Raw genomic sequence first — 288,358 nt, forward strand, 5'->3', positions numbered from 1 at the left:
GTTCTCTCTTGTTCTTGGTGATGCTATTAAAACATTTTTCAAATTATTCAGGAAAATGCTTTTCAACAGTAGCATTTGTATGCAAGCGTAGGGCCTAAACTGGCCATAATACCTTAGTTCTGCAATATCTCAATAGCAAACACTGGACGTTTCAAAGGTCTGGGGTCATGAGGTCTTGAAAAAAGGCAGTGTAACAAATTAACCCCTTTTGGCAGGAGGGCTGCTGGCCTGCCCTCATTGCTGGGAGTAGCTTGGATTTCTTTCACTGGAGATCAGCTAGTTCTTAAAGCGTCATAACTAATCACAAGATATAATTTTTAGAAACAAAAATCTTCAAGGGAGAGCTACCTTTTTAGTTGTTATGCCAGTTTGTTTTGTCCTTTTCCCATTTTGTTAGTTACTTATCTTTGTCCATGGTAATTTCATAAAATGCATAGTTGTTCTCTTCCAGTGAGGAATTATCTTTTGGAGTTCAGAGCAGTATGGTTGGATCACCCCAACATCAGCCTGCTGTTACTTCCAAGGGTGGACTTAGATCTGCTATCAACTGAGTTGCTGCATAGTATGGTTAAGACATTAACTTGAAAACCATGACAGGTTAAGTTCTGTTTCTGAATCTATCTCAGTCTTTTTGTGAACCTTGGACTAGTAATTTTAAACTTTCTACCTGTTTCTCTTTAAATAGCGGATCATATTAGCTTTCATAGATACTAGGATACTGACTTAAGGATCTGTGACCTACAAATATATTTTATCTGCTGTGCCTTGCAGTTGCTGCTTTAAAGAAAAATGGTAATGCATTGGGTTCCGCATGGCCAGGTGATTCAGCTTCATGGGGAAGGTTGTCAAAAATCACCAATAACTTCAAAAGCAGATTTTCCTACTCAAGACACACTATGATGAAAACAAGATGCTGTGCTGTAGCGCTTTGGATTTTCCCTACTTTCAACTCAGAGTCCTTCGACCTGGATATGTGGATGACACTATGAGTTAAAATAGCATGTCTGCTCTAGAATAGCTAATGGCCCCAGGACTTGCATCTAAATGTGATAAAAGGTGATTTGTGTATCAGACAAGGAGAACTGGAGAAGCAATATGTTCTCATCTTACAGCAGAAGAACTGGAGCTGATGGTCCAAAGGGTTCTGTGGTATCATGGGGAACCGAGCCTGAATTACAGTTCAGCCACATTGGAAATGTTGCCTTAGATGCATTGTTAAAATTCATCTGAAGCCAGAAAATATGTTGATGTTGATATTTATATTTGGGGTTTTTTAAAAAAAAAAGAGCTAAAAAGAAGAACTGAAGAAGGCCTGGGGTTTGAGAGGCCTTCTGATAACCCAGCCCCAGAGACTGTGGAGTGCCAATGCTTAGATGAGCTTGCAAGTGCCTACAACAAAAAGAAGAACTTTGTTCTGGAAGTCACATGGCTACGAGGGAGCTGATGACTTCAACACTCAGGCTGTGAGGTACAGTATAGCCATTTATACTGCTCTGGTAGAGTCCCCAGAGGATTGAAAACTTTTTCAGGGTTTTTTCCCCCGCTCTGGCACACAGTCCCCTTTCCATGCCTGCAGCTATGAGCCGCGTTTTTATCTGGGCCTGTAATTTGGTGCGGTTTGAGACTTCCAAGTTCTACAGTGCCCCTATGGTTTTTGGCAGCAGCAGAGTTGCTAAGCAGCTGAACCTTTTGATCTCCGTTCAGACTGCAAATGAACATTTCATCTAACACCTCCATACCTGTGTTCCCCAGAACAATCAGACTCTTGATTGCCTCCTCCCTCCCTCCCTCCCAAACCGGAGTAGTGGAGTAACTCCACAATGGATGACTATACTTCCAGCAGCGTCTGGAGGACTATAAATAGCCTTAAATAAATGCGCGAAGGATCCAGCGTATTGTCTGAATGATCTAAAATTAGATTGCTCTAATGTTTGTGCATCGGTCTTCCTTTGCTGCAGGAAAATGAATTTCTTTCCAAAGTATTTAAACTTGAATTATGGTTCCTTAATGATGGGGGAGGGAGGGGAGGCTGTTTGAGGGGAAACTCCTGTAGGGATGGGTCTAGTTTTCTTAAAAGAACGAGATCAGCTGCAGCCACTACTGAGGAAAAAAAGCAGCTGCAAGTTCCTGGAAAGCATGGACATACGTAGTTGCAGTTTGCTCCCAAAATATCACCTTTGTGCTCTCTTTATTTTTCTCTTTCAAGGACATTTGCACCTTGAGTGCAACAAACGTTTTGAAAGAGATTTAGAGAAGGTGGGGTGGAAAATCCCAGAGCGCATGTTTGCTTTTTTGTCTGGGATTAAAGGACATTGTATGTCCTATGTTCAAGGTATTTTAATTCTTGGTCGCCAACCATTCTTTGCAACAAATAGCAGTAGCTATGTATTTTAGATAAATTTGAATGTTTCCTGATATCAGCTGGAAAGACCTGAGTTAGCTGTTACTCCTGTGAATAAGCATATTACTCATACTATATAATGAAATAATGCTTTCTTGTTCAAATAACTTGCTGTTGCGTTAAAAGAGAACACAAATTTCAGTAATTCCATAGTATTCTATTCCCATCTTCACACTGCGGTGTTTTGGGGGAGGAATTTGTTGTACAATGATATTTCATATAAAAATTGTAATATACTTGGCTTTCTATATAAATTGTGATTTGTTAGCAATGAAAGCATAGAAAATAATTCATTGTTCTGTTGATTAAATTGCAGCTTGACTGGAAGTAGTACTGTTTATTTTATTTCTTGCCTTTGGGGACCTGTTTATGCAAGTTTATTATGCAAATCTGCATAAAGAAGGGTCCACTGCATTAAGACAAAATGAGAGGCATCCTCTGTTTTGCTATCAAGTTGGAAACCACGGCGAGGGAGGGGGCTTCAAGCCATTAGAGTGCATTGGTACAGCTCTATTAAACAGCATTAATAACACATCTCATATATACTTACACATGGTAAGGGACTGTGTCATTACACTGTATTGTTGGACTTACAGTGGCCATTCAGGTCAATTCAAAAATAAACTGTTGAGCTCTCTAGACCCACCAAAATCTTGAAATGCTCACAGAAAGTCTTGTACAGGATTCTGCACACCCTGAGAAGAGATTTAAGGGTGTATATTAATCCTGTGAAGGAATCCAGTAGTTTCACATCTTTAATTTCCAAGCTAGTCTGTGAGTTTAACTCTTGGTTTTCTGGGGGGCAACACTGCATTTGGTGTTTGTATGTGAAAAACTCGATCGCTTACAGCCTCTTTTGTGTGAAGTTGTAGATTTCTGCATATCAGAGCCCTGGTAAGTTTTCTTTTCTGGTTTTATCGGCCTTTTGAGGGAGATACTTTTTTTTTTTGTAGCCTTTTAACACAGACTACTAGGTGAAATTGTATATGCAATATGAATTCTGTGCCTGGTGTATTATTATACTCATACTTTTGCACGTGTGAACAAGTATGTGACTGCGCATTAAGATGCAGATTTAGGCGAATAATCCTTTCTTCAATGAATTTTCATGAAAAGATTCGAAGTACCTCTAAGTTAGCAATAGTTTTAGCCACAAGAGGGAGCGATGTTTATCTTCACTGGGAACATTGCTGTCACTAGAAAGGCTTAGCACTTATTTACAAGGTTAGAAGTCTTTATTTTCCATTCTTATGACTGTTCTCTCTTCGGTTTTTTATGACTCTTGGCGAAGTGCATGATAAAGAGAATGTTAAGTAAAAAGCATAAAGCGCAACATAGTTGATTACGAACCTCCAACTGCATCAACTTTCACCTGAAAATTGCAAAGCGGTTTTGAACAGAGTGTATCCACCGTATCCAGGTTAATTAATGCCGAGCCTACAGCCTGGATGAGATATCGCTCATGTCAGAGGATTTCTCTAGCAGAGTTGAAAACTGCCACATCTCCTAATTCTTCAGAGCTATGCTTTTCTCTCCAATTGCCTTCTGCTCCCTTGGAGGCAGCAATCTGAGATATAATTTTATTTCATAATTTACTCAACGGCAAATGAGTTCAGAAAGCAAATAACTATTTTGCTGCTGCAGGCTGCTGGTGCATTTTTTCCTTTTTTTTTTTTCCCCCCCCTAAAATATTCTGGTTAATCTATTAAAAAGTTTAAGTCCTGGACACCAGCCACCTTATTAGGTGATTCCTGAGCTGAGATCCAAACACCTGCAGAGGGGAAGCTGAAAGGGCTAAGAAGGGGGTCTGGTTACCTCCATCAGCTACAGGCTAATGAACATACATCCACTTGTGCAATAGCAGTCATAAAAGAAAGAAAATGGGAGCAGCAGGTGGAAAGCAGCTAGTTGCTGTGGGGAGATGTTGGAGATATAAAGCTTGAAAGAGAAAAAGCAAGAGCAGTGTGGAAAGGAGGGGTGAGGAGCAAGGAGGTTCGGCAGCTGGTCAGGGATGGGAAGGAGAAGTCTTCTGCTGTTCAGCTCGAGGTCCTGTGGTGAGAAGCTGGCAGGGAGGGCTGGCCTCCCCGGCTGCTGCAGGGAAGGAAGTGGCTCTCCGGAGGAGAAGAGGTGTGAGGGCTGGTGAGCCTGAGACTGGGAAGCGGCCTCACGCCGGTCCTAAAAATCTTCAGATCTTGTAGGTATGACCAAATGGCTGCTATATGTATCCACATGGTGGATATAGGTCTGGGTTAGACGACCACCTGCTGCCTCCTTATCTAGCCCCTTAATAAAAAAAATCTCGGTGATCTGGCAGCAGATAGTGATACGGTTTAACAGAAGCCTCTTATCATCGTTATGTACTCATCCCAGCTCCACCTAAACCGTTTATGTGCACTTTCTTGACTTACCAAATGAAAAAGGCTTATGTAAAGTTTAAAGGTGATATTACAAATGAATGACACTGCCATTCTTGTGTTTCATTTTTCTTTAAATGCCATTTCGTATTTTGTTTTCATGCAATGGCTCTCGCTTGGGATTTTTTTGATATATCTTCCTGTTGATTGCAGGCTAGAGAGCTTCTGTAATAATTGGACATTGCTCTCTTAATAGCAGCCTTATAGAATCATGTTGGAAAAGACCTTTAAGATCATCAAGTCCAACTGTTAACCTAGCACTGCCAAGTCCACCACTAAACCATGTCCCTAAGCACCACATCTACACATCATTCAAATACCTCCAGGGATGGTGATTCAACCACTTCCCTGGGCAGCCTCTTCCAATGCTTGATAACCCTTTCGGGGAAGAAATTTTTCCTAATATCCAATCTAAACCTCCCCTGGCGCAACTTGAGGCTGTTTCCTCTTATCCTATCACTTGTTACTTGGGAGAAGAGACCAACACCCACCTCGCTACAACCTCCTTTCAGGTACCTGTAGAGACCAATAAGGTCTGAGCCTCCTTTTCTCCAGGCTAAACAACCCCAGTTCCCTCAGCCGCTCCTCATAAGACTTCTGCTCTAGACCCTTCACCAGCTTCATTGCCCTTCTCTGGACACGCTCCAGCACCTCAATGTGTCTCTTGTAGCGAGGGACCCAAAACTGAACACAGTATTCGAGGTGTGGCCTCACCAGTGCTGAGTACAGGGGCACAATCACTTCCCTAGTCCTGCTGGCCATACTATTCCTGATACAAGCCAGGATGCTATTGGCCTTCTTGGCCACCTGGGCACACTGCTGGCTCATATTCAGGCGGCTGTCAACCAACACCCCCAGGTCCTTTTCCGCCTGGCAGCTTTCCCGCCACTCTTCCCCAAGCCTGTAGCGTTGCATGGGGTTGTTGTGACCCAAGTGCAGGACCTTGCACTTGGCCTTGTTGAAGCTTATACAATTGGCCTCGGCCCATCGATCCAGCCTGTCCACATCCCTCTGTAGAGCCTTCCTACCCTCAAGCAGAGCAACACTCCTGCCCAACCTGGTGTTGTCTGTAAACTTACTGGGGGTGCACTCGATCCCTTTGTCCAGATCATTGATAAAAATATTAAACAGAACTGGCCCAATACTGAGCCTTGTCACTGTTCATGGGTTCTCTCCTCTGGCAAAAATGAGAAGTGACAGGTATTTGCAGAAGCATAGCTGCAGCAGCCCCAGCTAGCCTGGCGCAGCCTCTGGACACCCAGCAGTGTCCTCTTCCTCCAGAGGAGTTTGTGTGTTTTTTGGGGGGTTAAGGGAAGGGCCAGGGGCAGCTTGGTCTAGGAGGTTTTTCAGACAACAACAACATATCTGAATTTGTTGCTTGTGATGTTAAGGCAGTTCTTTTCCTGCTATAAGATGAACACGATGACTGAATTTTACACTTTGGCCATGCCTGGAATATGAAATGATGAGGAACAAATGCACCTTTAGCAATATTCTCAGGGTAAGTAAGACTGTAGATGGTCAATTAGGCTAGAGGATTCAGCAGAAGTTTAAGTATTTGTGTATGATAGAATTGGCAGCTGTTAGGGGGTTTTATTACAAGGTTTGATCTAAGCTGTAATAAGAGTCTGAGCCTGGAAACAGAAAATAGTCCTTCCCATGAACAAAGCTCTATGTGCGTATTTAACAGCCAACATGACCAAAAATGTTGGAACTTCCCAATGGGTGTATCCTGAAGAAGGCTTTTTTGTAATACAACCAGAAATATGCTTTAAATCAGAAAGACTGGGCAGTCTTGATCTGTTTTTCTTTACGTAGATATAGTAGAGAAACTTGGCCTTAGTCAGAAAATCCTTTGTACAAAAGCTAGGTTTATGTCTCTTGCTAGCTGTTTTGCTGATTAATTATTTTTCGCTGTATCATTTCTCATGGAAGCTTGGTTGCTTCAGAGATACATGGTTACTTCAGTTGCTGTTCTCTCTTTTACAATCCATTTATAGGAAACTAAATTATTGTGGTAGTTTGTATGTCTCAGAGATTTTTGTGAAAACACAGACCCCCTCCAGCACCACTGGACCAGGGAAACTGTGTCTTTGGTCACTTTGATATTGTTACAGGCATCATAGTGTGGCTTTCATTCTCATAGTGAAGGCAGTGGTGAGAGGGAGGAAAAAAAATAGGAGCAGATCTCCTGATTAACTATTATCGTTATGTTCATTGTATGAATATGCTGGTTTCTAAAGACAGAGGCAAGTTAGACCTTTACTGTTTGTTGTTGTCTATGAAATACTAGCTTTGATTACAAACACACTGCTAGAAGGTTCCTGATAGCATCATTTGGAGAATGTGGAAAGGATTAATGCTGTTTCAGAAATGTTTTAGAAATTTAGGAAATGTTATGTAGGGGAAACTCTTTCTAGTGGAATAGTCAAGAAAGAGAGACGGAGGAAATGAGTGCTGAGGTACAGGTGCTGGTGACCAGAAGTTTGACTTTGGTTTGGAAAATAAAACATTATAGGTGCAACATTTTGGTCCCACTGGAAAACAAACAAACTTTAAAAAAACAAAAACAACCACAAAAGCCCCATCCCAAAACAAAACAAAAAAAAACCAGTGGGTGACAGGCAAGAGAGAGTTGGTTTCAGTATGAAAGGAAATCCCAGTCCACTCGTAGGGGTACTGAAGAAATGTTAGCATGATGCGAGCAGTGCTTCTGTGGGGGGAGAAGGGACCTTTCAAGTTCACCTTTGCCAGTCCCATGACTTTAAGTGCTTCTGTTGTGCTCAGACATCCTCTTTTCTCTTGTTTTAGTGAGACAACATGATGAAGGAATAAGGATGTGTTTCATAATATTGCTCACGCTACTAAAATGCAGCTGTGAAGTGCACAACCTTATTCTTGTTTGTAGTGAAAGATTTCCAGTAGTGTGTGGTCAGTCATTACTGATAAGACATCACAAATGTAAACAAACAAACCAATATTCACCGAAAAGCTTAGAAAAACAAATTATTTGTATTTATAACTGCCCTTTTGATTCCAGTAGAGCTCAGGGAGTTTCAGTATCAGGAGGGTTATTTCACCGATGACTGAATCACAGCCACTTCTGCTTGAAAGAGCAGTATCAGTTTGACAACTCAGAGCTTTATTGCTCAACAGCTTTGAGCAGGAAGAGGAGCCGATAGTCATCTCGGAGGAGGCTGAGGACAGCTTCCAAAGCTGGAGCCTGGCCAAGAGTCTGGGCTAGGCTGTCTTGCCGAGACGCCTGTGCCAAAGCCTTTGCCTTCACCCAAAGTCATCCCACATTTTGGTCTCGTTCTGTAAATTCTGGCTGTTTTTTAAAAAACACTCTTCTTGAAAACCTTTTTAAAATACCAGTGATCTAAAAATAGGACTTGTAATGCAAAAGCAGGGATTTTTTTTTTTCCCCAGCCACTAGGCACTTCTGGATATACTCACTTTAGACATGTTGTTCAGGTATCAGCTGGATGCTTTGCCCACTTCATTATTTATCTGCTTTAATACTGTAACTATCCTAGCTGATCTCCAATTGCTGTTCAAAAGCACACTGAACAGAGTTGCCCTCTGCTATAGTCCTAGGCGAGCAAAAGCTTATACAAATTGTATGAAAGTTAGATAGTTTTGCCCGTTTTCTTCTTGTTCCAATCTTCTGTGTTCCCAAGTATTTAATCTTACTTTGTACATTTACACCAATGGAACAAACAGCTGGTGTTAAGCCTCATAATGTCCCCATTGGCTTGGAGATTACACCTCTTGCACGCACGGGGAACCTATAGTGCCTCAAAATACGACTTGCCCAGCGTAGATCTGGGAATTTAACAAAGGCCTGTGTTTTATCACTACATCGAACTTCCTTCTTTCCCTTGTTTTTCCTTTTACCTTTCTTTGCTTCCCTGTCGGGTCCCAGTTTGGGTCCCCATATGAGATCTTAGATTTGATGTGATTTATTACCTAGGATTCCAAGAGAACCAGAATAGCTATACTGCTTCAGATGTTCAGATGGTTTGGTTTTGTTTTGTTTTGTTTTAGTTTTCCAGTTGCCTGTTTCCCAGGTCTTATAGTGCACTAAATGCTGAAGAGTTGATTCTATACAGGGTATAAAAGCTACAAAAAAATGTAGCCACTAAAAGCACTTAGTGTGAAGCTAAAAAAAGTCTCCAAATTCCTATACCTGTTCTTACATTGCTGTATCCTTTCTGAAAACCAGATCTGGCTTTTTAAATCTCCACCTCTTTGCTGCATCCTTCATCTCTGCAGAGACACCCTACTTAGGTAACTTTCCACTTATAGCAAAACAGCCCAGATTCCTGTGCAGTGCATCAGCCTCACTCAGGAGGTGATGTTAATAAAATATTGTTACGATGCTAAAGCATTATTCTCCATCTCGCTTTCATTTTAGAGTCCTTTTCATTTGTGTTGATCAACTTGCAGCCCAGATTATGTTAAGAATATTCATAAAAGTAGACTGATAGGACCTTTCAAACTGTAGTAAATGTCAAACAAAAAAAGTTCAGTTTTATCACAGCAAGGAAATTCCATGTTAAGGAGTGTTTTCACTTTTGGTGGAGAGAAAGATGAGTGCTTTGCATCTGTTGAGGGTCTAGCTGTCAGCAAGGTGATGGAAAGGCACCTCTCCTCTGCACTGCAACTGACTCAAAGAATGACCTAGGAATAAAATTATTTAACTGCAGGTTCATACACCTGGCAAAGCAGTGGTTGATATCAGTGATGGCTATTGCTCCCAGCTGCAGTCAGATTCTCTCTGATGTGGAACGATGACATGTTATGTCTTAAAGATGCAGGAAATGGCACTCACAGGCCACAGATTTCTGAAACTTGCTGAGGACTTTTGAATGCCTTCATTTTTGTCACTCTTCTTGATGCCAGCTGCCTTTGAGATGCCTGTCTGTTGCACTAACTGCCAGGCCAACTTCTTAAATGCTCTTTTTAGGATTTCAGCTTGGGTTCACAGAAAAATACACTCAAAACCAGTAATGATTTTTTGAAATGTTTGAATCTTTGTGAGGCATTTGGAGCTCATTAGCAGAAAAGCATTAGAAGCAACTGTGAAAGTATTAGGAAACAATATTGTGTAACACACAAAGCATTTGGCTAGGACAGGGAATCTAGCTGTGCCATTCACTTGGTATATGCTGTCAGCCACCTTTCTTTGTTGCCTACTGTACAAAAGAGATTTTTCCCACCTTCAAGGTAAAAGAATTTTATTTTGTTTCATATTTAAGACCAGTAACAGGATCACCCAAAGGACTTTAGAGAGCTTGGACCTCCAAATTCTTGACCGCAGCCAGGGGGCATCTAAGACCCCAGATGGTTAAATGGCACATGCACCATGAGTGGATCAGGTTGGCTTCATCACGCCAAAGATGAAGGTTCACACTGTTCCTAGGGGGTCCAGTGTCAATTTGTTGCACATGGACAGATCCGGTTAGCAATGCAATTCGCTGACATGTATCCAGCCCAGTCCCCAGAAGAACAAGCTGATCCTAACAGAAAAGCTCTGTCCCCTGTGCTTTTCGTGTGCCATGGGTTTTTTTGGTCATATACTATGAAATCACAGAGTATTTGCTGTGTCTGGCAGCTCTGTTGCAAACCATGGAGGGCTCTCCAAATGGGTGCTCAGGCTCTGGATTCCACCAAGCCCTCTCCTTAAGATGGCACTGCTTAGCTAAAGAGCCTACATAGCCATGTGAGGGCTAATTTTCACAACAGGAATTTTCCATGGCCCTTACCTCAGGTTACTGAGAAGAGCCATAGCTCTTCTACAGTCTTTTGCCATGCTCCCACTGCAAAATGGAAAGATTTTGAGATGTTGTTTATATCTATAATTTAATTTATATATATATAAAAACAAATGAAAAAACAGACACATAACAAATGAAAAGTAAAATGAAATATAAAAAAAAAGCAGGAGGAAAGCCTATCAAAAGACTATGTGTGTACATATATGTATGTGTGTATATATGTGTATACACGTGCACACACAGCTTTCTGGATGCTTTCTGCATACATCCCAGTCACAGCTATGATGTATTCTGTGTGTTTAGGTCAGTTGGTTTCTTTATGGTGCTTCTGTATCATGTATGAATAGTATTGTTTAAAATAGGTAGCTGCTATGAGTCAGGAAAGAATTTGTTCAGAATGACACTGAGAATTTATTGGAAGTCTGTCTCGCTGTTAATTTTTTGTGAAGGTGTTAGGTTTGGTTTCTTTTTGAAAACCACCTGTCAGCCCAAAAGCAGCATTTTTATGTCAATGATCCTTTATGTCAGAGTTTGTGTACTGTAGATTTACTGCCTTTCTCCTTGTAGATACTTTCTCATAAGCAATGGGTGCATGTATAGATGTTTAGGTATAGATTTAGGTAAAACACATTTCCATAACTTTTTTTTTTCTTTTAACAAAATAGTTCCGTATTTCATGAGGTTAGGGATCACTTTTGCCAAGGGACTGGTTTTTGCCACTTGTAAAGTCATTACCCCATTGGCTTCAGTCAAGATGGCCAAGCGCAATGTACGGAATTGCTGTTCTGTGGAAACGTGTTTATTTTTCCAAGAGGCGATTGTGGCTCCCAAAATAGCTGCAGTATGACTGTGTAGTAAACTTTAGATTTGCCAGTCTTGGCACTATCCTTCTAAACAATTTGTTTCCTCCTCCATATTACTTCAATGGTATCTTTAATGAGTATAGATCTCAAGCAGTCACAAGGGCAATTTGAGCCCATCTCATTTCCTGGTAAACATCCAGTCTTCAGTGAAATAAGCTCTTCTGCATTTTCAGTTGTGTGCAAACTTTTACTTGCATTTATTACCACTTCCTTGGATTAGTCAGTGGATATTCTAGCAGCAAGTGAAAAAGACGACGTCTATTTTCTCCAATTCTTGGCGGAGGAGGGTAACAGGAAATAAAAGCATAACGTGTATTTTTACTTCTCTTTTAGTATTAATACTGTTAGAGTGGGTAGTGCAAATCAAGCTTGATTGCTTTTATTCTAATGAGACCATTGAATGTTTTCAGCCAAAAAGACACTGACAGGTAGAGAAAATTGGTAGAAGTTTTGTCTGACAACCAGGGAGAAATTTCAAAGCACTCATCAGAAATTGGGAGAAAAAAATACATAACAGGATGTTGCATCATGAACGAAGCATCAGAAATGCAGAGAAGGCAGAAGAAAGGCTAATGAAACACAGGAAGGTCTACCTGAGGCATGACAGCAATGAGAGGGCTGCTCCTCCTTGCAGTTTGATTAAGGTTGTGACTAAGGCACACTTTTTATTAAAGACGCATTGTGCAGTATTGTCCCTACCTGCGGAGTGGTCTCATTAAGCATTTCCCTCAGTGGGACTCTTGCGGGGGCTCTCTTGCGTTAAGATGCTAATCTTCCACAAGTTACCGCATCCTTCGTGCCTCACGGGACAGAAGCGAAGGTGCCCTCCGAAGAGGATCTATCCCTTGCCCTGCCAGGGGACAGAAAGGGACAGTGAAAAATAGATTAAAAGAAGCAGTGACTGTCTTTGGGAAGGGTGGCCGGTGGCCTGGGACCCACTGAGAGCAATGGGAGGTGACAGCTGTTTGGAGAGGGGACATTCCTCAGAGGGGTCCCCTCCAGAGCCCTGTTTATCAGGGCTCTGCCAAGGGCGAGCGTTTGGGGCTGGAGAGCAAAGGGCTGCAGGGCAGGAGGAATTTTCTGCTCGTGAGCTCTCAGTGCTTTTCAGCTCTGTAGGGAAGATCTGAACTGCTTGGACAGAATCGCTTGGGACGGGGCAAGTGTGGTACCGGGTGGTGTCTTCTGCAAGGTCTCATTTTAGAAACGAACTTTATCTCATGGTCTGCTTAACCTACTGTTCTTGTCAGAAATCATGCTGTTATTCTCCAAAAATGACTTATGGTCCTGAAGACCATTTTGGCAAAGACATTTATAATTGAAATACCACAAAAATTGAGTTGTTGCTTTACAGATAACGGGATGTTTACATTTATTCGTGGACTGCCTCTGTAACACCAGTTACAGATAGATAGCAAAGTCTTCATGTCTACATAAAACTAAATGCTTTCCACCTTTCTTTCTTTTCAGCTTTAATGCCATGTTGTCCTATATAGTGAGTGAGTTATGGTAATCAGTAATAGAAAAATCCTTTAAAAAAAATCCTGAAGGCCTGGCTTATTTTTATATCAATAAAGCTTCTGTAATTTCTTGGCTGTCTTGTAGCTTCAGAGAAAATTCAGAGTACCAGCAGAGTAAGTGTAGTGTGGGAGGGGTTCAGCTGAAGCATAAATTAACTGTATTTCATTTCCCCTTAATAAAGAATTTCAGTTTTTCCACAGCTAACTGTATAATCAATTTGCTCCCCTGCTGGCTTGCTAACTTGTTGTTGGCTTTGCTTCAATAATATCAAGCCTGTAATGAGGGAAATGGGAGGCTCTAATCACACAGAGGAGAAATAAGCAGCTGCGATTGAACGTGTAGTTTAGCTGTGTAGAGTTTTGCTGCGGCTTTTATCGCTGAAGAGCTCACATACGTTTCCCCCCATGCCCGCCTTGCTTTGGAGACTAAAAAGCAGTGTACTCCTCCAGACTCATTAATCATATTTCACTCATTGGGTGACACTAAATACTTAAATCCTATTCAGTTTTCGGCAGCCGTGAGCTTACTCCTTCTTCCCCGTAAAGTTTTATCTTTAAGCTGTACTTGTGTAGCCAGGGTGCATCGCAGCTCTGCTTTTCTGTATTAGTAATGTGACATAATTTTGCTTCGTTCTGCTGTAAAGTTGTTAGTCAACGTATACTTTAATTGTAACATTATTGTACCACAAGTCTGGGAGAGATTATAAAGGAAAAAAAAAAAAAAAGGTATAATAACTGCTGAGTTTGTTTTTCCTGCCTTCACCATGCCTAGAAATTATACCCTGTGTTATGGGTTTGTTCAGTTACTCACTTGTAATTCCACATTTTTTTCCAACACTTTGGATATACAAGACACAAGTAAAACATACAAGATAAACAAAGATTATCTTTAGTCACAGTATCGCCAGACAAAAGGCTCTTCTGAGCTAGCAATCCCCACCCCTACATTTCTATTTCTGCTCCTCATTCTAAATGCTCTACTTCTAGTTGCAAATAATCTGCCTGGCAGAACTCTGCAAAAAGAGAAGTCTTTGTGTCAAATTAAACGTACCTTTTGGGTTTGCTTTTGTTTGACTTGAGCATTTGTGGGGGAATGACTTTTGCTTCATATTTGGGTTTTTTAATATTTTTTTTTCCTGCTGGTGCAGGGGGGGAATAACTGAGGGGAGGAGGTGGGGTTAAAGTTCAATTTTAGTTTTCTGCGTCATTTGGTCTCATTTTGACTTGTGGCCATGTGATCAGGCAGCATTCAGTGCAAGGAGAGGCAGAGCGGGGGAGGCTGAGCCAGTGTCAGAAAAGCTTAGAAGAAAAGTAAAGATCATGAATTAAAAATGGATTTTATTTACTTTTCTGCCTTTTTTTTCAGATTGTGAATATACAATTATAGCTCATAAACAATTTCTTGTTGCTTCCTGTGGTGTTTTGGAATCTCCTATGTTCAGAGTCCTGATGAAAAAAGCTTTTTTTCTACTGCACACCAGCAACAAAAGTCAATTTTGCTGCAAAGATATCTGCCTATTTTCTACGTCATCAAGGAGTCCTCAGTGCCATTCCAGAATATGTGCCCTGTTTGTGATGAAAATTTAAAAACCAAAGTGATGTAAATGTAATTAGGAGAACAATATAACAGTGCACAAAATGGTCCTTTTTTGAGAGGAGAGCGATCAGAATGAACAAAACGCATCCGTCACCTTTTTTTGTGGCTTTGAACGGCTGTCATACTGTGTGTGCATGCATGCAGCTATGTGAACACACGGGTGCATGCTCAGAGCTCAGGAAGACAACCAAAGGTGGATGGCTCGTTGCCTTCCCGCTCTTTCAGACTCAGAGGACCACGCCGTTGCCCACGGTGCCAGAGCTCTGGTTACTCTATTGCTGTGTTTGGGCTGTACCCATTAGATGCAGTCCAAAAACAGAGCACAGAAGAAATCCTGCTGGCTATAACCTGGCAGGGTGGGGTCCTGGAGGTGCTGCTCAGCGCTGAGCAGAAGCTGGAGGTGCCGTGCAGGAGGCAGTCTGGTTGCAATGCAGGGATGAGCCAAATACTTGTGCTTTTTTCTAATATCATGGGTAACTGCCAGAGGAAGAGGCTTTAAGGAGTGGGCGATCCTGGATATGCGATGGTGAACCTTCTCTGATACTGATTTGTGTGCTGGCTGGATTGAGCACACCCAGTCCCACTTTTACTTTGTTTTCTAGTTGGATCCCAAGATTTATGGACCGTATGAGGCCTTCTGTCTTGGCTCAAAAGATAGAGTTGCATTGCCTTTTAATTCTTGTGATTCGCTGTTTTCAAATCTGAGTATGTAAAATTAAGGATGAGAAGCATGTTGTTTTGATTTTAGCAGTTCAGAAAGGAAAAAAAAATCAGTTATTGACGAAGTTTTATATTTCTCTCTCTGCATAAAGCAGAGTGGTTCATATTACAACATGACTACTCCAAAGTTTCAGAGACTAAGAGCAGCAGTGAGGAAAAAGTGCATGCAGACCCTACTGGGGCTATAGTAGTTGTTGTTGTATTTATTAGAAACTAGGCCAGAAATTGTCCGTGATCAAAGCAGTTGTTAGTAGAAGCCATTACCTTAAGCTCTGGTTGAGAGAGAAGAGCTGGAAAGCCTTGAAATAGACACAGGGCCAACGCGATTTAAAGGAAGCTTTGGTGGGATGAGGAAGGACCAAAGTCTAATGGTAGCAGTGCTCTCTGCTAAACAGCGAAGTTTGTGGCTTTCCACTTCAGATGATTAAAATGATTTGAGCGTCAGCTTTCAGACTGACACACTTCTGAAACGTTGGTCAGAATTCTTGTGAAAAATGCAGATAATGAGCCCCCGGTCCTCATGATGAATACCGCTCATGAAATACTTTGAGAATTATTGAGAGCACGTACTTCTGAAAGGAAGCTGCCTGTCGTCTCCTTTCAGACCTGGAGTCTTTTGTTGTGACTGATGGAGATACCATTTGGCTACTTCTGCAAGAAACTTTGAATGGTTTCTGGCCGGAATGAATTGACTCAATCAAGAAATATACCCATTGCCAACAACCCCTCCTTCATTTTTTTCCATCATGTTTTATTTAAGATTTCCAAACTTTCGCTCTCGTAACATTTGTGAAAGGGAAAATTCAAAACCTCTTAACACTTTAGTGTTTTCCTTGCAACCTTTAAGACCTTTTCTCTCTTTCTACCCTTCATCTCCGTTCATTCCAACCTATGCCAGTGTGCTGCTGTCTTCTGGGAATGAAAACTGAACCAGATTTAGCTAGCAAAAGTGGCTTTCTCTCTATTAGAAGAGACACCACAGTAGCAGCCTGAATTTTACATACTTTTTGTGCTACTACGTCAGGTTGTGAAACCTCCTCCAGATTGCTGTCTGGTGGCACCTGGAGGGCTGCTCTGGCATGCCTGCTTTCACCAGCTCTTGGCCTTCCCTTCACGGGCTTTGCCTGTGCTCTCCCTGTAATAATTTTCAAAGCTTGCTATTGTATTTTCTTACAGTGTTTTTGTCCTCTCTGTTTTTTCTATTATCTCCATTCTCACTAATACTGTCAGAACCTCTTATTTTACCATTACGTGATGTGATTAGCATGTTGTTTACAGCACGGTCTGCCATTTTATTAATGAAGATGCTAAATGAGATTAAACCAATTTATAAACCTCCTTAAGCTCATAGAGAGCTAAATAAACTCAAATACTCACTGCTTACCTTTCTGGTTTTTAAAGATGGCTTTAAATGGCTTTCAAGCCATATAAGCCAGCTTGAAGTCACCGTTTATGGAAGATTAACAAGACACATCACTGACCCTCCTGCAAACCTGTGAAACAGGCCCTGCTATTTCATGAGGACAACCTGGCTGGGGACTACAGGTGTTACTTCCATTTTTAAAGCATTTTAAATGAGATGATTGTATCATCAATTTTGTCTAAGCAGTTGATATTTTTTCAGGTCTATCAGCCTCCTTGCTGCACCTTATTTGGAACACGCATTTTATCTTCTGATCTGCTGCCTTGCAATAAAAATCAAAGCACTCAAGCATTTCCTTTGTGAGGTTATTCGTGAGAAGTATCTAAAAAGTACGCTGAGGGGTAAATGTTCTCCAGAATACTCTTCAGTAATTCCTGACTTTAATTTAGAAAATAGGCACCCATGTGACTACAGGTCCAGACCGCAGGCTGTAAAATCTGCTTGATGCAAGAATGAGGGAAAAGGAAGATTTTAAGCAGCCCCAAATATATAGCCTTATATATTTTTTTGTCTGATCTTAACTTTTTCCAGTACATATTCAAATACCTTTGAACAAGTGTATCTTACTTTTTCTAGACAGCAGTCTTGAAATGCATTAATATCTTTTGTTGTATCATCATGCTTGAACTATTTTCTTATTGTGCATATCCTATACACTCAAGTTTGTTAAAACCTTCTCAAAGACTTACCTACAGTTTTCTGACTGAAAAATAAAGAGCATTGTAATAGTAGTAATAAAAATATAACATGTACCACTTTATAGTTTTATAGCGTTCTACAGAAATTAAAGCACCATTGTACCCTGTGCTATTAGTATTAATTGCACCACCTCATCGTGATAATGTGGTAAGAGAGAACTTCCTCAGCGTCACACAGCAGTGTGGTTAGGTTGTCAGACTGGAAGGTATTGGGCATTCCCGGCCTTTAGTTTGGTACTTTCCCAAAACATTTAATACGTCTGACAATGGTTTGGCTGTTAGTGATTATTCTGCCAGCTGATGCACTGGAGAGGTTGTTTCTCCTCCTTGTAAATAAGTTGGATTTTTTTTCCTCATAACTTTATCAGAGAAGATGCTGCATATTAGTTTTTCTTTTGAGGAGGTGTGACTTATGTGTTAATACTCATTTTTGGACATTCCACTATATTCTGTTGCCCAAAATTTTCTCTGGAGTCAGTCAGAATATTCATCAAACTGTGAGGTTATCTATTTGCTGAAGGTACTTTCAGGCCACAGTTTTAACAAATTGCTAGTTATTCTGTGTGCCCCAGTTTTTGTGGAAACATCAGAGCGGACCTGATTTTCAGAAAGCATTGGGGACAGGAGAACAGACCACATTAAAGTTTCAAGTACCCTGAAATTACCAGCTGTTAAATCTTGGCCATTACTGCATTCCGTTCCTCAGATTGTACTCTGTACTTTGCATATCATCTACCATAAAAATAACGAGCATTTTGTCTTGCTGTGTATTTGCTGTAGAAAGCATCTAATTTAATTTTCAACTGATGTAGAATTCCTGTGCTTTACTGGATTTATAATGGCAATTTCAACAGTGTTAAAAATATGTAAATACCAATTTTAAATCCTTCCCTCAATTGATTTTATCTTGCCTATTTATCATATAATCAAGTGTTTTTCATTTTGTTTTCATAATTTGCTTGGTATTCCTGTGGAGAAACTGGAGTTATGATGGTCCCCGTATGTTTCCCCTTATGTTCATTTGTTCGTATCAACCTTTTTTTCCTTAGGAAATCAAAGTACTTTCACTGATCTCCTAAAGATACGTTGCTCTCCTATATACTCTGCTTTCTGCACAGTGGCTATTTGTTTGGGGTTTTTTTTCCTTTTGAAATTTATTTAATGCAGGTATAATTCTTTCTTTGACTTTCATCCTTGGAGATGTGGCTTCTTGTTTAATTTCTAATGAAATTAAACATGCATGTCACAAAACTTGCGCTCAGTAAAAAACAAAGATCTGTTTTGTGTCTCAAGTTATATCGTAGTATTTCAGTGAAGGGCTTGGAGAACTGTTCTTCATTTCTTAATGGAACTGTAAGCAAACCCATGTTACACGGGGTTTTTTTACTGTCCATGATTTTGTTCATTTTGAAAGATGATATCTCAGTTTTCCATGTGAAGTTTCTATGTTCCTTCTCCAGATAACCTAAGAAAAATATGTTGTTTATTTTAAAAGATTTCAAAGTCTGGGCAAGCTATGATAAGGAGAGACAAATCCGTTTGCATGACTATATTATACTACAGGCCTGTATATTCTTTTCTTCATCAGAAATGGGATTATGGCACGAGTATACAGGATTTCTTATCCATATAATTTGATGGCAGGAAATATTAAAATAAACTATAAACTCAATTTGCAGCTTGTCTTAGGGAGGAAATTGGGCTATGACTGGGTAAAATACAGATTGCAGACTAGCAGCTAAAAAACGTGGATTTGCAGAAATAGAACGATTACATAAGGTTCTCTGTCATTTTCTTTCAGTAACATTGAATATAATTACCTTACCATTTATCTTAGTAAATGTTAGGTTCCTGAGCAAAGCTCCATAAACACAAATTTTTTTTATCCCTTAAAAAAACTGAAGAGACTTCAACTAACTATAATCTTGGTGAAGCTCCTACGCCTTAATTCATGCAATCAAATTAACTATGGAATTGAAGTCCAGAGAAAACAGTTATTACTTTGTGGAAAATTCACTTCTACAAACAGAATTAGTATTTTGTTAATTTTTTAGAACAATGAGGGCCTAATTTTTAAAGGTGCTGAACCTCTTCTAATTAGTTTGTGAGTGAATTAATTGCTTACGGAAGCTATTCTATTGAGATACAAGGAAATTACAAAACGGGCTTTGCTGCTGCGAGCCCCATCCCTGTGCCTCAGGCCCGTCGGCAGCAGACCCGTTTTCCTTGTGCTCATTTTAGGCCTGTTCTCCTTCTGTAGGAAAAGTCAAAGTGGGGCCCTGGTGGTACTGACTCCTGAGGCTGCTCTTCCCAGGCGTGCTGCCTGGTACCTGAAGCCACGCGGCTTCTATTTTTTTTTATTTTTTTTTTTCCCCCCACATCTGCCTGATGCCCAGGTTTCAACAACAGAAGTTCCACAGAAAAGTAACTTTTTTTTTTTAAAAAGGAAGAAACAAACAAACCTCAGAATTTGTATTATTTTTGTATTGTTTCTTCACCCAACTATTGCTTGGAATTGCCAGTAGTGCAATGATTTTTTTTTTCTGGTGCCTGTGAGGGACCGCTGAGGTTGAGCGCAGGCTTGGGAGGGCTGGGGGACCACGTAGCACTTGCCAGCGCTCAGCAGGGCAGGAGCCCCCGGCCCCAGCCACCCTGCTTCCTTCCCCCCCAACGCCTCCCCTCGGCCATGCTTGCTCAAGATGGGAGAGAAAGCAACTTCTCTGTGGAAAAGGGAGCCTGGGGATTTTTTAACCCTCTTAGTGAAAGAGAAGCAAAGACCAAGAGAAGACAGGATGGAGGCAAGGATTGCTTGAAAGGAGTGCAGCTGGGGCAAAAGGAGCACACCGCTGGAAACTGTACGGGTGCAAATCCAAGAGGTGTAAATTTGTGCGTTGGTCCTGGCTTGTACCAAAATGGGCCCCTTCACCCGAGTGGTAAATAGTATCTCATTCTTCTGGCTGAGAAGTTCAAAGTCGTTGATTTGTTTTCTAAAAGTCAAATGCTTGCATTGCTTTTTTGCCCCATTAAAACCATGCTGAGATTGCTAGTTCATGTCAACTTTGAAAGTTTGGCTTCCATAGTGGTTTTGTTCAGAAGTTTTACAAGTACGTTCTTCAGTGCCTAAAGATTTGCCTGACTTACGATCCCTGAGCACCTCTTGCATCTGGAACCCCCAAACACACAGGGACTTGGATGTGAGGGTAGGGCTTAATTTCTGATGTCTACAACGCACTACGCAATCGACTGTGAAATAGTACAGATGTACCGTGCTTTTTAATAGAGTTAAAAACATAGTATGTTTAGGGAATTTTAAGCCTTCAGTTTGGAGCTGATACACTGCAAGCTGTTTGGCTTCCATTGCCCTGCTCGTAGGAACATTTTCTCCTGAGTATTATTTATACTTAAAACAGGCAATAAGTAGCAGTATCAATAGGAAGAGCTTGCAATGCAGAGAGAGGACTGCTACTGGCTGGAAAAAAGCATAGGGTACAGGCAGAGAAAGGTTGTCTGTGGTCTGGTTTTAAAGCTGTACAACTTATTTTGCTTTATGTAAGTGATGCCAGTGCTGCAGTTCCATCCCAATGCATGGGGCAGGGTAAGGGTAACACAAGGCATTCATATAAAAAAGAGCTGACACAGGGTTTTGATGCAGATTTCTACTTACCTGTGTGTGAACCAGTTACACAAGAACTACAAAGCGCTCTCTTCTTTTTTTTTTTATTTTAGTAAGTGGTAGTTGCAGACACTATGATTTGAGGTAGGGCGAGGTTCCTTTCTGCTTGTATTTAGGATAATACTTGCATTTACAAAACACAGTATATGGTTGAATCTTCACGTTGTTTCTCTTGGCAGATTTTTTCAGTAAAATCATGCTATATTTCAATGTAGATGCTATCCTTATTGCAATCTGTACAGTATTTTCTCATGTTGTTCCTGTCTGGATTATAGGTAGGTAGGTCTTAGAAGAACATATGAAGTTTGAGATCCTATTGCTGCAGGTATAAATAAAGAGACATTTCCATACCTTGACTATTCAGGAACTTCTTTTTTTTTTTTTTTTTTGCAATAAACCTTTTCACTTGCTCTGAAGTAGCAACTCAGTCATGATTTGGTTATGGATTATGGGATATCTAATATGTATGTACATTTCCTTGTTTAAGAAACAACTTGATTTTCAGTTTCACCTTCATTTGCATTTAATTTCCAGAATTTCTTACTCCAGTCACCAAACTGGCATTTTGCATGTAAAGAGGAGAAATTATCTCTTGAAAGTATTCTTGTTTATTAGAATTTTATCTGCCTGGAAATATGCATGGTTTTATCTTTTCCTCTTTTAGCTTCTATTACTTTGTCTCTTTGCTTTGACTTCAGCATGTTTAACTACAATGAGTATGAATAATTACAGCTGGTGATTTTATAGATGGTATTTTATGCCTATAATGTGTATATAGGCATATTTCGAGATATAATGCATTGTATTACAAATGATAGATATAGGCTTTAAAACCAACATATTCTGAATGGTGGTGTTCAGATGAAATTCCAAATGTTTAAATACTTTGCTTCTACAAAATAAACAGCATTAATTAGGAATTACTCTTGCATTACTTCTTCATTCCATTGTTTGGGGTTTGCCAGCTCACTTGATTTTCTTGTTTGAGTCACGTGAATTAGGAAGGCTTACTCGATGTAGGCAAGCCTACTACTCCTTCCTCTCCATGGTATGTGTGGTTATCATTTACTTTTTCTATTTTTTGACAGAATAGTGAGAAAGTACTTGGGAAATAAGCTCACACAGTGACTAAATTGCAATTTATTACTACATAGTTGCATAGGCCATCTGATGGTTAAACAGAAATACAATACATGATTTCTCTAACCAACATATTTTCTTACTCTGCCAAAATTTGCAAGTATTCACAAACACTGTGTCAGTGAAGAGGATGCTAAGAAACAGGCACTAAGGAATTTAATAAGCTTTAATGTAATGAATCAAATAGGATTCTTGAATGATATAATGAGCAGCTCCTCCAGAGAAAAGGGATATAATCCATTTAATAGGAATATGTAATATTTTACTTGGTTCTTACGGATAGTTTACAAACTAAAATGCATTTTGTCATAAAATTGCATGTAAGACAGTCGGTATGGAAACCCAAACCATGTGTTTTGTTATACAACAAAACAAAATGTATTATATTTATGAATATTGACACATTAAAAATTATACACAAGTTATACACAATTATACATTGCTTTCCTTGAATAGTACCTGTTCTACATGTCACAATCCAGGGTTTCCTCTTTATCATTGTTATTAAAAGAAAGTGCAAGATTTTCTCAAAGCAGTAGGGGATGAGATTTAAGTAATTTCTAAAAAAGCTTTTTTTGTTTGCAAATATGCTTTGTCTCAAAATTATAAGTATTTTATGAATACTGAAGTGTTGGATTGATTCATTTCTTTCACTGATTTCATTTTAACAGAAGAAAAGGAATATGTGGATCTACAATAACAAGTACGAAAAAAATATATAGGTAGCAAATAAATTCAACTAAAGGCATGTTTGGAAGGCATATTGTATTATGCATGATTCTGTCTTGCAAGAACTAGCTAAAACCAGGCCCACCAGCTTCACACAAACAAAGACATTTCAATTTCTGACTCCACATAGCTTAAATAGCCTCCTGATTAGCAAGGTACTTAGGCATGTAAGTAGTCTCAGTGAGTATCCCCAGCAAAGCTAAATATATTTGCCAAATCACTTACCTAAGGGTGTCTCCTGAATTTTTTGAATTGTTGCATTGTTTACCCTGCTCCAGTTTCTACCAAGAGTGACTCAACAACAGTTAAGCAGCTGCTCGAGTAGGACACCTCTCTATCATACCAAACCCTGTACTTGGCCAATTTTTCATTGTTCCTTTTAACTCCAGTCTCTAGGTGCAGGGTGGGGATGGGGGTTGTAGGTTGGGCTTTTTTTTTTTTTTTCAATCCACCCATTCCTTATCTGGTATCTAGCTTGTAATGTTTGGCCAGGGAAAATCTTTTTGCAATAAACTTGTACAGTCCTTAGCAAAATGGGATCCCGTTCAACAACTAATCACTGCAACAGGAGAAGTGTAGTTCCCTGTTTGAACCTATAGTTATGAGACCTGTTTCAAAAAATAAATAGGTATGAATAGAATACCTGAGCAAATGTGACCATCTCAGTTTCACAGACATAAATAGTATCTTTCTCCATCCTTGGAGGTTTTTTTCTACAAATCGGACTGTTTGGCTTAAGACTATAATGAGATGTTGTTAAGACTTTTCTGTAGTTAAAAGAGTGGTTCTCTGATATTCCTGATCCTGATTTGTAGAAATACTACCGTTACAGAAAATAATGTATGTGCCATTGTCTTTGAAAAAATTCAGGCAGATCTATACACAAGCAGTAGCAGTATTCTTTGTTTATTACGCTTTGATTTAGAGTTTTCCTTTTGCCAAAATGTACAAACATTAGTGCTCTAAACACCTCTGCTAGATGTCTGTCTTTAATTTTTTTTTTTTAAATAATGACTGGGTGAGGTCTTCAGTTGAAGTGGTGTATGACTTTACATCAACATACTGTCTGTAATAATGTATTAAACTGCATTTTTAAATGTGGAGGTCCTAAAGCTAGGATGGTAGATCTGATCTCTGAACAACAGTGAGCAATGCCATGTTGTTGGAGGGGTGGGGGAGGAATAAAATGCTTATTGGGATGTGGAAAAGGACATACAGCCTGCATGGCAAATGCAGTAATGCTTCCAGCATCAGTAAGGCTTCAAACTAAGCAGCATGCTCAATATCAAAAATGCATCCTTTTCCCTGTGCCAACTGGATAAAGTCCATAGCAGCTTCAATGAGCAGGGACCGGCATAACGTGCCCTAAAAGGAGAGCTGGAAGGAACTGGGATTGCTAGGGTAGAAAAAGACCGAGGAGAAACACTGCAGTAGCTATGCGTAAGGGTGAGAACTGGCAAAGAGAGAGGACAAAAAAAAAATCTCCATATCTATGGTAGATTTCACAAGAAGATAAAGGCCTAAAATGCAGCAAAAGAAACCATGTTTAAGCATTAGAAAGAACTAATGGCGAGGAGAGTAGAGCAATGGAGTAGCCTGGGAAGCTGAGATGTCTTCATCACAGGTCATTAAGAACAGGTTAGACCAATGCATTAGGAGTGAGATAGGTGTTGATCATCCTGCCTTAGAGGAGGAGGGTGGACACAGATGGCCTCTTGACCTCTTTGAGTCTCGTGATCTTGTTGTTTCTTTTTTTCTGGATTCAGGGTATATATTTAACCAACCCAGCTGTATTTAAACTAAGAGGGAATGTGATCGTTTTCTATATAGAAATTAAATTCCTCCTCATACTTTGGCACTCTCTGATGTAAAAAATGGACACCTTTGTCTCAGCTCAGTCCTTCATAGGACTTTTTTTCCCTTTGGTAAGTGTAAGGCTGAGACTGTGGATAGAGGAGTATACAAAGGACAATTGGTTTTGGAAGCCTGCATCCCAGCAAGCACAGTATCTGTAACCATCTCATCAAATACACTTGAATTGTCTAACGCAGGATCTTTCTTAATTATAAGAGTCAAAATGGGGAGGGGAAAGCTTAGGCTGCAGCTTGTCTTCTGAGAGGGACTGCATAGAAAGGACTGAAAAAGGGGGGGGAGGGATAGCTTTATGCCACTTGTCTTCCAAACATTAGGGCTACAGTGGCTCTTGCAAAACACTTGTTGATTTAAACAGCGCAAGCAGAACTATTGGCAGAGCCCATTACCTTATCTGTCAGGTTGGAGTCACCAGACAATGGTGAGGTTGAGCTGGTTAAGTTATGTGTAGGTACACACATGGTAACAAACTGTGCTTTTCCAAACCATTCAGTGCATTTGCATCACCTTTCAAGCACCTATTCAAGCATGTATTATCTTACTGCAAATACAAGCCCTAAGTTAGTTTATCCATTTCTCTCTTAGTTCCTTGGGTTTTTTTTATGAAACAGCTTTACTGTTTAATATTTGGTTTTGCAATCATTATGATAATTATTACAAATGTATTTGAAAACTTAAAAGTGGAATGGCTGGAGTGGGATGGTATGAGAAAAAAATATGAACATGTAACACAATTGTAGCCTCTTCCACCTTCAGCCTTCGCTAACCTTACTATTTCCTGATGAGTCATATTTAAAGGATATATATAACAGGCACATGTAGTAAAAACAAAAGCAAACTCTCTGTCTACAAAAAACAGAGTTGTGAGAATGTACTATGGTAGTACCACAACTTCAGAAATGTGAACTATCTGTCTGATATAGAGCTGTCTGATATAGAGCTATAGAGCTGTATGCAAAGAGGCTGGAGCTGAGACTTATTTTGGTGAGGTGCTAATTCTGATGCCCGGTGTTTATTTAAAAGTGAACACTGTTTCCTTTCCTTCCTGGTGCAAGAAAGGAGAAAGAAAACCATAGCATTGCTTGCTATATTGTAAGCAATGTGTCATCTTGATCCTACACACGGAGGAATCATGTAGTAATAGTATCCGCTACTGAAGCCCAAAAGTGGGGAAAGCCAGGTCAAGGCGACAGCCAGAGTCTGCAAATCCAAGGAGCTTGAGGAAGGAAAGGACAGATTTCCACAGCCAATCAGGGAAATATTCAACTCTTCTGGTTGCTCTGCACTCTCTGGCTCAGTCTTTAAGAATGGCTGTTCCCCATCCCTGATGCCTTCATCTGGTGAGTCAGATGAAGCTGATGCTAAGGTGCTTTCAGAGGGCATGCCATTAGGGTGAAATGGAGGTAGTCTCAGGGAATGGAAAACCTCTGTCCTACTACATAGTCCAAAAAGGTCAGGGACAATAATTTTTTCTAATATTTGTTAGATTAAAATAATTCCATAGAAAAACTTGGTTATTCAGAAGTTTAGGATTGGAAGTTGAACCACAAACATGAGCTTAAGAAGCTCTAATGAAAATGTAATTGTTTTAATAATAGAAGTAAATTAAATTAAAATAATAATTTTAAAAGGCAGCAAGCAGCTGAATGTCTGAATTTACAGAACTTGAACTTAAAACTCTTAACTCTATCCTGAAGTGAAGCTAGTCTCCTTGTATTTCCTTCTTCATACTTTCTGGACTTTATTTACTTCAGTTAAAGGTATGTAAGATCAAGCTTCTGTGCTATCTGTAAATCAAAAAGCTATCTATGGCCTCAAGTTTGGAAAGCCATTTAACTGGTTCTGTGACTAAATAACTGTCATCCTTCCATCTTGATTTCATCTCTTTCATAATGGCATTAAGAACTTCAACATAGAGAGGCAGATCTTATGTCTGCTGCATGAAATGTGCTACTTGTACAGACACGCTGAGTTTTTGCCGGTTAAAAACATGCTTTGCCACTACTCTGATTTTTTTTAATGTATCTTCTTATATCTTCTGTGCTCTAATTACATGAGCTAGTAAATTTACATGTGTACATAACTCTAGATTTACTTAGCAAGTGGACAATGGAGAACATAGATTGATCATCCTCAAGGTGTAATCAGCTTAATAGTGAATTTAGAAAGCACATTCAACATAAAAGATGTAGGGCCACTTAGGCTGAGGGTTGCACAATCATGATTTAGGAGGAAAGCATTCTAATGTACGTGGTCAGTGATGAGAAGTAATTGTTAAATATGAATTAATAAAGCTACCTTAGAATAATTTTTCGGAGGACATCCCAAAGAGAGCAGCACAAAGGGTGTGTCTTGGGGGGCTTGTTAAAGTGTACATCTCCACTTGCTAATGGTGGGATGGCTTTTAATTCTGCTCTTCCTCAGCAATGCTTTTTATTATCAAATTCTTGTGAAGGTACAAAAATGTTTGTATTCAAGCACAGGAAATGAAGTGAAGAAGACAGTGTTGCACAATTCTAAACAAAAGGTAAGTTAACATATTCAACAGTGTAATTACAAGGGGAAGAGAACATCACTCTTTAAACAGCAAAACCATAATGAAACACTTCTAGCTCTATTTCTTATATGTAGCTCAGTTATACCCTTTAATGTGTATGCTTGAGGGCTGTTTACATTTTTGGTTAAAGTCGGAGTATAGGGCTGAGTTGGGAGGAAATCAATAGGAGGGCTCAGTAGGAGGAATGGCAATGTCTTTTTTAATAGACTGCATGAATATCCAGAGTATGTCGTAGCATAACTATTGTTGAGCACATGCTGCAGGATAAGAATATGGGAGAGACTGAGAATAAAAGACTAGCAAAAATAAAGATAAAAGGGAAAATAAGGACAAAAGAAAAAAAAAAAAGACGGTTAAAGAGAAGAATGATTGGAGAAGTTGGGAGAGCAGTGTGAAATAAAACAGAGTAGTAGAAAGAATTTTGTTTTCCACAAAAAGTAGCACAGAGCCACAGAATTCCTGAGGTTGGAAGGGACCTCTGGAGGTCATCTGGTCCAACCCCCCTGCTCAAGCAGGGCCACCTCCAGCAGGCTGCCCAGGAGTGCCCAGCAGGCACTACCCCTTTTCTCAAGGTTGGAATTTGGTGCCACCTGCTCAGCAGTCCCATCACAGTGCACGAGAAGAACTTTAGGGGCAGATTCTGTTTGTCTGATCCAGCACTTCATGTGGTCACAATTGCTATACTTAGCTGAAGGAAAGTGGCAGAAGCAAGTGGGCTGGGTAAATGGAGGTGCAGGTCCAGCAAGGTAAGAATGCACGGTTTTTGGTATGATATGACAATACAAGAAAATATATACACTTCTGGTGCTAGTATAGTAGTTGTGCTTTAGCTCTACAGGTGTATTTCCCTCAGTTGAACATTATTTTGTCTTAGCATGAACCGCGACCAAAGTAGCATGAGTAAAAAAAGTCATTTATTCTAGTATAAAAATATTTGCACAAATATTGATTAAAATTCTAATTCTTACCCTATACATTTATAACTTTATTCAAAATATTTTATAAGGTGAAATTGATCTTGCTTCATTTCTTGTATTAAAAAAGTATGGAACTTTTCAAGGTTATCTGATTTTAAAGAATTAATATGAAACAAATTATTAAATTAATAAGACATCAACATAAAACAAGATGTTTGATTAGCCACTTCTTAATTTACAATTCTGTTGTTTGAGGTGCAAAAAATATTTTTTTATGTCTGAAGTTTTTCTAGGACAAAAACCACTCTTACTTTTAGTTTTAGCACATAAGCACTATATGCCTAGGATACATTCTTCACCACAAGCTCTTAATGAATCCGGTGTATCACTGTATCAAATGAAGATAAAGCCAAAGTGCCATTGAAGGATCTGAGCCAGATCCAAGACGTTTTGAAAGAATATAGTGCCATGTAAGTCAATGTGTTATTTTGAGAGGGCAGAACTTGGTAAAGGGCTAATGGAAGGAGGATAATCAGCCATAGTTTGGAGATGCGATGCGAGGTCACAGGATCACAGTAATTGTAGCAGCAATAGGGTATGTGTATCATGACAGGTCTGTGTGTGTATTGTGGAAAGGTGTTGGTGACCGGGGGAAGCGCTTGGTGGCTGGGAAAAGACAAATGTATCCACCTTCAAGGAGGGAGATCCAGGGAACTACAGGCCAGCCAGCCTGACCTCAGTCTGTGGGAGGATTAAGAAGTAAATCCTCCTGGATACTATGTCCAGGCATTTGAAAGACAAGAAAGAAGGTGACTGGGGACAGGCAGTAAGGGTTTACAAAGGGCAAGTTCTGCCTGACAAACCTGACTGCTTTTTATAACGAGATAACTGAGTCTGTGGAGAAGGGGAGAGCAGTGGATGTCATTTCCCTTGACTTTAGCAAAGCTTTTGACACAATCATCACCCATAGACCTCCTTTAACCACACTGGGGAGGTGTGAAATAGATAAATGGAAGATAAGTTGGTGTCATGGTTTATACCCCTTCAGCAACTAAGCACCATGCAGCCACTCACACACCCGCCCCCACCCCCTGTGGGATGGGGGAGAGAATTGGAAAAAAAAAGTAAACCCTGAGGGCTGAGATAAAGACAGTTTAATAGGACAGCAGAGGAAGAGAAAATAATAATAATAATAATAATAATAATAATAATAATAATAATAATATAATGCACAAAACAAGTGATGCACAATGCAATTGCTCACCACCCGCTGACCAATGCCCAGCCTGTCTGTGAGCAGCAATCGCTGTCCCCGGCCAACCCCCCCCCCAGTTTATATACTGAGCATGACGTCATATGGTATGGAATAGCTCTTTGGCCAGTTGAATGTGGAATAGCCTCCCAGCTTCTCATGCCCCTGGCAAAGCAGGGGAAGCTGAAAAGTCCTTGACTAGTGTAAGCACTGCTTAGCTAAAGCTTACAGTGTCAAGCTTAGTGACGCTTGACACTAAAACGTCAGTGTGTTGTCAGCATTATTCTCATCCTAAATACAAAACACAGCACTATACCAGCTACTAGGAAGAAAATTAGCTCTATCCCAGCTGAAACAGAACAGTTGGGCAGAAAATTGCCTGGACCATTGGGCTCAAGGGCTGTGAACAGCAGTAGCAGGTCCAGCTGATGGCCAGTATGGTTCAAGGGTGGATACTGAGGCTGATACTGTGTAACATCTTTGTCAGAGACCTCAGTGATGAGATGAAGCGCAGATGACAGCAAATTGGAAGGAGTGGTCAGTGCACTGAAGGGACCTCAGCAGGCTAGAGAAAGGGGCTGGCAGGAAGCTTATGAAGTTCAACAAATGCTGGTGCAGCATCCTGCATCTGGGACAGCATAGCCATCCACTTTACGAGCTGGGGGCCAAGTGGATAGAAAACAGCTTTGCAAAAAAGGATTTGGGGGTCCTGGTGAGCAACCGGTAATCAGCAGCGTGCCAAGGCCAAGGGCATCCTGAGCCATAATAGCAAGGGAATAGCCAGCAGGTTGAGAAAAGTGGTTATTCCCATCTGTGGAGTACTTGTGAGATCACATCTGGACTACTGTGTGCAGTTTTGAGCTACCCAGTACATGAAAAACATGGACATAAAAAAGCAAATCCAGAGGAGGGCTGCCACAATGGTGAGGAGGCTGGAGTACATGACGTACAAGAAGAGGCTGAGAAGGTCAGGCTGTTCAGTCTGAAAAAGAGAAGGCTGATGGGAACATTATTGTTCTCTTCGGCTACCTAATGGGGAGACAAGGAGAAGATGGAGCCTTCTTGGAGGTCCTCAGTGGCCTTTTCACTGTGAGAGGCAACTGGCACAAGCTGGAACAGACCTATTGGATAGCAGGGGGGCGAGGGCAGGAATCACAAATGCGGTCAAGCACTGGAATGGGTTGCCCGGAGAGGCTGTGGAATCTCCATCCTTGGAGACAGTAAGAGCTTGGCTGAATATGACCCTGGGAAATCTGGCATAACTTCAAAATTGGCCCTACTTGGAGCTGAGGGTTCAACCAGAAGACCTTGACAGGTCCTCCCCACCCTGAAGAGGATGAAGATGATATAGTAGGTTTAAATGTTTTTAACTTTCATTTTGTTTTCTTTGTGGGTTTGAGTTAGGTATATACTGTGTCAACAAAAATCTTATTGGTTTCATAAAGACCATATTTAAGCCCACTTGGGAAGGTTAATAAGTGGGGACTCAATTCCCCATAAAGGTGGGCAGAGTGATTCTACAGGGTAAATGCAGCTGCTTATTAAAAAGGCTTTGTGCACCAACAGCTGCATTACATACAGCCCTGGTGTCAGCAGGTGCACATAAACCCTTCTTTGCTACGTGTTAAAGCTGCAGATAGAGCTTTATGAGACAGCAGCCATACCTGAGTGGCCCACCAAGTTCATAAGCATTGAACAATTTGTTCATAACCTTTCACCTTATAGAAGAATAACTTTAACTTACTTGAAAATCAGTTAGAAAGACACCTGCAAATGCTAGTTTTACTCACAGTACCCAGTATACCATTTTTTAAAGAAATACGTTATGTAGGAAAAGTAAGTAAGAAAAAAGAACATTGACAATATATGGTTATACTGATCAGGAAAACACAGTTGTGTTCAGATTCTGATTTTTTTTTCCTGTTGATTTAGGGAAAAAAAAAAGTTGTGAGAGGAAATTTAACCAAACTTCACTGAAAATTCAAAATAATTAAAACCTTCTCTCCGTGTTAAATTTCACACCAGGAAAGGTTTGCAGATCGCAGTGAATAATCAAATGAATGTATAAAATGAACAAAATAGCCGGCATGATTAGGAGTATAAATGGGAGGAGGATGAATGTGAGAGGATGACAGAAAGTTTATATTACTCTTGTTTAGAACAGATGAAGCTTCTGTTGAAAAACTAAGCCCAGCTCTAGTCAGCACAATGCAGCAATGGTGACACTGGAGAAGGTTCAGAGAAGAGCTGTAATGCTGAATAAAGTCCAGCACTGAAATGTGTTTGTCAAATCTGTTTCCCATCTGGAAGATGGTGCTTTCCCTTTAAAGAATAGCAGTTAGGAATAACATAATTATTGGTCTTTGCATACAGTGACATTTGTAACCAGGGTTTTGGGTTTTGGCCTTAGATGACAAAATGTATTTGCTCATAAGTTAGAAGCTTGTAACGAATTTCAGTGAATCTGAGCATATGCAGGTAGCTAAATCCCCTCTCTCACCCAGTTTGACAAGGACACTCAGCCGCATCAGACTTCAGGGGGTTTTGTCAATGTTGAGACCACAGACTTTGTGTTACATGGGCTATCTTTCATATTTGTACTGTGGCAAGTTAAAAGGCCTTCCTTGCTCTTCCCGGTGGATTTAGGTACTAGTTTAATAAAGACTTTTGGTTATGTTAAAGGAAGTGTGAAGTTGGAAAAAAACAAGCTTTCATAACTAAGAAATGCTGGAAGTAAAATTACCTGTGCAATTCTAAATTGGTCTGCTCATGGTCATAAAATTAAAGACATACTTTTTTTTTTCCCCAGCAGATCACTGTTTCACTTAGCACAGGACAACAAATGAATCACAACTGTGAGGTAAATGAGATTATTGCCTGTATAACTGCTAGCTTATTTGCTACAGAGATTTGCTCAGATATAACAAATGAGGCCAGAGGAAAAGCTCTGTCTCTCCAGAACTCTTTGCCCCAGGTTTTTTTCACATACAAGCTACTCCCGTTTGCCCTGTAATTTCAAGGTAATATTCTGATTTCTCTGCACTCCAGAGAGAATTAACCTGCAGTCTCTTTGCTGCCTGCCTGTGTACGGGCAGGGTGGAAGAGCTTCCTGAAGACAGAGTAATTTTTCTGCCAAGTACAACTGATGGGGAGGGACATTGAGAAAGGTTGTGCTCTCCAGCTGCTCCAGCCCAACACTGGAGCGTGCTCGCTTGTCTTCTGGAGATGATGCCAGGGGTATTCTCCCTAAAACAGTGGCATTTAATGTAGGTAGGATCTCTGGCTAATTTAGCAGAAAAGCTCTAATTGAGCATATACAAACTACAATCCCTCCACCCCCATTTCCTAATGGGACTAGATTCAAATAGATTTCTGACGGCCATCCCTCCCAAACCTGAGTTCTTTCTCCAGAAGAGGAAAATATTACAAGTTTTCAGTGACTTGGTTGCAAAGACTTTTTTTAACATGGGGGAGGAGAGTGGGAAAGACAGTTTTCCTTCAATTTGTTCGGAGAAAAAATTGAACTATTTTTGCCCAATGAAAGAAAATAAACCTTAAAAAAAATTGAGCCAGACACAAGTATGGGAAATTGTATGCAGCACAGTAGGGCGAAATGTAACCATCTGAAAAATAAGGGTTATGATAAAAAAAGTATTGGACAAGGCTAACTGCAAGCAGAGTTAGCCATACCACCAGCAACAATGTATAATCTGTGGATAGCTGCAGAAAAACTTGGGGCTGCACACCCATGTGAGAAAATGTCAAAAATAACAATAGTTACAGTGTGTAGAGTATAGCTCGCCATTATCGGCACATGTGAAAATGTAAAGCTTTTCTTTCAAGATAGAACTTCTGCGGCGTGGATTGCTTCTTGAACTGAAGGGCAATGTTTAACAATCATCCTCCAGCCCTTAATAATTTTTAACTCGCGTATTCACTCCTCCAACCTAGGAAAAGCCTGCATCTTCATCTCCTCGCTCCTGTGAGCGCGATACAGTTGATGCTGTGCATTTGTGACACAATTTTCAGCACGTGTGTGTTTTCCTTTTTTTTTTTTTTTTTTTTTTTATTCGGGGGCACGGAAAGGAAATCAGACTGTTCCCCCCGTCCCCCTGTTTTTGTGAATCTGGGCCGCTGAAAGCCTCGTCAGGGCTGACCGCTCCGGCCCGCTTGCGAGCGAGGTTCCTCCGGGGGCGGACCGCAAAGGGCCACATTTAAAGTCTCGCCTCCGAGGGCGAAGGACTTTTTTTTCTCCCTTCCCCTTTCTCCCCCGTCCGGGTGCCCAGGAGGAGGCTCCCGGGAGCGCCGCGCAGGGCTGCGAGGGAGCGGGGCGGCTGCCATTGTCCCTGCGGGCGGGGAGCGGGGCACCCCGCGCTCTGGCGGGCGGCATCGGCGAGGGGCAGGGGCGGCGGCGGTGCCGCCCCGGCCTCCCCCAGCGCGGGGCCCGGCCGCTGCCGCCGTGCCCGGGGGCAGGGGGGAGTGACTTGTGCCTCCCCCCGCCTCCTCCCCGTCCAGCCCTCCTCTGGGTAGAAGGGGAGGAGGAGGAGGGCGAGTGGTGGGAGGGTCTCCATTGAAATAAACAAGCAGGCAGTTATTAAAACGGGAACATGGCGGCCGCAGCCCCAGCTTCAGCTTCATCTTACAAAGCGAAGGTCAGCGCCGGCGGCAGCCGCGGCGGGAGACGGCACTGACCCCGGTAACGGCTCCCGCACGCCCCCTCGGCCCCGGCGCGGCGGGGGGTGTGCCCGAGCCCCCCGCGCCTCCCCGGCCGCCTTGTGCAATGCCGGGGGGACGCCCGGGGCCGCGCCGGTGCGCGGAGGGGCGGCGTTGGCGGGCGGCACCGCGGCCGCGGCGAGGCGGCTTCCCCCGCGCCGGCGGCGGGGGGGAGCGGGGCGGGGGCCGCGGCCCCCTCCGTGGGGAACCGGAGGGGAGCCGGCGGCAGGGGACCGCGGGGCCGCCCCTCGCCGGGGTATCGTGCTCGCACCCCTGGGGCTCGGCGGCGGCGGGTGGGGGGGCGCGGGTTTACTTCCCTGGGACGTCCCCCGTTTCGGCGGGGTGGTGGTGGGGGGGGGGATACGGCACCGCACCCTGCCGGGCCGAGGGGGCTGGCTTCCTGCTCCCAGGCCAGGCGGAGGTCGGGTGCCGCCTCTCCGCGCCCCTGGCTGGGGGCGGCAAGGGGAGAAAGTGCGAGGAGCCGGGGAGGCGAGGGGTGCTGCGGCCGATCCGGGGGGCGGGGGGCTGCCCTGCCCCTGCTGGGGGAGGATGGGGCAGCTGGGGCGCGGAGGGCAATTTTCAAGGGATTGTTTAGGACGTTCCCCCCCTACCCCCAAGCACACAGCGACACGGAAACTTGGAGGGAGGGTCTCTTCCCCGGTGACAAAAGGGGCGATTTGGGGAGCAGGGCGGCGCTCACCCCCTCCCCTTCCCCGGCTGACAACGACTTGGAGCGCAAGGGTGCGGGCCGCTCCGTCTTCCCTCCGCGGGGCCGAGCCGGCCGCCCCCTTCCTCGCTCCGGGCAGGGGCCGCGGCGCCCGGGGCCCTCTCCGCTTCCCCCTCGCCGGGGCCGGGGCGCCCCGCCGCCGCTCCGCGCCCGCAGGAGACGCGCGGGGAAGGAGGGGGCAAAGCGGGCAACTTCTCTAACTTTCTGCGCGGGGGTTGTGCGCGCAGCGCCGGGCCGAGCCGGGCCGGGCTGAGCCGTGCCGCGGGGGCGGGCGGCGGGGCGCCGCAGCCGCGCAGCCAGGCCGCGGTGGCACAGCTGCGTGCGAGCGCAGTCCGGGGCGCCCGGCCGCCGCCTCCCCACGGTCCGGGGAGGGGTGGGGGCCCGGCCGCCGCAGTGCCGTGTGTCTGCGTGTGTGTGCGCGGGGCGGGGAGCGGCAGGAGGAGCCGGAGGAGGAGGGGATGGCAGCCGGCTGGGCGCGGGGCCGGGGTCCCTGGGCGGGTGTCGCTGGCGGGGCGGGCGGCGCCGCCCGCTCCTGCTTCCCGGCCGCGGGGCTGCGCGCAAGGCGGCGGCTGCGGGCGGGCGGCTCCGCGGCCGCCTCCGCCGGGAGCGGGCCCCCACGCGCGTGGGGAGCGGGGTGGGGAGCTGTCCCCCGCCCCCGCGGAGGGCGGGTGCTCGGCCCCTCCCCGCCTCCGCGGGGGCGGTGTGTGCGCCGCGGGGACCGCGCTGCCGCCGCGCTGGTCGGAGGCTCCTGGGCGAGGTGTAACTGGAGTCTCGTCCCTCTGCCTCGCTGCCCCTCGCTCCTTCGCCTCCGCTTGGGCCCGAGCGCTTCCCCGCCAGCCCGGGAATCGCATGCTTCTCCTTGCAGAGAGGGGCATTCAGGCCGCGGAGTTCGTCTGCAGGCAACCTGCCCGAGAGCCTGGCAAGAAGAGCCGGGGGGGGGTTGAAGGCAAGGAGGCTGCTGGTGGTCACCGGGAAATAACGATAGCTGAATCTTAGTTTGTGTTAGCCGGTGTACTTCTGTCTGAAGCGTGCGTATGTGGGAGCCCACGGTCTAAATACACTTGTAATTTAGCCAGGAAAGAGTCTCCTTGTAAAAGGAGAACAGCCTGCTTCTTCAAATAATCGATTGGTTTTGTTTTTTCTTTTTTTTTTTTTCTTTCAGAGTAGTAGGAAGCAGGTGAATAGGCATTAGAACTGAACCGATAATATTTTTATGGTATTTAAGTATAGTTTGAGCTAAGCATATAGTGTCTGGCTATGACAGTTACAGCAGAGCTCTATTGCTGCTGTAAATAAGTAAGCAGTTTAAGACTGCCGGTCTTTTTACTTAAAGCTTTTTTTTTTTGTTCTTAGTTTGTTGCCATTGTGGCTGAAGGCAGTCATTCGTTTTTTATCCCTTTGGGTTTTTATGTACTGAACTATAAAATCAAATCTAGCCAGTTAATTTCCTGGCTCTTTACAACCCCATAGCGGCATTGGGCCACCTGGTGGGCTCCTCTCATGGGGGAATCCTCTGTGAGTACCTAAGGGGAGGGAGCTGCTGGGCCGCCGTGTTGGGTGCTCTCAGAGAAATGACAATGTTGCACGCTGTCGTTAATGTCATAGCGGAACTATTATTCCCCAAAGCAAGGCTCTTGTTTGCTTACCTGCAGCTTAGGACCGCTGTGAATGGAAACCGGTTGTTTTATCGCAGTTGGTGTGGGTACTGTGCCTCCTACATAGTTTTCAGGACGTTTGCTTCTTTACGTCAGCGGTGGTGTCACAAATACGATATACCAGGCTTGGGCGTATTTGCACGTACAGACGTGTATGCAGGCACGTATGGATGCTCATGCTTTTGTGTCCCTTATTTTTGGCATTTGTGATACAGCTACTTGGGTACTGGAATGTAGAAGTCAGCTCCGCTGTGTCGCACGAGATAAAGATGTAAATTATCCCCGAATGGTTAATCCCTAAGTTTATGGGAAGTGCTGTGATAAGCTTGATGTTCATAGCCAGTCTTGGTCATCTACGGTCTTGAACAAAATACTTTGTCATGGACTCAACCTTGAGAAATACTGAGAACAGCTTTAAAAAGAAAGGCTGATCTTTTTAACATCATGCAAATATTTGAAGAATCATGTCATTTTTAATGTTTGTATCTCATTTTGGTGAGCATTATGCAATAAATGCCTGACAAAGGTGGTGTAATCATCTCATTTTTTTCAGCCACCATACTCTTTTATTTCACATAAAAACTGAAGATGTCTCAACTTCGCATTTTCTCAAGCTTGTGGCCTTGACTAGGGAGAGGATCCATGTATGACATGCTTCATCAGTATCTCTGCAACGTCTGAAGACGCTTCTTTAAGTGCGTAAATCTTCTTGTGTTCCTTGTTGTGCACCCTGGTGGTGTCAGCGCTAAATTTGAAACTGGAGACATTTAAGGAAGGAATACTGTATTGCTATCAAGAATGATACTTTTGGAATAAGACAGTTCAATTTAAGGTTTTAAACTGGAACTACATTATTCGGGAGAGAAAATAGTCAAAGATTATTCCTGGTGGAAAAATGAGGAAATACTAGGGATTTACGCACATATAGTGTAGTGGATTGCATTGAACTGAAGGTCTGAAGTAAAAATTAATCATTTAAGAATAACTTACGTTTTTATAATCATTTAGGACGTAGCCTGCTCACTATAAGGCTGAAGGGCTCTATCGAAAGAGGTGTGTAAGCAGTCTGTAGTGTTGATGTTCCCAACTTTTCCCTCCATCTTCGAAAGAAAACCAGTAAGACCTAGTCCGTCTGCAGGGAGCCCAGGTTTTGCAGCAGGAAGAACAAAGTCAGTGAGCGAGCCAGCTGCTGCTAAAATGCCCACTGTCTTCTGCTCCTTGCCTTTGTTGCTGATGTCGCTGTCTTGTTGGCAAAAATCTGGGCTTCTGTGCTCCGCCAGAGTTTCTCTAGCACCTTTCACCAGAATTGCAGAAATTGCAGAGCCTTATGAGGTCTAAGCCTTGAGGATGCTGTCAGTTCATTTAAAAGAAAAAGCCAAACTAAAGACCAGTACCATAGTCAAGTATGAATGTAACTCTCTTTGTCTGCCGAGCGCTAATAGCTTGTGCACTGGAGAAAGGGAACACTGAACTAAAACTGTTCTTGCCACGTTCATTTTTTGTACATTTGCTGTGGTTGGCCTCTCTAAACAATGCAGTTCGTATGCAAGTAGGTATAAAGTATTTAACAAATTCCACACATTTCTTCAGTAGTCTTATAGACGTTAAAATGCTCAGAATTAATTTATTTCTATGTTTGGCTTTGGAGGTCAAAGGTTAGGTGTGTTACAGTATATACTCTTCTGTGTGACACAACATTTTAAACTAAGAACCAGAGTAACATTGATATTTACTCAGTGGAAGGTATATTACAGCATCCATTCATCCACCCGTTTTCTACTATTAGTTAATTTAGTTACAGATGGCTACTCTGGCAGGATCCCTCCTTTTTATTTTTAAATGAGATGAAGTTCACTGCACTACTTTATTTTTGTTAGTTGTTAAAACATTCTCATACTCCTGGCGGCAGATAATGACAAATCCTTCAGTGTAATGCTGGGAGCAGGGGAGGCGGAGAGGGAGAAACGGGGAGGGAGAGGGGGGGGAAAAAACCCTCCTGAGCATATGGAGACATCCAGAAAAAGATGTGCATCGTCAGCTGTGATTCCATTGTGTGCTTGCAGACGGGATCTGAGCTCTTCTTCTCTTGGGAATTTAAACCTTACAGAAGTATTCTTTGGCTTTTACCCGTCAGGATAATCGAGCTTAGATGACATAGATTTCACATATTTATTATAGATAATATTTTGATAATATTTTAAGATTTCAGGGAATAAAGACAGTTGCCAGGACTCCTGCTCTGTGTTGGAATAACATTTTGAACAGGCATATGTGTTGGTGAAATGGCAACTTTGAGTAGTGAGAATAATTTGTGATATTACATCAGTGGTTACATATTACTAAGGCATCTTACCAGTTCTAGGGTTAGTAGTTTGTCAGCAGTATTTACATTATGCAAACACTCCCTATTTTTAATGATTCAGTAGCTTAGCCTTTTCAAAACATACCAAGTAGAAATGTGACATGAAAAATGACAGCTTGTATAGTTTAATCAATTTAGGATACAGAATTAAAAAAAAAAATAAATCAGGGAATTTTTTAAACAGGGTTTTGAAACAAAGCTATTTTGTCAGTGTTGTGAGTATTCAGAAATAGTATCTACATGATTAAAAAACTGAGTGGAAGAAATTAATTTTCTTTTATTCAGTCCTGCATTTACCTGTTACCTAGAACAGTGTTTCCTCTCCTGAGCATTTGAAATACTTCTGCTGATTTTATACAATTATTTTGAGTTGATGAATAGTTTGAACAATAAATCTTGAACGTGGTGGATTTACTGCATTGTGTTTTGTTACAATTTATGATTTTTCAATCTTGTTCTATGGAAATTGCACATTATTCAAGTTAAAGACTAATGGAAATTTTACTTAAGAATTTTATGGAAATAAAATAGACACAGTTCCTATGGAAAGTGTGTGGTCACTGCGGTGCTTGGCATTTTGAAGTTTGAAATTAGTTCATGAATTCAAATGTCTGAAGCTATGCAACAACATATTAACAATACACACTTTTTTTTTCTTCTGCAGCTGCATCATTATACCATTCCAAGTCTTGCATTTCCTTAAATGGCTTCCATAACAATTTCCCATTAATAGTTACTGGCAGATAACTATTCTTGCTTTGCTCTCATTTTAGCAGTTATAACTGATAGTAAATCTCACTCTTTCTGTGAGCGTGCTCCCATTACTTAGATATTCAGAAGCCTCTTTGTAATGTGCATTTGTTTTTTGCAGCTAAGATGCAACACCCTCTGTAAAGCCTAATTACATTTTTCTGTTTGTTTTTAAACTTCAAGAAGTTACTTGCTGTTTTGAAAAGATAACTTGTATTTTGCTAAAATAGTCCACATTATATGGAAGCCATTAAAGTATTAATGAAATGTCAGAGAGTACAGGTGACAATTAAAATATCTACTGAATGTGTTGATTTATCCATAAATCTTAGATAGTATGGATCACATGAGTTCCTATGGGGGGGGATCCTGGGACATAGTGAGAACATATATCTGATGTAGTGATGACTGAGAGTTGCTATTTTGATGCTTTTTTAGTGAGCTATGTAAGACATATTTGCTCCTTGGTAGGATTTATAGTGGGCATATCACAATTGGCTGCTTTATTGGCTGCCTCAGTGGAAAAGTCTGGGATTGAAGGATGGGCATGGAAAGTGAAATAACATTTTGCTTGTTAGGTCAGAATTATTATGGAATTTTACTCTTACTCTGCCCATGCTGTAATTCATCTGTGTGTGAACAGATTTAGTTTTTCATTGCTGTCAGTATTGATCTCTAATGAGCCTTGCCCATGGATTTTGAAGAAAATCACTCAAATTAAAAACAATGCAGTATATCACCTATTTGTACCTCACAGATTATGTAGGAGGTACTAAATTGCATTCAAAAAGAAAACTTTATAAGGGTGGAGGAAAGTCTGCCTATGAATAAATTTGATAGTATATACTGACACTTTTATCACAGGTATTTTTATGCACTTACAAGTCCATCATATGCCTGTGTGACGAAATCAAATTTAAAAAAAACAAACAAACAAACAAAAAAACCCCAAACAACCCAAAACCCAGGGTCATAGGTTTTAATACTTGTGCGAGTTCAGCTATCATCTGGTCTACAGTGGAGATTACTTTTCTTCATACTTCTTCCACCATGCTTTGAGTTCACAAGGTAGCTCTTCAGTCCTTATTCTTTACTATTTCAAAATGAATGTCGAGACTTGCTGACCAACCACTTATGTTATTCCCAGAAATAAACGTCATTACTGTCAACTAATTTCACTTGCTACCCTTATGCAAATTTGTACCTTGGTCTCCAGAGATAAGTGCAATGTCCTTCTCCTTTTCTATCAATTTCCTAAAATAGATTCTTTGTGGATGAAGATTATGACTGTATACAGATAAATACCTTATTTATTGTAGCAGATTTCAATTATACTCTCAAGGAGAAATGCTCTTCAAGTCTAAATCTTTGTATTTTTTCCAAAATAAAAATTTACAACCAGAAATATACTTTTTTGTTTCAATGTGGGCAGAATACTTTTTGCCTTTATCTTAAAAGTCAACCTGTTAGTACTTTACTGCTATAAAATGTAGCTCTAATAACATAGTTTAAAGCTTTTTTTTTTTTAAATTGCTTGCCAATTTGTGTTGGCATTTGCAGTGCAAACATACTTTTGCTTGTTGTGCTGTTTTTTTTTAAGAATCATGGCTTGCTTTGATACAAAGATACAGAATTTTTAATGAGGCCTCAAACTACTTTCTTGCTACAGTTCTGTGTGAAATTAGTGTTAACTGCATAACGATGAGATCATTTGTGGCACCTTTTCTTCTTAGTATAAGAATGAGGGAACCTGAAGACTGTATGTAGATGAAAAAATATTTCGCTAAGCTTGCACACTGTAGATGATGGTCTCTTCTAAGTATGTCTGAAAGTGGTAGTCGTCCCCTCCCTTTTAGCTAAACTGCAGTTTGTAGGGTTGATATTGTGTGTTCTGTTCACAACTTACAGGTTTTTATGGGGCGAGGAGGTAACACATCTTAGGTACCTGGAGTACAAGATTTCCCTTTGCACTGGAAAAGAAAGAAATGACTGTGCGTGAACGGAAAATAAAGATGTAAAGCGGTCTGAAGTCAGAGGACAGCGTGTTATTCTGGGCCATATCAGTTGCGTTTGACTATTATGTTGACCTTTAAAAAGTTTTCTTTTACCCTTTGGGGGATGGAGGATTGAATGGTGATGTGGGAAAATGGCAAGTGTGGAGAATGATGGCTGTGGTGTATTCTGTTTTTTATATCATAGCTAATGCTGATATTTGTGTCCTGTTTGAGCAGACACCCGTTCTTCTTGTAGGCCTTTGTGTGAGGCGAACCTACAGGCCCTTGAGCACCACCATTAATAGCATTATGTTACTGTGAAGGCTGGCTTTATGCAAGGGTGGTTTCTCTTGGGTTTTGAGGAGCATCCCAAGAACCTCCTGGTTCTTGTGGGAATTTGCATGCGAATAGGTACTAGCATTGCTTTTGCTGCAGTGTTGGTTTTCCTTTATTTCAAGCTTCAGAAAGGGTTTGAGAAGTGAAGGCAAGGACTAATAGGTAATTTAATTGTCCATCACTTCATGTTCATCACTTTTCTTCACTGACAATCTAGTTTAGTTAGAGGAATAAATCTGGAATATACCAGATTATACATCTGTTGGGTACGTCAGCTTGTCACTAGGTGCTGTATAATTCAAGACTTTTACTTGGGAAGAAAGATCTCGTTAGTAGTATTTCAGAGGTAGTGCTTCTACTGCGAAACTATCACGTATTGTCTTGGTTTTCAGACAGTATTATTATTAAATGTTTTATGAATAGAACACATGAAAATCAGCAAAACTTGTAATTTCCATTGTCGCTACGCAGAGCCCTGTGGGCTGCAGCGCAACGCTCAGGAGCCGCATTACTCGTGTGCAGATTCTTTGAGCTGCGGTACTGGAGGCCATGTAGATCAGGAGGTGGGACCCAGAAATAAATCAGCAGTGGGAAAATACCAGCGAGCAGCCGTGCTAGTTGTCAAAAACCAAAATGGTAGTAGAGTAGTCATTCTCGTTTTGCTGGCATACGGCAGCTGAAAGACAGGAGATGGGTGGGAAGCATTGCTGTCTACACAGGCACTCTCGTCATTATCACTCCTCTGTGGACAAGGTTTCCCCACCGCGGGCTGGGGCTGCAGCCTGCGTCCGCGGGCGAGACAGTGGCTTCCCTTTGGTGTGTCTCTCTGAACTGTAGGTGTCTAACAGGCACTGTAAATCTTGCTAAATCACCAAAAGATCTAGTAGTGTTTTACTTCAAATTTTACTCTTAGACAAGATGATGTTTTCTGTCAGCGAGGACTCACTCGAAGCCCGTGTTTGTGGTCTGTAAGAGCTTCTGTGCTTGTTGGGCATTCCTGAGGAAATAATGTATTCATATCTTCTGTATATATAGTTTATATAAGAATACTTCTTTGTTAGCGGTGCCCCTGAATAGCCTGTTACTGTAGTGATATCCTGCTTCTGACTGAAAGAACTTAAGCAGAGTTTGTTTGAAGAAGGTTTCTGTGAGATGGCAGAAATGGCAGGAAGAATGAAGTTTGTAAATTCCATTTCTCTTGAGGCATAATTAGTGTGCTTTTTTTTTTCCTGTTAATGACTCTTGTAGAGTATCTTTCTTTGTTTTGCCTTTTTGTTTGTCAGGATCAGAAGGTAGAAAACTCTTCTTTGGTAGCTTGCTTGGATACATTTGACAGAAAGTACTGTTTGACCTACAAACAGAAATGCAGATATAATATTTTTGTGGGTAGTGGCATGCTCCTCTTCCCTGAAGAAATGTGTATTGCTGTGCAATGTATGTCCTCTGCTCTGCTGGACTCTTAAGCTCTATACTAATGAAGAGCTGTCTGTTTATTTGTCCACTGATACTCGTCACTCAGGTCAGGAGAATTGTAAGTGGAGATTCAGAGAAGAAACACGCTTCTGTATGTACAACTTCTAATACTGGTTGAAAGACATTTTATAAGAACACCAGTTTCTCCTTTTTAGAGATTTGAAACTAGTGTGTTATAAAGTCAACCAGCCAAGCAGTCAACCAAAAAAGGAACCAACTGCTTTCACAGAGAGTTCCCACAGATTCTTTTGTGAAAATAAAGGCTGTGTACTGTGTAGGTTAAATGTAAACATCTTAGTTGCTATCGCTGTGAATTTGCAGCAGGTAGAGAGGAAGCTGTGTGCCTGGAGTGATTGTGCAACTGGAAGGGGGTTGTAGTTATGTCTGGAAAAGCAGATAATGCTCTGCGAAGTTTGTTTCCCTCGTTGTGTTATGCTTAAAACTGCGATGTGCTAAGCATCGTATTTTTATTTTTCTATGCCTGTCTCCAAAAAAAGACTAATATTTTTCTCTCAATTTTGTTCCCAGCACGCTTGAGTGCATGTATCTGAGTAGTGAGGCCCCCCGCACGCACAGCCCCTAGAAATCGTTGCCCGCCTCGCTGAGTCTTGGTGAGTTGTCTATATGCTATTGTGTTTAATTGGACTGTGTTACAGTTTTATCTTCTTCACTGGGGAATTTGATGTGAGATGTCTTAAATTGATTGTGTGGATACAGCAGAACAAGCCTTTGTTTTAAGTAATGTATGATATTACACAGTGAGTCGAAATACAAACGTTTTAGAGACTTTCAAAAATAATGCCTGGACTGGTTATGGAAGCAGGGACTTTGCTTTAGTGCCAGGACCAGGAATGGGAGACTCTGCTGAGAATGGCTGAAGGGATCAGCATGTGATGTTCTTTCACATTAAGTTTGTTTGATATTTTATACTGTAACTAAGGAATTGACATTTTTTCAAATGTGCTGATTATGGTCCGTCTTATGGCAAAGGTTGAGTATGAAATAACACCAGCTTTTCCATCCAACTATCTGTGCTAATAAATTACTTAAATTGAGGGTTGAAATCGGTATAATGGCACTGATGACTTAAAATGCTTGTTGCTCAAGAATTACTGTCTGATGACTCCATCAGGCAGTGCTGTGCCTGTTTAACTCCGCTCACAAGAAGGGATAATACCGCTGAGGATTAGAAAAAGGGACCCCTGCGGATTGTTTAAATGCAGACTAATAATAGTTTGGTAGTGCAGTGAAAGTAAGTAGAACATAAATGCCATGTTTTTATTTTAGGTATGTTTAATATATCAATATACTTGCTTGGTATAAATCTTTTACAAACATGCATTTGAGATTTTATGTGAGAACCTTTTCAGGGTACTCATGAATAAATGTTGTCTTTTAACACGTAGAGTGACTTATTAAGGTCAGAAATATGTATTTTTGAGGCTTGCACACTAAATATAGAGGTGGGAAATGAGCCTGCTGGAAAGGTTTTTAGTTTTTTGGGGGATAACTGTTTATAAAATGCCAACTGTTTATGGGTAAAATTATGTATGTCCACATCAAGTATCATTTCCTCTTTTGTTAATTATGTTAAGCAGTTTTTGCAAACTAACAATGCTTTTCTTTAAACTTACCAAATTTTCTATCATCAGTAAATGAAAACAGATTAAGGAGGTTTCCAGTGCTTCTGTTTTTTCTGCCTTTTCCCTTGACTGTTCTGATAAAACAATTTGTAGTTCATTGTGTTCAATGAAGTTTATAATACTGGTTAATAGTTTGTGTATGTATTACATTAACTTGAAAATGCTCAGCCACATAGATGTTATTACTTATTTACACTTATTACTTACACTATATTACTTATTATTTATTTACACTACTTCTCTGGGCTGCATAAGGATCGTAATGTGCACGTGCAGGTCTTCTCAATAATAAACTGCTTTTGTGATCATTTAAGCAAAAAAAGGAAATAGTAAGAATCTAAAATATTTTTTTTTCTGGTGAATAGGACTCAATAGAATGAGTTAGGTATGCGTGATAAAGAAAGAGAAAAATGTCACTGCCAAAGTTCTCCAAAGAGAACATGAAATTTTGTTATCAAGTTGATAGTATATTTGTTTTCAGTTGTCTCAAGTGTAATTCGCCGTTAAAAAAGGAATGCATTAGGTAAAGACCAAAAAAGGTAAATACTCAAATAAAAAGCAATTTGCATATAATTGCTTTCTTACCTAATTATTACCTGTGGGCAAACTCCCCCCCTCTCTTTTGCTTAGTTTTACTACATTCTGCACCAAAATTATAAATCTCATTGTTAGCGTGCCAGAAAGTAATCTGGTACCTTTACGGATACTGACTAAAACATAGTTGCTGTGTTTGAAAAGTTCAAAACCTTTAATAAGAGCAAATAGGAGATAAATATGTGTATATGAAGTCTGTGGTGATGACAGTGAGGGAGAAACCACTGTAAAAAATGGATGTCATGAAAGGATTTAGAGGGCAAGGATAAAGTAGAGAGGTAGTTCTCCACTCAGAGCAAAAGTATATTCTAAAGTGGGTAGTTACCCATGTGTTCATGTGGTAGACAGTTCAGCAAAAGTAAGTTGCATAAGACAAGGAATAGTTTCAAATTTTGGTTCCTTTGAATCCTTGGAAGTTCTTCCATTGATTTCTGAACGACCAGGATTTCAGTCCTATCTTTGACATATTCAGATGTTCACCTTCTCCTTCACAAGTTCAGAGAGCTGTAGCTGTTTATTTTAACCAGTACACCCATCTGAAATTATACTAGTGTCTGAAGGATATATCGGTTGGAGTTTCATTTAAGAAATCCTGGCCTTGGCTTTTGACTGGAGTTGTTTGTAGAATAGGTCTTGGGTTTGACTGTGTGTTGTGAGACTGTGCCATCACTGAGACTGAAATTGTGCGTGTTCAGCCTGTCTACCACTGTATTAAGTTTTTTGGAAAGTGAAACTACTGCTTAATACTTACTGGATCTATTTTTATATGATATAACGGATAAGAGTGTGAATCTTGGACTGGTTAAATGGCTTTAGAATATGTGCATATGAATTGATAAGAAATAATGTAAATGACAAAATTTGTGGCTGCTCCCTTGGAACGTTATTAGTTGGGGTGGTGGGAAGTAGCTGCTGTGTGCTACCAAAAAGCCATGCAATTAGGATGGTGAGATGTTTAGACTCTGAAAAAAAACAAACAGATAAAAATACTAACTTTAGTTCCTAGTCTAAAAGTTTTCAGTCAGAAAATATCTTTTTTTTCCTCTCTTTCTCCTTGTCTTTTTGTGTGAAATAGTTTGTTTTGTAAGGAACATTTCTCAGCAAAAAAAGAACGTAGATTAGAGAAATCTCAGTTTTCTGTCACTCTCGATCTGGTGAGTCTGTTTCAGTCTAACTTTGTAGTGATTTCATTGGCGTTTGTATTGTAGTTAGTGTCAAGTGTGATAGAAAATATTTGTGTGTCTGTTTGTTCTGAGTTATAGTACTCCTTATTGTTGTTTACAGCAGTAGTAGATAAAGAAAATTCTGACAGATGTCTCATTTTTGACTGTCCCCTCCTTATACGTGTGCATAAAGGGAATGCTGTCAGAAAATAAAATGCAATACTGAAAATAGAGCGCCTTTATATTGAAACGAGTTTTAAGAGCCTTCATTATTAGTTTAAGGATGCAAGTGAGGAACCTACAGTAGGTTCCAAGTATCAAATCCGAATAAGAGAGAGCTCATTTCTATCGGCATGCAAAGCCAGGCTGGGATGGTGCCTACCTAGAGCTCTGGAGTGAGTTCAGAGCATCTTAGTTCCCACAGGAGCTGTGTTTCTGAAATACCTGAACTAAAATAAAGGTATCAATTTCAGGTATGGATAGTCTTTACTGAATCAGGTCTTCTCATTTGCAGAGGGATCTGTGAGGGATATTAATCTACGTTGAATTAGTTTGTGATAAATAAAGGGAATGCATTCCTCTTCCTAGACCTCGAAATTGGGGAGTTGTGTTTTGCATGAAATATGATCAAATTTCTCTGTTTTCAGTCCCTCCCGTTCAGTAGCGACATTAGTTAACATGAATTGCCTATAAAGATGCCTGTAAAAGCGGATGCTTGATTATAGTGTATTTAATGCAATCAGCGTTAAAATGATACTCCTAATTTGAGAGTGAAGTTCTGTGTGGGTGGTACAATGAGAACAGAAGTATTGAGAAATGAGCATCTATTATGATTTATACAATTGCACCCCACAGACTTCCCCCCCACCCCATAAAATTGGAAATGGGAGCTTATGGAAATCTTCATTTTTTCTTATTTTGTGGAAAAGCTGAAATGTACACAAACATAATATATTGCATTTCCTTTAAAATTGATGAAAATTGAGAGTATCATAGAGAGAAATTTCATCATGCTTGCACCAGCAGAACTAGATTTGTTAATAATGAAAGCAGTTTTAAAGTACTTTTGTAGTTTTGAGGCCACAGCATTCAAATTTATTATAAATTTGGAGTAAGCCATTCTTAAACACGTAAAACTCATTAATTACTGTGAATGGATTTAAATGGAGTGCTCTGTCAGTGGACTTTTTACTGAATTGATGGAACCAAACTTCATATGTATCCAGAACTGTTGAAAACACTGTCATTCAATTGATTGAAGCTTGCCTTTTGTATGTAGCTATATCCTGGAAGATTATTTTTAACATTTCAGTTTCGGTGAGATAAATAAAAAATATTTAGGAAATGAGATTGCTAACTTGATTTTATTCACTTCTTAAATATTGGTTTTGACTTAGTAATGGGCTTTGCTAAGATTTTTTCATTTCTTACCTTGATAGGAACCTTTTTATATGGGCAAAGGTATAGTATATACGCATTTGCAGAAGAAATAGCTGTCATTATCATCTGTGGAAAATCAATATATATTTTAAATATAGATTGATGACATTGTACCACCAGTATTGGAGCCTGGGAATTCTAGAGGGGTCAAGAACAGGACAACTGAGCACTTGCATCATCAAAGAAGATGAGATGCATTTACTTGGGCAGATTTTCCTCTGGGCCTGCCTTCAGCCCCTGAATTGGGAAGAGTGAAATATTTACCCAGCTTGGCTCTTGACAGTAAATAGTATTAATTAAATACAGGGCTTGAAAATGACACTGGTATTTCAGATTAAGGCCAGTAGATTTTGCCTCGGCTTTCTGGAAATTGAATTCCAGTAGTCTGTTTATTTGACAGCATTATAGTACAATAATTTGAGGTTCATGGATATTTCTGTACATTAAAGTGGGTGAATTTTTATAATGTCGCAATGCTGGGATGTTAGGCTCAGAAGACTTATGTGACTAGAATAGTAAGTGAATTTGCAGCTGGTTAATGTAAAATGTGGCACAGCGTGTTTCCATCTGATTAATTTACCTTTATATTAACTGGACTCACAAGAAATTACAGGTTTTCTTTTTAAAATGAACTTTGGATGTTGAAATATTCAGATGAATGATCTTAGATAAATTACAGATGTTAAGAAGTTAAGTAGTATTAAAATGATTTAGAAATATTGGTGGGTTTTACAGTATCATTGTGAAGGGCTCTAACTATTCAAAATGTTTTACAAAATCCTCCTCTAGTCATCCCACCACAAGCAAAAAGGGGTACCGACACTCCTACGTGCGCAATATCTGTTGGTGTGTAAATGCATTGATAAAACTCTATTTACAACTGTGGCCATGATAAATGAAGAATATGCTCTGCTCTCCTGTTCTGACATCTCTGTTTTTATGGTCCAGATTCTTCCCTTCTTTCATTATCAGTACTTTTGTTCCTTCAGTAATCCCAGTTCAATAAACTACAGCATTCTGTGTACACCAAACTCTGTATCTTTCAAAATGACAGCAATAGGCAATCTAGGAATATTTAAAATTAGAACAGAGAAAATAATTAGTTTTATAGTAGGTATTGTAAATCAGTTCATCCTTGAGGGAAAGTGTAGTTGTGTCAGAGGGATTTAAAATGTTTCCATTCATGTTTTTTCAGTGTGTTTTTCTTTTGCTTATATTTGGATATTCTCACTCAAACTTTGAGTCATCATCCTTATAAGTAACACATGGAATTGAAGATCCCTTTTTGCATTGGATCCCTTTGCCCTTCAATCTCTAGGTACCTGTTTTACAGCTATAAAAGTGAGATGTCTCCTACGTTTCTTTGTTCAAGTTGTAAGCTTGAAACTGTACTGTGTGGTGCCACAGTTTAGTCGTATTTTAAAATGGGATAAAAACATCTGCATTTCTCTAAAAGTAGGTGGCCAACACATATGAAATTTCACTTGGGTTAATTTTTATGGCCTTTCAGTTTTCAGTTGTGGTTTTTTGCTTGGCTTCTCTTCACAAATCCTGGTTAACTGTGTTTTTATTGCTTAGTCCTGCTGAACAGACTCATGTAAAACTCTTTCTGCCTGGAGTTAAAGTATGTAACTTCCAGAACGTATCCTGCAGTGGAATAGGTTTTATGTGAGGCTGATGGTACATGAAGCTTGATGCGTGACTACTGATGTTTAAAATATTCCTTGTCCCTGACTGATTTTAGTCTTTCCTTTCTCATGAGCTCAGTCTCTTGTCATTATCCAAGTTCTAGGCTCTTGATCAACACTGAAATATTTGAGGAATTAATACGTGTGAGTCTAGTGTATAACACTATGGTTGCCATACTTAAAACATACTCGTCACAAATCCACAGAAGCAAGAAAACCCCAAAACACCCAAATTTAGGCCATTTATGTGAAATATCACATGCTATTCTACTGCTATCACACCCCAAGCACGCTACCACTGCCGCTGTACGCTACAAGCTATGTCCCACAACCTAGAGGGTTAAATGGATTTGTTCTATTAATTTTGTGCTTTTTTTTGGTTAGTGTCAAATATACTGTGTGTATAGCACATCTGATTCACAATACTGTGTATTTATTTTTGAATATCAGCATGGAACCATGCATATGGTGCTCTGGTCCTGTTTTATCTACTGTGGGCACTTCTTAAAAGAAAAAAAAAAGTATCAGCCGCTGATGATGAACTTGATTCCAGTAACAGTAGTTATCAAAGTTGCCTCCTACTTAGTCTTCCTCTTACTTGCTTCATCACTCCATTTCTGAGCTATTTCCTTCCGCCCCCAGCTTCCAGGAGAAACGTTTTGTGTGTCGTGGTTTTCTGATACAGTCTGATAAATCTTTGGGATAGTCCTTTCTCCGCCGCCTTTGCCATCGGTCAAAGCCCCCAGGCAGCAACGTAGGAGGAGTGATGGTTTGCGTCAGGACGGCTTGATCCATGGTTGTGGGACTCTCTAATAAAAGTTGGACGTATTTGTGTGTATGTGTGTATTTTGAGGGGGAATTACTTACTGAAAATGTATTTTTGGCTGGGTTGAAGCTATTAATGAGTTGGCTTGAATTTCATAAGTAGCTTCGTTAAGGAAGGGGGAAATTTCCCTACTAATCAGACATGCTCTAATGGCTCACTTAGGAAATTCTGAAATTAAAAGTGTTGAATTTCGAGGCTAGATTCACAGGAAGACTTAATGGTGAATAAGCCAGAGGCAAACGGCTGGGCTCGGGGGTGCGGCTCTGAGTGAGGAGCTGCTGGAGGTGTGTGAGGTGCGGGCTCTCGCTGGGCTGCGGTTTCGCTGGCGCAGCCTGTGCCCCGGGTGGAGGGACAGGTCGGATGGCTTGTCTGCTTCCCAGTGCCTGGTCTTGCTCCCCGGGAGCTGCAGTTTACCCTGCTGCTCCTGCGGCCAGGGCAGCCCTGCCACTCCCCGTTGTGCCAGGCTGGGGACGGGCAGGTTGCCAGCGTTTCACAGCTGTGGCCGAGAGCGGCTCCCAACGTCACCTGCTTCACCGGGGATGACTGCAGGGGCTGGGGAGCCCTTTCCTGTACCCATACGGGCACCAGCACGCTGGGAAATGGGGGTACGCCTGTCTTCAGCTGCCAAAGTGGGGAGAGGCAGCAAGGCAGATAGCTGCGTGCCTCAACATCAGACATGGGTGCAGCAAGATGGAGGAGGGAGTCACGATGCTCCTGATTCGGAGCAGAGGTTTGCGTTTCAGTCTCCTGCCTCTTAGGAGATTGCTGCCGTCTCTGGGCTGCTGAATGTTTCTGAGCGGAGCTTGCAGCCTCTGAAACAGCTCTGCTTTTTATTGGTGCCTAAATACTTCGTCAGAGAACTGAATTTCCTATGTTGGCAGTGAGCGCCCTATCTATTGTGTGTGCCCTACAGTAAAGGACAGTAGTTTCTTCACTTGCCTAGTTTTATAGATTTAATTTATTTATCTGCTACCCATAAGGTTGTCTTCTCAGACAAGGTGCTGCAAAGGAAGCTAAGGTATACATTCACAGATATATTTAGCAACTAAATCCCTTTGTGGATGCTTTTAATGCTTTGAGATAGCTTACCCTACTTTGACATGAAGTAAGCTGTCTGAAACAAGGGCATTTTTCCTTGTGAATTGAGTATTTGCGCAACTTGAAACAGTTTTAAAATACCTTTTTTTTTTTTTTCCTGTTCAGTGGCTGAAATGAAAAATCCATTATAGGCACAGCTCTGTTCCTCATATCAGAGGTATCGCTGTCCATAATTAAATGGATGTATTTGACTACAAAGATATAATACAAATTAAAGTTTCACATGGTTGCCACTGCGTATGCCATCTTTCTTTCCAAATCCTTTGATAAGGTCAGTGTGAAGTATTTTACTGTGTAAAACTGATGAGTCCTTGAAAACCTGAAAGGATCAAAATGAGATACTTAGATCTCTCAGAGCAAATGAGAAGTAAAAATGTGAACAGTATATAACGTGTCTGGCAAAGGTAGAAATAAACCCTTAAAAATTTAAAACCACTAATTAGTGAGTATTTTGTGGTGGGAAGGGCCATATGCCATAACTTTTCTTGCTGTTGACATGATTTGGGGACTGTTCTTACTGTTCTGATTTTGTGGAAATATCATTGTATAAGCATAGTGGTAACTTTTTCATAATGAGCTGTACTCTGTTCTGTTACATTTGTGTAAATAGTTTTTACTCAAGTTGTATTGCAGAAGCTGAGAAAGGAAGACGGCAAGCCTGCCCTTAGAATTTCCTCGGGGGAGGAGGGACTTTTTTAGAAAGACGAGATTCTGAGAAGGGAAATAAGAGGGTTTCTTGCAGAAAGGTTGAGCCAACTAGCAATACAGGAAAGGTGAAGATGTAAAATCCAATATTGGGTCAAACCTTCTTCTGCTAACTGAAATATTTCTCACTTGCATTAGCTGAATGTAAAGATGACCCCGTGTTTTTACTGTTTTTAACTGATTTTTCTTACCACTGGCAGGGAAGGAAGTCAGTAAGAGGGAACTGGTATTTTCTCACACAGACAGTGTTTTGAGGAGCAGAATTAATTAGTGCAACATGGTTTTCTGTGAGGGTGCATACCTGCAACAACATGAGAATTTTTTATTTAATATTTTAATAATTGAATATTTTAATAACTGAAAATGTGTGTGCGTTTTTTCTCTGTGTGTATGTTTGGTTCTATGTTGTAATTTGTACTGATTGTATTATCAGTTTTTGGTTCTGTCCTGTTGCTTTGTTCAGGGTACCAGGTAGTATCAGCCACTGTTACGCCATGCTGGTGATAGGCTCTGTGGCTGTTATTGTGCCAAGCTTCTGCTGTTTTTCTGCTGTGTTGAACAGGCAGTTAAAACAATTTATTCAGACTGGCTGAGGGTCAGCTGCAAAAATTGAACATATTGTTACCTTGGACAATTTTTTTTTTCTTTGTTTAATCAACAAATAATTTAGATAAGGTGGCAGAAACTGTTTGTAGAATTTGGGAACTTACAATGTTTGCCCCTGCATGTGATGGAAATTTCCCTGTAATTATGCCCATGGGAATGATGGTACATGGGTAACAGGGATGGAGCGAGTCCTTGTGCTAGAGAGCCAGGAGCTTAATCTTCAGTGCCAGATTTGCCAGAGGTGTACTAAACAAGTCACTTGAGCTGAAAGTCCCTCACTTTCTTAGCTGTAAAGTGGGGTCCACCCTCATTATTTTCTCCATATGCAAAATTCAGGTTCATTGGTGTTTGTGGATTGCGTAGGGAAAATACATAAATATGTTATTTATTTCATTTCCTCAAATGTAAATAAAATGCCTGCTTCTATCTACCTGTGCTGTAAATTAATATTTAAATTGTAAAAACTGCTAGAGAGAGCTTGCCTATTAAAATGTTGAAGCAATGGCCTTTTGCTTTTTTATTAAACAAAAATCAACTTAGATTGTTTTGAGTTAGCAGTATTTTTGTCTGCTTATGAGATAAAACATCGAGTATTGACTTAAGTTCACATTTCACAGAGGAAGAATTAAAAATTATCTCTGTGAAGGGTGACTATAGAGTTACTCTTTGAAATTCTAATTTAACACTTCAGTAATGGGTCAAGCCTGCTCTGAATCCTCTGTGGGATTATTTGATTTGCTGTCTGGTTAACCTCAAGGAAAATGGGATGTCTTTAAATTGCTAGAGGTGCTAGCTATCACCTTATAATGGAGCCACACAGGAGAATTTGTTGTTTTAAGTTAGGATTGTCACCTGATGACTAAGGGATTGTATGAATGGGGTTTATTTTTAAGATCTGTCTTGACGTTGAAAGTTGCAATTTTTTTTCTTCTTTTACTTACCATCAACTGTATAATTGGAGATTGATATAATTGAGGGATAAGGGGAAAATGTCTTCTTTACCTGAGGGGGGGCGGGGATGGGATTAGGGTTTTAGCATTTGTTTTGTCTTCAGTGTTGTTTATGCATGGAGAAGTTTTTCTTTTGTGTTTTTTTCATTTGCGTAAACATTTTGTGTCCTGACAAGAAGAATCTTTATTTTTTTTCATAATAAAATTGATTATTAAATGACATTCATGTGACTGTGGAACTGAAGGGAGAAGTTCTGCTTTTTATAAGTAGACAAGCAGCTTGAATATTTTGCAAGTTTATGCATGTAACGTTTATCCTGCCAAAACCTTTAAAATTAATTTGCAAAGTATTGAAATACAAGTACTCAAATATTTTATGCTGTGTCATACATAAAGGGAGTATTTGGCAGTTAATTAGTAACTTGAATTTGGGGGGGTAAAGGCAGGATTTCAGTTAATAATGAATTCACTTCAACATTTTTCTTTTCACTCTATTTTACGTTGGATATTCTGTGCATATTGCTGTTATAATTTTTTTTCAGCTGCAGTTCACCTTTAAAAGCCATATAACATACCTAGTCATGTTTTAGCAGGTCACATATTTCTCTATATTACCAATTAAATTGAATTTTTAAACATCTATAGTTTGTGATGTCATAGGGTATAAATTAATACAATGAAAAGCTTAGCATAATACATAATTTTAATGGCACTTAGTGTCTCTTCAGGAGTATTGAATGGAGACAAGCTGTGCAGTGTGCATTGCACATACTGAGAAATTTCACAAGACTTTTTGACATTAGTTTTGAAATGAGTTGTGGGCTCAGCTCCAGCGCTGCTCTGAGTGTAGCCTGTCCTGCAGAACTTTCCATTGCTAGTCTGTCACATACCATGTGCCTGTATTTCACCTGAGATTTCTAATTTGAATAACTGTGACTATACATCACTTGAATTGTATATTTAACAGAATTTACTTACTGTTGCTTCTGAGAATTTTGGTTTTTTCTTTTTTTTTTTAAGAACACAAGTATATTTATTCTTGTACAGTTCCATGTATATCGATTTGTAACAAATTTTTAATTTGTATATCAACATGTTGCGGCATGTTTTTGAAGTTGGTAATAGCTATGGAAATGTAAGTCTTGACCAGGTCTGAGGACTTGCGAATTTGGGAGGAAATACTGGGTAAAACAACATAGTCATGACTTTTGTATACGTGTAGGGGAGGGAAATTTTTTAGGATATGAAAGTTTTTCTGTGCTTTCTAGGAGCTGACAGAGATATAAATAACATAGTGCAATACGGATTATACAGACAGAAAATATGCATATTTTCTTTTACAATATTTCCATCAAAGGTTTGTTTACAAAGGCAATAAAGCCCTTCTGTCTACTGCATTAAAGTGCATATAACGAAGTGCTAGTTGCAGCAGAAGCAAGCAGGGCCGGGCTTGCAAGCCTCTATCTGAAGAATTGCTAGCATGCACGAGTTGGGCTGCTTTGCCACTTCAGGCTGGATAGCTTTCTGGTGATAGGAGAGGTCCTACAGCTACCCATTTGTTGGTTACTAAAAATAGTGGTGCTGGAGTAAGGAGAGTACAGCAGCACAAGACCAAAAAACCTCCCTAACCCTCCAAACACTAAGATTTTAAGTAAATGCTTAAACAAAACACACCATCTCCCCATGGCAGGCAGAGTTGCAGGCCAGCTCATCCCCTGAGTCTGGCCACCTGGCCAGCTTCTGCAGCATGCCCTGAAGGTCGTTCATTTGAGCTATTTGGAAGGAGGATGGGTTCAAGATGCAGAGGTAAAAAAGCTTTTGTAGGGAATGCTTGATTTGCTTCTCCTTATCCTAGAGGGGAAATATAAACTGAAGTGTCTTCTGACTCCAGCTGTGGTAGGGGGAGTATGTGAGTTCACACAGACAACTTCCAGACAGAAACCTCAAATACAAAATATTATTGTGAAATAATTGGAAATCTTTAGGTTGGGGCTGCCATCAAGTGTGAAGAAGAGTGATTTTATTATTGGTAGATGAAGTGCATCTTGATTTGTCTTTCCCTTAACCCTGAGGTGACCCTTCAGAAGGTGAAAGCTGGTTCAAACTCTTATTAGCTGAGATCTGGAGATTTCCTGAATATAAACTTACGTGTTTTGCCAAGTTGTATGGCCACAAATCATCAGGCTTTCTCTAGAGTTTCAACTTGGCCCAAAGCTGGGGTTTGAGTAAGAAAAAAAAGAACAGCACTTAATAACAATTTATGCAGACTGTTTTGTGTGACAATGATTTGCTTTTATTAGCTACTGTTTTCACTCTATTTTTTTAATAGTAGATTGGTGGTTTACGCTATATTTCGGATATGTCTTCTCTTCTGTATTTATGTACAAAATACCACTAAGAATAAAGGAAGAGAGACAGATTTTTTTCAAGCTCGCTTATAGCATGCGTAGAGGAGCAATAAATGTGTTCAAAGTCCTAATGGAAAACTTCTTCAGTATTGTAGAGAATTTTTTCTGAGTCACGGTTTTGAGGGATCATTTGCCATGAAAGAACTAGTCACTTGGCAAATCTGCCGCTAGTAGTTTGGGTTGTATTTTGATAGGTAATTCATAAGACATCTTCTCTTTGTGATCACGTCATTTCCCCCAATGGCAACAACTGCTTTCATGGGAAACCAGTAGTAAGAACAGGGATTGATGTATTTTTAGTTTTCTTTAATGCAGTTAAACATCTGGAAGTAAGCAGAGCCATCGTCATGTGAGCAGCCAGCTTTCTACAGAATCTCAGGAAATACTCTTGACCGCTTTTTGCAAATGGCTGCTACAGTTATCTGATGTCTATTTTTTGTTCAAGATACTCAATTTAATGGCCTGTATACGTTGTTAGGGTGGGTTTGACATCTGGCCAATATTTCTTCCTGCTTACTATTAAGTACTTATTATCGTGCTTGTTGCTCTGTGTGAAATTAATATATATTAAGCTTCACGATGGTCTTGTGAGGTAGGGGTTGTATAGGAAAGTTTGTGTCAGAAATTAGGGTAAGAACCTAAACTGTGTGTTTTCTAGATACTAATGAGAAAATCAATAGGGCGATGGTTAGTTGCTAATAAGATACCCTAATTTGTAAGCATTGATAAGGACTCGGTCAACTGAGTTTCATTTGTAGAAGCACACTATATCACAGAGTGAGAAGTTGGTAACCAAGTAGTAGCTGTGTAAATAAGCTCTATCCTAGTGAACTTTTTGCCTTCAGACCTGTGCTATGTTTGTATTAGCTGAGTCTTTAAATACAGAATAAATGCACAAGAAAAATAACTCTCTGGCAACAACTGAGACGAACACTTCATAAGGTGTTTAAGAAAAACAATCTTGATTTCCCTCTCTCCCCCCCTTACTTCTCTGCCTTTACAGTCTCTGCTTTCTGCTCATGTCCGGCTAAGATAATATAGTAAATGTCTGAGCTCTCGCAAGTAAGGCTGTCACATTGATGTTTAACTGACTTTGAAGCAGTGCAGCTGTAAAGGGGAAATGAATTCTGTTCTCTGTCAAAGCCTGTAAAAGAGTGTTTGTTTTAGCAGCTACTGAAGATGGAAGTGTTTATTCCATGACTGTGCTGGTTATCAAAGCTGGACATATTTTCCTGTATTAATAATATTTGGAATTTTTCATTAGTTATAATTTCCTGTTGGTTCTTGAAAGGAGTATTGAGATGCTGATCACTGTCCCAGTCTTTTTAGTTGTTCTTTCTGCACTTGAATAGAAATCTTGGAATTCCATTGGGGGGGGCAGGATGTGTATGTATCTGCATGCATGTGTAATTATGTATTATATAAAATTTTAAAAGCAGTTGCAAATGTCTTTTGATAAAAGCAGTTGCAAATACTTTTTGATCCAAAAAGGCAATAGGTTTTTGTACAAGAGACAGAGGGGCAGCTCTTCCAGTTTGTCAGGTGATGGAAGACTGTACCTAATATGCATGAAATGCAACTGATTAGTCATCTTTTTGTTTTTTTCATATGACTTCTGTCACAGACTTTTGTTCCTGATATATAGAATTCTCTCTTGATATGAAAAGACTGACCAGGATCTGGATACTTACTGTTACTGAAACGTATGTTATGCTGTGTAATTTATTTCAAAAGTAGCTTATCACATGCACTTACCAAATCTTAGCCATTCAACACAAACAAAATCCTCCTGAAGTGTTTCAGACACATTGTTGCTATGGGGGGGGGGGGGGGGAAGGTGAAGTAGTGGGGTTGGAGTATTTTTTTTTTGTTTGGCTGTTTAAGATAGATCATCTAGAGCTGAAACTTAATTAAGTATAAGGGTTTGAAATTGGAAACAAAACCCTTGCTAAGTAAGCCTGTCACGATCTTGGCATCGTTAGAAGAGAGAGCAAGCGGTAAGGGAAGCTGGATTTGTGCTGGTGTTGCTTACAATGGTATGTAACTTACTAATTACCTTTGCTGTAAAATGGTTGGTAAAAAGCCAAAATACTGCTTCCCTAGTTCCCTAGGATCCTTGTTTTGAGAGGATTACACTTCCTGGTGTTTTTACAAGAATTACATGGATGCCAAAATGTTTCCCAAGCTTCTCTTTGATGATCAGTACAATGTAACAGGGAAGGCTGACCAAAAATTACTGAGGAAGTGGGTAGGAGAGAGATAAAAAGGTGTGAGAATAAATTAATACGATAACTACGTATTTATTCATATTCCCTACCCTTCTCATTTTTAGTCTAGTTTCTAAAGGAAATGAAACTCATGTGATCATGACTGAGACAAAACATGTTTATGTGCGTGTGTTTGCCGTTTCCTTCCTCTGCCCCAAAGACACTGCACTTGTACAGGTTGCGAGAAAAATACGTAGTCACGTAGATGACTGCCATCCTGTTGGTGAAAGAAGGACCTTACCTGTTGACAACCCTGATTTGGCATCAGAAAATCATTACGGGAGACCAAAATTATGGATAGCTGAGGGCACAAAGTCAGTCAAGTGCAGAGGTGTTGGCGTGTTTGTCAAACTAAATTTCCATGCACCTTACTCTTTCTGCTTGTCAGCTGGAGATTTAAACATCTTTTGATGCAGAGGAATTGTGAGGTTTAAGACTTACGTTAAAAATCAGAAGATATGTTATATCAAGATGCTGTCTTATGTACTTGAAAATCTATTGATAGAAGTAATGTACAATATTAATACAATATTCTGAGATATATATGGGTAATTAAAATTTAGAACTCCCTTTCTTTAAAGAAAAGTGTGAAAAGCTTTACATACCCTGAGAAATTCAGGTTGAATGTGCAGATTACGGATCCTTCCATTGTACTAAAGTAAAGTTATTGCTGATACTTTAGTCTTATTTTTTCATCTATGGGCTAGCCATAATGCCATGTCTTAACATCCATTATTTTTTTTATAAGTCTCTGTTGATTTTCAAGGTAGAGGCAGGAGGAAAATATACAGTGTTCTCTGGCAGTGGGGCAGTGCAGGCCTTCATTTGTCCTTCCCCTCATCTAACATAATGATTTTGGCTGTCAGTGCTGCAAGTTGTTTGTTTCAGCCTCAGGTAATCAATCTGATTAAGTATCTTGGCAGTATTTGATATTATACAGAAAGCATTTGAAATGGCAGGGATATTTCACTGAGCTACTGCTGATGTGGAAAGCTTCATTTTAATAGTCTTGGTGATAACAAAAACTTACTGAAAAGAGTGAGGTGGATATATATATGTGTGTGTATATATATGTGTGTATCTAGCTTTTAGCACGAGTGATTGTAGACATAAACCACTATGAGAACTTTTTCTTATGTGCTTAGTTCCTATTTGGATGAGTGAAAGCAGTAAGATTTATGTAGTTAGTCTATTTTAAGTGTTACTCAATAAAAAGGTTGAGGAAAAAGTTCTCTGAATAGTAACATGGTACAGACAAGTGAGCTTGACCTGTTACTGGCCAGCTTCGTGTTCATCAGAGGTTCCTGTGAGGTAGAACGTGCCCTCGGTCAGGTCTGACGCCCGTGGTGAGGCCAGCTGTACCTCAGGAAAACTGGAAAATGCAGTGTCTTCTTACTTGCCCCGAACAGAGGTTCTTCAGCATGATTGCAAGCCAGCTTTAACCTAGGCTTCATTAGTTCCTAAATTCAGTGGTTGGATGGCTTTGTCTCAGCTTATCTTGCAAAATGACACCTAATAAAACTTTTATACTGGGGTTTCCCCAGAAAAGCCCATCACTTGCCAGCTCCCACTGGGACTCACCAAGTCGAGTGCCCGCTGCAGTGTCTCTGCTAGCCAGGAGTCTTAGTTTCATCCCTTTTGTCTCGCCTGTCTTTCTTCCCTTTCTCACCGCAGAGTCAGTGTAAGAAAGGCTAAAACTTTTCTACTTCATAGCATCAAGGCAGAAATTAACTTTACAAAGGAAAAAAAACCCCAATCAAACTGTAAATGAACTTACTTTCTAGTGAAAACTTGCTTCATTCACCTTCCTCACCATTAAAAGTAAAATGGCACAGCGTGCCTGGTATGTGAATAAATGCAAGCCTGATTTAGCTTCCTGACTACAGCAGAAAAAAAATTCAGGCATGCTTTTTAAGGAATGGTTATTTAAAAGTAATGTGTTTTTGTTGCAGCATGATTATATATTTAACAGGAAACTAGGTTACAGTCTTTATGACTAACTCTTATTACTACTGCTCCCTTGGTTTCCAGGAGATGATGACTATAATGCTATATAAAATCTTCAGGTATGTAGCATCATCTCAGACAATTTTATTTTTTGTCCCATGGTATTATTGCTCAATCATTATTTTGTAAAGAAAGGTACTAAATTCAAAACCTGTATTAATATAATGTTTTCATTTTCCTTCTAATTCCTTGTTGTTGGTCTGGGTGGACCATAATGGGACCACATCCTGAGGTTTTTTGGTTTTTAGTGCTTCATATGCGCAAGTACAAAGTGTATCTGGAACTTGTGTTTTACAAGAAGGAAAAACATCAGCTTTTCAAATCAGTAAAACATACCAAAATAATTCACTTTTTGAGATGAAATCAAACAGGAAATTATCAGGAAGATTTTTTTCCCTCTTACGTATATTTTTAAAAGGTTTTTTATTGACAAAGGTAGGTATATGATGAATAGTATTTCTCAGCCCTACGTTATTTGCTGCGTGGGAACAGTATTTACCTACGATAACTCTATAAAGGATTGCATGTGTAATTGCTCAGAACTCCAGGTAACTTTTCCAAAAAGGCTTGTGTGGGAAAGAAATAATTTGGGACCTGTCCTGCACAGACTTCCATTTGAGAGTCAGAAGCATTAAACATTAATATTTTTTCTAAAGACCACCAGCCCTGTTCGGTTGCTTTGGTAGCAATACAGGTATTTTCTTATAGCTGCACGTATTTTACAATTGTTCTTTAAAATACCAGGAATGTTGCTGTCAGCGTGCCTTTTAGCATCATATATTACTATGATTCGACAGCTGACAAAACAAGCATGTGAAAGCTGACATTTGTGCCAGAAGTCTTTCTTTATATATTTTTATAGGCTTAATTTTTCATGTGTGCACTTTATATTGGCAGCCTTAATATTTTTTTGCAGATGAAGCTTAATTGTCTTTCTCTTATGCACATTTATATTTTAGTAGATTAAAATTTTACCACAAAATGTACTTGTGATTTCAATTGCTGTGCAGAAAGTAAAAGCTTATTGAAAAGATTACCTAAAAAGGTTTGACCATTCTTTAGGCTTCAGAAAAAGGAGTTGAAATCATCTTATTCTGATAGAGAAGCTTTTGACCACCTGAGAAGCTTAATGCTGTATTTTTCTTTCCTTTCATCGCCTTATGGTGGCCCTTGAGAAATTCTTGTGATGCTGCTTTAAGGAGCAGACAGAGTCCTGTTATCCATAATCAAGTGTATAATTTAAATTTTTGCATGGGCTTAGCTAGATTCTGATGATACACATTACTTTATGGCAGTCTCTGAATCCTTGACAAAGAAGTGAAGTACCACTGAAGCTTGAGTTGTCTCTTGGGTTTGGCCCTTCTGCCACTTGGCTTCCTAATGCGTCTGGGAAGCGTCTCCCAAGGAGGAACTAAACATGATGGAGTCCTTCCGTGGTCCCATAGCTCCTGCTATACATTCACACCAGCTGTCAGCCCCTTTTCACCAGAGAGTCTTAGGAAATGGGAGTGAAGGGTAAGAAGCATGGTTTAAGGCTTTAACAAGTGTCAGAATTTAAGCAGGGTAGGGCGAAGCCTGATTTTTATTTTCCTTTTCTCAAAAATAGTGAGATATCTGATATATGCTTGTTATATATGAGGATGAGATTGTAGTTTCAGAAGTTTTTCACAGACTGTGGGGATGAACGAGATTCTGAAATAATGAATAGCCACTGCTATGGCATTTTCCTTGTGGTGACAGGGACTCGAGTTGTAAAATTGCCAACTTGTCCAATTCAAGTTAGGGTTTTAAACATCTGTAGTAAGCACCAGGACTGTTCAGTGGGTTGTTGTCTTGGGGTGACACGGTCATCCTCGCTCAGAAGGTTCATCCTGAACCTTATTATGACAGGACTCTCTTAAACTGGAATGTTCTTGCAAAGGAACTGGTTTTGGTAATACCAAAGTTGATAATACCAAGTTGATAAACGCTGTCCTTTAGAAAATCTGAGGTGCAGCAGTCTGCAGTTGCAGCAGTGCTCCCTTCTCCCCACTCCCTTGCAGTGGGAAGATAACGTGGAAAGGAACAGAAACTGGGTGCCATTGCTTTTGCCCTAACAAGTTTATGGTCTCCTTCCAAATGAGATTTGATTCTGCAGAAAACAAAATGGTGGGAAAAAGACCCGTGGTTATAGCAATAAGATGGGGAGGGAATCCAGTAAAGTCTGCTGAACATGATGGAACAAAATTTCATGGGTATTTTTAAAACAATAAATATAATTGTTGACTCATTTATGTATTTCCTGTTACATAATGTCCCACCCACACACTCACACTTGTTTTGCTCCACTGTACTTTACAAGACTCTCTGCGTTTGTGTGTAATATTGTTGCTGTAATCCTGTCCTTCCCTCTCTCAACTTCTCCCTTAAGAGCTTTCAAATAATGGTTTAAACATTAACGCTTCTCTTTTTCAAAAATATTTTTCCTCAGCTTTCAAATGAGCACCGCTTTGAATTGTACTTCTGATCCTTTTCATTTGTCTGCATTTAAGAAAACGAATGGAGCGCTCTCATTCTTTGTTTTCCTTTCAGTAACAGAAACTGTAAAAATGAATAGGACCTAATTTGTGCCAGCATTACAAAACCGGTAACATTATGTGCATACATTTGAAACCATTCAGAATTTCAGTTTTATGAAAAATCTTCTCTCATCTCCCTTTACCAAATAGAGAATTTATGTGCATTTTAATATAACATAGTTATGGAGATAAATGAAGAGAAGCATGTGGATGTGGAAGGGCAATAAAATGAGAAATCTGAACTGCAGAAGGCTTTAAAAACTTAAGATACTTGTTTATTCTACTCAAGGGACAAATGTTTTTGGCAAAGAAACTGTTATGGCATGTTAGTTCAGTTGTAAATATATTAATTTGTATATTTAACTACAAATACTACAGTGGATATTTTTATAACCATCCTTTTAAGAACATATTTTATTTTAAAATATTACAGTCTCAAAAAAAGTACATAAATTTCTGTTGCACTGTCTACGTCGGTAATAGCCAGGAAATTCTAAATTAAGATTAATTTAATTTAAAATTAAAAAATTAATCTTATTTTTCATGCGCAAGTATATTCTAAGGTTTCTGGTCCCAAATCTCCTAAATCGAGAGCTAAAATGGTGACTTCAGTTGCCACGAATTTCTGTGTTTTAGTATGGACAACATGTATGGCGTTGTTTCAACATAATTATGTGAAGTAAGTGTTTATATACTTTCCATCTATCTTGGGATTTGGTCAATATAAGAAGTTAAAAGTCCAGCCTCTCGTGATTCAAATAACCAAGTAAATAAATAAATTGTCATAAACTCTGGCAGAAGCGGAAAGATTGGGCTATTGCATCCAGTGCTGTTCTACAAATTAAATGAGTGTTTAGCTGTCTCCCAAGTGTAATACACAAATGGATGTTACTAAAATATGCACTGCTATTATCAGGCAAAAGAGTTACGAGAAAAACCCTTTAGAGTAACAATTTTACTTTTCACATAAATGAATTTTATTCCTCTCCTCTACACGTTGTTTTCCTGTCCTTTTTCTGTCTACTGGTGTTACATCACTTGCACACTTGATTTTTAAAATGCTCTTGTGAAAGTATCACTCTATTACTTCCAGCTGAGTAAGTACTCAGTTGCACCTCATAAGCTTTCCAAGTCACGTCTTGCAACAGTGACAACCCTGTTAGGAAAACAACTGAGTTTTTAAAGCCCCATTCTTGTTCTCATGCACCACGTTAGCGATGCTTGGAGCTGATTGCAGGCCTATCGATGAATGACGGTGCAGTAATTTCAATTATTCCATTCAGTGGTGATATAGATGTTGATCGGTTTTCAGATACTAATCCTGTTCCTTAATATAGCAGTTGGCTACATGTGCGAGCTCGTCCTGTTAAGGAACAGCCTTTGGGGAAAATGAGTCCTGAAACATTTGGGCCTGGAGTTTATACACTTCCTAGGAACTGGAAAGTAAAGAAGAAACGGGTGGACGATTTCAAAGGCAATGACAAAGTACCACTGGTCTATGCCAATGAAAAGCAAATAAAGCATCAGCCTTTTGTAAGGCAGAGTATAAGAATTATTTCCTTGATCACATTTTATGAAATTTTTCTTGTACTTAAACTTTTAAACAAAGTTCTTGGGCCATTCAAGTGCTGTCAGTAGTGAAAAATGTTGGAAGGATATGCAAGACAGTTTTTATTCTAGTGCCAGTTCTACTATTCAACCTTAACGTCAACAACTTTTGTCACCAGGAATGTAATATAACCAATAGCAGAGTAAAATCTCAGCCCAGCTGTCCGGGGATGATTCCTCTGCTGTTGTAAATTAGTGGGAATTCTTGTGAAAGAAGCTTTCCACATCGGGAGTGCTTTGGGGAGAGTATCAGCGCAGGCTTCAGCTGCCTTTCATTTGCCTGCCTTAACTGTATGTTATGTCCGTCTTTGCTCCTAGAAGTTGTGTGTAAATAATTACCTGTCATCCTAGAAATAGCCCAACAGAGCTGTGATAGCAAAGCCAGCTTTGAGTGGGCTGTACACAAAAGGACAAGTAGTTTTTCTCTGCATTTGGTTGTATTTGAAATTACTTTTTGCTGGAGTTTTTCATTGTGCTGTTGTTCTTCGGCTCTGTAATTTCAGAAGACTACCTTACAGAAAGTTCAAATCCTTATGGTAAACTATCAGTACTCTTAAGTCCATTTATTTTCTAAATTTTAACAGTTTCTGCTGAATTATGGATGTTTGGTTTAGTTATCTTGCTTTAGCCAAACATTTTTGTCTGATACTGCCAATTTCATGATCTGTAGGGAAGGTATGTTTAATTTAAAATCCAAGGACACTTGTGAAGGGCTTGTGTATGTGTTCAAAGACCGAATTAAGAATAAATCCTCTGGGTTTTTTTCTTTTTGACCTTTTTAAACGACGAGAAATGTGTTTTCCTTAATACAATGATATGTGGAAGCTTTGTATGGTGGTTGTTCTACCTTGTTCTTAACCTGCTTTTCACTGTATCTTTCTTTTAGTTTGGCTCCTATGAAATATGAGAGTCAGATTTCTAACATACAGCGTGTTGGAACAGGTTTTACTGCATCTCCTCTCTTTCCATTTGTGTGTTTGGGTACATGCAGGTTTGAGAATTATCTACCTTCTCTTGCTGATTAGAACATTTAATTTCTTTGCAGGGTTAAAAAGAAGACCTACTTCTGTAAATCAATACAAATTTACCTGTCTTCAGCTTAAGCTGTAGTTGTTATGTATTTTTGTACTTCTGATAGATGTGACCTGCTTATTTTAATTATCTCTTGGGCAGAAGTCAACAATACTGAGAGGGAAAGACCTCAGCCAAACCAGGTGTATGTTCCAGCTGATGGGGTGGCTAACATTTTCTGCTTACTGTCAGAAGTACTTCAGAACTGTATTACCTTGTTTTCACATTAAAACTAGGTTCAAGGCTACAGCCTTGAATACTTGCCTTTTTTTTAAAAAAAATCTCTTTTCCTTCCCCCTCCCCCCTTTTTTAAAATTACTATTATTTTTGTATGTTCATGTAGAAAACCTTAATGAATGAGACTTCTGGAGTTGAGAGGTCACGGTGGTACTCAACTGCAGCAGAACTATGTGTTGTAACGGTTTTATGTGAATTACATACGAAGAGTATTTTCTTTAATTATAAATTGTGGGTGTGATAGAGTTTGTTTCTGGTGGCATTTTAAGCAGAATCTACTGACATAAGGATATGCTTGAGTTTTTTAAAACAGTTGAAATTTGTGACACTAAAATATTGTACTATGGCTAGAAAACAAAAAATAAAACTTGTCAGCCAATCAAGATTTTTTCAATCTTGTTGAAATTAATGAGGAAATTGAAAGAAATAATGAATTCCAAGGGCACCTCTAGTGTATATGCAAGACCTTTTTAGGCCTGATTTAGTAATCTGTGATTTTTGTGTTCTGAATGACTGCAAGGAGAAATGTGCTTAAAATTTATTTGTATAGTTCTTCTCTCACGATGTTTGTACATGGTGTTTCCTAAAACCTCTCATTAGCTGTTTTAAGATAAGCCAGAGGAAAAAATCTGACAATGGTCAGTAACTTCTAAATTTTGTTTTATGGAGTTAGCAGTTTAGAGGACTCAAGTATATGTTTTATATTGTTGTTTCACAGAAGCAAAACAAAATCATGCCATCTTTTTAATAAGAATGTTAAGTTTGACAGTTGGAGCAGTTGCTCCAATTGTCCAGGTTTCTAATGCCCCTATCATGCTATTTGGTTTTTATTTGTGAGCTTTTAATTTATTTTGGCTTACTAATTTATGCTTTTTTTTTCTTTGAAGAATTTCCCATTGGAGATGTGTTCTCTTTGAATTAATAGAAGCACTAGAGAAATGCTTTCTTTTTTGAAAGAGATACAGTTGTCACATTTTAATTATTTTATTTTTTTTACTGCCAAGGTTCCTAAAAATGGAGGCAGTAATGGTTTGTTACTTGAGAAACTTTCATGCTCTACTGAGACACATAAATCTCTTCAGAGAACTTTACAACACTTCTGTAACTGTAACTGTGCATCTCTAAGTACCATCAGTTTTTTATTTAAGAAACCAGGAAGAGACATGTTTTTCTGCACCAGCATCAAACTGAAGAGTTGCTGGATACCAGTTCTATGCTTGGTTCCCTAGGTCATGCTGCTTGTGCAAAGGTATTGATCTTTAGCGTGTTTAGCAATCTGTACGAGTTGCCCCTGCGTACGTTGCAGAATTTGTCAGACATGGGATATGTTGCCCTGGAAGAGGGCTCATTTGTCAGGAGGCTGCATGTTCTCCCATTTGGGGCTTTTCCGAATGTTATGAAGCCCAATTTAAGTTTTGCAGGAATGCTCAGCTGGTAATCTCAGTTGTCTAAGTTTTAACAGATGTCATATTAGCTTTTTAACACATAAGACAAACCTGAATGTTTCCAGCTGTTATTTGAAATCCTAGTTCACAAGGACACTTGTTTCAAGAACTGAAATTTATTGCACTTGTGTGACAAAGCATAGAAATAAGTATGCTACCATATATACTTGTTTACTAATAGCATGAATTGATGGAAATGCAATGTTTATGTAGAACGATACTACTTGGAAGAACATTTGGGGGAAACAAAATCTTTATATTTTTTACAAAAAATTACGAATACTAAAACCGAGGGATTACTGGCATGCCTTTTCACCATATCACAGAGTTGGGAAACCCTGTTCTGTGGGTTTTTTTATTACGTTCTGTGCAAATCCTGTGATTTCTTGACTTCCTGGGTTGTCTTTTAAACCTTTTTGACTGCGTGGAAAAGATGCACCGACTTGGCACTTGCTGTAGTTGTAGGAAACCCAGAAGAAGATGCTTTGCATGGTGAAGTGGAACCTGCTGTATGTTCTGTTGTTAGCAAAACTTAAAAGCACAGGCGTCTAACTCTCCAGTTATAGCTGGTGCTTGTACGATGTATGTGTTACCCAGGGAAGTTGTGCTGGCGGTGATAGAGTACACAGCGCAGCATTCCATAGAACTTGTGACTTTGTACCCTGAAAGTGTTTAGCAACCTGTAGAGATTACAACAGCAAACATTTTAACCAACATTGAAAAAGTTGCTATTACAGGAAGAAAATAATCATTTAACCTTAAATAAACACTTTCTGAAACTTGTTAGGAAAAAAAATACAGTTTTATTTTGTGGTTTTGTTTCTGGGTAGACTATGCACATGTGCAAAGGTTTTGCCTGCTCGTTAGTATAATAGTTCGTCATGTTCACCATACAGGGTGGTTGGTAGCAGCAGCATTTTATATGTGGTACAACTACATAAATGCCAATCAAGTTATAAACAGCAAAAAAAGTTATCTTAAAATACAACTGAGTTAGGAAGAAAAATCAGTTTTTGACAGTATAATGTAAATCTGACTATTCTGTACAAAATACAGTCTGGAATGTACATACCTACTTATTGCCAATCTTATGTGTGTGTCTTGGCAAAGTGCATTGGCTTTTTATCAGGTGGACAAAGTAAAAAGTAAACTTGATAGGTATCAGGAAGACTAGAAGCTCAATTCTGGAGCAATATATTATTGCCAGGATGTGGTTATTATGAGGCCATAGTAAGTTTAATAACAATAAAAGTGAAATTGTTAGCAATTTGAAATCTCTTAAGCCCATATGGAGGTGGGTGAGACTATACGAACAGCATCCTTTTCTCTCCTTGTAGCTCTGCGAGTATCTTTGCAACAGTCTTGCCTTATGTGTGACTGAGTTGGCTTTAGCTGTTGATAGGTTTTGAATGTGAAATACTAGTGGAGCATGTTGTATTTTGGGTATTTTTGTTACACTGTTTCTGAAGATGGACCCTTTAACATGCGTTTGTGTCACCCATACATAAAATTGTGGTCCACTACACACTCTAGGGTATATATAGATCCATGCCACATTCAAATGAGTGTTGTGTCTACCTGAAAGGCTGACGTGCCAGGTTAGCTCAAAAATAAGTTACAATACAGATTTAGGTATTTCCTCAATTTCTGCAGTGGGCAGAAATTGCCCCTGTTCTTGGGCTTGGCTCAAGCTAAGGGATAACTTACTGCTTGGTTCCTGCCCTTGTCTGTCATGTTTGACTTCTGGTAAGTACAAGCCAGTCCATTTCTGACAAATATCTTACTTTACATTCTCACTTCGGTGTAGATTTTAAGGATGACTTAAGGAACAAAACGATGCTTCTGACTTGTTTGCCAAGGATAATAAATTCTGCTATAGAATTCCAGTGAGTCGTTGAAACTATAAATTTAAATATTGAATAGAATGGTGTTTCCTAAGCAGTTATTTAAACAAAACATTGTCTGAGTGATGTTCAAAAAACATCTTCTAATTGGCTTAGAAAGCTAATTAATGAGAGGGCCTTCAAGGTCTTGAAAAACCCTGAGAGTTTATATTTGCTTTTCAGATGTGAAAAAGGATTATATAATTGATTAGTATGAGCAGCCTCAGCCTTTCAGCCTATAAATAAGCAACATAGCTCCAAAGACACCAATTTGCTGAAATAGCTTGGATATGTTTGAAAACACTATTAAATAATTACTAGTTTTGACTTAGGTACTGTTTCTGTAGAACCCCTAATGGGTATTGAACAGGTATGAAAGGAAAGGTTAACTGTTTGACTTCTTAAACATGCTTGTTTCTTTTTTTAACTTAAACTGAGCCAGGGTTTTCCAGAAGATTTTTAGCAATGGAACAGCTCTCCTCCAATATATTCAAGACCACCATGCACTTCTAATAGAGACTTACATGGAAAATACTCTAAATAGGACATGTGCCGACCATGGCCTTTTGGACCACCATTTGGAAACTGCTGCTTTTTAATATTTATTTGTAAGCCTATAGTATAACTCTTTTTGGGCACAGCATGAACATGTGTTTTAATAGTGTTAGTACTGTAAAAATCATAACACTGTCATGATTTTCTTCTTAGATAAATCTTCCACTATTACTGCATTTTTCCAGCTTTTTCATATTTGATCTGCTGTATTGGAAAATGTAAGTTTCTACACTTGAGTAACTGTACATGTGGAATCATTTAAAAATAACAATAAATATATTTCCACATACGGACTTTTCATGGGCCCTGATTTTCAGAACAGCGATTAAATACATGCTCTTTTTTTAAGAAAACATTTACATAACACTTGAGTAACATATGCTTTGTTAAATAGGGGTATCTCCTGAGCTGGAAATTAAACTTGCTAAAATTTTTTTCTTTGATTCAGTCTTTATGAAATGTGAGCAAGCCCAGCTTTTGTAACTGATTATTATGGATTTATCAACTTGATTTTATCAAAGTACAATTGCAGAATTGCAAACAGTAACTGGAAAAAGTTAATACGGTTAAGTTTATTCTCATGTTCACGCTGAAAAGGGGTTGAATGAAATCTGAGTTGCTTTTATACTGAAAGCTTTCAGGTTTTGGTTGATGGTTTCTTATGTGTATTTCATTGAGAAGACTATAAATACTTGAAAATAGCAGCAATGAATTAAAGAGGTTTTTTTCAGTCTAACCATGGTGCTGTTCTGTGACATTGACAGACTTCTCAAACCTAGTGGCTTTTGGCTTTGATTTTTTTAAAGGCGATTTCTTGTTATGTAATTACTTCATTGTGTTCACATTGAGTTGAAACCTGGCACAAGAGGTGCGTGCCCAGATTGCCCATAGTAGCTGTATGTCCAGAATACCAGATGTGCACTGCTGCCCAGGGCTGGTATATATGCTTTGCCCTCCAACGAAGATACAGCAGGTGAAGCAGCATCAGCTGTGTCTCTGTCACAGATAGCTGTGCTCTCTTCTTTACCTGAATGTAATTAAGAGTTGCTGGGGAAGTTCTAGTTAAGCTCCTTGGTTTTTACCATGATGTAAGGCATAAATCATTGGGTTTTATTTTTGTTTCTTGGTACCAAGGTCTGTGTTTGATGGCAATCAGTAGGTACGTAGCCTGAGAATGTCCATACATACAATTTGCCCTGCAGGCTCCCCTTTTCTAGTGCACTGCTGTCTTGTAAGCTGCCCAGGCCCTATGTCTTGCTATGCCAACCAAGTGCTAGGCTGCCAAGGTGCTTGAGATTGTGTGTGTGTTGGGGGATGCTCTCTGACTGCACTTGATTTTTGTATCTCATTATCACCAGATCGAGCAGGTCTGGTCTTGTTGGTGGCCTTGGGGCAGCCCTAAAGAAGCAGGGTAGTTAAAACCAAAGTGTTTGGCCTTTGAAATGCCTCTTGCTGTATGATAGTCCTTCAGGGGGCCTGTTTTCTAGCATTCCACTCCTCCTCTCTTCTAAACTCTCAATGGAGACTTTGTGGGAAGTCTGTGAGGCTTTCTGAGAAGTCTGTGATACCTGTCTAAAATGATTCTTAATGGAAAAACTCATGAAGAGCTGGTGTGACTGTGAGATGCTGTCTCAGTAGCAGACTTCTGCTTTGAAGTTGGCTCTCTAACATGTTCTGGCTGCAAGAGCCAGCTCCAGGAGACAGGAGATCTGTTGATTGCAAGAAACTTCATGCCATGAAGAAATGCTCTGACCCACTTCATCCATCTGTCTGGGCTGGCGGTTACTCCTCCCTGAAGCAGGAGAGATCAAAGATTTCCAGGTGTGGCCCAGCATTATTTGATTTCACAGAGCTGGCTAAACAGGGGGATAAGAGATTTAATGAGGGTTTCTCTAAGCAGGGACACCTCCTGTGTCAAAATTATGTCCATTCTGTGAGGTTGTTAAGGCTGGAGGATTATGTACCTTGGAGTCAGTACTGCATCCTTCACCTTTAAGTGAATCAAATTATGACTGGTTTTGCGATGTTAATGTTGACATACTGGTACTTCTTGGTAAAGGTGTTTTCTTCTACCAAGACTGCTTGGTGTCCGATGCAGGTCTGAAATCTTCTGCCAAGGTAGTTTTATTCTCCATGTATCTCAAGTCTCTATAACAATAAAAAAGTGCTGCTTTTTCCTCTTAGTGGATTTCTTCCTTCACTTAAGCATCCCTTGAAGAAATCTCCTTGTTAAAGTTTCTTTACTTTGAGAAGTCTTCCTGCTTTTCCTCTGTTACTGCATAAGAAGTGCTGATGGAACACAGGACTGAATTAGGTTGCCTTGCAAAATGATCAGCCTTTCTCCTTGGCTTCTTGGTCAGTTCCATCCAAAGCAAAATCAGTAATCTTTGAAAGGTCTAGGAGGATTCCATCATCTTGTTTGCTGAGGCTGTGTGTCTGATTGCTGTAGCCAGGACTTCCTCAAGCTTTCTGGAAATTCTTGTTGAGATATCATGGATATCATATGGGAAGATCTCAGTTTTCTTTGATATTCCACAAGTGAGCTACTGAGCTACTCAGGTCTTGTTCAGCTATTCTCATTAATGTGCATACTATGAACTGTGGCAGGTCTTCATCTCCCTTCTAGAATTGCATAAAGGGCAGATAGCAGTTATCAGTTTTTCTTTAAAAGGTGTAAACACTTCTTTGAACATTTTAATCAAAGCATACAGAGCCACTGAGCTCTAGCCTGTAGGTAGGTTATGTGAATATAAATAAAGTTGGGAAGAAGTTTTGCTTGGAGAGTCTGGTGACTGTGCTCAGGAAAGTCTGCTTTTCAAGTGGCTTTGAGGCATGTATAATCTCAATGTTGGATGAATCTTTCATGTTCCAAAGTGCAGCAGGGCAGGAATGCCCAAATAAAGGGTTTGGATGGGCTTATCATAAATGAAAAACTACATAGACTTTGGTCGTTGCCTTGAGAGGTTGCCCAGAGAGGTTGTGGAGTCTCCATCCTTGGAGATATTCAAGACCCATTTGGACATGGTCCTGTGCAGACTGTTCTAGCTGACCCTGCTTTGGGCAGGGGTTTGGACTAGATGGTCTCCAGAGGTCCCTTCCAACCTCAGCCATTCTGCAATAGTGTCACAGTGGTTCCGGTGTAAATTTCCCCAGTTTGGGCATGAGGATAGGATGACAGGGGTAGCTCCATGCAATTTGAAGCAACAAAAAGAAAATTTCAGGCAGTATCTCTCTTTGAGATTATCTCTCTGGTTGGGTAACATCTGCAGCTCTGAGCTGTCCTCAGGCAGGATCAGTTGAAACCTGCAGCTGCAGATGAGGGCTGTGGCTAATTCCCACCATATACCCCTCTTATTTCACTCTGTAACCAGCAGTTCTTTTGGGTCTGAAAATGGAGAAGAAGTAGTTGTCTGTCCTATGGCCAGAAAGGATAGGATAGAGGTTGGTAAGATCATGAACGACATGGAGAGATTAAAAGGGGGACAATTGTCAGTTGATTTCCACCCTCCACCCCCCCAGTCCAAGAACTAGGGGCACTAAATAAAATTAGGAATGGTTCTTAATTCAAAGTGTGTTGAAGCTATGTAAGTCCTTCCTTTTGAGGTTGGTGGGGATGTAGTTTGGATTCTGCTCTGGTGGTACTGTCATTTGTGAGCTCTCTTGTAGCATAGACCTTTTGTTCTGCGCTTCTCTATTCTGAAGCAGGAGGGGAAAAAACAAAGCAAAAGGGAATTCAGAGTTCAAGGTTCCCTAGACCAAAGCTGCTTTTTTCTTATTAATACTGAAAAAATATTTGGCATCTTGAGGAAGATATTACCAGAAGAAATCTTCCTGTGGCAACGAATTGAGAGTATGTGAATGAGAGTATGTTCTTCATCTGGAAGTTGCTACAATGGGAGGGTCCTAGTCTACTTGTATTTGGTTGCTGTACTCATTTGCCTTTCAGACATTTGTATATTGTTTTTCTTCACAGTAAAGGAGATAAAGTTAATGAAAGAATGATATTACATAAGTAAAAACCTCAATCATAATGCATTTGCATGACACTGTAGAATATCCAAAGCAGCACTGATGACTGTCAAGCTACTATTTCCCATGTTTCAAAGTCTTGAGTGTGTAACCTAAATTACAGTCTCTAATAATTTGTGCAAGAACATTCCTGAGTTTAATTAGTGGAACAATAAGGTTGCAATTTTGAACTGCAGCACTGATGTCTTAGAGTATTCAACTGAACTACAAAATTGTCTGCCATCAGTAGGTAGGATGGATAGTTCGATTTAGGTTTTAAGTTGTTGTATGAGCAAGAAAAATTCTGGTCATGACTGGTCATGCAGTCTTTTCCCTTGTCCAAGACTTAAGAAGATTATTCTCTTTGTTACCCCCTTGTGGAATAGTGGCTGCTGTAGCTGCGTGCTGAATCTGTTTTTTTAGGATCACTGTGTCATGGTTGGAGGTAAGGGATCTTCTGACCTGCATGGTGACTTTTGGAAGGTAAATTGAGAGGACACAGCAGGAAGGAGTTTTCTGATGACCAGTTAAAGTGATTCTAGCAATTCCATTGCTGCTTTGGTGGTGAAGTGAGTCCAGCTTTATAACCACCGGTTATGACTATAGTATGCTGCCAAAAATTCTGCAGGAATGCAAGAGAGGAGAAAAATTTGGACTTTAACAGCTTATACATCATCCAAAAGTGAATGGAATTTCATGGGACAAAATGAAAACAGTTATATAGCCCACGGGGATTTCCTCTGCTGAATATCAAAGGTGTACTGTAAACCATTGAGGTGTAGGCACTTCTGCTTGAAAAGGTTTCAAGATCCTTTATGATGAAAGGAGTTAGGCAGTTGAAGTATAAGGGTAACTAACAAGTCTCATTAGAAAGTACATAGCAGTGTTATTTGAAGTGTCCCATTGACCTCAAGAGGTCTTTGTTTTATTTCTTTTTTCATTGTTGCTGTTTGACATTGAAACTGTGTTGAAAAGATACTTGTGATTTGATGTTTTTGGGTATGCCTGGCGTTTTCATCTCAGTGGCCTGGCTCACCCTGGGCCAAATTCAACTTTGGCAAACAAATGTCCTGAAATTACTAGAAATTTTATTCTTTTAAAAGCAAGTCTTAAAATTACAGGAGTTTGCGTATCATGGTTTCTGAAGTTTTTAGGCATAATGCATTTGTTGGTAGTTAGATGTATTCATTCTAGTGCGTGTGTATTATGTACTTAACTGTTGGACAAAGAATTATTATGATGTGTACTAGAAGATTATAGTATTTTCCAAATCTACAGAAATTCTAACCAGATTCTTACTACCCTGCAAACAGCAGTCTTGAGGATAATGGGAAACCCCTGCAGGGTGCCATTAACTTTCCTAGTAAACCTTGCAAGACAGAGGCCGTCACCTTATGTTTGTGTGGCTCGCAGAACTGTGAGGCTTTAATTCTAAATAATTTTTAGAATTATTTCTAATAATTCTAGGTCTTTGAGAACATCCTCCTTTTTTTTTTTTTTTAAAGCAAATATTTCGGTTGTCTGAGTTGCCAGCTCCTGATTTTCATTAAACTTCTCAAATATCTGGGATGGTCTTCTGCCTTGGTGGACACTGGCCAATTGGGTCAAAATTTGTTAGGGAGAACTGGCAGACATGTTGCAATTTTGAATGTGTTGCTTCCCTATGTATCCATACTGAAAACCAAAAGATTTATTAAAATTGTAAAAGGCAAACACAGTTGACAACTTTGTAATGAAAATTAATTTGTTTGGTGTATGTAGATTTAATCAGGATATGACTGGAACCGTCTTAATCTCATCTAGCAAGCACCTTCAGTGACTAACTGTAGCTTGACTTCTGGAGCTGCTGTTCAGAGATCTAAGAATCAAACAGTTAATGAAAAGCAATGTGATGAGAAGAGTGCTGTTGAAGACTGAGTAGTTTTCCAGTTCTCACTTAAAAGTATATTTTTTTAAAAAATCAGGATTTCTGCAAATGATAGTTCAGATACATTATCCTTCAGGTAATTTTTTTTTAATGTTTCTCTGAAGTTAAATAAGTGGAGATACAAATGTTTGTAATAAATCTTACCTTCTGAAAAGCTTTTGTTTAAGTAGTTAATATTCCTAAAGGCTGTGGACTTCACAGATGTAGCCATTCATATCAACGCTACTGGTAAACAAAATACAGAAGGAATTGCATGTAAAGAAGATGGAGTTCTTTGCCAGCAATACCACCTTCATTGCTTTTTTTTAGCTGAACTGCACACAAGGCTCTGCAGTCACGCAGTGGAATAGCAAGTGGTTTTATTCCACCAGCCTGGCCAATATAATCAACATTTATGTGAACAGATTACAGATAACTGCAACAGGATTATCTCTAATATTTAACCTGTGATCTCTAGAAGCTCAGTGCACACGTGTTGTCAAGAAATCGATGGCAGTACCACAGCCAGCCCGGGTACGTAACAAGAAGTGTTAGTTGTCTGAGCGGAGTTGGAAGTGGAGGTTTGTTCCAGACAAGTTGACTGTGGAGATGCTGAAAGACGTTTCTTGAATCCTCCAGCTTATGTCGCATGCAGTCAGGTGAAGCAGGAAAGTTATTCTTCAGCAGCTTGCATGTTTGTTCCCCCCCGCCCCATGATTTTTTAAAATTCTGTACAGTTTTTGTGTGTTTTACATGAGAAGCTTAAGGGACTTTATTTGTTTATATCGATGTGTTCCTCATCTGTGCACATTGTTCTAGGTATATACCTTATGAAAAAATTGATGTAAGGACAAGCTAAAGTAAAAATATAAGCAGTAGTATTGTTTTAGTAGAACATATTAAGATGGCAAAGGATGTAACGATAAGAGGCATAGTTGGAGGGTCTGTATATAGAGGTCTTGGCTCCCATTGCAGCTAGACGGGCTGTGGCGTAGCAAAATTACATACAGGAATGTAAGGAATTAAGATTACCAGGAGTCATAAGATTACCAGGAGTTGTAAGACTCAACTGAGTCTAAGTATAGAAGAACATTTTAATGCTTTATTAAAATCAATAGTTAAACACAACTTGCAGAAAAAAATAAGATCTAGAAAAGTCATAACCCCAACCCAATATTACAGATTTCTTGAGCAGCAGCATATTAGTAAAATAAATTTTGAATCCATGTTCTTAATAAGAATCTAGTGGTAGAGTTGTGTAGCAAGGAAAACCTCCTTTGAGACTTTGGTTTAGAAGCTAAATCTTTTAAAATTATGCATTACTTGATATATGAATCAAATGAAAACAAAAGGAAGTAGAGAATTAGAATAAGCAGACTAAACTGAAGTCAAGAATCAGAATAAGCAGACTAAACTGAACATTTAATACTTGTATTAACTTGAGTTCAGCACAGGTTCTGTACATGTAAGACTGTATGCTTACTAGTTGAGCTGTCTTGTTTGAAGCTAATGGTTAATAGCTTAAAAGTTGATTAACTTGTCATACCAGTCTCACCATACTTTTGTTTTTCTCAAACTAGATGAAAGGTTCCTTTAAGTATGGTTACTGTAGTACTGCATTCCTGATGATGCTGGTAGCTAATGACACTCTTTGTTGTAGAAATCAGGAAACATGGGTTGAGCCTCTGGGATCTCTGTGGCTGGAGTATGAAAATATTATGTCCTAAATGGCAAGGTCTTGCTGGAACAACTTGGTATGTAACATAGCTAATAATACATGTCTGTAGTTTTTGCTTTTCAGATTAATTTGTTCACTTGCTGTAGTGCTACTTCACTTCCACCCATGCAAAAATACTACTTCTAAAATAAATATCTTTTTGTAATAAGACTTCTCTATATTTCTTAGGGTGTTTGGTATGGGCATCTGGCTTCTGTCACCAGTACTGTCTGATGGCATTTTTATTCAAAATCTATTGGACACACAGGTTCTGGTTGGTTAAATGGGCTGATATGTAACATGAATTAATTTCATTATACTAATTAAAACAACCCTTTTGGTATGCAGCCTTATATTTTCATTTGCATTTTTAATTTAAATACAAAGAAATTATTCGTAAATGTTTACATAATAGAATGTTTGGCATAAAGTGCAGTTAATGTAAACCAAGCTCAAATGTTCTTGCTGCGAGACTTTGTTGCCTGTTCGGCTTGTTTTTCTAAGTTTTCAATGAAGTGTGGGTGGGGCAGAATTGGCATTGGAGACTAGAGAAAGATTTCTGGATTTGTGATCAATTTAACTGAAATATGAGGATCCTTGTGTTTCTTAGAAATTTAATTTTGGCTATGTTTAATGAAAAGCAAGATGATTTTACTGAAGTGATGTTGACATGTCTTCCTAAATTAAATACCTGCATAGTATGCTGGATGTTTGTGGAAGACTTATCCTAGATTACTCATTCTCTGTCCAAAAGAAAAAGTGTCTGTGGAAGTTTTCTGTCACTTCCATGTTCTAAGCCATGTCCTTTGGTGCAAAAACGTAAACGGAAAGATCAAAACCTATAGATTTTCAAACATGCCTGAACAGATTATTGTTGTTATGGTGTGTGTGTACAGTCAGTTCCATGGGATGCCTCTTGTGTGTTCCTCATTTCTTCACAAGAAAGTCATCTAGTTTTAGCAGGATTAACTTATTATTGAGAAAGCCTGGTGATTTTAGTTTTTAGGAAGACTGAAATATAAAGAGAATGTACTAAGGAGTAGTGATGAGCAATGGCATCCCCTTGTAACGTGCCTATCCTCTCTGGCCTTCCTGGAGGTAAGGAATTGTCCTGCAGAGAACTGAGAACAGACCAGAAATGTGTACTTGTTTTCTACTTTTGGGATAGTATTCTACTTTTGGGATAGTAAATCCTAGGATTTATAGCTCTCCCAGTTACATTAACCTGTGGAGGGAGTGAAACTCCCAGTATCCTAACTCAAACTTTTTCTCCTATAAAATATATAACAACGTTAAATAGTTAAGTAGACTTATTTAGTGAGAAGGCTACAAATGTTGAAAGGGTGAGTTAATCACAGATAAGAACTGGAAAAGTTAGAATGACAGTTAGATTTTTGGAAGTAGATTGGAAAATTAATATTCCTAATTGTTCTACAAAATGGCAAGATGCCCATCCTTCTAGTCTTGTCTGTATTTGTTTATTCAGGTTTTAAGTCTTTTAGTTCTCTTTGATATGATCTTTAGAAAGTGCTTGCTAACATAATTGTGATTCAGTAGAGTAATGCTTTCTTCATTTTACTGCCTCAAAAACAATTTTTTGCCTTATATTGAATACTGTGTTGGTTTCCCATCAGCTATAAATGCTTGACTTGTAAAGGTTGCAAGCAATGTTAGGCCGTAAAGATATGGGCACATTAAAAATACAGCAGAATGCTTCTTTTGTTTTCAGTTGACTAAAGCATTTTTAAGCTGCAACCACAATTTCTGTATGTTGAAGAGGAGGAGGATATAAGGGTGGGCTATTTCAGCTGTAGGCAGGCGTGGAAAATGGTTACTGTTTCAGGATCTTGGTTTTGAGTTTGTTTTTTTTGGGGTTGGAGAGGATGGTGTTTTGGTTTGTTTTTTGACTTTGTAGACCCATATATTAAAAAACAAAACAAACCAAAATACCAACACCCCCTTGCCCCAACCCCAAAACTCTGCTAGGCTTAAGGTTGTAACTTGGAGTTACAAATAGGTGCCTCCTGCTAATAGAATGAGAGATGCATATCTAGCATCTCTTAAGTTTTCTAGAATGATATTAAATCTGTGAAGAAATAACAAGGTGTTGAATACAGTGCCTTTTAAAGGTTTTGTTTTCTACTTTTTTGCATTACTTTTTACCCTGTTTTATTTTTTGCTTCATGAATAAGAATCATGAAGTTATGGCCAATGTTAGAAAATCTGGCTATTTTCAAATATTATCAAATCAAATCTAGGCATTCATGATGTTGGAGCCAGTTTCATGACTTGCCAAGGCAAGAAAGATTCAGTAGTAAGACAAACTGAGTACATTGTCTTCAGGAAAGCATTCAAGTCTCTGATAAGACTAGAATTCTGCTGTTGGTTACATCATTCATGAGAAGCTACATGCATACAATGGGTACCTTGCCTTAACTCTCCTAAGAGAAAGCCAGTCTGTAGAAATAGTTCTTTTTTTGGCTAGAATACTGCTGTCTTTTCTGTTTAATGTGTGCAATGCTGAAGCAAATGTGAAGGAAAATTATTATATATATTGATTGTTCTAAAATGTAGTTTAGAACTATCAGGACAGAATTTTACCATAGTCCATTGAAAATTCTCCTTCTATAAAATCTATAGTGTATTTGGACTACTTGTTGGATGAGGAGGAAAAAATAGAAAACTATTAAAGTATGTATTTGTTAAGCTCTGTGTATTGTGGTTATTGCATTTAGTCCTGGGTTCAAACTCTGAAATGTGGTAGTGCTGGTTGAGAGAGACTGAAATTGGGATCTTGCCTTTTTTTTTTTAAAATAATCTACATTATTTTGGAAAAGTTAAGGGGCAATAATTGAATAATTGTTCAATAATTTAATTAGTATTTTAGCATGACATTTTTAATATATAATCAGTGCTTTGGATTGATTCAAACTTGGAACACTTTGCCATTATAAGGGAGATGGATGGAAGATGAGCCTAAAATAGGAGACTTGGCACATGCTTAACATCTTCATAGGGGTATGAACGTAAGGACTGTTTCTAGCAAGATAGCTCTAGAAAAACCACGGCATTTTAATCTACTCAAAGTTTTGGGCAGCAAGATTTCCCAGTTGTGTGATAACCTCAAATAAAACTGCTCAATTTCAAAAAGCTGGAGAATTCCTGGTGCAGAAAGTAATCTGGAATTGTTCTATTTAGCTTTTTTTAAAAATAGAAATATGAAGTTAATAAATCCCTCTTGTAATAATCTCTGAAGTAGCCTGTACACTGGATGCTCTTCTATCCTGCTGTTCCGAGATCTTTGCACCTGAAGCCGTAGTAAAAAGAAAATATAGGTTATGCCTGCATGGCACCTACTCTTCCCCTCTCTAGAACTACTCACTCGCTAACGTGTCTGAGGAGTAATGAGCTGCCCTTTTTTTCTCAGTTAGAATTAGTTTTAAAGTCTTGGAGTAAGGGAACTCTTGTTGGTACAGTGCAAGTAGGTTATTGTTTGTCAGTTAAACCTCAGTTTTCTGTACATACTCTTACCCTGTCATATGTATTCTCCTTTGCCATTATTTGTGGTAACTGTACAGCATAGATTATCCCTCAGTAAAAAGCTAGACTATCTTACAATGAATGCAAGGCGCTGTGGGTGTGATACTGTACACCAGGACTGCGTTCGTGCTGGCCACAGGGACCTTACATCCACTACAGAATTGTCATCGCGAGTTCAGAACCAAACCCAGTTACAGATAATATCTTGCTGAAGGTTTCATCTAGAGCTATTAGAGCTAGACCTTTATTGTTTAAATAACGCTGGAAGATGGTAGCCTGTATCCAATTAAAGGAAGAGTGTATGCTGAGTTTAACCAGCATGTACTCACTTAGCCCAATGTGTCACCACTTTTCTTTGTTACAATAAACCTTTAATCTGTTTATATTATTGCATCTTATAGGTGTTGATGCTTACAAGCCTAGTGGGATGTTTGCTAGCCAGTCATGCTAATAAGCATGGTAATAAATCTAGTCATTCAATATATATTAGGGTTAGGCCTTGTCTAGTCCAGGCTTTAAAGGTGCGATCCTGATTGATTTACCTAGCTCAATCTAATTAACACCTCTAGTTAATTGAGTTAAAGCCTAGGGGGAAGCTTAAGCATTAACGTGTGAGGTTTAGCACTTTTTGAAGAACAATTGCTTTGTCTTTGCTAGAGTTTTAGTAAGGAGTTAATTAGGTCAAAACAGGTAACAGATCCAACAACACTCTTAATGTCCAGGCAAGGTAGCGCCTTAACTGTGCGCTTCCAGAATTTCAGGCTTTCTGTGATTCAGTGCAGTTTCTCTGCTCTCATCAGTTTTCTAGAGTTGTGGGTAGTACAACACAAATGTGATGAAAGGTGCTATGCTTTCCCTATATACCAAGATACCCTTCTCTTAGAAAGGATTTAATGACCATTTAAAACTCAGAAGTTCAATGTTTAAACTTGTTTTGCATTAAAAGCAAGGATTATGATTAGGCTGTCTGCCTTCCTTAGAGTTTCATCACTTGTTAGTTTTGAATTATTAGCACTTTTCAATAAATATTGGCAAATATCTCAAAGGGAGGAGGAATAAATGTCTCAAAGACATTTATAACAACAGAAAGTCAAGTAAAGGAGAGAGACTTTATTAGTACCTGAACTGAGGAAGAAAAGGCATTAGACCCAAAGGAGTTGGCATAGGTTAGGGTGATTTCATAAATGTCTCGGGCGTGGGAAGGGCTTTACAAAGTCAGTCAACCACACAGCACAAACCTGTAGGAACGTAAGCTTTTTTAGTCACAGTGCTTGTTGAATGACTTTGTTTAGCAAGCACATATTATTTTACAAATAGCTTTACTTTAAGCAATATGCATTAAACAAGGTGGCTATTGGAAGTCAGCTGTCCATTGTGTGCATGTTGAATTAACTGATAAATTAATTTTACTTTAGATTTCAAAGGTGCATTCAAGATACATTACATTGTCATTAGTAAAGTCAAAGCTTAGTCTGAGATGATGGACTAAAGTTGATTCAGAACAAAAGTTAATTCAGAATAGGCTTGCAAATTCATTTATTTGTTAATGTTATTTTGAGACTCTTTAAAAGCCATTCTGTAGGATGGTTGAAACATCTCTTATTTGGGTGTAATCCTCCATATAAATGGGGTAGTTTGTTTATAAGACTTTTCAAGTAACTTGTGTCAAGGTGTCAGATCAGAGAGGTTTTCTTTCCATGTACAATAGTGGAAAAAATATTTAGGTGCAATTGTAGGGGAAAGATGCTTCAGCTTTCTGGGAAGCATCAGTCTGTCATCACAGAGATGGTATATGAAGCTAGGCTAATCTAAATCTTTCATATCCCTGTTGTTTTGCAGAGTGACTTGATGTCTTGATTTTCTCTGTTTGGGAACATGTATAAGACTTTTCTTATTTTCTTACTTTTCTTATTGGAGTCTTGACACCAATTAGATAGTTGATTATATCTTATCACTCTTCACTGTATATGAAGATCAACATGTATGTGTACATAAGGGTTGCATAATGGCATCGGTAGGCTGGTCACTTTTCCGATGTATGTAGAAGTGCTTAGCAAAGGGCATTTTTTAATGAGGAGTTTGTTTTCTTTTTCCCATAAGACTACTGCTTCATAGTTGTAATGTTATCTGTTTGTTTATATAATTGGGAAGAAGTGGAGTTTTCTTTGCCTGCAAATGTGTTGTCTTTCCTGTTAATTCAGAAACTCATTTATTGTGTGACGGGATTAAGCCTCTTTGGCAAATCTTAGAACTATCTGATAGCTGTTTCTAACATCGTCACTGCCTTGGAAAGGTTTTAATTTAAAGCATTTCTTATGTCAGTCAGAAATGCAAAAGTGATAAACTGATGTTTATTGCTTTTAGTTATAATTTTATTAAAATTTTAATAAAATTAAAATTGTATAAAATGTCTTAGAACTGCTACAATAAAACATCTTTTTTAAATTAGTCTTTTTCTACTTGGAAAACATAGCTTCATTTTTCCTTGTTTCTCCTCTCTGCTTAATTAATGAAAGGGATCAGTATGGCTCCTGTTGTTTATATCTCTGTGGACTGAGATTATTTCATTGCCCTGCTTTGCTGTGTTATTCACTTTATTAATAAGGAAAATAAAGTTGGGTTTTTGGTTTGGTTTGTTTTAAGCTATGTGGGTCAGAGACAGATTATGATACTAATTTAATAATGCCCTGGTTATGCATGGCAGCTCTTTATGCACATAAGTAGTAATGAAGGAAACAGACTGGGGTGGGTAAGATACACTGGAGTCGGTGAGTAGAGATGCAGGGTGCCAGCCATTCCAAGCCAAAGCGCTTTTATTCCTAACCGATGCTATCAGCAAACCAAACCAGCCATGTTTTATGGAATTATGACCACATTCCACAGAGAATGTTGACAAAATTTAGGGATTTAATGTGTCTTTGAAAACAAAGTAAAATTATTTTGGAGAGCTTTAGCGATGCTGTCCTTTAATTTGAGCGAAGTGATAGAGCTCTTGTGCCCTGCGTGCTGGTATGCAGATGGCAGTTCTGGAGCTGCACTAATTTGAGTACAGCTGTGATTAACTTGTGCTGCAAAAAACTGGAGTAGTCTCCAGTTTTGCCACTTTCTGCTTCTCATTTGAAGATTTTTTTTTTCTTTGTGTTGTGGTTGGAATCTTCCTGCTTCCATTTGGTTCACTTTCCATTCCAATAAAATGAAGATGGTGGTGAAGTGAACTTTCTTCCCCAAAAGGCAGCTAGATGGAAATGAGCCAAGGATCAAGTTCAGGCATCTCTTGGGAAATCATTGTGGACTTTTTAGACTGCTATTTCCAGTATAAGGACATCCAATCCAGGTTATAAATATATAGCAAAGAAGAAAAAAAGTATGTATACAAACACTGATTAGTTTTTTTCCTGTGTTAGAAAAGCGAACAATTTATATAACACAAAAAAACCCAAAGATCAAAAAGCACTTGATAAGATTGGGGGTTTTTTTCCCTTATCTTTTTTCTTTTTTTTTTCTTTTCTTTTTTAGAGTATTGACTGATACTCGTTTAGGTGGGGAAGCTATGGTAGTTGGAAAAAACATGACCATTACAGATTTTGTCTCATTCTGTTTCAGTTCCTTGGTGAAAGGAGGCTTTTAAGGTTCACCCCTTGGTATAGGGAAATTGGAAGGTAGAGTCCTAAGGAAGAACAGTACTGCAAATTCGGTGAATATTTTTGTGTGAAAAATGTGACCGAAAATATAATAATATTTGACCCAAAAATCTACTCTGAGGAACATTTGCCTCTGTAAGGAGATCTTTAAAAAACAAACAAAAGAACAAAACCCCCAAAACACCAACACCAACAAAAAACCACACTTCACATGCAGATTTATGATTGGAAAACTGAAACAGACCTAAGTGTATTGAGGACATCTGACTTTGTCAGAAATGGTGTCATTAATTATCTGTGATTTTTCAGACAACCCTGAGGGAAATGATTTTAAATGTTTATGACAGAGCGTAAGATGAAGATCTGCTAAAGTCACGCTACAGATGAGAACGGTTGACCCTCCAAGAGATGAGGAGAAGAGCAGGATATCGTGGGAGATTTCAAGCTGAGGAGTATATACTAAACCTCCCTCTGGTAGTACCATAACTTTGGGCATTCTAAATATAGAGATGGCAGCTTCCTTATGGAAGATGTTTTGCATGCTACTCTGAAAAAAGGGCATTACATCCCATTGTGTGAAATAAAGAAAGATTGAATACAACTAAAAAAAGGTGTTGCAAGTTTCAAGGCGTGATCAAGTCTGAACCAGTTGGGGGTGGGGCTTGGGGAAGTACATATCTAAAGCTAGGTGCACATAAATTTGTGTGTGTTTGTGTATTTTACACTGTAGAAAGTGTGAAATACACAAATGATAAGCCACATGATTTGAAAAAAAATTGCTTTAAAAAACCACAACAACAAACCAATGTGCTGCAGATGAAAAATCATGGTTTAAAAACCTTCAATATTATGAAAACAATTAAGAATGGTGTTTAACAAAACAAGAGCCGGGGGGAGGAGGAGGAGGAGGAGACTAATGTAAATCAGAAGCTTGTGATTGTAGAAAGTAACAAAAGAAAAAGCAAAGCAACGCAAGGAGAAAACTGTAACTTAGCAATTAACAATATAGAAAATGGGGAATGTCTTTCTCTTGTATTTTTTTTTTTAAACCAAAATACTATGTTTTGGTATCATGAACTGATGATTAAACCCTTGCCTTTCCTGTACTAGATCAGCAGGCTATGAAACAGCAGAGTAGTTAGGCATACTGGGTTAGTTTGCCAACTTCTGTCCATAACTTCATGGGATCATCTGCAGAGCTATCTGTACTGATAATGTTGATTTTTCTTTTTTACCACACCGCCCCCTCCCCCCCCCTCCCCCAGCACATGTGGAAAATTTAGATATACTTGGAAAAAGTTTAATATTGTCTTGGGCAGGATGAGCTGCTTATTCTAGACTTAACAGCCTGACTCCAGCCTTAGATAAAAATCTCAAAAAGGCTGACCAAGGACTTGATTAACCAGAAATTAAAACAGAGCAATATAATTAATGCTAGCCAATATAGTTTTGACAAGATCATCTCTGTTTTTTATCTGGAGGAACAATTAGTAGTTTTCATGTAATATGCTAACATACAATATGTTCCAGAAACAGAGCTCAGATAAACTTTAGGTGACTAAGTGCAGAGGTTGCTGTCCAGCTCCTTCCTCTCCCTAGCAGCAGCTGTGCAAGGACAGTACAATGTTCCCTTATGCGTTTTAAAAAATATTTTTTGTTTTGTTCTTTTAATCCAGAGCCATTGAAAAAGAAAACAGAAACAGACATGGGAACAAAGGGGAGGAATCAGGACTTTCCTCTCCTAAAACAGCTCCCTAACTCTAGTCTTAAAAAAAATAAAAATAAAAATAATTCACGTTTGCTATCACATTTTTCCCATGTTTCTTCCAGTCATTCTGCACAGTGAAATACATATACAGAGAGAGCAAATGATGAGGATTTGGATACTGCAGGGATTCAAGGTATAATTAGAACCATGACTGCCATTCATTCTGGATAAATTTTTAGATGGCCCTGTGGACCATACAGTTTGAATTGGTGTTGCACAGATTTTTAAGAAATTAGAACAAGGCAAACTCAAAATGATACATACCTGCTACATTAGCACTGGCCAATTAATATGTTCTACATGGGGAATCATTGAACAACTGGTTTAGCAGAAAACAGGGACTTATTTGGTCATATGCCTTTTGATATTTCTGATACGAAATAGAACTTTGTATATGAAAAAAGTCTGCAAATGATACAAATGTGTTTGAAATGATGAACAGTGAAGAGAACAAGCAACTGCTACAGAGCCATATGGATCACTTGACAAGTGGTAGCAAGCTAACAAAATGTGCATTTGAATACAGTCAAACATGGAGTCCTACATCCAGAAGCTAACAAAGGTGGCTGTTGGAAGGGTGGTGGTGAATAATCATCTGAATTCAGGGGTTCCCAAATAATCCTGGTGAAAAGGACTAATACAAATGTGGTTGTGTAAACAGAAAGCATAGAGCAGAGGAAAGATGTATTGCAGTAGTCAGGATGTTGTATAATTTCTGTATTAAGCTACAGTAATTATTTAGTTTGCTGGCATCCACAAGTTGGGTTCATAAATTGGAACTGCTCCAAGTCAGATCTTTTGATTAAAGAATCAGAAAAGAGCTGAAAGAGCTGAGAACCTGGGTGTGCTTCCCTTTGAAAAGACAAGGCTCAAGTTGGAAGAGATGACCTTCGCCTGCCTCTGTGTTCCTACACAATGAACATTTCTGCAATAGCAGGCCCATAAGTTAAGCAAACAAATCTATAAGCAGATCCAGGGGCAGAAAATCTAGATAAATTTAATTCAAAACTAAAGGTGCAAGTTTTCATAGGAAGGATCACAACAGCAGAACATTACATTACCATATATGGGAGTGGATTTCACAGCAATTTTTAATCAAGATCAGATGTCTTTCTATGAAGAAAAGCACTACTTCAAAGATTAATTAAAAAATTAATTTAGTTTTATTGCCTGTAGTAAGATTGTCAGATCACAATAGATCTTCTGGTTTATTAATCTGTGCTCTGTAATGTGATCAGGTGTTTGCTTACTACACACATTAATAGCCTGAGTCTCCTTCTAAGGGAACCCAAAAGGGAAGGTGGAAAATGTCATCGTATGAAATCCCCAGTTCCCCAGCATGATAAACATCTGGCTCTTCATATGAGACTTGAATTAGTTTATTATTTTTAGTTCACAGACATCTTGAATTGGGGCTGTGTAATTTACACATTACATTTGTATTCAAACTTGTGCTAGTAGTCCATAAATGAACAGTTCAGCAACAAATATGATGCCAAAGTACCAGAGTTGCCTTTGCAGTATATTTTTAGTATATTTCACATTTAATTGAAAAGTTTTTCATTAAATGCCCATTTTTCCAAAATGGTTGCTTTATTCTTTCACACTTCATCTACTTAAATTATAAAACATTGTCTTCCCTATCCCCCCTCCCCAAAGCCTGATTTATTAATATTTAAATAAAATTTTGGCTGTAGTCTTATATATATAAAACATAGAAACCTATTTATAGATAAGGTATACAAACATGTAGAAACATATACATATATATAAAAATAAAACTCAATGCATTAGAAATTGTGGCCTGTAAAGCTGACAACCCACATAAAAGGGGCAGAGTTGGAGAAGGTTATATTTTAAGCTAAACTGTTAGTATAATATCTATAATTTACGCTGATTGATCTCAATATGAATATGAAATCTGATTTTCAGTTGCTTCCATCTTTACCAAGTTTTTGTGGTAGGTGTCTACCTATAAAGCTGAATTAATAAGTATTTGTTCTGTATTTTTCAGTGGAAAATTTCTAGCTGTTCTTGTGAATGACTGGTTAAAACTGTATTTTGTCCTTTTTTAACAGTTCTGTAGACTATATGCTTTGGCGTGGAGATTTGTAATTTTTTTTGGAGAATTTTTTTTCTGTCCCAATGAAAAAAACAGGCAAACTTGGCCAGGGTGTAAGCTTTAAGATACTTTGTCAGTAGATGAAACATCAGAAGGTGTTGTCCTTAATAAGTATACTTGCGCTTCGCTCAGCTTCTTTCACGAAATAAATGCATTATCTGCATGGACTAGCTCTGCCCTCTCTTCTTTACATTTCTTATTCCAGATGGACATGTGGTGCTTGGCCAGGAGGCCAGTGGCTGGGGCTGAGAAGGGAGGGAGAACCATGTTGGGGCAAGCAGCTGGAGAGGCATTATGCCCAGCAGACCACGCTGGTACTGCATGCTGTGCTGAAGAGGAGGCAGGGGGCATATAGTTTCAGAAAATAGTCTTATTTAGGAATGAAAACAAAGATTAGAGATTTGCCATCTTTCTGCTCTTCATTATATCTGTGAAATGAACCCATATTAGAAGGTGGCTGTCTTGCTTGCTTTTGCTTGTCCTGTGAGCTGAAGGTGCTGGAGATCTGTTCTGGGACTGCAAGGTAGTCTCTTGCCTTGTTCTTTATCATGCTTGCAGTCATGGTGCCAAGTGATGATTTGTTATTGTTGCTGTTGCTTTTTCCAAAACACAATAAATGACATACCAAGAATACTGAACGAATACTAAGGGTGCAGAAGCTATGGCGCACAAGTTAGAAATGCCAAAATTCAGGTTATTTGTGCAAGCGTAGCTCAGTTCCCTGGTTCTGTATGCATCATGCCACAGGCTTCGGCTTTGCCACTGCATACAATTTTACTACTGGACCCCTGTTTTATTTAGCACATACGGTGGACCCGCTCTTCATAGGGGTGCTGTTGGATTGCTGTCTTACTGGTAGGAGAAAATGGATGGTGAGAGTGGAACAGGGCAAGGTTCGCAGTCAGAAAATAGTCTCCTGACCAAGGCAGCTTTAAAGAACTAAATTCCGCCCTGGGCTCTGCCACCCGCTTCCCATGTGATCCTCACATGTCACTCAGCTTTTTAGGAGGTCGGCACTAGATGTGCGCCTTGCTTGCATGTGCTCAGCTTTGGGCTGATTTGCAAAAATGCTGAGCGCTCAGTCTTCTCAAGGAGAAGCTGTACTTTGAGTCAGGAGACGATGTGCTTTGAATATTTAAATAAATATATTTCCTAAGTACTTCAGAAAATAAGAGCCTCAGTTTCCATAATAACCACCTACATTTATATACTGCCTGTTACTCAATGCTGGAAGCAGGCATAATGCTGATCCTAAACCCAAATGATGCCATAAGTGAAGCAGGTCAACTTACTGATGAACTTCATAGAAAGTTCTCTTATGAAAATAATACTCGACACTGAACACTTCTGAATACCGCAATAAATGGTGCGTGCAGTCATGCAATGGGCAATGAAAGTAAGACAAAGCATTGAATATAGTGAATATTGTAGTGAAGTACAGAGGGCAGCACAGTTGGAAAAGGGCACGTGTGTGGTTAAATGCATTATAATTCATCCATGTGAGGAGACTGATTTGCTCAGGCAAGCGAAGTTAGGTACTAACTCAAGAGCTTGATTTTCTGTTCCTGTGCTCTATTTGTTTGGGGTTTTTTTGGGTACATTAACATGGAAACAAAGTGAATGAGACGATAACCCTCATTGTCATGTGAAACCTGTTTTTGATGGTGCTAAGGGATTTTATGAGAGATTTTTCATGCTTTTTCCTCTCGTGGTTTTATAACTTAACTCTTGAACGTTGAAAAGTTTTATATGGATGGAAAAGAAGCAGCGTCTCTTCAAGATACAACGGTAAGAGCAGAAAGAAGTAGCCCTAGGATCACTAACTTCCACTTGCTGTCTGCAGATGGTTTTAATGGCTTTAGTCTCCTGCAGATACTCAGTTGCACTCACGCCAAATTAACTATTATCTTGTAACTGGTTATAAATACCAAGGGATAAAACAACCCTGAAGAAAGCTAATTTATGGTTGGAACTCCAAATCTTCTCTTGTAAATATTAAATGTTTCATTTAATTCCCCTCTCAGTCTCAGTTCATTGCCTTCAGCCTTTTTCAGCTCTTTGGGGTGAGGGAACCCGAAATGCATTGCCTGAGATGAAGGGTTCTGGGGCACGACTAGGACCTGTAGGGGTATTGCAAATACGAGTACATACAGAACTTGCTGATACTCAAAAGTGTGTCTAATAGAGGGGTTTAGTCTGTCTCTGTGGATGATTAGTGCACACATGGTGCTTGAGGTGTGAATGCTCATGCTCTTTGCTTTTTTGTGGGGATTTTTAAATTTTTTTTTTTTTTTAAAGTTGTGTACTTTGACAGTAATCCTATAAGCTCAGAAATAAGACTGCTGCTTTGGGACTGAAATGAACATTTAAGAATGGCCACCGTAGGAAAGATTTGTACAGCATCACAGAGTTCGGTTGAAAGTCGATGTACCTCTTCCTTCCCCCTCTAATAAACAACCAAAAACTTCATTAGCTGTAGTACTTGTGCACAACCAGAAGTGAGTTATCAGATCATCTCAAATATATGGTGTGTATGTAGCAGAAAGGAAACCAGTCTGGGCCAGATAGCACAGAATATTTTTTGTGTAGTCTGCCATGTGAAAGGAAGCTTTGCAGTTCCAGAAATCCAGATGTACACATAGTAAATTAAAATGTATTGAATATTCAAACATTAAAATGAGTAAACCTGTAAATATTAACCAGTATCACTTGGGGTTGTGTCTTTCTGGTGTTTTTCTTCTGTTGGTGGGTTTGGGGGAAGGGGGAGTTGGTTTGGGTTAGTTTTTTTTTTTAGGGGGTTATTACTTGAAAGAAAGCTCAGTATCTCTGTGTTTTCCACTCTGAGACACGGGGCGAGTGTATTTTTCTTGAAACCAAAAAATCAGTTTCTTCTAATGATATAAAAGTCCAAAGTTAGAAAGCCACAAGAAGATGAGGGAGTAAGCAATTATAGTGACTGTGAAAGGTAATGTGCACACTGAAAGAGTGCTGTTCTTTCAGTGGCTAATACTGTCATATATTGAGATCATATAATGTAATTTTAATATTTAAACATTGCTGTTCCATTGACATATTTTACTGTTCCATTGTCAAAACACTCTATTAAAAAGACAATTTTGTTTGACAAATAAAATAATTTTGCTCAGAATAACTTCAGCAAATGGATAATTAACCAGCACTATGGCAGTGCTGTGCAAATTTTTGCATGCATTATTGATAGTGACAGCCAAAAAAATCCCAAGTAAACAGAAAGGGACAGTTGATTTGAGATTGATATACAGATACTTTTTTCTATAAAGAAAAATATGGTTCTTATATACTGAAAGCATGTTTTCAAGCCGCTGCTTGCTTTGTAATTTTAGGTAGTGTTATGGAATTGGATTCTAAATATATTAACAGGTACTGCTGGAAAAATACAGTTGTTAGATTCGCAGGAGTCAAACAGTACCAGTATTCCCAAAATGTGCCATTAGATGTAAGTGTTTTCTTTCTGGGTCTCAGCCTTTTCTCTTGATAATGCTTGTGACCATGCGTTCTCTGAGCATCCCACTGCATCTTTTGAGATGATTTACATAGGCCTAGATGTGTTTATGTCTATATTTTGAAACAGAAGTAGATAAAGACTTACAAGTGCCTTTTTGGCGTTAGCACAGATGCTTCTTGCAGGGAAAGTAGTATTGAGAAAACTCGGGGTCAAACCTCCTGACCTTATTTGTTGATGTTGCTGCTGTTAACTGAATTCTGTACAGCCACACGCTCCTGTTGTGCACTTATTACTGCTGCCTTTCCTACTTGAGCTTTCTCTTCTAGCTCTGAGTGACTTTAGCACATCTCTGAATAAGGACTTAAACCCAAATTGCTACTTTTCTAAGTGAGAGATTTTGAGCAAGGTTGGTTTTTTTTTTGCCTCTTCTGAACTGTTTTGAAGACTGGTTTTAGAAACTCCACGCTGCTGCATCTCGGTCAGAATATAACCTTTTTTTGGTCCAGGTCCATTGCCAACTTTAAAATTAAAATGAAAGTGAACATTTCTAGTCAGTTTAAATATCTTGTGGGTTTTTTAATGTTATATTTAAACATATATGTAATGACTGTTTAGTTTTGCCTCCCCTTTTTTCCTATTCCAAGGAAGCTCATATGGTCAGGTATGTAAAAATAACCCTCTGAGAAAACCTCCTAGAGTCATATTTACTCGTGCAAAGCCCCAGCTGAGGTTGGCCTAACGATAAGCCATGGAAAGCGTTGGGTTGCTGCTTCCGTCTCTCCGGGGCCAGGCCTGCAGTGCTGAGTTGGTGATGCTCTGTGCTCATGCTCGTCCATCAGCCAGCTTCTGGCTCATCACGACAGCCGAGTATTTCCTGTGACAAGCACGACTGGTCAACTTTCTTTGCTTGTTTGTAGCGCTGTAGCTTTCAAATAACTTGTCTTCCCAGCTGGGCAATAACTCTGCAGCAGCCTTCCCTGCAGCCTTCCCTGACAGGTCCCTGTCTGCTCCTTCCCTGAAAAAAAAAAAAGAACAGAATCTTCTTAAGACTTTTAATATATATGGACTATATTTCTGACACATTCATTATTTAGAATACTTAAGTCAGTGCTTTAATGATATTAGTATCATTTGTCGTCTTCAGGGCAGTGGCTACTAAAGTTGCTGCTAATTGCTGTGGAGCTGGGGTGAGTGGAAGCCATTGCAGGGAGCCTTGTAGGACAGTATTCGGAGGTACTCGGGCAGGATTCATTCTTGGGTTTAGTTATGTGGTAGGCTTGTATTTGCATACAGATTTCCTTTGTTTTTCTATGAATCTGCTCTGACTAATCCTTTGGCCTGTCTTTCATTAAAAGTGTTGACTGCAGAATGATGCTTTTGGTAACAGATGAAACAACTTTTCCTTTTTTCCTTTGCATGTGCATGTACAAAATAAAAAGTACAGGATGACCTTTTTTATTTGATAATTGAAAATGTGCCTGACTTTGTTAGTAAAGCCATAGTCTAAGAATATGATTCACTGATCTTTTTATAAATTAATGCCAGTATGGTGTACCAGTTCTCACTCCCACTTATCCTCTTATTCTCTCCCCTTCCCATCCCCCACTACTCCCTCCCTATTTTTAGAGGCAACACAAAGCTGTTTTGCTTCAAGGGAGGGACAAAGATTAGGAGAGTTTTAATGTTTTGCAGCAGATTTCTAAAAAGTAGATGAGCCATGTTTGTACATTGTACTCCTAAAACCGTGCAAAATTGTTTCTCTGTTGTATTCATGAATGCTGAATTTGTTTACTTCTAAAATTTTTACTCCTTCCCCTCAAGCTATCAGAAAATTATGGCTGAAGTTTCAATTGTGGCAAATCTGTGTGTGAGAAGTACAGATTCGCTCCTTCTCCATATGAGAAATGGTGCTGTGTAATGTTCCCTGTGCTCTTGTGCAAATAAAACTAAGTTCAGAGTCTGTGCGCTCTTGTGATCTGCAGGCTGCATAGCGAGGAGAGGAGTATTAAAGAGGACTGTTTATGTGGTGGTGATAAAAATCACACGTACTTTCAGGAGACCTAAAGACCCTGCAGATTTTATTAAACTTTGAAGAAAATCACGTGCATGTTTGCATGTTTATCTATATTGATAAATATATGTAACTTGCATGGAAGGGTATTGTTAAGACTGCTAATGTTCACATTTGTATCAGATGCAAGTTTGCAGCATTGCAAACCTAGTACTGAATGAAGACACTAGAATTTTAGCTTATGTGAGGCGTACCAAATGTTTCACAAGGATTACTTGTTTAATGCTAAAATAATTATTTACAGTACTTAATAATGTGGGAAACATTTGTGAGTTAGTTTGCCGTTATTTTTATCTTAAAGAATGCAATAGAATCCATTGCTAAAAAAAGGGACAATTCAAGCAAATGCTGTCCGTATGGACAGATACAGAGCAGTCTTAGCATAGCAACAATATTTCAGTTAAGATGATTAATTAGTTCTTTCAGTTTTAAAGTCTGAGATTAAAAAGTGTTGTGGGTGCTGTTATTTATAAACTTCTGCTATAGAAAATGTAAGAATGTGATGTTGGGTGTGTTTACTGAAAATGAAAGTTTAATATTTTTCCCTGGATATAATATAGCGTGCACCTGATTCCATGTGAGAAGTACCTTTTTAACAAGGCAGCACATTTTAATCGTCAAAGTCGACGGTTGGACTAGATGATCTTAGACGTCTTTCCCAACCTTAATGATTCTATGATTCTAAGTCATCTAGGAATCTATCCTTGTTGTAGTTAAAAGCAAGTCAATCACTCCACCCTGGTAGTTTTATTCCTTCTGGAAAGCCCCATCCTTCTAAAGAAAAGTTCATTTTTCTGTCTCAGGTTGCCATCAGCACCCTTTCAGCTTAAGGCCTGGCCCTGTCTGTCCCCATGACAAGTTCTGGCTACCCTGCAATCATGAGTGAGGTGATGAAACTGGCACTTTAAGTAGCATAGGTGCACACAGTGGGGCTTGGAGCAGTCAGAGTTACTAAAATTTAAATAGTTATCCAGCTTGCTTATCCACCATTGTAGGAGATCTCATTTTATATCTTTATGCAAAGCTCATCTAGGGAAAAAAAAAAAAAAAAAAAAGAGATATCTTGGATTTTAATAAGAATTTAATTTGGCACTGCCATTAGATTTTTCTTTCCTTCTGTGTTGAACAGTTCAGGTTTTTGCTCCCTTTTTATAAAGAGTTGCAGTAACACTTATTGGAAGACACTGAAGGTTCATCTTTTGTGAAGTTGATACTGATAACAGGTTGTAAAGAATTATGGAATCTACACATGGCTGAAGGGGTCTGGGCTTTTACAAAGCAGGTTTGACACCCAGCCAGTTTTGGTCTCTGTGGACCTAATAAATGAAAGAGATTTTTCCACTGCCCAGTCACAGAAAACAAAAACGCAGCTTACTGAATTGGCTGTTCACTGCCAGTTTAGGAAAAAAAAAAGTCATTTTCTTGCCTTGTATAATAAAAGCAGTACTAATTAGTAGAAAGCACTAAAACAATCTCATATGCTCATATGCTTCTAGTATTTGAAGCTTTAAAAAAATTATTTTTTGTGTATGATTGTGATAAGAATTTTTAAGAACTTTGGGTGTTGTTAAACTTCAATCAAATTCCATATTTTCAGACAGCTCTAAGCAGACAGGAGTTGCTACAAGAGTCTCTTTCAGAGTTAAACTATTGGTTTGCAAACTCTTTCTGACATCTCCTCCTATGAAAGCAAAATAGTCCTTTTCTTCTTTTTAAATTCAGAATAAACCTATAATTGGTTTATAGGGCCTTGCACTCAAGTTGATGGCATTTCTGTCCGTCTGGGATGCAGAAGGAAGAAACGGGGGAAAGAGGGAGCCCCTTGCATCTGGTTAGCAGACCCAGCTCTGTAATTGTCTGGAGATCAAAGAACCATTTGATGGTGGCCGTTAACACCTTCCAGCATAATATCCCCAGCTCCCTCTCTGCCCATCCTCCTAGTGCAGCTCAAAAAGTTGGCACTCTGAAAGACCTACCTCCTGAATGGAAGGAAGATGGATGGGAATGAGGATTTGGGGTGCACGGGAAGTGGGGTGAAAGAGGAGGTAGAAGAAATGTGAGGTGGGAAGCCCTGGTGTTACCAAGGATTTATAAAACTTTTTGCAGGCTATTGATAGGAATGGGAGGCTGACCGTCCTGCTGACATGCGAGAGGAGAAAAATAGACTTAAGCATGCCAGCTGGCCAGTTATTAAAGAAAAAAAAAAAAGAACATCTAAAGATGATGGGTTTGCATGCTCAGATACCCTGCGCATGTGCAGTGGTACCTGTCACGCCAAGGGTATGGCACAGATGTGGTGCAAGAGCTGGGAGTCTGCAGGGCCGTGGCCAGGCGTGTGCACCGGTGTTTCCACACATCGCCTGCTGGAGTGGCTACTCAGAAAACTGGAAAATTCAGTCATCTCATTTGCAGTCATTAAGACAGCAGTAAAACTGGCCTGCCTGGTTAGAAACCAGTCAGATAGCAATCATATAAAAGGCCCTTAGCTTCCCAAAAAGTGGCTGAAGGGAGGAGTAGTGCTCATGTGACTCAAGGAGTGGATGAGGTGGGTCAATAGTCTGTGAAATAGAGCAGGATGGAAACATGGCATGGGGGTGTTCGGGGCGCTCCGAAGAGGTGCGATGAGCGTGACTGGCAGTTGTAGCGAAGTGTGAAGCTCTCTTTACCTCCTTTAATTTATATGTAGGCAGAATTTCTTTGCCCCCTACCTTGCATGAGAGCATTACTTTAACTTGGTGAAAGCTGCGGACTGCAGTTGCGCTGAGCTGTAGATATGGCAGCTTTTCCATTTGCTTCTACTTGCACTTCAGGAACACTTGAAACAATGAAAATATTTTCTCTCTTGTGAGAGATGCAACTGATTCCATTTGTGTTCAGCAGGAACAAAAGCAGTTTCCTCATTTTTGGGGGTGTCTACAGAAAGTTCCTGGAACCGAAAAAGAAAATGAGTCATCAAATTTAGTCATAAAATTGGAGCTGCTTTCATTTTTAGAAGAACTGAGTAGCATTTTTGGGGCAGTTTTTTTTAGCCAGCATTAGAAATTACATATATAATATATGTTTTATAGTTTTATATATACACGTGTGTATATCTATATAAATACATATGCATAGTATGTGCTACCTGATTTTTTAGTAAATTGAGTAGAATTATCCCATTTTAAACGTGTATTTAAATGCTGTACATTCTTTTTGACTTAGAAATTCATGGGATTAATATATAAAAATTCTTTGTTTCTGTGTTGTAACTGCCACTCGAGGTAATTATTAAAACCATTTCACATTTGGGCAGATTATGTGATAAAGAAGCTGTTTCTTCATCCGGGTTCCATAGTGAGTTCCTGGTGAGTTGGCTTAAAGGAAAAAAAAAAGGACACTTGGCAAGAAATCAAAAAATAATAGAAACCAGGCAGCTCAATTTGCACCAAAATACTGAAGTTACTGTTGTTGGTTTTTTCCTCTTTGCTGAAAGACTTACAAAAACTTCCATAAGTGTCCAGTTTGAAATGTATTAAGTGTGTGGTGTTCATGGTGTCCAGCCCCACTGGCTGAAGATGAGAGAAGTACCACTGAGACCGTAGATTAAGAATGAGGCTTGCTCTGGCCATCAGCTGTACTGGGGGCTTTCTTCAATTCTTGTACAAGGACTCGGGCCAGGCAAGCTTTATTACTAGGTGCTTCCCTAAGTTTTTGAGGGTGTTCCCCCCGCCCCGTTAGTAAATTTTCTCACTGGCTACTTCTATAACCCTGTGAAATTTAGGCATTTATAACTATGGTGTACGATACAGTTCTGCCAGACTAGCTATAGACCACTTACCATGGCTATCAACCATGGATTACAGTTTGGAAACTGCTGTTTGGGGTATTCAGAGATTCTTCACCCTCAGTAGGAGAGAGACAGGAGATGGCAATAGTCACCGGGCTGCAGAGGCAGAGGTGCACGGTTCAGAGCGGTTGTTTAGCTTAGACAAATGTACTCACCTGACAGCAAACATGCCTGATTTCTAGTCTTTGGGCTAGCAAGTGTTAATCTATCTATGCAAAGCAGAGAAGCATCAGCAGGTGAGTGAGAAGGTTTGGTATGGCAGGATAAATTGAGCAAATCTGATAGAGGCAAAAAACTGGTGACTTCTGGAAATGAAAGGCCTTTTCCTCTTCCCTGTCATCTTCTCCACATTCTTGGCCAGGTTGTCATGTTGTCCCCCATCTTGCTGGCTGTAAAACTTCTCTCAGCCCTTGATGAACTGATTCAGTTTGCTGATCTACAAAAAAAAAAGTGAATAGTTTTATGCCAGATTAGTGAGCTGAACAGGTTTACTAAAGGATAGGATGACTGCAAGGAAAGGGACAGGAGCACAAGAACTTTTTAATAGTAGTTAGTTGGTAGATTGGCTCACCACCCTGGTGTAACAGCACACTTTGAACATTTCTGTCCAGAATAATGTGGTGGTGTTTGGGGTATTTCCGTGAGAGGAAGGATTTGTGGGTTCAAATAAGACATCTCAAAAAAGAGATTATTAAGTTTTATAAATGTAGCCCTGGGGGTAAAGGAGAAATCAGCACATTAGATCAGAGCTGTCAAGTTTTGAGGCACCAAAACCACATTTGCTCACAGAGTATGTGTTAGAAAATATTCTTTGCTCCTTCTCATCATGGGTTTCAGGCTCAAAACCTACAATTTCTGGAGCTAAGCACACTACTAGAATAGCAAGAGGGTGTAAAAAAGGACATTTTAGTCAAAGAATCTCACAAATTAGGGACAAACAGTATAATAGAGTTTAATGATCATTGTTTTATTAAGGAACCTGTGCGTGACATGCATTTTTGTATGTTTGGGAGCAATAAAATTTCTCAGTTCTCTCCTATTTTTTATTCTCTGCTCTACGGACAACTTGTGTCTTTGGCAAAGGTATGAATTTTATCATGTATTTCTGAAAGTTACCTAGGTGAAAACTAAAGCATAGTTTAAAAATAGTCATAAAACCCTGTAGCAAAAAGGGGGTTTTGCGCACAAAAATAAATGGTCACAGCATATTACTGTTCTAAGCCACGATAATAAGAGGGGGATAACTTTAAAAGGTTTGCTTTGGTACAAAGTACTGTCAAAATGTGGCCAGGAGCCATCTGCGCTCTGAGATATGTCCTAAGAGCCAGTTCAGTGTCCAGAGAATACTACAGGTGTATTTGCATTTATTCTAAGGACTTTGTTAGCTTTCTATGCAAGATATCCTTATATCTGTGCTGTTACTCAGTTTTGCTTTTATAACGCTCTGATTTAATAAAAAAACAAAAGTAAAATCACACAGAAGTGTGATTGGATAACTTCCAATTTTCACAAATCTGAGACTCAAGTGCATTATTTTGAAAACTTAACAGACTATAAGTAGATTTATTTTAGTTGATACCATATGGATAACATACTACTATATACCCTTTACTATTTGCTTGCAGCTATTTTTGGCACTGTCATTCATAGGCTTAAGAAAAACAAATTCTCTTGTAGAGCACATGAAGTGAGGTTAAATATTGGTCTAAAATAAGCGCTTATGAAATGACCAACTAAAACCTTTAGTCAGTCAGAACAGTGCTTGAGGTGCTGGAAATTGCTGTAGAAAGTCAATGGGGGACATGAGTTGATGTCCATAAAGCTATGATACTTTGACACACTTTGCGCCCGTTGTTTCCCTAGATGCTTGGTAAAGAATGGAAGAGGCATTTGACCTTAAAAATATTTAACTGAAGCTAAATTCCCTTGAACTTGTGAGGGTGCTGGGGATGGGGTTAGCAGTAGAGGGTTGGTGTTATGACACGGGCTTCTTTTCATGTGACAATGAGCCAGAAAATTAAGGATGCTGTGCCACAGTAGTGGGAAGTTGTAGGTGCTGTTGTCAGTATTGGTAACTCAGAGTTCTTTTATTTTAATTTTTTTTAATAATATGCCCTAAGTCAATAAAATCAATGGAATACAGGTATAAGGTTGCTATTCCATTTTAATCTACCTTTCAGTGTGAGGACAAGCTGTGAGCAGCTGTGTGCAATGTATTGTGGAGCAGTAACCTTAATGTGGGAGTCTGTTTATTTGCATAAGAACCATGTTGTTTTCCACTGAGCTCATTGTGTCATGTTATTTGAACATATTGAAATGAAAGAGTAAACTACACTATACATGTTGATCAATGCATGAAGTAGTTTTTGTGTTGATGCTAGTGTAGCAGTAGTTATATAGGATATTACAATTCTTTGAGATATTTCTTGAAATTAAAAAGGGAAGCATGATTTGGGAATTTTTGATGATTGAAAGTTCTAGTATTGTAGGAAATTATGTTCCTTATGATGATTTAAAGAACAGCTTCCCTAAACAAACTTAATAACAGAATTAATTTTACCATGTAGAGAAGAATCCCTCATCAAATGATGCCAGTATGTTGATCATAGCAACTACATTATTTGCATTGTAGTGTGGCTTTTGTGATAATTGTATTAGTAACAAAAAGCTGCTGAAGGTTTTCAGGGAATAACTTGTACTTCAAAAATGCTGGAAACTACTTAATAAAAAAAAAGGGGGGGGGGGGGGGGGAGGAATCTTGCCTTACAATGAATTAATGGTCTTGGATGAATCTTTGCTGTTGGGTACGATGTTCGATACACTTCAGCCAGCTGGCTTAAGTCCTTGTAAGAAGACACTTGTCCTAAGAAAGATTAGTCTTTTTGATGATTAGTTCACTGCACTGAGCCTCACCTTTTTCTTGACATATATAACCGAGTGTTTATATATTCACAAATCTTATATAAATACATGCAGTCCTAGAGCCTTTTCAAGCATTTCCATTATCAGTGTTTTATGATTTGTTTTACATTAAAGCTTTCCTACTTGATGTAGTGTTTTAGCCCATATATATTGATTTTGATGACAAAATAATTAGGTTAGTTTATGTTGAACAAACAGCGGTTTTAGAGGTCTGCTGGATTTCAGATGAGTTTTTAGGAACCATATATAGTGTGCTGTAGGAACTAAATCTATTATAGTTGCTTATAGTTGAGAGACAACTACCAGTGCCTGATACTTCTAATCAGTTGGGCAATGCTGTATGAATGGAAATACTTTCTTTTCCTTTTTCTTCATTGAAAAAAGTCCTTTGACAGCAAATATGTTGTACTCTGCCAAATGAAATAGTGCATGAAATTCTGCTCTCTTTTTTAAGGAAGTTTTGTGTAGTTTCCATGATGGTACATTGAAGTACTGAAGTTTCATTCAACCTAATTTTATTTTTCATCTTAACTGTAACTAGAGATCAGATAATTATTCTGGCCTTAAAAAAAATTAATCTAGCTATTATAGATGCTTGATAGCCAGTTTCATTACTTAAATTGAATTCAAGATATAATAAAATTATTTATTAGTAATTTTTGAAAACGGAAATATGCTTTTAATGCTTCATTATGTCTTACACACTGATGTTGAAGCTTCTCAGTTTATTTTCATAAGAATAAACATGGATGTTTTAGGAGTGTGTGTGTGGGTCACATACTTTTTTTGCCATAGTTAATAAGTGCTTTTTGAAAATCAGGTACATCAGATGTCTTGACTAAATATGATCTCACAGGAATAGTTAGTCATTCCTTGGAAATAATTCTTTCTTATTGAAAAATAAATGTCATAGTGCATTTAATCCATACTATAATTTGCATCCATCTGTGAGCATGTGACACTGTTTTTCTCTTTTCTTGGTTTGCTCTTCTGGACCATGTTTGTACAGAAGTATTTACAAGAGCCATTGAGAAATTGTTGTCTTGTTTGCTATTAAGAGCTCAGTAAAAAAATCCGTAAATTGGGTTTTGCTCTAAAAGAATGTGTTGTCTGTTTTGAGAGGTTTTCCTCTTTCTATGTATTACTTGACAGTGTGCTGCATTTGTTTTTTATGCTGAAATAACTAACTGCTAAATAGAGAAAAGGAAAGAAAAAGTTTCCCAGAGTTTCATACAAGAAGGTTATTTCCCCTCCAGGCAGGGGCAGATGATCAGAAGCAATAGTATTGTACGAAGTTACCCTTCCTCTTTGTAACTGATACATGACTGCCCCTAATTTAGTGCAAATGTGAAGTAAAATGGATTTGCTTAAATTGTCTTTGTGAGCTGCGTGTGACCTTCATCCAAAATGAAGCTAACCCATTTTACTTCAGGTTTTTGTGGCCTAGAAGTATTTTGTGAGTAGCTGTAGCTTTTCAGGCAAGCATTGGCATCTCTAGGATGAAAACAGTGGCATCCAAAGAAACACTAGCTGGACTGTGTGCTGTCGTCTGATGATGCTGTTTGAACATTGCTTGTAGGCGTGCAGCAAAACTGGTGGTGAAGACAAAGGCGGCTTGCGTGGCGTTCACTCCAGCACTGTCCACCCGCAGCCGCTACTCCTCAGTTTGACCACTGGTCTCAGGTGCTAATATTTGCACAGTTCTCGTTTCAGCAAGCTGAATGACTTAGGCTATTAAGGGCTGAAAGGGGAGTGCCAGAATTGCAGTAAGGAAGGCTGCCTAATGCTTCCCAGTATAGGATGCTGGTTGGAATTTTTTATAACTTTGCAAAACATTAGCCTTTGGGGCTAGGCAGTTGCCTCTAGCTTAATTTTTTTTTTCTGCCAAAATTATTTAGCTGTCTGTAAGAATGTGTGAAAAAAGTTATTTCTCATTGTAGATTTTTTTTTTTTTTAAAAAAGAACCCTTTTTTGGAAATGGTCCATGTCCCTCCCTTTGAATCAGACACTAGGAGTTAGATGGCAGTGTGGGAAGCGCTGGTGATAGGCACTGGGGAAGAAGAGCGGCTTATGAGTCACAGCTTTGGCTTTGTCAGCACTGCGAAAATCTCAGATCTAACCAAACTGTAACCTTTTAAAGAAATCACAGTTCTTGCGTGCTGTCTTGAGCATGTGAGAGCTGTATGGCCTGGAAGGGGAGGGTGAGGCTGAGCTGGGGGAGGAAACCAATGCCTTGTACCCCAGCGCCTGAGAGCCAGAAAGCAGACTTGTGGGGCACTGGCATGCACAGGGCCCTGGCATGGTCCTGGCCCCAAAATACCGTAGACTGTGAACAGGGGAGACAGACCCGGGGTGAGAGTGAGAGTTAATACAACAACGTATTGGGGGAGGAAGGAGTGAGAGTCAAGGGGAGAGTGTGGCACGGCCAGCCAAGCCTGGAAGTGACTGAGCCAGGGGAGATGAAAAGCCTTGGGGAGCTGGGGGTGAGGAGAGATTGGCAAGGGCACTGAAGGTAGGAACGAAGAAGGACCAGGGCTTGAATCAACATGGGCCAGAGGGTATGGCTTGAGGAAGACAGGTAGAGGAGGTTGTTCTGGAGAAGGTCCTTTTCTATAGAGATCTTTGAATATAAATAAACGCTCTTTGATTTCAGTAGAAGCTCCTTGAGAATATGTTTTTAACCATCACTTATGGCTAGTCCCCATGCAGAGAATTGTTTTGCGTTTGCAACCATTTTACTCCTCTGCTGCAAGAGCTAACAGTATATCTGAAGATTTCAACATCGCTGCTGTGTTTTATAGGTGTCAGTGTGACCCCATTGTACGAGGTCTGCTGTCTCAATTTCTTTTTTCTAGAAGTGGCAAACGCAAACGTTTTTGAAGTGTGGCGGTGTCCAAGTGAAGGAATGTCAAAACTGAGCTTGTCTTTGCAAAGCTCTTTCATTTGGCCCCTCATGAGGAAGCCTTACAATTTAACAGTATTTAACTGAACGCTGGTGTGCTGTTTTTTTCTGCAGGACCCCTGCTTCGTTCCGCGCACAGGATGGACTTGCTCCGGGAATGAATCTGGTTGATGTGGTGGAGAAGGCTGTTCTCTGTAGTACCCCTGCCTCACTTCCAGCAGAAGTCGGGACGTGCGTGGCAGGCGAGGCAGGGGATCGCAGGAGGCAGCAGCCATTCTGGTGCTCTGCGCAGCTGCATGCTGCCCTGGCGAACGGGACTCTCTTCGTGGCTGTGCTGCAGACTTCCTAGGTGATGCTAGGTAAGTTGCTCAGTCCTGGCCTTTCTCATGTCTTTGCTAACTGTATGTGTCTTGCTTTCTTGCGGATGACTTGAGACCTTTGGATCTGATTTGGAAAAGTGCTGAGCACTGATAACTGCGAGTGAGGCAGTGGGGGCTGAGGTTTGAAAGTGCTATATAAAGCACAGTGTAATGCTAAGTGCTGTGAAAAAATTAGGTCTGAGTTATGCCAAACTGGAGACAAAGTTGTCTTCAGAATTGGAGAATCATTTTGACCTTAAAGCTGTTACTGCTTTAGTTTAGGAAGTTAGGAATAACACAGTTATTCTAAGTTAGGAGTAACAGAGTAACAGTAGGACTAACAATTATGTTGATGAAGCACTCAGCTGCACCATTGAATTCACAAAGAAATTACTTGTTCCGTCTTCCAAAAAAAATTTCAGTAGCATGCAGAAAATAAGGTATCGGACCATATGCCAAATACCAAGAGTAAAACAGATTACTGTTTTGATTAGTGGTAATTCTGTACGCTGAATGAAGCAGAGATGCTGTGGAAATGGTATGATGTAGCTGTGGTGTACACCGTGCCACAGAAGCAAACAAAGGCAAAGTTTAGGTTCCTCTAAAACTCACTTCTGACATTTCCTCCCATGTGAATGCTTGCCTCTGCAGATTGGTTTTAGTGTAGATGTTCGCATCATGTAATATGATTTGGGGTGCAAGAAGCACAGCATTTTTTGATGCTGTCAACTCAGATAATATATGTACATAAAACCAAAATGACACGTAAATTCATTATTCATTGCAGGCACATGCCTCTTGTGCCTGGTTATTGTATCAGATACAAAGAAGACAGTGTTTGTAATGCCCGCTATCAGAATGGCTTGAGGTCAGAATTTCATCTGCATTTCTTCAGGCTCAGGATTTGTATTTTCCCAGTGTGATGTCCATAGCTAGCTACAATGCTCCTGTAATCAGTAGATAACAGAGAATTTTTTGGCCAAGGCACGGTTACGCTAAATATTGTTTTAACTTGGCTAACCTGAGTGCAAAATATCTAACATTAGATCAGATTTTATGAATTAACCAAGAGCATGTCTTCGGTGCCTAGAAACATAGTGAGCGTGTTTGCCAGATAAGCTGTTACTCTCTGTTGCAGGAGAGAGACAGTAAAAGCTATGAAGCTTTGGTAATGGCTAAATATTGTATTAAATACACAGAGTAAGAATGCACGTGCCCCTTCCGGCCTGCTCATGGGGGAATCTACTACATACGGCTCTGTGAAAGGCTGCAGTAATTCTTTAGGCGCCGAGCAATATTTTTAAGTGCTGCTTTCTGAGAAAACCTGAGGTATTTTTGTTTGACTACTGCTGTGCAAGTCGTTCTTTAAATCTTTAAACATAAACAAAAGAAGGGGGGGGGGGTGGCAGGGGTGGGGGAAACAATCTGTATTTTATGAGCAGAAGTTAAAAATGAAATTATTTGCTTTACCTAGAGCATTGAAAATCATGTTGCAATTAGACTGATGCAATAGCACACATTACGAAAGGGTCGCACGCACAATTCGCAGAGCCCGCTGGAGAAAAGCACGGGACTGGAACAGCAGCGGTGTTGTGGGTCTGCAGGCAGTGTGCTGGCAGAGCTACGCGGGGGAGATTATCGGCTAATGTGGAGAGAGGAACACCAAGAAAAATAAAAACTCTGCCATTCCTGTGTATCCCATAAAACGGGGGGCCAGGGGGGGAAGGAGGAGGGCGACTTGTTTTATCAATGTGCCTACTTTAGCTGTGCCACCGAAATAATCCGGTATGGAAAATGTTTTCTGTTAGGTGAAAGAAAGAAAGAATGGAAATGGAAGCTAATTTTGAGCTAATATATTTTGCAAGCTGCTAATAATAGCGGCGTTTTATTCAGTGCGCTCTATTTCTACAATAGAAAAGTAAAATTCCTTTGGGTTAACTGAAACATCTGTTGAACAAATTGGTTCAGTTTCATGAGTCTGTTACTAATTCTGAGAAGTAGATGGTGTTTTATAAAACCAGTAGAGTCGGGGGGTTAGTGCCCATATTCTTTCATTTTTTTTACTATTATTAAAGTAGGGCATTTTGAAGTGTTATGTTTTCATGAATACAGTAATACTGTGGTTACTATTTCTAGCATTTCAAGTTTTACCTTTGCTTTAATGAGTTTTCTTCACTGTTTTTAATCGACATTACTAATATTCTTTAAAGTTGTGTGTTTCCAGCTTTTTATCAAGTTCTTAGTAATGAAGGAGTTGAGTAATTTCTTTAAAAAAACCTCTTTTGGTGCATTTCTGCTTGTATTTCCTTGTTCCTAATTTTTTTCTAATCTGTTTTACTTATGAAGTTTGGATGTTAACAGAATTTTAGTTGCTCCTACTGCTCCTACTGTTTTCTCGTTTGGCCTAATTATTCTTTGTAACTTCACAGTTGTGGGAAGAATATTGTAGGTGACAGATTGGTTTATGGCTTCACATGGTGGAAGCTAAGAATGTCATAAGAGTCAATGAGATCATGTCATATGAATTAATAAAAGAAGAAAAAGGGAGAAATTAAAAACCGTTTCTAAGATTCTGTTCCCATGCGTCAGGAATGCTCTAATTTCCTCTCATACACATACACGCAGTTTAGGTTTCTCAGGTGCATCTCCTATCAATATCATCACTGAAAGGAAATCACAAGTAATTGTAATGTTAGTATGCAGTTCAAATTAAGTTCTGTGTGCTTTACTGTTCCATATATAAAATCAATGCAAGTTCTGGTGTACTATATGTAACTAGCTGTAATACTTTGACAGATTTAAAGGGAAAAGCTGAACTTTGAATTTAGACAATGAATATATATTTTCTTTGTAGTGCATATATTATGTGGAAAATACAAGACTGGCATTAAGCATGTACACTCAATGTGATTGTAAGTTATGGCATTTTCAGCTTTGTGGTCAGGGTGTCTGTTCAGAGTAGCTCAGTGTATAGGTAATGAAGGATGTGAACGGAAGTTGGTGATACTTTCTAATCTACTCTCTCTACTTATCTCTACTTTAACAGATAATTTCCTTTACTTTTTATTATGGCTCTTTTTGAAGTTTTAATATATGTTAATTATGTGGTAATTTGGTTGTCTTCTTTAAAGTAGAAGATAATGCAAGTATAAATAAGAGGGACAGCAGTGTGGGATATTATTGCTTTTGAGAGATTGCTGTGTTGAGGAGGAATGGAGATGTATAGTCAAGTTTTGTGAAGGTGCATGCGAGTATTGGCAGTGCAAGGAACCGCCCCGCTGTTGATAAGATGTTCCAAACAACCCTTGTGTCAGTTTTGTCCTTGGTGCAGCTCGCTGAAGTTTCAGATGACGTGCATGAAATGAAGTGAGGGGGAAGTTTTGTGGCTGAAGTCCTGTGCCAAGTCTTTTTGAAGTTGTATGCAGCAGCTGTGCTGTAGCTAAAGAAAGGCTTTCTTTGCCTCCATCGTAACATCTGCATGATCTTTAACAGCAGAATTATTCCACTATGATGTATCGTTTAGCTAATCTGGGTTGCCTTTATTAAGTCTTTTTTTCTTTTCCTTATTATAAATGCTTGCCTTACTTTTGGGAATAAGTTTGCAAAGATCTGGACTTGAGTGCTTCTGTGTAGAAACAGTAGGCTTCAGTAAAAAAAAAGTCAAAAGAGTTGAGACTTCGAGTTTGAGTCTGTAGCTCAGTGGGGCTCTTAAGGTAATCGGGCATCTTTAGACTGCACCCCATGAATTGGCTTTTTCTATGTCCTCTCTTGTTTGGAGGGTAGGGGTTGAACATGGGGCCAGATTTTGTGGAGATATCACAAATGCGGCATCACTGTGGGTAACCTTGGTCTAACAGCTTCCAGAAGCGTGGCTTGCACCCTCCCTGCTGAGGTATTACCCTGTCTCCTTTGTGCCAGCGCTGCTGCCGCCACGACTCTGGGGTGAGTTGGCTCAGGGAGCCAAACCAGTGGTCAGCTAACCGCATTTTTGGTTGGGTTACTTGGCTGGCTCTTTAACTCTTTGAACTTGCTAACTGCAGGGTTGGACAGATGTCTGTGCTGAAGATGTCCTGGAAGAGGGATGGCAGGACCCGCTTCTTCTAGTCAGACAAGCTTGTCTGACACTTCAAAACCGTGCCTTGACTTGAGGCAGGAAGAAAGCAATCGAGGGAAGTGTTTTTAAAGAAGTGCATAAGTTAGACTGTATACCATGTTTACTTTGAAAGTTAAGTGAAGAGAAATCAATATATCAGGTGTAATTGAATTTGAAATTTTAGCTTTAGTGTTTCTTTTAGTTGGAGGGTTTTGCATAAGGACTTTTAAACTGAATCTTTATTTAATCTTCTTCCAGTTGGAGACTAAGAGGTCTGTAATTGTTCACTCTGTTAGCACTGCAAAGCTGGCAAGTTCTCATAGTTAAAGGGTGGGATCTAATGGTCAGAAATAAGAAGTTGTGGTCTTGGAGAGCAAAACAAAGGTAGTAGAAATGCTAACACTTCTCTGTGTTAAGGATTTTGGTGATCTTGACTGTAACTATCTTGCATTTATAGGGGGTACTTGACTCTCACGCAGTATGTCATGAACTAAATCTGGAGAAATACATTGTAAATTAAATGGGGGGGGGGTTGTAAATAAGAATTATCACATTTTATCATCAGGAATTACTGGATATGCATTTGCTTTTCAGTTGAACAATGTGATCAGTCTTCCTGCTGTAATCTAGTAGGAAAATGACTGTCAATGGAAAAGCAGAGTGCTGATTTATGTAATTGTACTCATTGCAGAAGTTTGGTTTGTGAGATCCAGTTAACATAAATAAGCAAGGTAAGAGAAAAGGCACAGGAAACATACTGCTGCTTATTAGGGTTGTTAAATGGTATTTTCAAAATTATCTTCTAGTCAAATAATGATTTTCTTCGATGTATGCTGGGAGGACTGTGTTACTCCCCATACTCAGTGTCTATAACATTGAACATATACTTGCCACAATGAAGAATTGATACCATACTGTGCAAAATAACAAAGCTGCTATTACAAATTACTTGAAATACTGCTTATTGAGTGGAAAAAGATAGCTCTGCTGGCGTGTGTAATTCAGAGTGCAGCCTGTCTGCTCGGGGGAACGTGATGCGCCCGCCTCTCTGTCCGAGAGTGACCGTGACCACGTCACTGGGGACTGAGCACGCCCCGGGTGACAGCTGGGCATTTCAGTCTCACACGTGGAAAACATATGTGTTTCCTAACGCCTAGGAGTACGGTTAGGTCCTAGAAATAGAGGTGCTTGACAGCAGTAGTCCAATATATACATTTTATCTACATGTTTAAAAATAGTTAGTAAAATAAGATCTTAAGATCAGTCTTCAAAACTGAGCACATTTAATACATTCTGGTTCCAGCAACGTTACTGTGAGGTAAGGGCGAGCAGCCGAGGACTTGCTTCAAAAACAGGAAGTGCCCACATTTATATAAAATTGCATAGTTTCAGCTGTCATAAATGTGGTTTCAATGCAGTTGCAGGAGTAAAGCCCAAAGTAGTTATAACCAGCTTACTTCCTCTTCCAGTCAAAGTGCAAATAGGCATATAATTAACAATCTGTGGCTCATTTTCTCTAGCTGGACTAAGTATTCTGTTTCGCCTGTTCAGTCACTGTATAAACAGAGGGAACTTGACTTGCTTAAGAACATTTTAAAACACAAATATTCTTGGTCATAACCAGGTCTGCAGATTCACAAAACAAGATCTTCGATTGCCCCTCGAGCTTGGCAGCAGAAATGAGACCTGTGAGTGTGGCTGGCGTGCCGCCAGGCTCCTTGGAGAAGAGCGAGCCTTGCCAAGTTGGCTTCTTGCCATGGTAAACTGCATGGGGCAGCAAAACCTGCTGCAGAGCTGGTAGACAGTTTTTCTCTTTAGGGACTTCCCTTCTTACATTCCATTACAAATTGGCTTTATTCAAAGTCTTTTATCATTAATTTTTTGAGGACTGATTGCTCAGCTTTTTTGGACAGCTTTTTTCTGAGTTAATTCATCCATCCTGCCTTTGACTCTGCTCATGCACTTAGCGTGGCAGAAAAGCATGAGTACAAAAGGATAAGAAAGAGTTGTTCTTCTGGTCCTGTACCCTCTCTGGTTGGTTCAAATGTGTTTTAGGCTGCTTGGGGCCTTTGAGGAGAGCCCTAACTTCTCATCCAGAAAGGACCTGTCATCACTTCTCTGTCTCTGTTGATATCAGGCACTTGAGCAGCAAATACCTACTGAATATTCCCCACGTACTCTGCTTGCTGAGAAGAGCTGGTGCGGAGCCTTTCCAGGGAAAGGGAGCTCTCCCAGGAGAGTTTCTCCAGGGAAGCTCTGCTTGGTTACTGGAGCCACATCACTTGCTGCATACGGGAATCGACAGTGGGCCTTTTCTTCTTGTGACAGATTCTTGGAGAGAGGCTTTTCTTCATGTGAGAGGTAGCACTGCGTTTTGCAAAGCCCTGTAAGAAACCTTTAGGCAGAGCTCAACAAACATTACTCTGTCCTAAACATAATATCAAACATTTCCCTTACCTTTCATAGCTTTCCTCTTCAACTATCAGATAAGTAGTGGAGAATACTTACTCAAGACCTTATGAAGTATCAGACATTCATAATGACCATCTTTTGACTTTATGCAAGAAAGCTAATAGTCCTTAAAAGAACTATTTCATGCGGTGCTACCCCAGGTTTTCCCTTCTTCAGGAAAAGCTGACTAACCCGTTTTGTTGTAACTGGAACAACGAGAAGAGCTACCCCAATGACCAGAACCTTGACTCATCTTTCTGAATGAACTTTTAAAAGCAAAAGCAGTCTTAACAGCCTCTGTGTAAAAACCAAGATACATCCGACAGCGAAGGGAACAGAAATCAGGACAGAGTTCTGCTTTGAGCTCCCTAGTGTTTTTAGCTGTAATTTAGCAGGGGAGTCAAGGGAAGACCAATGAAAGTGAGAGCTCCCTTGCATCCTGTGAAAAAACCATGGTGGTTAGATATATTGAGGTATTTCTTTCATTCTAAATAAAATATGGAAACTCTCAGGATGCAGCAAGGTTTATAACATTTTTAATTGTGTAAAGGATTCCTTCCTATTCTTTAATTGTGTAAAGGTTTTAAGAGAACATAGAGCTGCCACTCTGAAGATGATACTCGTACAGCTTCTGCTGCTGCTTCTGCTTACTCTGTGTCTGTGTATGTAGGTAATAATTTATTATAACATCAATATAACATTACCGTCAGTCATTCAGAAGAGCCTTATCTTAGATGCTTGCCAGAGTTACTCATGTGTTTCTTTGCTTAGCGTGACGTGGCCGTATTTTCCTTCATGGCTTAGTTCCTAGCCCAAGCACAGGCGATGAAATGTGCTCACATTGCACTGTGTTTTATCAGTGAGTTAAGGGATTGGAAGGACTTGTGTTGTAAAAGAGGACAGTAGGGCCAGTCAGTTCGACGCAATGAATAGATTGCTCTTATTCGTAGAGGAGTATGGTCCAAACAGTGGTCTGTGGGCCAAGACCAGCCTACAGGAAATTTCCATCTGCTCTGCTTTTTACCAAAGGAGATGGAGAGCAGCTTTGCAGCAGCAAATGTTGCCCAGCAGTTGGAGGCTTGCCACAGTCCAGTTTACAGGGCTGCCTCCAGGGGAGTGCAGTAGAAGGGGCCAGGTAGAAGCCTCCCTTCTCTCATGGTCTGGTGTTATTTCCCTGATAACATCTTTACAATATTTCTAGGTTAGTTACTTGTGGCATGTGCAGACTGGTCAGGCTGGTGACTGCCCTGGGGACTAGGAAGTGAGGTCTGTGAGAATTAGCTGGTGGGAGGATCTGCATCCAGCTACCAAAATATAATTGCAAACCCCTTGTAATAAGTGACCTCTTTTAATAGAAAACACATCCTTTAAAATGGTTCATTTACAATGCCCTTATCAATTACGAGCTACCATGCCATATAAAAACCATCTTATTTGCCTATGAAGTAATTCAGATTCAAACTTCTAATTGACATTTGAGAAGTCAAATACTATTTTTTGAGTGGATTTTGGTATAATAGTTTTAGATTGTCTTTTAGGAGAATTTTGAAATTAATTTGAGACCGTAACTATTAAACCTGAAAAGAGCATGGGAAGCTGGAAAGCTCTGTATATACATAAACCAAACATTTTTTAAAAAAATTAAAATTAAATTTGTACATTTACTCTTCATTGGCATGCAGTGATAGTCTATAAAGTTTTTATTATCCTGAGATGATACACATACCCATTACATGAGAGCACCGAATATCTTTTTAATCTATGCAGGTCATCCAAAGCAAATGCCTCCGACAGTTATCTTCCACACTTGGTTGTGTATTTTGATCATCATAAGGTTAAATACTAGATGAAGATTTAGATTTTTATATGATTTATATTTGTTAACTTTTGCATTTTTTCAGATTCACTGTTTTAAGAATTTTCACACTTAGGAAACCATTAAGCTCTTGTAATAATGAAGATGGTTCAGGTGAAAATGTACATGATTTTTCTATTATTTCAAAGAGGGTGCTAGCTTTAAGATCTTGACTTACTATATTTCTCTCTTTCAGCTGATGGTAGAAAAACCTTTAAGTTTTTTTCTATGTATGTTTTGTGTATGTGTATTCGTACAAATAATCTGGATTACTTAATTCAAATACAGTCAAATAGAGAAATATAGGCATTGTTGTAAAGAGTCATTGCAATTAGCCTGGCCTCTAATGTGTATGGCAGAATTGTCGTTACATAAAACTGAATGAAAGCAATTCTCCTGCACCACAGTTCCCTGGTGTCATTGCTCTATGGACCTACATGAAATCCAGGTACTTGTAAATTCCCCTGAGCCTCATCAGGCTCCTGTAAGGTTTCTGGCTCTGGCATCAAAGATCTGTTAACTGGGGACAGATTGGTTCTCCTTATCAGGAATGGGGCCCTCATGAGGCAGCTAACCACATTGCTAAGATCAGTGTTGAACTCTCCAAATTGCCCCAGTAATAGAAAAGAGTAGTATAAGTTCATGCTCAGTTGCAAACTTTCTAAAATCACTTTCTGCACTGTAGAAAAATGAGAAGATATGAAGACAAAATAGCAAACGGCTTTATAGTGTTCCCATGCTACTGGATCACCCTGGGGTTTGAGTCAGGTTTCCTGAGTCCTCAGCTTCCTTCAGTCTTGTCCTCTCTTGCAGTTGATTGAGCTCTGCTCTTGATCAAACTTTTCTTGCTAAGGTGAAAAATTTCCGTGTGTTCAGACATGTAGATACCTTTCCGTACCTTCAGCCTTCCCGTTTGTGTTCTTAAGAGTCAGTTCTGTTGCTTTGTTTTCTTTGTTTCTTCTTTTATACCAGGCTTTTTCCACTGTTCTTTGCCCATTCTGCTGCTGGTAAGCCGAGTGGAGTGGGTTTCCTTTGAACATCATCCATCTTGCTTTCCCCTGGACGAAAGACTATTCACTTGTTCCTGGCCTGTAGGTGACACCAGTCCTGTTAGCAGATGTCTGAATGCTGTGTCTATATGAGCACACACTTTATTTATTTTTTACATTTATGTATATAATACATAAAAATATTTATGTTGTATATAATTTTATATAGTATCTAATAGCTAATGTCAGGTATATGATTGTTAGTATTAATAATTTTATAATTAATTATTTTATTTATATATATATATATATATATATATATATCTGCCAACATGTTTTCCAGTTGGATAAATCTGTTTCATGGCTTTAAAATGTTGATTTCTATTTTACTTTTTGTTTGTTTGTTTAGGAGAAATACAGCATTACCAGTAGCTTTTTCTGTTTTCTAAAGATCAGGCATTGACTGCAACTGATCAGTTTATGGAAGTAGTATATGACTTGATGGATAGCATTCTAAAGAGATGTGCCTCATTAAAGAGTGTGTAACAGCTTGGGTTCAGTTCCTGTGTGTTTTTATTTTGGTGGGACTCCTACGTAGCAATATTCTCATTCAGAAGATTTCTGTATGTTTTTACTCTAAGGTTCCAGTTATTACCTTTAATAATTAAAAGGTGGTCTCAGGGCTTCTCCCAACTTCTGTTTGTTGTTTGTTCTTTCAAATCTGGTTTCCATTTCAGATAGAGTTCTTACATTTTCCAACAGCAAGAAAAATTACAGGTTTCAGTAAAGTTGTGGCACTTTAAAGTTCTGTTTGTTTCTGCAGGATTTTAAATTAATCTTCTGTCACTGTTGTTAATAAGGGACACAAAAATGAGAAAAAATTCAGCATTGTTATGAGCACGTGGAGAATTATTCAAGTGTTAGTAGGCATATAGATCAAAGGTCTACCTTGTCTGGAAGTGTGTTAAACCTTTTAGACGTGAATGACGGTTCTTTGAGAATGGAACAACTTTTTTCTAACTGCATTTGCAGAACAGAGCCATGGAAGTATCTCCAAGCACAGACACGGGTTTAGAAGTGCATATTTTGTGTTTTTCTGCTTTTGACAATATGTCCAGACACGGTCAGGTCTGAAATGGGTAGGTTGTTGGTAACGATGCATAAATGCAATAAACTTTGCTGGCGGATGCCAGAGTATCAGACTTGCTTTAGGAGCTGCTAAGTAAAATCCTATGGTCTTCATTGTACAAGAGGTGAGATCATGGACTGTTTTGGCCTTAGGATCTATATTTTGATTTACTTATTTCAGGTAATTTATATTCTGTCTTTTAGTAAATGATGGGGGTTTCATAACTGTTTGAATCTTGTATATGAACATATTTTATGACCTGCTTAGAAATGGTTTAATGCTATTATTTGATTATTCTCTAGTATATATTACTTAACTGATCTTCTCAGTGGCATGGGCTTGCTTTTGTTCTGTTACATTTACAAAGGGTTTAGCATCTAAGAGTCAAACGTGAAACGGTGCAATGCAACTATTCATGTGAGTGCTGACTTGTGTTTATATCCTTGGAGACAGAACACGCTTGCATAAACGCTAGATTAAAAAAAATTAAAGGATCGTAAATCTGTCACAATTCATAGATTACAGTAAAATACATGTCTATGGAAAAGTATCTCTTTATTTATCTGTGTCTCCTATTAGAAGATAAATGGGGCCTGTGTGTCTGTTTTCCTTTGAAAACTGTTAGCAAAATCTACAAGATGGATTTAAATATTGTGATACTACTTTTAGGTGATCTGTTAGTATAGCCAGCTGTTTAGTTTGGTCCATCTAAATTAGCTTTCTGTGAAATTATAAGAAGCTCAAATATTCTCCTTTATTTTTAGCCTCATTTCCTATGGAAACAAGGCTCATGAGGTCACACCATGCACTTGTGTACATGCACACATATCTCCCCTCGGTAGCTTTTGAATCTATTGGTGATTTCGATCACATTTTTTGGCACAGTGGAGGTCTCAAAATTCAGATCCCACAAGTTTTGTGAAAATAAGTAGCTGAGTATAGATGGAAGCACCTAAAGGTGCCCTGACAGAGGGAAAGGTTACAGCATGAAATAATCTTATTAGTTGCCTGGGAATCCTAGTGATGGGAAAAGAGAGACTTTAAACAAATGTCCCAACTGTGGGAAAAGCTTCGTTCAAAGCTTTCACCTTTCTAGACACCAAAGTCAACCAACCAGGAGGTGTAAATCTGTGGGAGATGAGGCTTAATTAATTCTGTTGTTCATGGGACTACTTGTTCCTTAGATATTTTAATAACAATAATATCAGTAGCATAAATGTTTTCATGCAATATATTTTTGCATATTTAATTTTCAAGGTAAATATGTAGGGATATTTTTATGACAATCCTAATTTTCAGAGACAATTTTTGTTTTTATTGTCAACATTAATTTAAATGTTTACAGAGCATCTTCTCTCCGTATTAGGACAAACTGAGCAGTTGCTTCCCCCTACTTTTATGCTTTCCAGCCCTATTTTGCCTGTGGTTCTGGATTGCAACTAGCCAGAAATGCTGGAGCATTTTGTGGAGAGAATTCATGGCACCATGGTTGTGCTCCAAGGGAGTTAACCGGGAAGAACAAGGTTGGTACAGTACGCTTTACTGAATATGGAAATAATAATAATTATTAAGCTAACCAACAAGAAGTGTATTCTTAATAAAACGTGTGGGTTTTTTTAGTGTAGTCATATGACTGTATAATACAAAAATTGCTTTGAGAGTGGGTCAAAGATTACACATAGCAGAGACTTGTGTGATTGGTTATGAACAAGCGAAAATAGGGTAAACTTTTGACCCGGCAGCAGCAAATGGAACTGTGTAAAGCACCTACAGATGGCAGGATTTAACATATAGTCGGTCTCTCGCCCTTTCACAGCAATTACGATCATATTACACCAGGCACAGAGGGGAAGGCGCTCCGTAACTGTAATACAGTGCGTCTTTGAAAGTTTTGAATATGCAGTTGCGTGTTTCGTTTTTGCAGGACCATCAATTAGCTTAGCAAGAAGAATTCCACTTTTGTTGCTTGTGTTTGACTCGACGAGTTCCTGACCAGTGTGCCAAGTCCATTTGGAACAAAAAAATCATTTGAACGGTCTGAATAATTTTGATAATTCAGACTGCAGTGGATTTATTGCTAAGCTTGAAAGACTCGGTGAAAGTTTTATGCCATTGTGCTGCTGATGTGGGGTTGAAGGGACAAGGAGAATCTGGCTTCAGAGAGAGGTCTGGGAAACAACACTCCCAAACCCGCTCCTTACATCCTTGTGTAGGTCTTCCTGGTTGAGTTTTAAGTTTGCAAAACTTAAACAGCAAAAAGACCAATTGATAAACTGTGTTTATTTGACAATATTGTGACATTTAGACAATTCAGTGGCTTTCAGTTTTGTTTGTACCTATGAAATACTTCACAAATTAGGAAAAGTGAGAGTCTTGTGAATTAGAGACAAATGATTGCTCTTTTCCTGTGAACTTGTCGGTTAACAAAATCAGAAGCCCAGTTGTGCTTTTGGCACAGAGTGATATAGTTCTGAAGTCATCCAAGCATATTTTGTGTAATTCACTGCCTTTTGGGGAACTGACTGAAGGGGGGGAGCGGGAGGGGATGGATGTTTGTGTGTCTGTGCGTGCACGTGTGTGGAGTTCTCCCATGTTTGGTTTTATTTATCACACTTTGACGTATTGGCACTCGGGAAAGAAGTTTGAATTATAGAAGGTATGCTTCCTTCTACTTGTGATCCAGCCACTATCTCCCCTTCCGTCTCTTTGCTTTGCCTTCTGGCCTGTAATCTGATGCGTGTGCCAGATGTGGGGAGGTGGAGCAGAAGCAATCCAAGCTTTTAGACCATTTCGTGGAGGGGGTTATTTTATTATATCTGTGGTTCACAAAAATTTTCCTTTGGTTTTCCAGAATGACTTCTACGGAGAGTAGAAATTGCAAGCATATGGTAATAAGCTAAATAAGATACTGAAAAATGCTTTTTGGAGGAAGGGAGAATTTTCAAATACTGATAAAATAAAGAGTGGTTTGTTGGGATTTTTTCTTCTTAAATCATGCTGAAGCTTGCACTGCTTCATAGACTGCTGGGTTTAATTCCATTTCTTTTTGGAGACAAATTGCATTCATTTTAGCCATGCCTGTACCTGCAGCAAAGAGCTGCTGATGGAAGCTTTAAGGCACTTAAACGGCTCGGTGACTGCTACCACATGAGTCTGATGGGGTCCCATAAGATTTTGAAAGTTTCCTGGTTGTTACAATACAGTGAAACGAAAACTACTGTTCTCAAATGCCAAACAGCACACACTGTCGTAGACTAATTCCTTCTACAGTTTTCTAACCCCCTTCACACCAAAAAACCCCCCACCACTAAAACAAACTTTTAAGTCATTTGAAAACACCACCCATGCATTCCCCTCTTTTACTGACGAGCAGCCTTCAGATATCCCGGTTTGAGCCGCACTCCATTTGCTTGGAGCTGTTGAAGCCCCAGCTCTTCAGAGGAGGCTCCTGAGCCACGGTTGCTGCCCTGTGCTCCCTGCCGCGGCGGGGCTTACAGCCGGCCTCCGCCAGGGACAGTGGGTTGGCAGAGTTGCCGACCTCCTTAAAACGTAATTGAGTAGTCTTGATCTAAAGGTAGTAGCGTAATTCTTCAACATGAGGTGGTTGTCTCTGTTGTGTTAATGACTTGTATGAATTAGGGCTGTTTGCGTGGCAGATATTCCTCCTGAAAACAGGGGCAATTACTGCCAGCTTTCTGCCTCGAAAGTACCAACTTCGTAGAGGTACACTGGATTTGTTGTGCTTGGGAGATGCAAAAACCAAAAGCAACTCGGTAGAGAAAAAATGTTCTTAATATATGGAGTAGAAAGGAAAATGAATTAAAGAGATGGGTTTCATACTTGAGAAAGGAAGAGATTTTATCTAGTTATGTTCTTTCATGTGCTTGTTAAGTACAAAATGGTATTGAAATGTTATTACCGAACTGTTGTTATTGAACCATTATTGAAATATTATGGGATTATTCCCATAGTTTCACTGATTAAGATAGAAATCTAATTTAAGGACGTGTACTTTTCAAAGCTATTTTGTAAATAATAGACTAAGTAGTTTTGTATTGCAGTAACTGAAATACCTCCAACAATTACTTCTACTTAAGAAATATGCTATATGCTTCTATAAAATGTAAAACATGTTAACACACCGACCGAACGGAGGAATATATTAAACTTTTAATGTAGTATATACTATATATATATAGTATATACTACAAGTGACACATTCTTTATAGTGCCTGCATTTTTTTCTTTTAAATTCTGATCATTATTTCTTGCCACAGTATAACAGAGATGCTCGTATTTCCTAATCATTGCTGGAAATAAAATAGTTAAAATGGCTCTTCTAGTATCACTCAAAGCTAAGTACGAAGGTTTCCATTATGAGTTGCAGAAAAAGTTCTTATCTACCCTTTGGTAAGTAGGTGAAATGCCTGTGTGCAATATGTGCAAGCTTAGTTTCCTTTCAGTGTTATCTAAATATCTAATTCAGTTTTCCTTTGTATGTGTTCTGAAAGAGTTACTGACAAAAGCTATAATTTCTTAGACTGCATCTCGCACACAAATACAAGTAAAGCATGACAGGCTTTTTCTGCTCCCAGAAGACAACTTTCCAAACCTGGTGGAATCTTTCCTTGTCCTGCATCGAAGCATTGCTCACCTGTGTCCATACTTACCTGGTCTAACTCAAGTTTGAAATTAGTGTGGCAAAAGGGCACCATCACTGCTATACCAGTAATATTTAGGTTACTACAAGTGAATTATTGTCACAGGAATATTCTGGATATTGAGATGTTTTTAACCTGTCATTAAACCATTGTATAATAGTTACAAATAAATTAATACATAGATTGTAGTTATAGTTATAGTTAACATAGTTATTTGTGTGCTGCTCACCAAGCTAAGTGCTGGCTGTGTAACTGGAGAATAAAAGTAGTAATTTGCCCATATAGATCTAGCTAAAAGAACTGTTTTTCCTGATACATTTATTTTGCTACTGGAATAGTAGACAAGGTGCAAATTCAGGTTGGTGGTTTGTTTTTGTTGTTGGTGGTTTGTTTTTTTTTTTTTTAACATAAAGCCCCAAAATTAAGGTGAAATATTTATTACAAGAAAGTGTTGAATTTGGCGCTCTCAATTTGTAAATGAGTTAAGACCTCAAGAAGATCCCTGTTCCTGAGGTGTGTGATCTTCTGAGAGAGATTTTCTCTTCAAACAACTCCCCCCCTACACTGTGGAGATGACTGACTTTGCACAATGTATGTGACATGACAAATACCTTGAAAATGAAAAAAATAAAAGTAGCTTGACATGTTTGTTTTCCATAGGCATGGGAATTAGATTGATACTGGCCTTTAGCAGAAGAGAGGGAGACACGAATGTGATTTTTGTGCCCCCCGTTGGCTCAGGGGACGGTTTTGACCTCCTGACAGTCAATGCTGAGGTGCAGCGGGAGCACTGGTAGGGTGCAGATTAGTGAAAGCTGATTGGCACCAAGCACCAGCCCTTCCCATGTTTGTAGACGTCACCACTTACAGCTAATAAGCTTATAATAATTTCTGCTTAAGCACAGGTGGTGAAAGTAGTAGCGAAAAAAAAGGTAAGGAGCTTAAATACAGAGAAGGAATGGGGCGAATTGTGGTGAAACGTGCTGTGTGTTAATCATAATTGTCAGGCTCCTTTCGCACGGGGGCTTGCGTTCATCGGCGTCCTCGATGCTGATATTCCTGCTTACATGTCAGCTGTAGGGGAATCGGAGACTGAACTCCACCAAGAAGCATTACTTATCTTTCCATTACATTAAAATATTTTTGCAGTTGGGCATAAATATAAAGACTTTCGATGGCTTCTTGTAAATCCTGCACAGGAATTTTTTGATGATACAGCTGGAGAGTGATCCAACTAGGGAAGGTGCCCCACTGGACCTGTTGTTTGCGAACAGAGAAGGACTTCTGGGTGATGCGGTGGTTGGAGGCTGTCTTTGCCATAGCAATCATAAAATGTTAGAATTTTCAATTCTTGGACAAGTGGGGAAGAGCCAGTGGGGAAGAAGACTGGCCTGGCTGAACAGAGAGCTTTGGCTGGAACTCAGGAAAAAAAAAAGGAGAATTTATGACCTTTGGAAGGAGGGGCAGGCAACTCAGGAGGACTTCAAAGATATCATGAGGTTATGCAGGGAGAAAATTAGAAGGGCCAAAGCCCACCTAGAACTTAATCTGGCTACTGCCATAGAAGACAATAAAAAGTGTTACTATAAATACATTAGCAACAAAAGGAGGGCTAAGGAGAATCTCCATCCTTTATTGGACACGGGGGGGAAACATAGTGACAAAGGATGAGGAAAAGGCTGAGGTACTTAATGCCTTCTTTGCCTCAGTCTTTAATAGTAAGACCAGTTGTTCTCCGGGTACACAGCCCCTTGAGCTGGAAGACAGGGACGGGGAGCAGAATGAAGCTCCCATAATCCAAGGGGAAATGGTTAGCAACCTGCTACACCACTCAGACACACACAAGTCTATGGGGCCAGATGGGATCCACCCAAGAGTACTGAGGGAGCTGGTGGGAGTGCTCACCAAGCCACTTTCAATCCTTTATCAGCAGTCCTGGCTAACCGGGGAGGTCCCAGTTGACTGGAGGTTAGCAAATGGGACGCCCATCCACAAGAAGGGCCAGAAGGAGGATTGGGGGAACTACTGGCCTGTCAGTCTGACCTCAGTGCTGGGGAATGTTATGGAGCAGATCATCCTGAGTGCCATCATGCGGCACGTACAGGACAACCAGGTGATCGGGCCCAGCCAGCATGGGTTTATGAAAGGCAGGTGCTGTTTGACTAACCTGATCTCCTTCTATGACAAGGTGACCCGCTCAGTGGATGAGGGAAAGGCTGTGGATGTTGTCTACCTAGACTTTAGTAAAGCCTTTGACACCATTTCCCACAGCATTCTCCTGGAGAAACTGGCTGCTTATGGCTTGGACAGGCGTACTCTTTGCTGGGTGAAAAACTGTCTGCATGGCCAAGCCCAAAGAGTTGTGGTGAATGCAGTTAAATCCAGTTGGCGGCCGGTCACAAGTGGTGTTCCCCAGGGCTCTGTGTTGGGACCAGTTCTGTTTAGTATATTTATCAACGATCTGGACGAAGGGATCGAGTGCACCCTCAGTAAGTTTGCAGATGACACCAAGTTGGGTGGGAGTGTTGATCTGCTTGAGGGTAGGAAGGGTCTACAGAGGGATCTGGACAGGCTGGATCGATGGGCCGAGGCCAATTGTATGAGGTTCAACAAGGCCAAGTGCCGGGTCCTGCACTTGGGCCACAGCAACCCCATGCAACGCTACAGGTTTGGGGAAGAGTGGCTGGAAAGCTGCCCAGCGGAAAAGGACCTGGGGGTGTTGGTCGACAGCCAGCTGAATATGAGCCGGCAGCGTGGCCAGGTGGCCAAGGAGGCCAATAGCATCCTGGCTTGTATCAGAAACAGTGTGGCCAGCAGGAGTAGGGAAGTGATTGTGCCCCTGTACTCAGCACTGGTGAGGCTGCACCTCGAATACTGTGTTCAGTTTTGGGCCCTTTGCTACAAAAAAGACATTGAGACATTGAGGAGCTGGAGCATGTCCAAAGGAGGGCAACGAAGCTGGTGAAGGGTCTAGAGTGCAAGTCTGATGAGGAGTGGCTGAGGGAACTGGGGCCTGGAGAAAAGAAAGGTCAGGGGAGACCTTATTGCTCTCTACAGCTACCTGAAAGGAGGTTGTAGAGAGGTGGGGGTCGGTCTCTTCTCCCAGGTAACAAGCGATAGGACAAGACGAAATGGCCTCAAGTTGCGCCAGGGGAGGTTTAGACTGGGTATTAGGAAAAATTTCTTCCCCGAAAGGGTTGTCAAGCATTGGAAGAGGCTGCCCAGGGAAGTGGTTGAGTCACCATCCCTGGAGGTATTTAAAAGACATGTAGATGTGGTGCTTAGGGACATGGTTTAGTGGTGGACTTGGCAGTGCTAGGTTAACAGTTGGACCTGATGATCTTAAGGCTCTTTTCCAATCTAAACGATTCTATGATATGCACACTTTGTTTTACTGTCTGAAGGACTCCATTTGCACAGAGAAATATATTTCATTTGGTCTTCTGAATTATTTTATATTTTGAAAGCTTAAAAAATTCTTTTCTCTAAACCAGATTGCTTTGCTGTGGATGACTTGATTGGAAAATAGCACATGCCTCCCTGCCTACTTTGCATTTGTTACCTAAATGGAGTAAATTCAGCTTGGAGAGGCTTGGAAAAAAGAGAGGGATTTAAAATGATTCCACTTTAATTAATCCCAGGAAAATTCTGGCAAATCTGTCTTGTCTTAGTGCATGCTGTATGTCTTTTAACTGCATTTCATTCTGATCACATAGACAAAAATCAGGTGGGTTTTTGTTTTCGCAATGAGACTTTGGTTTGTCAATAGCCAGATTTTGGGTTTACCTCATTTTAGCACACGCCGAATAAGGAGCGTGTGTGGTTTGTGATTTTTTTTTCTTTCTTTCTTTCTTTTTAAAAGCTTGTTTTCTGTAAAGGAAACATTCCAATGGTGGCATTAGTTAAATCTAGCTTTGAAGTGCTGACCTTTTATGAAATAGTGTTTTACTACCAATTGTTATATGCCAGTGGTGATAACAGGGGTGATAATTTTTTCCCCCTGTAAAATATAAATCTTTGGTTTGTTTAAACATAATGTTATTTGAACAGAGTAAGCTCCCTCTGTGTCAGATTATTTTATGTTCTTTCTTTGGGGGGAAAAAGAAAGAGAAACAAACACAAGCAAAACAAAGAAACAACCGAAGGCTTATTTCTTTGTTATCTTTCTTGGCTAACACATAAGGACCTTAGGTCCTACTACTGCTGCACTTCAGAGGGCAGCTGAACAGATAATTTATCTGTGTTATATGCTTCTAAGTCCTCAGCAGTCTGAGACAACATAAGGGCTCCACCCTGAAAAGTAAAGAACATTCTGATCTTACTCCAAGAAAGCATTTACACATAATCTTTACAGTTAAGGACATGAATGGAGCCTTGGACTTAACATTAGGTAAGACAGTTCAGAGAATTGCAAGATTAAGTATTTAATCCAAAGTATTATTGCTGTGGTGTTAACTGACAAATAAACTGTCTTCCCACAGTGGTACATTCTCCTAAATACTCTCATATTTATGTATCGGTTTGGGGTTGCAATTAGACAGTTTTCTATACAAAGCTTTTTGCACGTTTATTTTTTATTTAAAGTATTTTTCAGAAGTTAAAGTGAAATATTAACACCAGGGAAACCACCACTTTTTATCTCATGAAAATATAAAAGAGTATCTTTGATTTCCTAGAATTTTAAATGTGTCTCAGTTCTGTTTTACATAACTTAAGTCCTAGTAGTGTATCTTCTTCTGGTAACGTTGCTGTAAGTAGAATCAGTCTTTCTAAAGTGAGTTATTTTCTGGTTGGACTGTTCACAAGGTGCCATAAAATCAGTATCAGAAAATAATCTGCTAAAGTACCTGTCTGTACAATTCATATAATAGTATACTACAACTACTACTACTTTCTTCAAGTTCTGTCTGGTATCTGATATGGTCTCCAAGAAATTCTCAGTGTGGAAGAGGACAGCTTTGTTGATCCCTGTTCAGCAGATCCTCACAGCTCTGCCCGTGGACCAGTGCCCTTTCCAGGATGTGTGCACAAAATGATTCTGGGGTATTTCTGTACTGTCCTGGTACCACATTCCTAAAGTTAGGAATTTTTCCTCCTTTCCCCCCATGAATATGTTTGGACTTCTATATTTGTAAAAGAGCTAACATCCATCGTGCTTTCTTGTGAGTATCGTTGAAGATCAAGGCAGTATCTGACTGTTTTCACAGTGTCACTCTAAGTTGCAACCTGAGGAAAAATGCAGCATGCCTGGTATTACCCACTTAAATATACCTGGCTTACTGAATGACCTTGAATAGGTCATTTTATTTCTCTCTTCATCCGGAGATCTATAAACTGCAGATAATAAAACATATATCCACCTTTGCAAAAGCTCTTTGAAATCCATGAGTAAAAAGTATCCCATAAGGTCAAAATATGAATTATTTATAGCTACATGACATGCACAGCATGCAGACTGTGGGGTTATAGAAATCCCGTCTGTTCCTTTTTCCCCTGAGAATAGAAGTCATACCTTCAGAGCTCTAGTTAGAGAAGAAGTATTAGTTGTATGAAATCTAATATCATCTTTATGTGTATGAGTATGTGATAATATTGAAACTTTGGTATCTCCAAGGAATTGGTTTCAAGTCTTAATACCCAGCTTCCTCTGACAAGTACAAATGCAGTTTTCAAAATAATAAACATTTAAAAAATAAAGAATGAATATGAGAAGATTAGAAAGAATAGTCAGAGGTGGGGGGAAGATTGAGTTTTGAAGTAAAGGCATCAGAATTTCATGGCATCAAAATTGTGGTAGGGTTTCTACAGGGTAACAGATCACTTGACTGCCAGGTGATTACTAATACTCATACCCGTTATCCATTTCCTAATATTTGAAATGCCAGCAGTATGCTTTGAAAGAAACTGATTTTTCTTTTAGTATGTTTCCTAGAGTTCGTTGTAGGCCCTACTTGTCATCAAAGTATAGAAGGGGAAAAAAGTTGTGTTCTCTGCTTACTGTTTATATTATTTATTTTATTAATTTAGGCATGTGTTATTCAAGATAAGCTATATATATATATAATCTATATATAATATATATATAGGTAGATATAGATATAAAACATACAGAAAGCAAGAATAGGCATGTTGCAAGCCAGTGAGGGCTTTACACTTCAATGTGAACATCTTCAACTGTACTTGGAAATCAGTAGGCAACTAGCACAGGTTTTGAAGAACTGGTATACAAGTTCCTGCTGAGATATGCTACTTCAATAATTGGGTTTCTCTGTATCAGTTTTGGCCTCTGAAATAGTTTAAGGAATGGTCTTCGGCAGAGCACACCTAAATTATCTAGGCTTGAGATCCATGACATTAGCATAAACTTAAAGTGCTTGGCCTTTAATCCAAGTCCAAATATTAGGTCAGAATTGTATCCAGCTAAATCCAAAAGAGCCTTTAACTATTTGGGATAGGCCCAGACTTTCTAATACTGACAACAGAGACAAGAGGGTTCTTGCACAGATTTTAAAACTCCCCTGGGGATAACAGACTCCTGGATAACTTTGGTTCTCTACTGCACTATAGGATGAAGTGCAGTTTTACAGCTGCAGTCACGTCCAGTTGGAAAGACTGGGGAGATGTTATTAGAAAGAAAACTGTGATGGAGAAGGGAAGCAGTGCTATGCCCAAGTAAGAGATTTTTGAGAAAACTGTTCAAAGAAAAATTACTTCTACGTGTCTTAATACAGTAGGCCATAGTAAATTGTCTGGTTAAAAGGAGCCATCTGCTCGGAAGTGTTTCTCTTCCTGTTGCCTTCCATCTTGGTTCTCTTCCATTACACTTCAGGCATCATTTTGCTTGTTCTCTGTATTTATTTGATACTTTCATCTAGCCCTCCTCACAGCTGTAGAGTCTGAGAACTTTGGTAGTCTGATTCTTCTTATCTGCCCACTGCTCTGACTGTGAGACTGGCTGAGGTACTGCAGGCTATATATTAAGAAAGGTAATTCGTCTATATAAATTTACATATAACATAGATATTAAGTGAGTGTGATGTATTAAAGATTGCAGGGATCCTGTGTCATGGAAGCTCCCTAAGTACCTAAAACCTAAATGAGTACTTCATCACTTCCTCTTCTTTCTCCTTATCCTTCTCAGTAATCTCCATTGCAAATACAAATGTTAGGGTCAGTGTTATGTAGGGGTATACCTGGCTCAATATTCCCTTTGCTGTTTTTTCCCCTTGTATTATGAAATATTTGAACTCATAAAATAATGTTGCCACCACAGAAGTTTTTTTAAAACCCTGCTTTATTAGGAAAGAACAACATTGCAGCCAGGAGCTGTAATCTCATGTTACCTGGTTTTCTAAAATTTAGGCATTTTAATTGACCCTGTTACTTAATTCCCAATGCATCACTCATGACTTCCACTGGCGGCTCTCCCTTGTTGCTCCTCTCAGAAGGTGTTCTCATGTATACCCCTCCTCAGTGCCAACTAGTATATGCGTATATATAGTATGTACACCTGGCATATTCAGAATTGTGTTAAATCCAAAGTCTCCAGACAGCAGGTAATTTAAGAAATTGCATCTCTCTTGGCTAATAGGGACATAGATGTGTGATTCTTTACTGGCTTCTTTCCAGTACTGGCTACTTTGCTTTTTACTTTAGATATGTTTGCCTACTGATCTGTTACTGCTTATGTTTCTGGACGGTCATCACTGTGTGCTGCACTCACTCCCAGGTAGGGGTAAAAAAAAATGAAAAAGTTGTTTTTTCGAAGGCCTTTCAAGAAAAAAAAAAATCCTTCAGCTGCCCCCTAATACCTTAACTTTCTTTGAACAGTACCATCAGCAAACACATTCAGTGTCAAACATGCTTATCGAGAATATCACTCCAGTTTGAGAGCAAAACTCCCTGTAATATTAATTAATGGCCTTAGTTCACTTAAATTACATTGTATCCACCCCAGTTAGGCTGTCATCTGCGAGAACAAGTGATTGTCCCTGAACCTTGGCTCTGCTGAGCTAGGTTAGAAGGAATTTCCAAAATCTGAGTGGCTATCAGAGTGTCTGTGTAGATGTTCCAAAACAACAGCATCCCAAACCCACAACTCCCATCATATGCAATAAAGAGAAAATCAACCTTCCAGTGCCCAGCACCCTCCACGGCCTTATCAGTCAAAATTAGCACCGCAGCATCATCTGTAAATCAGTTGATACAAATGCACGTCATAGAACAAAACCGCAAGATGGTCTTGAAATGTTGCTCAACAAGTGAGGCAGGCTGGATTGCCCTTGGACAATGGCAGTGGCCGTACACTTGGTGTTGAGGGTGGCCCCGTGGGGCATCTTGCTTCTCAGGTGGAGGCGTACTTTGGAAGCACAGAGCACATCAGTTCTCTCACAGTTGCTTTCGTTGTCTGTTGGCTTGAGGTTGAATTTCTGACTTTTGAAAGCCATATATGACTTTACATCCAGATTATTTCACAGATCATATCTGTCTTTTTTTGCCATGCTGCTGTTAAAACTGCCAGCAAAATGTTCTCCGTGAGGCCTTTTTGTCTTGTGTTGCATGCCCTGCCTATTTTCTCTGTAGTTTTGGGAAAGGAATTGCAAAGGAGAAAGGACAGTTAATTTCAGGGACTTGGCTGATCTCTTCTCAGAAGGATACCCTCTTCACTCGAGGTAAATGGCTTATACAATGTTATTTATTATTACATTATTAACTTGAAGCTTAGAAAATATGGGTTCTTAAGAACCTGGAACAGGCAATTTGTAAAATCTAAATAACTTATAAATCTCATATTAAGGCTGATTTGCTAAGGGTTTTAAGAAATAGTCCTGTGAACTGTGAAGTACTGCAGTTTCAAGATGAGAGAGTCAAGACAACCATGTGTTTGAAAGATAAAGATGGGAGTCTCTTTGCCAAAAGCAAAGCAATGAAATAACTGTGTATTCTTTCAAACTTGACTTTTCTCCCCATTTAACTGACCTTGTATCATCTTGTGCTTCAGTACAACATGCTCAAGTGCAGTCTTTTAAGAAAATGAAATGTACCATCCATATTGTTGGTATTTTTGTTCGATTAGAGTAAGGTAATGCTTTTGAGATTGCCTTTGTGGAAAATTTAAAATGTGTAAACATGGTAGAGGCCACTAATTTTACATTGAAGGAAGAGCTGTCAGCCCTCCTATTTGCAGTTGGAAGCAGTTGTAATGTGCCTGCCATCTATTTTCAAAGATTGCATCTGACTTTAACTTTTCATATTGATGTACAATATAACATTGATATGTGTGTGTAGGAGTTCTCAGGATGGGACAGGATTTGCTATATGTTCTAAATATTTCAGATTAAAATGATTTGAGCTGTATGCTGTTTCTGAGCCTTTCCCTTCAGTCATACCAATGCACCTACTTTGCAGTTCATTTTAGGGAAAACTTAAACTGAAGTTGAAAAATAGATTTCTGTTTTGGAATTCAGTGTGTTGAACTTTTCTCTTAAGAGTTAGCAATAGACCCAAGTCCTGACATGTTTCCTCTCTTATCATAGACTTAAATATTCAGTGCTAACCACACTGGGGGTTATTTGAGATTGTGTAGCATTTCTGCTCAGAATTAGGTCTCTGTTAGAACTTTACGTCTCGTTTCTACTGCAAGTGGTCACCTGCATACCTAAATTTTGCTGTGACTTTATTTAGATGAAATGACTATTGTCTTCCATGTTTTAATGCTGCCATCTGTTATTACTGGCACTAGTAGCAAACCTGCACTTTTGTCAGATGAGAAGGGAACAAGTCCAGTTTCTGTTGAACACATAACTGTCATAGTTTTAAATATTCCTTAATACCCTACATTCAGTGATTGCCATTGTATTAGCACAAGGGGGTTGTTTTTATCTTTTATCCTCACCAAGTAAAATTCGAAGTTCTTGAATTTTCACAATACTTCAGTTAAATCTTAATTTTGTCACATCAAGCTCATTATAAAAAGGAGCACAGACCAATTGTCCTAAAGTTGATTTTTATTTCATATCAGAGTATTTAATTATTTCATTGTAAATCAAATTAATTCCAGCTGCTGCTAGTTTTCCTTTCACTTTTTTGTTTTACTTGGTAAGCTGTAGTCTCTGGCTCTTGGTTTTCTCATCAAATAGTGTTATCTCTGACAGCCCTTGTAGTTTTCAGTGCTTGGCCTCAGTTAAACAGGGTTTTTTTCATTATTCTGTCTGATACTGATAGAAATTATCACCTGAACACTTTAAAACTCCTAATAGAAAAGCTAACTTTCTTTAGTTTCTCTTCTGTACCTTGTATCATTCACTGATATTCTGGATGTTTAATAATACCAAAATTTGGGGCATGACCCTGCTTTACTATGCACTAAATTCCTAACAGTTAAGGCAAGAGTTCAGTCCTCAGTGTTTACTGTTCATCACTGTTTACTGTTCAGCATTTACACTGACTTTGTGCTGTTTGATGTGTTTGTAAGATTTGGATAGAGTGGATGATGCAGCATTAAATTTGCTTATTATTTATTCTCAAATTTGTAAAGAGCAACTATCCCTGTGTTCCAGTTTCTCCTATGTGAAGCTCGTTGTAAATCGGTAGTGTCTCCCTTCTTCAGTGAGGTCTCTTGGAGGGATGTGAAAGCCCAGAATTTCAGGGTCTGCAAGATACAGTCTGTGTGTTTCCTCCTTGCTGCTCATGGGAACTGGCTTTTCAGATGCACACCAATGTCTGCAAGCCACTAACAGTTAGAAGATGACTGCTGAACATGGATGAGACAGGAGACTTTTATGACTTACTGGGTAATGGTAATTTTCTTTTCAGAGAGAGGCCTAGGTGCAGAGACCCACGCGTTCATCACCAGATAGGGTAGAGCAGTTTGCTGTATCCTGAACTAAAGGTAGAGGTCCCACTTGCATTAAACACAAGAGCAACTTTCTGTTTCAAGGAAAACCACAGGCAATGTATCAAATCTTGCCGAGTTCACACAGCGTTGCTGTTATGGCCAGATGGAGCATTACACTGTGCTGCCCTGCCTGGTTATCAGAGACCATGAAATTTCACCAAATGATTTCTTCCTTAATCCTCTACCTTGATTGAGACATATGATGTCATTTAGAAATATATTTGTTTCTAGCTGGGACTACATGAAAGAAAACCTACATTACCCTTGGATGAATTGCTATGATTCCGTTCCATTATTAATAATAAACATTTTCTAGTCTGACTTTTGTCTAATTTAAACTTTTGTCTAATTCAAATTTCAGCCACTGAATCTTGCCAGCTGGTGGTCTGCAGATTTCAGGAACCTTTTATTACCAGCAGTCTTTTCCCATATAAGTACTTCTGTTCTGGGATGAGGTGAAATAAAGGGTTTGAGCTGATTTTAAAAATATATTCACTGAAAGGCACATTCTGTAGAGCTAAAAGTAATTTCTTAAAAACAAAAATAATCCTGGATTCTTCATGATTTAGCTACATTCTGTTAAAAACGGATGGTAGCACTAGATGTTATTGCATTTATGTAATGTATCATGTTAATACAACATTTATTTCTGTGCTGTAGTATTTCCATTCTGGTTCTGGTTTTCTCTGCTTGCTCAACTTCCTGTGCTGAGTTCCTCTCGTGTGCCGTCAGTGCAGATGGAAGCAACCCGCTGTCTTGAACTTGTCTCTCTGTGGGTTGAGGCCCATCTCCACCAGAGAGCATCTCGCTGTGTACAACCTGTAGAGAGCACCAGCAAGCACCCCGAGGCAGAGACTCTGAGCAGAGGATCTGACCCTTTCTTAGTTTGCAAGAGGAGAAAGAGCTGAGCCAGGAGCTGACCATTTCCAGATCACTCTGAATGCCTTGTTAATTAAAGGTAAGGGAGTGAAGCAGTAAGGATTTAAAAAAAAGAAAAAAAAAAAAAGAAATCCCAACCATTACTCAAAAATCTCAGTAAACAGGAGTCATCAAACTTGTATTAAAAAAAAAAAGCCGCACAATTATCAATGGACATGCCCATACAGAACTTAATTGCTATATATAGCACACACCGCAGTATTGAATTCTCCAGTTAGATATTGCAGAAACTTGCACACAGAAGTGGGTGGCTGGGTGCACACTTAGGAAGTTATGAGAGCCTTGGTAAGCTGTATTCAAGAAGCACGGACATTTTCGTACTACGAAGAGAAGTCAACAGTAACATCTCAGAGATTGGGAGAGGAGGGAGTGTCTTTTCATTGCCCTCATATGGGCAGAAATCGCAAGGTACTTAGCACTGTAGGTATATGTACTGCTAATACAGAGACTGACTGTGAGAAATGCCAAGTGCTCCAAATTCCAGTGGAAGTACATTTGATACGATTCTTGTGTCCCTCAAGAGGAGATGCAAAGGTTAGAAAAACTAGCTTTATTTACAGTATCCTATGTATTTTTCCTCAGCTGGTAAAAGGAAAAAGAAAAATCTATTTAGTTTTCAAGTAGTGGTAGATTAGGAGTTCCTGAACTGGTAAAATTTTAAAATCATTGACATGTAAGTCAACAGGTTTCCAGTTTTGACTTGAAAACCCTAACATTTTTGTTAGTGTCCAGATAGAGAAATTTAAAAAATTGACCTAACATTTGAAAGCTGTATGCTTGCTTCTACATTTATTGAAATGTAACACATGAAAAATCATTGCACTGTCTTTGTTCCTGACCTGAGCAGTAATACACTTATTGTGCTTCTTGTAAGTCTGTCCTAGTAGTTTCTGCTTGTTGTTCTCTGTGCCGGTGGAGGGCTTTGCCCTTCCAGTCTTTCTCACAAGCAGTACTTAGTGCTGCTTAGTCTGCTTTCCTAAAAGTCAGTGGCTTCTTGCCTTGAATAAAGCCTAGCGAGTCAGCTTTGTAATGTTTCAAACATATTTTGAAGTGTTTTACTATTCTGCAGGGTAATCAAGGGTCGTCACCATAGCTGGCAATTATGGTACCCCTTTGGGTATTCCAGACTGAGAGAACTGAAGGGATTATGAAGGTGGAATTGGATCCTCCTGGATATGGTATAGAGGGTGAGAGAAAGGACTAAAAAATCAAGTTTTGGGACTAAAAAGACTGAAATGATGTTTTGGGATTGCTTTACGGTCCTTGTCTCAGCTGCGGGTATGTTAGAAGAAGGGCAAACAACGCCAGATTGTGTCGTCATATGTCCTTGTCTCTGCCCAAATCACTCTTTCTTAAGAGAAAATAAAGGAAGAAAAAGAAAACACAAACTCAAGAGAACTGTGAAATGCATGCAATGAAAGTAGTTTTCTGTTTATCAATTTCAATTTTTTGATCACCTTCAAACATAAATTGTAAATGTTTTAGTGAAGGTACAGCTTCCCTGTGTCTGCTGCAAAGCCACCTGTGGCTGGGCAAACAAAATCATGAAGTATTAATGAAATTTATTTCTTAGAGAAAACTTAGATGAACCTCTTCTGCTGTGTAAGATGTTTGTCTTATCCTAATATGAAAAAATCTGTAGCACTAGAATTAAAAGTCACCTGCTCATCCCCAAATTATGTGTACGATTCCTGTGAAACTATTTAAAAGGAAACAACAATTCTGTTGTTTCCATTGGAAGCATGTATTCACTGGCTGATAAACCAAAAAGCCTTTCTTCCTTTGCAGTTGGATGTTTCCTTATTTATATTCAGACTGGTGTTTTCTAACAGGAATATTTTTTCAGTCATTTCTTCGTTCCCTTTTTGTCTGTCTCGCAGTCAGTCTGTGCACTGCAGTGGTATGTTCCCTGTTCTCCATTCGCTTCATCTGTACTCTGTTCTTCACTAAGCAATCTTTTTAACAACATCTGTATACTTTCACTCCTTTCAGTCTTCATATTTTATTGCTACAATGACCCTTTTCTGTTACCTCCTTTTTATTTACACCTAATTCCTTCCCTAACGCTGTTGTTATTGTGTTTGTGCTCACCATGTTGTGTTGTCTTTGAATTTCTCATCTTATGATTCCTGTAAATATCAGCAGTACAGTTCTAGCTATGGTATCTGACTGGTATGCTCCCATTTTTTATGTTTTTCTTAGATTTGTACTTCACAAGTGAGGTATTTTATGTGTGTGTGGTCTTGTGAAAGCTCATTTTCCTTCTGGTGCTTGTCTATTAATATATTTTCCTGAATATCAGAGATGCTCTCTGTAATCCTAACAGTTTTTCCCACATTTGTATCATTTTCCAATTTAACCAGTATGCTTGATGCACCTTCCTTCAGCTAAGGAATTAATGTGGAATATGCAAGTGGCAATTTGTTTTGATAAAAGAAATTTAAGATTGCAAAGCAGTTCTTGTTCTATTGGGCTTAAAGTTATATGTAGCTCTTAATAATGTTCATTTTGCTTACCCTATATAGTGTGGCACTTTGAGATGGAAGGACATCCTTAGAAAGAACAGTCAAAAAAGAATATTCTACTTAGTGAATATGTTTATATGTTTTTCTGCTGAATATAGCGTATTATATAGTCTCCTTACGGAACCAGATTATCTCCTCCTGGATTTAGGATCTTTCTCACAGATTCTCTCTAAAGCATGGAAAAGGGAAGAGTAGAAAAAAGGATTCATGCTGCTGCAGGAGCGGCCCCGTTCCCGTTCTGTTTCCAGCTCCTCTGCCACAGAAAGGTTGTGCCTCAGCTTTGATTGTAGCCTTGGAGCAGGGATCCCCCAGAGCCTTGGGCAGGGCTGCTTTCCCGAGCAAGGCTGTCCCCAGAGAGAGGAGTAAACAGAAGAGGTGACGAGGCAACACTGGCAAAGGTGGTGTGTACGGGATAGCCACTATTTCCTCAGAATTTCCACCTTATTTTCCTATAAGTACAACCACAGTCTCCAACACTAACCTTTTCAGTTTCTGGAGGAACCGTAAGTTTATGATCAATCTTGTCTTTAAGGAGAATCATCTGGTGTAATGGGAAAAGGTGGAAGTAGAAGGAGAAAAGGAGATAATTCTGTTTCCCAATTCAGATTGGAAAAGGGTAGGTACAAAGCTGCGGAAGTTGTTTTGTGGGCTTGAAAATTACTTTAGATGCTTTGTCCACAGCTTTCTTAAACAGTTTAGAAACACCAATGCTGAAATGACAGGTGAAAGTCTACGCCGGTCCGTGCCCTCCTGCACTGCCCAGCGCTGTCACAGGTGGACAGACCGGGGGGAATAAATTGGATGTCTTTATGCTCTGTGCCAAGGTAACAGGGAAATGGTGTGCCAGTGCGAAAGAAGAAAGGTTTGTTCTGCTTTCAGTCTGTGAAATGCTTCAGTGAAGGTAGGACAGAGCAGTGTGGTTGCATGTATACTTTGCTTTTTACAAGTAGGAAACCTTTTGAACAGTGAGGTGTAAACCCACCCGGGGCTTGGCACTCTATCAGCAGGAGAGATGGGAACTCTGAAGCTTAGGTGTGTTTCCCCACTGGGCAGTGTATTTAAAAAATGCTTAAGATGATTGCCAGGGCACTGAGTTAAAGCAAGATAAATGATGTTACTTTAAAAAAAAAAAAAGGAAGCACTCACACTGGAGGTTGTAGCACAAATCATTTGTTATTTGTGCTTTTTTGTATTTGCACGAGAGTTGGGTGCTGGGAGGAGTTTGAACCATGAGATATTGCTGAGAGGAGAGTATTTATTGCTGCAGAACTAAAATTACAGGCAAAAACTGAAAGTACTCTAGGGGAAAAAGAGTAATTCTAGCATGCCAGATATTCAGTATTAAGCATGCTTAATATTCAGTTTAGTCTCATATGACGTGTTTATGACCAGTGTGTGTGCCCCAACGAAGGCACTGCCTAAAAATGTATTCCTCAGTTAGTTTCGGTGCAAGAAGTGGAGAGAGCGCACCTATTCCTCTTCTCCACCGACAGCACAGTTTGCTTTTCGATAGAGGAGGACGCAAAATGATTCCAAGTATGCCAGGTTTGGGTTTCTCCTGGAGTCGTACCCTTAAAATCAGCAGAAGGGAGGGAGGGGAGTTACTCTGTCTATTATCATCAAGCTCTGCTAATGTAGCCCGGGCGCCACGTGACTGCAGAAAAGGCTATTATCTCAATGAAAAGGAAACTGCTTTTTAGAGCAGCAGCAGAACAGAAGCAGGAGGAATTTTCGAGTACTCCACCATGCTGGATTGTCAAAAGGGGGATCTCTCTGATCAGCAGTTAGGGAAGGATTAGCGTGGCCAGTTTGTCAGCTGTCATTAGAAGCAGATGACAGAGATGATAAGCTGCTGTGTGCGCACGTCCTCACTCAGCATGTGCCTTGGTTTACATCAAGACATAACACTGGTTTGGGATAATGGAGAGCTGATATTTTTAAGGCTGTAAATTTACTGGTAATTGTCTCCTTTTTTTTTTTTTTCCCCTTCCCCCCTTTTTTTTCCCTCCTGTTTTTAATAAAAAGACAGTGTGATGGATGGGGAATTTATCTACATCTTGATCTGAAGACACAGAAAAACTAGTGAGATCTGCCTTCAACTGCAAAGGCTGGAAGACGACAAGGTGTGTTTCTGAAGTGCTGTGACTTCATTGTTAGCGTTCTCTTTTTGCACGTTTGTGTGCTCCCATGTGTGCATCGTAGGTGTCTGGATGTTGGGGGGGTGGGAGAAGGGGCGAGGGGGGCATTGGTTTGGGGGAGTGGGAGAAAGAGCTAATTTCTTTTTGAGCAAGAGAGTTTAAAGGTAATGTTTCTAAATAACAAATACAAAGAAAATGTAAATTTGATTCTCCAGTGTCTGTAGTTTCCCCCCTTTTTAATGGCTACAGGTGTACTCGTGGTTGTCTGTGACAGTTTTATGGGTTTATGAGGCTAAATATATCTTAGTCAGTGCACAGGAAATATTTTTGTAAGCAAGTTTTCTGGCATCCAGAGTAATACACAAACCCATCTATATTTTCCCACTCTCAAGAGGAGGTGGAGCCCAAGAGTGCCTTTTTCATTGCAGTAATTACTATTCAGTATTCAGTAATTTCTATGCATATGAAAAAGTACAGAGTAAGTCAGATTGAGACATTTTTGCAATAAAGCTTTCTCTTTCTGACCAAGAGCTTAAGTAGACAAAACACACTGAAACATTCGTAGTTGTTATATAACTTTCTCTATTCTTTAATCTTAATAGTTTTCTTTACAAGTATGTGATCCCGTAAACAGAATGACATTCACTTAATCTTCAGACCTCGTATTTATCTCATGGTTATGCATGCTGATGTCATTAAATATCTTGGCAGTATTTACCTTTCTTTTAACCTTGGGAGGGCAACATTTAGTATTGCAGATTAATTAAATAATAATATCCCCTGAAAAAGGTTATAGATGGTTACTTGTAGTAAGTGAAGCTAGTATGCAGTCTCTCCTGCTCAGGAAGTTCTTGCAAGCTTGTTGGCTTTATTTTCCTGTCGTACACAGCATTAAGCCCAGCACTGCTCTTTGCCTCTCAGCAATAATTCTAATTCCAGACCACAACAAAAAGATAAAATTAAATGTTGTGATTTGTGTGAGAGTGCTGATCATCACTTCTCTAGAATTTTGTCTCCAAAGTTAAGGGCAGGATTGCAAAGATGCATGTAACTGGTCATTACTGCAGTGCACTGGCAGTTTGCAAAAAGTGTGTTTTCCTGGATACATATTGAAATAGTGGTGGTGACTATCATGCTTAGAATCGGTTTAATAATTAACTAAATACATACAGGAAATGCCTTAGTTTATTTTGTTTAGGACTTTTAAAAACTCATGCTACTTTGAGATAGGAGGGGGGAAGGAAAATATTATTGTTTTTCAATTTAATGTAGTATGTGTTTGAAGAGACTTTATTTCATACTGTGAGGGCAGAGCCAGAAGCATAAACAAGTTAGCGCTATTTATTTGCTTGTTCTCTTTTGTCTCAGTTTGATTATTTTAACTGCCGTATACCTACATTTTGATACAGAAGCCTGGGGCAGGCGGTGCCATTGAGTAGAGGCTTGAGAGCCTGTCACGTTCGCGGCACCAAATGTCGAAGCCGCAAGAACAATGAAACTTCCTCTCTGCTTCTTGTGTTTTCTTCCTTTATTTCATTACGGAAGATCTAACAAGATAGTGGGGGCCGAGTAGTGCTTACTGAAGTGTTGGCACCTATGTTTTGTAGAAAAATAGATTTTTTGCCACTTGTACAGTCATTTTGATTTGCCTGATGCCTTTTAGGATGTATTAAGGGGGGGGATTTGAACAAAATCAACCTTTTCTGTAGACTGTGTTTTTCAAATGGCTCTGTGTTTGCACAAAACTCAAACTGGGGAGTTTTCTTTCATAAGCAATTTCTCACAGAAGGATGGTATGTAGCATATATAAAACTTCAAGCACGATCTTTGACCAGAGTAGTTTTGCTTGCCCACACTTCAAAATTCTGTATGCTACTGTAGTAAACAAGGTTACACTAGTAATATTCAAAAGGTGTTGCTCTCCTTTTTTTTTCCCTTTTTTTTTTTTTCTTTTTTTCTTTTTTTTGGTCATCTCTATAAGGTAATTTCCTTGTGCAAGGAAGGAGGGAAGGCATGACTGCATTGCAAAATATACTGTGTTGTAAGAAAAAGCCCTTCTTGGAAAGTCTGAGCTAGAGGACTACTTTGAAAATTACATTTCATTCAGAGTTCTAAGCATAATGTTTAATAGCGTGCCATTATGAACTCAACTGGCTGGTTAGATTTTGCAGCACCATTTTACTTATTTATTTAGACTAGTAGCATGGAAAAAAAGGAGGAAAGGTGTGAAAACAACCTTGATTCTCAGAATCTACTTCATTAATAAATTGAGTAAATTTGTTAGCACACTACTATAGAATAGCCCCGTAATTGTAATAAGAAAATTGAATTAAGGCTGAGGACTGGGTCTACAAGCCAAGCTGTCTGAGCTGAGTGAAGAACGTTTGTAAGTTGATAATCATCGTACCTGCAAGGAAATCCTGATGGAGTTGTCTTACTGCCTGCATTCCTCATTAGCTTTTCTTACTCGCACATGTTCAGCTGTGTCAGGCCTACAAGGATGCCTGAATTGGACTAAAAATTATTATTAACAGGTAAAGCTTTAGTCTCTGAAGGTGAGGGGTAAGATTTGAAAGCCTGTGTCTTTCAGAAATGAGCTGCTCTCGATAGCCAGTAGTCTGTGGCTGACCCTGTGGGTAGTTTCCCTGACAGCCAGAGTTGTACAGTGAGGGATTGGGAAGGGCTGGCTGGGATGTGAGGGTAGAGAGCATAAGGAAGACAGCAGGAATTTGCTGAGGGTCCTAAATGAAGAAACTAGCAGAAAGTTTATCATAAATGAACTTAATTTGCAGTGTGTGTTGTACCTGAATCTCCTCTTTGCTCTTCCCATGTCATTTTCTCCTATGTACACTGTCCCCAAACAGACTTCATCAGGGTACTGTCGTGCTCTGATTTTCCATTCCCGATAGCATAGGCTATTGTGATTGAGCAACCATCTAACACAAGATTCTCGTGAAGAAAATTCTGTTAGAACTGCATGGTAATAAAATTATTTTTGTTGCTTTTCTTGAAGTTTTTCCAGGTGTTCAGTCCAACTAGTTTTAAAGGTGTGTTATTTTTTTACTTTGGGGCAGTGTATTGCAGGCTTCTGGTCAACTCTTTCTATGAAGGTAGTGGGTGTTTGTTCCCCTCTTTAGTAATTATATTTCATTATATTCCAAAATTAAACGTACTTGGAATATACGCTAATTCTTTCTTAGCACTTGTCATTCTTCTTTACCATAAATGTTTTCATTATTAACATAAATTAATTTAAGTTTCTTTTTACAAAGAGAATAAAATGGCTGATAATAGCATTCAGCTTTAATAGTCGAGTAACCTTGTTTTTCCTGGGCTGCAGGATACAAATGTAGATGTGTCAGGCCCATAGAGTGATTTATGTCCTACAAAAGAGAGAAATAACAGTTTGACATCTTCCTCTAGTAGACTAGGAGGAAGATCCAAGCTTCAGTGAAGTCAGTGATAAAATTCTGATTTATTTCAGTTGAGTCATAACATCCCCTTAGAACTCTTCAATTTTTTCCAGAATGTCATTTCTGCTGTTAAGGGAGCTGTGGTAAAGCTTATAGGGTGTTCCCTGTAAGTATTGTGGAGGCCAAAGGCATATATGGATTTAAGAAGGAGCTAGGCACAACTGAAGATGGGTTCAGAGGGAGGAGGAGGGACAGCAATACCACAGCTAAGCTTGAACCACTGTCAGAGACAGAGAGAGGAGATACCAGGGGGAAAGATAATTCTGCAGCTGCCTTGTACTTTTTCCTGAGGCATCTGCTATTAGCTTCCATGACAGACTAGTCACTAACTAAACATCTCTTTTGTTTGACTAATACAGCCGTTCCTATCTATGTTTTATTTGGTCATAGTCTGTATTCATATATATGTGTGTGTGTATATATATATACACACACACACACTTGTGGGTACAAAGCTTGCGTCCACAAGGTTTTATTCCTTGGCAGTTGACTAACTAAAGCAACAAGATTTTTATGAGTTGTGTTTTCCTTTTAAATGCTTTAAAATGACAATTAAACTTTCATCTTCTTTTGTACTGCTGGTTGCAGTATTTTACTAAAGCAAATAGAAGAGTATGAATGAAGACTGAATTAAATTTGAAGGCATTACTAATTGTTATTCCTGTTCACAGATCAGTTTTTAAACTCATGGATATATTAACATATGTGATTAGGGTGTACAGGCTACTATGGACATTTAATTTTTATCAAGTTAATCGTACTTCGTAAGTGTTTGCAAGACACTTGTGTGTGGCTCTGACATAATGTATTCTATTAGTTTTGATTTTTGTGGTTAGTAACAATGTGCATAGTTAGTACTCTCAATGCCTTTGCTAAGAGTTTAACACACATCTAACACACATCTGTATGAAGTACAAAACTGTAATTCTGTATGTTGGGAGATGGTACAAGTATAATATTTTATGCATATAGCTGTATTTTCTCAAAAAGCATGTATTAAATTGGTTGTTCTTCAAACTTTAATAAGAAGAGAGTAATAAAATTTTTTCTATTCCCAGCTCTGACACTGCTGCTCCAGTATAAAGGGATGATACTGGCATGGGTACCAGTATCAGCAGGAAGCAACTGCTGAGGGGAATTACCTGCTCATGCAAATACGGGATAGGAATAGGGGCCAAACCCCATCTGGTAACATCTGGGACCACATCCTTGTCCCCAGGGCACCCGCTGGGACCAGGGCTGAGGCAAGGTGCCTTATAGGCTGAGGAGGACACTGAGTTTTCCAGGGGAGATGCGCTAAATGCATTTCAGAGGCAGAGAGGATGGGTAAGCCAGGCACCGTACTGAAGAGGGTGACTTGGGTATACAATTTCAAGAAGTGGTGCAGGGTTCTGAACCTTGTGTGGGCACCAGCCACATCCCTAACTGGCAGAGGATGTCAACGTGAAGTCGAATTCACCTCATACCCAGCTGTTAACATTACTATGGCTGTAGCCATTTGTGGAGCTGAGTACTAGCATTTATATAACTTGAATATAGGGGTGTTTGACTTTGGTCTGTTGTTAACTTACAACCTTCTGGAACAAAGAAGCTTGAATTCTTTATTCTTAAATTGAAACGTTATTGTTATACACTGTTAAACTAAATGCATGCTTATGAGAGCATCTCAGTATTTTAGAAGGAAGTGTGGTGTATATAAGTGTGTCTTGTAGGTATGTGTGGAGTAGGTTATTCATTCACCATGATAACAATGTCAAAATGTGTAGAAATGCTTTAGATAATGTCTAGGTACACTTCCGGCAAATCAGAGTTTTAATTCAGTGCTTGGCATTTGAAAGAATGGCCTGAAGATTCAACATGCTTCCTAGTAATAGGTGGTTGGGTAGAAGAGAAAAAAAACCCCTCTTAGTGCTGCAGCTGTGTGAAAATCAGAAACACGAGTTCAAGTTTTGCTTAGGCACCAGAGAAGACATATAGAGATGGGCTTTCTGAACTGCAGCAAAAATTTCAGTAAGATCATATGTGTTCAGTAACAGTACCTACTCCGGGACTGAAGGATCATTATTTTGATGACCAGGTTAGAGCTATGAAAGGTGGCATGCAACATAGGCACCTCTTGCTGAGGCTCCAGTGCAAGCTTGGGTTGCACATCAGATAGCACCTGAGCATGTAGAGATGCTAAGTTGATCCTGGTGACCAGGAGGACCAACACCTCACTAGCTGCGTGAAGTCATTGAAACTGAGGTTGAGAAGTGCTGGAACTCAAATTAAAATATGATAGATTTGATATCTCTGTGTATAGGTTCGATAACTATGTATTGCTTACTGTGTCAACTGATGCGGAAACACGATGCTGTACTCTCTGGCTTGCCCTCTGCTTTTTACTTTTTACCCTTACGGAACCCAGTTTCCTGAGCTTTTTATTAATGGAATATGTTTTATCTAAAGTAAACAGACTGGTATTTGACAGGCAGTTAACTGGAGTTAAATCCTGATGTAGGCATGCCAACAGCACAGAGATGCGTAAATGCCTTTGTCTATTGTGATCAGTCTTATTTTTCTCACTGCTAAGATAGGCATCTTGAATATCACACTGAGCTGTATAAGCTTACTGGTATTGTAAGTAATGTATACATTTGTATCGGTTATATTTATGAGATTAGAAGATGTTCCTGGATTTGAGTTTTTCCACGGTGGCTTACACTTGTGAGAGCAGTTGTTTCACTCTTCCCCTCTCTCTGGTCTGGTTTTCCCCTTGCTCTTTGGTGGTTTTGGGGGGGAAAGTTGGTGTGGGAATTTAAGTGGACATTTACATGAACTACAGGAGATTAAAGTAGTGGAGGAAGAGGGGGGGGCGGGGGATAAAAAAAAAAATCACAGTTTAACTTTTTGAAACAATTTTGAAACTGAGATTGGCAGAAGAGGATTCAGTAGGAGTTAAAATATGCTTAACTCACTGTTCCAGAAGTGCCATCAACTGGAAATGAAAGCTATTTAAATACAAAGTTTCCTATAATATTATCCTTTTCTATGCTGTTAGATTTGCTTCATTTCTCAGCTATGCTATTCACAAAGTTTCACTTTAAATCACAGTAGATTTAAAACACTATGCTTCTAAATCAGTCTCATAAGTAAAGTTGTTGATAATTGTGAACTATAAGAAAAATTCTAGATTCAATAAACATCTTATGTGGGAATTTAGATTCCTCCTTTTCCACTGAAAATGCTTGCAGGCTTAATATTTTTTGCAGCCATAGTTTGATACTTATCAAATGCAACCTAGAAGGTTAAATGGTTTTAGAATGACTTTTGTTTTCTTTTATTTTTTCCTTTTCTCTCTCTTTTCTTTTTTTTTTTTAAACTTAGCTACCCACCACAAACAAAAGGATGCAAGAGTGACTTGCATCCCAAGTACCTGGCATCCCAAAATACAATGTTCTGGCATTGTATTTTGTTTTTTAATCTGGTGTTTCAAGGGGAGCTTTAGTGGTATTAAGCTGCATTTCTTTTGTCGATGAGCATCAGAAACAATTCTTGGTAACAAGAGAGAGGTAGAATCCCAAACCTGAAATTACAATACAGAGTCTTGAACAATGCTTTGCAGTAGTACCACCTGCCTCCTCTTTGACACTGTTGTGGTGAAAACAGACCTTTGCCTCTTTAAAAGTGGAAATGGAGCAAACCTCTTGTATGCTGTATAAAAAATGGTACTTTCTTCCTCTGATATTTTTTCTCTGTTGTCTTGTTAAAGCCTAGTCCTGCTATTCCTGGGCATATTAGAGGTGGCTGACGTAGGCTAATCCGTAAGCAGCTGAGTGAGTGGCTCTGTTAAGAGCCTTAGCCTATGGGAATACAGAAGGTAGGAGCCATCTTACAGTGCTGGGGTCAGCCCAGAGGGGTTTTTGCAAAGTCTCAAGCAGAACCAGGGCTTTCTCAAACCTGTAGTTTTGAGTAGCTGAGAAAAACCTCTTTCTCCTTCACGATTTAGGTGGATTTTAAAGAAAGTCCTATTAAATACCAGTCTGTAACACTGAACGTTAACATTAGCCATTTATTTGATTGTTACAGCATGTGTTAAAGAGCTGCTGCCGCCCATTTGCAGCCTAATGTGTTTATTAGACAGTCTTCCCAGTGGTATCTTGAAGTGTCTTTCAGCTAAAAAATTCATGAGCATTATTGGTTTTCAGGCTGCAAATGGAATATGTCTTCTTCTTACTGTCTAATACACCACTCTAAAGCCATTACACAGGAGTAAGGGGAAAGATATTGTTGAGGAAGGAGCCTTCAGCTTAAACATTTGTTTATAGTCTGTTATGGCTTTTTGTGGACTGAGCAAAAATGTGAGTAGTAGGTGTTGGAGACAGTTTTCTGTTCTTTTATACACGGGCTCAATGGCATTTGCTAGTAAATTATGTTCCTTTTCTTAGTTCTAGTTTGTGGAATTCAAGAATAAAGTAGAAGTTAGTAAATATTACTATAAATCTTATTTTAATGTTACCTGTAACAGGCTCTCTTTCAATGAAATTGTATCTTCTAAGTAAGAAGTGTTACTTTCAGATAGAAAAGGCTACGGATGCACATCAGATTTTAGTATGAGTCCTTTAAAGGTAACTGGAGTTTTTCAGCTTGCTGCTATCTCCTTCCTCACAGAAACTGTTTTCCATTTTCGCTTTATACTGCGTGACTGCTGTAGGGTGGCAAAGATTTTAGGCAGTTTCACCTATAGTGACAGTGGTAGTGCTGCTTCAGGAAAAAAGCATACCCTTGAATAAGTTAATTTGTATTTTTAATATGAGGTTACCATCTCCAACCAAGGTATTGGACATCTTGCTTATTTTGGCAGGCTGGCATTATTTCGTTTGGAGTATATCCGAAATCCAGGTGATAAAGGATGGGTATAATAGTTGGTTACAGAACATGTGGCTTATGTATACCAGGGATGCAGGACAATGGTTTAATGTATCTTTAACTTTCTTTTCTGTCAAACTTTTTTGCGGTGGATCTCTTGCTTTAATTTAATTTTACCAGACAATACAGTCTTTTTTTTTCCCCTGCTCTTTTTATTTCCTTTGATTTTCACCTCTATTTTTTTACTCATTTCCAAACCCTTATCCATGTCTCTCTGAATTTGTCGAAATACCCGTGCAAGAGAAAGTTTGCACGCGAGGAGGCTGAGCTTTTCTGAGTGCAGTGCGGTGCGTAGGCGGGCGGGCTCAATGAGCTGGTTGGGATTCTGATGGGTGCTACAATGTAAAGTGCTGGGAGTCAAAGCAAGCCTTCCTCCTGAACTGCTGTGGCTCACCAATGAAAGGTTGCCCTTAGGCTCCAGTGGCTCCAGTCTCTGATCTAGCATCTTATCCTGCCTCTGACAGCGATTTCCTTTTGAGGCCACGGAAAGTGGCTAGCAAGTATTGCCTTCTTCAAAAGGGTTGATACATACTGCAGTCTTCGATATCAAATATTTTCCGATTCAGAAATGGAGCCAGTGAAAAAACAGTTCATAAGCAGGAAAAAATGTGAAGCATCAGAAGTTGCATGTGACTTCCAACTTTCCTCTGGCTTCTACCAGAATTAATGCTACACAGAGTACATCAGTAATTTTGAAACCGAGACTTAAAGCTTCTAGTCATGAGAACTTCACAGGAAAAAAGTATGAATTATAATGGATGTGTGTTTGAGTTTATAATTAACCACAGGAATATAAGCTGTTTATATTTTTAAATTGGGCTGTTAGAGAAAATTTTTGCCAAACTTTTCACTGACTTGTAATATTTTTGGTCGGTAAACAGTATTTTTTCCCTTTGTTACTCAATAAAACAGTGCCTTTAATAAATCACTTCTATATTTATCAGTTCTATCTACACTAAATGCATGTATTGGTGTGCTGGAAGGGTGGTAGTATAGTACTGCTACCTGATTGTCCGCTATATGGTACTTTACCTTTTGTTTGCTACTTTTCAGAGTGAAATAGCAGCTTTGAAGGTGTAATCCTCATTTATTCTTTAACTGCATTTGTTAGGCTTATAATAAATCTGACAGTTTAACAGGCCTTGTTTGGAAGATGGCCTGCCTTGATAAGAGATAAAATGCACATTATCTTCTTCTACATGGACTCCGGATGATTAACTGGATTCACTGATGCTGAGGATCAGTGCTGGAAGGTTTACTCTGCATGCCATGTTCCTTCATGGCATTTGAGGAGTGGAGATGTTACAAATTCATGCAACTGATTTTTTTCTGTCTCTTCCTTCACGGGGTCTCTGTTTTTCTTTTTTTCTCCCATGTGTGTTATTTTTGGCTTTACGTTGTTTTATTTTTTTTCCCTTTGAAACATGAATGTCTTGTAAAAATATGTTTACTATTGCTTTATAATTAGGTTAAGTCTGTGTACTCTAACTTAGAGTGGTTGCTGGTGGAGGATGTGAAGGAGGATGTGCTGTCACGATGAGAGCAGAAACTATTGTTTTATTACTGATAACAAGAAAAAATGAATTGAAGCCTCTTTCAGGGTCTGTCATTTCAGTCTCCCAACATCTGGTAGAAACTGGTTAGGTCTCAATGACTGTAATTACTAACATATACTGTCCAAGAGTTTATTCATTTAATTTTTCAGTGTTTGTGATTTACATTTAACAATTGGAAAAATTAGACAGTGATTTTGTCTACAAGTATTTTGGATGCTTAGGCCTGTGGTAGCGAAATGGAGAGAGCAGGAAAATACACTTATGGTGTTAAATGTAAATACAAAGGAAGTATTTACTTACCTGAGATGTCCTGTTGGTACAGGTCATCTGTTCGAGCCTAAAATTAGGTTTTTAGGTATTTTTAGTAATAATAATTCCGCCTCTCTAATTATCTCCTTCCTTGTATGAAAATGCTGCGGTGAGTGTATTTATCTTTCCATTGCTCCGTTGCTCCTCATTGATGCCCAGTGGAATCGAAGCTTGAGGGGCATCTGAGTCAGCATTAGAGGTTCAGCTCTTAGTTATTGTTGTAGCTTTTTTTGTAGGACAAATGGAAAAACACTTAATATATATTGAGAAGAAAAATCTGCTACCACCACTGAAGGCAAAATACTCATCCTACAGTGGGACATTATGTTTGTATTTTGGAGTGCAGTACAGCTCCCAGACAACTCACACAGTAAAAAAGAGAGTGCCTGGTCTTGCATGGTTCATTCTGTAAGACACACATTCAAATTCAGCTTTGTAAGACATTTTCTTTCAAATAAAAGTTGGTTTATTTCAGCATCTGATGTATCATGATGGTATTTTTTTCATTAACAAACATATGTCTCCGTCTCTCTCTCCTCAATGCAGTGATTACTGCTGGTTTTGTTTTTACTAATTCCCAATTTGGTTAATCCTTTTCCTATTCTGTACCATGCTAAATAAGCCTTACCCAGTTTTTCTTGATTTTTTTTTCAGAAGACATATGGTAGAGCTGATACTACATTTCTGTTTCTTCTAAAGCTCTAAATGAACCAAACTGTTCAATTTCTTTATCTATCTTCTTTCTGGAAATTCCTGAAGAGACGTACAAAAAGATCAGAGGAGCAGGATGAATGCTGCTTTCTAATTAAGGTAGTTCCCTGTAGGGGAGGTTTATTGGAGTAAAACTTTGAGTTTCTGACTTGTCATTCTACTTGCAGTGGCTTCAATTTTGAATTGTCATGTTTCCTGGAAAAAATCAGACTTCAAGTTTGGGAGTTTTATTTTCTGGTCTGAGAAGCTATCCGTGTGGTTCAGGAGCCTAAGAATATTTAGAACAACTTTAAAAGTTCCTAAATTATCTTGTCAAAAATATTAATTTATTTAATGTTATGAAATTTTTGTGTGTTATAAAACTATTAGTAATAATGAATAACCAAGAAATTTTGAGATGGATAAATTAATGTGTATGGAGGGAGTTGGGGCAGAACCTAAAAAGCACTATATGCAGTTTAGCTGCTCCTGACCCACAGATGTTTGTTTGTACGTCTAAAATTCAATCTATCAATTCAATCTAAATTAATGAGGTTTTCCCCTTCTCACTTGAAAGTTTCCTAGGTGCCTGCTCTTTGGTACTACATGTGCCCAGAAATACTTTCTTCTGAAAAATGTGGGTTTAGTTCCTTGCTTATGCCGTATTAAATTTGTAGAGGTAGCTAAGACTCTCCAGAGATCTTCATCTAGTAGTATGCATAGATCTTGAACGTGAGTTAGCTAATGGAAAAAATTTGAAATAGCTGCTTTCTTTTTAAAAGATATGAGGAAACTGGGAGGGTGCTCGCTTCTTTGACTCTACTTGACTTGTTAGAGTCATTGCTGAGAAATGGGAGATACAGGTTTGCTACCCTCCTCAGCCTAAGGGACTTAAACCTCGGTCCCTTGTGTCTTAAGACAGTGTTTGAACTACTTACCTGTGACTTTAGTGGTATGGGCCACACACCTAAAGATTCCTACTGTACTGCAAGAGTTAATTAACTTTGCCCTCTTTGCTTCATAAACGTCCAGTTTTGGCAAGCAGATAGCCTACCACCTAGGAGGCTGTCCTGTGCGATGAAAAATACAGGCTTGAAACCCCTCTGCGAAGACGAAGTGAATCTCCATCACCCAGTTTCTGGCTGTTTTAGCTGGTACGTAGTGTTAGGGAAGAGCAGGGCAGCAGATCATCTATCCACAGCTTCTAGAAGGTGATTCCTCCTCATTTCTCCTAACTCGGGAGAGGATTTTAGTTTCTGAATCCCAAGAGAACAGCAGAACTTTACCTATCCCAGTCAGCCCCTAAATCCCTAGGGAGGTAGGGTTTGGGGCACATCCTTTTGATTTTAGTACTGTGTACTAGATACTGCTGAGTGAGTTTCATTTTGGCCTGTGAGATTTTTTAGATTGCCTTCGTATCGTCTGTCTAGCTCTCCACTTTCCAAGGCACTTAACTCTGGATTTTGCATTCTGCTCTGGAGCACAGGCACTGACAACACAGGAGCTGCAGAGCCTGTAGAGACCTTTGAGGTACAGAATGTGCTTTTTAATGAAGACGTAGGGGAGAGCAGAAAGCAAACATGTTAGTAGGTGGTAGATTTCCAGAAAAACTTTATGATGAGTAAAAAGAAACGGGTAACTCATTCTGAGAACAAACTGATAATGCTGCTGAGAAAAAGGCATAATGACCTGTAAGTGCAAACAAAAGAAAATAAATAAATAAATAATTTGTTTAGAACCATTTACTATGTTTAATGAGGAGAGAAGAAGGTGCATATAGTAATAATTATACCACTTCTGTTCCCTTAAGTACAGAAGGATGAAGTTGAGATGTTTATGGTGGGAGGTTAGTGTTAATGTGTCCTCTGAAGGCTGACACCATAGACCTAGTGGAATTCCTACAGAATAGCATCAGTGTGAATGCAAGAAGAATTGAGCTATGCATTAGTGGAGCTACCAGTGAAAACTTCCCTTTGAAGTAAGCCTGATAGAGTAGGTGGTAAAACTGTCAACAGCTGATCCTATTTGCTTTCTTGGGGAGGAAAGGGGAGTGGAGGGGGGTGTTCCCCCTAAATGCTTACCTCTGACTTTAATTCTCCCTACTCTTGGGGGAGATGATGACTGTTGAATGTTGGACAGGTTTTTGTGAATTGTTGTGCTTGCCTTTCTCAAGAAAAATTATTAACTGATTCACATTTCTTAGGTATTACTTGGGAAGCATAAGAAACGAAGGGATTCCCCAGCCTAACTTTTCTTCTGAACTTTAGGTCACCATCTGAGTCTGGCTCGGAGATCAGATGATTTCCGGAATGTACAGCTTTCATCATGCTGATGATTTTTTCTCACCCTGGTCAGTGAAAAATGTAGTCATTGGAACAGAGAGCCCCAAGGACAGTTCCAGCTCTCCACTGACAGAGACGTGGAACTGCTGTCTCCTCACAACTTCTTTTTAATTAACACCACAGTCTCCTTAATAGTATCTTGCTCCTTCCTTGGAGCTCTACTTGTGATACTTGTGAAATTGTGCGTTTTCAAGAAAGTGCCTAGCTCCTAACCAATTAGACAAATGTATATTTCTACTTTTGTATTTAGATAAATTAGGGCGTGAATGACTGCTGGGGCTAGAAATCAGTGAAGATATGTAGTTGTTAAGGAACAGCCAGTGTCACAGTCCACACTGGAGACTGCGGTAGCTGTTTCACGCTCTGCAGTAAGGTCGGCTTTGGTGTGGCACTGTGAATGCCCTGACTGGGGTCACTGGGAGTTCCCCAGCAAGTACAGAATGATGGAGTTGGTGATGGTACATCTTCCCATTGAGAGCTCAGCTCCGCTCCACTGCAAAACCAGGACCTTCTTGCTCTTCTTGAAGTGGGTTGTTCTCAAAACGTTGGCAGTATGTATGTACATGTAGATATACATATGCATGTATAGATGTAATTGATAAAAAGATAATCCAGGTATTTTTCAAATAGGATCTGATACCGTGCATGTCAAAGACCAGCTGGGAGCGATGTTTCAGGGGTGATCTAGTGTTTTTCATGAAACTTGACCAGTATCTCAAAAAAGGAAATGACTCCATTTTCTCCTCAAACTGGTTAAAAAGAAAATATTTTAAGTACAAAGAAAGGAATTTTTATTCCTGGTATTTTGGGGTTTTTGTATTTAGAAAAATGTTAGGTGCTGTTCAGTTTGGAATCTGAGACAGCTCTGAGTCTTTGTTCGCTTGCTCAAGTTTCAATAAGTAGCCTTTCTCAGCATCCCTGCAGAGCTGCTTGGATCTCAGTCTCCAGGCTGTTTCTGCCCATATCTTCATTCAGCCAGTTCATTGGGAAAACTAAGATCTCCAGTGTGAACATCCTATTACCAACACAAGCTCTGGCTGCTAGATTTTACACAGTGTCAAAAATAAAAAGTAAATGAGAAGGGGACCACAGTTTTAACCCCCAGCAGATCCCTCAAGGAGTTCAGTGCATGGCTGACCAGGCCAGCAGAGGGAAGGGAAGTGGTGGGGCAGAAATGAAGGGCTTGGAGGAGGTGGTGGACCCCCTTGTTTTAACACCAGACCAAGATTTCCATCTTATGCAGGTGTGAAGTGATTGTGGAACTATGGGCTCCTGCTCTTATTTTAGCATGGTATGAATCACTTTCTGGAGACGCTCACCTCCTTCGTGGCTCTCGTGTTTATTTTTCTGCTAATCCCAAACAATACAGGAGCTCTCTGAAATGTCTGGCAATGTCTCTTTGCCATCATCCTTACAAAACTGGCAGCAACTAGGCAGATGGTGAGCTAGGACTGCCCTGTATTGCATGAGCTTTTGATCTTTTACATCATCTCCCTATGCCCTTTGTAATAGTGTTTTCTGCCTCTAGAATATTCTTATTTATTGAGGGGTATGTAATCTGGGGCAAGCAAGTTTCATGTGCTCCTATGGTGCATAGGATAACAGACCACCAGGATCAGGGCAGGATTTCCGTGGGCTGTTTATTGCACAAATTATAATAAGCTTGTGTTGTTTTAACACGATAGCTTGACAAGTTATTTTCCTTATGAGGTAGATCATATGTACAAAATATTTATAAGTTCCTCAGTGATCTCTAGTGTTCTGTTTCTCTGATATTGTACATGTACTTGTGCAAGTATTATCTTCGGATTTTTAACTAAAGCTGCAATGTAGCTGCAGTGTAGCTGGGATACGTGTTTCATTTCTTGTATTTCGATTCTGTTGTGTTTTTGTTGTTGTATGGCACTATGGCTTTCCGTTTGTCTTTCCTCATTCAACGTTGCAAAATTGCCATGAAAATTCAGCAACCCAGGCACGAAACGTACTTATCTGTCCTTACATAACTGGTAACAATCTGAGCTGATAATGCTTTGCTTGCCCACCACAAATTTTCTTCTGAAGGAGTTTTGTATAGTGTCTTCTGTGGTCATAAACACAGTATTTTTATTGGTACCTTTCAAACAAACTCTATTTCAAATGATAGATTTGTCAAGTAAAAACCGAGTTGATCATGGAACAAGAAACTTAGAAATATGAACAAAGAACTCATGACTTCTCCACCATAATCCTTTCTTGCACTTTCTTCCTTTTAGTTGCTGATATGTGTTCAAGATGAGTGGGATGGGAGAAAATACCTCTGACCCATCCAGGGCAGAGTCAAGAAAGCGCAAGGATCCTGATCAGCTTGGACCCAGGTTAGACCATTTATGCCTGAAGATGTTGAAAGTGAAAGACTTAAAAAAACTGTTACATATGCACATATTTTTCAGTTAGAAAATGACAAACTTACCATTCTTCCAAAGAGGAGTCAGTACCAAACTACCTCTGATTCAGTAATTCTGTGTTGTTGTGGGTTTGGGATGGGGGGTGGGGGATATTGTCTTTTATTATTACTTGTTTGTTTGTTTTGAATCCAGAGTAGTGCCAAAATACAGAATTTTGGTGACAATATAGGAGCTATGTAAAAATCTTTTTTGGCTAATCACTGCAAGGAGTCTTCAGTCACTCATCTGGCAATCTAAAATTTTTTACCACATCTCTTGTACGTCATAATCAGGGACTTGAAAAATGTTTTTCAGTTTTATAGCATTTGCATTACCAACATGAAAAAATTTTAAAGCATAACTGCTCATTCAGCATTTTTTCTTACAACTGTCTGTTGTAATTTCACCAGGAGGCAGGGAGCATGGATTGTTTGGTTTAACTTTTAAAGCTGTCGTCTTTTCTTATACACTGTCACTATATGATACTCCTTGGATTCTCAATGCCATGTGGAGAGATACTTGTAAATGTTCAAATCCCACCCTCCCAATTAATCCTCTGTTTTGAATTTCAAATCCCAAACCTCTTTTGAAACAAAACCGTGACTGCTGGGAAAAAATAAGTTATGTCTTTTTTAATACTCCTTTCCTTGTTCCAGAGGAAATCTTTCTGCTTGAGAAACTTGTATGTTATATTTTTTGTAGTGAGAGAGGGCAGTTCTCTCTGTTTTTGTAAACTACTCTCAAACCATTTGAAATAATCTTTGAGCTGGCCAGAAGGCAAACAAACTGACATTAAATACGACATTTTTATAAACTCCTCTTTCAGTCCTAAAAGAAGCACTGAGAAACGCAATCGTGAGCAAGAGAATAAATACATAGAAGAACTTGCAGAGCTGATTTTTGCAAATTTTAATGATATTGACAACTTTAACTTTAAACCTGACAAATGTGCAATCTTGAAAGAAACTGTGAAGCAAATTCGTCAGATAAAAGAACAAGGTAAGGAGACTAATTAATTGACTTGGAATATTTTCTGTTGATTATTACTTTTTTTTTTTTTTGCAAACCCGATAGTCTCTTCAGCTTTTCTGTAGCAAATTCCCAGGTTTTTCATTAATCAGTAATGAAAAATGCTGTAATGTCATGTGAAAGGTGTGTGTTAAGTATCATATTCAGTATTTTAAAAATAAGCTTCACAGAAAATTCAGAAATTGCCGAGAGAGAGAAAATCGGTCAGTCTGATGTGTGCATCTAATGGAATTGAAATCAGTTGTGCTTTTACAAAAGTTAAACTAGCAGATGGCTTTGGGGGAAAAGTAAAAAGATTACTTAGGTACTCTTACATGGATGATGAATCTGTAAAATAAGAAAATCCAGGAGAGTGGGGTATGAAAATATTCTGCATCCCCCCTTTTGCTTTCTTTTGTTGGTATGAATAGATATTGTGGACTAAATTATCTGCGTCCCCTAAATGATGACATCATATCCTCAACTACAATAGATTTGAAACTATTCTAATCTCTAGATAGGGTCCTGTTATAACTGTAAACCAGAGAACGTGACAGTTTACTTCCTGTTCTTTGTCTAGAAGATTAGTTTTGTATTTCTTTTCTTTTGATATATTTCCTATTTAAAGAAAAAAAATCTTTTAGAAACTTTAAATTTTTGGAAGTGGGTTTTGTGGCACAGGTCTTATCTGGGCAGGCGTGAATAGCAGTGCAGGTGTTTGGGCCAGGTTCACATTCTTAAAGTAGGTGCATATCATTTTTCTTCTAATTTAGAATATTGAAATCTCTTTATAAAACTGTGTTTAGAGCAATTCCTTTGGTTTTCAAACACTTCAATTAACATCTTTCACTTTTTCAGTATTCTGTGATTTCTGTGGGAAAACAATGCTTCCTTTTCCATACTGTATGTATGTGTGAAGTTATAAAAGTGGGGATTACGTGTTGCATAATTTAGATACAGATTTCTTTCTAAAACAAGTAGGTAAGCAGAGCTGTAGTTTCAGACATCAGCCTATTCCAAGCTAAATGGAAAGTGGGAAGTCTCAAATCATGTGTCAGCTGCCTCCAAAGTAGATCTAATTGATTAATCTTTGTAAATGTTCCTATTTCTCAGCTTGTTCTCTTCTCATTGCTACTAGGTTGCATAATTTTTAAAATGGATATTCTAGTGAAGTTGCCGTGCCCCATTTTAGAAGTATACCTCTTAACCTGGCACAGTGTTCATCATCGTTTTGCACCTTGCTGGCTTTTGAGATTTTTTTTTTCTTATTTTCTTTTCTTCTTCCTATTCTCACTTTCAGTTTTGGATTTTTGTTTTGCTGTCACCAAGAGGCACATTCTCCTTATCCTTACCTGAGAAGGGATAAGGACAAAAAAGTTCTGTTTTCCTGGGAAGTGGTTGCACAGAGAAAAATCTGTTAGTCCACTTGGTTATTCTCTCAGCAGTTCTACAACATCTTGTCTGAAAATCTGGCTCTAACTAATGGCAACTTCAGCAAATCCAGGGTTTTGATGTTCAGGACCAATATAATAAAAACAGTTTTCATATTGTTATGAAATGTTCACACTCATCAGACCAGGTTACATGTAAATTATTTAAGTCATCATGGGCCAGAATTGTACCAGAGCTGAATGTGCACTTCATTTTCTAAGCTCATGAAGTTTTATTGCAAAAACAACTGAAAATACAATTCTAAAGACAGACTAAAATGCGATGAATACTTTTTATTTCAACAAGTAGAAGTAGTTGCAACCCTTGAGCAATACAGATACTAAATTACTCTTTATGATGTTGATTTGTTGCACAAGGTTCTTCAGCTGAGAACAATTAGACTGTCTGATAACTGTTTGGGTCTTTACATAAAACTCATAGCTGGTACAGACTAAACTTTAAACCTCTCTAAGGGGCATTGCAAAACACTGAGACCTTCAAAGTGGTCATTAATAGGGTCTCAGGGCGTAGAAACAAAGATGAGAATATTTGAAATTATTCCTTTAACCTAATTTAAAAGTTTGATACCAATTTCTACATAGAAGCTACATCTCTTTGTTGTTATAGGAAATTTAAAAGTCTTTTCCTTTTAATAAAAAATTCAAATGACAGCATATTCTGAAACGCAACATGGTTTTGGAACAGGCATTTCATTAACAAATATCACTTACATATAGTAAACATTCAAACTGCACGGACAGTACAGAATGCCTATACTTCTGTTGAGCGCCACAAAAAACCTGACCTAAGCAAGGCAAACAGATTGAAGACCTAATGAGGCTATTACTATTGCTGTCTCATGTTTTTTAGGTAGTTTATCACCTCACATTGGGAATCCTGTGCTTATATATAGTCATCATTTAAATGCATTAACTTTTAGGTTGTTCCAAATAATTCAGATTGCTTTTCCACTGCCGACATGTGTTAGAAGACCTTTACAATGATGAAACACTTGCATTACCTTAACAATATCTATTTCTAAAACAAAGTAATGAAAATAATACTATACTTGCATAATGTGCCATGAGACTCAGGTTAAAAATAATATTTTCTTACTGTTAAGATATCTTGTTGATTTTTAGTGTTACACTAAATACCTGTAGGAGAAAACTAAATGAATGTCCTGAAATTCCTGAGTGATTATACGCTAACACGGACAAATTAAGATGGCTCAGTTTTTTGCACAGTGGGTCTGCTCTGCATTTCTTCAACAACAGATTAGATTAAATTTATGAAAACTTATTTTACAGTTTTATTATTTAGAAGTTTTAGTAAAGAGGTTGGATTTTTGAAATAAATACTAAAAATTCTTCACAAATTTTCTTCTTCGTCTTTAAACAGAATTGCACACTAAGGTCTAATTACTTACAAAAGCGCAGTCAGTTATAAATACCTCGTAAAGCCACTGAAAGCAACAAGTTTTATAGCTGCTACTGAGATTTGACAAGGAGACTTTATTCTAGGTTCTAGGAATGAAAATGAGGAAGGAAGAAATACAGATTGATATTCATTTCCCATGTCAAGCTTGCTGGGCTGGTAGCTAAAAAAGTAATAGATTTTTTTGCTGTAGTAATAATATATAATTTAGTATAATGTTTTCCTGATCTATTTTATATGCAAATATATATTTGCAATACTATATCTGTTATCTTTATCTCATTTCTCACAGTATATACTTCAATGATTCTTCAGTTGTGGTATGTTAGAAATTCGGTTTATTACAATTTGAAAGCAAGTTATAAATATATGTGTGCAACTGAATTAATTAGAAGAATTAAAGATATTTGGAAGATGTAACCATAGTGTGTAGCTTTAATCTGGGTTTTGAAATGTTTTTAGTACTTGGGAAAATGAAAATAAGTTTCTTTACAAAAGCTTAATTTCCTACTGAGGACTTTTACCATATTATCTTACAGTGATTGGATAGAGATTTGTGGATGTCCAGAGGAGATGAAAAATTGTGATTTTAGCATAGAGATGAAACAGAAGTTGTATTCATGTAAATCTTAAGTGGATGTTTCTACTGGGGATTTGAGACTTGTATTTCAAGCACTTGGAAAAAATTCATTCAGTTTTTTATTTATAGCATAAAAGTGATATGAAATGGTGGGTTTATGGTTGTGTTACATGGTCATGAAAGTGTAAGCTCTCCTGTTATTTGCAGTCTATGTTAAGTTACTTTGAGTAATAGTCATATATGCTGCAGATGTGTTCATAATGTACACAGATGTGTGCAAGCACAGTAAGTTCCGATTTGCACATGCTTAATTAAAAAAGCTTGTTTTAGGCAAGTGTAAAGACCACTGGGGATAAATGTTCCTTTATATGCCACACAGCCAAGAAGCTATAAAGCCATTTGATTGTACTTAAGAAATATATTTAGTAAAATAGTGTCTGATTGATTTTAGGATCCTACCTTATTTTTAAGAAACAACTTCGGCACTTAAGACAGATTCATTTCAGTTGTGTAAGTACTGCTGAAAATGTTTTCTCATATCTGAAGACAACAAAATTCTGACAGCAAGTAAAAGGAGTCTGGATTCTTTTCCTCCTTAGTTTACAATCAGCTGAACTGTTTCACATCAATCTCATTTGATTTCATACCTACAGCAGTCCTTTTCCTTGAATCTTGAGTCATCTGCCTGACTCCTCTCATTATGTTAGCATTTTTCTTTCTCATTATTGTTTTTGGTTGCTCTGTCCCCCTTTAGCTGATTTTTCTGCCTTCTAGGTATTAAGCAGGATATAAAAATTAAACCTTTGCCCTTAGTTTAAAGCTCTTTTTTTCCATCATGCTAACCTCAGTCTCAGCAAGTAAATAGCTCACATTTTAAAGCAGAGAATATTTGTTACATTTCACTGCTTGAACATCTCCTGTTTCAGGCTTTGTAACCTCCTTTTCTTCATTATCTAGTTGTGCCTTTACCCTCTTCTCTGGATATCAGCAATGCAGTAGGTGCAGAGAATATTGAAGATCACCTTAAGCCTCTTCAGCAGTTTCTCTAGCTAAGCAGTCTCCTCTGACCCCCCCTAGGAGGGCTGAAGAATGTGTCCTGACATCAAGTACAAGATGTGGGTTGTTTTTTGGTTTTGTTTGTTTTGGTTTGGTTTGGTTTTTTGTTTGTTTGTTTGTTTGTTTTTCCTCAAGTTCCCTGAGTACCTTTTATTAAGCTCCAGGTCTGCATCTCTTATTTTTCTCCTTCCACTCTCCATGCCTTTTTGGTTTCTGTAGCCTTTTTTTAGGATGGCATCCACCTGTCTTATTTAGATTCACATACAGTGGGATATAACCTACTGTGCCAAAGTATCCCAAATGTGATTTTATGTCACAGTTCCATTTTCCTGCAGAGTTCAGCTTTCATGTGTTACCAGTTTCTAAAGAGGTTTTGTGTTCTGTAGATCGGCTTGTCAGTAGTACAGGGAAGGGATATCAGGGTGGCGATTATCAGTCTAGCTGTTCATGAACACTTTTGAGTTGTCAGATCTTGTTTTCAGAATAGCCTTACAAGACAAACCTTGCACAGGATGAATCACCATGTGAAAGCCAAACCACGCTGGGAGAAGAAGTACTTGGTGAAGAGAGACATGCAAGAGCTATGGACCCTGTATGAATTTAAAAAAGAAGGCTTGTTGTTAATCATATAGATCTTCTTTTTCTGGCTTCACATTTGATAGCAAAACCAGTTTTTGCTTCCCTGTAGCAGTACTACTTTGTAATCACAGGGCCACTCCAGCAGATAGTCTATTGTTACCTCCAGTGCCAGTGTGCAAGTAAAATCGCTTGCTAAAGGAAAACAGCATGGTCTTAAAGCTGTAATGAGGTGTTACTTTGGCTGCTATTACTTTGAATTTATCAGATCTGAATTTAGATTCATATTTTACAAGGTATTTAAGCAACTGCCTAACTTTAAGCAGATGAGTAATCCCTGTTAAGTCAGTGGAACTACTTAAAGGTTTAAAGTTATGTGCATAAATATCTTACCAAATCAGGGTATTAAGACAAGAGAGCATATGCAGACTTGGTTTTTGTTTGTTGTTTTTTGTCTTGCAAATATTTCAGTTGGGCAACATTACTGTAATTATATTTTTTTTATGTTAATCATATTTGAGATGGCAGAAGATTTAAAATTGATGCCAATTTTTGAATCTTTTTTTTGAAGGAGTTCTGCATGGTTATTATTATTTATATGTGATGTACTTTCAGCCTGATGGGATTTTAAGACTGAATTAAGTGTCAGAGGAATTTGTGCTGTGAAGTCGAGCAATTTATGCAGAACATTTACCAAAAAAATCTATTACTGAATTTGCTTTGCTCCTCTACCTACAGCTGAGAGTGATGCACTGAAAATGGCTTTGATCTTCCTCTGTACATTGTAAAGTGTTTTGGCTAAATGTCCAGTTATGTTGACTTTACTGCTTGCATGCCTGCAGAGAACTACTGATTCACTGAAGAATTTAAACTGGTTTTAGGTACCGCAGACCATCAGTTTCTTTCCTGGCTCTGATGAAAGGTAGTCATTGGCCAGCAGACCCATCAAGTGGGAAATTTCCTGGGGTTTGCTTATTTTACTGGAGTTGCGTATCATGCAGACTAGTTGGCTTAGGCCTTATCTACACATAAGTTATGGCACTTTAACTATACTAGTAGTTTTCTGTGGAAGCAGTGTTACACTTTAATTGCTATGACTTATGAGAGGAGTAGCTGAAGACGCCTTTCTGACATATGCTCGTGTCCACACTGGGCTCAAACTATTGAGAGAGTTGGGATTGTTCAGCCTGGAGAGGAGGCTCTGGGGGGACCTTACCGTGGCCTTTCAATGTATAAAGGGGGCTTATAAGAAAGACAGAGACTTTTTACTGAGGCCTGGAGTGACAGGACAAGGGGCAATGATTTTAAACTGAAAGAGGGTAGATTTAAATTGGACATAAGGAAGAAATTTTTTTACAATGAAGGTGATGAGACACTGAAACAGGTTGCCCAGAGAAGTTATGGATGCCCCATCATTGGAAGTGTTCAAGGTCGGGTTGGACGGGGTTTTGAGCAGCCTGATCTAGTGAAAGATGTCCCTGCCCATGGCGGGGGGGTGGACTAAATGATCTTTAAAGCTCCCTTCCAACCCAAACCAGTCTGTGATTCTGTAATTCTCTTGCTTCAAGAAAACAGACAAAAATAGTCATCAAACTGGTAATCAAAATTGTGAAACCAGTGTAAAATCTATGCACTTAATAGGATTTAGTGGATTGTTGTTGTTTTTTGCTTCCTAATCATGGTTGAAGTCCTATCTGATGTTTTAGGATAAATATAGCCTTGTTCCCCAAAGTTAATGAGACTGTTTACTCATCATCTGATTAGGAGATTTAGGTCAATTTTGTTTTTCTTTATTTTGACTAAGAGCAATAACAGAGTGGTCCTAAAGATGTTGATGTGCAGGCTGTAGACTAACGTGTGGGAAATGAGGCAGCTGTTGAAAGCCCTGGTTCCACCATCCCTGCCCTCCTCCTGGCCAGGAGTTTCCATTCCCTCCCTTACCCTGGCAGTAGTATTTGTGTGGTTGTGTGGTGAGCCTGAGCAGTATTTTTGATTTGACTGGGAGGACAGATCTATCTCCCCACAGGTCCATGGTGGGGCTCCCTCCAACACGGGTCCAAGCATGCCAGCAATGACTGAACCATGGGTTAACACCCACCACTGTCTTGGCACTTTTGGGCATTGCAGGGTGTCGGGTGATGACTGACACTTAACAAGACATGTCTCTTGTGCGTGGCCTTCAACTTTGTCAATGATGGATGACTTCACTTTTAGAGATAATTTGCTTGAAGTTTTAGACCAGAAATCTAAGCTTTGACTCCAAGCTGTGGTTCAAAGTTGAAGAGAAACTAAATATTCACTTCTAACTGTTAAGATAGTGGTCTTTTTCAGGTAGAAATAGTAATTATTGGCAGGTGTTCCAGGAAAACTTGCTTGTTTGTTTTGCATCCTACTTGTATTTTGCTTTTATTTGATCTTTATTTTGTTTTCTTTCATAACCTCTAAATGACCAAACTAGTGGAGCATGGTTTTATGTTCTGTAGCTGCAAAGATGGTTGCAATCTAAGAGGTCCATAATACCAATGTTGGGGAATGCTATAAAGGATTGAGCTGCTTCTCCTATATTTAACATGCTTTGGGGGATATGTCTCAAGTGTTCCCTCTTTGTAGGAATATTTTCATTAAAGTTTTTGTTTTGTTACTTTAATATTTAACGATCATAGAATGGTCTATGTATTTTTTACTTCTGGGAGTGTAGTAAAAATGTCTTGTATAAGAAAGATGGAGATGAAATTTAGGATTTTGAAGGCTACCTCCTTGCAGATAGTGTATTGTTCTCAGGCTGCATTTAAACTGTCACTGAGCACTTTAAACTTCAAAACTTTGCAGTTTTTCTTTTGCAGTTTATAATGTAATCTCTTATGAACTGTAAACATCATAAATACATTTAGCATTTTAAATTTGGGAAAAAAAATTCAGAAATATAGGCTGACATCCAGCTCTCCACAATATGAACTAAGCTCTTGAGTCTAGTGTTTCTCACCAGCTGCTCTGTCTTCAGAGGTATCTGGTCAATAATAAATACTGAGTTTAGGTGCTAAAGGAGAAATACTGAGTTTAGGTGCTAAAGAAGAATTGGGGGCTGCTGATTCAAGTCTTAATGTTTGTGTTTGTAGTCTCTTATTGCTGGAAGGTATGCAGTGTAAAAGGTGCTGACTGCAGAACACCAGGGCTTGCTGTGTGCTTTAGATTAGTGAATGCAACATACTAATCTCAGCAGCATGTACAGCAAGTAAATGAAGAAGGAGACTTCATGTTACCTTGACTGTCTCTGTGGAGCTTAATTTATGGAACAGCAAATTAATTTACTGAGAGTGGTGATGATACTTCAGTCAAAATAAGATCATCTATTATAAGGCACCTAGCTTTTGTTACACAGCTTTTATCTTTTCTTTTTAAAGACTGCAGCTTGAAAAGTGATAATATAATATTTACTCACAATAGGGTACAATGCCTTTCATACCATGTTTGAATCCTGAAAACCTGTGGATTCACAGCACATTAAAGAGGTATTGATCAAAGGCTCCTCTGTGTTCAAACTAGAACCGAGATAATTGCATCTGTTCTAAGTCATTTTTGTTATTTCTGTAAAAGATTCTACATATGGACAACTGCACAGTTAGTTAGAAATAGGGGTCCTTGAATGTGAAATGACTGAGGAGATGAAAAACAATTACTACTTAAGCTTTTTATGAAAACCCGCAGTGTGCAACTGAGGAAAAAAACATAGACTGAAGCTTGAAGGATGACATGGTAAATGATCAGTTACTTGCTCTGTCGTGTATGCTGTTGAGCTCCTAGTGAATGTCCTCAGACAGATGGTTAGAGAGCCAAGACATATGCCTTCTGTTTCCTTTCATCATTAAAGTGTGTTGGCACATCTGTGTGTATTTTACAAGACAATGGGTACTCTTGTGTGTGTACTACACACTTACACTCCCTCTTCGCTCTGAAAGCAAACCACTCTTCTTTAGCTCGCACAAGATCAGAGCAAAGTCAGAAGATGGAGACAGAAAAGTACATAAATTTAAGTTCTGCCAAAGTAGAAAACTTTCAAAGTAGATACTCCATAACTGGAGATGCTCCAGATATTGCCATGTTATCCAAAATAGTATCCACATGCCCCTGTGGAAGAAGCAGCAGCGTGGTATCTCTGGTCACTGAGGCTGTATTCATCTTGAATCAGAAAGGCATGTCCCTGCAAACCTTGCTTCGCTTACCGATGCAAAGCGAAACAGAGCTATGCAGTGTGCCTGCCACAGAAGACTCTTTAACAAGCAAAGGCAGGGTACGGCTTAACACCTGGAATCCGAGGCCAAATCCAGCTCACATAAGGTGACACAATCCAATCGCATAACGTCACACAATCCAACACATAAGGTGCAGATTCTTAGTGGAAAGTTAATTGAAATTTCAAGCAACTTAGTGAAGAAATTGGTAGGTTCTATCAGCCCTCCCAAACAGATTTGAATGTCCTTCAAAATATATGTTGTAATTCAGTGGAAGTTCTTGGCATGATGCAGGAGTCACTTGGTGAAACATTTTGGGATGCGTTACAGAGACCCGGCTAGACAGTTAAGAGTCATCCCTTGCCATCTTAAGATGTGTGAGCATGAAGAGCACTAGCCTTTTACTGGTACTTTTTCTTCTGAGGCACAATTTCCTAGAAAGAATTGGAACGACCTGCAGTTCCCATGATCCTTCTCAGGGAGATGTCTTCCAGAGACAGGTTATTCTATGTCAAATGAGGTCTGGGCCTATGTTCAACACTGAAGAGGAAGTGTGCTTAAATATAACAATTGATTTGCTTGGAAATGGAAAAAAAAGAGGAGGAAGAGATGTCAAGGTTGTAAAATCTAAATATAGATTGGAAAACTCAGAGGGACCCTCATTTAGATTTTTCTTGGTTTGTTTGTTTTGGTGTTGGGTGGAAAAATATCGAGGTATTTTGTGCCAATAACGTAAAATTCTTCCTGTCTTCTTTCTTTTCTACAAAACGTTTTATCTCCTTAGCTTGGAGGAAATATTTGAATGTATGAGTTTATTTTTCTATCTTCAGTTATTTCTTAATATCCCCCTTGACTTTTCTGAACGCAATACTCCCTGTCACTAGCTGTCAAAAGTGATATTTTATGTAGAATGGATTTTCTTTGTATTTCAGCCTTTGTTGATTTCTTTTCTCTCCTTTTTAATAATTGTCCTGCATTTTGTTTTCCACTTCTTCCCCAGTTACGCTCTCTCTTGCCTTCAGTGCAGCTTTAGCCATAGTTTTGGGACCAGCATCACTGTAGCTGTGACAGTTTTATTCCATTCACTGTTGTCTCTCTGATACTATTTTTTCTCTTAGTGCTGCAGTAAAAAATCATCGAATTGTTTTAGGGAATGTGACAAAACTCACTAATAAATCGTTGAGTGTTACACTGATCGATATCAAGGATTTTTGTGATTACTATTAAGCTTGGAAGTTGAGCCACCATCTGTCTAACTGCTAGAGATGCTGATTTTAACTAGACTTTATAATACAGCTTGTCAGGCCATTGTACTTAATGCTCAAAATATAATTATGTGTTTGCGGTTGGCAATCTAAAGTGTAAAGATGCCAAATAAGCTTTTTTTTTTTGGTTGCATTTTTGTATCAGTGATACAGGCAGAGAAGCCAGTCCATAAAACCTTTATTAAATATAACTGAGGGAGGATATTGGTTTTCTCAGGGTCATTGTGAGTTACTGTGTAAGAATACTCTTCCTTTCCCCGAGCTCTGTGATGGTTGTGGGCGTTGTCATTCTTTCTTTCTGTGAAGCTCAGACAAGGAGCATATATCCTTTATCTCAACAGCTTAAACCCTTTCCAAAGGTGGGGGTTTGGTTTCTTTTGTTGGTTTTTTTGTTTGTTTGGTTTTCTTGTTTTTTTTAAAATAAGGACTTTGGCCCAGATCTACAAATGGCTTAGAATTTCGACACTTAGCTCAAAACCCTGTATCCTTAAATATCTAGGCTGAGGTGGACCCATACTCCTGTGGAAATAACTACTATTATTTAAAAGGTCTCACCTGTTGATGCTCTAATGGGTGAAGTGAGGAGCAGGCATCCATGTTCCTTTTTGCAAGCGAGTAAGTAAATTGCAGACTGGAGAAAAAGGTTCTGGATTATCACTTCGATCTGATGCATGGACTTGGCTGCAGACCTGCGTTACCAGCCTTCGTGCCAAGGAGGGACACGACTGGAGTTAGACCTTAATTTTCAACATTTACTGGCTAAAGCCACATTTGTTCAGCATACTCAATGAGACGATTGCCAAATGGGGGCACCTCACTCCCAGCCTGTGCTGTGTCAGGACCGTGGGACTGGTGAGGAACAGCAAGGCTACAGAGCTGGCTATAGCAGCGCCCACCGCCATGACATGGAGCATCCTTTCCAGTGAGCTGCTAGTCGCCCGCGGTTAAGGGAGCTGTTTTTAAAGCAGGTCAAAGTTTCTTCTCAGAGGAGAACTGATAAAGCTCACTGAGAAAACAGAGAAAGCAGTACTGTTTGTGTTTAATTATTTTTCTGTTTATGGATTATACTGATTTATTTAAGACTAGGTGCTGATCCCTACTTCAGGACTCTGAAATAGAGAACAAGAAACGATAATGCCTAATTAATTAAGTTGTAAGTATGGTTCAGTCTATTGAAGGGAGCCCATTTGTACCTATCAGTCCTATTATCAGGCATTTTAAAATATGACAGAACAAATTAATGTAATTGAGATTAAAAGTGACTTTGTCGGGATGTAAATCTTAGCAACAAGATAAGCCAAACTTTTCTAGGGTAATGAAAAAAGATCTTTTAATTTTAGAGACTATCTTAAATGATACATGTTAATAGTCATTGCCATCTTTCCAACAGCCATGCTGTATTCATAATGTACCTGAAGTAATGTAGCCACTCTTGAAATATATGAAATGAATCTTAAAACACAGTTTCGTAAAGGATTTGGGTTAAAAAATTTCTTTAAGTAACTAACATGCAGAAGTAAACAAGCTCTTTTAGGAAGCTTTTGTTTTTCCTTCTGCTTTCCTTGCAGTAAGAGGAACATTTCTGTTTCTAAATTGATTTAGATGTTTTGCTGATGCCTGTGATGCTGAGTTAGACAAGCAAGAAGAGGGGCCCCAGCTTCTATTTCTGAACACTGGGCTATTATAGGAAGAAAACTTTACTTGTCCTTAATGATTTAGAGCTTTTTCATAAAAGATTTATATACTATAATCTGGACTATTAGAAGCAGTAGGAGCCCTGTTATCCATGTTAGCATGGACACATTAAATTAAACTTGTTTCTGTTCTTCCTTAGCTGTCTTCAGTTATCTGTGCTCCATTTTGGCCTACACTTTATTATGGAAACTTTCTTTCATGGGCTCATAGGGAGCCCATGATCCATCATATTTCTTTTTGGTGTGCCATATTAGGTCTCTTGAAAACTTTTGCAGTCGTCAGTGGCAATTTATAAAAGCAAAAAGATCTTTGCCTGTTGTTGTGAATGATCTGGTGTGTCACAAAGAATTATCATCAGCATCCTAAAATAAAGAAGATACTTTGTAATCATGGCGATGTGGCATTTGAAGAAAAGGAGTCATCTGTTTCCTTTTAACAGTTGGTTGAGTACATAAGAGTGAGGCTTCAAGAAGTGGAGTCTGGCTAGATTAATATTCCTTTGCAGTATGTTATTTTGGCCTAAGTTTTGGAAACCTATAAGTTTAATTAGCTTGGCAATTGCATCTGCAGATTCTAGTCTAAAGCGTGTTAACCGTTGTATCTTTATTTTCAAAATCTTGCCTGTGTTTTTACGCGTCAAAGAACCAACTGGAGAGCTGTTAACTTTTGTGAAAGCAATATATTATTTCTGAGACAGTGATGGAGCCCTGTTTTGAACAAAATTATCAGATCCTGCCATATTTCTTGTCTTTGAAAACATCAGCTCAGCCAAAATGTTAAAGAACGTCAGGCTCCCACCATTTAGAAATTCATATTAATGTTGTTTTTAGAGATGAATTATCAAAACAAGATGAGGTTACTCATTAAGTAAATATCTAACACTTAGAAAATTGTAAATGCCAAAAAATACAGTAAAATTTTCTGTCCTAATTCAGTACATACCAAAGAAAATAATTACTTTGTTAAATTGAGTGATGCCAAATATTTGTATCTAATATTTCAGTGCAGAGATCAGTTAGATTGGCTCTTTCTTTTGACAGTCAGCCATATTAATGTAACAGATTTTAAGTCAATGCTGATGGATGCATGGCGTTTGTTATCATGTACGCTTGAGTGTTTTGAAGTCATCTAAGTACTAACAGAGGCAAAACTGTTTCCTGGATATGTGTTCATATATACAGCTACAGGTACATATATTTGTATACATATATTTGATTCCAGAATAGAATAATAAGTGACTGATTAAATTGAGGGTATTTTGGGGTAAGGCACTGATAGCCAATGTACTTAATCTACCATGTGTATTCCTTTGTTGTCTAAGTACTGTATTTTAGGGACTTATAAAATATTCTAAATTACACCACAACCAGTCAGAGATTTGAGATTATACTGGTTACTACACGTTCCTAGGAAGTGTAAATGGGGAAAAAAAAAAAAAAAATCCCAAACCCCAGCATTTAACAAAGAATTTTAAACCAGTGAAAATTATAAATTCTCAGCACCATCCTGGATTTTGGCCTTTTGATAGGGAAGTCTCCTGGGCAGCCAGCACCTTTGATGACTAATTTATTTATGCTCTTTCTCTAGCCAGTCAGTATACATTGGAAAGATAGTGTTAGTGGTCTTTTTGGAGAAAAGAGAAATAATATAGCTTAAAACCAGGAATATATACATGCACACACATTTGATTTATCAGTTTGCAAGTTAAGCACACCCTTTCATTTTATATAAAAGCATATGTTGAACGTACTCAAATATTTTAATAAGCTAAGACCTGTCTAAAAATTCTGCAGGAGTAAAACTACTTTCCATGTTTTTGAAAACTCAGTGGAAAAAGGTCAGTGTTGCAAGATGTCCAGGGGATCAACAGGTGAAGGTTGTGATAGAAGCTTAATTCCATGTTCAAGAGATCTTAATGAAGAACAACTTTCTACTCACAATGTGGTAGTTTGACATATCCTCACAGTTTAAAATGAGGCATGGGGTGAGAAATAGTTTCTGGATCCAGGGCTGCTTTTAGTCTTAGTTTAGATTTCACTTAAATGGTAGGATGACAGTTGTACTTCTGTGTCTTTACTGAGAAATACAAATACTAGAAATAATCTCAGCAGGGAAATTATTTTACTTGTGGTGGTGTTTTGTATTTTTATGGCATGCTGGGGATGGATCAAGCTGTTGAGGATTTGGGGTCCCAGATAGGACACTTTATTTTTCAGTTAAGCAGCAGCAAGTAGATTGTAATTCTGGGTTTTACTTCAGTCCCCAGTCCTTAACTTAGCAGAAACTAGTGACCTTCTGAGGTCATCTCAGGTGTGAATAATCTCTGCCACTGCATTAAGTAGATAAATCTGGGAATAGCAGGTACATATTTCTGCAAATAATGCTATTTATGTAAATAACATTGTCACTTTTAGTTGTCGCTGTTAAATCCAAGAGTTAGCAACCTTGAGAGAAGCTATTTAAGTTTATTTATAGAGCATGGGACTCAGCCTCAGTGCTCTGAATGGAGCCGTGTGCCGGGCATGTGGCACTGCGATACCCCAGCTCATGGGGCTTGGACCCAACAGGCTCCTGGGGCAAGGGGTGGAAGGAGGGGGCACATCCACTGCTGCTGCCTGTCCTCTTCTTCCTCACTTGCAAAAAGTGGACCACTGTGTTTTGTAATAATGAGAGAAAAAAGAGCTCGTAGATGTGACAACAGAAAAGACAGGCAAAATGAGAAGGGAGAAGAGAAGAAACCAAGGAAAAGGTAGTAAAATGCATATACTAGGCTTCTTTCTGTCCAGCAGTTAAATATTATTCTTGGTGAGTTGAATTTCATTATTTTTGTCCTTGTTCCAGTTTAACTGAGCTGGGGGCAATTATTTCTGAGGCAGTACTTCTTACAGAAGTTGTATTGGGTGACAAAAATGCTGACTTGTACAAAAAAAGAATGATGGAGAAATGTCAAAATTATTAAGAGAAATGAAACTAGTATTAATTTTAGTTGTTGCTATTCCTAAATCCATCATGGTTTTTCAGTCCTTGTTTTACTTTCAGTGTCCATGAAAATTTTATACACTGGCTACTGTTACTGAATTTTCTAAGAGCAGACATCACTCAAAGCTTGGAAAGCTCCATGAAAGTTTACCTGTATTTGATGTTTTTGTGAGAATGCAAAGCTTTTCATAGAGCTAGTGTCTTACTGATGCTTCTTTACAGTGAGAAGGTGGGGCAGGTATGCGTGGGACGGAGAGCAGCTGTGCCAATTAGAAGTTGAAAACACTGCAAAGAAGAAATTGCGGTGTTGTAAGTGCTATTACTCCTGAGCGAGTAATTGAGCTTACAGCTTTCTGAGGGCTTTTAGCTTAAGCCCTGGGGTCATCTACCATTTAAGTGTGCTTCCACCAGCAGTAATAAATATGAAGGTAAACCATGTGGGTGTGATGAGTGGAGCGGGGCATGGGAAGGTGTGGGATGCTGCTGGCCTGGGCTGGGCTGAGCGGGTGGGTGGGCGCGCAGCCCTTTCCAACCAAAGGGAGCCGAGCCGTGCTAACAAGAGGGCTGTGTGTCGGGGAGATGGGCAAAGCTGCACTCTTAGATTGCTCACAGTGAATAAACGTGCTGAGAAAAAGTGCAGCTGTGCTTTTTTAATATGCACTGCAGGAGATTTCAGCAGCCTGATGATATATCGTGCATTAATGTTGAAAAGATAAACACATTTGGAGAGCACAGGAAGGCCTTGTGTTTTTATGTTAGCAGAATGCTTCCTAATGAATAAGAACGTGCTGCTGGCTTCACAGAGCCATATGGCAGCTTTTCTAATTTTAGTTCGGTGCAGATGCATAATTCTCCCGTGTTTTACCTCCTAAAACCTTCCTGAGATGTTACATAGTTTTTCCTGTAAGACTTGATCTGTACTTTCTGGGGGAAAAAATGTATTCAAGAGTCTAATAGCGTCTTTGCTCTGGACAGATGTATGCTGTATGATGAAAGAGCAACCTCACTACATAATCACTTCCCTAAAATAGTAGCTAACTTTATTCACAGGGATGGGATAAGCTGGTCTTAAAATGGATTGCTGAAATAGTGGCTGTTTCTTAGGCACCGGTCTTTTGAAAAATTACTTGCTTTGAGGGAGAAAAAACAATTTGTGTCGAGGTGATGGGAACTGGGTAGGAAATGTGCATGTGGATATCAAGTTCCATGTGAACCGTGGATCGTCGTGCTTTGAATTACGCAGCTACAAGGCAGAGCTGCTTTCCCTGTGGTTAACCAAGCATCAAAATAACTTACACGTTCTTCGCTGCTTTGCTTCATCATGTGTAGTGATCCAAAACTACTCACATTACCAAATACAAGCTTTCTTTTTTTGTTGTTTTTCCTGTTTTTTATCCAAGTCGATACATTCGAAGGTACTTTTTGTATAGCCCTATTCATGTTAAAAACCTCCTGTCCATGACCACAGTCAATATCATTACTTAGCAATAGTCATACACAGATGTTATTAAATCTAATACTTAAAACTGTAATGTCAACTAAAATTTAACAGTTTGCTAAGTATACTTTCTATTATATGTTAGCATTAGTTTTTAATACTATATCTACCCTTACCTTCGGCCAGTTACATACTTTTACTGTTTCCTTGATTGTTGGGATTTTATTTTTGCACGGCAATTCAGGAGAGATCAGAAGGACCACACCACGTAAAGTTACTCACAAATATGAATGAGGCAAGACAAAAGTAGTTGGCTAATGCATACAAAAAATGGAGAAGATAAGTTGTTTTCAAGACAGTTGTAGCGTAAAATTTAATTGCATGTTTAAACATTATATAGCATTTACAATCACTTTCAAGTGATGTTGCTGTTACCGTTACAAGGATCTTTCTTGATTGGTGTGATTTTTCTAATGTGCAGTGTTGAGCTTTCTAGCATCCCTTATAATAAATCTCTTTGCTTATATTTTTTTACCTATCATTATATAAATGAGGGTATATAATTTGAGATGGGTGTGACATTTCAATAGCAATTCCAGAAAATTATGAAGAACAGGAATTATATGGGGCACCTGAGAAAACCTGTTTTAAACAGTATTGGATAATAAATTTGATTCTTCCCATTACAGTTTTTTTCTCTTGACCTTTTTCCTCAGCAGTTTGTAGAGCATGGGTGCTGCCCTGTCCAGTGTTTCACCAGCCTCTCTTTTTTGCTCCTCTTGTTCTATAAAGAACCTTAAGTGTTTCTGCTATGAAAAATAAACTAAATGTGTGTTGATGCAAATTTTCTCTTTCAGATTATGCTTCATCTTTTTGCAATCCCTACAGAGGCTACGGTTTTTTTCTTTACTTTGAAAATGCGCTTTGGTTTTGCAGAGAGCATCAAGGGGGAACTATTTCTGTAGCCGCTTTCATTAAGGAAGTTGGAGTAGAGCTTGGATACAGACAAAGAGAGCTTTTCGGGTGGTTCAGCTGGTCCTGCCTGCCTACCTGTAGGAAGGGAGGGTTTGAAACACAACCAAGAGAAGGCGATGCCTGTCAGTAGCACTTCTGATTCTGCTGTCAGAAATCCAGGGAGAACCGACATAGCTTGAGTTGGGAGGATGGAAAACCAGGAAGGCTTCCTAAGTTAAAACATAGCAGGAGACTTCAAACTATTGCTTTTGGCTTCTCTTTCTCTGACTTATGAATTTCTGTTAAACTAATGTGATTTCACAAAGGTTTGCTTTCAGAATCTGGAATGAGCTTCAAATAAAGCTTGAGGCTTTCCCACTGATAAATTTGTCAGAAAATATTTGTGAGGGCTTTTTTTCCCTTCTTTCTTCTGTATATTAATGTAGAAAAGTAAATACAGTTTATGATCACTCGGAAGATGCCCAATTGAAAATACTAATATATATTTTAGTATATTACTGCATATACGATTGTAAACATATCCACAGTTTAAAGTCTAAATTACACACGTGACTAAAATGCTACATAATTGGATGTATATATTCTTTGTAGTATCTCTCTCAGGAGGACTTCTATTTTATTTAAATTCTTTCTCTCTCTAGGCTAAATTCTTAATTGAGCGGAGCTAATAATTATTTCATGTGCGTGAAGTTTATTCCGCTGTAATTTAGATAAAATATGCTTGATCCCTGGTAGCCATATTCGTAAGGATGGGGACCGGTTTCTAATTTAACGCTCTCTCTCCAGCAGAGAATTCGCTGTGTGGAGGTGAAGCCATGGGAAGCCCCTTTCCACGCTGCTCACTTCCACCACCGACACAAGGCTCTATTTCTCTTTCCATACTAAACCTCTGCTCTCCTTTAGCTGCCATGCCCATAGGATGCCTGGTAACGCTTTCCTGGCGTTTTACATTTGAACAGGGGCATCGCTGTTCTAGGAGGCAGCATCGCTGGAAGGTGCGAGATCAGGGAACCAGCTCCCGCTCTCCGTGTTAGTGGCCGCAGTGGAAAAATCTAGCGGCTGTGGTTAGTCACAGGGTAATACCAGCAATGCCCATGGGGCTGGAAAAAAGGCTTCTGAGAGGCTTTGCAAGGTTCGGCCTCTGCTGCTATTTTCCTAACCCCTAACATTCAAAAATCATTAATCTAGTGTAGAAATAATAAAATCTCTGTGCTTTTGATTTGTTTGTAGGCCCCCCAGTGAACCTAAAAAAGATAGGAGAAGTAAAATAAAGAAAAGTAAACTTTACATTTTTGCACCACTACTTAACACCAGAAGCTGGAACTGTGAAGAAAAACAAAAAATACCGACTCATGATAAATGCATGAGTGTTGTCGGCACTAGAAATTCATGTATCAGTTGTTGGTTTTTTTTTCCAACCTTCCTGCAACAAATTTTTGTTCTCAATTAGCCCCACATGCTGTATCGCTGAAGAAGAGATTTGCATTTCAAGACGTTCCCCATGCCTGTCTGTCAGGACCCCACTGCTGACAGGGTTTGCACTTACTTTTCCTGTGTGTGCTGACAGAGTCTTCACGAGGGGCTTTGTAGTTCAGTCAAAAATGGATAATTTACTGCGCAGCTTAACATTATCAGTCGCTGCAGTACAACATCAACGTAAGTTACTGCTGGTCCTACTCAGAGGCTGTCAGAGGCCATGGTTTCCTATACAATGCCGCTTCAATAAATGTACAGGGACTTGTGGCCTCAGTGTGTAGCCTCTTCTAAGCTCTCCGGCCACTTAGCTTCTTACACAATTAAGTTACAGATCCAATTATGAAGTCCATCATTTGGGAGCACTTGTGATTTATAATGCTTTTCGGAATGCCTAACCACATGTCATGAGTAGTGTAGTGTGTTGCCATCATCACTGGGAGAGGCAGGTAGGCAACGCTTAGGTCTAAAGAGCATCTTCATACACTGAGGGGAAAGCAGCCACTTTCAGAGACTGGACGTGAGGCTTGAGAGATCCTTGGTCTGACCTGGTACCACAGCTCCTATGTTGATTACCATTACAGCAATTAAACACTTTCTCTTTTTTCTTTGTACAAAACCTCGCCTGTGTGCATAAAAGAGAACAGTTGTTTTTACAGATATGTTATTGGTGGTTTGTATGAACTCCTTGGTTGTAAGAGTGATAAAAATGTTCAGCAAATGTTTTGTAATATGAGAAAAATAATCAGCAAAAGTAGTCTTTGTAAATTGGTGAAACCAGGAAATACCGTGTAGTGAATGTGCTTGCACACCGTTGCTGTACCATGTCTGCAGCCCCTCCATTTCTAGCGCCTAGAGCACGATCCCTTGTTCTCCAGTACTCAAGATGATGTCCATGGCTGAAGCAGTGAGGGGATGAAAGCAGGAAGCTGGTATCCATATCCATTATAATATTTTGCAGTGTGGAACCAGGGATCACTTTATGCTACCAGGAACAGATGGAAACAAATATCATCGCCGACTTTATTAAAAGCTCAACCCTATTTTTAGAACGTTTCAGAATTCTTTCACAATTTTTAGAACATGTTTTCAGTATTGTATCACCATATGGTGCCAACTCTGCTGTATTGTAGTATGGGAAGGATTGTTCAATTTTTTTCTGTTACACCTAATCTCTGCTTTTTGCTAAAAGAAAAGAAAAAAAAAAAGAAAATCCCACTGCAGTCCTCAGTCCAAATGAGAAATACTAATTTTGTATCCTGGTGAGTTTAAGTGGCAGAGGAAGGGTTAATAGTTATTTCTAGCATATTTATTTCTATCAGATTATGCTAATCAAAGTGATTTAAAATGATCCCATTAGTTGCAAAAGTCCATCTTCAGAACAATTTTGTTTCATCATTATTCACAATGGTGTTATATTGTGTATGAACACACCCTAAGAAGACAGCTAAGATTTTTGTGACTCTTTTTTCATGAAAGCAAGAAACTATAGAAATCCAGGATGAGACGGCCTGAGTGACCAAAGCCTTATTGCCAGTAGGTGATCGCTGATAGGAGAACACCTACGGCTTCTCAGAAGCAGTTCCTTTGCTGTATGTCTAAGTAACGTATATTCACACTGACCTTATAACCTCTGCCAAGGAAAGAGTTCAGAGGAACTTTGGCTGCAGCATTGCAGATCTACAGATAGTGGAAAATACTGTATATTTGGATACATTTTAATTTGTATGACTGATGCTTTAATTTTCACTAAGGGTGATTTTCCAAAGGCCCTTTGCTCCATCTGCACATGGTATTTTCAGTAATTCCCACAATGAATCTTATTCTGGTTTATTGTTGTAGAAGGCATAAATTCTTGTTATCATAACTTCAGTGTGCTTTCATGTTTATTAAAATAATATGTTGCATAATATTAAAAATAAAAAAATCTTTAATGATTTTTAATATTCTATATTGCAGTATAGCCCTAGCTTTTACATAGTTGCTTGGAAAGTAATAAAAGAATGTTTTGAGTGTAGAACTAACAACAAAAAATTACTCGTTTCATTAGCAAATAATGTAGAATATGTATTTTCTATATTGTTTTTATTACTTTTATTACTTCTCCGTTAAACACCAATATAATTCTTGGAATAGAAAAATTAATACAGTTCATTACTTGATAGGAATCATAAACCCTCTTGATTTGAAAGTTCCAGTATGTATGAATATCCCTTACATTTGGAGTTGGGTATGATCTGTGATACTGTATATAACATATTGTAATATGTGTCACTATGCTCCAGAAACAATAAATCATTATTTCCTTGCCTGTAATTTTCAAATACAGCACTTGAAATTGTATGTAGTTTTAATAACATATTGGTAAATAAGTCAGTATGAAACTTATGTGATAGCAAAAATGTGGGTGGAGGCATGGGAACAGAAATGAGACTGCTATTTCTCAGTACTGAAACAGTAGATTGTGGCCTTACGTTTTTCTTTCTAAATATAGCGATCACGGAAAAGTTGTGCAGCTGTGAGCTTTGCATACTCTTTTAGACCAGTCTTTTAATGCACCTTGATCCTGGCTTTTGCTTATTGCACCTTCATGAGGAGTCCTTGTCTTTGCCCAGTGTTATGTTTTGTAGTCTAGCAAAATGTCTAGCAGAGAAGCAGCAGGAATTATTTCATTTGTGTCACAAAACTTCAAAACTGAGAAGCAAATTTACGAGTTATGCTCTTGTTGAATCATTATGGGAGACTTATTTCATCTCCTTTTCAGTATTGTTGCACTAACCGTTTCATAGCTGGTCTCAATACTCTGTGGGCTCTTACCATGTCACTTAAAGAGTAATGCTCTGTCATTTAATACATAGTTTTCTTTATTGCAGAAAAAGCAGCAGCAGCTAATGAAGATGAAGTGCAAAAAGCAGATGTATCATCTACGGGTCAGAGTGTCATCGACAAGGATGCACTTGGACCAATGATGCTTGAGGTGAAGAGCACAAAATTCCTTTATTTAAGCCAGTTCTGCTCCCCCTAGGATGAAGAGCAGTGTAATGAAATGAAAAAGTGCAGTCGGAGGTCGCTGTAAAAGAACGGTCAAGAGAGACAAACCATCCTGGCTACTTAGGATTATGTCATTTAAGAGCAGGCAGCATATTTCTATTGGATTCAGTGATGAAACTGTCTTTAACTTGGGGTGGGGAGAGGCAGAGAAAGAGATAATTCAGCTGCTTTGTAATGCAGACAACTTGAGGGGCTTCAGTTGGTAGGATGTCTTGGGTGTCTGCATGTACATGTTTTATTTGTTCTAAACCACAACAGATTTGGAAGATGTGTTGTACCTAAACATCGACTTACATATACAGTAGTACACATGTGAATAATACTTCCTCTAAAATTGCATGTCATTGCTATACTGTTTTAATGGTTTATCATTTTAGCATTTACAGCATGACTCTTCCCTCTAGAATATGAAAGTAATCTAGGAGAGCTTTTCAAGCCATGTATTTCAGTTGGTTCAGTTAAGATTTCTGTCTGATTTTAGCTGTTATTTTGATATCACAAAAGGCTACATGGTTAAAACCTAGCTTCTAAATGTATTAATAGTAATGTTAGCTAGGTATGTTATCTGGGATCCTAGTGTCATATGCTACTGTCCTTTGGCACTACTGCTTAACTGCTTAAGCTCACTTGCAAACTGTTTATTCCTGGGCTTTATCTGTACAGGTTAATAAATGTTATTTTAGATAAAACAAACACAAACTCTGAATCAAGCTAGAGGAACGAACTTTGGCAGAAGCATAATTATTCTGTCATTTCTGAATGTGGCAGGAGCAAGATGCGTAACAGTTTTAAGTATTTGCATTATTTTTCATGCTTTGTTAGAGGAAAACATAGTTTTCTGTACTACGTACAAAATAAAGGCTCCAAAATCACAGTACTAAACATAAGGAAGATTAGACAGGTTGGAGTGAAAACGTTCTTCTTTGAAAAGCGGGGGTAAAAAATTAATTGATTGAATTTAATATTTAGTATACATGCTCACTGAATTGAATGTTGTTGGGTTTGCTATCAAACAAGGTTAAACATCCATCTCTTGCATTGCTGTGCTAAAATTTATCTTTAACTTCCTGTTACATTTAATTGTAAGGACCTGTTTTAATCAAAGGGAAAATAAGGATAAGATTTTTTTTCTTGGCTTATCTTGCATGATTGGCTATTGCAGCAAACATGACATGTAAAATCACCCGTCTGTTCTGTTATTCCATTTGATTTAGTTTTCCTTCACAGTAAAACCATTGCATATTAACAATGAAAGATTGTAGAACTAAATTAATAAACCGTGGTCCTTTTGCACCAAGAAACTTAAAAGGACTGAAAGTTGTTATACGTTCACTGTGAAAAGACTGCAGATACTTTCTTTGTGTCTTCATCTCCTTAATGAATTGCAATTAAGTTATTTCTTCTTTACAGACCCCCTTTATACAACCTCTTCAAAAACCTACCCTTTTCCATTGCCAAATAATAATAAAAATGGTAATGTTGAATGAACTGATGAACAGTTTATTAGTTGATTTGGTTTAGAAATGTTTTTATTAAAGAATAAAACTGAAGAATCCTCAAAATAGTGAATGTTTCCATCTGAAGAGAGTGAGTAAAATCCATCATGCAGCTGCCTCTGAGGAATATTTTAACATATTTCTTGGTTAAAGCAGAAAGTAGATAGGAAGAGAGGGTGAAAAAATAGACAAGAGAGAGCTGACAACAGCTCAAAGAACACAAATGTATTTTCCATTCCAGTATATCATCTAAAATAGTATCTGTTCTCTTGTTTTCTCTTCCAGCATGTTGCCTGTTATTTTTTCCCCATTGTACCAATAGCTCTGAAGAAAAGTTGTTTATTGTGATCACATGCATCTGGGGACAGAATTAAGAAATTATTGCAAAAGTGGAAGCTTCTAAAAGATTTAAGTGGCTTGGTGCATTAACTTGCTCAAAAGCCTGCTGCTGCTTACCTACCAGATTATTTTATTAATCGAATAGAAAGAAATGGGAGACTGGCATATAAGGCTCTGTGTTACTCTAGGCTCAGATGACCACTTCTGTGGTCAACCCAAAAAGCAGCTGTGAGGAAACAGCACAGAGCACTTCCTTGCCAAAGAAGCTGCTGTAGTAGGAAAATAGTAGGGAAAACTGAAGATTATTGTGGGATGCCAGTAACTCATAACCTCTTGCTTGCCATCTCTGCCTTTGAAAATTTTCTCCTTAGGACTCTGATAAACATCTGCTATGGCTTTGGTTTTGCAATCCCTTTGAATTGATGTAAGTGTGGACCGCTGCCAAGCAGAATGGTTCAGCCAAACCCACACCCTTCTGCCAGCTCTAAACGCCGTGTGGTTTCATGGTGGGACAGTTCAGGGGACTGATGTGGCTAGCATCTTTTTTTTTTCTCTTGCATTAGGTTTCAGCCAACTCAGTTCTCTGGTCCAGCTCTTCATGTCCTCAGACGGTGCAGGGAGCTGTCATGGTGTAGAGAGGGCTAAACCAAAGACATCATGCTTACATTGGCTTCAAGCAGTGATGAAATGCAGTCTAAGACACTAATCTGTAGCAGAGATGCTGATAGAAAATTGTATTAGAGCCTCAATTAATTAAATCCTGTAAATGATTGTTAGTTAAACTAAATACTAGTCAGCAGGAAAATGTCATGAATGTTACGAAAGCGCATGGAAAGGAGGGAGCTCTCCAAGGAAAGTGAATTAACAGGAGGAACCAAGAATGATCAGAAACAAAAAGGCAGCAATGATAAAAAACAAAGTCAGAGATTAGAATTTGCGACAATTAACAGGAGAAAAAAAGACCTAGTTAATTTAGAGGTAGTGAGGAAAAGTGTATACTTGTCCATTTATTCGTGGGTTTTATTATTTTGTAATTTAAAAATAGAACAAACAAAGCATTTTGCAACCATTAGCTCAGCCATTCTGCTTGTGCGTTGTGCTTTCACTATCCCTCCCCTTTAGCAGAATCATTAAATAACTTAGTTTGGGAAGGACCTCTGGAGCTTGTGTTGTCCCACCTCCCACTGCAAGCAGGTCTGACTAAAGCAGGTGGCTCAGGTCCAAGTCCAGCCGAGGTGTGAATATCTCTGGGGAAGATTATTTCACAGCCTTTTTGGGCAGCCTCTTCCCTTTGGGCCACCTTCATGGTGAATTTTTTTTTTCTTGTATTTCCATGAAGTTTCCTGTGTTGAAACCAGTGTCTGTTGCGTCTCATCCTTCCCTTGTGAACCTCTGAGTAGAGCCTAGCTCTGTCTTCTCTTTAGCCTTCTGCTAGGCGGCTGAAGACAGAAGTAAGATCCCTCCTTAGCCTTCTCTTTTGTACTGTCTGGATTTGCTAACTGCTCAGTAGTGTACAGTATTTTTAATATGTATCTGTAGCCGTGCACTTGAGAACTGCCTGCTAAGACCAACACACAAGTTGTACAGCATACAAGTTTGGTCATATCAAAAATGCCACATGCCTGTATACGCTTGCTATGGCAGCTCCACCTTGTTAGACTGTTTTGCAGTGAGCTGAGTTCAGGTTTAGTATGGGTCCACTTGCTTTTAATTAACCCATAATGAATCATGGGTTGCCTGTTTCTCTGACTTGTTTCTGTCCCTGGAGATGCAATAGCTAACAACTGTTCTAGTGATTTCCCACCAATCCTTAGAGGTGAATAAATCGGGCAAAGCTGCAGAAGTCTGTATGGGTTAATTGTTAACTGAATGCTTAGAACAAAAGCTTTGGTGCTTTAAGTTTAAATGTATCCCCCTTTATCTGCTCATATGGCATAAAGTTAGAGGGATGTATTCTGAAATATTTCTACCATCCGCAGTCATGCTTGCATCTTACAGAAAATAACGTTTGCATGAGAAGTTCTTAGTGATATTCAAATTTTTACTTTATCCTCATCAGGTAGAAGTGGTGTAGTGTTTGGCTTAGGCTTCAGATAACATACAGCAGATATCTTGGAAAGAATGTTTCAGTTAGGTTGTCACCGTCACAAGAGATAAGGGGGGAAACCAATCAGCAGAAATTACTAATTTGGACACCTCCTTGCAGAAACTTAAGTCCTTTGGAATACCATGGGGCTGAGTTGAAAAGGTGAAAGTCTAGTTCTTGTTCCCTGGATCATGTGTGGACTGAATTAAACTGGTGTCAAATAAAAAAAAAATGAAAGCAGTCCTGGGAGCAAGGACTAAAGCTGCACCACCCTCCAAGCTCACTGCCTGCTCTCAGCTCCCTTTGCCCTTCTCTGCTTTTAACTCCTCACGTTCCTGGCTGCATGGGGCCTCACTTCTATGAAGATGCATTGCTGGGGGTGTGGACAGAGCCTTTCTCTTTCTTTCTGCCAGTGTTTTCCTTGCCTTATGTCAGCACATCTTATGATGTTTTCCTGGGGTCAGTCTCCCTGTGCTGCATAGAGGAGTGAACAGGCTCTAGATTTAGCAGAACCAGCTTTTGGTCCGCGTTTCCAACTTCATAGGCAGGCAGATAGGTAGCAACCTCTTCCATTATGTTTGTTTGTTTGTTTGGGGTGGGGTGGTGGTTTGTTTTCATGTGTGGGTTTCATTATTTTGCAAGGGGTGCATCCTTCTGTGCTTTTACACTGGTTTGATGCAAATAAGATTAGATGCTCAATCTGAAATGTGTCCTTTGCTATTACAGACAAAAATATAAGAACTGGGATGGATGCAGAAAGATTCAGCTATGTCTTCTGAAGGAAATACTTATTTTCTGGGTATCTTGTTGTTAATCTGATTGTTTGGTATTGTGTTTCTCCCTCTTTCTCTCTCTGTGGTTTTTTTTTTCCCTTTAGGCCCTAGATGGGTTCTTCTTCGTAGTGAACCCAGAAGGTAATGTTGTGTTTGTTTCTGAGAATGTGACACAGTACCTAAGGTACAACCAAGAAGAGCTGATGAACACAAGCATATATAGCATCCTGCATGTAGGGGACCACAACGAATTTGTCAAAATCCTGCTGCCAAAATCTTTAGGTATATACCTTTTCCTCATATCATACCATTACTTATTTAACTTTGGTTTAATAAATCAGTGTTTCAATAACTTAAGTTAATGTCCTTCCACTACTTACAGTTTCATCATGTACACTCTGTTTATTTTTAATGTATATATAGGCTGTATGAATGATTAATATTATTCTCAAAAGCATCCTCCACTCTTTTCAGATTCTCCTTTGTTAAAATTACTCTTAGTAACTCATGTTAACTGATACTTTTAATGGATCTCCAGAGTGAATCACTAAAAGACAGCATTAGCTATATGAACTTTCTGTCAGTTCCCTGTCTAGGCTGGTTATTCTAAGAATGGCCCAAGAAAGGGAGAACATAAAAGAAAAATCAGAAAATTCCTCATGCTAGAATTTTTATTTCAATGTTTTTAGTCTCACCAATATTTACCCTTATCTTTCAAAACCAGTTTTTGTTAGTTGCAGCCATTTTTTGCATTTATATTAATATTGGTTTTAATGTCATTGGTTTTTGGAGGAGGTGAAAAGAATGAGAAAGTCAATACTAGGCACCTCATTTACTCACAGCAGTTTAAAAACTATTATGCAATTCACTTTAGCATTTTATGACTTTATTTATAAACCCCTGAAGAATCGAAAATGTAACATTTTTAAAGGCTAAACCCCATAAATTACTGCCTTTATTGCATTTTATGACTGAAGAGGGCAAGTGAAGAGTATTTTAAATATGACCCTGCTATTTTCTTATGTGGTGTTACATTAATTCGCTCTGACTGATGTCCAGTACCTATATTTGTGCATCTCAGGATTTTGTTTCCTTTTTTACTTGTCTTAAGCACTGTGTTAGGCTTTAGTTTTATCCATCACTGCATCCAGGTCATTCTCATCCCTTCGGTCTTTCCCATTGTAGCTGAGACTATGTGTTTCAATATATTCCCAATTGTATTGCTTCCTGTGTTTATAAATACCTATTGGTTTCTTTTCTTCCTATTTCTAATCTGGACACAGACTTCTGTACAATGCTGTCGTCTCTTTTGTATTAATCACTTCTAAATTCAATGGACAGATCCTACATACTGCCTTATTTCTTCCAGGCATATAAATTAACTCGATCTACCCAGTAGGCTTTTCACTGTGCTGTGTAACTTTCACATGCACCAATATTTAGACTTTTATCCTGCTTTTCTACTATGTTGTTATGAGTCACTTGAAAAAAACATGATAGCTGAACAAATTAGCAGTGCTCTTAAAATATGAGAATTTTACAAATTACCTTGTTATGTGCTGATTTGGGCTCTAATATTAAAAATAGATTGTGGTTGTAAAACAAGCTTGTTTCCCGACCAGTTTGCAAAGCACCTTGATTAATTTCCTGTGGATAAGCAGCAGAAATGACTGCTACCAGATTTATCTTACTATATGATCTTTGCTTTGCTCAGTGAACGGGGGATCTTGGTCTGGTGACACTCCTAGGCGTAATAGCCATACCTTTAATTGTCGGATGCTGGTAAAACCTCTTGCTGATTCTGAAGAAGGCCATGATAACCAGGAAGCACATCAGAAATATGAAACTATGCAGTGCTTTGCTGTTTCTCAACCAAATTCCTTCAAGGAGGACGGTGAAGGTAATTACTGCTTTCAATTTGTGTTAGTATTTTCTCTTTCCGTGCTGTTGTGGGACAGCAGTTTCGGTGCAGTTGATAAAGTGGCTTCTGAATCCTGAAAAATGGAAAAAATTTAAGTTTTTTTCTTTTTCATTTAACTGTAGAAGTGTACTTGCACCTTGGATTATGAGTCTATACGCTTGCATGCACCTATTTGTTAAACCAATATAACTGAAATTGAGAGTAACTCTGTTTACATTCAAGATATATCCTAGTTTTATATCACTGCAATTGTAAGAAGAATAGCTGACTAGGAGGAAAGTTGCAATTTTTTGAGTTCTTACAATTTGAAGACAATTGTGGTTCACCATTTCCTTTACCATTTACTACTTCAGCAGGTAAATTTCCTCAGATTGTATTTTAAGTATTCAGATAAGTAAAAATGGCTTATTATGAAGCTGCTTTCTCAGGGACAGCAAGCATTTGGGGCATGTTTAAGAAATGTTGCTTAGAAGGTATGAAATGGTGAGTGTTGAAGAAATGTGCTCTCAATGTGCACAGTATATCCTTTTTTATTACTTATGCCATGAGTGGTTGAGCTGCTACAGGTATATGCATAAACACGTGCCGATAATTATGGGCTGTGGTGGAGTCCTTGATAATTTCTCTTCTAAAAAAGAAAGCAAACCCACCTCTCCTGTGTTGTTTAATGTTGTAGGAAATAATGAAGATGTAAAACCACTGAGTTCTATCTATCCTTTTATTGGTACAAAATCTATTCTTTTGGTCCATAAAGATTTTAAGAACTTTTTCAAAATACTTCTGAATTCTTTGTGGAAACAAAATCTTCCTCTTCTATACAAATTACTGAAGTAACATTTTTCTTTAAGATTTGCAGTCTTGCTTGATTTGTGTTGCAAGAAGAGCTCCAATGAAGGAAAGACCACTTCTTCCTTCATCAGAGAGCTTTACTACTCGCCAGGATCTACAAGGTATTGCAAAATAGGAGTTTTTAATTTCTCCCCCCTCCCCCCCCAAAGGGGAAATTGCTGTAACAAATCTTTTATCTAATATCAGGCAAAATAACTTCACTGGACACAAGTACCATGCGAGCAGCTATGAAACCTGGCTGGGAGGATTTGGTAAGAAGATGCATTCAGAGGTTCCATTCGCAGCACGAGGGAGAAGTATCTTTTGCCAAGAGGCATCACCAGGAAGGTTAGGTTTCATAGTTTTAGCACTTTCTATATTTAAACTGTTTGTCATTTGTATCTCTTGGTTGTGTTCTCTTTGTTATGTTTACATGGAACAATCAAGGGCTACTGACAGTCCCTTTTTCAAGCTGATTTGCTTAACACACTGATGGCTTGCTGTAGAGAGGTTTTGCACCTTTCTCCCTGTTTGTTTTAGCCTGCTTGTTATAACCGTGCCATATTGGAGGGTGCTTTAAATCTTCAAATTGTCAGTTATTTTAGAAAGGAAGACCCTTGCGTGTTGCCCACCAAAACATTCACTAACCATTATTCTTCAGAACCTCAGCTCACACATTGCAGTTCATTGACCTGTATTCCTTTTCTCTACAAAAATGGACTTTTACTGTCACATTTCCTGTGAGAAACACTCAGTGTGAACTATCAAAGATGCAGCACTCGTGCTATCTGGAAACCTGCATTGTTGTACTGTATCTAGCTGATAAGTGTTACAGGATACACTACAAGCACATCTACTCAGTCAAGATCATGGTAGGTAAGATGTAGGAGAGTACTGCATTGTGAAAGGTTCCCCATGAGGTTTCTGTGGTAGTAACTGGGTGGGGATATTTTCTTTTCATAAAGCCCTGATACTGCTAATTCTAGTAACACAGATTTAAATTACTAAAAACAAATAACCCTTTGTAGTCCACAGGAAAGTCCTTTCAAAACCAATGGGGAATAACTGGAACATTTCCAGTGCAGGAGCATCATTCTTTGGGTTCATGTTTGTAGAACAGGGTTTACAGCTGGCCTGTAATAAATAGTTGCCATGGTCATTAAATAACTGGCATGCTGTCTTGGAAACTAAAATGTAACTGGAATCTCAAATTATTCCACCAAATATACACACACAAAAAAAAAAAAGAAAAACTTTAGTCATGCAGCATTAGTTAAATATCCTTTAATATGTTCTGCTTTCATGAAATCTTCAAGTTTCATGTTGGGAATGTGGGGTCACAGAAATACTGTGATATTTTAGTTAACAGCTTTTGGGGTATATACAGTAGGAGTGCTAAAAGTTCACAGCCTTATGCTGTGATTTCAGACAGAGCTGAAGAAGGTAATATGCAATTAAAGTTATAGCAGGGGTTTAGAGAGCAGTTTCAGGTAAGGACCTGTCTGTGCCAAAGGTGATTTAGGAGTTTCTGTAATGGCATCCAGCCACTTGTTACTTCACTCCTCTTCAAATGATTCCTGACCAAATTAGCAGCTCCTACATCCAGTGCTGAGGCTTGAGTGGGTCCTCTCTAAGCTATCTGTGAAGTGATAACAATATATGTGTTTTGGAGTTTACACTGTATCATTCTGCAGGAGAGGCTTAGAATCATCATATAAACTGTAGAATTAGTCTAAATGAGGGGGCTGCTCTTGTGGAAGTGAAGAGAGTGAGTGATAAGAGGAGGAGGAGGGAAAAACCTCTGGAATTGCTTTGCTGCAAAGGATCCAGCACTAGAGAGGCTGTAATGTTTCCTTCCCCTGCCCTGCAGCATGGAGAAGAAAAACAAGGCATATCTTGGGCATTAGCATCTTTGCACTTGACTGAAGAACGCCCTGCATTTTTTAAGTCATTATGGTTTGAGAATAGAAACAAAGAAAGTAACGGTCTCCTACATGTAATTCAGTGTTACAATGCGAAAAAAAATTCAGCATTAGCTTGATAAACAATAAAAAACGCAAAGCTTTCAAATTAACTCTCAGTATAAAGTATAAAATATATGGTAAGTTTTTATTGGCCACAGTCAGAAAAAGAGCATTTCCTCAAGAGGAATACGGAAACATTCTTGTTTGCTTAAAGAATTAGTTTGGAAAATGATTTAAGTAGAGATTTCACTTGTATCCTGTTGGCATTGAGTACTGGAATTTCCTGATGTGGTATATGCTAAAGTTAAGAGCTTTGGACCTTCTGGTGCCCAAAGGTTAAACTGAAACAATGACATACCTAACAGTGAAATTTTGCTTTGTATTGTTTCACAGTTGTAGGTTTTTTGTTTTTCTTTACATTTTTACTCTGAAAAACCCCTTCTGGTTGTTTAAACTGTGCTTCCTGTTTTCTCACTGCCTAAATAATACTTTAAAACCTTGCAGAACAATATATAATGGTGCGGGGGACAGGGAAAGAAAGCAATCATAACCAGTCCTGCAAGGCTGAAAATCTAGTAGCTCTGTAGAGGAGACTATTTACCAAAGCCACACTTGGAAAACCATGTCATTTCATTACAACAGGAAATATTTAAAGACAAGCAATGAAATGAAGATCAGATGATACTATTAATTTAAAAAAAAAAAAAAAAAAAAAGAAAACAAAACAAAAAAAAAAAACCAAAAAAAACCAGAACCACAGAAAATGTGTATGTATAAAAACAGGAAATTAAAAGTATTTGTAGTGCTTCATTCCTATTTTTTCCCTAAACAATTATATTAAAATTCTGAAGTTAAGTATTTTCCTCCTGCCATATCTGCAATCCTAATGTAATAGCTTTTGGACTAGGAATTGAAAATTATCAGACTTGTTTCATTGATGGCAAAGAGTGAACAGTAGAATAAATGTTTGGTGATTTGCTTTTCCATAACATGATTTTCATTTTTAATTAAAGAAATGTCACAGGGATCTACAGAAGTTAGAGAACTGAATTTGTTGAAGTTCAGATTTACACTGAAGACTTAAGGGCTGCAGAATATGTGCATTGAAGTAAACCCCAAACCTGAAATGCAGTCATATCTAACACTGGGGAAGGATAGTACAGCCCCAATTTTGGTTTGGGTAATTGTATTTGTAATTTCTTTGAGCTGTATATTTTAGTACTTGTTCTTTAAAAAGTAATAATTTATTGTTCCAGTTCTTCTTGTTTCTAATTGTTCCCATGTAAGAGATTTATGTACTTAAATTAAAGAAGTAGTAACTGTTACAAGATAATTTAAGCAGGCAATAAGGAGGAAAAGATACAGGCTCATGGAAGCAGATGATCTAGAAACTAAAGGCATTTATATTAATCATCGTGGTGTAGATGATACAGATGAAAAAATGTACGAGGAACAAAAGGACACATATTTGATGAAAAGTGAAATGGTCATCGAGGACTTCTTGGTCCACTCCTGAAATATTCTGTATTTCATAGTATCTGTCCTGTTATTGCTGTCGCTCCTTATAGGTTTTCTTTTAATCACCCTACAGTATGTGGGATCCTTTATTTTATATTTTTATATGCATCCCATCTATTACTTTCAAAATTTTTCTTCTGTTTTGTTTTTTTTGGGGGGGTTTTTGGGTTTGGTTTTTTTTTTTTTAGAAATTAACGCAGTGTTTGTGATATCAGTGCTGACGGATTTAGAACATCAGATGTTGAGCAACTAAGCTACCTGCACTATAGTTTCTCATTAATTTAATTATGTTATTTTGCTTGCTTGCAGTGCTGAGGCAGGGACTAGCGTTTAGTCCTGTTTATCGGTTTTCCTTGTCTGATGGCACTATCGTTTCTGCCCAAACGAAGAGCAAGCTCATCCGTTCTCAGACAACTAGTGAACCTCAGCTTGTAATCTCCTTGCATATGCTTCACAGGTAATCCTCACCAGTTTATTACATCCACATGCTGCAGAGAGACAGGGAAAGTAAGAAGTTGCCAAAGCAAATATGTTGTTTAAGGCTGATAGACATTCACTTGACCTAGAACTGATAGCATGAAAACAAAATAAGTTTTTGACTTCAATGCTTTCAGCAGGAAAAGACTGTAAGATTATTTCAGGACTTACAAATGGCATGCTGGATTTTCACATCAAGATCTTCCATTAAACATACAAAATTTCCTTTAATCTCATGTTCTTAATTTCAGTATTTTAATTTCCTGTATTTTGCATAGTAGACACAAAAAACTTTCCAAATGCAATTAAATCTAGAAAACTTTGAAGGATTAAATTCCTGTAGTTCACAGTCAGTCATATGTTGGGCCTCGGTTGTCTTTAAAGAATAGGTTATGATTATTAGAACTGCATTTTAGACAAACTGCATATTTTAACTCCTTGTCTCTCTTCAAGCTGTGTCTTTTGTGGTGCTTGGAGTAGTGGTTTTCATATGTCCAATCCTGAGAAATGCCACCACTATTAGTTTTTAAGAAAAAAGGCACAGGTAATAATATGTTGAAGTCAAGGATAAGTAATCACTGATCTCAGAACTTCAATGTAAAATTTGAATTAAGTCATTGCATGTCCTGGTATACTTGTGTCAGATTTTGTTTCAGGTTTTATTTGCTGATTATAATTACAATGCTGTTTCCCTGTATCCACAGTATCACTTTTTTGAGAGGAAGAAAACAGCTCTAAATGTAATTAAAACTGAAACCATTTTACAGAGATTGTAGATTTGGAAACTGACCTGACCAAAAGCTGTCTGAAATTTGTTTTGTTTGGATTGCTGAATATACTTGGTATTTCATGAAGTGCTAAATTTTAAATCTACAAAAGCACTGTTAAGTTAAAAATGGTACTTGCAAATATTCTTGCCTTTTTTTAGCAGAACACTGGTACTATTGTATGTGTAATAAGGTTTTAAAAATCCACCTCTCTTTTTATAGTTAATGTCATTCACCTTTGCCTTTATACCTAGGTAACAAATACAGAGTAACAAGCTTCACTACTCTGTGTGCTTCAGTTCTTTCACTTCTTATGCTTTAGCAAAATGCGAAGGTTTATCTGCACTTATCCTGTGCAAGTAGGGATGGTTTTCATCTCATCAAAAATACATACTAGGAATGTTCCATTAGTATTTGCTTTTGAAAGTCCAGAGTTGATTTGATTTTTCTCAGAACCTAATTTTTTTCTTCCTAATCTACTTGACTCTGTCTCTTTTATAGCTTTTAGCATTTGGGAATATGTCTGATTTTTCTGATTTAAGTTTTAGCACAGAAGTAAAAAGTATATTGCATCCCCCATAAACTAATTAAAATCTACTGAGGAAAAGAGAAGTGATCTCCAGGTGCTCTCACAAGAGCTTTTTCTTTGTGTCTCTTCTGTTTCCTCTGTCTTATAGCCTACAACTCTAAAATATGAGTTTCAGCTCCTATGTGTGTGGCTTTTCTCTTTCTTCTCCTCTTTTCCTAAACACCCATGCAGGACTGGATTGCTAACAGTCTGTTCCCATTCTGAAGTAGTATCCAGTAGTTCTCTTGGCTCACAAGCTTTTTTGGAGCAGTATCGAAATATTCTGGCAGCGTAGAAATGCAACTTTTTCGACTTTCCTTTCACTGTGAACTTGGTGGGCAAATAGCCCACTCCAGGCTTGTGGGGGGGCTAACTCAGAAATTCAAAACTCCAGCAAACAGCTGTCCACAGCTGTCTTGTAAAACATGTATTTGTTTGGGTCATAATGTTTCAGATGAGATTTCTCTCAGTTCTAGAAGTTAGCTATTGCGGAATTGTAGGGAAAAGATATACATTAAAGGGATAGAGTCTGAAATTGTAACCTATCTGCATTTCTAATGACATTTAAATGAAGTATAATTTTGTTTTTCCTCTCTTCCAGTGATTTGTTAATGAGGTACTGAAAAACCATACTGTTAATGTGCAGCCATGTTGGGAGTTGCATATCACTTCTGTCAAATTGTCAATTTGTTTTTAATTGTAGGTTTGTTGTGTTATTTTAAAGCAAGGTTTGGGGTTTTGCTTCTTTTTCTGTAATGTAATTGCAAGTTGGCCACTGTCATTTTAGCTAATGGGTTGTTTTTCTTCCCCTTGCCACATAGAGAGCAGAACGTCTGTGGAATGAATCAGGATTTGACTGGACAAGGAATGGGGAAGATATTGAACCCAATTAGCTCCAGCAGCCCTGCCCATCAGGCCATGTGCAGTGGGAACCCAGGTCAGGATATGACCATCAGTAGCAATATAAATTTTGCCATAAATGGCCCAAAGGAACAAATGGGCATGCCAGCAGGCAGGTTTGGTGGTTCAGGGGGAATGAACCATGTGTCAAGCATACAAGCATCCACTCCTCAGGGTAGTAACTATGCACTAAAAATGAATAGCCCCTCACAAAGCAGCCCCGGCATGAACCCAGGGCAGCCAAACTCTATGCTTTCCCCAAGGCATCGTGTGAGCCCTGGAGTGGCAGGAAGTCCTCGCATCCCACCCAGTCAGTTCTCCCCTGCAGGAAGCTTGCATTCACCCGTGGGAGTCTGCAGCAGCACAGGAAATAGCCATAACTACACCAACAGTTCCCTGAACGCACTTCAGGCCCTCAGCGAGGGCCACGGCGTTTCTCTAGGATCGTCGTTGGCTTCACCTGACCTAAAAATGGGAAATTTACAAAATTCCCCTGTGAATATGAATCCTCCCCAGCTAAGCAAGATGGGAAGCCTGGACTCTAAAGACTGCTTTGGACTATACGGGGAGCAATCGGAAGGTACAACTGGACAAGCAGAGAGCAGCTGCCATTCAGGAGAACAGAAAGATAACAGTGATAGCAACATGCCACCGGTTGTCAGTGGTGAGAGACCTGATGGACAGAATAAACTGCATGACGGAAAAAGCCAGACAAAGCTCTTACAATTGCTGACCACCAAATCGGATCAGATGGAGCCTTCACCTTTGTCCAGTACCATGGGAGACGTTAGCAAGGACTCCACGGGAGGGTTGCCTGGGTCTGGTTCGGCACACGGAACCTCGCTCAAGGAGAAGCATAAAATTTTGCACAGACTATTGCAGGACAGTAGTTCTCCTGTAGATTTGGCCAAGCTCACAGCAGAGGCCACAGGCAAAGAACTGAACCAGGAGTCCAGTAGCACAGCTCCTGGTTCAGAGGTGACTGTTAAACAGGAGCCAGCGAGTCCTAAGAAGAATAATAATGCACTACTTCGCTACTTGCTAGATAAAGATGATACTAAAGATATTGGTTTACCAGACATACCCCCAAAACTGGAGCGGTTGGACAGTAAGACAGACCCTTCCGGTAGCACAAAGTTAATAGCTATGAGGACGGAAAAAGAAGAGATAAGCTTTGAGCCTAACGAACAGGTAAGCAAATCTTTGCATTACATGTGAAAGAGATGTTCTAGGCCTGCATTCCTGCCATCTTAATTTTTTCCAGACGTCCCCTAAGAGTAATTTCGTGTCACTTCAAGAGGCTGTTACGTGTCTTTTGAAATCCAGTCTTCACTCAGTTTTCCAGTTGGTGTTACTAAGTTGTGATCATCACTCTGTCTCAAAGAACAGACTCTGCCTGGGAGGAGATGGATAGCGCAGGGACTGAACGCTGGGGAACTTTCCCACATGGTAGTCAGACGAAAAGAAAATACTGCTAACTGTTGGTTAATGATAGCTTATTGACAGCTTTTCCCATAGGCTGTTGTTGAACTGCTGTGGGCTAGATGGGCTCTTGACCTAGCCCAGCATAGCAACTACACTTCTCCCATGTAAAGCAGGTTCATGCTCAAGGACAGGAGTTATTTGAAATGGCTGATACCAACTTTGCATTACTGGTCTTTGTGCTATACTTGATCCGCAAGTTAAAATCAAGGCAAATAGACTTCCCTCGTTTCTGTGCCAATTAAGGGAGGGTTGTCGTTGGTTTGGTTTTTTTGGTTTTGGTTTTTTTTGTTTTTTTTTTTACTCAAGAAGTTTTTATATTCAACCCCAAGTTCCCATGGATTATTAATAGTTCAGCGCAGAGATCATGTCTTCCTGTGCAAGGTTATCTGCATTGAATTTTCCATTCAGAATTTCTTTGCGTTCTATGCACGATTGCTTGTTGCTCTGCTGCCCAACATATTAATAAACTATATGTTGTTAGGACCTATGCTAAAAAGTGTTATTTCACAGGCCTTCATGCAGAATTCACTTTCAAAAAGCACCAGGTTCCCATCACCCAGAATGCTCCAGTTTTCAGAGCTTTGCAAGAAAAAGGGATGCAGCAAAAGCAATTTGCTACTTCAATATTACTGTTTGTTTTATTTATAAAACGGGTAATTACAATATCAATTTTAGTATAACGCATTTTCTGGGGAGTTTATAACTAGCTGGAGTTAATGATCCTTAGCTTTGTCCTACACTATCAACTCTCCCAGCTGGTCATTAATCCCTAGGCAGTGCCCTGTGCATGAAGCCTTAGTTTGTAAATCATGATCAGATCATACACTGTGCAAATGTTCATGACTCTCATTCACAGCCATGTCCTTCACTTTTAAAATATTGTGTATTTTTAATGTGCAGACTAGGTTTGAGCTTGTTTTATTTTTGTGAATCTATTGTATTTTTTATTATTGTGTGTATAATTTTTTGTACTTTCTATATTGTATTTTGAGGCTGAGGAGGGATAGACAACATTTTCTTAGCCCTAAGTCACAGCATTGGATTTTTTTTTTTCTACTTTGTCCTTTTGGCAGTCTCTAACCAGTAGACAGTTCTTTCAACAGTGTTATAACCACAAAACGTAGAGGCCAAACATGCCACTACATTGTGGACACAGCATTGTTAAAATCTCAGTTATCCAAGTGTCTCCTAAGGTTACTTCACTTCTTGTGTTTCAACAGAATTTGACAGCTATTGCCATTATGTAGAAGCAATTGTGGTTTTTCAATCCTTCCCATGCTTTAGGGGGAAACTGAGCCAAATTACACTAATTTCTACAGGGATTAATCCTCAAGGCTGGATGTTAGTTTAGTTCTGAATACAGCTACTATTTTGCAGTGCCTGTAGAAGGAGGGCTTAGATTCTCCGTAAGAACTTATGCTTTATTAAGCTAGAAAAACACAGATATCAAGCAATTCACAGCTAAACTGGCAAGAATAAACTATTGTAAAAATATCTAATAGATTACAATTCCTAATTCAGATCCTACACATTGAAGTCAATACTGGATTGAAGGCAGAGATCCTTCAGTCCTCAGTATTTGATACTGGACAGGAATGTAGAGTTTGGTAATCACCAAAAAAATTATGTCTAAGTAGATCAAAATCATGGCCTTCAGATGGGTTACTCCCCAAGAATTAAATTTCGAAAAGAATTAAAATTTCCTTTTTCATGATCTCTGTGGAGTAGACAAGAAACAGCTTAGCTTGTGAACCCATTCACAAAGAGCAGCTTTTGTCCCCTCCAGAAGTTAGCTGTCCAGTCCAAGGCAGTCCTACGAGCTCCTTTTATCGTTGATGGAAAAATAGAAAAATACTCCAAGATTTTTCTTATCTTATCCTAATGTGTGTCTAAAATAGGGAAGGTAAGCTGCTCTCTAGTAATGTTCCCATTGACTAGTGGTAGCCTAGATGGCTAGTTTAAACTAGATGCCTTACTTTTTAATGACTAAAGATAGCCAAGTTGCCTCTCAACCTAAATGTAAACATGCAAGACTGACTTTAAAGAAAGAAGACTTTGGTGTCTACGAGCATTGCCAACCTCAGGCATTTGAAAATCAGGTCCCCAATATTATGAACTTTGTAAGTGACTAGTCTGTTCATTTTTTATTTTTAGGCTTTGTGTTTCAGAGGTCAGGGGAGGGATTTGAGGGGGTTGGAGTATGGCCTATGGATGTATTGCCTTTTCTTAAAATTTGAAGACGGAGATTGTCTCCCACGAGAGAGGGAAGCGGAGGTATAGGAAGGTCCAGGAATTGGGGCTGTTCAGAAAACCACGAAGCAGTGCAGGAGTCGTGATAAAGTGGTAAGGGCTGAAGTGCTGGGGCTTCCTCAGCACCTAGGCAAGGGGAAGCCAGTCCCGCAGCTGTGATGGAAGGCTGCTGGATAATGACAGAAGGGCTTTTGTTGCTCCCATTGGTTGTAAATAGGGTTTTTAAACCTACTTAAAATGCAGTGAAACCTGGAGCTGAATAAACAGGAGAAGTTCAACGTGGAGTAGGAGAGGAAATGGTGGGGAATATAAAATAATGTAAGCGTTTATCTAGCTGAAGGCCAGGCCTTTAAACAAATAACCACTTTACCCCAATTATAAAATCACTGAAAATATTTAGCATCAAAAACTCTTCAGCTTTGGAAGACCGTCTCCCACAGGAAGTGCTCATTGCCTAAATTTAGATCAAAGCTGTAACTATTTAGTACAAGACTAGAACACAGATTCTTGTGCTAAATTCTTCCATCCTCCTGCGTCCTTCCCCCCCGCCCCTTCTTCCTCCCGTATGTAAAAATTAGCCGTGTGCTTGTGTTACCTATTTTGCAGGTTTATTTAAAACTTCTCCTCCCCGAGGAATGTTGTATTTTTAAGTAATTAGTCACTGGAGTGTGCAGTTTCTCTGGAAACTGCAGCGGAGCGGCAGTGGGATGGCCTCTGCAAGGGGTTTCGGGGTGTTGGGAGGCAGCAGAGCCATTACGTTTTCTCCTTTTACTTTTGGAGTGACTTTCTGAGCAGGAAATGCTTTGAAGTGCACCACTGTACTAAAAATAGCAGTCTTCTAGGTAGTGTGTTTAAACATACACTTCTGCAGAGAGCAGCAACTGACAGGAAGCCTTTCTCAAATGGCAGAGAATATTTCCAGTGCCGCCATAGCTTTTTCCTTTCCTTGGTGGGATGATGGTTATCAAGCTGTATGAGGCTGATTGCTATTCCAGTTAAGGCAGCTGTGGGGGAGAGGATGAAAGAGAGACCTGCTGGGGAGGCTCAGCGGAGCTTTTCCTACAGCACCAACAGTCGTAGGACTGTTGCTATCAAGCACCATGAGTGCTCCTATCATTCCCCACTACTGAAAAAGGAAGGCAGTGGAAACACGAGTCCTGATTTGCTACAGATTTGTTTTATAGGGCATCCCTCAGCAGTAAGCCTACATGTCCCTGCTGGTCCACCAGCAACTGTGGAGCTGCCATGGTGGGACTTCATCCCGCACTCTCCTTCCCTGTGCCCCACTGCTTGTGCTGTCTCTCAAAAAAACCCGTGTCGTGCTTCTGGCTGCAGCCAGCACACGCTGCTGCTGGTCGGGAGCAGCCCGTGTAGTGGTCAGCAGATGGTCAAATCTGACAAGGACTGGCTAACAGCTCAGGGGAAGGCGAGTGAAAGTGTAGGGGGATGTCAGAGAAACGTCGTGTGCTGAACAGTGGTCAGGTATTGCCTTGCTGAAGAAACATTTTGTTTAGCCGTATTGTTTTGCACTGCAAAACTCTTCCATAAAATTGGGTGTGGATTATTATATTCATATTACAGATTAAGAAACTAAGATGTAGAAAATTGAAGTGGCTTATTCTCTGAGAAAGAACTTGGCGTAGTGCAGAGTAAAAGCCTTCTCTCCATAAGTGTACTCTCCTCTTTTTTAGCCAGCAGACAATATAGACAGCCTGTTTGTCTGACAGGGACTTTGCAATGCCACAGTCTCCACCAGTGCTGTTCCAGAAATCATCTTAAGCATGTACCTTTTCGTCCTAAAACTCAGAAACTGTTCTGGTGTTCCTCACACACTTTGTCAACTCTGCTGTCCTCTTGCTTTATGTGGAAACCAGTATCTTCTAAAATATAAAGTATTTTCTTTACACATGCCCTTCATCTTCCAAAAACCTATTTCTTGATGTCCAAAATCCATTAAACTCATGAAGGACATTGGTTTCATCTTGAAATTCTATCAAAAACTTAGAATGGGGATTCCATTTGCTGAATGGCTTTCAATTAGAGTTCTGTTTCCAGAAGTTAGTAGTAGATTAGCCTGATAATATAATGGGATTTCTAGACAATTGTTTGTTCAATGCAGTTACCAGGGAGAAAAAGACTATATTGATTCCACTTCAGATTTACTTTTTTCCTTCTTTTTATAATCCTTTAATTTATGGCCAGTTTGGAGCAGGGATTTGGTTTTGTTTACCTTTTATGGTCAAATGTTTTGCCCACGCTACAGAAGTCGCTAATGAGCTAACTTGGGGTTTATATAAGGCAGGTATAGTTTCAAGTTGTGTCCCCACCAAAAGACATCCTGCTGAAAGGAAGAAAGCCCAGATGCCTCTGTCATATGTCGTCATAAAGGAAATGTATACATGGATGAAGTTTGGAATACAGGGTCTCAGTGCAAGCCATGGGCATTGCCCGTGGTGCAAAAGAGATCTCCAGGGAGTTTAGGATCTTATCCAGTCCTTTACAATCCATGGAAGCTAGACTTTGACATAGAAACTTTTGTACGCCAAACCTCACCTTGAGGTGTAACTGCCTTTCAGTAAGCAATTAACACTTTAATCTACCTTTCTCTACATGATGGTGATAAGTACTTTTCTAAAGTAGGTACTTTTTCAAATGCAAAAATATTTCTAAGCACAATTTGTCTTACATTTTCTGGTACTTAGTGTCCCAGTTCTATGGAGATTGTTATAATTGTATTGCTTCGAGATAGTGAAAATATGTGCACGAGAACTTTCTTGTGATGCTTAGCACTTTATCAGGCTTTTTTTTTTTTTTTTAATTCATGACAAATAATTGTTTTACACAGAGGTTAGGGTGTGCCTTCTATTTACATAAAGTTCAATTTAGACCATTAACAAAATAAATATAGAATATAAATTAAAGAAAAATCCCATGAAACTAACCAAGTAAATATTTTAATGCTAGTTTCTGCACATATGGTGCCATTGAGGGTGAGTCTGGAAGGACTTAGGCTAACATCATAGCTTGGTGTTAATTCTAAATCTATTTTGGAGCTTTTGCAGCAGTTGAGAACCCTCATCTCATCAAAAAATAAAGATAAAATATTTGATATTGATTATGTTAAGCAAAAACAAAGGAAGGTTATGTATTTGTGGTGTTATAATACATCTGTTGTATTTGGCCTTTCTTTGCCACTTCCTGAGAGGAATTAAAAGCATCTTGGGGAGTGCAGTTTTCTGACACATTTGGATCAATATGTTCTTCTCTGGCTTTGTTTTGGGTTTGGTTATTTTTTTACATCTGATGTTGAAACAAAGAATTGCAGTAGCCAGAATGTTAAAAACAACAACAACAACAAAAAGCAAAAAAGACACAAAGTCCTGCACGAAACCAAACAAAAAAACCCCTGCAACATATAAAACTTCTCTTCACTGTTGGCTCAAATATGTTTAATGAAGGCCATATGTCTTAATTCTCCCAAAAAGTACTGAATCATCCTTCTATAATTTATGATACTCTACATCAAGTTTCCTCTACTGGCTCTTGCAGTCGTCTTGTACCAGATCTCCCAGTGCTCAAAAGGCAGCTCCTATAAACATTGCTCACAACTGTCTCTCGGAGCAACTTTTCTGCTTATCACCTGTCTGCACAATGATTTAGGCTTCCTATAATCACATTTGATTCCTCCTGGCTCTGTGTTTTCTGTTGGTGTGCTGTGTCCGCCCAACTGCTTGTAAAGTGCCTGGAAGACAGTGAGTCAGCAGGGGGATTTGTCAAGAGCAGGTAATGTCGGACCAACCTGTTTTCCTTCTGCAAGAGGGCAGTGGGCTTTTTGGCATAAGGGAAGGACCGTATGCCATGTGTCTTGTTTTGAGTAAGGCTCTTTGGCAATCTTACGCATGGCATTCTCGTAGGCAGATTAGAGATGCATGGTCAAGACGAAACTGCTGCACATGGGTAGGAAGCTGTTTGGAAATCCTTACACACAAAGTAGTTATTTAAGGATTCACTGTCAAAATGGAGGTGCTACAGGAGCTCGTACAGCATCTAGAGCTGCTCAGTGTTTTAGTTAACCTAAATAACCCAATGAGAGAATAGAGCGTATGCTTGGTAAAGCTGCGTGTGACACTTGAATGTCTGCTGGACATTCAATGTCTGCTGGACACTGGAGGACAGAATTCACATTCAGCTGCAACCAGGAGATATGGAGGGAAAATCTTAAGAGAACATTCAAGATGAACAAATGCTAATTATTATAATTAGTCAAGAATAACGTCACAGACTTTAAAAAAAAAAAAGAAAGAGGGGACAACTGGCTAGATAGGACTTTTTCAGAGCTGTGTCTAGGGATCATAGTGAGCACAAGATGAGTGAGAGTCAGTAATGTCATGTAATTAAAAAAATCACAGGCTTTTCTGGAATATGCCATCAGAGTGTACTATGTGTAGAGTAAATTTTCTGCTATACTCAGCAGTTGTAAGGCTTCGTCTTAAGTCCTGTTCTGGACACGGCACTTCAGCAAAAGTGTGGATCAACTGAAGACAGTCCACAGGAGCAACAAGAGTAATGAGAGGTCTAGAAAACAGGTTATATGCTGAAGAAAGTTCAGCAAGCTGAGATTGTTTATTAACTTCAGCTTAAAACCCCAAAATGCATGTTTTCAAATACAGAAAAGGTTAGAAAAAGAAAGGGGAACACAATTTTGTTCTCCAGATTCAAAATATGACAGGAAGGAAGGGCCTAAATTTCAGTGAGGGAGATTTTGCATTGACACTGAGGAAGAAAACTCAAATAGTAAGGATGGCAGAGTGCTGAAACCAATTCCCCCAGGAAGCTGTGGATTTTCTGTCACTGGATGTCTTTAACAAGAGGCTATATGAACTTCTTTAGGGAATGGCATACACTGATTTTGCCTTGAGGCTTTAAATTTCTTCCAGTCCTCTGATTCTGTGATTTCCTACCATTTTGCCAGTAACACCAGCCTCCAGGTCACCCACATGCTGCCTTTTAACAGAGTAAACTCTTTCCTCTTTTGCACCATATGTTCCGATCTGTAAGACTCGGAGGTGATGTGGAAGGAGTAAAGAGTAATACCGTGTTTATCTGCAGCCAATCATCCAAAAAGGATATGTAGAGATGTAACCTTGAGGCATCTTAGCTACCTTTGAATAAAATAGCTGGGCTTCCCAGGAGCAGGTTAGCTGTGGCAGCAGGAGTTTAGGTCGGACTAACGTGCAGTGATTCCTAGCTAGGCTGTGAGAGCCTCGGCAGGTAGTTTAAAGCCATCTCAGGTATTTCTACGTTCTCCTGTGATCTGCGGTGTAAGCTTGCTCTCAGTAAGTAACAAGTTCACAATGTGACGGTAGGACAAAAAAGAACAGGAAGAATTGTATTTCAGTTGTGTGCATGTTTGTGGTGGTGTTTCTCGGTTCCCCATCCTTCATGGCTGGCTGCTCACTCTCTGCCTCTCTTCCGTCATTGCACATTTCCTAATGAAGGCACTGATTTTGAGTAGGTTTTTGTTATAAATACTGTCATGAAAGGTTTCCTGTGCAACTTGGTGGTAACTGAGACTGGACTGCCTGTTGGTAATGATTACCCAAAAGAGTTTTACCCTATTTAAAGGTTTGGGAGTGGAGAATATACATGTAATAATTTCCAAATTTCAGTCAGAAAAAGATCTTAATTCTGAGGGTTTATAGACAGACCAGAAAAAAATACTGGTGAAAATCAACATTTTTAAGAAAAACATGCAGGTCAGTATTTATGTTAGTATAGGATGAACTTAACTTTTTTCCCCATCTTCATTTCATGGTAGGTTTCTACAGAATTGAATGTAACTAGATGTCTCTTTTTTTTTTCTTACTCTAGAGAAGTTATTTTCACTGATTTGGGAAGCTGTGAGCAAAATAAATTCCTAAACCTAGTAACTAGCTGACAGGTTTTAATTTATAGTACTTCACTGAAATGCGTATTTCTTGCCAGTTAACTTATACAGAGTTATTCAGTGTTAAGGTTTTGAATGTAACAAAGAAAATGCGTATGGGGAATTGTTTTAGCCATGAAGCAACTTTTCCGTCGTATGCTTTTAATCAAGTCATAAAGAGACTAGAAATATGACTGTACTGAAAGGAATATTGGTTATACCTACATAAACCCCCATCTTCATTACTGTTGGATCTCTTCCGCTGCCAAGTTATCCCTGCTGTCTACACCCGTCACAGAGCGCACAGGGAGAATCGCCCCTTTGCCCGAGGTACAGCTGGTATGGCTGTTTGTGCATCCCGATGCTGGGGTTTTGAGGGGGTGCCAGTGCCACAGCAGGCTCTGCAAATGCAAGGCAGACGAGCCCAGCTGTTGAAGTCCCCTTTCAAGAGCTTTGTGAGCTTCCTCCACATCGGGCTTCTTGCAGGAAGCATCCGAAGCCGGTGCAGGCGTAGCAGTGGCGGGCTGCCTGGCTTGACGCAAGCAGGACGCCGACAGCAGGCGAGCAGCGACGTGTACTGTGGGTTTGTGTGTTTTTTTTATTGCAGCCAGGCAGTGAATTGGACAACTTGGAGGAGATTCTGGATGACCTGCAGAACAGCCAGTTACCGCAGCTTTTCCCAGATAGCCGCCCAGGCGCGCCAGCGGGCTCGGTCGACAAGCAAGCCATCATCAATGACCTCATGCAGCTCACCAGTGACAGCAGCCCCGGCGCGGCTGTGGCCACGCAGAAACCAGCAATGAGGATTTCACAGAGCAGTGAGTCCGCCATCCACCCGCGTGTAGGCAAAGCCCGCAAAGCCCCGGAGCGGCGGCCGCGGTGCCCCGGGGCCGGCCGGGAGGAACCGGCAGCGCCGCCGCCTCCTCCGCTTTGCGCGGTGACACAGCGCCATCTGCGGTCGTCCCGCTCCCAAAGCGGGGGTTGTGTCTCTGTCGCCTTACGTGGAGGTTGTGTCTCAGTCACGCAGCAGCCTGGGGATCCGTGCCCTCCGAGGAGTTTTAAGGGGCACCCTCAAAAGAAACGGAACGTCCCCTGCTGTTGTTAGAGGGGCTGCTGCTGTGGCGGGAGCTGTGGCACGGAGCGCGCGTGCATCCTATCGCTCTCTGCAGCCACCTGAAAGGAGGTTATAGTGAGGTGGGTGTCGGTCGCTTCTCCCAGGTAGCAGCTGACAGGACAAGAGGAAATGGCCTCAAGTTGTGCCAGGGGAGGTTTAGACTGGATATTAGGAAATTTTACTTCACTGAAAGGGTTGTCAAGCATTGGAAGAGGCTGCCCAGGGAAGTGGTTGAGTCGCCATTCCTGGAGGTATTTAAAAGACATTTGGATGAGGTGCTTAGGGACGTGGTGTAGTGGTGGACTATGTAGTGTGTTAGGTTTATGATTGCACTCGATGATCTTAAAGGTCTTTTCCAACCTAAATGATTCTGTGATCTTCTGCTGATGCAGAGCGCTCCTTGTCAGCAGCCCTTTCTGTAAAAGGGACGAGAGAGGCTTTTCTAAGTGTGAAGCAGAGCCTTCTTCTAAAACCACAAGATTAATAGAAAGACCTATGATTAAGAGGAATGCCCAAGTTTAATTTGAAATTGTGGCTTTTAATTGAGTCACTTCCAGCTGACGCTGTTCCTTAACTTTATTAATTAACTTACAAATCAGCGTCGAGGTGTTGGTCTACCGCCATAGAATAATGGAAAGCGAGCAAGACCGGAGTCTTATCAGCTACGAATGTTGAAGAAAATAGCATAAAAAGCCACCGCTTCATTTTTTTCTCCTGTTGGCTAGTATGGCTGCATCTATTTACCCCTTAAGCTGGTGGTTTTTTTATAAAATATAGGGTGTAGATAATATTTTTAGCCATTCTGATTATATTAAAATAACACTGTGCCACTTTCATATGAACTCAAATTATTACTTAGAAATGTTTAAATAAATATTAAAACCACTACAGATCCTTAAACTATCATTTGTTATCAGTGTTGCTCAGAGAAAGATGTTTGGATTTAATGTACTCGGTTTTGTAAGTAGGGGGGTACTAAGAGCAGCAGCACATGAGTCAGAAGGAAGTCTCCATGCATCTGAAATCTTTAGCATATTCTTTCTGAAGCAAGGTCTGCTGGTTCCTTCCACTGTAGCCTTTTGGCTTTCCAGAGTTAACCTGGCTTTAAATCTGCTTTCAAAGCTACCGGCAATACAGTAACAGTATGATTGTAAATGAGAGTGTCTTGGTGGTTAGCAGCAGTTCTGTAAAAGCAGCATCCTGTTTCCCATGTAAATTAAAACCCTGAAACTTTTTCCCCCAGCTCAGTCTTGTATCTGTGCCTGATTCCCCTAGGGAACTTCTGCCTTGTTTTCAGTAGAAGAGCACACAGAAAACAGGTGCACAGAACTAGTCAGTGGCTTCTCATATGCTCACGGAAAAGCAATGTAGAATGAATTCCAGATCATACACAATTCCAAAAGAGGTTTGGGATTTAAAAATTTTTTTTCTGAAGGAATAACCAGCTTTCATTTTACAGGTTTTACATGAAAATACTTAAAATATTTTTATCTGTTTGAAAAAAAAAAAAATACAAGACTTGAAAGCTGCTAGGTTTGCCAAATTGCTAGTTTGTTGTGGGGGGGACAGGGAGCCTCCTTCAGTCCCGTCCTGACCAAGAGTAGAATATGTGATCTGAGCACCATCACGTCTCATCAACTGTGGTGTTATTTTGTACTGCATTTCCAGCTTTCCTTTTTGTAGGATCAGTGGGTGCTGGCAAAGCTACCCATATAACAACTTACTCATCTATGTGATTTTTTCAGACTTCTGGGGCAAACTGTTCTGAAACTGTCACTGAAGTTCGGTTTTGGTTCAATCCTTAGACTTTATGATGCCCCTAAGCTTGGGAAGGTCATTTTTGTCTCATAAGTAAGCTTTGTTTGAACAGACAGTCAAGACAAAATTTTGATCTCATGATTAGGAATTAGGTGTATGTGATGCAATGTATTTCCTATACATGCATATAAGCAAATTCACCTGGCAGAGGACTTATATTAAAAAAATAAATAAATACAATGAGTTCATACAGTCTGGTTTTATAAAATAAGAAGAAAAGTCAGGGACCTTTGTGATAAGACGTTTCTGTACTTTTTAACAAGCTCAATAAACCTCATCTAAGTTCTCAAATTCAAAAGTATCACTACTTTGATCTAAAATAATAAAGAAGTTCTTTAACTTCTTTGTAATATGGTGAATATAAAAATGCAGAAGTCGCTTTAAGGATGCTGTTATATCAGAGACTCTACTAGGGGAAGCTATCAGGAAGTATTGCAAATAATAAGTTCACAAAAATGGTTAATTTATTTGTATGTACTTTGTTGGTATCATTGGAAATGGAATCACAGGCACAAGGTCAGTGTTTGATTCATGTTTGAGAACTAGTTGTGCACATAGGGCATGCTTTCAGGCATTGGAACGTTGCCCAAACACCAGCTGAGCCAGATGCTTGCTGGTCAAGGTCTGAAGCTCACTTTTCTGAGACAGTCTGCAGTTTTCTTTGCAGAGGCTGATTTTCAGAGCACAAAACACCTCAACAGAAAAAAATAGTTATATAAAGGTGATAGTAACGATCAGGCATGGTTCTCTTTACCCTAGAATATTATGGTGTCACAGCTCTACTTTTGGACCGCTTATTTGTTGTTGGTGAATCATGGAAGTATTTATTTTTATTAATGACAAAAAAACGTAAAAAAAAATTTAGGAGGGAGATGTAGAAATGGGGCTACAGCATCCGATATAGACTCAGTCTGTCTTTAATTTTGGTAACTTCTTCAGGGGCACAGCTTATGCTGGAAAACTTTAAAAACTGAGATAATTCCTAACAATCAGCCTCAAGATGACATCTGCATGCAATTAGAGTCCTACTAGGTAGAATATTAATGGGCAGTAGTATGCACATCACATAGCGGTATATTTTGCTGTAGTGGCTCTTCTGTAAGTTAAATTGCATCATTTAAAGTTTTAAAAATATAAGTCATATCTGTTTTCATGTGAGAATGTTCCATTTTGAAATTTACATAAAAATGTCAAGAAGGGATGTTTCTCAGACAGATATGGAGTGGGTAAATTATGCAGCATTAAATAGCTCAGCCCAAGAGCTTAAAGTGTGTTTGGGTTCTTTTTTTTTTTTTTTTTTAACAAGTAAAGTTTCCATTCTTGTAACTTTGCTTTTTTCTTTGCTCCTCCTGTCTAGCTTTTAATAACCCACGAGCAGGGCAACTGGGCAGGTTATTACCAAACCAGAATTTACCACTTGACATCACACTGCAGAACCCAACAGGTGCAGGAACTTTCCCACCCATAAGAACGAGTAGCCCCTATTCAGTGATACCTCAGCCGGGACTGATGGGCAGGAATGAAGGGATGATAGGAAGTCAAGGAACTTTAGGCAACAGTAGCACAGGTAAGATGACTTTCCATGTTTTTTAGACATCCTTGAGTAACAGACTATAGCGTGTGTAACTTAATGTTGGGGTTATTACAAGTACAAGTTGTTATAAGTATTTTCCAAAAAGTCTGAAAAACTTGTGTTTCATGGGCTGTTACGTATTGGCATATTTATTTTGAACTTCTGTTTCTGCATATTTTCAGTCCTGCTCTTTATGCACTGCTTTTCACCTACCTGAAAATTTCTAGATGAACATATTGTATTGGCAGTTAGAGTCTGTTCACATATATGTTCCAGATTCAGCTGAGGCTTAGACAGGTAAAGATCCAATCTTTCTGCCTCAAAAAAGCAAATAAATGAACCACTTCTCTGGAGATGTAGTTCTTTCAAAACAAAATTGTGGGCAGTACTGTTGCCCTTATGATGTGTATCTCTACAGACCTTGGTTTTGCCCTCAGTTGTCCTTTATTTATTAGCCTTAGTTCTCATTTTAAATTAAAAAAATGCTGATATTTTCATCATTTTCTGAAACATAAACTTTTTTGAAACCATCAGATGTTGCAGTGGTATTACCTCTTGTCACGGATTATGCCTGATCGGTGGTGCACTGATTTCTTCATGTTGCCCTAGTACTGTACAAAGATCCCATGGGGAGTTTCACAAGAAAAGCCTGGCTGATTGACTTATTTCAACTCGTACATAGTCTGAGACTGTCCAAGTGTGCAACAACTGCTAAAAGCTCTGAGTAAATAAATGGGTATTGTAAGTCCTTTCAGCTGGCTATATTCGCTGTCAAAAATTTTATATTTAGTTTGCATCAGTATTACAAAAGACATGCTGCCAGACACTGAAATATCCTATTTAAGCAGTTTAGAGGTCAACTTGTAGTCTTTCAAGTGTCCTATTACTTTCATGTTCTGTGTACATATTAGAGGATGTTATTCATCTTATGTATACAAGTTAAGAGAGTATTATCTGTGTTCCTGCCATTTGCTCTAGCACACCACATATTTCAGCTGATAGAATACACACAAAAATAGAACAAACCTGAGGATGTAACACTGAAGCAGATTTTGTAGAGCAGCTGAGACAATGACCCTCTTCAGAGGGTTTTTCTCCTTGGTTGTATATCACCAAATAATTGAACTGACAAGTAATAATTATTTGTGTGGCTTTTAGTATTCATTTAAGGATGTTGCAAAATGCAACTAGAGAGACCAGTAGTCCAATCTGAAATCAGTGTTTTATCTGCTCTCTTGACTGTATAAAATTGAAATGTATAAATACTATGAATGCATGTCTTTGGGTTTGGGGGGTTTTTGTATTGGGGTTTGGTTGGGTTTTTTTGGCTACTGTCAGAGTGTAGTACTCTATATATTCCAAGTGTAAATAAACTGTATCAGTTGTTTACAGTAGATGTAGGAGGACTTCCCCTAAAATAACGGTAATGAACTTCAGCATATATCGGAAAGTTCCTGTGAGTAATTTCCCTGCACCGTATATTGGTTTGAAATTATCTGGGTGAGCCTTGAAGCTAAGAAGGCTCTAGGTTCTGAATGAGAGGGCTTGCCAAAAGATGTTTGCAGAATGCGAATTTAAATTTAATCCTAATTTGTAATCGTGTGTGGCGATAACATGTTGTTAGTCAAGTCTTCATTCTCACTTAGCACTTGGAAAGTAAAGCACTGACACACACATCAGCAAACGTGATTCATTTCCTGAGGAAGGAAGTTAGGGCTATCCACACACCCTCAGCACCTGTTGCAGACTACATGTGGGAACACTTACTCTGAACAGCGTTTCGGAAATGATAAAAGGATCTTCCTCATGTAAAATGTATAATAATCTCCAGTCCCTTGACTAAGCAGCATAAGGCATCATTCTGTAGCTTTGCACATCTGGACGGGCAGTTGTGGTACAATGTGCTTTGAGTGAAACTACTGCATTTTTGTTGCTAAAAATGTAGCTCATCAGGCAGTTGTAATGCTAAAGCTGTTCTGAATCATGTGCCGGCACCTAAATCTGTTTGGCTTTTGTGCAGGAATGATCGGTGGCAATGCCCCTCGGCCTGCCATGACATCTGGAGATTGGGGAAGCCAGGCTCCTGCTGTGAGGGTGACCTGCGCACCCACAGCTAGTGCCATGAACAGGCCGGTGCAAGCAGGCATGATCCGCAACCCCACGGCCAGCATCCCCTTGAGACCCAGCAACCAGCCTGGCCCAAGGCAGATGCTTCCGTCTCAGGTCATGAATATGGGTAAGTCAGGGCACGCGTGGAGTTGTGCTTTTTGGCGTATGCTGGATTGTCAAAGATGAAGCAGAAAAAACGAAAAAGAAAAAAAAAAGACTCACTTCAATTATAGAGTCGATGAGAACCATATTCCACAATGAAAATTGCCTGTGGAAGTGGGAAGGAAGGTGTGTAAAACACTAACTTTTAACGCATATATTGATATGAACAATTCTTGCTCCTCTGTAGCGCCACAGTGGTGCGGCCAAAGAAAGAGGATCTCGTTTATTAAAGACTGTGGGGTTTTTTAAGAGGAAATGCTGGGAACATTGTAATTGTTCTTGGTCACTTTTAAAGCAAGTACATTATTATAATGACTCTGTATGCTGTCCTTTTTTTATGCTTATCTTACTAATTTTTTGCATCTGTGGTGTCATATCTGCTGTTTTGTGGTTTTGAACCACTTTCAAGTTTTCATGTTATTTTCTCAAATTTTAAAAGCAATTTTTAACAAAAAAATCATGATGCTTTTAAGTGTAATGTTACTGAAGTCTTAATGTTTTTGTTTGCTGTTACTGTAACATAGACAATTCAATGGAAAGAATTAACATTAAAGTACATTCTTTTCACAAAAGCTATGCGGTCATTTTTCCTTGATTAGGGCCAACCGAATTGGAGATGAACATAGGAGGACCTCAGTATAGTCAACAGCAGGCGCCTCCAAATCAGACTGCACCATGGCCAGACAGCATCTTGCCTATAGATCAGGCAACTTTCGGTAGTCAGAACAGGTGAGTCTTACTGTCACATCAAAACAGAGAGAAATTTTACAGGCCCATATTTTATATGCCTCATGGAAACAAAGCCCTATATAAAATACTCACCAGATGCATATCAATTTAATGCTTATAATATTTTACACTCGTGCAATGTATACATGTTACAGTACTACTTATAAATGTTCTCGTTGCCATTTAATGTGTTGGAAGAATTGGAAGTTCTGTATCACAGTGAATGCTGCCAGTGCTTTGGGTGGTTGCACCATTTTCACCTCTTGAGCATTAATATGGGCTGGTTTTGCTGGTTTTAGTGTTAACAATTATACTTAACACTAGATGTGGAAAAATGCCAGAGCCTTTGTAGTTACCACATAGCTGTCTTTTCCTGCAACAGAGTTGTGTTTTAAGTAGTGCAGGACATCGTTAATTTCTGTTTTGTTTGGGGATTTTTAATTGGCCTAAATTCTGTAAAAGGTGAGGAAGGAAAGATGAAGTGAAATGGAGGCTGCCTCTTCCCTGAAGTTAGCTCCTTCTCAGGTATCCAGAACCACAGTTTGATCACAAGTTATTAACTCATATGTAATATATTAACTTTGTTCATTATTAAGACTTTTAAATAATGCCATGTCTTCTCCAAAAAGTTTACCACTTAAATTAGAGAAATTATATATATATGGACTGTATAAGTGACGCAAAATGGACAGATAAAGGAGAAATGTTGAAATATTTTGAATTGCATGAGTTGGGATATTTTTCAGCAGTAAATGGGAGCAGTGCTGAAAAGAAAATGAAGAGGAAGCAGTTGGAAAAAAGTGTGTTTGAAGAAAGATTAATCTTTTGACTACATTCTCTTAATTTTCATTGTGAAAGGATGTCTGAAAATATTACCTGTAAATTTAAGTGTGGAGTTTTCTCTGTTAATTTTCCAACTTTTTCATGCTTTTCAAGTTGTTTCCTGGTGCTAATTCTCCCCCAGTTAGGGTCTCTGTATGCCAAAAGCACTGTTCGTATAACTTAATTATTCACTTAAAAAATTACACCATAAAATAAAATACAAGGCCATGTTTGGTCAGCAAGCCAGGCAGATAATTCTTCCAATTCGTTAGCTTTGCGTTTCTCATAATTTCCTTGTAGCTGAAGATGGTGAAAAAAATTCCCATTGCATTGCATCTGAAAGTAATCATATTTTGATCATTTACACCCAGAGACGATGAATTGTTTCGTGCTGTCATTTCTTATTTTATTAATCCCTAGGATTTATATTTTTATAATATGATTATCCTCATGAGTATTAAATTTGATAAAAGTTAAATTGTGAGTAAAAATAATTATTTTAGAGAAAAATTAAACATTATCATTGTGGTATATAAAAGAAATGGGGAAAAAACAAAGTAATTGTCATTGCTTAACATGCAGAATTTGACAAATGTTTTAAAGTTTTTCTTACCATATGTATTTACAGTTTGAGGGAGGTTTTTGGCTAGCCCCATTGATTATTTTTCCAGATCATAGATCCCTTCTTATAAGTCATCTTTAAAGTTTGCAAGCAATTTAATTCAAAGGATTTTTTTTTCTCTTCCCTTTTACTGATTTATAATTCCATCTGTGAGAGTTACAGAAACTTTTCTATACATGAAATTGATTAATACTTTGCGGTGTTTTAAAGGTACATCATATATATCCTTTATTTTTTACAGTCCAGGATCTAATTTAAAAGAATATTGTTTTGTTAATTTTCCTGCTTGCCATCCTTTGGGTTTTTAGGTGTATAGCCTGATGATGCAGCTCTTTCCTTCTGCTTAGCTTTGACATAGAGATTAGACTTCCATGGCAACGATATATCTCATTATGGAAACTAAATACACAAACATGTTTCTTTGTTTTTCCAAACAGACATGTAAAAAGGGTTCACATATAGTGCTGTTTCCTCCCTTCATGTGTGACAGCTTTTGTTGTCTCTGAGTAATTATCTGGGATGAGATTCTGCCATAATGTGCATATAGTAGCTGCCCTTGCTTGCAGAATGCTTTGCTCTTTATATTTTCTATTGTAGTCTTGTAGTATTGCGCGTGAAGTAGGGCTCGTGTGTGAACTGCAAAACAAAAATATGTCATTTGGCTGCAGATAAGGTGTTGTTTCAGATTTAGTTTGTTTCTCAGTAAGTTTTGTCCTTTGGGTTTGGAATAAACCTTTATTCTGCCTTTGTAACTGTGAGTGTGCTTTGCATACAAACTCAGGGGTAAGCCAGCACACTCTGCCTGACAGTAACCAAATTCTTGCTGACACCCTTCTGAGGCACATAACCGAGTGCATAAACTGGTACCCAAGTGTGCAATTCTGTAAGATGGGTTGAGCTGATGCAGTGTTTTGCCGCAAACAAAAAGGGGAATGTCCTTTTCTCCCTGCTGCCTCATGCTTCTGGCCAGCTCTTCCAGATGTTCGGTTTGTGCGAGCTCAGACAATCCTTAGACCCCTCTGTGACCTGTTCGGCTTGCTTAGTCTGATAGAAAATCAGTTAAGAAGAGTGTCTATGGAAATGAGTTCTTCTTCTACTTGTGATAGTATACTTAATCTAACATCTAAAATTTAAAGTTACAATTAGTTAAAAAATTATTTAACCTTCTGTGTTCAGTGACTATATTCTATACTGAATTCTCCGTTCCTCTGTTGACCCTGTAATATGAAATCAGCACTCGGGCGTCCCTTTGGTGTGCTTGCTTACTTGTTGGATACACCGTGCTTGTAGGGTCTTGACAGGCATTAATCACACTAGTTACTTCTTTGAGTAGCATACCTTTCATCCAGAATAGTTTTCTAAACAAAATTGTCAGTGATTAAAATAATTTCTGTCTCCACTTGTTAGTTCAATTTGAGTACTAATCCTCTGATATTATTTCTTGTTTTTCAGCAGCTGTTTACCAACGCTGTGTTCATGTTTTCACAGGCAACCCTTTGGCAGCTCACCAGATGATCTCTTGTGTAATCATCCTTCATCAGAGTCACCAAGTGATGAGGGTGCTCTCCTGGATCAGCTTTACATGGCATTAAGGAATTTTGATGGCTTAGAAGAAATCGACAGGGCTCTAGGCATACCAGAACTAGTTAGCCAGGTATACCAAACATTGCACTGCATGTTTTAGGTATTGCATTTAAAGGATATGTTGTCAAGGTGTAGGTAAAATGTGTGTCAAAGAAAGGGATTATAAAACACTTCTTGAAAGCTAGGATGGAGTTATATATTTTTGTGGGAGTTCATCTAACAGTTCAGTGTCACCTGAAAAGCTTCCTTCAGCCCCAGGTTTAGTCTTCCTTCCTCTTCCCTGCCATCCTCTCCTAGCTCTCCTTCTTCTGACCTGTGCTGAGCCACTTTGCTTTATGCAACTAACCTGACCTAAGCCAAAAAATTAACAGGCTTCTGCTTATCTCGTGGTCAGAGGAACAACTGTATGGGAGAAAGGTACAGCAACAGGGTATAGGAAAGAAGAAAAAAAGAACGTGAAGACCTAGGAGCAGAGGAGTAAGATCAAGACCTTTGTGTGATGGGGGCAACAAGCTTTTGGATGAGCAAACCTGTAATGTGCAATTTCACCCATAGTTTTTCCCTTAGTTGATTAATGTGTGTTAAGGGATGAGTTTCACCTGAAGCAGCTGATTTCATTCCAACCACTTAAAACTGTAATTTTTTTTTTTTATTACAAACATGCTTCCTAAACTTTGCAGCATGAATTTGTTCTATTCTTTTTCATCCATTTTTTTGCCCACAATTATTTTTTATTAGCTTCCAGTTGGTTCTTTTCCATTTCAGTGTTATATGATGCAAAAAAGTGTGGTAAAAAAAAAATGATTGGGGGGAAAAGTTAGCGCTTGATGTTTCTAGCATCAAAATTGTATTTCCAAAAACAGCTGTATGTATCTCTATAATGATTTAATATTCTCAGACAAGCCTAGAATACCTGTTTCATTTCCCAGCACTCATCAGCATCCTGAGCATAACTCTGAACTAGCTCTGCATTTTAGATATGAAGTGGGACCAATGACATCCTGCTTTGGACATGAGAAAACTATCTCCAAGCCTATTTGGTGCAACACAGAACTCAGTGAGGTGTTAAGCTAGAGATAGAATTTATTGCTGAACTTCAATTTTGCAGTGTGACACTTTCAGGCAATATGACGTAGCTTTTGGAATACCACCACCAGAAAAATATGAATAATGTTTTATTTCAGACTAAGGGGTAAATATCTTTCTATTTAATTAATATCTCAGTGGAAACAGTTAAAGAATTTTGCAGGTAAGAGAACTGTTGCATTTTAGAACATGTTTTTAAAATATCCATCAAATATTTTATAGGAGCTTAGAGTCTTTCTTTCATGAGGGCACTGAAATTTAGATTAACTTGATTTCCAAGGTCAGTGTGGAATAAGCTATAAAATTATTCTGGCTAGAGCAAATATTAGGGGAGTATATAGAACAGAGTTAAGAATTGTGTTAGCTTTTTTATGCTAATGGATAATCAGTTTGTGTGAAAGTGTCCTGAAAGAATTAGGCACTCTGTTCACATTAGTTTCTGTAATAGTTTCAGGCGTCTTTATTTGAAGTCATTATTTTGTTTAAAGATACTGATAAAAACCTACTTTCTTATGCTTATTCATTTGTAACGTCTTTGAATTTATCTCGGATTCAATGGCAAAAATATGCTGGCATCACTTCATTTACAAATTTTCATATAGCATTTGTCATTTCAGGTTTTTATTTGTTAGCAGAATGATACAATGGCTGTATTAGGAACATGACAAAGATTGTGGGTCTTTGTTTTTAAAAAAAAAAGAGAAGAGAGGAGGAACTTGTCTCCATGAATGTGTTTTGACACTCAAAAATACAATTCTGTTTATTTTTAAGTTTCATATTTAGGTAAAGAAAATTTATGTAATTTTCTGTATAAAAACATTCACAGCCTAGAAGGTTGGTTTTGCAGGGTGTCTGTATTAGTCTCGTATAATCCTGTGAAAAGCCACGTCCAGCCAACTGTTCCTGTTGTTCACGTATTTCTGCAGAGCCAAGCTGTTGACCCAGAGACCTTCCCCAGCCAGGAGTCGAGCATCCTGATGGAGCAGAAGGCTCCGGTGTTCTCCCAGCAGTACGCGGCGCAGGCTCAGATGGCGCAGGGCAGCTACGCGCCCATGCAGGACCCGAGCTTCCACCCCATGGGGCAGCGCCCGGGGTACGCAGCCCTGCGCATGCAGCCCCGGCCCGGCCTCCGGCCCGCCGGCATCGTGCAGAACCAGCCAAACCAGCTGCGGCTCCAGCTGCAGCACAGGCTCCAGGCACAGCAGGTACATCCGCTCCCGTGCCCAGTTTCACGCTGGCGCAGGCGCCTCTCCTAGGCGGCACCTACTGACTGTCAGCTTGCTCCGAATAGACCAGCTCTCAAGTGTGTACCCTGTTTTATTATAGCCTAATTCCACTTTTAAACTAAAAACACTAGCCATAATGAGTTTGCCGAGACAGCACCTTGCGCGTTCTCCTTTTTGATCTTTTTTTGTGTCTTTCCGTTACTCTTTCTGTAATACTGTGGAAGAATGTGCCTAGTATTTAAGCCTAGGTCTCACTAATTCTTTGAGCAAAGCTAGTCTTTTTCTGTTTGTTATATCTTGGCTCTTCCAGCAATCTAAATGCTTTTATTGCTGCTTGTTACCTCCATCCTTTTTTTTTTCCTTGGCATCGGTCTACTTTTGAGGATCACTTGAAGTTTTTGTTTCTTGTTCATTTTTAAATATATAGGTTCATAGTACTATCAATAAGATATTAATGCTTTTCTAGTGGAGGAGGAAAGATCATTTCTGCCTTCAAACATCAGGATAGGGTCTAATTCAGAGTAAATCTCAACAGTCCAGTCCCAAACTTAAAAAGGACAAGAACTGTAGAGGCAGCATGTTTGGTAAACAGCTTAATGCCTGTGTTGTTATTTGTATGGTGTATTATCTCCTTAAGAAACAGGATTCTGTGAATTATAATAGGACTTGAGCAGGAAAACTAGTCCCTGCTTGAATATGTAAAACTAGGTCCTCAAACCAACTGATCGGGAAGTAGATATATATACCTCCGTATATAAAATTTCCCTTTTCTTGTTTTCCTTCTAAAAACTTTTGGGTTTTGGTGTTGGGGTTGTTTTTTTTTCTTTAGAATCGGCAGCCACTGATAAATCAGATCAGCAGTGTCTCCAATATGAATCTGTCTTTGAGACCTGGAGTGCCAACACAGGTGAGAGAAAATAGTACTTTTAAAAACAAAAATTCACTTTGTTTTCTTCTTTCTCCTCCCAGTTAAATACAGTAGTAATGCTATGTGGTAAATACATACAATAAATTCTAAATCTTGAATACAAATAATGCAGTCTGTATGATAAGTATTTTACTGTTTTATTTCTGAGAGTCTTTCCCATATTTACATGGGGTGGATGGTTGTTTACTAGAGATATGATATAACTGCATTTTTAACCAAGCTTCTCATTTCCTAAAGATGCATTTCTTTAATGAGCGACTCTATTTGCAATTACAAATCTGCAACATTAAACACTGGTATTATTTCAGTTATTGACTCTTGCACTGTTGGAAGTCTTTCCCAGCAGAAGTATTAATAGGATTATTTTCTCCTCTTTAATATTATTGTTAGTTGTGTGGTGGGGGAAAAAAAGAGCTGGAATCTTCCAGATTGCTCCAGTGGAGATGCCTCCACTGGTCAGGTTGCCTTAGAAGGGGTTATTGATAGTGTCTGTGGTTTTCCCTGCAGGGCCCTATCAACGCGCAGATGCTGGCGCAGAGGCAGCGGGAGATCCTGAGCCAGCACCTGCGTCAGCGGCAGATGCAGCAGCAGCAGCAGCAGGTGCAGCAGCGGACGCTGATGATGCGAGGGCAGGGCTTGAGCATGACCCCCAGCATGGTGGCCGCCGGTGGCATACCAGCAACCATGAGCAATCCGCGGATCCCGCAGGCAAATGCACAGCAGTTTCCGTTTCCTCCAAACTACGGTACTGATTCCACCCCCCCAGTGCCTTTCGGCAGTCCTTACTTCCCCGTGTCCTCTCCAGTGCTGGGTCCAAGCTCCCCTCCTACAGCCCCTTACCTGGCTCCCTGGGAATGATGGGAAACGTGGAGCTTCAGGCCCCTTGGGAGTCCTCAAATGCAACATGGTACCTTCCACTTTCCTCGCTCTAGTACCACGTATTCTCTGAGCACTGCTCTATTTTTAAGCAATAGCAGAAGTGTGATGTGTGTGTTTGCATGTGTCTATACATATAGACACATACAAATGTGTATGCACACAGGAACACGTATATGTATATGTATTGGCTTGATGGACTCTGAATTTTGACTATACTCAACAAACCAGTATGTACAGTAAAAAGTGCAAATGAAGATAAAGATATGAATTGATGCTGGCAAACAGCATAAGGTGACCAGAAGCCTCATCAGAAGCAAAGCTGTACATAATCCTTTTAAATCATTTTTATATTGGCGGAGATTTTTTGTGTTTTGGTAATGAGATATTGCTTAAGTATCCGGCAGATTCTTCCCCAAAAAGGATAATTCTTTGTGTGTGCATTATAATGTAAAATTAGCAACTAACTATTGAGTTTAAATAATAAAAATTCGTTTCAGATTAGGTATTCCCTTCCCTGTCCTTAAACTTGTGTGTAATATGATAGCTAATACCATTTTGTTTGTACATTTTACAAAGCTGTATACTGCTTTGTTCTGGGGGTGCATGGGGCAGTTACCCCATTCAGTTATTTTTATACAGCTTCTTTACTTTATTTGTAAGTATTGTATAAGCTATATTGCAAATATATTAAATAATATGAAATGTGCAAGTTCTGCTGATAGAACCAATTATGTCCATCCAATTCTAAATTTGGTATCTACTCTTATTGATCTGTTAGCCTTTACACCAGTAAGAAGTTAAGTCATGCAGAGAGCGAATATAGGAATAGATTTCATACCACCTGATTCTTATGCCAGCATTAAGGGTGGCTTGTTTCTGTTGAGTATGCTGTTCGTGATGAACTTAAACAAGACCAAAATGACTTGGTTTAAAACAAAATTTCTGCACGCAATTGGCATACAACAGCTTAAATTAGGTTTTCTTTGCATCTAGATTTTTTTTTTTATTTTACAAAGTTATTAAATGCTCGCACAAAATGTCATTGCCTGTTTTTGCAGGGACACAGAAATAGAGATACTAAGGTTCTAGGAACTTTAGAAGAAGTTGAAAATTACAGCATAAATGTTAAAAAGTGGTGCCATGCAGTAAACAGGTCATGCAGAACTTTCACTAAAATGGATTTATACACAGAAGCAAAATGTTGTATTTGTTGTTTTGAATGCAGTTTCTGAAAAAAAAAGTCACTTGCCAGTGTTTTTCTTTTGGTCTGTAGAAAGGAGAGACCGCTTGTGTGATTAGGACACACAGGTAGCCAACATACTTATGCAAAATGATTTTTTTAAGGTTAGACATAAGTATTAGTTGATGATGTCTTGCTTTTAATCTAGATCCCATGTTAAGACACAAGGTTGTAGGTTTCACATGACATAAGTAGGACTGTGTAAAGACATGTCTGCAGGTATGAGCTCTTGGCTTGTTTTAACTTTGAATGTACAGTGGCTAAATTTCTCATTTTCTTCTTCAGGTATTAGTCAGCAGCCCGATCCAGGCTTCACAGGGGCCACCACACCTCAGAGTCCACTAATGTCCCCAAGACTGGCTCATACTCAAAGCCCCATGATTCAGCAGTCTCAGGCTAATCCTGCCTATCAGTCCTCTACGGAGATGAATGGGTGGGCACAAGGGAGTATGGGTGGAAACAGGTAAATCCGGAAAAAAACCAAAATGAACACACAGAGTAATGGGGTCATTTATGGTCTACACTTACCTATGGGGTTGTTTATATGTAATTGTTTGCTTATTTGTTTGTTGTTAACTATCCTAAAAGAGATTTCTTTTTAATTTGGCTTGACGAGTTGGTTTAAATTCTGTCTTCATACAAGGCAAAGTGAGTGCATAGCTAAAAGACCTGCATCCACACAATGCATTGCTTTGTCTGTCATAACTGATAAAACACTGTGTGTCCTTAAGAAGCACCTCTGCTGCACAGTGAGCTCCAGCCCCTAATGTTTATGTGGATGCGTTTCTTCTGCATACAATTTTCATGTGCTCCCACACTGCTTTCCACACGGCTGGATCAGCTGAGCCGGAGCCTATGCATTCCCTACTGCTCTGGAATTGCGGTGACTGGATATCACCTCCCACTTTAAACGCTGGAGTGCAACCAGGTTCAATCCATTAGCGCTTGCAGATACTGGGGGTCAGCATATAACTGTCATTCTGTGAGAGCATTGTAGCATGCCTCCTGCATGCAGTCACCTTTTCAGTTGAGGCCCATGCCCCAGTCGGTATAGCTCTAATAATCAGTCTGTCCACATTGAATGGGTTGGGTGTTGAACGCTATCAGTAGGCAGCAATGAGCTTCCAGATGGCAATGATCTGTGCTTTTCACTGGAAGACAGGAGGAGCTATCAGGTCGGTGTACAGCCTGTATCACTTGACACTGGGGTGCACACAGTTGTCGCTCTAGCACAGTGCTTTTGTCATCCTGAAGTTCTCGGGCTGCTCTTACTATCCCAGCCCAGCAACAAATCGTTTTCCCGCTGGTTGACAAAGATTTAATAAACCCAGAAAAACAGAATTTCCATGACAAGGCTGACCCAAGTTCCCCTTAAAGCAACTGATTTATCTCTCATCCTTGTCCTTGCCCATGCCCCTTCCTCACTGTCTTCCTGAAGCATCTGCAGGAGGCATAGCTACTGCTGTCGTGGCTTCTGCTGAAACCGCAGCAGGGGCAGCTCGATAAGACCAATGGTTGGCTTGCTAAACTGCAGCTCTATGGCAGAGACATGTCAAATGTGCTTACACAAGCCACTGAGTATTCACAATGATCTGTAGTGTACTGTTTCAGCCATCCAGATAACAACTTAAAAATGGGGTTAGGTGGCCTGAAAAGACACGGAATTGGAAGGAAGAGAATGGTGGGATTTTCTGAGTTTGGTCCTGTGCCCAGAATGCCGTTGCACTCCACCAGGTCTCACAGTGCACAGCAATAGCCTAATGGAATACCCAAGTGCAAGGTTGAGCATTAACTCTGAAAGATTTCCTCAACTGTGGGAGCAGTGCTTTGCAGGGAAGTAAAAGTCAGACATTGATACAGAGGTGGTTACTGTGTGCCATCTGACACGCAGCAAGCCCTTCCACAGTATTTCAGTCTAGTGCAGATCCTCCAAACAGACACATTGTCAGTAATAATTCCTGCATTGACTGTTGGATTATGGTCAAAGAGTAGAACAGACTGATATGTAAACAGTGAAATGCGTTTTAGGAAATATAAGTCTCTCATATGACTTCTGACGTAATGGGAAGGAAGATACTATCCAGAAAGCACTTGACTTTGAATAAAATCTGGGATGACATCTTCCACAGTTGCTCCTCCTTGAGTTGTTCTGAAATGGCCTTAAAGGAACATAGAGGGTAATTGGCTTAGACTTTATGTTGTTTCTTACAGTGCCACATTTTCAAAACCTGATGCCAATATTTAGTAAATGAATTTCTGCACAATTGCATGTCTATATTTGTGAGCCCACTTGCCATAACTGTATGTGCAAATCTGGTATTCATATGTGCAAATGGCCTCTTTTGCAAAAAGGTGTGTTAGACCAGATCCAATATCAGCTCAACAGTCCTGTGCTGTGCTAACACTGGAGGGAGAAAAAGGGGTTTTCCTTTGCCTCCAAAAATTACTTTCCCAAACATATTTAAAATATATACAAAGCCCATTTAGACAGCTAATTGGCTGTTGTTGCACAGGCATAACAGATTTGCACTCTGCCATAGTTTCACACGCAAAGGCATGCATTTTTGTGCACAGACATGGGACCTTAAATTTTGAAAATCTATTCCTTAGACATTAATGTAGCTGAAAACTAGTCTTTCCTTTGAAGTTGGCATAAATGACAGTGTGTACAAATTCTAGCTTAAGGTATATTAAAAAGAGAGTAGTTTCTTAGTGGCTTCAGCATTCTAAGTCTGACACATTGCTTTTTCCATTCCTTGCTGTAGCATGTTTTCACAACAGTCCCCACCACATTTTGGGCAGCAAGCAAGCACCAGCATGTACAATAATAACATGAACATCAGTGTATCCATGGCAACCAACACAAGTGGTATGAACAACATGAACCAGATGACAGGGCAGATCAGCATGACCTCAGCGACCTCTGTGCCTACATCAGGGTTGTCCTCCATGGGTCCTGAGCAGGTGAGAATTGAAGGACTTGAGATGACAGCTAGAGGATTTTCTTTGACTTTCAGTAGTTTTTCAGGTCCGCTGCGTTGGGCTGTAACTGCTGTAAGCCATTACCTTTCTTTTACTAGTTTTCTTGAGAAATGATGATGTTAAAAAGGCTTTGTTCTTAGCTCTGCACTCAGATAACCAAGGTGACCGATGAGGTAGAGAGCACCTTTTGCACCTAAATTTCCTATTGTGACGTAGCACCACTATAGCTAGCACATGTAGTTGGTCCTGGACTTCGTGGAAAGTGCGTGCTGATCTAGCTCCTGTTCTCAGTGGGTAAGTTTCCATAGCACAGTTGCAGGTCACCAGTGGCCTTGCTAATTTTCTCAGCAGTAGAGGCTAGGACTGAATGGCAGGCAGCTGTTTCCTAGAGATAAGAGTGAAAGATGCTGGCGTGGGCAGTGTGTGGAAGATGCTTCTACTGCCCCTGTGTTTGTAGTACCAGACAATAGGCAGTCAACTTCAAGAACTATCAATCTGGCACCTTCACGAGCACAAAATCCACAGTTTTTGTAATGTGGTGCATATAAAATAGATTGCTGAATCAATAGGTAAGTAACCTGTTCTTTTCTGCTGAGAGGAGGTTTGCACACTCATTTTTATTTGAGACTGCTAATTAGGGTATCTGAAATAAGGAAAATAACATTTCTGTTTGTTGACCTGCAATTAAACTCACAGTACGTTAATAAGTATTTGACAAACAAGTCCTCTTAATTAATAGGTTCATATGTTTGTTTCAGAGCTGAACTCCCGTTTGTTCCACACACAGACTTGAAAATACAGACTTTTCTTAGAAATACTGGCAGGAAAGTACCTCTTTTGTCTTCAGGCAGCATCTCCTGCTATGGTGGACAATATCCTAAACTTTTCTTCTGAGACCATAATCATAGAATCATAGAATCATTTAGGTTGGAAAATACCTTTAAGATCATCAGGTCCAACCATTAACCTGGCACTGCCAAGTCCACCAGTAAACCATGTCCCTAAGCACCATATCTACGTGTCTTTTCAATACCTCCAGGGATGGTGACTCAACCACTTCCCTGGGCAGCCTCTTCCAATGCTTGACAACCCTTTCGGTAAAGAAATTTTTCCTAATATCCAATTTTCCAGCCTAAATTTGGTAACAGACTATTGACTTTTCCAACATTGTCCTTTAGCTTAAATAGCTCTTTTCTCCTCTTGTATTTCAGAAAGAGACATTCTATCTACATGATTTTTTTTGTTGTTGTTTTGAGGTTGTTGGATTGTTTTGTTTTGGGTTTCTTGGGGTTTTTCTTCTAAGTTAAACAAGCCACAGTGTTTCAGTCTCTTCTTGTAGGCTTTAAATTCCCTTTCCTTTTCTGCACCTGTTCCAGTTTGAATCAGTATTTCCTAAGCACCAGAGCCATGTGCATAACACTAGTTCTTCCCCATTTCTCTTGGAATACTCTGACAGATATAGCCCCAGATCACATTTGTCTTTTACAGCTGCCGCATACTGGTGACCTGAAGTAATTTTGATACTCCCAAATCTGTCACCTTCTCTGATATTCCCAGTTGCTACACCCAACTATAGCAGACTTTATTATTATTATTAGTTCCCAAGTGCATACTGTTGCACACATTTAATGTAGTAAAACAGTAGTAAAACCAAAAAGAAAAGAGTGGGAATTTGAAGGTGACAGCCCAGTCTGATTTCTCAGCATGCCCATGCAACATAATTTTCCCCAGGAACCTGAATTGAGAAACCTGCATTGTAGAAAGAGATCTGGTTTTATTTCAAAGATTTCCATGCGGTTTCCACTAGCACAGTTGTAGCACTGCTTTTCCCTCCTGTTAGGCTACAAGATCTTGTTTCAAGATAGCATTTATCTGACTTCCAGTAAGCTGAATAGGCTGAGGTTCTTTATCCACCTCAACCTTTGTTTTTCAGCCCTTCAGTCCCTTTTGTGGATCTACTTTAAATTCCGTTGTTGTAACCTCCTTCTAGAAGTATGGACAGAGTAACTGGAGACGGTGATTTAACAGTGACTGCACCAAAGCTGTGTAGAGTCAAGTTCTGCTTGTAATTTCTCTTTCAATCCATGGGTTGCTTTGGCTCTGTTGGTGACAATGCCGCACTGGCGAGCACATACTAAAACCCTTACGATGATCCCCAAATCCTCCTCAGCATGTTCTACCTAGATGAAACCTGTGTTTCCCAAATTATTACCTTCCTTGAGGTCTGTGGCTCATTCTGTAACAGTAACCTGTTTTCCTCCTGATTTACCACCCCAGCACTCTGTCATCTGCAAACTCTGCAAGCAAATGTTTTATGTTTCATCTAGGTCAGAGGTGGCCAACTGGCAGCTGAGGGGCCATTCCTGGGCCACAAGACAGTACTTTTTAGTCCTCAGGAATGTTTGCTGTGTTGCTTCACATTTTCTTTTCTGAGAGACAGGAATAAATACAAATGTTTAAATGAATACTAAAATTGGTTTAATATTTTCTGTGTTCAGGCCATAGTGTTTTACAATTTGGCATCTTTATTTAGCAATTGACCTAGGCTGCACTAAACGTTTTCTTGTAACTGGTGGTTTTCAAGATTACTATATTTTCTTCAATTCTGCTGACTTGCCATTTCATTCATTCTTTTGGCTTTTTTTATACTGTCACTTACACTTTTACTTACTTATTTATTCATTGCCATTTTTTTGTTCTGTAATACATCATTTTAACTTCACATGCTCATCTCTTTCTAACCACAGTGAATAACAGTGGTTACACTACGAATGTGTTCCAGCTTTTGAAAAAAGACTTAACACTTCATATGTTATTGGATGGTTTTGGAAGTAATATGTATTACTTGTTAGTAAAAAGCTGTGCCTGGGCTTATTTACCTGGCCAAAAGCAAGTATAGTACCTTTGGCACCTAACAGGTTTGTTTGGCTCTGTCTCCTGTCTCTCTTTGTGGCACTGTACTGTATCATACAGACATATCCAGAGCTCAAAAATACTAAGTTTGGTGTTTATCTTCTCATACCTGGTATATCTCCAGCTTCTCTTGTTGACTACCTAGGCTCCCAGCATCACCAAATAGAAAATGAAGATTTTGCCCAAAATGTTGTTTTCCATGGGCTCGATATTTTTGATGCTTAGAGACTCTTTTATGTACTTGAGGGATCAGACCTTGTCTTATTATCATCTTCTGCCTTACAATTATGTTAAAGCTCTCTAGGCTGCTCTTACTAGTGTGTATTCTGATACCAGGCTGATATCAGGAATGCTGAAATGCTAGCTGCGAGGTCCACGGGTTTCTTCTGTCCAAAACAGCTTCCTTAGGCATCAAGAAAGTCTAAACCTTCCCGGTGTTGAACCATTCACACAACTTACTGTCTTCTTGTCATTGTCCTCTTGTTTGCACAATGGACTGTTGCCGTGTTTTTGCCCGTTAACTTATTTTGCATCACAGATCCATGTTTTTACTGAATTGTCAGAATTTTTACTGAATTGTCAGAGAAGCAATTTGAAACCTATGCAAGAGAAGAGACTTTTCAGTATATTAAATAAATCACTATCTAGATGTCCCCTCAGAGTAGATGCTTATTAATCTGCACAGGTGCAGTACTCCCCAGGCCAAAATCATCATGGCATCTACAAAGAGTTATCTTGAAAGAGTATTTTGATTCTGCTCAGCATACCGGATGAAAGGAGCTCTGGAGTGGTAGGAAACTTTTCTTATTAGACACCTTGTATATAATTCTGCTTTATTAGCAGGAGGCTGTATTAATGTGCTTAATTGCAAAGGAATTGTTAAACATTTTCTGTCTTGTTTTAGTCAGATTTCCTGTCTGATAACACCAGTTGACCTGTCTTCAGAAAATGATAACCCTTCCATTTCTTTGTCCTTCTCTATACTTTTCTGATGGAATTGCTACCACAGTCAGAAAAGTTTATGTGTCAATGTGGGGTGTTTTGTTTCAAGGACTTCTGAAGCAAATGTACTCTATAACAAAACGGTAGATTTTTTTTTTTTGTATCTGTTACCATGCCAGTCAGGATTCTTGCATCATCACTGGCAAAGAGATTTTGTGATAGGAACTTGACCGGTGCCTTTGCTGCTTTTGTGGCATACAGCCTGGAACCATCTTCCTTTTCCATACTTGTCCTAACTCTGCCATGATGCAAATCATGCGTTCATCTTTTTGTTCCAAAACTGCTGTTGATTCAGTGTACATTTTTTTTATTTCTGCTTTTTATTTTTTCCTTCCTTTGTCTGCTGAACAAACAGAAAAGGCATTTGTGCTTCTACATTCTGACGAATGTTGATCAATAGCAGAAAACACTTTTCAAACATGGGTTCTGTTGCTTAGTCAAATGCATGTAGATAAAGCTGCGAAGCTGCCTTCTTTCTTTCTTTCCGAACAAAACAGTGTGGTCCTCTTCCCTTCTGACTTAAATTTTCAGATTCAGGTTTAAAAATCTGCCCATTTGTATTAAGAAGCAGAAAGCATCACTAGAAGGCTTGCAGCGCTAAACAATCAATTTCTTCAGTATTGAAATTCCTATGGCAAAAATATTTAAGTTTTTAATCTTTCCTGTTGAACTGCAGTCTTGTCTCTGGCAGCGTTTGAAACCACCTCTTTAGGTGGTTGCATGTGATTGCCTTTAGCTTTGCAATGTTTTGTAAAATCGGTGAATAGCAACAGAAACAAGTCAGGAGGACCTGGAACGAGAAGACTTTGGTGTGCTAAATTCACGACAGTCTTCCCCCCTTGCTGCAGCAGGCTGCTGTAGCTGAAGCGAGGTAGCACAGTGACAGAATCTCCTCTGCTTGGCAACACGAGTCTCCTAAAGGGCAGGTGACACAGAAAACATCTTTTTCCTTCCAGCAAAATCTGGAGGGGCATATCTTCACTATTATCACATCCATCTAGTCTGAGGGAAGTAACAGAGAGAACCGAGTCAACAAAGACTCCCTAGGAAGGGGTTTCTTTCCTTGTAAAACTTCTAAGGAAAGCTGGATTTTCTAATATTTCAGAACCGTGCTGAAGGGCTGTGTGTTGTATTTATACCAGTTCCTACACGGTGAGATTAATCCCTTGATTAAGAAAGCAGTGCTGTAAATTTGGCAAGTCACTCTTTCCACATAACTAAGCATGACAGACCCTTTGGTTGTGCAGAAACAGAGAGCTTCAATCCTTTCCCGTGGCTGTGTTCAGAAAGTTGTTGAGACCATCCGTTTAGGAAAGCATGCAGCTGCAGGCTTTCCCATTTAATGCTCTCTTTCTCCCATTGCCTACGAGCAGAAAAATAAGCGTCATTAAAACTTAAGTCAATAGTTGGTATTATTCAGCCTACATGTTATCTCATCGGGCTTTGAAAAAAATTGTGTGGTGGTTTGCAAGCAGAAAAGCTGTGTGTTACTGAGGTTAGGAAAGCAGTTACGGGTTTCTGCTGTCAGGACTTTCATAGCAGGCATGTCCTCTTCAAATAATACTGACCTAATTTATGGAGCCTGTTTTGTAAAATATGCACAAGGGTCATAGTATCAGGAATAAAATCTTTGTTCCTGACTGTGAAGCAGAATAATGAGAGTCAAACACATGCTGCACAAGAAGGGTGCTGAGCTATGTAGTCACTTCCCTGATTGCAACATCATCTCAAAAGTGGATGTTGGTACATGCAAGTAGCATAGTGGTTTATAATGCTTCTTTTTAATTCCCAGCCCTCTTCCCAACGTATTTTCTAATTCATTCTCCTTAATATCTTGTTACCAATAGGTTAATGATCCTGCTATGAGGGGAGGCAATCTTTTTCCAAACCAGCTGCCTGGAATGGATATGATAAAGCAGGACGGAGATGCAACACGGGTGAGAAATGACATACATAGGCATACAGAGGCAACGGAACTATGAATATACTGTGGTCTAGAATGGATACAGTATCTTCTTACTTACAAAGTTAAAAGTACCCAGGGTAATAGTAATTAAGTTTTTTGCAATTAATTTTTTTGAATTCTGCTTTTGGTGACATCTATATTAAGTTCCTTGTTTAGATCCCGCTAGCATTACTGAAATGAATAATACCGAATACATTTACATTAACAGAAGACATTACATTATTGAATTAACAAACAGTCACATTCGGCAGACTTATGTATAGTTGTATTTGCTTTTTACAGAGCAATTACATGACTATTTGCTGGTGATGGGATGTTGATTTATACTTGCACGGCCGCATGCTTAACCCATTTCATGTTTCATCCTGCCCAAGTGTTTTTCCACTTCTCGTTGCATTATACTTAGGGCAAAAATCTCATGAATTATTTAATTTATTACTTTCTGTACAGCGCTTCTTCTGAGAAGAGCGGTAGAACTGAACTAATTTTCACACAAATCTCCAACCGACAGGGTAATTAGCGTTCGCTGAGGTCAAACCCGATTTGTATTCCAGACAGTAACAGTACCGAAGGAAAGACATTGCGGAGCGCTTGGCGCGGGGCCGAGGCCATGAGGTGGTTTTTACGCGCCCCTCCTCAGCGGAAGGTTTTTTAATGGAAATAATCCTCATCGAAAGTAGGTTTGGTACAACGACCCCGGCCTTTCGAGACCTGACGTGGTTTGAAAGGAGAGAGCGGTATTTCCCCTGCGTGATGCGGGCCTCGCAGCTCTGCAGACCCCCCAGACCTCCGCACCCCCCGCCGGGCCCGGCGAGGCACCCCCCCGCCGTGCCGCCCCCCCGTACCGGCCGCGGCCTGCGCCGGGGGCTGCGCGGCGCGGGGAAGGCGCCATCTAGCGGCTGCCGCCTGCCGCTGCCGCCCCGGCTCCTCCCGCCCCGCCGCTCCTTCCCCCCAGCTCTGCCGGCCAGGAGGACGGGGTGGGAAGGCTTTAAATGGCCCCCTTCCGAGCTCCTCCTTGGCATCCAAACAGGCGGCTCTGACCCGTTGTTCCCACGGGAGTCATTTTATACCCCGCTTCGGGTCCCTCCCTTGCACCCTTGCTTCCTGTCATCTCCTTGTAGGCGGTGCTGAAATCAGAAAGATGGAATTAAAGAAACCAATTTTCCTCTTATGCTGCATCCAGTAGCAAAATTCAAAGTTTTCTACAGTTAGAGAAGAGAAATTTGAATAATAGGGGAAATAAAAAAAATTTGACTGCAAATGTATCAAGATTAATGAAAACGAAGAATGTGAAAGTACCAAGGAAGAAGTAACCGTATGTGTATTTTATTGTATCCCTCTGGTTTTTTGCACGCATATGTGTTTAAAACTTCCTGGAGGCCAGTTCTTTCCACACCTTCATGGTCCATATCGAAATCCAAGTGCATGTCTCCGAGAGCGGAGGGTCTGTGCACAGAGAGTCTCTTCTGCAGCCATTTCATGGTCACTTTGGTGTTAAATAAAAAGATGCAGTATGTTCTGCTTTAGCGGAAGCTGTTGTATACCAAGGTGTTATCTTCCTACTTAGTGCATTACCCAACCAGTTAAATTTCACGTGCTAAGAGAAGCCAGACTGTCAGAGAACAAAATACCGGGTACCACTGAGGAAAGAAAGGGAATAAGGCTGTTGAGGGGGAAGCAGACTAAAGAAGAGGAAAGAGGAGGTAGATCTTAAAGAATGGTTGAAGAGAGAAAGAAAAGAGGGTGGATGTGACAGAAAGGGTACGAGAGAGGGTGGAGAGAAGTCAGGGAAGAGGGTGCAGGTGGAAGGAAATGAGTGGCAGGACTTTGGACAGGGAATCTGTGGAATTTAAAATTAAAATAATGGAGTCAGTGCCGTGACAATGAGAGGGATAGTGGCCATGCATGAGAGCAGTTTTGTCTCACCTGGAGAAAAGTAACTTCTTAAAACCTCTTGAATTATTTTGTAAGGGTACATCGGACTGCACTCTGATTTTACTTTGATTGTATTAATGTAGTTCTGACTGTCAAGGAAAATTTAGATGGTTTATATGCACTATAAATACCTTTTACTGAACTTCGGACTGTAATAGAGGTTAAGTAACTACTATTTTCGTGCGTCTGTGCTATAAACTACTCCTATGTAACTTTTTTTTTAAAAGCTCAAGCTGTGTAATTGGAAAGCTGAGGAGAGGATTAATGTGCTTCATCCCTTGGCAGTTGTGGCTTTAACGTATGAAAGCTGAGAAATTCATCTGACAGATGAGAAACTGAGAAACTCATCTGACAAATTTGAGGTTTTTTTCAATGTTTCATAAAGTTGATCTCAACAACTGTATGCTTTAAAGGGATCAGGTCTGTTTAGAGTTGAGTAACCAGGAAATAACATGCTATTGCTGAAATCAGTACAACTATGCATGGCAGATCTTTACATTTACTGTTTTAATTTGTTTGCTTAATACTGTTTCACTTTGTTTTAACATGTTAAGGATGAAACTTCTACAGCTTAAGACTTGCAAAGATGATACTAATGTTTAACAGAGAAGCTGTTTATAAAGTAACTAGAGGACAGAGAATTTTCTGTCGCTTTCAAGACACAAAGTACCCTTCATTTGTAGAGCTGAAAATAGTTGCAACTGGAACAGTTTAATATATTATTTTGCCATTATTGGAACAAATTCGTATTAACTAATTTCACATGGTAAAATAAAATTTTGAACCTGTTCCTATTTAAAAGTAAATGTCTGAAGAATACAGTTTGTAGCTGAGGTTTTTGAGGGGCATCCAGTTTAACTTAATACAATATAGCAGTGATCTTATAGTCGATGATCTTTGGGGTTTTCAGATTACGTCTCTACTCTGAAGTTGCATACATCAGCCATGGACGTTATTCTGAGCAATTTTTCCCACATTCACTATCAGCCTGGAAATAATAATTTAACATATTTCTTTGAAGTCCTGTTTGCTTTGGTTATATCTAAATAAAAAGGGGTGAGGGAATGTTTTCCTAGAGGTACACCTGTGCCTTCTTTGTCTTATTCCCTCTTTTACAAATTTTATCATCCCATGACTCAAATCTTTGTTGCATTGTTAAAAAAAAGTTCTGCAGTGCATGAATTTTTTTCAAGTCACTGGTATAGTGGAAGCATTTATTTAGTATCTCTGTAGAGATACTGTTTGCTAAATGTCCACTCTGAAAATAAGGACATCTTTGGATTTTCACTTCTGTTCCACGCTTTATAATCAAAAAGCACTAACGGGGTCCCCGAACTGCCTTGCAACATGTCAGGGAGAAGAGCCAAAGTTTAGCTTGTCCATATTAGTCAGGATTTGAGGGGGGCGAGTGTAGTGTCTCTGTGCTGTGATGAAGCGAGGAGGAGCAGGAGCAGGACTCGCTGCGTTGGGACCGTGCTCATGGCTGGTCACCCCCAAAGAGCTCCAGCTGCACCAGCTGGGCTGGGAATAGCAGGTGCACAAAACATAGGACCTTGCTTTCCTGAATCACAGGATGGTTCCTGACGCTGACTTTATTTGACAATAGAGATACATTTCTAGGCCTTCTGTGATTGCAGAGGAAAGTGTGGTAAAGTCCAAAGCATGGTGTAGGCAGCTTCCAGAAGGCAGCCTAGCAGCATGCACATGGACCGGCGAGAAAGCTGCCTACTGCCAGCGCTGTCCCCGAGCAAATGGGGCCTTGCTTGCGCACAACAGGCTGTGAGCAAAGAGCCGCTCTGCTGCCAGAGCCACAGGATACGAGTGAAAAGCAACCCCAGGGGAGGAGAAAAATGGGTTTTGGCTGGATTGGCTCTCTGACCTGACTGACCACAGCGCCCCGTGGGAGCAGGAGTTTGCGAGGGGAGGAAGGCAGAGAGGCACAGATTGCAGTCACTGGAAGGGACGGTCTTAAAACAACTGTGAAAACCACATCCTGAGGTTTTCTTAAATAAGAAAGTACAAGATAATCAACTCAGCTGAAGCCAGTTTGTATTCTATTTGTGTAAAGACACTGCAAGGGTAGTAAGTATGATGTAAAGAACATCTCTAGGAATCGGTAGCTGAAGCTTTTTTTACTTCTTTATTCCCTTTTTTATTACAATTCTTGGAGGGGAAAGTGAACCAAGGCAATTGTTTCCTTTGAGAATGATACAGCAGTAACACAGGGAGATTTTGCACATACTCCAAGTATGAGACTTCTCTTAAACCATATTGCTGTGCCTTTAGCTGGAGTCTATGAGAGGCAGGTGATCCGGAGTTGTTTTAATGTCCATGATAATTGGAATGAACTAAGGACCTAAGAATGCAGAGAAGTTAAACCCTCACTGATATCACTGGAATTAAATCGCAGGTCAATTGTATCAGTGTACACAAAGAAAAGTCTAGCTTTGTAAATTCAAATTAATTTTCAGGTTTAAAATAATACACCAATGTATGATCGACAGTGGATGCTGCAGTCCAGCATCCAGCTCTCATTCACCTACCCATCTTCACTATCGCAGAAGGAAGAATTCATTTGTTTTTCTCCCATTTCTTTTTTTGCAGAAATATTGCTGACCCTGAGGGTGGTTCAGTTGCTCCTTTCTTCAGCTGACTGGGCTTACAGCCCCAAATCCTTACCGGTTTGAAGAGCTGCCTCTGTTTGTCGTGACCCAGCTGAGCTGCCAGCGCCGGTGGCAGCTGCCTGCTGCCGACAGGACTCAGCCCTGCCTTCCCGAGGGGAGCCGGGCGGTCGTTGCTGAAGAGCAGCCTCTTCTTTGACAGTCTGAAGCTAGCGTACAGACAGTTGCTCAGTCTGTTCACTGCATTCACCTTAGTGCAACTTAGATCTCTCCTGCAAAGTAAATGTTGACAGGCAATTTTCATAAACCATGTCAGATTGAATGTATTTAAATGTATGTATTTAAGGAAAAACAACCATGCTCTTGTTCTGTTTCTGTTTAGTTCTAGACCTTGGGTTTTTTTGCTTTGTTTTCCCTGGCTTACTCAGTCTGGTGCAAAGGATTCAGTTCCGTCTGAAAACTGGTGTTTTAGACTAAGGCCTGCATTTTGGGGCTGAGAGGAGGCGTGGAGGAGGGTGTAGAAGCAACGTCTGGTACATACAGAGACCTCCAACGAGCGCGTTCCACTGACAAGTCAGAGAAGATGAACCGATACAGAAAACTATACAGACCAATTTTGAATGGGGTTAAAGTTGTAAAACAGATGAAAATTACCCTGTGAGAGGGCTGTTTATAAGGGGCGTTTCGGTTGGGTTTTGTGGTAATGTTTATAATGCAAGTCATGAATCCAAAAATACAAGTTGGCTACATTCTTATTTAATGAAATTCCTAACAATCAGCAAATCCTGATTTTTTTACCTGGCTCTCCTGACCTCTGTCATCTTCCTCTTCTTTCTAATAGAATAAAAAAAACAGGTTACCCCTTTATTTCCGTAGATGTGTTTCCAGCAATCTGGACAGCCAGTTACTGGTTGCTGAACAGCAAAGTTCGATGGTAATGCATGTACTGATTATGGTAGTGGCAGAGTTGGTGCATAATATCAAAGAGCTCAAGATACCTGCTTTAAAGCATGACAATTTCTGGTTCCCATCCCCTTAGCTGGGAAGATAACAATTCCTGTAATACCTATAGCAGATATCACTACAGACTTCACCACTGTCGTGTGTTTCTGATTATTTTAAAGCAGTGTGGACTATGAGGACATTTTGTAAGGTACCTAAAATCCAGTTTATATGTAAACAAGCAATAATTTAAGTTGAAAACTTAAGTGTTTTACTTGTATAATTTTTGTGAGATATACATGTTGTGAAGTTGATTCCAAATGAGGTACTTCAGTATTAAATTAGATATCTTCTTAGCCGTGTGTGTCTCCTGGAAAAGTGTTTTGTAAAGGATCACAATGCCTTGATTAGACCTAATTTGTAGGCTTGAGACTTCTCATTTTCTAAACCTTGTGATTCTGCTTATAATGTCATTTAACTAACCTATATTATATGCAGCCACTGTAGGAACCAATTCTTGATTTTTGTATGTTTATATCCTTTCGTAACAAATCTTAGAAAAACTAACTGTTACTAAGCAGGCCACTGTTAGGGGGTGTTTTTTTTTTTTTCTTGCCCACTGTGGTTGGAGTAATCTTTTACTAAACTGACATCAGTTTCTGAGGACTTGAAATATTAAGAAATTGATGTTTTTGACCTCTGTTTTCTTTCCGCTGACCCCCAATCCACAAACTTTCTAACCTGAATGCAAATTTTTTGATGTCATGTAAAATGCAGTGCATTTTATAATATCTCATCAGCCATGCCTTTTGGGAGTGAAAGGTTTATTCTGTTGCCATTTAATTTGTTTTGGTTTTCAGGTGGGAGTTCAAATAAAATAGCAGCTATTCTATATTTAAGGCTGAGGAAAATATGATAAAGGTGGTTTGAAATAGGCTGTTTCTGTAGGAGGCTTTTGATGAAAGCCCAGGAAATGTACAGTTGTGCTTGTCCCTAAGGAGGGCAGTGCCACTGTTCTGGAGAAATGACATTTTTCAGCTGTCACCATTTTGTTACCAAACTCAAACAGAATATTTGTTCAGCCGAGCTATCCTTTTACCTGCTGATGGGAAACCAAAATAACTGTCAGCCCTGAGCTCCACAGCCTCATTACTACAATGACATTTGTGTTAAACTTGCATTATATATCTGACAAAAAATTATTTATGTAAGGAATGTATAAATTTGAAGGAATTAACTTCATGCACCACAAAGTGTAAATGAGTTTTAAAATCATTTTGTTTCTATTCCATTCTTTTTTGGTTCTTAACCATAACCTCTGCAGATAGATTATTCTTTTTCACAGTGGACAAAATAGTTTAAATTTGTCCCGTTTCATGACAGACCTGCAAACCCTTATCATCTGTAGTGATTATGATACTTCCTCATCCATTGCCATTTTGAAAGAAAGGAGATTGTACCTATCACTTTGGCTCCGTTTGGGTTCATCGTGACTTCAGTCGTCTTCTAACTAATGAAAAGAAAAGTGAGTGAAGGAATCTTCTGATCATATTGATCACTATAGAAACAAAAAAGCCAAATCAATTCCCTTCATTATCAGTATTTTTCATCCTGTATACGGTAAATTTGTCGGAGAAAGTACTTGGATTTTGTTTAACAGAACAATTAATCAGTGTTCTACTTACATTACTAAATGTGAAAGGCGCATAATGTGAAAAATAAGCATATATACATGGTCATATGACCTGTTTAAGTGTTCATGTAATGTGGTAAGTTTAAAAAGTGAAGTGAGCTGTTTTGCTACAATGAATTAATTTGTACTCGATCTTTAAAATATTGTCCCACACCGGTATCCCTTTGGGCCTGTATTAATTAAAAGCAATGTTTTTGCAGTTTATACAATACATTTTTTAATCTTTGTTTAAAAGCAGAATTCATATGGGCTTAACAGATGAAATGGGTGGCACAGCTCCACTTGCAGAACCCAAAGATACACAATCAGTTTTGAAATGCAACTTAAGCCATTAATTGTTGGTGTGAATTTAAAAGTTTTCTAGTATTTGTATGGTAGTATGCTGCCTAAGAGCAAAAGCATTCTCTGCACAACAGAAAATTTACTGTAGTGGCTTTGATTTTAATTAGAATTTTCTCCCTGGTGTTTCTTTGTAGACTAAAAAAAAATCTTTTAAGTTTCTTACTACAGGTAAAAGCTATGTGCAAGAACCTCAAAATGCTAAAATCTAGCATAATGCCTTAGATCTGTTTTTAAGTCTTGTATATTCCTACATAGCTGTCTGATGTATTATATTTGTATAGTGAATTGTGTACAATTTTGGAATAAGTGCATCATCACTTAATCTTTATGTTGTTCAATAGAGATGATGGACACATTTCTTCAAACATTTACTGTCATTTAATTTTTTCCCTTTATGTCATTTGTGGGTTTTATTTGTACAGTTCATCATGAAGTTGCATCTGAGATGTGTGTATATGAAAAGATTATACAAGGGTAAAATTAAGCAATATATAAACTATGGTTCTTCAGGAGAAAGCTTACAGTGTTTCAGGTTGTGATTTATTTTCAAAACGGAGTTGACTCTGAACATCACTTTGTTCACCTGCATTGATGTTTGTATTTCTAGTGTGAGCAGTTTATGCAAAGGTAGATATATTCAGAGAAATTTTAAATACATTTATGCAAGTTAATATTGCTTTGCTGATGCTATTTGCTTATTTGATGTTAAATAATGCTATTGTAAATAAAGAATTCTGTTGTTATTGCATCATTTAATAAATTTTAATGCCTTCGGGTTTTACATGGCTTTAGAGATTTCAACGTCTTTCTGTCGTGTCTTCATTTATTCATAACGATGCAGTATTTCATCATTATGTATATTCATCAAGATGTAGTACTAAAGCACTAGAGGGTGGATGAATCAGCAGGTTTTAAAAAGGCAGCAGGCTTTCTATGTTGAAGGCTTTTGTACATTCCAACTAGTTGTTACTCTCAAATCCATTTATCTTTATAGTGAAATATTAATTGAAAATGTTTATCGCATAGCTTAATGTGAAAACAGTTCATTATGAGTACTTTTTTATATCATAGTCAGGACAAAATGGGCGTCTTTCATGACGGTTTCAGCAGAGGCAGACCTCAGATGGTGCGAAGTGGGACTGCGGAGAGTTAAGGGCTGCTTCTCCTTGCTATGCCAAATGGTTCTGTTAAGACAGTTGGAAATGTTTGGTCAATTCAAAACAAACAAACAAATATAGAAGCAGCTACAAGAATGCTTGTTCATCAGAATGACCTGCTGCTCCCTCTGGGAAATGAGTGAGGGAGAAAAACTATCTATATTAAAAATTTTAGAAGCTAAAATACTGCAAAGAGTATTTATTTAAGACCTCCAAATACTCTTACCCTTTCACCATTCCTACCAAAACAACAAGGCTTCTCCTGCAGTTCTCTTGGCTTCAGCAAAATGATGGTGATCCTTGGATATGAGGAAAATACTGCCACACTAAGGAAAGCAGGGAAGGGGGATGTTTCTTCCCAGTGCAAGTTCAGAAACAAGTAGAGAAAACATCTGTGTATATAAGAGGAAAAATGTTTCCTATCGGAACTTTGCCTTTAGGCAAGATTATCCCCTTATAATTTATTAATATTAAATGCAAATTCTTGACAACCATTTTAGCTAAAACTCCTGGCATCAGTCTAAATATGATGAGCTAACGATGACCTCTGATGTAACTGACTTTACGAAAGGGAAGTGCTGCCCTTTACTTTCTGGATCAGGCTTTGTTGACAGACACCAGTGACAGGGACAGAACAGGGATGGCCGGAGGCTTTGAATGGGATGCCCCCAGCTTGTTGCTCGCTGCTTGTCCTGGTTCTCCACGTGTTGTACCCAGTATGGAAGGAGGGCTGCGTGTCGCGCAGTGCTTGGGGTCAGGCTATGGCAAGGGAAGAGAGCAGCCAGGGCTATCTGCCCTCTGCCTTGGCCTCTTGGGCTCCGAAGTGTGGAAGTAGAGATGCTAAGTACAGCCTGAGTGGGCCTCTTCACCGAATTCTCACCCTGTCTCCTGAAACAGTAATCGCGGTGAAACCTTCATGATAAATTAGTTCTTGTGCTGAAGAAAGCAGAACCCGGAGCAGCCTTGAGCGGTTCTGTGGCCTTGTGCATGTAACAGATAGATATGACTTGTGTCCTCTTACCTGTCTGTGGCATAGTGTTTCTAGGTGCGTGTACACCATGTACCCTCTCTACAGGTAGACGCAGAGTTCACGTCAGCAGAGGCTGTCACTCTGCTGCTCCCTGTCCTCTTCTATAGCCACAACAATAAACTGCTTCTGCTCTGACATGATCTAAATTGCAATCCAGGTTATTTCTGTGACAGCATCTGGTGCCATGACTGGGATTCACACATCCTGCTTCCCTTGGGAGGACCACGGTCTGTTCCCTGCTGAACCCCTGGCGCTGCTCAAAAATCCCTGCTGGGGCTTTGGCTGAGGGTCGTCTGTAGGCTCCTGGGGCGTGCAGGGGCTGCTGAATCCCAGCTTTTAATACAGGTCAGCCCAGAGTCCTACTAAGAGTTCCCACTCTTTAGCCAGCTAAAAGAGGGAAGAAAGATCACGAATTGATGAAGTCCTTGGGAGAGGTAGGTCAGGAAAAGTCCAGGTTGGAATTACCTGGATGGAATGAACCTGTACGAACGGTGGCTCTTGAGAGCTGGGCATTGGGGTCTGCGCCACGTAGGGACAGACTCTTGGGAAGTCTCTGAGCTGCAAAAGAAATTGCCCCAGCAGTTAAAGACTCAGGTGGTGTGACTGACCACGTTAACCCTTCCCTGTCTCTGGTTCCAGTCTGAGCCTCCTTTGGTACCACTGCTGATGACCCCAACCTCAGCCAGCATGGTAGGCTTGCACTAGACATTGTGACCAGAAGGGACCCCTCGTGTCTTTTTTCCTTCCCTTTAGTCTCTGGTTCAGGATAGCTGCCTTGAGGGTGAAAAACATGCAGTTGATTGTTTTGAGGGGATTAAGTCTTCTTGGGGATGCTCGAACCTCTTCTCCTGTCCCTTTGCCATGGATAGGTCTCAGCTTTGTACTCCCCAGCTGGGGATCCAGGTGACACGGGCTCCCTCTGATTTGACTTTGTTTCCCCTGCAAGAGTGAAAATGGGACCCAGACAGAGGAAGCTCCACTGCCCCCAAAGGCAGCATACACTGCTCTGTGCTGTGCATACACCGTCCTCTCCAAAAGCCCGGCTGTGTCAGTGTCCTCTGTGTGTGCGTCCTGTGTCTGTGTGTCTCTGGGATTTGTGCTCAGCTTCGCTACCGGGTGAACCTGCAAATGGGAAAGCAGCAGCCACGTCCCCAGCCTGGGCAGAGGCCCCGGGCACTGGAGGCAGGAGGCAGGAGGGTCCTGGGCTGGGGCTGCTGGAGGAGGCAGCTGCTTCTAACATCCCTTAACAGTTTTGTAGCCAGCAGGACCTGGTCGAGTTGTGAGTATTCCCGAGATTAAATGTATATAATCCTTCTGTGATGGGAGACCAGTCCTTTGCTAATGTGCACATAGTGTTAAGTTTGTAAGCAAACTTCTAGAGCATTATGGGGGCACCCAAAGAGGATCAGTGCTAGGTTAATTGGAACAAGTGGATTGGAAAAGAGATGTTTACAGAACATTGGAAGAAGAATAAGAGTTGTAAATGGCTGAAGCTGAAGGCATAGTGATCCAAATTTGTAGTGCGGGGGATGAAAAGAGAGGTTTACCAGAGTATGTACAAGACCTCCTCCTGTAAGTAACAAATCTCTTCCAACTATCAAATGGATAAATGGTGTTGGCTATAAAGCAGGAGAGAACCTGAGAGAATCAGGCTATGGCTGACCTTTACAACTGGAACTTTGAAAATTGTGAAGAATTGGGTAGAAAGGGAAATGCACAGTTGCAAAGGAGTAGCCTCAACTTACAGAGGTTTAAACCTGATAAAGCTGAGTAGTAGAACTGAGCAGAACAGAGGAAATTGGTGAATTATGGGGGAACAAACATCATCTAACTCTGCAAAGAATGTACCCAGTGGAAATGTGAATCTCCTGTGGCTCCTGTCATTAGGCAGGTGTGTACCATCCTGCTTGTGCACAAGGAGTGGCTGGGCAGGACAACCCAGGGTCAGCCAGTATGGCTGTCAGTGGCACAAGAGGTCCATGTGTCCAAGGATGCTCGGATAACTCCCTCATGCAATGCGAGATATGGTTTTTTACTTTCTCCTCCCCTGAGGAGCTGGAACCCTTCTGGGGATCATTAAAAGATTCTGATTTTAAGAAAAACAACAATTTGGGCACAGGGGACAGGCCAGGTGACAGTTTCAATGCCATCCAACATGGTGTTTCCCCCCTTCCCTGAAGTTAGGCACTAAAGGCAGCAGCACTCAGGGGTGAAGGGGGCTTGTGCAAGGGAAGGGGCTGAGATAACATTCAGATCCTCCTTCCACTGGAGAGCGAGAAGTCAGGCTCATTCACTGGCGCAGCAGGAACTTTGCTTTAAATGTTTCTGTTCATACTGAATATGCTCTAAATGAACTACTCGACCACCGCTGACTGAGCTATTTAAGAATGAAGAAGGCGGGGAAGGCTGGGGAAACTGAGACACCCACCCCCAGTCCCATACAGCTGCTGAGGAGGTGGAGTTGCTCCGGCTCCTGCGATGCACCCAGGGATTTCTCCTTAGGAGATGTTCCTGAGAAGATAGTGCAGGAGAGGTGGGGAGACTCTCCTATTGCTTGAAAAATGTCTCTCCCACCCCAGTTTCAGGGAATAGTTCTCTTCATCGCTTCACACTGCAGCTACTCAGGAGGCTGGAAGGACCCACAGTGAACCTGGTCAGAGTAATTTACTCAGCTCCCTGCAAGCTGTGGGCAAAGTGGCTCTGAGAGACAAGACGAATAACAGATATTCCTGCCCTTGCTTGTCTGCCCACTCAGCAAAGGGGGGAGGTTTGCAGCTATACAACAGGATTGGTTTGCTCCAAATTTTAGATTGGCTTGCTCCAACTTTTCCTTGCATATGTATTTTTCAGTTATTTGTCTATTCTCAATGTATTTGGAGAGCAATGGATTGCTTTAGAGAACTCACTGAGCTAATGACATGACTAAAATTCTGCTATATCTAAAGATACGGCTAATACTGGAAAAGGAAAGTTGAAGCAGTTTAATATGTGATTTCCCTTTTTTTAATAGTCCGCATCAGCATAGGCTGTCACTCTGCTGCTCGCTGTCCTCTCCTATAGCCATAGCAATAAACTGCTTCTCCTCTGACCTGATCTAAATTGTAATTTGGATTACTTCCACAACAGCAACTGGTGCCGTGACTGGGATTCCCACGTCCATGCTGCAGCTGGTTGTCAGTTTAAGTGCTGGGGCACAGGGAGCCCACAGGTGGGAAGCTGGGCATCGGGGTCTGCTGCGGCACTACGGTCTTCGGAGGATCAGGGGGCTGCTCGTAGGTGTAACCTGTGTGTTTGGGAATGCGTAGAAGGCAGAGCGCTTTAAGTCTGGAGTAAGGAAGATGTAGAGGGGGAGTAAGAGTTATGATGAAGAGCTTGTGTCCAAACTGAGAGCAGGATGGGAGGGCTTGGGATGCCATTTTTTGGATCAAGAAATCTGGATCAATCCAGGGAGATGCCATCTGTGTTAGGCCACTTAGGTGACTGAATACTATGCAAGCAGCCTGCAGGGATGTCCCTTGGTGCTTGTCTTTAACATGCATCCCCACATCACTGTGGAGAAGGAATACCCTCTAAAATCCTTCAGCGGGGGAGGGAGGGTGATAGACTGCTGTGATTACTTTGAAACAAGCCATAAAATCATAACAAAGTCCCAAAGGAAAACCTGAGCAGCACTTCAGTAGCCAAAAAGCCAAATGCTGCAGACACACGTACATTGCTGCTCATGGCTGCCTGCTCTGATGGGGGGGCGAAGGCAGGGGGCTGCTGAGAGCCCCGTGCTCTGGGTGGGTGGCTCTGGCCTGGGGGACCTCTGTAAGGTGCCACTGCGCAAGGTGGTAAATACCAGCAGCTGTGGGAGCCACTCCTGGTGCAGCACCCAAGGGCTGCCGGGCAGTGAGGGAGTCCCCAGAGCTCGTTTTAAGGCTTTTCTTTTTGTAGATGTAATTTCAGCGTGAATTTTCCCTTCGCATGATGCCCCCCGCCGCTGCTGGCAGCAGGGATGCTCCGCACCCGGGGGCGCCTGGCTGAACCCAGTGTGTGCGAGCCAGAGATTTCCCCTCGAAGTGAATCGGCGTTTCTGTTTGTCCCTCTTTCTCCCAGGCAGAAGAGGCGAGCTATTTCCCTGGACAGGCTGAGAACACAGGTCAGGACTAGCACCTCAAAACTGGTTTTATCTTTACAGAGCTGCTCCCCAGGCTGCCATGGCCAGCAAAACCAACCCCCGGCTTGTTTTGGTGGCCGAATTCCGAGTCGTTCCCAAGAAAGGGCCGGAGCACCCCAGCCACTGGGGAGGCTGGCCACCCTCCTGTCCGGCAGCCCCGCAGAGCCGGGGGCCACAGGGACGAGGCACGGTGGTGGGCTCGCCTGCCTGCGGGAGGTGGCTCTGCACGGCTCCACTTCTGCTCCCCCCTACATCTCTCCCCGAGGTCGGAAGGTTTTTAATGCAATAAATGCCTTTAACCTCTAAGGGGATGAAAGCCTCTAAAGATTATCTGCAATATAGTGCCAACGGTGCCTCAAGCCCTTTTCTTCTCTTGGGCTCTGTGTCACCAGGCTTCTAAAAAAAGGAATATTTTTATTTCTGGACATGTCTACAATTTCCCTAATGATGAGAATTTAAAAATCTCACCTTTTGTTTGTTTGTCTTCATTTCTCAAAAATCTCTGATTGTGAGCATGTCTCCTCCACAAGCCCCTTTCCCCTTTCCTGCGCTGTGATACCTGGACACAGGGTAGCCAGAGGATTCCAGATTATCTGGCAACACTTAATTTCTAAGGGTAACTCAAACTTTTCTGTGCAATTGGAGCTCAAAGGCTTATTCCTGTATATCTGATTAATTCGGGTACTACTTTTATGCTACTGATGCTGCATCAATAAAGCCATGTTAAACTGCCTGCCTGAAACTGTTTCCTAAAGCAATACAGCATCAATTCTGTCCTACAAATAACAGAGCTTTGGAACAGCACAGAGAAAGTAAAAAAAAAGACTGATAACAAAAAAAACCAGACTATTTGAGCTAAGGGACTATCTCAAGCAAGTTTCAGAGGGCTGCATTCCCACCTTCTCCCTAAGCCTCCTGTGCATATTGGCTGTCCCTGGTGTATTCAGTACTTTTGTCTTGCAAACAGAGGTTAGGATGGAGAATGAGGTTGCAGGCAGGAGAATTAGCCCAATACATTTAATGCGAAGTATATAAATGTTCAAACTCAAGTTTGGGGACAAAGCTGCGTTGGGCTGACTATGGAAGGAGTCTTGGGAGCTGGGAGAGGCTGGATCAGTTCTGGGTCTCCCTCCATAGTGCTGTGTGCTTGTGTTTGCTGTCTTGTTTATGTCCTGAGTGAAAAAAATAAGGGGAAGTTCCAAATTGAAGCTTTTGGCAGGGAGGAATTACAGTGCCTGAGGGCCTATGCTCTGAACACCCTCATTGCCCCAGGCAGCCAGTGCTTCTTTCTCAAACTCTCTATTTCGGAGCACTTCACTCAGGCCAGATAAGAAATAAGGACTGGAAGGATGGCTTCACCTCTGGTCAAGTGCAGTCAGGGATGGTGTCTGGAGCCACGGTCTCTCTGTCTGAGGCTGCTTCAGGTGATTCCTGATACATTCCTTCTTTGGGATGAAGGCAATGTTTTACAGAAGATCACATGGAGCTATGTTAATTTTTATAGCACACCGTAACCACTCAAATGGCATCTAAACCTCCGGGAGTCAGACCTGGCTGTGTTTGTTCTCCACTCCGGCTGTGTCTGCGTGCAGTTTGGCTCATGCTATGCTGTGCCCCAGGAAGCCCTATGCTGCCTTGCTCTGAGAGGGACCTGTGGGTGCAAGTCCCCAAGCTCTCTGCAGTGCAGCACAGCCCACCCCGTCCCTTCCCTCCACACCTCCATGTGCAGTGTCACCCGGGCTGGACACTGGCAGGGAATGAGCTACCCAAGGGGGGGCTCTGCAGTAACCCATCCTGCTCATGCCCTGCCTGCCATGGGGTTTCACCCTGGACTAAAGATTTCTCCATCTCCGTGCACAAGCAGGGATGACATCCTGCAATGGGAAGGTGCGCACCTTGCACACCCTGGGATCCTGCAACTCAGGTCCCCTTTTGATCCTCCAGGTCCCCTTTTCATAGCAATTGCAGCACGTAGCCACGTGGGAGGAAAGGGAGATTAGAAGGAGAAACCCCACCAAAAACAGGTTGAAACCCTGCAGGAAGGTATCACCCAGCCCCTCTGCAAGGGGCAAGGGCCAGATGTCTTCCCCTGGTCCCTGCTCCTGCCCATTCTGGGCAGGTCCTGGCAGAAGCCTGGTCACGGAGCCTGGGAAACCCCAGCAGGAGCCCAATGTGCTGCTGGGTCCTGCAGGGCACCCAAGGCGCAGCACAGAGCTGAAGCAAAATCACCCCAGCAATGCCCATGAAACCTACAGTGGCTGAGAGCGTGCTGCTGCGTGTTCAGGTCACTGGGGTTTGGGAGGTGTTTTTTGACTTTCCATATCCAAACCCACACCTGCAGCCCCCGAGACACTGCACGGGGGCTGTGGGTCCTGCTGGGGAGCACGGAGGAGCTGGCAGGGTGCTCACCTACTGCAGCAGCTGCTCATCCGTGGGGAGCATCGCGCCCGCACCCCGGCCTCCTGCTCCGGGGAGAGGCAGAGCCCAGCCGGGCTGCGGCCGGGCGCGGCGGTCGGGGCTTGGAGAGGCGGAGGGCAGAGCCGGCGCCAGGGGAGGTGGGTCCGGGAGGCGGGGGGCCGCCCCGCCGCCGCCTCCGACACCGCCGGCCTCGACGTGGAGAGGGGCGGCCCCGCGCCGGCAGTAGCCGCGGCTCCGCCCCGGGGTAGGAGCGCCCGTCGGGGCAGCCCCCCGCCCGCCCCCGGGGCTGCGCGACCCCCGGGGCGGGCCGACCCCGCCCGTCCTCCCTCCATCCCCTCCCCGGGCCCATATAGCCGCGGGGGGCCGGCGGCGGCCGGCCCGCTCGCCCCGACGGCGCCGGGCGGCGGAGGGCAGCGTGCGGCGGCTCCCGCGCCTCCTTCCCGCCCCCGCTCCGCAGCGGGACCCCGCGCCGGCGGCACCCGGGGGTCTGCCCCTCCGCTTCCCGGCAGCTCCCTCCCGGCCCCGGCCCCGGCCCCGGCCCGGCATGGCGCTGTCCCTTGCCGGCGAGTCGGTCCCCGGAGACGGCGGAGACGCTCTCGGGATGAGCCCCGCCAGCCTGGCTGCCTACTACCCCCCTTTCCTCCCTCCCGCCCAGTACTTCGAGGCGGCCCCCGACTTCTTCCAGCCCCTGAAATCCCTGGGCGGGCTGGTCCCCGCCTCCCCGCCTCTGCCCCCCTTCAGCTTCAGCAGGGTCCCCGCTTTCCTGAGCCAGCCGCCCCCCCTGCCCGCCGAGCCCTTCCCCGGCCTCCCCCTGCCCCTCTACGCCAAGCCGCCGGCCCCCTTCCCCCCCAGGGAGGGCTCGCCCCGCGGGGCGGGAGCCCCGGGCTCGCCCCCGCCGCCCTACCCGAGCCCCCCGCGCAGGGCTGCCCGCAGCCCGGGGGCCGGCGGGGCGGCGGGGCAGAGCCACAGGTACCACTTCACCGAGGAGGAGCTCAACGCGGTGCTGTACGGGGCGCTCCGCAGCAGCCACCTGGCCGGGAGCCTCCACGCCATCTCGGGGCTCCGGGTGCCCCCCGCCAGCCCGGGTAAGGGGGTCTCGGCGCGGGCCGCCGCCGCCGGCGGGAGGGGCACCGGGCGGAGGGTCGCTCTTTGCGGCCGGGCCTGCGGTGGGGTTTGGGGACGGTCGCCAAAGGGCTGCAGGCGGTCCCGCGGCAGCCAGGCTCACGGGGCATCGCAGGGGCACGTCGGGCTTCCTTTCCCCGTGGTTTTCTTGCGTTACGAGCCCACAGCAGGGAAGAGCCGGGGGGCAACTGGGGCTGCGGCCGACGTCGGGGGCGGCAGGACCCGCTCCCTCTGCCCTGGTGTATCTGCAGGGCCGACGCCGGGCTGAAGAAGGGGTCCCTCTTCTGCAGGTGCTGCGGACTCCTCCTCCGCCCCGCTGCTCGACAGGGACTCGCTGCAGCTGCCCGAAGGTAGGGGCCCGGCGCTGCCTGCGCCCCCCGCCGCTGCCCCCAGCCGCGGCCGAGCCGCGCTCAGCCCTCAGCCCGCCCTGTCCCCCGCAGGGCTCTCGGTGCTGCGGGTGGCGTACGGGGACGTGTCTCAGCTCGGAGTCTTCTGCACGGACCCCATCCCCAAAGGAGTCCGCTTCGGCCCTTTCCAAGGCAAAGTGGTCAACACCAGCGAGATCAAGACTTACGACGACAACTCGCTGATGTGGGAGGTAGTGGAGGCACGGCCGGGCTCCCCCTGTACCCCCTAGACGGGGCCGGGGCGAGGCTTTCGGCCGCCCCTCTCCCGTAGCTTGCAAGAGGGGCTCGGCCCAGTGTGGGTGGTGGGATTGGTGCTAGCGGGACCTGTGCGGGAAGGGTCGGTCAAACCCGATCCGGTTCTCGCTGCTCTCCAGATCTTTGAATACGGGCGCCTGAGCCACTTCATAGACGGGAAGGGCGCCTCTGGCAACTGGATGTCCCTGGTGAACTGTGCCAGGTTCCCCGAGGAGCAGAATTTGACGGCTATCCAGTGCCAGGGGCAAATCTTCTACGAGAGCTGCAAGGAAATCTTGCCGAAGCAGGAGCTGCTGGTGTGGTACGGCGATTGCTACGTGCAGTTCCTGGGCATCCCCATCAGCCTGAAGGGCATGCCGGAGGGGAAGAGGCCCCCGCAGCACCCCGAAGGTGAGCCTGCCAGCGACCCCTCGGGGGGCACTGCCCCTTATTCCCACGGACCTGCGTCTGGCCGGGATTAGGTTCGCATGCAGGGAGGTAAAGGAACCCGGGCATCGCCTTTTCTCGGCTGTGCTTTGCTTTGAACGCTTCCCAGTCCCTGTGGTGAGCCGGTGCCGGGGTGCCCGGCCCTGCCGCGGGGGTGCTCCGGGGTGGCGGTGGCCCCGCAGCCCCGGTCCCACGGGGGCGCCCGCCCTCCGGGGAGCCGGCCCTCGCCCTCCCCTTCCCTTGCAGCCTCCGGCGCCCCAGAGAGCAGCTTCCCCTCGGCACCGGGGGGCCCGGGGATTGCACCGAGGGCCGCTGCCAGCTCGGAGCAAGAGCCCCCGCTGTCTGCCCCGGCAGCTTGCTCCCAGTTGGCGTTTCCTCGGGGAGTGAAAGCGTTCATCCGGCGACAGTAAAACCTCTGGTGGCGCGGGGCTGAGCTTGCCTCGGCTCCGCGGCGCCGTTGTTCGAGGGGGGGTCCCGTTTTGGGGAGAGAGGGGCTTTTGGGGGGCATTCCTGTTTGGGTCCTGTTTTATCCTACGATTGCACACTCGTGGCTTAATGATATTTTTCGTGCAATTCACGCGCTCAGTCAATGGGGCAGACTGAAGTCGTTCCGATGCGATAATGCTGATGTTCCTTGCAGAAGAAATGCCAAATGCACTTACTCCGGGAGTAGTTCTGCTTACAACGTGCGGAAAGTATGACGTGCTTATAAGCAAAACTTCTGTACGGAGATAACAGATTTGTGCCCATGCAGGGAAAGCTGGAGCGGGTGAGGGACGGTCGGCCGGGTGCAGCGGCGAGGGAGAGAAGCAAATTGGCATGGAAGTTTTTGTAGCTGTTGCCTTAAGGTGCCGTGTTCAGGTACCTGGTAAACTGTTCGTTTCATTTTAAGGCTTAAGCCAAAGTTACTTTTATGAAAGGCAGAAAAGGATGTGTAAAAGTTTGAAAATTTCCTGTGTTGTTCCTAAATTTAGCGGTTAAGAACAGTTGGAAATACGAAAGAAAACCAAATAAACGTGCTTTTGCTCGATGGTATTTTGAAAACGATAGAAAAGACGTGCAAATTTATTTTCCTTTTTGGGATGGGAGGCAAAATTTACGGACAATATTGATAAGAAATACCTGGCAATGCTTCCGTGTGGGGAGACGCTTTTACGTGGGACTCTGCGTTGGTTTGTCACGTATTCGCTCGCCGTTTATGGGGATCCAAGGATGGAACCCTGGCTTTGCTGAAGTCAGTGCCTAAACCCAATAATCTTATCGGGCTGCGGGCTCGAGTTTGTTCCCCTCCGTTAGAACGGCAAGCGGAGCGTGTGTATGCCTAAGAGATCCGGCGTGTATTTTGTTAATGATACTGCCAGAATGCATTTACCATTATTACCCTCCCGGAGACTTGAAATTCCCGGTTGGGTACCAGCTGTGAGAAGGCAGCAGGTTGGAAAAGAGCCCCTTTTGCTGTGGTGTAACGGGGAGGTGGCACTGTCCCTTCTGCTGTACAGAAGCCGGGGAGAGCTTTAAGTGTGAGCGCTGCGGCAAGGTTTTTGCCTACAAGTACTACCGGGACAAGCACCTCAAGTACACTCGCTGCGTGGACCAGGGGGACCGCAAATTTCCTTGTCACCTTTGTAACCGGTCCTTTGAAAAAAGAGACAGGCTCAGGATCCATATTCTCCACGTTCACGAAAAGCACAGACCTCACAAGGTGAGCCTGCTCCCGGGTCTCTCCTGCCTCTTCTGGGGGGACTAATTAAGGAGGCTTTTTTGGCCGAGGTAAGATGCTGATGTTGTTCCCCCTCCTCCAGTTTCCCTGCTGGGACCGTTCTGCCTGTAAAGGAGGAGTTAGTCTTGTGCAGCAGAGCTTAGTTCAAGGAATTTACTGGACTTCTATTGGGAAAATAAACCCCACAGTCTCAGTGAGAGTTTGAAAAAAACCTGAATATTTCTCCTGGGCTTTTTGAATGCTTGCATGCGCAGTTTGCTACTTTTCTCACACGGTGTGGGGCTAAATTGTGTGTGACGGTGCTCCACTTGTCCAGGATTGGGAGAGACGATGTCCCATGTCCCTCGCTCCCCCCCTTCAGTCTGAGACCCGACAGACATCTGTGTCTGTTGGACACAACAGGAGTTAAAAGTTTTACATTCAACGTGGAGCACATTTTCAGCTGATGGAAGCAAATCCTCGCTGAGATACTTGCCTCATCTCCACCAAACACCGCTCTGTAACACCGGCTTTCTCCAGGAGCACTGGGGGTGGAAAATCAGACTTTTCCTAAAGGATTGGGAAAGACAAGTTCCAGTGCTTCAAATGGCACAGTTAAATCAGTCCTGAAAGTCCTCCAAATACCTCTTTTATAGATCATCCTGGAATAATGTGAATGATTCAGGAAAAGCTTTTATAACTATATCAGCAATATTACAATGTCAGAATATCACACTGATTTAGTAACAGATGAAAAATATAATTCTGTTAAATATGAGGTATTAAATATCATGTAATTCTTCCCCTTTCTTTCCTTTCTTCCTTAGAGCATTTATTTTGAAATGCATACAAAAGAAATACTTTAGAACAGCAGGAAGATAAACTTGTTCTGAACATACTGCATTTATATGAGAACAGATCAGCTCAAAAACCAAAGGCAGAAAATGTGTCCGTAAAAAAAAATTACTGTATTTCAAGATGAGTCATAGGTTAGCTTATTTTGAACTTAAGAAAGATAATTTCTTTCAAATTGTTGTAGGGGGAAAATTATTTTTGGGCTCATACAAATTGCACTGAATCAGTGCAAGTCTCTCAAATGACTTCAGCCCCCTCTGAACTGGGTTTGGTCCTGTCGCTGCCGGCCGCAGAGTGCACACCACGCCACGAAGATGGCAGGTCCCTGGGTCGGAGGACGAAGTGCTGCTTGTTTCACTACTAAGGAGAGGCACTTCTGACAGATCAAGCTGTGAGCTAAGTGCTGTGACTGACTCATCATTTCTGAAAAATGGTTACTATTTTAAAAGGTCCCCTCAAATAATTTTTTTTAGGAAGTTTATCTTATTTGTTGAGCAAAAATGCAAAACGGCAACTAGAGCTTCATTTGCATTTTGAAGAAAAAATGATGATTTTACAGAAATGTTCAGGTTTTGATTACTGAAAGTCAGTATTTTCTGTTAATGTTCTGAAGGAGGATGCTTTTTAATGAAAACATTTTTAACCACACACAAAAAAGCTTTGAAATTTTGCATTATTTCCCTTTTTAAAAAAAAACTTGTTCTTAAAACCAGATTAAAATTCTGACTGTATTTCAAATTGTTACTGCTTAAATTACTACTGTGTTTGTATATACATAAATATATGTATATAGATAAATATATGTATATACATAAGTATATACATAAATATATGTAGGCAAAGACATGCACACATCATCTACATAGCTAATTTTTCTTTTTAGCTATGCTGTTGTGTGCTTCCTTTTAACTTTATCCCTTTTTTTCCCCCCAGTGCTCAGTGTGTGGGAAGAGCTTTTCTCAGTCCTCCAGCCTGAACAAACACATGAGGGTTCACTCCGGGGAGCGCCCCTACAAATGTGTCTACTGCAACAAGGTAAGGCAAAGCCCCGTCCCGTCCCTCTGTCTGTCCTCTGCTGCACTCAGCGTCACACCACACCTGGGGGGGTGCCTCTTCCCATGCTCCGTTTTCTTTTTTTCAATTTTTCTGTTTCTTTTCTGTTTTCTTTGAAGAAAATGCCTTCTATTTAAGTTGATAACCAGATAAGTGAGTGTATATTCCGGGCACGGTTGTGAGTTGAAGCGACAGGGCTGGCTGAGACTGAAGAAACAGGGTCTGGTCTCCATCTGATGTGGAATTTGTGTTTTGTCCCAGCTCAGATTGCTGCTGCAGGGATAAGGTCTAGGAAAGCTTGAGAGCATTTCAAATACCATCCAAGGTATGCAGCTAGATCCAATATTCCCCTTTTTCATCAGATAGGTGGTTTTTGATGTTACTGATGTTACTGCTTCTGGAGTGCGGTGAACAGATTTGGCCCATAAGCTGAACCTGCACGCTACGACTTTGTGCATGCTTACCTTGAAGTAATGGGGCATGTGCAACTGGGCATGGAGGTTTCATTTGAAAAAGAACATGAGTAGAGCCATACAGCAATGATGAAAAATGTGCTCAGGTGTTACTACCCTTCACAGCAGGGATGATTCAGGTGAGCTCTCCCTGTGAGAGCAGTGACAGCTCTCCCAGCAGAGGGAGGGTGGATGTACAGGCTGCTGCTGGATGAATATCGGTAGGGCTCCAGGTGCTATGGAGTGTCCATGCAATGCAGAAGCACCGTCAGCATGTAGTAAGGTGCTCCTGATTTTGGAGAGAGAATTTTGTTTATGACTGGCTGGACTAACACAGAGCTGAAGTGTCCTGTAGTAAAGAACCTTAGAAGAAGCTCCTTTTGGCTATTGTATTTTTTTCTCTCCCAGACATCCTGAACACTTCTAGGCAGAGTTTAGGATGAAATGTCATCCTTTAATCGTCCCATCACAGGAAGAGATGGCAGAGCTTTACAGGTTGCTCTGTAAACAGACCTCTAGGACGCAGGGGATCCTTGACCAGCCCCCAGCCACTCTGGTGGGACTGTTGCAGATTGGATCAGATTAAGCCATTAGTACTCAGGCTGCAGGATGGAGCTATCCTGGGACACAGCCATCATTTCTGTGGCTGGGAAACCCGGGGCTACTTTAAAGCATCCTCACCTGCTCCTCCTACACAGTCACAATTCCTCTTTGCCTCTTCTACCTCTAATGGTGGCTGTGCTCTGGGGCAGCTTTGCTTTCCCTGCCCCTTTGCTCGCTATCTTGGTGACATCGTGAGATTAAAGGAAAAATCTTGGGCCAAGATCACCATTCTGACCCTCAGATACACTTTGGCCCTGTTGATAAACATCTCCAGGGACTTCTCTGTAGAGATCTCAGATCTGTTTGTGCTCTAAGGTTCCTAGTGAAAAGGTACCTGAGATGTATTGCTCTTTGCTGTGAAAACTTACTTGTGATGGTTCAGCAACATAATGGTACTAAAGAGGATTTTTTTTGTGTATGTGTGTGGTCTGCAAATAGTGAAGGGCCTGAAAGTGTCTCTCTTGGGAAAAGTAAAAACAGGGAAAACACAGGCTCCTTTGCAACATTCCCGCTGAAGTCTTGCTGAGAGGGTTTTCTCCCCAAATGCAGGAGGAGTCTTTACGAGGGGGACAAAGTGTGATTGTGCACATTTTGCTACTCGTGAGGGGGAAAACAGGCTGGAATGTCTGACTGAAGGCAGAGCAGAGTGTGATGGAGTGGGAAAATGAAACCCAAAAAGATGGATGCTGGACTGACTGCATGGATGAATTCTGGCAGCTGAGTCCCAAGCCAGTATACGTAAACATGAAAGGGTTTAACTGAAAATGAACCTGCATTATGTCTCCCAGACATAAAGGAGCTGCAGAGCTAATTAGGACAGTATTGACTTCTTACCCTTTGACATGTAGAAGATATTTACTGGTGTCCCTGGTAAGAAGTCTTTCTCTGAGCTTCATCTAACTCCATGGACTCAGCCATATCTGTATAGCTGAGTGCAATAGCTGTTGGCTTCTGGTTCCTCAATGCTGGGAGTTCTTGTTTTTTCTCCAGTTATCTGAGGATGTGAGCTATTTGAGGACTTATTTTCAGGGTACAGTGCTTCTGACGGGGTTTGGGTTAGCTGAACCTGGGGATTGTATATGTGAAAATAGATTACTTTCAACTCCTTTCCCTTTCTGATCCCTGCCCTTTCAGGCATTCACGGCATCCAGCATCCTGCGCACTCACATCCGCCAGCACTCGGGGGAGAAGCCCTTCAAGTGCAAGCACTGCGGCAAAGCCTTCGCCTCGCACGCAGCCCACGACAGCCACGTGCGCCGCACTCACAGCAAGGAGAAGGGCTGCACTTGCTCGGTGTGCGGCCAGCACTTCCCGGAGCAGGAGGATTACCACTTCCACATGAAGATTCACGCCGCTCATTAGTCAAGAGCCCTGCGGACGCGTCCTGGACCAGCTTTCGTGTGTGTATCGGTCTGTGTATGTGTTTGTGCGTGGTTGTGTGCACGCCGCAGGAGGTGACGTTTACTCTTGCAGCGACTCTTTGGGTACATCCAGTCTCTGGACCATGGGCATATTTCTGAGCGCAGGGGACAGGAGATTCTGGCCTGGGTACCCTGATGCCACACTGGGGTGAAGTCCAACATGTGCTACCCCACCTTTCCTTTCCTCTCCTCCCATTCCCTAATTTCCACAAAAGGGAAACCCAGGCAGGAGGGAATTTCACCTCCCACGAACCTTTTGTGCACAAATATCACTGTGAGGAGTGTTTCCATGCCTCTAATGCACCACGTCTACGGACTGCCTGGTGCTGTCCATACCAAAGCTTGTGTGAGGGACATTTTTATCCAGTGCATTTCCCAAAGCCCATTTAACCTGTTTGTTTTGTTTGGGTGCATGGCCAGGTATGGAGTCTACTTCCCCTTAACATGCAAGTCTTTTAAAGACTCTCTATTTGAATGTGGACTGCCTCAGAGATACTGACTGGAGGACCAGCATAGGGGTATTTAAACTCCATTGTTCAGCTGCCAGGCCACGGGAAGCTCCAGGGCAGTGAGACTGGGTCTTCCAGAGGATGCTGCACCCCAGATAGCCCAGGGGGAGAGGGGCAGGGTGTGACAAAATAGCTGCAGGCCTTAGCAGAGATATTGGAGGTGGGCTCTGCCTTCTCACAGTTTAGAGGACCAAACGTGAAGATATTTCCAAGCACAGTGAGCTCTTGGGTGGGTTGCTAGCAGTCAAGTGGCCTCATAGAGGTGTTGCATTGGCGGCTCAGCACAGGCCAGGAGCAGGCACGATCCCACCACTGGGCTCTTCTGTCCTGTAACCATCTCTTGCCTCGAAATTTGCCACTACTGGGAGTCCTGGCCAGGCTGGCCTTCGCGCTTCCTCCTGCTGGCTCTACATAGGATGGCCGCTGTAGTGTCAGTCCTGAATGCTTTTAAAAATGCACCATATACTAGTTCTCAAAGCACAAAGGTTTTAAAATCAGCTCTGTGATACCTCTGTTTAGGAGGAGGGAAACCCTTTCTAAATTTAAGTTTTGAGGTGTAGGATAGACAGGAGTTCTCGGCCCCTGAAGCTCTGCACGTGAAATTCCCTCCCCAGCCTGCGGGAATGCCTCAGCCTCCATGGGAGGACTGGAGGGTTTCGCCCTCCATTTTTCACTGACCATGCAAGCAAGTCAGGAGCCATTTGTGCAGTTTTTCTGTCAATTTCTTTTTAGGAAAAGGGAAGTATTTGCTCATAAAAAAGCTGGGTTTTTTTTCTATAGAAAGAGCTGCTCATTTAGCTATGGGTGAGAAGATGTACTCTGGGATCCTTTTTCTGGAAGCTGGTTTTGTTTCTTTTGCACTCTGACTTGGAGAAAGACTCAGAATAACACCTCAGACATCCTGTCCTTTCATACCGACAAACTTTGGCCCAGGTCAAAACTGTCTCAAGTGCATATTACAGCGGATAAAGGCATTTCAGTGTAAAATCCTAGGTGATTAGACCCTGGTTTTTGCATAGTATTTTCAAAATCTTTAATGAACACCATTCCCTGGCAATGTGAAATCTCATCTTGATGGAGGCTTCGCAGAAAGCCTGTGCTGAAGGACCAGTGAGTATAGGGAGGGCTGTAGCTGGTGCAGAAGGCGCTTATCACTGCGTGGGGAGCGGGCTGGGGAGAGGGCTGGGCAACTGAGAGGGGCTCCCTGTGGCGGCGGGGCTGTGTGTTGCATCCAGGAGGGATAATGGAAGCCCTTGCTGGAGCTGGTTGATGAACACAGACGATTTGATGTTACTGGGACGATGAGGTTCTCTTAATATCCTAGAGCAGCTAGGATTAACAAGGACTTTGCACACAAGTATTGGAGATAAAAGTTATTTTGTGCCAACCTTAACAATCTCTTTAAATACGGCCTAGAACAAGAAAAAATGTTACCTGCACATTTAATTATATCATGCAGATACTGTATCTATAAATATCTATTGATTTGCACTATTTTTATATGGTTTATTTTACCTTAAGTTGCTTTGTCCTTATTGTTTTTATGGTAAAAATATAAAAAAAATTTATAGAACCACTTACTTGTAAGTAAAATATTGAGGCCCAGCCCTAGGCAGTACCTGAAATAAGGAAGCCATTAGTATTGTACATACATGTAGATTTTGGGGTAGAATGAAGATCACATTTTGTTCTTAATTTTTTTGCTTATTTTAATATCAAAGATTGCTATAAAACAGGAGTCTGAATTTTGTACATATTGAGGGCTGAACTGGTGAGCTCTAAATAGGTAAAATTCCCTCCTGAGCAGAAAATTATCACAGTAGTTATGTCTACAAACCGTGCTGAAGTACAGGTGGGGGAACTGAATCTTACTTCCAGCTGCCTGCCCGTATGGAGGTGTTTTTCCCCAAGCATACAGAACCCTGGCCAACAAAAATGTGAATTCTGTGTGTGAAGGCTTTGCTGGTTTGGTCCCATAAATAACTCAGGTTTTGGTGAAATCATCAGCTACCTAGTAATGAAATAGATGTTATGACTAGGAATGGCTTTGAAAGTGCTATGAAATGCGTGGTTAGCTTCCCATGCAGGTAATCCCCTTGTTTCTTGCAAATGAGGGTTATTTATTTAAGTGGTGCGTCTTCTGTAGTGCTTTTAGCTGCGCATTTTATTCTGCTTGAAGAACCCCCAAATATCTTGCACCCTTCTACAGTATTTGAGTTGTCTGTAAAAGAGTATGTGAAGAGTTTCGCCTGTACTTGTGATTGAAGGTACTGGTTGTCTTGCACATTAAACCTGTATATGTAAATTTTGATGCTAATTATTAAGACTATTACAATGAGATTCATAGAAAGGATGACAATAAATTATTGGAGGCGGCAGTGTACACTAATGGGCTATAGGTTGTTTTCTGCCTGAGGCATTGGAGTTGTATATTTGTAGTCCTAGCAAATGGATGAAGGGTGTTTTCTGTGTTATTTGTAAGTCATTACAGTCAAACTGTCTCTTACTGGGAGTTGTGGTCCTTGTCCTACTGGGTAGCAGCTGACTGCATTAGAAGTCAAAGGCACCCAGTGTCTTGATGGATTGGGCCTTAAGTGTCCCAATAGCTCATGGAAGCTGAGGCCATTCAGTTCTGGATTGAGTTCACTCCCACTTGCAAGCAAGATGATGGATCCGAATTGAGCACTAAAAAAGCCATTTAACGACCTACCCTATAGCATTTTAACTACCCTATAGCATCGTCCTCTCCCTTCTGAATAGGAGTCCCAGCTGTGCTGGGGCTGGGGGGCAGTGGGGGTGGCATTTGGCCAGCAGCACACTTCACAGCAGGGTGGGGAGAAATAAAGCAGCAGGGAGCAGGAGGGAGGGCAGGCTGAGCTGCCCTGCCAGCCCGCGGCAGATTCTAGCCTCCTGCAAGGAAAATGCAGCGATTGTCAGTGCAACCATTGCTGTCCTTGCCGGGCAGGGTTTAGGAGAGATTAGACTGAGATTAGGGAATGCCTGGGTGTGTCATGTAGTGTACGTGTGCCCTGTTTGCAGCCAAAGAGCTGATGTTTCCCTCCCCGGGGATTTGCACATTTACTTGCACCTTCTGTGGCCGTGCTGCCAGCAGCCCAGTGAATGAGCAGCTCTGGCGGGGTTTCAGGCAGTTACACACACAGGTAAGAAGGGAGGAGAGGGAGGGAGCGTGTGTGCACAGTGTTTTGTCATCTGGCAGGTTCCTGGGATGACTGCATGGCACAGAAAGCCACTTGCATGAAGGAGGCTGCACTGAAAGTTCAATCGAAGGGAGAATATTCGTGACCAAGCCAACTGACCAAGCTCAATCCTTTTGCTGGAAAGCCCCAGCTGCTAGATCCCTCCCGAGCAGCCACCATGGTACTCAATGCTCCTGCTGGCCATTCCTGAGCTGAGGCTGCAGAAAGCAGGACGTCCCCACAGCTCTCCAAGGGACAAGGCTGTGGCTCTGCATGCTGTACTAGATCCTCCTCTCCCATTCCCTTCTTGCATTCATCAAATACAGGATGGCAGCAACATTTTCCATGACAGTGACTACAGTAATACACTACGTGCGATAGGTACCCACATTTCTCACTCAGTTTGCCTTAAGCAGTGGCTGTAGCGTGGCTTCCCTGGCTGGGGGCTCATTCTCCAAGGCAAAGGATTACAGAAACTACCTGACGTGTGCACCCTGGCTCTTCTTTCTTCTAACTAGGATTAAAAATGCTCCTGCCAAGGGGAGCAGCAAGTCAAGTCGTTGGGATGAATCAGCCCTGTAAGACACTAGCTGATTTTTAAGTGCTTTGCAGGGCTGTGGGGAGAGAGATGAGCGTGTGAGGCTAACTCCTGAAAAGCCCCTCCTTGCTGAATGACAATGGCGAGGCAAAAACAAATAGGTGGTCCCAGAGCTCAGGCTGGTGAGTGCAGGGAACAAAAGGCCTGGCCGCTGACATCTGCTGCCTCCGGCATCTCCCCGCATCTCCTCGCTCTTCAAACGCCTGGTCCCCAGCCCCCTGCCGCCCCAGCCCCTGTCCCGCTGCGCTCTCTGGGGGACTCGGGAGAGGGAGGTGGTTAACCACCGAGGGAAGGCAAAAAGCAGCAAGGAGCTTAGCGAATTGAAGATAATGCCACAAACAAATATTGATTAGTGCCAAACTGCCCATTAAACGAGAGATCCTTCACCAGGGGAACCCTGCCTGGCTGTCCCCTCCTTCAGAAAGCCATTTCTCGGGGTCCCCAGTCTCCTACGTGCCTCTGTAGCAAGTGCTGGGGTTTGTTTCACCCCTACGGACACAGACACCTTCACTTCCCTTTCTCTCCTCACACACGCAAGTCCCCTTGTCCCCTTGCACTTTATCCCTTCTGGGCCTTGGGCGCATGAGGGGTGTCCGGAGACTCAGGCTTTGCTCTCTGCTTTCCTTCTTTTTTGACCCCATGTAAAAACACCTTACATCCAGGTTTTCAGTGGGACCAGCAACTGTGTTTTCCGGGTGTTTGACTCAAGCTTTAATAAGGCTTGATCTCCACCAGTGAATGCCTTTTCTGAAAAGCAAGTCCCTTTCAGGTGCCTGGGTTTGGGTGTTGGCAGCTGGGGGTACGGGAGGAGAGTATGGCAGCACTTCTGCCTGTCCTACAGCGGGGACCCAAGCAGCTCTACTCCATCTCCATCCCCAGCCGGTCACTCTGCAGCAGCTCTTGCTATAGGGACTGTCCTGGAAACCTCAGCTTAACTGTATTGCAGCAGTGGCAAACCAGGCTTAAATTCACAAGACTAACCTCTGGCTAGCCCAGCAATTTAATAGCGTAGAGAGCACTGTTGCATGCCTTGGTGTGAGAATGCCACCCAGTCCTGCAAACTATGGTATTATCAGTCTGCAAGGAAGCAGTGAGAAAATGCAGCTTCTCCCCACTTTGACTGCAGGGACTTGGGTAGAGCCAGTAGGAGACACCTCGGTCGTTAACAGAAATGCAGTAGCAGAGAAAACGTCCTCTGTCTATCAAGGAAGGGGAAAGAAATGAGTTATTGGGTTATACTGGCCAAAAAATGGAATTCACAGATAATCCCTGAAGTGAAATCAAGCTGTGGAGCCCCTCCTCCCTAGGGATAAAGGGTCGAGTCCATCCTTTGCTTTAATCCAAGAGAAGTCGGTGGCATTCCCTCGGGGCCGCAGGGCTCCGTGTGGTTTGGAGGGCACTGGCCCGGCGTGGTGGCGGTGGGGATGTGGTGGCAGGCTGCTCCCCAGAGAAGTCTCGCTTTCCCACAAGTGACCCCACTGTGGTGGCCAGGGCAGCCCCACGGCAGGCGGGTGCTGCTGGCCAGCTGAGGGATTACCTGTATTGATTCTCTAATAGCTGTCAAGGTGGAGGGAAAGACTACTCTGCCACAGGCTGGGAGCTCTTAGCTGAGTGGGAGCATAAGCGCCCCATTAAAGGTTGCATTCAATAGCAATCTTTACTAAAGTGAATGTACGACCGCAGCCCCCCCTCCCGTCCCTAATGCAGGAGCCATTACGGAACAGGAAGGCAGCACACAGGAACACATATTTCTGCAGTATCGGTTTCACCAACAGTCTCAAACGACTCTTTTAATGAAAAGTGGATTTTTTTTTTCCAATTTTTTTTTTCAGGGATGTGAAAACCCCAAGGAAACAACCAAAGGGGAATCCATTCACTTTCTTGAACCTCCCCCCGCAGCGTGATGTGTGGCTGTTTCCCACCGACGTACCCAGCAGCGAGCGGGAGCGGGAGCGCAGGCTGGCAGCATCCTGCTCTTGCTGCTACTGGGGACGGGCGAGACAGGAGCAGCGAGTGCTGGAGATGGCAGTGCTGAAGGACGCTGCTGGGGCTGGGGGCTTTCCCCTCAGTAAGCCATGTGCAGTGCTGAAAGAGAGAAAGTCCTGCCCTGGAGGGCAGCAATGCTTGGATCTTGCTTTCCTGGCGTGTCTAGAGCCGCCTTCTCTAAGGCTTCCTTCCCCACGCTGGCAGTAAAAGGCAGCTTCACACTCCGGCTCTGCAGCCGAGGGAGCTGAGACAGGTCTCTGCTGGGTGGCTTTGCTCCACACGGTGTAACAAGGCCAATCCAGACCTTTGTGAGTCAAAATGAGTTTTTCTCTCGACTTTGATGGACCTACAGTCAAGGGTGGTATGAAACCTCGTATGGATATTACTTGTTTCTCACTCAACTTTATCACAGTAGGCTTCTATTTAACCCATGCCTTTTCTTCTAAGCTTTTTCCCCTTAGTTTCAGAACCAGAAGGATCCCATGCACAGTTACTCTAGTACACACAAAACAAAATTCAGCATGAAAAAACATGTCAGCAAAAGGGAAAATTCCTGGAAAAGAGACATTTGGTTATTTACCCAAGCATCTGGGTTCTTTACCTGTCCCCCCTGACCCCTTCCCAAGGGTGTGCTCAGCCTAATATTTTGGAGGTTTGAGAAAGGAGAGATGCAGAGGGTATAAATTTCAGGTAGTTTATTTTGGGGGGTTTCTTTCCGTCAAGGAGAGAGTTCAGGTGCCAGATTGGCAGGGAGGCAGCCGCAGAGAAAACCACTCTAAGCTTAACTCCGTGTGGGGAAGGCGCCTGGATTTAGGGCTTTTAAGCTCCTTTTGTGTTTCTACCTCTTTATGACACCGTTAACACTGTGTTAACAGAACTTGTTTCTATATGTTGGTTTTTTTAACTGTATAATATTCAAATTGAAAAGATATGTTGATTGTGGTTAGAGTAACTGGCCAGATCTATTCAGATGGTCTGTCTAACCCAGTTTAGTGGCTGTTGGTTTTGTAACTGTAAGACATGAGCAGTAGGGCCTGGCATGACAAAACCACTCTTCTTTTATGGCTTTGATTGACTTTGTCTCGTGGGAGCTGTTTTGGCTGGGGTGTTGTTATGACAAAAAGGTTCTATGGGAGGGAGAACAGTTGTTCTTCTGAATAAGAGAAAATAATTTTGGGGAAGTTCAGAAGAGAAGGAAAACTGAAGTGACTGGTAGCATTTAAAACCTCACCCAAAATCCATGGAACTTCTTGGTCTGTGACACTTTTCTTTAAGTATATCTGTCTGGTAGATGGATCACTTCTTTTTCTAGCAGCAATAAGGAAATAAAAAATATTATAAAATCTTTTACATTTTATCTTTACTTTTTCTTCAATCTATGTCTTTGGGACTTGTCCTCCTCGCAGCAGAATTTCATTAGGTTAGAACAAATGGCAGTTCCGTATGATGTATAGCGATGGCCAAAGATGATGCATATTGTGTTTATACAGGTTTGTGCTTTTAATCATTGTCATAGGAAAAACCCCACTTATTTCCATAATACTTATGACACATGATAATAACAATACGAGTTATACTAGGTGGGTTAAAATCAAAATGAAGTATTCTGGATTATGAGATTCCTATTTGCTTCTGGTTTATGTAACCGTATGGTTGTACTGATAAACCGCTCTACACTGTGTAGGTATTTTCCAAGCATAGTCACCATTCTTAACAGAATATTACTGACTCTTTGTTTTGTATTTCGTGTGTACATATATGGACACACATGTGCATTTGTGTACATGTAAGTATGCCCATGCATATGTATAACCTCTATTAAAAATGTCTTTTTGAAAAGTCAAACAATACTGAATATTCAAGTAAACTGAATATAGAACTAATAACTATCCACTCTCAGATTCATTGCTCCTTTGGATGGTATTCATGTTGCAAAAGATAATGAATTTGCTAGAGCTTCTTTTCAAGAAATGCCGTGACTTTCAAACTAGGTACTCAACACCATCAATTTATTTCCCAGCCCTGTCTGAACGGAGGATGAGCAGAAGACTTTACAGCCAGGCAGACAGCAGCCACTCTTCTTGTCTTACTGCTGATGACAGCTGTGGTTCCCTTGGGGCCCAGTGGGATAGTGGTTCATACCCTTCCCAGTCTTTATGTTGCGTTGATATTTGGCATCCCTTGCACTTTTTTTTTACATTCCCTAGACCCTTCTGTAATATGAAAGAGCTGACAGTGCCCAGCTGAAGGCTAAGTCCTTTGAAGCAGCTTTGCTGGTAATACATTTTAGCATCTGCTTTTGTGGAAGCTGCTCTGCTTCGTAGTGTTACTATATTGGTATTGATCTGTGCTGTGTAGGTCCGTATTTGTCAAGCTTTCAAAGACATATTATCAAAGATTTCTACATGAGAGAGTAATTAAAGGCCAATCTCATAAATAGTTATAACACCCAAGGCCAAAGGGGAGTTTTTACAGTCATTAGAAACTCATCAGAAGTTTAACCTGCAGGAGTTTAATCTGAGGTGCCGTAGCTGCAGCATGGTTGAGTCCCGCCATGGCCAGGTGGCCCCGTGAGAGCCTGGGCACCGTGGTGGGGTCAGCATGGCCATTGACGAGACCAGGCCAACAGCTCTGCCTCTCCTCAACCCTTCTGCCTGTACAGTCCAACACGATGCAGTTGTCCACCTCTCCTTGCTTCAGTGGGATTCAGCAGCAGTATATGTTGCTGTATACATGCAAGTCCCCAGGGGTTGTAAGAAAGAGCTTTTAACCGGTTATTGTAATTCTTCCGATGCGAGGCTGCCGCCCAGCAGCCCTCCCCACCTTCCCACCTGCCAGGGGACAGAGTTAAACTTACTTACCTCAACGTCAGGCTCTTCACCGCTCTCTTTGCGTCATCACTTGCAGGGTATGGAATAAAAGAAAATTAAAGAATTGCACGGTTTAGTGGATTAAAGTATGGCTGGAGAAAAAGGGCAAAGGTTTTACAAATTCAATCCATCTTTCCCTTGCTAAACATGACATTTAAAGGTGTCAAAGCTTGAGGCAGTCAGCTCAGTTAACTACCTTCAGAGGGGTAAAGAGGTCTTTTAGTACTATTCATCACCTTAAAGACCGTGCTCTTCACACTCAGTTCCATGAGTTTGGATTATTTTACTTAAACCTGTATCTAATTTAGAGATTCCTTTTTTTTTTTTTTCCTAAACAGCAGCTATAGGACTATTGCGAGCTTCCACCCATTTCCATTCACTTGGATAGCAATATATCAAGAAGTTAATTGTTTTTTCTACCTAGATCTTTAAAGATTCTATCATGATTAAATTTTTATTTTCCCAAAAAGAATAGCTGAGTGGGGGAAAAGTCTATTTATTACTTCTTTTTGTATTTTATGCAGTTGCTGGTAAGATATTAAATTAACTTAAAATTACAAATGAGAACCTGTCAGGTATTGTCTTTTGTGACCGGCCACCTAAAGCAGGGCAAAACATTTCTGAATCAGCTTGAATTCGATTCTCAGCAGGACTTGACTTGCTGAGGTGAGGGATGAACACTCATGGCTTTTCTAACACTTTTTTATATCAGTGAAATACGCAGGCTTTTCTGACCACTGTTTTCAGATTCTCCAACGTGCATTTGCAATGGAAGGTTCTCCTCCAGGTAAAAGCTTTTTCTATTATTTAGGCACGTTGTTCTTCGGAAGCATCATTTGGGGAGTGACATACTTTCACAAATGACTAAATATGTTTAACAGGAAAATGCTGGCTTTCTGAACTGCAGTTTGAGAGCAGGAAGGCAGATATCACAGACTCAGCCAGGGCACACTGGCAGCGGTGCCTTTTGGGCACAGAGTTTTCATACAGGAGCAGAGGGTTGATGCTCAGCTGCCCCCAGGCCAGCAGATGTTTGTTCCTGGCAAATGATTGTTTGTGGCAATAAAAAAAACCCTCTGGTAGGAGACTTGTCCAGCTGATTGATGGGAAAGGGTGGTAAAATCTGATTTGTCAATAAATGTCACTTCAGAATTAACAAAGCTGATGGGAAGGTAGCCAGCAGGAACGTTAATTTACCTATGAACGAGTTTCCTCCCCTCCTTCTGGGGGCTCATTGCCTGCACTAATAGGGGCTTGGGTCTTTTCCTGATAGATGCCTGAATGCAAGGCAGCAGATTTAAAGATAATAATGACAATGACTGTGATAATGGCCGGCTCCGTAGCCTAAAGCTGGCGATGGGGAGTGTGAAAGCATCCTGGCCCAGGCGGGCACAGCACTTTCCTCCCTTCCTGCTGTGAGATTATCTCCACCCTCAGGAGTTTAACCTGCTATGGGGGTCAACCCTCTTTGACCTGCTCTGTTCTGACACTAGAATTGACATGTAAAGGTATTTTAAAACGTCCCTATTGATTGCACTACAATGGCTCCTTTGCAGCACAATGACCCCAATCCTGGAGTTTCTGGCCGGGCTGGGCTGGTCTGGGCAGCACCTCTGGCTCCCAGCTGTGTAGGGCAGGCTCTGGTGCAGGTCGGTCTCTTCCAAGACTCTTTCTTGCTGGCTTCTGGCTGCCACCTTCTCCAAGGCCCTGTGACAGCAGCCAGGACAAGGTGGAAGCCTGCAACAGAGGGAGGTGTTGGAGCTATTTTGGTGACCTTCTGTTACTCAGGGATTTCTCTGCTGAAAGAGGGTCTTCTCAAAGGCAGTAAAAGTGGGCAGGGCTGATGGGCAGTCAGAAGTTTGGGAGACCTCCAATAGGAATATTTTAATGTCCCAACGTGATAATCAGTTCACACTTTTCATCCTTAGATCTTCAGAAATTTTTGTAAAGACAGATGGGGATAGCAATTCTTATTTTTCCAAATGGAAAAAAAAGAGCCACAGATCAGCTAAATGATTTTCCTTGCACTGCAGAGATTGATGTCAAGAATAAAGCCCAAGTCCATGTTAATGGACCTCAAAAAAATTCCTGTACAGAAGCGAGACACAAACATGTACTTCCCACAGCCAGCTTTGCCTCCTTCTGCCATTGTGGCATATTTTCCAAGGGAAGGAGCCTCAGTGCATGGCCTGCAGCTCCCGCTGCAGCACGTCAGCTCTGTGGGCTGCTTGGGACCAGCCTTTGCTTTGTGTGCTCTACAACAATTTGCTTCTCCCAGTGTATGGGGGGAAAAAAGAGCAATAAAGGAACATCATAGTGCAAGTGAGCTATTCTAAATCTCACTGTCGTAAGCAGCAGATCAACACACTTGTGACCACTGTTTACTATTTCTTCTTTGGCTCAGTCCAAAGCAAGCAAAGTTTCCCCTTGAACATTTTGATGTGCTAGTCTCTACCAGGTCCTTGTCTTGAACATTTTGATGTGCTAGTCTCCTTGTCTTTGTCCTGCTGCCTATGTCTTCCTAACCCCATTTGTTCAGTTCCTTTTGGCTTTCCAAGGGCAGAGCTTGCATTTATATGCCTGATGATGCCTTTTGCTGGATCACTGTATATGTGCCTCTGTAGCCATGCTCGGGATCCCGTCTAATAGTCTGCTAAGCTAATAACTCTCCCTCCATGGGAATTGCTCAGGGGAGGGCATCTATCCCCATTGCAGCTGGGGCTCTAGTAACTGTTCAGAATATCCCAGGCAGGTTGCTTTCAGTTGCATTTCTCCCCCTTTTTAATGAAGTTATTTGCTATAGGCTTTTAGGTATACTTGGAATTTCCTTCTCCTGCATTGCTGAATTTCCTTTTGTGCAGACTTTCTCCTTGGAGATGAAGCCCTTTTGTTATTTTAAATAGTGAACAAATTGACACAACTTTGTACCTACTTAAACTTTCAAGATTATAATTAGCACATATATGGGAAAAGATCTAAGACATACATGGTCTTTAGAAGAAGGACAGATGTCTGAATTGCTTGATTAAAACCCTACTGTCTGCTACACCAATTATGCTGCTTAGAATTTGCTCCTTATTAGCCAGTTCTTAAAAAAGAAAAAAAAGTAATATTTATGTTGAAATACTTATGGCCTGTTACACCTCTTGTTTCCTCAATAATATTCAGTAGCTACTCCCTTCATATGCTACTCACAGTCTAGGGCCTGGTGGAAAGGCAGATAGGTGAACAACATCCATTGCAAAACCACTTGCCTGAGTTACAAGTGTTTTCTGCACCTCAGCCACTGAAAAGAGAATAGCTTGGGGTAGAAGGGCTCGGACTCTTCTCTGAGTGCTAATATTACAGTATTCAGCTCCAGCATGTAGCACAATCATTGGTTGCTATTGCTTTATACATACTGCTTTATGCATTTCAGATGTAAAAACGTGACAAGTAGGACATGAGTAATTTGAGATAGGGTGGGGCCTTTGGATGAATGACAAATTCAACACAAGCCTGAAAACCAAAGATGAATGAAGATGCTCCAATTAATATTTGGCCTGTATTTCAACCTTCTCACTACGATATTTACTGCTAAACATGTGCACTAGATGAATACTTCCCAGAGGTGTGGGGGGAGGTTCCTATAGAAGAAAAAATTGCATTAGAGGGTGCTCAGATTGTACCATGATGGACATGCTGTAAGAATCCAAAGAGATTAAACAGTAGAATTAAACAAATAATTCTCATTCCAGTGAATCATCAAAGTTTTAGCCTTGTTTTATGCATGTGACTGGGTTAAAATGATAACTAGGGATGGGACAATGGGAAACAATAACATTGTCAGTGCTCCTTTCCCACCTGAGAACAGTGCTGTAAGGTACAAAGATAGCATTCCTTAAAAGAGGAAAGCTTCATTATCTCATTGCTTTATTTCTGAATTAAATACTTCTCAAGTACAATTAAAATTACTGTTTTCTTCTTTGCGCCTGACCATTTTGATTCTTAATTCTCTTGTGTGTAAATGTACATGTGTGTATTTAGAAAGGCATGTTGAGGTAAGGACAGTAAAAATGTCTATGCTAGAATGGGAATGTTATATATTTTCAGGTTTGCAGTTCACCAGAGCTGCACAAAATACACAACATTTTTTGTTACCTGATTTAAAAGCCTAAACTTGCAATAACAGAAAAACAAATCACATGCCTTAAGTTTGAATTGAAATGAACATCACGCTTTCCTTCATATTTTGCAGTACACAGGATTTACTTCCTTAAATAGGTACATTGACAGCTTTTAATAAATATTTTGATATATGTGAATTCACAGTAGTAAAGATAATGTCAACACATTACTTTTCAGCAAATTTATATTTCTAATGAAGTAGAAAATAAGGAAAGTCTAATAAAACTGTGATACTTTTAAGCTGTTGTGACACCATTATAATGAGTCTGTAGTTACAAGGCTGGAGGGTTGTGTGTGTATGTATGTATACACATAAAATTTTTATCTTTTTTTGAAAAATCACTGCTTTGCTAGCCTTGGAGATCAAAGCCTCTTATATTTTAGCCAGAGGTCAGACTGCCATTCTGACCTTTGTTAATCTTCATCATTTTAACTGATCATTTCAGTTTCTGAATTTTTTTCTGTCAGCAAGTCAAGAAAACTGTCTCTTTCTGTCCAGCATTGGTCAGGACAGGGTAGGTTTATTTTGGAGGAAAACGCAACTTTGAGGGCTAAATCCTACAGCTGGTCCTCCATGACCGGACTTTCCCATGTCTATGAAGTTTGCCTTGGGAGTTCTGTGGATCAGCACAGAACTGAGAGACCAGCATCTCCATATACGAAAAATTTTGCTCTTCTTCTTATCAAAAAGTATAGTGCTTCAGGTACAGCACTTGAGCTTTTTTGCTTCCTCCAGTCATGGCATGTTTTACCTAAGGAACAGGATGAATTCTTCTGGGCTCCAGAGGATCATCTTGTTTCTTACTGCTACAGGAAATCCCAACAGAAAAAGAAAAAAGGGCAACTTTTTGAAGAATTCCCATGGGAGGCCCCAGGAGGAGTGAACTGGAGATTTTTGTTGTCTTTTTAACATTCACTTCATGGTTTTGAGGTTGGAGGAGGGGGGTTGCCTTGATAGTGGGTTTTCAAGACCACAGATGTCCTTGGCTACTCCTCATCAATAAACTGTTACAAAGCCCCTGCTGTACTTTACCACAATGTCTGTAAGCCAAAAAAAAAAAAAAAGGGGGACCCAAAGAGCTAGAAAGAACATTTGCTCTTCCTCATATGAAGGCTTCTTACCAGAAATTGATTTCTTGATTTTTTAAAATGCCTTTTAACATAAATATACCCCCATTACACTTCAGGTTTCAAAAAGTAAGAACATATATGATTGACATCTGTAAGTACAACTGCATAGAGCATATGTGCCCTTTTCAGTGATTCTATTGAACGTATCTCATCCTAAGAAGTGTGACCTTGAGTTGTTTTTGTTTTAGTAAACTCAGCCTGGTTAGGAATCTTCCATTAATGTCCTAGAATGAAAGCTATAGCTCAGCCCCCATGGGATATCGGGAACAGAGGAATTTCACTGTCCTTTATACACTGCAATCCATTTGTTAAAATATATGCTGAGTGAGATGGATTCTAACCTGAAATATTTCCTTTGTTTTTAGGGTGATACCATGCTCACCAGATCTTTCCTTCTTGTTGCAATTTTTTTTTAAATCTCATCCCTTATATGTATTTTAGAATAACATTTCCACATACTTGAAGGCAAGAATATAGGGAAAATAAATACAAGACTTTTTTTCCTTTCTTTTATATATAACCAGCTGTTTTCCTACTTTTCTGGGTTTTGTTGTGTTGGGTTTTTTTCCCCCCTAGGCACACCTGAAGAATGCAAAAGATTTTAACACATGATGGAGCTACCATACTTGATAAGCAGGTTCACCCCATTTAAGCTATGAACGCTTTAGCAGGTAACTAACCACCTGATATGAGAGTTTATAATTTGAAGTGGAGCTTTAGTATTAGAGGTCCAGGCAGGTTTTAACTAGCCTGTTGTTGTAGTCCCAAGAATTTCAGCAGCAACTATGGAAACAGGATGACATGGATTGAAATGGGATACATAGTCTGTGAAGTGTTGAGAAAACAAATGCGATGTAGAGGTAGGGCACTATTGGCAATTACTTAGATTGTCGTACAGTCCAGGGGTGCCTAGAGGAAGGTCTGGGCTGGCTGAGTCAGCCTCATGTTGTGGTTCCTGCCATCCTGTCTCCTCTGGCCTGGAGAGCAATGGGCTGTCCTTGAAGCCTTCTCCTGAACTGTTCCTTCCCCCATTACACCAGATAGATAGAAATCTTCCGCATGACCTAACAACATAACCACCTTTCTGTGATCACTTGGTGCTGGCAGGTCTGGTCGCATTGCAGGGAAATGCATACCGGATCAGATAATGCCATTCATGGTGTCAGGAGCTATGCCCAGACAATGACTAGGAATAGCCTCACGGTATAGTCCTTGAGGGCATGGCTCCCGTAAAAAGCAATATGGCCCAGTGACAGAAAGTGGTGGCCACCATGCTCATGGACAGAGAGAGCATCCCTTCAAATTGGTGCCTGTGCAGAAGGGAAGGAGATGACGGAACAGCAACTCACCAAGTGAGTCTGGGGAAGGAATGGCAGTCTCTGTATGCCTGGCCAGACCTGTGTTGTCCTCTCCCCTTGCCGTAGCCAGTTGTGCTCAGCTCCACAGCACTTTGCAGCATATGTAAGGGCTTGGCAGCAGGAGCTGATTGCTCTTTCAGTCTGTCTGCCAGCAGGATTGCTGTCTGGGTCCTGTGATGGTTATCTGGCTTGCATGTTTCTGAGCGGGGTGAGGGGTAATGGGAAAGGGAGAAGAACAGGTAATGAAAAAAAAGGACAGGTAGAAGGTATCAGTTGCTACCTGAATACCTGTGAAAATAAGGCTGGGGTTTTTTAGGCATCTTATCAGAGCAAGGTAAAGGTCAAGGGAGTAATGGAGGGTGGGGAGGAAACAGAAGACAATGTGAGAAAGAGAAGAGGAGGAGGGAAGAGACAAAGTGAAGAGCATGTCTGAGAGAACAGAAGGGAGACGGAGCAGTGGGAATAATCAGATGAGGTGGATTGGAGACTTGATAGGTGTTGGGCCTTGCCTGCCTGAAGTTCTTGACTGACCCTGAGCACAGTAGAAACACAGCAAGCCAAAAGTGTCTGGAGAGCCGTGCACTTCTTTACAAGCCGTGAGTGCCAAGACCCCTGCAGTCACGTTGCTTCTCAAAACCCCTTGGTGACGCGGGATAAAGGATGTTTATTAAGCCCTTGTGACTCATCCAAGCATGGACATGCTGACTATTGTAGCCAGCCTTGCGCCTCCGTGTATGTCCCGGGGCAGGCGGCCCTTGGTGCACAGGAAGGCCAAGGGTCCATGCTCTGCCTTTGTGCAATCAGTCTAGGTGCACTTTCCTTTCTCCTTATGTTTGTCTTCATTTTGAAGACCACGCAAATCTGCTTAGTGTGGTTTAATGAATGAAAGGATTATTGCAAGCTGCTTAAATGCTTATCTCAACCAGTGAAGCGCGCCTACCCCTGCCCTGTGCCGGCCCTGGGAAAGCAGCCAGGTTGTGTAGTGCATCCAGCCTGGCACACCCTTGGGACTCCCCTACAAAGTTTGGGTGTCAGTGGCAAAACTGGCTTAGTCTTCCTGCTTGGGGCCACGTGTTCGTGAACCTTAGCAGGGAGGAGAAGGTGTTCACAATCTGGGCTAATGTGGAATTCCACTTGCACTTTAAATCTGCAACAATATAATTTCCTCGCACCTTCTCTAGGTATGCAGAACTGCCTGCCGGTGAAGCCAGGTTATGTTGCTCGCCTCCTTCTTGGAGTCATAGTCCTCTGCTAGGGTTTGTCAGCATTATTGCTCCTTTCCAGCTTGCAGACAAGCAGCTGGGGCACAGCGAGGCTGTATGGCCTCTCACGCGGATGCTTCCTCCTAACTGCTGGTGCTTAGCCACCAAGACTGTGATGTTAAGCTCCTCATAAGTTCCTTCCAGGGCAATGTGACTCAAAATACTAACAAATGAGCAGTCCTGTATCTCACATATCCATTGCTGTCCCCAGCTACAGCTTGATTTCTCCTAATACCCTAAGAGAGGCTAGGAACCAGGGATTTCTGGGATGGCTTTGGAGGGCTGTTAATGCAAGAAAAAACCCCCACATTCTGCTTCTTCAGTGAAGACCATCATCAGTAAAGATGAAATCTTCATGATTTACTTCACACCCCTAGCACGATGCTGGACTCAAAACTCGCAAGCACACATGCAGAAGGATTTTACATAGGTATGACAGGAGGAGTTGTTCAAAACCAGATCTGCTTGCAGCATAGATATGCTTTTCATGGGGTTGAAACTTCATCTGCACCTTCGTTTCAAGATAACCCTTACACAATTAGTTCCCTGGCTTGACTCTGCATACTGTATAAATCTCAGCACAGACACAAGAAAAACGTGATTTCATACCTTTAGGAAACTGTAGGAGGTTGCTTGAAGCCATTGATACCCAAATACTAGTTGCTAACGTAAACCTTCTAGCAAATGCAGAGACACAAAGGAATTTTTGGAATTTTTCTTAAATTCTGTATTAGGAAATTTACCCTGATAGTGAGATGCCAGGCATTTATATTTAAAACTTAAGACAAATAGTAATACTTCAGGAATGAAAATACATTTGTAGAGTTTCCTACGGAGTACCAGGAAAAGTGTCTGATTCCTTACCAATCACATGACGAAATGTGATAAAAGCCCACTTCTGCCCATGCTTTGTTTTCCAAACACTCCACCACCGGATTTGCCTGGAAGCAGCCTCTCTAATGGAAGGTTCCCTAAGAAAGAAATGTCACTCCCCATCAGTGATACTGTACACAAAGGCAGGCAAGAGGGGCACTGAAAGGCTCAGGAGACACTCCTGCACTATAGAGCTGAACAATTGATCCTCGCCACAGCACTATTAAGAGTCCTCGATACCCACTACCTCTGAGACAATGTATTGTACAGAGGATTGTGGTTTGTTGTCAGTGGCCTATGGAAAGCATAATGGAGGTACTTGGTACTATAGATTGTTTAGAAAGGCAGACATTAATGAGAAGAAAAAAGCTGCTCGTGTGATCAGAAAATGAAAACCCAGTGAAAATAAGAATAACAATGGCATTTAATTAGAAGCCCTTATGTCCTCCCACTGGCTATCCTACCTGTGCAGCTCCCCTCTTGCAGACATTCTTAGCACAATACAGTGCTTTTAAGGTCTGTTATTCAAATGCTTTTGGTCTGGAAGTTGTGTATTTCTATTTGGAGAATAAATGGTGGATAGTTAGCACCAAGCATCAGTCTTAGGTACCGACTCTTATCCTAAATTCCAATGATGCAAACCAGAAGCAGTTTGCATTGCTGAGAAGCGTGCTGTAAGCTGTACCTTTTACCATCTTTGCTATTGCCAGGACTATCTACTACAGGTGGAAGAATGGTAAAGAGGTCTTTTTTTTCCCCCTCCTAGTAGTTGAAGAAACCTAGACCAACTCAAATGAACTGAACGAAGACAAGAGCAATGCTTTTCATAACAACAGGTACAGCTACTTTAATATGCAATCTCTGCTGAATCAGACTTTTGGAGACCTTTGAATGCTATTTTCACTGTCAATCCTGTTGTGAGAAAATAAAAAAAAAACCCAAACAACTACGTACTGTGAAAGTTAGGTCTAACATACACTTCTAATGAAAATATGTGAAATGGTGGCAATGGTCAATCCTTGAGTGGGAAAGTGGCAGCCTGAGAAACAGAGTTGCCTGACACATTTCACAGCTGCTCCGGGCGTGCTGGATTCTCTGCTAGCACATTCAGATGATGCCAGGGAAGAAAAAAAAAACCTGATTTCCTTTTGCCAAAACTTGGGTAGCATTTAGGCCTCCAGTACCCGTGCAGTGGCAGAGTTAGGGGCAGAGGAGCTGAGGGCCATGGGAGAAGTGCCACCACCTCTCAGCTCTGTTTTCACCACCTGTAGTTAAACTTGCATCGACTTAGCTGGGTGCTGTTTTGGCTGTGCTGGCAGTTGCTGAAATAACCCTTCAGCATTGAAATATCTCCACTGGCATCATTAAAATAAAGTGAAATACACAAGCCGGCTCTCCCTGCCTCTGGACAGGCTGAGGGAGGGTGCGCAGGAGAAGGCAGGGGTCTGCCATACCTTCCCAGTGCCATTAGCATTTTATGCAGGAGACTACAACCCTGCATGCTGGGTAACATTCCCTACCAGCAACAGCTAAATATTTGGAAAAGGGCATCTCAGCACAGAGGTGCCACCAATACGCCTCTGTTGCTATAAGTTTTATTGCAGATGTGGTTAAGGTGTGACAGGTGGTGACAAAATGCCCCTGTCAAAATATATTCTTGACGGGTAGTTTTAATTTTGCAGCTATGGAGAAGTACAGGTAAAAGAACAAACCCTACGTGGCTCTGTGCCTTCAGATAAAATTGCTATCCTTAGTTTGCCCTTGCACAGTTCAGCATCAGTGCATTATTGATTGGAATTAGGAAGTTAATAAGGTTTGGGCTAATTAATCAGATGGGTAGGGACTGGAACTGCACTGCAAGGCTTAATCAAGTCATCAAAGCTCTGAAGCCGTGAAGAAGGTAATTAAAGGAAAAGGATGCCTGTTATATAGTAACAGGAATCTAGGAAAGGACAAGAGCAAGATAGAGAAGCTTCATTTTCTTTTGTACACTTTTCTGATATAAATCAGACCAAATGACCCCGGTACAGTGCTCAGCTTCCTATCAGCAAATTAAGTTGGATGAATTTATAAATCACGTCAGAGAGGAATTTAGTCCAGCTAGTCTAATTGCCAAGAAATCTATGTTTGCTCATAGAGGCTGGGGTTTTTTTGCAATATCAAGGCCTACAGCACAATCTCTTACTGCCTGGGACTGTTACCCCAAGGTTGCTGGATATGGAATGAAGCAACATGGCTTAAAAACCCAATTTAAAAAAAAAACATGTTTGTTAAGGCAAAATGGATTAATGTGAAAGCATTATTTTGTGGCCTATTGAGTGCTTACTATAGAAGGCCAAACCTCAAACTTTCTTTACTCAATCGCTTTGCTGAAAGTAATCTAAGTACCACAAAAAACCTTAGTGGTTTCATTAAGAAGCAGCCTTTCTGATTGTATTTCACAGTTCATTGCTGTCAGATTAACAATATTGCAGGCAAGTTTTTTTGGCAAAGAGCATACAATAAATAACCACTAATGGCCTAAAAATAGCATTTAATATGTCTTCCACATTTATAGTCACTGATGGACCTAATGTTTGATGCCAGCTAGCCACAGTGAGCTAAAGTAGCAGCTTACTAACATCCAGTGTCAATCTATGTGTTATTTTACTGGAAATTTCAGAAAAAAAATTAAATATTTTCTTTCAGTAATTTATGTTTAGTTTCATTCTGTTTTCGAAACTAAAATCCTCACATTTGAATATTTTTATTATAAAAAGAAATAAAATAATCTTTTAGAGGAAAATTCAGGTAAGTATTTAGAGAAACCGGCACTAAAGAAATGAGTGCAGTAAAGGATTAGGTGAATAATTTGAATTTTCATGAGCTGACATTCTCATCCTATGTCCTTACCTGAGGGGATTTTGATTTTGCAAGTGCCTAGCAAAAAAAACCCCAGACAATGTAGTAAAACATTTATAATAAAGAAAAATACGGAAGATTAGTTAGCTAGAAAATACGTATAGATTGTGTGCTTCAATAATAGAGTAATGATCTTTAAATACATATTTTGGAATAGTACAGTTTGATAAATTAAATTATGTTTACATATATATGTAGAAATTATAACTTTACCTAGGGCCTGACATATGGAATTCAGATATTAATTTTTTTGTCTGCTTTTTTCCAGCTTTGGAGAGAGACAAAATCAGACTGTATCTAGTTCTGTATTTTAAATTTATTGGGATTAATGGGATTAAATCCCTATGTTTGAATGAATCTGATTTACAAAATTAGCCTGCAGTGAGTACTCTGTGTATTAAGGAAAAGTGGTCAGGTAATCTTGCCTATGTTTTCAGATGGAACTGAAAGGGGAAAATGCTAGAGCTGTGGTGCATGTGTCAGGTTTTGAATTTAAGCTCTGTGTTTTGATGAGAAGTTGACAGTCATGAGCACAGGCTTGTTCATTAAAAAGAAAGCAAGCAAGATGCTGAAACCCGTCACATGTCCCATACCCAAGTTTGGTTGTGCCTTGTCCCATTGTTCACTGATGAACGATGACTTCAAGAAACCAGCAAAAGTCCTGGCTAACAGTGCACAGTGTTTCACGTCTGGACTTGTAACCTAGACTAAATGGTAATTCTTTGGAGGGGCTTTATCAGGATGATATTGAAACATGCCTTCTAATACTTGTTGCTTGTAAGATGAAAATGAGCCTGTTAATGCACAATCACTGAAATTAAGAATAAAATGTTAGTGAAATCAAAAAGGAAAATCCAATGATCTTTACTGTCTCTCTGTAAAGGAGATACTATCTTTAAAGGGTCCCTTTCTGTCCTACACGTGTACACTCATATACATTTCAAATCCTATTTGCCTAGGAAAACCACAGGATGAACCAGAGAGTAACAGTGGCTTTGAAGAGCTAGATACTGAAAAATAAGACCACGAATGAAGACATCTTCATTCAATGAAGCAATGAAACATTGCTTATGTTTGCTAACTCCTACATACCTCTGCTGGCTAACATGTTGGAGAAAGTCTGTAGAAAATACATCAGCTCTGCTGGTCAATATTTTGGAAAAAGTCCATAATAAATATATCAAGTCTACTGGCTAATGTTTTGGAGGAAATATAGGAAATACATAAATATCTCTTTCATGTGAAACGCTACATCTTTCATGAAGCATCCTTGATACCCTCCAAAGGTAGGAAAAAAAAAAAAAAGAAAGTAAAAATGTATATATTTTTATAAGATCTCAAAGTTCAACCAAATGCAACGTCCAGAAATAATTGTCTCCTCTACACATAAGCAGAAAGAGGACATAAGACCATTTTTGTCTTTCTTGGGAGGTAATACAAGAATATAAGTACTGGTTCAGATCTAAGGTTAAAGAAATTATGTTTCTGAGTGGTCTTTTCTCCACGTATAGTGAAAATATGAAAAAAAGACAAGTATAGAAAACTACTATTCTTGATATACTCTTCAAGTTTCCTGCCACCTGCATTTTAGGGCTTTCACAAGCTGGGTTTGCATTCAGCTCTTTTTGCTGACACAGTACTTGGAGGAACATTCTTACTGTGAGTTTATCAAGTTGGTTTTGGAGCAATTTTTGCTGCTGTCACCCCAAAAAAACCCCCATGGCAATGAGTGCAATTATTCCCTGTGGGAAGGGTTATTCTTTTTACTGCTTTTTATACTGCTCCCTAACAATTTCATTTTAAAAGAAACAGAAGAATCTACTTCAGGTGACACGTGCTACAGGGAGCTAATCCCAAGGTTTATGTGGCTGGCTTTACTTCACCAGGTTTCACATCAGGAAGGGACAGAGTGTGCCTGTACCTATGTCCCCACAACAACAAAGGAGCAGTTTCATCAGCTATAAATGAGAGGTTAATTAACGGCACACGTTTCCATCAGCATTGGAAAATAAAAGGTTGTACCTGCAAGTAGGGCAGTTCCTTCGCGGTGTGCCAGGGCCCTCCTGGCCTTGTGAAGCCATCACTTTGGGAGTTCGCGCTCAGCGTTCTCTCAGCAGGACTCTGATGGGTTTACTACCATCACCACTCCCCTTTCCTGCTTGGATGTCCAGTCCCCAAGGACTTGACATCTCCCAAGGACTTGACAGCTACTACCAGCTCATTTTTTATGGGTCACTGACCAGCTGTCACCTGGTGCCACCATGAGTCATATTCTAGACAGCAGCAATCCAGAACTGAAAGCCTTAACAAAACATTAGCTAGCGGTCCCTGAACTTTTTTCTTCTTTCTTCTTCCTTCAGGAAAAACCCTGAAGTTCTTTAATCCATTGGTGAGTAACCCCAATGTACACAATCTTCACCCAAATGACCTCTCAAGTGGGGCCAAATCATCCCTGTGCGCACTTTCACGTCCTGATTGAGGTAAAACTCCAATTGATTTAATGAGAATTTCACTAGTATAAAAACTGAATGGAGACTGAGTGAAGGGCTGAAGGAGTTTTGAATTTCAGCCTGCTGTTAATATATAGAGGCAGTAATGCCCATACGTTCATTCTTCCTGGTATGTAGGATATATGGCCTAATGCAAAACCATTGCTCAAAGACCTGGAGAAAATAAAAACAACACGAGGAAATATTAAGCTTTGAGAACACCAGCAAGGTTTTCATTAGCCAGGTTTATAATAAAGATGACCAATAGGTGTTTGCCTTTTGAATTGATCTAAAAGGATACAAAGCAAATGTATCAATCATGAACATAACCACTATTGTTGGAAGTGTGCAGGGTCTATAGGTAGGTGATACATGAACATAAGCGCTGACACCATTGTACATCATTACTGCTGAGTTCATCACGGTAATCACCAATAATTACTGCAGTCTTCTGTTGCAGGCAGGCAGGGCACAGTGGCGTGAGCTAGGAAAACGGGAAGCTTGGAACAACAGTGAGAAGCAGAGCTGTTTGACATCAAGCAGGCTTTTAACAGACCTTGTCAATCATTCACTGCCAAAGTAGCCTTTCAAAATTATATCCAGTTACTGCTGCCTCTGTTGCTTTTGAAATAGCCAGTTCTCATAGCATGGGGTTAATGTTTTTTGTCTGTTCATGCCCAGTTTAGCGGTGGTATCTGCTTCTTCCTCCAGTTTCCTGCACAGAGAGCTCCATCATTTAAGTGATATGTGAAATATCATACCCAGTTTTAAAAGGGCAGTTGCAAATGCTGTTATTATTTATTGCCTCGGGAAGATTTTTACATTTAAATATGTAAGAAAATAGATCTATTATCTCCCGTATTAATTTGTATTTTACAATCACTGGGCTTCTAACAGAGAGGAAACTTAAATCTTTCAGTCACTGAGTGTTGGGTAAATGTCACTCTTGTTTGTGAAATGAAGCCATAATCCATTTAATCACTCAGCTGAGCTATGTTGGTTACCTGAGCTGATACCACCTGATATTTCTGTGGAGGTGCCAGTAGCATAACAGCCTTGTGCTGGGTCCTTGACAAGACTGTTTTTGCTCAAAGAGGTGTATTAGCTCCTCCACTATCTTTTTCATTGCTTCAACAACAGAAATAATGACTACAGTAACAGTGGTTGCTTGAATGACCTTCAGGAAAGTAGTAGTTGTTGTTGTTGTTATTAGTATTAGCATTAGTGTTAGTGTTATACTCTGGGGCTGATATGGAGCTTGCAGCTTTGTGAAGTAATGTTTTTTTAATAAGAAAAATGTTAATCTCCTAAATTCTTGATAGTTGGAGGATATCCTTCTGTTAAAGCGCCTGATCACATGTATGTGTTACTCCTACCACTACTTTTCCTTAAGAGAACAATGACATAGTCTCTTATTTATTCTCTTTATTCTATATGTTTTAGGCAAAGACACCTTCATGGTTACAGACCAACTCTCTTCCTGGATATATGATAGGTAAAAGAACATCTGTGTTACTTAAGCAGTGCTATTTTCCATCAGTAAAAGAAGGTACTTGTGCTGCCAAATTCCCACGTAAACGATGCTATGTTGTACCTTATGGGCCGTTCTTCCCAACTCCAATGCTTCATGTAAAAAAATTGTCTTGATACCTGCTAGACCCAGAGTGCAAGTTTGGAGGATAACTCTACTGACTTATGGTAAACCAGGGCTGTGGCAGGACCATGGAATTAGCTTTTCTGCAGCCAGCATAATGAAAACCTGCGCTTGGCTAAAGTGCTCTAAAGCATTAGAAGTATGTTATACGTCCACTGCTGTAGGGTCAACAAGGCATAAAGTCAGTCCTGGCTAATCATGTGATTTACATCATCATTTCTGAAAGCATCTCCTAACATTGTGTTCTCATTGTCTTATAATCACATATTAAAGTTGTTTCTTACCAGTCATTATTTGTCCTATGTTGATCTTATGTAATAAATTCGGACATTATCATTATCTTGTCTCTAAGATTTGTGTCCTTTAACAAAGGTAAAATAACAATAAGACATTCAGAGTTGAAGAACTTAAAACAGTATGAAATGCTGTGATTTGTCACAGCATTCGATATTGTAAAAGATGGGATTAAGACACAGATAAGCTAATATGCTCAGGAGGAGCCAGACGTATTGGGGGATGTTTTGCCATTCAGTACAGTTTGATAAATAAACAGTAAGAATAGAAGAGAGGACGGGAAACAAACAAACAAACAAAAAAGATCTAATTTAACTCACCATTTTTGCTTTGGAAATGTTATTTTTTTCAGGTTGCTTCAGCTGCCTTGAGAAGACCTACCAGTCTAGCTAGAACAAAATTTATTATAGTTCCTGTTACTTAGCAAATTTTAAATTGCCACAGAAAGGGGTTCCCCTCTGGGTTGAGAATGGGGTGCCAGTAGTACACAGAGCAAAGCTAGCTATGCCTGGAAGATCCCTTCTTGAAGATTGGAATTGTGTGACAGAAGGACAGACAAATGCTCTGGTATTTTTTCCCCATGGGTATGACTGTAAGGCTGTGGCTGAGGCAGTGCAAGGGGGAGAAAAAGTAAGGGATAAAAATGTTTGCCAATGTGTCTTGTAATTCCTTGTAGCATTCGCTGAGTGCACTGGAAGAGCATACAGTGGAGAAAGTAAAAAAACCCCACTGCCTGAATTTATGAAAGGTTAAGCTGGTCATCTGACTTTTACTTATGCTTTTCCCCTGTATAACCTTTTTCCTGTTTTGTAATCAACTGTAATACCAAGTGAGTTTATCCACTAAGTCTGTAGTAGGAAATTTATTACGTGGTAGTTACTTCTAAAGAGAAATCCCTTATCCTTTGGAATTGATGCTTATTAACCTTGGCCTAATTGTGGTCTTGAGCTGTCACTCATTTATTATTTATCTTCAGACCCTTTAACCTGCTTCTCTATCCATTTTAACAAAACAAGGCTACCCTGGAGGATTTTCCTGCTCTAAAATACATGCAGCTTTCCAAGTTGCAGGTGGCTTTGAGTGTTAATATCCAGGAACATCACCTATTTTAAGGAGAGGCTGGCTTGCTGCACTAAGTGAAAGCTTTACTGAGCCTCTTGAGATTAAGCAAGCACAAAGCTTATTACACCGACTGCATTAAACCCCTTTGTCTTGCCTTCTACAGTGTTCCTGTTGCTGAGATAAGTCATGGTGCTGGTTTATGGGTGCTTTTTGACTATTTTTAAAGCATTTTAAAATTTTGTTTAATTTTTAAAGAATCAGGTCAGTTTTCCAGTGTGGTGCAGAGGATGTGCCCACAAGCAAGCTGCATTAGATCAGCTAAGGGAGCAGCATACCATTAAGTAGGAACTGGAATGAATGGAGAAGAGGGGAATATCTTATAGTGGCACGTCACCTATCTTTCAGTGATGTTGAGCCATGAACGTTTGTGCCGATCACTGCTAGGTCACAATTTACCATTGCTATTGGGGATTTACTTTATCAGCTGTATGAACCCAATAAGCTGAGTTTCAAAGCTGGCACACAGTATATTCCATTCACATTGCCAACATTAAACTACAGCTGTTTGGGGAAATGGCAAAATGACATTTGGAAATGAGCTTCAAAAAAGTTTACATTTAAGACACCTCAGGAATTTTATTATCACATTGTTGAGTTCTTAGTAGCATGGGAAGATGTAAAACTAACAGACATATTTCTTGAAAAACCTGTGTTTAGCTCTGTTGCCAGTTTTGCAGGAGCTGAGACTTCAATTTTGTTGGAATACAGTGCAAAGGGCTATAATTTCCAGTGCTTCTCGTACTTAACTTATTCTGAAGGATTTTGTGCATACTTTAAAAAAATATATTTATATATGCATACATTTCACTGGTTATTTTTAGTATCACGGTGTATTTTGAAACTGAGCATTTCACTTCTTCATATCTAAAGCATTGAACTGCTTCGACATAATTTTTACCAGTGTTCTGTACAGACCTATGAAATCACAGAATCACAGAATCACAGAATCGTATAGGTTGGAAAAGACCTTTAAGATCATCGAGTCCAACCGTAAACCTAACACTACCAAGACCACCACTACACCATGTCCCTAAGCACCTCATCCAAACATCTTTTAAATACCTCCAGGGATGGCGACTCAACCACTTCCCTGGGCAGCCTCTTCCAATGCTTGATAACCCTTTCAGTGAAGTAAAATTTCCTAATATCCAGTCTAAACCTCCCCTGGCACAACTTGAGGCCATTTCCTCTCGTCCTATCACTTGTTACCTGGGAGAAGAGACCGACCCCCACCTCGCTACAACCTCCTTTCAGGTAGCTGTAGAGAGCGATAAGGTCTCCCCTCAGCCTCCTTTTCTCCAGGCTAAACAACCCCAGTTCCCTCAGCTGCTCCTCATCAGACTTGTGCTCTAGACCCTTCACCAGCTTCGTTGCCCTTCTCTGGACATGCTCCAGCAACTCAATGTCTCTTTTGTAGTGGGGGGCCCAAAACTGAACACAGTATTTGAGGTGCGGCCTCACCAGTGCCAAGTACAGGGGCACAATCACTTCCCTAGTCCTGCTGGCCACACTATTTTTGATACAAGCCAGGATGCTGTTGGCTTTCTTGGCCACCTGGGCACACTGCTGGCTCATATTCAGGCGGCTGTCAACCAACACCCCCAGGTCCTTTTCTGCCGGACAGCTTTCCAGCCACTCTTCCCCAAGCCTGTAGCGTTGCATGGGGTTGTTGTGACCCAAGTGCAGGACCTTGCACTTGGCCTCGTTAAACCTCATACAATTGGCCTCGGCCCATCGATCCAGCCTGTCCAGGTCCCTCTGCAGAGCCTTCCTACTCTCCAGCAGATCAACACTCCCGCACAACTTGGTGTCATCTGCAAACTTACTGAGGGTGCACTCGATCCCTTCGTCCAGATCACTGATAAAGATATTAAACAGAACTGGCCCCAACACAGAGCCCTGGGGAACACCACTTGTGACCGGCCGCCAACTGGAGTAAACTCCATTCACCACAACTCTTTGGGCCCGGCCATCCAGCCAGTTCTTTACCCACCGAAGAGTACACCCGTCCAAGCCATGAGCAGCCAGTTTCTCCAGGAGAATGCTGTGGGAAACCATGTCAAAGGCTTTACTGAAGTCTAGATAGACAACATCCACAGCCTTTTCCTCATCTACTAGGCAGGTCACCTTGTCGTAGAAGGAGATCAGGTTGGTTCAAGCAGGACCTGCCTTTCCTGAACCCATGCTGGCTGGGCTTGATCCCTTGGTTATTCTCTACATGCCATGTGATAGCACTCAGGATGATCTGCTCCATCAGCTTCCCCAGCACTGAGGTCAGGATGACGGGCTTGTAGTTCCCCGGGTCCTCCTTCCGGCCCTTCTTGAAGATGGGCATCACATTAGCTAATCTCCAGTCAGCAGGGACCTCCCCAGTTAGCCAGGACTGCTGGTAAATGATGGAAAGGGGCTTGGTGAGCACGCTGACTGATAAGTGAGTTTGTAATTGAAAAATACCATCTAAATATATTTTTTATCTTTTTTTTTCCCTCAACAAGTTCTGCTTCTCAAATTTCCTTTGAACATGAGCTAAATAAAAAATGAAACCCACTGCATGGACACCTTAAGGGGTAGGAAATAATGCATTTGTGTTTAATTTCAGAAAGGGGAGACAGACTCTCCTTGAGCCTCCATGCCCTGGCTGCAGAGCTGGCTGGCTCACCACGGAGTGGAGTCAAAGGCTGAGTCAACATGTAAAACAACAGAGATGGTTGGGCCTGATGTGGGGAATGAGGCAAATGCCTGAAAATTCACCCACATCTGACAGAAACGCACAGTGGAAGAAATTGTTTTTACCTGCTTCCTCTAAATTTGTGGTGGTTTTAGAGTTTGCTGGGTTACCTGCCCTTTACAGGTTAGAAAATATCTCTGACACCAAACCAATGGGATCTTCATGGGGATTTGCAACTTTGCTTTCCATCTCAAGGCTGTCTGTAATAAAGGCTGGATAAACTCCCCCAAAATCTCTTGTCTGGAAAATTGCTAAGAAATGTTTCTTCTACAGCTTTCTGTTCCTCATTGAGGTGGAACCAAGTCTTTTTAAAAGAATAAAAGAAATCATAACCCAATCCCCTTCCCCCCCAAAAAAAGAGGCATACAAGGGCAGGAGAGATGTGAAGATATGACTTGATCACTTAATGCACATGAACTAATGGCTACCTGCTACCAAACACAGCATTTTGTTCCGTCATTCCTGGTTGTGCTCCGCTCCCTTTGTGCTGCTACCGATGTTCTTGGATGCCCCACAAAGAGGCAACTTAGGGAGCAGAAATGTTTTTTCTCCTCCTTTTTGTAGACTTAGTATTCTGCTTGTTTCACCCATGAACATGGAGCCAGACAAATGGCACTGATGGTGCAGGCAAGAGGGAATTTGTGGAAAAGTCTGTCTAGGAGCTATAGGAATAGCAACCAGATGTCTGATAAATCTATCTGTATTATGAAATAATAGAGTTTTTGTCACCCAGCAAGCAATGGTTTATTTCTCTCAAGTGGAAAGTCCTTGGAGGAGATTGAGGAAAATTCTCTTCCTCCTGCAGTAGCCCAGGGCCAGTGCAAAGCTGGGGCAGAGGAAGAATAGGTCTTCACCATCCCAGCCAAGTGTCCTAATCACTGATCTATTCCTTAGTCTGGGGTGGAGATGTCTCTCCAAATTCCTGTGCTGGAGAGTCCTTACCTGGTGAGAATTTCCTGGAGGGGGGTACATTCTCAGATAACGTCTCCATCTCCGTAAATTAGCATGAGGTTTAAAAAACAAAACAATACAAAAAATCCAAAACTTTTGTTAGAAAATTCCTCAATAGTTCCCATTTGAGACCAGTGCTTTTTGTAACAATATTTGCGAGCTGCTGAAATGCTGCAGTAATGTCACTGACTATATAGCAGCAACTTGAGAAGCCAGGCAAAAGGAGGGTGAGACGCTGATAGGTGCTGTGCAGAAATAACCTGGTCTCAAAACACCTTGACTCTCCTATCCTGCACATAGAAATAGCACAGTAGCAAAACCGTGACTGGAAGGAGAGAACACTGCACGGATCAATTAATCCTTGACCCATTTGCTTCTCTAGGTGGTTCTTTGGGGACTGACAAATAATGGATCCAATATTTGGATGCAATCAACACTGACATTATGAGAGTTAATAAAACTCATTATCCTCTGGCTGTGTGCTCCCCATGGCAAGGGAAAGGATGTTAATTTAACGTTTTTTTTAATTAACTAACATTCTAAGTAGCCATGAGCCTCTGCCTCCAGCTAATGTTTAAAAAATTAAAACAAAACTTAGAGCGAAGCTGCTTGTGTAGCAAAAAGCCTCAAAATTATGCTACTAGCCAAGCAACCAAAATTATTATGTTTCTTCATTTTTGAGGGCTTGCCTTCGGGAGATTATTTTAATTTCACTTCTTCTGGTCTCTTAAGTAGTAAAATAATGGAACGTTATTTATCCTAACATAGAAACCATACAAAATGTCATTTACCTGTTCTGTTATTGGTGAAATGTATGGATAAGCAGAGATCTGAGACACCTGGCTTATGACCAATAAGGAACAAAGAGGAACAGGCAAATGGCTCAGGAGTTACCCATGTGTGCAGGGAGGTTTGTGTAAAACTGCAAAAGAAAACTCTGGTCCTACTGGATCTGAAAGCAGAGGAAAGGCTTTTCAGGAGCTGTAGCTGAAGTGGAAGGACGAGGGATCTGTGTGGGTGGGATGTTCACTAGCCCTGAATGGCAGATCCTTTCACTGAAGACGGGCACAATTCTACTGACCTCTGGACTGTGTTAGACACCTTGTGCAAACATTCATCTAAACTTTAATCACTGAAAGCTAAGTGCTCGGGATGAGTTAATCGTGTATGTCCTTCTCATAGATAGTCACTGTAGACATCCTTTTGTCCCACCTGGTTTACATACCTTCTTAGGGTGGGAGGAATATCTCTGTGAAGGTGCCTATTCTGTCTCCACTGGCCATGGAAGGAGTCCAGATGAGTGGGTCATCTGTTGGGTGGCTGCACAGAGGCATTCCCACCCTTGTGGAGATGGGATTATTATGCCTACTGATAAAACCTAAGGCTCTGATTAAGAAAGCTAAATGAGCAGCTTGCTTTGCTATCTGTCATAATGCAAAGTCTGTGGGCAAAGCTTCATTTTATGTAGATTTTATCCAGAGGAGGGCTCTTGGCATATACCCACCTCATTGTGCATTCAAACTGGCAGAGGATTATAATTCCTTTTGGTCATTATTTTGAACTTGTGGAAAAACTTGAGTTACATTGCATAGATTCTGCTGCCAAAGCAGTGTATCCAGCTGTTGAGTTCAGCATTGCCCCCTGCCCTTGGAGCCCAAAAAGCACTGGCTGGGGTGACTGTCATGGCGGACTGGTTGTTCCCCCCCTACATCTCTTCACAACCACTCCAACACCTGTAGTTAGAGATATATTGCTACAATGGTAATAATATAGTAATACAGATCATTGTTTCTGAGAACAGATTAAGTCAGACCAACACAAGATGTCATTATACAAACACAAAAGCATTGTATAAATATAAATAATATAAATATAAATATATAAAATACATACAAAATTTGGGTAGGACTAGAGATTCAAAAGTGACCACAACAGAATGGTTTAAGAAGTTACTGTCTCCTAAATGAAGGTTTTAAATTTTAAACCACGCAAGTTCTGCACTACAACAACTTAGGAGCACACAACTACTCTAGCCCTGCATTTCAGCTGTGAGTATGGCAATTTTGACCTGGGTCGCTATAGTTTAAACTGTTCCAGGTAGACGGCTTGTGTTTCTGGCCATAGCCTGTCTCTACCTGGATAAGCATGACTTTATCATTTCAAACAGCTCTTCTCCCCAGGACAGACTAGTACTCAACATTTGGTAATCGCAGTGGGTGTCGTGCCTTAGCAAATTTGGGTCCAAAGACACTATCACAGAAATATATCCTGCCAAAGCCCCTAAGGTGCGTGTAAATGCCCTGGTGGCTCATTGCATTAGCTAGTTCGACTTAGCTAATGAAAAGTCAGCCTTATTTCGGTGACTTCAGTATGTCTGCATAGATTTAAATCAGAGTATTGCACCCACTGTAGTTTAAATATCTCTTCTGTGTGTTATTTAGAGGCACAAATCCACAGTTGTTTGAAAATGCGCCTTCACAAACCTTGGTTTTGCATTAAAAACACACTCTGCAGTCCATTCTGCTATTGGATCATCTGTCACTGTCTCCCTGCCTTCCCCCTCCCCCCCCCCCCCGCATTCCTGATCCATTCATTGATAAATACATCATGGACATCACGGAAGAGAGATTTATCCCTTGGCAAGTACAAACTCTTTATTTACACCATCTACTGATTAGGGCTGCGTATCACATGAAGCGTTTTAATATTTCCATGACAGAGGAAGTCTCAGGAACAATACTTCACAGCCACAGGACCAATAAAAAATACTTTACTCTTATGTGCATTAAACCAGTTGATATAATCCATTAGACTGAAACTGGCAATGAAGCTGAAATCCAATTGAGGTCAGTTCTTTTTATATGTTGTTTCTGTTTAAGGGCTTTAAGACACTGCCAATCACCTCTAATTGCTCTAAACAGTCTGCATTGTGTGATTACCCTGTTGAATTCCCACTGTTGTTAGGGTCTTTATTTTAGCAAAAAGTCTAAGCACTTATCAGATCTTCCTAACAAAACACTTTAGCTGCAGCCCAATACCTTAACCCTGCTGTGCTATTGTCTAGTTTCAACTACATCCTGCGTCTAACTATGCCATCTTTGATGGATCTATGTAAATATGGACTGAAAAGCCCCAACGAAACCTTTTGTTAAGTAAATATGGAAATTCAAATAAGGACACAACACAAATGATTTCATCATAAAGCTTGTGTACGCTCCAGCTTTACACAATATACTTATTTACATGCCTTAAAAAAAATCTTTGTTATCAAAGCTATATTAATATCAGTGAGACAAATTTTTGGTCACACAGGCTTATGCAAGTCTAGCCTCTAGGAATTAGGAGATATGGTCGAACAATAATGTAAAAATACAATTTTAAATAACAAGAAAGTATTTTAAATATAAAGGGGGATTTGTGTATACAGAGATCTTGTTTATTTAACATTTTTCTGATGAATCAAAAGATGCATAATCCTGGCATAGAATTTTGCATCCATAGGTACTAATATACTACATTTCACAAGGTCTTCGTTGATTTCTCCTACTGCACTGTTCCCTGGTAAATGTTTGCGTTACCATTCACAGGTTGGGGAAAATAAGCCAGGCAAGCCTGAGCTTGCTAGCTTGGCTAAAATAAGCACAAATAAGACTCTAGAAGTTAAGTTCATCTACAGCAGTGCTCTAATTTGGTGATCAAAATTTCCTACCCTGGCTCCCACCATAACAGAAAAGCTGATCTATTTTAAGTCCCATTCATATGAATGCAACAATTCTGGTAGGAGAAATTAGACGTATGGTGTAAGTACTCTGCTTTCTCTGCTGGCAAAGCCAGTTTGGGATGTTGCCTCCTTGTGATTTTGGAATTCCTCCTCATGGTGATTTTGTTTGCAGCATTGCCCCACAGAGTTGCATAAGCACAGCATAGGGGGCTCTAACCTGCAGCATGGGAAGTGAATTATGTGAAGGCAAGAGGGGTGAAAAAATGAGAACCAGGAACTTCGCAAGACCTTTTTGCTACTGTAGTCTAACAGTGTAGTCTAATGGTCTGGTGGAAGGCCAAGGCTTACGTAAAGCTGATAAAGAGGATTCAGGCTGGAAAGCGGAACGTCTAAACAAGAATTACTGTCCTTGGGAGAGAAGCACATCCTGAAGAAATATGTAAGCTAATTAAAATGTTCTGGGAACCGTCTGAAACAACTAGTAGAAGCACGATGAGAAGCACCCTCATGTGAACTATCCTCATTATAATACTAAAAGCCACACCCCTTGAGCTGGAGACCCCAGCCCAAGCAGAGACCCCTCACATTTGAGCGTGCATAGAAAATTAAAGTAGCACTGTAGCTTTAAATTGAAATAAGAGAAATGTAGACCAATAGAAAACTGCTTTGTGTAATAACTTATACATATGCATAACTGGACTGTATACATACTGTACCTGTATGACCGAACTTTGTGCTAGCTTTGTGGAGCTACCACCTAGCACACATCTCTGCGCAGACATGAAATAAAAATACCTCTGCCCTGTGTGTGTATTGGCATCTTGCACACCGGGTAAACAACCTCACAATTGTGGGATAATGCTACCAGAGAAAATGGCAGTATAACAGCATTCACAGTTTCACATAAATTGTGCAACTGCTCTCCCCATCCATTCCTTCTCTGCCGTCATTTTCTGCCTTCAGGGCCAGGAGTTCCAATATGGAGGAACATGAAGAGTCTCTAGGACGTCACCACAGTTTGTCAAATCTCTTAGCTATAGATAACTACGTTAGCTTAGACCACTGGGGTAACAAATGAATGGTGAACTCAGTGTTGTGTTGGCTTAGACCACTGGTGTAATGAATAAATGGTGAACTCAGTGTTGTTCTGGGTATTTGGTGGCTCCTGCTGGACTCCATGGATATCAACATCTGCACTGGCTAGTTTAAAGGTAAAGATCTATGCATGCTGCAACCACAATTCTGATTGCAGCATAGACTTATCCTTAGAAAGGAAGGTTTATTTGAGCCCATATTTTTTTATTTCACATTCTTAATGGGATGGGTTGGCTTCTTTAATCACTTATCTCAGATTGTGTCTCATCTATTTTATCTGCTGCTCATCTCCAGTTTAATTCTACCTACTTACAGTAGGATCTTCCTGCTTCCACCCAGACCAGAAGCTCACTGGGTGTTCACCAGGAAGCCACAAGCTCCCTCCAAGGTCTCAGTAAGTGGATTCTGACTTGTCTCAAAGCTTTTCTCCCACCAAAACCTTTAATGTTCAATTGCAAGCCTTTACCTCATCACCAACAAATCATCTATCTATTTAATTTTTGCGAAAGTGCACATGGACACATTACTAATGTGCTTGATGAAAAACAGAGAGGAGTTTCATTTCACAATATAAATATTTCCCCAAAAGGTCTTCAGTACTCTATGCTCTTTGCAAAAAAAATTGGATTCCATCAAGATATGCACATAAGAAATTATGAGAAAGAGCCTGTTTTATTTTGGCATTTAAAAGCTGCATTGCAAGTATTCTTATGAATGTCACAAGAAGCAGATATATTGTGTTATTTCTGTCTCGGACTCAGCAGTGAATGGCTATAATCTATTTTAAAAGCACTGTCAGTTAAGATATGGTGTGGTTTCTTATAGTGAGTAGATTAGCACCTTATAAATCAGTTCAGGAACCAGAGTTGGCCTAAAGGTGCTGGGAAAACACAATATTTGAGTGTCCCTTGTCCCAGAGACCTTTCAATGCAAATGGATGAGATAAGTGCACAAGGAGGAAAAGGAAATCATGAGACAGCGCAGTGAGCTGCAGGATGGCAGCAAACATTGTTAGTTACAGGGGCTTGGGGGGAGCAGAGCAGAGGGAAAGGAAATGAGGGAGTGAAAGAAAGAGGATTAGAATAGGCAGCCAATGAGCAGAAAGAGGTGAAAATATGGACACAGCTGTAACTGTAACTCTGGCTGTTCTGTGACCCCTGCTTTGGCTGCTTTTGCAATTCCTTCTACGGCCCAAATCCTAGTTTTACCCCAAATCATGCAGTATAATTAAAGGAAGATGCATCACATTTTCTGCTGCTTGTACAATGGGTGTAGGAGTCCATGAATGCCCTTTTTTTTTACCCTCCTCCTACTGCCATAATATTCCTTCCTCTGACTTTTTATGTTCCCCCCCTTGGGAAGTATCTACCTGCTTGGCATTTGGCCACAGCTCATGTTCAGAAAGCCATGCCTTCTCATGCAGGTAGCACCTTGTGTAGTCCCTGTGATACCTTTGTTACTTCCTCTTCTGCTGCGGCTTCTTCTTCTTCTAATATTATATTATATTATGTTACATTATACATGAAGTCCTTGTTATTTATTTCCCAGTGGTTGTTTAGATGCTCAGGGGATTCTTAGGAAGAAAACTGGACCATTTGATAGTTTTAAAAAGCTAAGACATAGTCAGTCTTTCAGTTCTCTCAATGATTACAGTGTTGAAATCACATTTCTAAAAGGACTATCACAGGCACTAAGCTACTCTGTGTTGTATGCTGACTACCTTCATCACCTGGGCATTAAATCCTGCATGAAATCCAGTGGCTACGGAGAATTCATTCACAAAGAATCTGTCCCATGTTATGCTCAGGCAATTGTTGGCTACAATAACCTGAATTGTCCTTCTATAACTTAAGTTTCTTATGGCTGGAGCGAGAATCAAGGGGGAAACAGTGCTTTTGGTGGGCTCATGGTTCAAAGATGGACTGCACAGCTTCCAATTTGAGCATGCAGTCATATAACTAATATTTCAAAAATATGAGACTTTCCTGTCCCTTGGGAGGTAAGGAATATTTTCAGAGCAGAAAGTACTACATAAGGCCCTAATTCATGTGTAGTCTTCTGGGTATTTTGCACTAGTTCAAAGTCTTTTTACTATATTAAAGATTTCCAACTGTGTGGGGCAAATGCTCCTTCAAGATTCTCCTTTTGTGTTGGTGCTACTCAAAAAAAAATGTGCAGGAGATACCCTTTTTAAATTCCTTTCTAGGTCTGCAGTAGCTTGAGGGATGATCAGAGATGACTTTAAAAGCTGATTAGTCCTTTTGAGTTCCCTCATTCTCTCTACAAGATCATAAATCTATGGAATTTTCTTTTGGCAGTTCAGACACCTCACAGCATAACTTACTGACTTACTGTTCTCATTTACAGAGAATCTAAAACCTACGTTAGTACCTGCAGCTCATGATCGAGAAAATAACATTACATGCTTCTTCCCTGTTTTGCCCTGTTGTTTCTTTGTGATAAGGCAGGAACTGAAATAGAAGTTGCATGCTCTAAGTTATCTGTTTAATAAACAGTGTGAATTCAGAAGTAGTCACTGGAGCAACTATACCATAAGGAAAAGTAATGTGAGTATGCAATGATGATCTCTTCTACTTGAATTGCAACAATAGGGACTAATTCTAGAAATGAAGTGTAGTTGCTATTCACCAAGAGAGCATACAGTCTTTCAAAACACACCCTGAAGTTTTCATGACTTAAAATTATATAATGGACTCCAATCTGCCATACTCTTAGGCTGTAGTTGTTGAATGTGGCCACTGAAGATTTAAAGTACCTGTTAACTATTAGTTACATGTATTTATATAAGAATGACCAACTCCCTTTCTTCCTCCCCAGTGCAGCCTCATTAAAAAATATCCTCCACACAAGTAGCTACTAAAAAATTAAGAAGTTAAAGACCCACTGCAAATTACGCCTACTCAGGTGCAAAGATTGCCCACAGAAGCAATACTGTGGAATGTAAATAGTCTCATTAACTTTAGAAAGGCTGATTATTAGCCAAAGGTCTCATGCTAGACCTGCAGACTTTTTTGGACCCCTAGGCCTAGTTTTCCTTCTATTTCCCCAAAAGCCAAGAAGTCTTACAGACTCCAAATGCAAACATGCACCTAGTTGATCAAAAGCATTTTATCTTCCCACCCGTGTCTGTCTGGAAGGGGTGCGTGCAGCTCAACACGTTTCCAAGACCTCACAGGACTGGGTTGCAGTTTGCAATGGCAGAAGAACCCCAGGGAGGGTACACGTTCCCTTTTCCTTGGCATGTGGTGCAACATATTGGCCCAGTAGACTCAATGTAGCTTAGGTTGACCAGCTTGAAGACTGCCCAATGTTTAGAATACTACAATAATTTTGACTTGTCTGTTTGACTTGCTGTGACCTTACGTAGCATAAGGCAATAAGGCTGCTTGTGCCACCAGACCACTAATGGCAGTGATTCCTTGAGCAGCACTTTGAACTGCATGATTAACAAAGCTCTTTAGCAGAGATTAAACTGGTTTACAAAACTGATTTTGAGTTGAATTGTATATTATAACTAGATTTTTCTTTAAAAAACCCATATTTTACTACTTAGCATATGAAAACTTTCTCTGAGTTTCATGGGAGCTAGTGGCTAGGCCTTTGGGGGATTTTATTCTGTCTTATTAAAACCAATAGTTCATGCCCCCCTTGGCCTTTCAGAATTTTCAACCATGGTATTAGAAGCCATGCCATTTTAACCAAAAACCTATTTCTTCTGCTTAAATATCGGTGGAAAGATTTACATTTATCAAGAACAGTGGATATCAAAGGCTGGCTCACTTGTTGGTTGTTAAAACTGTAAAAAGAAAGCCTTCTGGCTGAAAATACATTGTGTTCATGTTGTAGTCATGCTGAAAATGCTAAATGACCCTTCAGACTTTGCGGAGAAACATTATCTATTCAATTAATGGACCATAAAATGATTTAGATAAAAGACAAGCCTGAAATGTCTTTAGAAATCCAAGAGAGGAAAGCTAATACTATCTAATTTCTCAAACTTCGAGGATATAAAAGGTTTAGGAAATGTAAAACATCACTTGCACAGGATTCTGCATAACACTTTAGGAAACCAGAAACTACAAACTGAAGGGGGAGGAGAAGTACAATATCCCATATGCGGTAAAACACACATTAATGCATGAATGCACACTGTCATTTTCCAGGGGCGATGCATTTAATACACTTTCCAGCTAGGATGACTGAAGAACAAGAAGGTCAAGTGATCTGACCGCAGACATTGGTCAATGGCTCTGCGTGATTGGAATTAGCACTTTCCTGGCTCCCACAAACCACTACACCAGGACCTCTCATAAATATATTTTTTTCATTCTGTGAAATAATTTATTAGCTGTCATGGCTATTATGCCACGATAAACCAGCAATTTTACATCTTTATTGATACATATGTAGAAAAGGTTAAAAAAAAAAAGAAAAACAAGGACTTGACTTGCATTGATGTTGGCCAATTTGCTCTGAAGATTTCATCCTATAATTGCTAAAGTTGCAATGTTACCTCAGCTTTGCAGAAAACTACTTGCATTTCAATGAATTTTTTTTCTTGCTTTTTTTTTTGTCCTGAATATTTTATAGTATAATAGTCCATCTATTATCAGTTAACCAATTTCCTTTCAGCTACACCCCTGTGACCATAGCTTCCCTGTCTCAGGTTCAAAGAAATTCTCATTTAATCTTTGGCAGGTCCCTCAACTGGACACTGCACAGCCTTAAGGAGCAACCATGACGTACAGAAGAGGGAGTCACAGGAGCTCCCTATTGCCACACATTTCATGGCAATAAACTGCAGCCAAGACCCTACGTAGTCCAGCGAGCTGTGGTCAGGATACTGGGTTTTTATGATGTTTGCTTTGGCTGACTCAAAATCATTGAACCATTTGAGGAAAACTAATGATTTTCCAGATCTAAATGTATAGATAGGAAAATATAGGTGTCTCCAACCAGAAGAACAGCAATTAGGAGTGGTAAGGAGTCATTTGATGCGTATACAAAAGGTTATCTTTGTCTTTCAAAGCCCTGAAAATACTCAGTGTACCACTGAGTCACGCATGGCTGTGTTAATGTGGCTGGCTAGCTCATTATACATATAAAGGCACAAACCGACCTCGAAATAGTAAGAAAAATGGATATTTATTGAGATATTTTAGGCAAACTTAACTTTCATGATTCCAGTAAATTTAATAGAGGTTTATTGCACTAGGAGATAAAATGCAGTAAAGTAGATTTCAAGTGCTGGATGTCAGGATAAGGAAAGCAAATGCAAGAAACCAATAAAAATGTGTAAATTGTATTAGTCAAAGGCAAAAAGGACAGTGTCTCTAAGGACAGGGAAGTTTTATAAATAATGGTAAGCTTGCTTTCCAATGGAGGTGTGACTTGGGTCTTCCAATCTTCCACATCCACTGCTGTCCCTCTCCACGTTGCTGCTGCACTGAGTCCCTGCCTGACGGGCAAGAGCAGTGCCTTGGCCTGCTCGGGAGCTGCCGGGTGCTGCCTTTCCTCTGTGGGAGCATTGGCTGGGGTCTTTGCCCTCCAGCCACACTGCAGTTCTTGTGCAAACTGCAGCAACGTAAAATCTTTCAGGCCTTTACATCTCTTAGTTACAAGCACAATTGACCAAG

The 288,358-nt window shown here is 40.4% G+C and overlaps 2 protein-coding genes across 7 annotated transcripts; both read left to right on the forward strand.

Annotated features, from left to right (window-relative positions):
• Positions 1-33,989: 33,989 nt before the first annotated feature.
• Positions 33,990-231,519, forward strand: NCOA2 (nuclear receptor coactivator 2). Of its 6 annotated transcripts, XM_072852358.1 has the most exons (25): positions 33,990-34,249; positions 44,092-44,174; positions 104,337-104,581; positions 136,146-136,243; positions 151,789-151,890; positions 152,786-152,958; positions 174,975-175,078; positions 179,951-180,128; positions 181,561-181,746; positions 182,616-182,717; positions 182,803-182,943; positions 186,387-186,534; positions 188,711-189,980; positions 199,058-199,268; positions 202,740-202,949; positions 204,976-205,191; positions 205,826-205,955; positions 208,888-209,053; positions 210,996-211,274; positions 212,125-212,202; positions 212,731-212,968; positions 214,628-214,805; positions 217,108-217,306; positions 223,087-223,176; positions 227,745-231,519. In XM_072852358.1, the coding sequence occupies exons 5-25, from the start codon at positions 151,808-151,810 to the stop codon at positions 227,754-227,756; spliced, it is 4,392 nt and encodes a 1,463-aa protein (XP_072708459.1). In that variant the 5' UTR covers positions 33,990-34,249; positions 44,092-44,174; positions 104,337-104,581; positions 136,146-136,243; positions 151,789-151,807; the 3' UTR covers positions 227,757-231,519. The 6 variants fall into 6 exon arrangements, with proteins under 6 accessions (XP_072708459.1, XP_072708458.1, XP_072708460.1 ...); XM_072852357.1 differs by lacking the exon at positions 136,146-136,243 and having other exon boundaries at positions 33,991-34,249; XM_072852359.1 differs by lacking the exon at positions 136,146-136,243 and having other exon boundaries at positions 33,991-34,205.
• An 8,527-nt stretch (positions 231,520-240,046) lies between these two features.
• On the forward strand, positions 240,047-247,736 carry PRDM14 (PR/SET domain 14). Its single transcript, XM_072851193.1, has 8 exons — positions 240,047-240,281; positions 240,381-240,668; positions 240,915-240,974; positions 241,065-241,222; positions 241,406-241,676; positions 243,212-243,414; positions 245,200-245,301; positions 247,509-247,736. The coding sequence occupies exons 1-8, from the start codon at positions 240,047-240,049 to the stop codon at positions 247,734-247,736; spliced, it is 1,545 nt and encodes a 514-aa protein (XP_072707294.1).
• The last annotated feature ends 40,622 nt before the right edge of the window (positions 247,737-288,358 follow it).

This window comes from Ciconia boyciana, chromosome 2, assembly GCF_034638445.1.
Source record: "Ciconia boyciana chromosome 2, ASM3463844v1, whole genome shotgun sequence".
Classification (NCBI taxonomy): domain Eukaryota; kingdom Metazoa; phylum Chordata; class Aves; order Ciconiiformes; family Ciconiidae; genus Ciconia; species Ciconia boyciana.

What these genes read in the sequence shown, in the direction of transcription:
- NCOA2 (XM_072852358.1), top strand. Translation starts at nt 151,808, where the DNA reads ATGAGTGGGATGGGAGAAAATACCTCTGACCCATCCAGGGCAGAGTCA. An exon ending in TACTCGCCAGGATCTACAAG is followed by an intron (nt 182,718 to 182,802) that starts GTATTGCAAAAT and finishes ATCTAATATCAG; the next exon opens with GCAAAATAACTTCACTGGAC. An exon ending in TCCGTTTCCTCCAAACTACG is followed by an intron (nt 212,969 to 214,627) that starts GTACTGATTCCA and finishes TTTCTTCTTCAG; the next exon opens with GTATTAGTCAGCAGCCCGAT.
- PRDM14 (XM_072851193.1), top strand. Translation starts at nt 240,047, where the DNA reads ATGGCGCTGTCCCTTGCCGGCGAGTCGGTCCCCGGAGACGGCGGAGAC. An exon ending in ACAACTCGCTGATGTGGGAG is followed by an intron (nt 241,223 to 241,405) that starts GTAGTGGAGGCA and finishes GCTGCTCTCCAG; the next exon opens with ATCTTTGAATACGGGCGCCT. An exon ending in AAAAGCACAGACCTCACAAG is followed by an intron (nt 243,415 to 245,199) that starts GTGAGCCTGCTC and finishes TTTTCCCCCCAG; the next exon opens with TGCTCAGTGTGTGGGAAGAG.